The following is a 223,173-nucleotide window of genomic DNA, read 5'->3' on the forward strand; positions in this document are numbered from 1 at the left end:
CTTCCTATTTGAATGGAACTAGAATTCCTAATGACACAACTATGTTTTATACTTTCCTTCTCTCAATATGTATCTTTGAATCACGTCTGAAAAGCAACAATATAATCCTTATAAATGTGGAATACCTTTCCTCCATTTAAAAGGAAGGCTGAATAGAAAACGATACTTTATTTCTACCTTTTGTCACCACTATTCCTTTGCAGTTTCAGTCTCCCGTATCTCTGCTGTAAGTTATACTGTCACTGACATCAGTTGTGGCAACAGCATATTCAGCAATAAAAAATGTGTAGAAATAATGTATTATTTTAAAAGGTCCTCAACACAAATTGAATTTGAATTGAATGCTTTCTAAATGAGATAATCCATTACAGGTCAGAATTATTTAAAAAAATTAATTAAAACTTGCTTTTTAAAAAAGCCCTATTACACTATACTTACACTGGACTTTGTTCAGGTACCTGTGTATTTTGGAAATCACAAAGAAGTTAATTTCTTGGGATTGTAATGATAGCAGCTAACAGAGGAGAACTTCATTGTGAAATTGCATAGCCCAGTATAAACTTCTGACTAACAGTGAAAAAATAATTACTGAGAAGCTATTCTGCATTTTATGTGCACTAAAATATTAACTTCAAATTTATTAAAAGCTGAAATACCAAAAACTGAAATAAAGATGCCAGAATCCTCACATTAACTTCAACCCAGACTAAACCCCATGTAGTTCCATCTGTATACCCACAGAACAGATTAAATTCTCCCAGACTTAACAGCTGTAATGATGCTCCTCCTGAACAGTGCAGGCGTCTGCCATAACCATTAAAAAAAAGGAAAACGATGAGCTTTGTTACAGTGCCACACATGCAGGGAAAGCACCCTGACCCTCTATGCGGAAGGCGGTCACAGCTGTCTGTACGCTCTGAAGCCTTTAGCAGATAAAGAGATTGTCCTTCGACGGGTGGGACAGACACGTCCTTCTGCAAATATCCAGTGAAAATGCGCGCTCTCCAGTGCCGCCCATCAAACTCTGCAGTCTGAGAGTCCATCACAATCCTCAGATTGTACCATAGACTTTTGGTACTTCAAGCATACAGCTTTGTAGGGTATGTTCTCTCCCCTCTCAGGACAGCTGAGTCTGGGAATAGTTAATTACCTTCGGCTTTGTCTGAAGTTGGAGCCCTGGGTCATTCTTTCCTAGAAAGCGATTAAAATTATTTAGTTCTCAGTTCTATTCATCTCCATATTGACAACAAATGTGCGGTGCCTGCCGAGGCGTGCTCGGCTCATGGAGCACTCCAGCCTGTGAAGCAATCGGCTCAGCCGGGAAGACAATTCGCAGAGCACGAGAAACAGCACCACTCGCTCATGTACAAAGTCATTTTGTTTTCTAATAGGGAATGGATCAATCGTAACACGCTCAGTGTCATGCCAGTTTTAGTTCAATTAAATATCTTTAGGGGAAAATACATGATCAAACACAGAATCAACACCATATCAACACCGTATCCAGGGACTGCTGATAGACATCATGTATTTATTCAGGCTACCGGGCCTCTTTTAACGTTTTATTAACTTTGCCTTGGTGACCATTTTTGTGTCTAGAATCCAAATTACTGGATTAGCACAAATCAGCTGGATTCTTCCCTCACTTTTCATATCTTGCCAGCTTTCTGCGTTTTTCTGAAGCAAGGTCTTTCTTTGTCAAACTGTAGACTAAGTAATATTTGTTGGCCTTTATGGCCTTGCATTCTGAGAAAAAACCCTGTCCTGCAACTGATTTTGGACACCTGCCCTGAGGGACTTTGAGTATCTCCTACCAAAAAAACCAAAATGGATACTTTCGGTGACACTGTTTTGCTCCGCTTCCCTGACTCACTTTAATATACAACTGAGGAGTCAATATTGCTCCCACATGACCTTTCAAGAATTCTCCTGGCATGTTAGCATGTTACATGTTTAGTTTATGGAGAAATAAGTTAAATAAAGCTCATTAAAGCACATTCGGTACTCTAGCACTATGCACACAGCTCTCACTGAACTCAACAGGAGAAAAAATTAAGTTCCTGAGAGGACTGCACTCCATAAAACGATTCATCAAAAAGTCCACCGTGAGTCAAGGGGGGCGTGTGTGAGATCTGAGCAACTCACAAACTGTCTGCTGAGCTTCCCTCTGGCAAGCTTAGACAAAACCAAACACCTTCTCCTTACAGTTGTGCAGGACGGAACATTACAAAGCTGCTGCCTGAAGGCTTTTTCAGGCTAATATGCATATTTCAAAAGAGGAAATTCAGCTGGGAACTTAAAATCAGAAGAAAAAGTGCAGAGACTTCGGGGAATTCCTGGACTTTATGGGAAAAAGTCCTTTCCAGTTCCTGGAAACACATTTCTCCTCTTACTGGAGTAAATCCAGACAGGGGAAAAAAATAAAATCTTGCAAAAACCAAACCACAAACCAGTCCTTTGCCAGCCTGCACAGTCGTGGTTACAACATACAGAACCTTTCAGTTCTACAGTAGTTAGTATTAGCAGGCTTGCTGCATCCCAGCAGCCTGAAGGCTCCTACCTCCGCTGCTTCAGGGTACCATAGGAGGTGGTTTAATCAGTCACTAGTCACTTTCAAGCGGAATCCCAATACGAAAGTTTCTTCAAGAAACTGATACACTGCATTAGCTGTATGGTGAGATGAGATGCTTCCAGAACACATCATTCCAGAACAGCTACTCGACTCAGCTGACTGCGAGGACTTGCAGAACACACTCATCTTCAAGCGAGACACGGCTTCTCATGACATCTTGTGGCAGCGTGACAAGCTGACAGGGGGTTTGTTTTCACAAAAAGCAATTTAAGATGTTGCAAAAGAGCCGTATTACAGAAAACCAAACACACACAACAAAAAAAGCACCAACTTATAATTAAGCTGAACAGACTAGCAACACTTTAAGTTAGAAAAATTTCCCACAAAAGATATTTTAAGACAGGAAGTATAAAACAATAAGACCATTAATAGAGTCAAAAAATTGAAACAAGTTCAGTTTGAAGCAATTCAAACTGCATGTGAGCTACAGATCTAAACCCAATATGTATTATTAATACTTAATATATTCTTACCTATTATAACTAAAAAAAATCAGAATCTCCTTTTCAAATCGTGGCTTGCAGGGAGAGGTTAGTATGGAAGGGAAAAGCTTCATTGTTCAGCAACTTAATTACAATCTGACTCAGTTAGGCTAATTTATACTGATATTTATGTTGCATGTAACCAGAGAAATACCAAAATAGCAAATTTTATTTTCCATTTGTTTTCAAATTGTATTCTGTGAAAAGATGTCTTTTAATTAGACTTGAAATAACACAAATTGTGGTTCAATACCATCCTAGTTGAAAAATATCAGTCCCAGAGGAATCAATAAATGGCTCACCTCGAAAAGAAAAGCAGAGGTAGCTCTAATCAGTAAAATTAAAGCCAACAAAATTACTTAACATATAGTCTTACTTTCAGAAACTTACTCATCCTCAAGGCACTCAAGAAAGATGTATTCCCAGGCATTAACTGAGTAATGCTTAATTCACGCTGTTTTTTGATGGAAGGTACATCAGTTTCTATGCAACTTAGCATCTGCAGTCCTGACTCAGCCCCTCATACAGCTGCTGGAACAGTGGTAGATTTTCCTGTCAGGGAGAAGCAACTGGCTTTGTCTAGACTTTGCTGAAGGATAACAGAATAACATACATGCAGGTTTTACGTAGTCAGAAACAACCACTGGAAAACACAGAGAAGGCTTCTGGGAAGAACATTCAACCAGAACTGCAGCTCTTATGAAACAGTCAAGAGAAGGTTTTCAAAAGCAAATGTCTACTGTAGCACCTTCAAATCAATAAAATCCTACACCAGTAATAACTGGTATTTTGCCTTCAAATGTGTGTGTAGGGAAATAATAAAATCTACATTTCATTTAGGTCACATACTCTTAGATTGCTGCTTCGGCCCAATTTAGCCACAGCACAAAGGTGCAAAGAACAACTAAGAGCTTCCATCCTTCAGAGGGATTAATGTGAAAAGCCGTTCCATGCAGTCCTGTTCCCATTGAGAAGCGCCCTCTGTAAATCCAGGCAAAGGTGCTCCTGGGAAGGAAATGAAAATTTTAAACAGTCTTCACTCAGCTGTTCCCGAGCTGTAAAATGGTACAGCAATACTGTCAGACAGCTGGAAGACTTAAGCAAAGATGCCTGCATCTGCTTTTGGAAGGTATTAAAATGAAGTAACTAACATCAGCCCCACATGGAGAGGATTCTTTCCACTAGATCCCTACTCTGTTCTTAAGATATGATTATTTTGTAAACATGGTTTAAAACATCTGATCTATATCCCACAGGTACTACTCATCTCTCCAAACCATGTGTGAGAAGTGTACTTGTGTCTTCCTTACACATTACTGTGTCATGAAATACATTAGCACAGACAGGAAAGGCAGTCTTGCCAGAGCTGGGATTGAGGAGACCGAGAGGCTCAACTCCTTACCCACCACAGGCTTGTCGCATACAGCATAAGCCCCCTTACACCTCCAATCAAAAATCTGTAACATTAAAAAAAGGGCACTTTCCCACAGAGATCCTCTGAAGCAACAGACACTGAAGTCTGCGAAGTGCCTGAAGGACTACTGTAACTCCACAGAAACAAATCAGACATTTAAGACCCTGCCTACTGCCTCGGCAAGCTGCATGCATTTATTTCATGTGTAATACAGAACTTGATTTCATAACCTGCTAGAGACTGAAAAACAGATTTTTGGCTCAAGATTTACTGGCACGGTTACACAAAATATAATTAAGGGGACGTTGTAAAGCATGGATTGGGCATCTAAGATTCAAGCCCTCCTTCAATATCACAGGTTAGCTTTTTAGCAAAATCTGAAGAGGTTTCTGGGGGCAGGGAAAGAAGTCACCACAGACACAGCATATTGTGTATAACAATATCCAGTACAAAAGACATCTAAGCAGCTGCTAAAGAGAAACAGTGACAGGCTACAAACCCACAAATCCTGATCTCTAGTTGCCTCCACTCTGAAAAATGGTCCACAGATGAAAATTAGATTTTTTTTCTTTTTTTACAACACAAACCAAAGCAAAATCTTGAGACAGTACAACATAGAGCGTGCTGCACAAAACAGCTTCAGCAACCGCCTTCGCCGTCAGAATACGAAAATCACGCAATTCTGTAGTCACTAGAGGGAGTCCTCTGGCGTTTTGCTTGTGCTGCTCCTCAGAAACTCGAGATTTCACGGCTCTGCTGAAGGGAAAGATTACTTGTGTCAGACCTAAACATACTAATTAGTAAGTTTTGCAAAAAGGCGTTTGGCTACCTGTTCACCTCTTTGTTTCCTTCTTCTTCCGTAGGGAGCCCTAACAGACATTCAAATCACCTTCAGGCAGAAGCTAAAACAATCTTGGAGAAGTATTACCTCACTGAAGTAAAGTTCTTTGAAAGCAGGTTGGGAAGCAGAGCGGAACTGTGGAACCCTGACACAAGAACTGATTTCTTCTGCTCTCAGAAAACAGCTGCTGAAGGTCAGCAAATCTTCTTCACATTAACTGTCTTCAACTGATAGGGATATACACGCTTCCTACCTTTGTGGTACAGACACTGGGTGAAGTTACGCGGTCTTAACGTGCAAATATTCTATTTTTATGGGTTCTCCAGACGTAGATCATTTGCTCAGAAATTAGAATGGAACATAGAAGACTGTGCTCAATCCTGATCCAGAATGTACTATAGAAAATAAAATTTAATTGTGAAGCACTAAGAAAGTAGGGCTTGCAGAAGACCTCACTGGGCCAAGTTTAGAGTAAATGTAGGTGATAATGAAAGATTTTTCTGATCTATTTTTCTCTCAGATTCTCTTTTCTAGAATTGATCATGACTATAGTTAAGGCTATACTGGGAACTTCAGATGCTTGAAGCTCACAGTCCTAAATTTGTGTGTACACACCTCTTCCGGGTTGTACAAGTCTCTGGAACAGACAATACGATGACCAATTTGCTTAACTTAAACTTCTATGGTGTCTCCTTGTGCAGTGCTGATGGCTGCGTCTGGGGGTGGAAGAAAGAAGTCTTAAATAGTTCAATCAGTTTAAGGTCTGAAAACGAACCTCAAAGGAACTTTATGCTTGAAGCCTTTTACCTCAGCATACAAATCCTAAATTAATTCTTAAAAAATGAGTAGATGACCCTGAAAAAGAAATTGGCCCTTTTCTTTACTATGGCTTCTCATCCAGCCTGGATAGAGCATGTTTTTGAGAGGCAAGGCCTGTTTTCAGTTTGCACCATTACTAAAACCTTGGGAGACAAACACAGCCAACCTTCCTCTGTCTACCTAGGGCAGAAGGAGATGAAGCAGTAATGGAGATAACACCCGTCAGTCACAAACTCAACACTGGTCTTAGCCAGACAAGGGCAGGGAGGCCTCCTCCCCCAAGCCTTAAGAAACATTTACACCATCTAGTTACCCCAAAAGAGCAGAGGACTTGGGTGCATTTCTACAGAACACCTCTGAGTACCTCCAACCCCTTGTGCAAAAGCTTAGATAGGAACAGGCAGGAGACCTATGAAAGCAGACAATTAATTAGTTCCCATTACTTCCCAAACATGATAGAAGTTTTGAAGCCCAGGACGCTTCTCTCTGCAGTCTTCACCAATTGTCTGGTACTTCACCTGTAGTTACATCAGGTCCTACACTTACCTGAAAGTACCAGATATACTTGGCTAGTAGCAGAAATCCCAGAGATTAAAAAGAAACGCCCACTCTAATTCTTCTTCATTTATATGCTGTAGTGTATGGTACAATCTGTGCTTTAGAAACTCAAACGGACAACAATCTATTAGATGCTCAGTCCCTGTGGACTGCTTTCCCTTGACTAGTATTGTCTTTGACTCTATAGATAGAATCCTTTGTACAAACCACGTTGATTTTAGCAGTCCTGCATCAATTTTTACCTTCGCAAGAAGCTTAATCCAACAAGATACGGAAGAAAAGAAGCTGGATTATCTCAAATACTTTAATCATTTTGTCTTTCAGAATCATCTGAGTAGAAAGAACCATTACTTCAACACCAACGGTGGTCGCACTGGCACCAACCCGAGCAGGAATTTTCCTGCTGCACAGGGTAGTAACCTGACTAATATAAAGATCATCTTGAAACTACCCTGCAGGGGTACACTGGCAACTGGGATTATTTTGTCAGTCATTGAAAATGAAGGCCTTTAATGCTCCAATCTACACTCTACTGATTTTATGCTGTAACACAGAGACCCAAATGCTATGAATACAAACCCTATCTGCAGCTATTGGTGCCAAAGAGAAGTGTGTAAATCAACCCACCATATCTAAGCTTCCGTTCATATTATCAGCTTCTGCATTACTTTATGGGTCCAATTCCATAAAAGTACTTTAATTATGATGAACAAGTATTTAGAAAAGCTAATATACAGCTTAAACTTCTAGGAAAATGTATATAATCATAATGAACTGGCACATCAAAAAATCACAGGAGATCTATACTTCCAAGATAATCACAACAAGCTGGCATGTAAGAAAGCTAAAGAAGCCCCCCAGTGAAGTTTTAAAGACTTAATTCAGTTACTTTTGTTAAACACTAGCTTCAGCAGAGCCGTGCCTGATTTCAATCAGGGAAGGCAAAAATCAAACCATGTTCAATCAATTTCCTCTATATGCACTTTTGAGATACTAAGACTTCACATGATATATCATGTGCTTTTAAATCCCATTTTGATTGAAATTTCTCTCAGAATAGAAAATCTCACTTAAAACAAAATCCTTCCATACACATTGCACATATGCAGCAAAAGGCAGTGATGGTTTTGAGGGAAAATCTTATTATCACCTTCACTTCATTTCAGAATGACTGTCTTGCATCACTTACAATAAAAACTAACTTTAAACCTCATTTGTATAAGGCAGTGTACCTTGAAAACTACTTGTTACACACCAAGGACTTTCTTGTCCACTCCAATATCAGTGCATAATTTAATTTGTTCTGTAATCCAAAAAATTTTCAGAACGAAGAGCATTAACCAAACATCTTTCAGCATTCAGTTAAGAACTGAACAAGACTGAAAATCTAGTCAAAGGGAAGGATTATTCACTCTCTCCATCTTAAAAGACTCTACAGTAAAGGATGCGGACAACAGTGAATATAGCTCCTTTCTCTCACCGATTCCGTTTAAAAAAACAAAACAAAAGAGACCATTTTAATGTTGCAGCTTTATTTGAAAGTGGCTTACGAGTAACATAATTCTTCATACAAAATTCTTACAATGAAATATAAACTTCAGAGGTTTCCTAGAGAAATTACAGGCTGTAGACTCATAATTAAATGTACTATGAAGAAAAAGGTAACTTTGTTCAAAGTCTTGTTTGCAGATCAGCACCAAGTGATCCTGAAAATCTAGTTTTACTGTATGTGCCAAAACCCCCACATCCAAACCCTCACTTCCTAATTAAGTCTCATTGCAGTTGTTCTACTTCACTGTATTTGCAATTTACAGTAATAGTTGTGACTAACTGTACACAAGAAACACAGTAAGATTTCCAACACTATCTTCAGTGAGTAAAGATCCAACTTTTATATACCTGGTATTTTAAAGATTTTAAGGATTCATTGACCACAAGGTATTTGGACAAAACTTTATGCACTGCCACTTCCAAAGAATTCACAAGTCCATATAAAAAAACCCCAATAAAATCCAAAGCACTGTCATGGTCCCTTTTAAATTTCAGCAGGTCAATTTCACATATATCTTGGGATCACTAACCACTTTTATTCCTACGTGTACAGTACATCAAAATCCCATCACATAAACCAGCAGTATTTATAGGATACAGGGGTGGTGGGGAATCTATAGAGTCCTACAATTCTTTTAGTATTCTTACCACATGCTCTGTAGAAAGTAAGGCTCCTCCCAAAAGTCATATTTTTTTTCCTTTGTCTGAAATAAAGTTTTTCAAACAGAAAATCTATTCTGAGAACAAACTTTCTCATTATACCCACAGTTCCTCAGACATCCCATTTTGGGGGGTAACTGTACAATTGGTTTCACGCCACTCTTGTAGATACAGGAAGGAATTTTTTCCTCAAATATTAAGGCTGTAGAGAGCTACCAGACAGGAGCAAAATACTGCTACTCCAACTGTGAAAATAACTGCTACTGCAATTCTTACACTTGCTGTTCTCTGTATTGCACAAAACAAAACAATTCTGAATCACGCAATGTTGTGCAATCACATTACACTTTGTAGAACACTGCAAGGGTCTGTTTTCTGCTCTCTGCTAGGCTTGTTTCCCACTTTATGACTCCTGGGCTTATCACTCCGACTTGTTTTATTTTGGCCATTCATGTAGGTGCGCGAGGAACAACATCAGTGTAGAAGGATGCTAATCCAGTAACTCCAGAAAACCTGCAACTTTCAGTCTTCCCTAGAAACTGGAAAATTTCCCCAGAAATTCCACTTCCTTTACAGCCTTTTGCCTTTTTCTTTCATCTCTGCAACACACCCCAATCCTCCTTTATTGCTGCTCTTCACCCTGTGAATCCAATGTAAACAAAACCCAGTGAAAGAATAATCAAGTTTTGCCAGTGAAAAAAAGCACCATACCATTAAACCTTTATTCCTTTTAGTAGAGTTACAGCAGCATTTAGAGACAAAAGCCTCAGGCATACTAGTCCTTAAAACCTTGCTCCCAGGTCCTCTGTACTAACGTACTCTGCAATGCTTTAAATCCTGGTATTAAATGGAAGAGATACTGAACACAGTATGTGGTCACAGGAACATGGATAGTAGTTTCTGTGAATTTCTAGCTACATGAATTTGTGTGCAACAGACCTTTGTGCCTAGTGACATTCACAATCTAGATCTGGTTCTCCTGTAAGGCTGATGAGTCACTATTCACTGGCATTGAACAGTTTTACCATAGCTATACCTTCCAGCATCACAGTCTTGCCGATACTCATCTTGGACCTTACAAAGGAGGAAAAAGAGGGAAGTCCAGTAAAGACAGAGAAAAATAATTTCTTAAAAACTATCACACCATCAGAACATAGTCAAACTGAGTTAACCCCATGTAAGTGGCCACAAGGAGTTGACTGACAAAACAGAAGGCAAAGTGCATCATGCAGAAACCCAGAATACAGCATAAACTAACTTCCTTCCTAATAACACCCAGGGGGACTCTTTAATCAAGACAGACGAAGTGAGGATGGCTAGCCTCACGCTTCAGCAGTAGAAGCATCTGCTACATGCTCAACTTTAGGCAAGCTAAGCACTGTCCTTTTACGTTCTTCACAGCCTCAAATTTTCTAGACTTATTTTTAATTTATTTTATATATATCATATATATAAATTATATATTATCTCGCAAAACAGCCAAGAACTTTCTGAAAGTACTTTCAGTGAAATCTATGAAAAAGTCATTTATTCTCAAGGGATAATGACATCATCACTGACAAGACAACTTAAAGACTAATGTATAGTGCTATCTTAAAAAATAATACCCAAGTTGCCATTTCTGAAGTTGTTCCGAGTGTCTTCCTTCAAAAAGCTGTAATCTGGCAAGTCACTAGTCCCTTGAAAACTAGACTGTACAACAACCTGCCTGGCCCCCTGATCTTCAATGTCTAGCCCCCTTAAATCCTGCATCCCAGTCGACCCTTATGATCCTATCATCAGCTCTGGTTCCACTGATACATTGCATTTTCAGTATTTCCTCCTGCATGACACCTTAGAAATAGGTTAATGAAAAAAAACCAGGCTTCTACTTTGAACACATGAAAGAAAGAACAACAGGCTACTAAACCAAGTATTTGCCTGAATTGGGCTCCTTTTACTTTTAAAAGCGACTGCATTTCTGAAGCTATATGGGCTGAGAAAACAGCTTGGGAAACAGAGCAATGTGCAGCAATTCAAGCATATTAAAAACGCATTTATATTGGATCAAGTTCTTTGGCCACAATCACCCCTAAAACCATAAAGCTGTGGCACTGAAGAACGAATGACAGCCCCACACATAGTCTGTTCACGTTGCAAGCTTTCACCATTTCAGTGAGTTCGCTGGAACCAGTAACAGAACGATCTTCAAGCAGACTTGCATGTAATGACGTCAACACATGACAGGGATGCAAGATGCCAACAGAAACTTTATAGCTATACTTTCACGAAAACAAACACCTCGCTACCCGGACACTGAGAATACGCTTTTACTGTAGAGACCAACTATCTTGAAAGCGACTGGCTTATATTAGCGTATATTAGAATCATAGAGTCATTTAGGCTGGAAAAAACCTTCAAGAACATCGAGTCCAACCGTTAGCCTGGCGCTACCCTCCCTCGTCCAGGCCTCCCACAGGCACTTTAGCAACCGAATAAATTTATCCTCGGATAATTTTTCCAGGACTCAGAGCCTCCGCTCCTGTTCACCCACGCCCTGCCCGGCCCTGCCCGTTCCTGCCCGCCGCGGCTCCTGCGGGGCCCGGCTCGCCCTACCCAGCTGCGGTGGCCCAGGGCAGCTATCTATCTACAGAAGGATACTCCCCGAAGCAGAAGCTGCAGACAGTTTTGTTCGCTTTTTCCAGCCCCACCATGGCCTTCCCCATGCCGCCAATCTTGCCGAAGAGCTCGTGGATCTGCTCCTCCGCGGTGCAGGTGAGGCTCCCTACGGGCGGCAACAGCTGATCCCGGTCGTAGCGCGTCCCCTGAGCCGCGACGACATCGTTACTCCACGGCAGGCCCGCACCTGGGCCTGGGCGGACCGCGCGGCCCCCGGCAGCAGCGGCGGTACCCCGCTCACTCAGAAGCGCCGGTCCCGGTACCGGCGGAGACCAGACGACCGCGCCTCAGCGAGCTCCCGCCCCTCGGCAGCTTCCCGCCCCGCGGCGCCCCCGCGCACGCGACCTGCGGCCGCCCGGCGAGCAGCCAATAGCGAGGCGGTAGCGGCTCTCGCGAGAGGCGGCGGGGGGCGGTAGGGGCTCTCGCGAGAGCTCGCAGAGGATGGTGCTGCGGCGGGTGCTGTTCGCGCTCCTCAGCAGCCCGCGGCTGGTGGAGAAGCTCTCCGAGTCGCGGCCCATCCGCGCCGCCGCCCGCCTCACCGCCGCCGCCATCACCCGCGGGCAGCTCAGCGCCCGTCAGGCGGCGCGGGGCCTGGGCCCCCGCCTGCTCCGTCTGCGCGACGCCTTCCTCGGGGAACTCAAGGACGGCGCCCGGGCGCAGGGCTGGCCGCGGCCGCCCGGGCGGGGGCCGGGCCGAGGCGGCCGCCCCGGAGCAGCGCCCTGACCGCCGCGCCGAGCCGGAGGCAGCTGCGGGGCCGCAGCCGTCGTGGGATCCCGCTGGCGGAGAGAAGGCACCCGCGACCCTGCGCCGGGCGCGGCAGGACGAGTGCGCCGGAGCCGGCGGGTGAACGGGCCCCAGGGCCTCGGCGACGGACCGGGCCCTGGCAGCCTCTGCCGAGCCGCGCCAGCCGCGGAGGATCTGGCGTTACCCCGGACGGCGCAAAGGGACGAAGGGTCGCCGGCGTGGGCTGCCCTTCCACGGCGTGTGCGGGTCGTTCCCCAGTCCAGGCATGAAAACGTGAAACGCTCTGCTTATCGGTATGACGGCTTTTCATTTCAAAGTCGGTTTACACTTTCCAACACTTTCCACAACACTCGGTAACAGGCAGAAGGCAGACTCACATTAAACATCATCCAGAAAACGGTCAAGATTGTCGCTTTAAGTGTTTGATAAGAAACTTGAAATAAAACCAGATTTCTCACTGGAGTTCCTTTAACATTTTCTGTCTATATAACAGTAATATTCTAGATGTGATACAGTTTTGATACAAAGAGAGCTCTAAAGGTTGATGATGATGGTGATGGATGGGATAATCGCCCATTTTACAGGTAGGCAAAAGAGATTCAGTAGCTATCCTGAAAGCACACCTGAAGTCTATGGTGGCAAGAAGGGTTTGGGGTGGGGGGGAAATGACAAATAGAGCCATCCTAAATATAAATACGGAGGGAGATGTCCACCGTATGTGATGCACTGGCTGGTTTACATAAATTGCTGTATCTAACAACATATACAAGACTATAGAAGTTAACCTTCCTTCATAGCACGTTTCACTATTTAGTCCATCTGACTAGATGCTTAGTTAACTGGGGAAGATGATTTCCATTCTTTGTGTCACCCCAGATGAAAAGAACCTTGCAAATTACCTGAGATGCAATTTCCAGCATTGCTGGTAAAGTTAAACCCCCTACCAACAAAGACTTCGGTGTGCACGGATGGAAAAAAGCCCATCTACTGTGTAAATGATGAAGGGCTAGCTGGTGAGACAAAAGCAGTGTATTTTCAGTCTGAGTATTCGTAGTCGAGGTTCTCTTCCTGGCTCTGTCACAGGTTACCTGTGCAGCAGTAGAGAAGTCGTCGTGCTGTGGGAATGGTGCTCCATCACGTCCCTGAAGAGTTTCAGTATCTACCTCACTGAGATTGCCAGAGATCGTAAGTTTTATGAAAAGAATTGTCAAAACTTAAACTGTTCAAGAAAGCTGAAAACAGTAAGCAGGACATGGAGTACAAGCAGTGGCATGTGGCTGTCATCCCAATGTAAGAGGAAAAAAAAGGAAATGAACTTGGAAGATATATTTGGTACCATGATGCTTTCATAACTATGTCCACTACTTCATGAGTCATCAGTAGAAACTTACATGCACCCCCTTCTCCCCCTACCTCCCCCCAGAACATGCACCTTTAATTTACAGACTGTCAATGAGGGATGAAGGGTGTGGGATGAACGTGTGGGGGAGACGACACAAAATGCTTTACAAGAGTGCAAGAGCTATGTTCCTTAAAAATCTAGATCATGTGTATAGTTTGGAAGATACAGGCAAATCCTTCACACAGGGATTTTGCCTAGCTTCCTTTTAGAGCCTGGCATCAACCTACATTATTCTTGTCTTTGTTAAAAACCTGGCTCATAATACCTTATGTAAAGCTGTGTGGCTGAAGAACTGCAAAAAGCATTCCTGCCTTTGTGAGCAGAAAAAATTCAAGTGTCAGATTAGTTTCATGGAGAGAGGTTTGACCTACAATGCATGTGCCCAATTAATCTCTTCATCCGTGTCAGGATGTTTTGGTTGCAGGAGTACATGCAGGCAAAACCAGAAATGGTTATTTCTGCAACACTGTTAAGCATTTATGTCATCTTTAGCTGAAGCTCAAGAGTTACTTGTAGCCTGCTTTAAAAATCAGACTGCTGTCCAGTAGAGAGCCAGATGTGATCTGTCGTTTTCACTAAGCTGATTAATGGGGAGCGGTTACTGAAAGGGAGGGGTGGCGCAGGGGATGCAGCCTCTCCCACAGATCCTCACACGCTCCCCTGCAGCAGTGCTGGTAGGGTGAATCTAACCCTGCAGTAAGCCAGCTCAGAAATCCAGCTGGTCAAACACGTACAAAGGATCAAATCCCTCCCATTACCTGTTTTCTGTCTGCGCAGCTCCTTGAACCAGCTCACCTGGGGGTGGCTGCTGTGCACCGCTGTCCGTGTTAGAGCCGTGACAGAGCAATGAAAGCTGTGAGATGTGCAGCAGGAGCGCATGAGGGAAGGACTGCCCCATTTGCAGTAGCTAAACAACAGACAGGTTTAATGCCATCAAAGCGCAGCATTCTGAAGCTGTTGTATATAATATGTATGTAGCACGTCTACAGGAATGGAACTGTGGCAAGTAACGCTAAAGAGGCAAATGTTGGATTGTAGGATTTAGCACAAGTACTTAAAGCTGAAGCGTGTTCTATGTTCTGTCTGATCAACACTGAGGATTTTTCAAGACAGAACCACCCAAGACAGTATTACAGTGCTGGTGCCTATATGGTGACTGCAATCTTGTCTAACGACTGAGAGGAGGCTCTGAATTTCTAAGAGCATAAAAATAAAACCTTATTGAGTCAAACCAGCTTTTGTCTAGTCCTGTAACCTCTCTCCAGCTGCTAAGTTAATGCCCATTATCAGTAAAAACCACACAATCCATAAATCCTCTGTCAGAGATTATAAGAACTTTCAAAAATAAATCTCACATGGAAAGAGCTAAGCTTGAATCACAGTTTTGGTGTGCTCCAATTTTATCCTTCCTCATTAGGAAAATTACACAAGGTCACATGAAACACCACAGGGGCTGAATAACTCAAATTATAAGGAGGTTCCGTTCAGAACTGCCTACACTTGTGAGCGTAAGAGCACGAAGAAAGGGAATAGAGACTCCGGGGGAGCTCCCAGTGCCACTACTTGTGCTGAAGGTGGGTCTGTGAAGAGGAAGGTCTCACAGCACCTTTGGGCAGCACACAAGTGAACTGAGAAATGAAAACCCTGTTCTCCCAAAATCTAAAGGCTCTGCTGCCTTCTGTCTAGCTGTAGGATGTATAGTCCCAACTGACTTCTCCAGTCCCCGCTGAATAGGAAGGGCATTTGTGGTGGGTCTTCCATTGATAAGTGTGGAAAAATCAAAGTCTCATTCTTGAACGAGACGCCACATTTCGTAATTGTGGCTCTGACTGTACCAGGGATTATAACAAAAACATGACAGTCATTGCAGGTAAAATGGTTTGCTCGCTGCTCTAGTGTCTGGCAGAGGGTTTCTTCTTCAGACCCAGCCATATCAATGACTTCTATATGCGTGTTTCTCTTCTTGATATTAAGCAGAGACCTAGGAGGCATGTAGGTGTGAGCAAAGAGTAGAGTATAGTGTCCTGGATGGTGTGAGGACTCTGGAGAATGAATGAGTCTCTCCAAGTGAAACAAACATGGTATCAGTCCTCCCTGGTGTAAGCACCCAAACAGCAAAGCCCCAAGAATATTGAAAATAATAATGACATGTTTCCACTTCATAGCTCTGTTCTGTGATGCACTGAACAGGACCAATGGCAAGATGAGGGGAATGAGAAAACGAGGTTCTTGGTGACTGAAGAGGGAGAGAAATGCCAAAGGAACAAAATAAAACAGCAGTAATGTTGGACTGCCCTCAGAATGCACCAATAGCCCAGATGACCCATGGTAATAAGATCTGACCCGTATTAATTGATGGATATATTTCTTTAACATTTTAAAACCAGCAACAATGGCCAGAATATGTAAGATCCCAAAGAGCATTATTCCGTTGACTGTAACGTGTGTAACCCGTGGGTGACTCCCGTGCAGTGCAAGATTACGGGGATTAAGATTGTAGCTGAGAAAATTGAAAGGAGTTACTATCATTTTCTCATTTAAATGACCTATTACATCAAATAGGCTGCTCTTTTTAATGCTGTAGAGGTTGTTTAAGCCCATGGAGGTAAAATAGAAGGTGTCGGCTGTTATGAAAACAATGGCAGTAAAACATGCGCATAGGACAAGCTTCAAGAAGTGGTTTATGACAGTTTTAATGCTCTTTTGAGAATCAACAATTAAACCTGCCCAGTAAAGCAGGGGCATTAGAGCAAATGCCAGAAAGGTTGGCCTATTGAAAAACCCAGCAGTTGTTATAACACCTATGAGAGGGCTGCTTGTTGGCTCTGCCAAGCTGCCATCAGCCTTCCTTGAGGAAACCAATACCATGAGAAGAGCAAAGAGAAGTCCTTCAAGCGCGTTGGTAAACGTTCTTGTATAAAATACCAGTGTGACATACGATCCAGCAAGAAGTACCAGAGCTTTCCATGGATCTGCTTCCCAGAGAGGAGCTAATTGATAAACACTGTAGTCAAGTATGAAAGAAAAGATGGTAAAGAGAAAGCGAGGTGATACAAGAAGGGTGTAGCTGGTGATGCAACTTGAACATATGTCCAGCTGCTGCAAAGACTTGATCACCCAGTAGGTAACTCCAGATGTCATTAATGGGAAAACAACTGTTCTGCAAGGAGAGCTGGAAAGGAACTCCCAAGGATAATAGACCTGTAGGTTTAAAATATCTCCTATAAGGGAAAACAAAAAGAAAAAAATACATACATACGTAATTTATTTTATTCAGTAATTCAGCGTTAAGGATACAGCATAGTGCCAAGAGGCATCACGATGCAGAGCAGTCCCTAAACTTTTGAGACCGGTGTCCACTTTTAAAATTTTTAGGAGCATACCGTTGATTTTTACAACGCTTCAAAGGAAAAAAATATAAAAAAAAAAAGGGGGGGGGGGGGCGGGGTGTGGGAAAAAGCAAAACCAGCCTGTGAGGGCGGCTGTGTCCCGGCGCCACTCGCTGCGCGCGGAGCAGGATCGCCCGCCGCTGGGTACCCGCCCGCACAGCCGCGGCACCGCGGGGAGGCGGCCCGGCACCGCTCGGCGCCCGCCGCGGGCAGCGCAGCCCTGCGCCCCGGGGTCCCCCCAGCCCCGCGGAGCCGCGCCCCGGGGTCCCCCCCCGCCATGCCGCAGGCGAACTGCACCGGCCGGGACCGGGACCAGGCCCCTCGCCCTCCCGCCGCTGCCCGCTCGGGGGTCGCGGCCGGGCCCCCGCCCGCCGCCTTACCTGCCATCACCTCGGGTGACTGGAAGAACTCGTCGGGGTGCAGGTAGCCGGCCTGCGGCAGCAGGCACCAGCCCGCCCGCAGCGCGGCCAGCAGCGCCCACAGCCGCCGGGCCCGCATGTCGCCACCGGCCCCGCCGCGCCCGCCCGCCCGCCACCCCCGCCCCGCCAGGGGGCGCGCCCGCCGGCCCGGGCCCAGCCGCCGCAGCGGGAGCACGGCGCGCATGCGCAAGGCCCGGCTGCACAGCGGCACCGAGCGCGCCCCACGCGCCCATTACCCGGTGAGCGGCGATCCCCCGGCGATCGGGGCACGCCGTCATCACCGCCGCGGCTGGCCGCTTGCCAGGGACAGGGTTTGCGGCACCGAGTCGCTGCGGGTGCTGCACAGGCGGCGCGCAAACCTGCACCGAAGCTCCAGGCCCCGCGCCGCCTCGCCCCGCCGGGTAACCGGGGGCAAGCGTCCATCTCCCACAACAGGGAGAAAGGTATTTTAGCTGTCAGGCCAAAGTCTGCACAAACTGTCATTTTACTTCCCCTGTTTATTTGTTATTTTCACTTATTGACGTTATTGCTACCAGGTTTCAGCACTTCTTTGTAACGCCGGCTGGTCCTTTCATCCCAGGATCATGACGCGGTAGCTGCGGTCAGGAGGACACTGCCTGCCAGCAGCACGGCAACATTTGCTGTTATTGCAGCTATGGATAAAAATAAAAACTGAATGCTACAAGCCAGTAGATACAGAAACGATTAATCAGAAGTGAGCTGCTGTGTTTCACTAGCAGCAAACGCAAGCTTGATGCATGGGTACTCGTATAACCCCATGTGGGAGGAGGGCAGCCACAAGTTTCTTGATGGAGATTGTATCAAATTAAAGACCACGGGGTAGATGACATCTCTCCAGCAGTGACAGTACTGGCTGTGGAAAGTCAACAAGCTCAGTGGATGTGCACATTTGCCTTTGTTCTTTTCTCTGCCAACAGGTAGTTCCCTCCAAGTGTCTCCAGCCTTCTTTATCATCCGGTCACTTTGGAGATTCCCCGTTTTCTTCTGCTGGAAGGTGGAGGACCTTGCCCATGGCAAAAGCGTATTCTTGGACTGCAGACTGTCTCCCTCTGTCCACAGCCCGTCCATCCTCTGTGCACTTACCTCTTCTGGCAGCAAAGCTCAGAAGAAACCAGTTCCCCTAGCTAGAGTTGGATGGGATAAGCAGGGATGTAGGAGTCTGAACGTAACCAGCCAGGAGGCCAAAGAGGATTCACTAGACAAGATTTTTGATACTGCCTTCCAAGACACAGAAATTCTGCAAGTCAGAAACCCAGTATCCATCTAACAGCACCTGGGAATCCTCCAGCCCAGGGTGCTTCAACATCAGCAGTGATGGCAGAGAAGCTCCAGTTTTGGACTTATCTTGCAAACTATGCTGACACTGTATTGCTGGCTTCTGCCCCGAATTCCACCCCATCCACATGGGCAGGGGCAGCTTCCAGACCCACTCCACTCCCCTGACAAGTAGGTGCTGTTAGCACTTGCCTTGCAAAAAGGCAGGAAGAGGTATTCAAATATGAGCACAGCATGTTATCCAAATAGCAGCTGATCTGAAGAAAAGGTGGTAGGGCAGAGGTGGCCTGGAAGTTGCCATTTGGACCGTGCTAGTCCAAGCCTTGTGTCTGACATAAAATAAGAAGGGGAATGACAGCAGTCACGAGTAGGTATTGGCTTATCTTATTACCTGCCCCAGAGCACTCTGGTGTTTGCATCCCTTCAAGGGACGCAATATATTCACTCCCCAGCCATTCTGCATATGTCCTCCTCTCTTTTACTGGCATGATCTCAACAGCAGAATCCTTAAAGATTAAGTCTTTTCCTTGAAAAGCTGAAGAATCAAACATTTTGAATCCATTCCCATTGCTGCTCTTTCCAAAGTAGACCTGAAAAAAATGCAAAATTTTCAGTATTTTGCAAGATTGTGCCACATTCCTCTTGTACAACATTAAAGACTATAGGAACTGCTTTGTACATCAAAAGTGCATACACAATTGCAGACTCTTTCTTATACATTTGCTTTTAGACACTGCTAGATACAGAATTCTGCAATTGGCAATTATAAAAATGGCATTTGTGGTTTTGGTTTCTTCAGTTATCAACTGGAAAGAGCTGTGTTTTTAAAACATTCTTCTGACTAACTACTGTTGTGTAATATAGGGTTTGGCTACACAGGAGTTCCAGGAATGACTGAAGCCTAGCACGGAGAAACTCAGTATGGCTTTTAAACCAGTTAACTTCAGTTCCGACAGGAACCTAGCTGTGGCAGCCAGGCATGGTCTGCCTAGATCGTTTACCATGTACATGGCTGCAGCATAAATAGACCCAGGAATGTTCTGTTGCATTCCTAAAAAAAGGAAAAGCATTAGCATGTACTCTGCTTCTGGTAGACTTCTAAGTCTTGCAGTTTGGAAAAACACCTTAAGCTCTAGGAAAACTACTACTGAAACCAGTGGCTGGGCAAAACGTTGAAATCCCTTGTGCATCAGGGTGGTTTTACTAGGAGAATTACATGGGTTGTATTGTACCTTCTCCATCCCACTCCAACAACAGGGCTCTGCACACCGCACATGCTGCCAGCCCATGATGCAGGGCTCATAATATGGCAGGAAGGTCCTGTTGTCTTTATCCTTGGTCTGTGTTAGACCGTATGTAACCCCACCCCAGAAGATTTTTAATACCTGGGCTTTGTCCAGTAGTCCATATAGAGCAAAAACACTGGTATCTGGGTGAACCATAATGGCCTGAGCTGGCACCTGAGCCAGGTGACACTCAGCAAACTGGGTGACTTCAGCACGGGCACCATTTGGACACAGTAACTGGAAATCACTGGACTTCAAGTTTTGGGCCCAACTATCAGTGTTTTTACCTGAAAAAAAACCAAAACTGTTTGTTGTCACTTACTGAATGCTTTAGAACAAAAAAGTTTCAACCCCCACCCCCCCGAATTATAATAAAGAGATACATAAAACCAAGTACCATCTGTGTTCTCAAACACTGTTGAATGCTTCACAAAGGCCACATCCCCGGAGTCCTGTGCCAGGCACCTTTAGGAAATGAGAGATAAAGATGCTTTGAACTGAATTTTTATGTGAACCACATTTTTTTCTTACAACAGAGAGGTTTATAATTAATTTTTTCTTACATACATTCCTGCAAACAAACGCGCTGGACCCTAAGTAAGTAAAAACAGAGTAATTAAGCATCTTGAAAGGAGAGAAAGCCAACATTTTTGCAAAGTATTAAAAAATATTCTGAATTTTTAAAGAGAGGAATATAGTAAAAATTTTGATTAAAAACAGTGTGAGAAACAACAGAAAAGGCCAATATTAGATGAGCAAAGAAACAGAAGATATATTAGGTGATATTCAGCGCAGTATTCCCCATCTGTCAAGTCACTTTCACTCCATTTTACAACATGCACAAAGTATATGTCATTAAGACTTTTTTGAATAAAATAATTTGGGTGCCTAACCCAAGAGTTCATCAGATTCTGCACACACGCATGTGTGCACACTCCGTATATACCCTTTTTTTTTTTTTCTCTTTCCTTTCCAAGTCAGAATGACCTTGGTGCTTAAACAGTGCTTTTACAGCCCTGTACACTGCAGATACCCAGCTAATCTAACGGCAGTTTCTAAGGGCACTGTTCCAGAACTACATTCCGTTTCCTCTAACTTTCTGAAGCAGCAGCAGCCCAACATGCTAAGGGCGCCTAAAATCTCCTCTTCTATAAGTGGTATCCCATTATAGAGAGTTTCAGGGTAAAGCTGCAGAACACCACACCGTTACCAGCATTTGCTACTTCCCATGTTAGATTGCATCGTGTGCTGGACAACACCCCAACAGGCATCACAGACTGTTAGGAGATGATTGCTGGGCCTGAAATACGAAGTCAGCAAATGGAAGACATGCACGGCACTTGCTTCAGACACCAATACACGAGTAAAATCAACCTCAAATCAGTGAGCTGGGTGAGCCAGCAAAAAGATCCAACTTTCCACGTATTTCGGCTAGTGTGTGCTGACAGAGGATCTGCGGGTAATAAGAGTTTAGTGGTGGTACCTTGTTGTTTATTCTACAAGTGCTTTCAAGAACCATTTTCTAGAACAAGGTCGTTAAATCCACCAAGCGAAAAGATGTAAAGCTGTAACTGAGCATGGTTTATGTAGTGCACAATGTGAGGGGGAAATTACTACTGCTAACAGTTACCAAAAATATATGTATTTCAGTTGTACCTGGTTTAACATGAGCAGTTACAATCAGAGGTCTTATGATGTGCCTGACACTTGTCGGGCAGAGAACGAAGAACTCGGTAGGTGCTGTTCAGTGCATTCCCCATCAGAAAAGGCTGATCCCAACGGATTCTTCAGTACTCTGCAGAGTCCAATTTGCCCCAGGCAGTGGGATATACATAAACTGAATGACCTGTCATGCTTCTAGTCAGATTAGTCTGAAGATATCTAGAAGGAATCTGGAAATCTGAGGCTGAATTTTAAGCCCATGCCAGTCACCTTCTATAACTCATTCTGCTTTCAGAGAGGATCACCTGAGCATCACAGCCACACCTATCCCTCCCTTCTAAAGGATTGTGACTCTGCATTTTTGACCCAAATCCTAACCTTTTAAATACGTAAAACTTTCCACTCAATGAATTAAAACATATCTATTATATTAAAATGAAGTTTGGGCTGTATGGGCATTATAAAATGCACAACCTTAGAATGTGAGCAAGGCTCAGAGCCTGTAACAGCGCTTACTACTAATTTATTTGGTGCCTGGTAGCTAGCCCTGTTAATCTGTCAAGTACAGCAGAGGATCTGGAGTTTGCCTGCAAGGCACGCACCACAACAGAGTAGCTGGACACAACTAAATAGATTTGCAAAAATCAGTTATTGAAGTCCAGCACTTCGGTATTTACCAGGCAGCTGCTGTTGAAGTTTTTTCCCTGAAGGAAAAAACCTGCTTGCTGCCAGCTGTTACATGCACCACTACCTCCAGAGATGGCCAGGAAAAGGAAGTGTTTCTTCCATCTAAGAGTTTCACAGTCTTTGAGTATGGCCCTGTATGTAGATGTCCACTCTTCCTTTTTTTCCTTCTTCTTTTATACTGTTTTCCCCCTGTACCTTTAACGCATCTTGTTTTGAAGAGGATCTGATATCTGAACGTTGGCCGTAGGTATTTGTGCTGTTCAGAAACTTACCTTCAAATACAGCCACCGATGAGTAAGGGTAGTGAAGATCCACTCCTGGCTCCCCATCACTTGCCTGCCATGGACTTACAGCAGCCACATTCTGGCTACTATTTGCCTGCTTCCCTGCTAAAGCCTGACCATTCAGAGGGGCAGACTGTCTGTCACATTAGATTAAAGCAAGACTGGAGACTGATGACAATCCAACTTGGTCCTCACTAGGTGGGCGCCTATTGCTCTGTGAACAGACGTACAGATTTGGCTGTTGGTCACCTGGATGGCTGCAGGCCAGGACGCTGGCAAAAGGCTTTGCCATGACCTGATGTAATGCCTTAAGACATACCTGTATTGCTGAAGGCATCTGGGGACACGTCCCACTTAATTTATAGCACATGCTATCTAACTGTAGCAATAAACAGTTTTTGCTGACTGGGATGGAAAATTGTTCCTCCTTGCATTCTGACAAGCTGACAGACTAAATAACAATAATATGTATTAATTACCTGAAGGCTCCACTGTAGCTGTAATAACGTTCTTGGCTACTTGCACTGCATTTATTGTTTCCACTATCATCTCCAATACATAGTTGACAGAGTTTTGATGGGTAGTGGTCCTGCTTAGCTGAAGGCACACAGCTGGCAGAGAAAAACTCACTCACAGCTGGGGAAAGACAGACAAACCAGTATACAGAGTGAAAAGCTTGAGCGCTGTACAAGAAAGGTAGTTACGCTGTCATGAAGTTATAACCAATGCAGGTTCCAGTAGAACACTAGAAGCATGAGTTACAGCTGCCTTACTGGAATTCACAAACTACAACTTTTCAAACATTTTCAAAGCACTAATTAGCTGATTATTACTCTGTAATAAACCAAATAGCTTTCTGGCAGATAGGAAATAGACAAACCAAATTCAAATCTGGAGTCCTATGGTCATGGATCCTTTGCTCGTTGTGCTACGCTGCTCCATTATGAAATACAGTTTGAAAATAAATGCGATAGAATTCAGGACAGGGATACATCATTTACTCTGGCAGTCTGAGACACTGCAGGAGGCCAAGACTGCCATTGAGATGGATCTCGACAGGCTGGAGAAACAGGCTGACAGGAACCTCAAAGTTCAACAACGGCAAATGCAGGATCCTGCTTTTAGGATGGAGTAAGACCATGAAAGGCTGGGGGCTGGCAGGCTGAAAACCAGATCTGTAAAAAAAGGACCTGGGCATCCTGATGGACATCAAGTTGACCAAGAGTCAACAGTGTGCTTTTGTGCCAATGAAGGCCAATGGCGTACTGGGTCACGTTAGTGAAGCAGTCAGGGGAAGTGATGATTCTCCTCTGACATCTGTGCCAAGTTTTGAGCTCCCAGCAGTAGAAAGACATTGACATTCTAGAGCAAGTGCAGTGGAAGGAAAGTAGGATGCTCAGAGGGCTGGAGCATGACTCTGCACTTAGCGGGCTGAGAGCTGGGTTTGGTCAGCCTGGAGATAAGACAATTAACAATGTATCACTGTCTTCATTTACATAGCAGTTTCTTCCAGAAGACAGAATCAGATGCTTCTCAGAGACGGCAGAGCAAAAGGGTGAGAAGCAACAGACGGAAGCTACAAGAAGGAAAATTCTGATTAGACAGAGGAAAAAAATTCCTTTATACCAAGGATGGTCAAACACTGGGACAGGAGTCCCGAGAGACTGTGTATGATCTCCATCCTAAGAGTTACTCAGAACCTGCCTGGACATGGCCCTGGACAATCTGATTTACCTGGACCTGCTTTGAGCAAATGATTGGACTTGGTGACCTCCGAAGGTTGCTTCCAACCTAAATTAGCTAATGATTTTATGATAAAGGAAAAGAATACTTTTGTGTTAGATGTAACATCCTCAGTATGACCCCTCCATTGTTGTACTCTGGTGGCAAACTTAAAATTTCAAATCATTACATTAAAAACAAAACACCCCTTCACAAACAGATAAGCTTAATATAGAGCTATGAAATACCAAAATTACTTTCCTAATGAAAGTTCATCATTAGACTGTTACCGTATTTTTGATATGCAGTACTGTTGTCTCACCTTGAGGAATATCACTACAGGCTCTGGTCTTAATAATGCCCCTCTTAATTAGAATACCAATGGGGATATTCCATCCAGCATTTCTCCCCAGTCCTGTGTGGCAGGACTTCTTTCCTTTCAGGTCATTGATGGTGAATGCATTGGACAGATTTCGCTTCACTAATGCCACAGCATAGTATGCATTGCTGTTGTCATCAGCTTGCAGGAAAAAAAACAAAACAAAACAAAACAACCCACGTTACAGCTTCCCTTAAGCATTCCCACTACTTAATGATCACCTACAGATCTGTTACACTTATCTGGTGCCAACTTCAGTTGCACCAACAATCGGCTAGTCAGGAAATACGAACGTACACACAGTTACTCTTCACTTCTACTACTTCACAATGTTGCATTCACTTACAGCCTGTATATCGGTACCACTATGCACCTGAACTGAATAATCTAGAGACAAACATGAAAGTGTTCTTGTTAACACCAGCTCTTATAAATACATCCCTCTGAAAAACAACATTTGGATCATTAGTTACTTAGCAAAACTTCTTTAAGAAGTTATTTTTATGTGAAAACCTCAAACTTGTATTAAAATTTCCATTAGTTTTGCAGCATATTGAAATTCTGCCTTAGCACAGTGGACAATTCTTCTTTTCACCCGTGACTCCGAAGCAGCCACAATGACAGGAATAATTTGTTTCTAACTAGAATCTACTGTGTAATTTCTGTATTTTTACTTCTGTTAAAAATACTTTGATTTTGTGAATACTTATTTTTTCCATAATAATATTTTTTTTCCAGAATTGAAAAGACAAATAAAGAGGTACAAGACTCAGAACTACCAGAGACTCAACCTGGTCCTGCAGCAGAACAGATAGAAGTTGCCACAAACTCACCGTAGGAGCCTGTCCCATACTTATTCCCTCCTGTATCCATGATGTGAGGATAATAATTCACATTTCCTTTGGAAACAGCTTTCCCAGCAGGGCTAGGGAACAGACGCTGTGCTTTTAGAGCTTTTCTCAAATAACATGGAAAAATAAGGTCCATATTTATGTTTCCTGACCTTACCAGAGTAACCTTCTCCAGCAGCTGGTACAAGGCCATATGTCTTCCCAGCTGTATAAATATCAGCTCCACCCAGAACTACAGCATCACTTTCCTTTTTCTGAAAAATAAAAATTAGGATTTTTAGGGGAAAAAACCAACAGATACCTTCACTGCTACAATGATGACACCTCTAGCATCACGCCTGTTGCACATCAAATGGCAAGCCTGACAGCACAAGAACAATGTACTGCTAAAGACAACCCCCAAAACCTGCATAAAGCATCATCAGTGAAATGGGGACAGAAGATTTCGCATATACAGGCTTGAGCTAGATGGGCAACAATGCCCTCATCACAACTGAAGGTCATCAGGGCTCAGGCCCATCCATACCATATGAGCTATAGACCACCTCCTTGAAATCCAGTATTCCTACCGGTCACGTAAGTGTCCGTATCTCTGATCCCGCAGAGAGCAGCTTGTGCTAATTTGCTTAATTACACAAGGATTGTAGCAGCCTACCTGGATCAGCTCCATGCACTGCTCCTTTGTCTTGGCTGAAACACACTGAATTGCTGGTTTCAAATTCTTTTCCCTAAAGGCAGTGGCCATTTCACCACATTTCCAAATCTCCTCAGTGGATACAACACACCAGTTCAGGCTTTCTGGCAATGCTGCAGAAAATTGGAAAGCAAATACTACAGCTCACTTTTGTTGTAACAGACAGTGAGGGACACACGTTGCCCACTGTCACATATGTGCCACACGTTATTAGAAATGTTTGCGTCTGTGTTTCTATCCATCTCTCCATCTCAGATTTATACCCGATTAGGAACCACAGAGCTCTCCAGATTAGTGGTATGTCCACACTCCAAACTATCCACAGCAAAGGAGATCCTCCCATGATTGCTGACCATTAAGCGCAGGCATAAGGTGTTAGTTGAGTGCAGCAAAAAACCACCCTGAACACGTTTCCTCATCCCTGGCAGGCACTGAGAAACGCCCAGATGAGACAAGTCCAGGAGGTGAGGGGCTCTGCAACAGCACAGAGCGTGTCTGGGAGCCCAGTTGCAAAGATTATTAATTCTTAAGGTAGGAATTCTTACAAACTGTGTTTCTGACTTGGCCAGAATGCACATCAAGTTAATTTTTACAGTCTTCTGATAGCACAAAAGATCATAACACTTCAATAAGGAGCAACTGAGGGTTTCTTCAGCTTCTGGAGGAAATTCTCTGCTAGGAACACATTCATCCATTCTTTATAGACTCCCTGAGGATTTACACAGTAAGACATTACTATTTCCTCTTGTTAGCAGGTAAGAAATGGAGCACCAGGTAGCAGTAGCAGCTTAGCAGATTAATGTTTCTCACATACCAGAAAGAGTAGGAAATGCCTGCATCTTTGTCCTGGTTTCAGCTGGGACAGAGTTAATTTTCTTCCTAGTAGCTGGTACAGTGCTGTGGGTTTGGGTTTAGTGTGGGATCAGAGTTGATAACTGATGGTTTAGCTGTTGCTAAGTAGGGCTTACTCGAAGTCAAGGACTTTCCAGTTTCCCATGCTCTGCCAACAAGGAAGGTGCACAAGAAGCCGGGAGGGAGCAGAGCCAGGACAGCTGACCTGAACTAGCCAGAGGGATATTCCATACCATAGAACGTTATGCTCAGTATATAAACTGGGGAGAGCTGGCCAGGAGGGGCTGATTGCTGCTGAGATACTGGCTGGGCATCAGTCAGCAGGTGAGCAATTGTACTGTGCATCATTTGTCTGTCTTGGGTTTTATTTCTCTCTCTGTTGTCTCCCTTTTCACTGCTATTATGATGATATTTTATTTTATTTCAATTATTAAACTGTTCTTATCTCAGCCCAGGGGTTTTACCTTTTTCCCGGGGATGGCAGGGTGGGGTGGGTGTGTGGGCAAGCAGCTGCATGGTACTTAGTTGTCGGCTGGGGTTAAACCACAATGATCTCTTAACACAAAGAGCCAATTTGCACAGGAAAGTATTCTGCAATGTGATACTGTTTCTAGGTCAAAAAGTGATTTCTAAGTCAAAAAGTGACCTTTCTCCATGCTCAAAGATTAGACTGGCACCTTGCCATAACCCTCCAAGAGTCAGAACAAAACAAAACGGAATAAAGGTGGCCTCTGTTACCAGCTGTCTTGGTTCTTGGTTATGAATAGGAATCTAAAGGCAACTTACTGTTGGGGTTGCAGCTCAGAGCTTGCATGGCATGAAGATACTCATCACCTAGCCATGCCCGGTAATTCTGAGCTGTGATTGCAACGAGCTCTGTGGTGGAGTCTCTGAACAGAAGGTTCTGGGCACGGTAGGCTGCAGAGTCAAACATCTGAAACTTGGTGCCTACCTCATTAAATCTTTGCTGTAATGTTAAACAAAGGAAAAAAATCACCTGTCACACCTCCTGCTGCCTGGGATGTGTGACATCCCATACCCCTTCAAACCCCACAGAGCTGAAGATGCCCAGATAACCTGTCTTCACAATTCAGCTAGATGGTGGGAGAGCCCCCTCTAAAATGCAACACTGAAAAAATGGTGCCCTACTTGTCCCTGGTTCAGGAGGTGGAAGACAACCGTTCCGTCTGTATCAGGCCGCACAACCACGGCACGAGCGGGAATTCGGGCCAGGTGGCAGGTTCTCCACTGCATCACGTCAGCTGTGTTGCCGTTGCGGCACAGAAGCTCAAAGTCCTGGGAGCGAAGCCACTGAGCCCATGAAGAAAGACTTCTTCCTGAAATCAGACAGAACATGCTTATGGAACAGAGATCAGGTGGGGCTGGGGCTTCTGGGTCCATGTCTGCTCTAAGCATCACATGCAGAGCAGAACACACATCTCCTGAGCATCTCTGAACTGTTGTTCTTGACTGCCCAATATATCCCATGCATCTACATGGTCCTTTAGTCTGGTATCTCTGATAAGACAAACGGCTTAACACTTGTGACACTGCACTGAACTGTACAGGGGTCTGCAGCAGTATCAAGAGCACCCCTAAGTCTAGGATGACATGCAACATTTTTGGGGTTTTTTTCCCTGTAAATGATGGTCAGACAGGCCCATGATATTAATGTTAGGCTCAAGGTAGATTTCACAAAGTGCCAGATAGGGCAGGTCACATCTTGTTGACTTGCTGCTAGTCTCTACTGAAATCCCTGGGTAGGCAGCAGCAATGTAACAGCCCAGGTCTGTATAAAATGAATAGTTTAGCGCTGTTCAAGCTCCTTAAAATTCCACTCCTAACCTTTTCTGAAACTATCGAGCATTAAAAAAAAAAAAAAAAAAAATCACCACACGGACTGCTCTATCTCCTGGTACATACATCTGTGGGTACATCTGTTTTCACTATTGGAACATTTTTTGCCGATTCCTCGATTCACACTAAATCACTTAACATCACACTGTCATTACAGACACCGTACTTCAGACCTTGCAGCTCTGACTACTCAACAAACTTCTGGATTACTCACCGTCTGTGTTTTCAGGCACTGTGCTGTGCTTCACGAAAGCGACTTGTCCTGCTCCTTCAGCCAGACACCTAATAAACGTGAATCCAACCACAAAGATGCATTACAAAGCACAGCTCCCTGCACTGGGCACTGCTGGCTGACAGCCAGGGGGCTTCATGCTACATCCCCTCAGCCAGGGACGCTGACCTATTTCCTTGTGCTGAGAGTTTTGCTCAAGGCAGAGACGAGTGGCTGTTGGAGCATGAATTAAAACTATCACTGTCATTTGGTGAACATCGACAACATGTTCAATGCTGCCTGGACAAACACCACGACCTTTTTCCAGGAGAGTTCTCAGTCTAAGGCAGTCACATAATCCTTTGGGGAATACAGAGAGAGGAGGCATCTGTCTCACACAAGCGAATTCTGCCCTTGCTTGGTTAGTGCTGTTACTCAGGGACTGGGCGCTGCCACGCAGCACACAGGCAGGAGGAAGGAAAATAAGGAAAAGATTGGCATGCAAAAACAGAGGGCAGAGGAACTCACTAATTCAGTGCAATGGAGGTGGGATGACTGAAATTACTGAGCAGGGTGGCAATTCAGCTCTCAGACTCCAAGGGTCATCAGGTTTTACTGGGAAAGATACAGCCTGCTAAAACAAATACCCAGACTCGTGTCAACAGCTGCCGCACAAAGCAAACAGCAATGGGATTTCCCTACCCAGAGTAAGTGCTAAATACCCATTTGGTTTTAATACTTAGGTATTAATGCCTGAAATACTGGGTTTAGAAGCACGGTCGTCCTAAAACAACAGCAAATTTTCCAACAGCATCAGCTGAAAGCTCTCTGGCTTCAGTTTCCTGTCGGTTCAGTTTCCTGTCGGTTCAGTTTCCAGGCCTGGGCATGATGCTATGGATAAAGCACAGCAATAAATAAAAACCAACAAAGATGATTTTTACCTGAAAGCCCCACTGTAGCCATAGTATCGTTCTTGGGAATTTTGTTCACATTTGTTCTGCCCAGCCAAATCCCCTTTGCAGAGCTGACAGAGGGATTTGGGATACTTCATGCCATTTGCTCCAGGAATACAGCTTGCATTGAAATAGTCGCTTACAGCTAAATGTGAAATTAGAATGAGAAATTTTTAGCAACTAACAAACAAGATTCTACAATCTCTTACAGCTAAATGTGAAATTAGAATGAGAAATTTTTAGCAACTAATAAACAAGATTCTACAATCTCATTTTAACACATCTACACAGTACATCCCTAAAACCATTTAGAAGGGATAAGTCATTTTGTTCTTAAAAGATGGGTTTCAAGTTTTTAAAAACCCCAACTCTGCAGGCTTCATCAGACCTAAGTTAGGTCCATTCCATCTTACAAAGAGCATCAAAGCCAAGGAACAAGACAGCAGCCAGGACCACACATTTCTGCCACACACAAGGTCCCAAGACCGTATGGAAAGGCGTTGCGGCAGAACAGATCTCTCACCTTTTGGAAGGTCACATCCCATCGCTGCCAGTCGTCCACTGTCAATTAGAGAACCCACTGGCACATCCCAGCCTGCAGTTCTGTTGATGCCTGTGTGACATGAACTGACTCCCTTCAAGCTGTTGATGGTGATGTTGGAATTCTTCCTCACCACTGCCACGGCATAATAGGAAGTTCCAATCTCTGCAGCGTAGGAAGAGAGAGAAGCAGCAAGGTAGCCTCGCAGCAGCATTGCAGGGAGATACACTGATCTGCAGCCTCTTGTGGCTCCCTACCCACAGAGAAGTCACGCTGTTCGCATCATCAGTGAGAACCTGCTGACTGTGAATGTTCTCCATTACCTTTTCAGTGGGAGAAGCCTTATTCAAAGGCCACAGGCAACCTACTCCAACTTTGAAGGTAATTGTGCTTTGAAAGGGAGGTGGGATCAAAAGACATCCCAGGAGTTCTTCCCAAGAAAAAAAATTTCTTCTAACATTTCAAATATATTTGGATTGAATTTAAACTGATATAATAGTAAAAAAAATATTCTCCAGTTGTCTACTAATTTGATGTTACTTTGGACACAGTACAGCAAGTTGATGTCACTGGAGCATCACAGATGATTTCATTCTCTTTGGTTTACCATTTGATATAACTCAGTCAAGAGTTTAGAGTCTGAAGTGTGACCATAAGGTCATTCAATCTGACTTACTTTAGATCAGAAATGACTAAATTTCACTCACTTTTCTCTGATTTAAGCTCATAACCTGACTAATGGAGACAGGCAGTCTCTGGCTCATGAGGCCCACTTGGTTTTGAGAAGCTGAAGTACAGGTCCCTCACCAGGGTCATGATGTGGTTAACGGTGGTGGAGTGGGCTGCTACAGATGGTCCAAGTCCCTGTGGACTGAGCCCAGCAGGTACCTCTGAGGACACCTTGGCCAGATCACACTAAGACCCAGTTGCAAACCAAATCCAGCTCCCTCTCACAACAGCGTGGTGGGACACCCCTGCCTGCAGACTGCTTCCAGAGCTGTTCCTTCTTTGGGTCTCTGAAAGTTAGGGGGGACATCTTCCAGCTCTGACCTACACAAACGTGATACTGAGCCCTTTGGATGACAAGTCACCACTGGATTTATTGCCTCTGTCTTGAAAGAAACTCAAAGCTTAGGGACACCCAGGGTAAGGAGCGGAATCTATCACCTCCTTTCTTCCAGCAGGTAATCATAAGCACTATTAAAAGGACAACTAATTATTCTAATTGATGGGATTGAGAGATAAACCTAACAACTATATATGCTTTGCAATTTGTTAATATATCTGCAAAGTATGGAATAGAGAAGGCAATAAGCAACGAGAGAGTAAAAAACAAAACAAAAAACCACCAAAAAACACCAAACAAAAAAACAACTCAACACACACATGACAGGAACAGCTATTTTGACCCAAGTTTTTCAGGACAGACTCTGCCCTAGACTTGCATCTCCTGTTCCCCCCACATTCTGTTACAGGCAGGAACATCCAAGAGGGAACCTGACCATTACTTACTGTTAAGAGTTTTCAAGAGGACCACCCCAAAATAAAATGGACACGGTAAAAATGCACAAGAGAAAGCTTGTATTAAGTAATCTAAAAGTTATTTAGTCAGAATATACCTTGATCATATACTTCCCCAACCACAGGTTTCAGACCATGCTCCTTTCCAGCCTGGTAAATCAAACGGCCATCCAGTGTCACCGCATCTGCCAAACCATCCTGTGCAGGCAGAAGGGCAGAATACACACTGAAGCTTAATTATCACTATTTCTCAACAGCCAGAGGCAGAGTACCCATGAATTTAGGAGAAGAGGCCCCTTAATCTGCATTTGTGAGTCATCTTTTCTTAAAAAAGTTTTTAAGGCCACCCAAATTTCTGAAGAACAATTACCAAGAGGAATTCTAGAACTTCAAAACCACCTTCCTTCAGAAACAATGCAGAAACCAGCCCTGGACCATGATGGCCTCACTAGTCTTCGTGGTCCATGGATCCTGCAGCTCTGTGATGAGTCTTAAAGTGCATCAATTTGGAATTTCAAATTGCTATAGCTAGTGCCCCAAATCTTGAAGATTTAAATAAAATCTATTTTTGAGGTCACAGACAGATGGTTTGACGTTATGTCTTCTGGGGCTGCAGAATCTGAATGCCAAAGCGTACTCAAAAGCAACCTTGAGGCATACTGGCTTGTACCTCAGCAGACAAACAGCCAAACGTTTGGGGCAAGGGGGAGCAGGTGGCAGTGCATCTCAACGAAGGAGGAAAGCACCTAAAAAGACTGTCCAAAGCAGGGGAATACAAATATGGGGCATCCACTTCTGGGAAGGTGTCCAACACCACCAGATCTTTTCAGCTGACTAACAGCAAGCTGGCTGGAATCCTGTTGCTCTGGATAGCACAGGACAGGGCTTCCCACAGCAGCAGGGACTAGAGAACCGCTACGCAGCACCTCGGATCAGCTGAACCGGGCTCTCACTGTGTACTGAGCCTAGCGCAAGCCAGGAAAGGGCATCTCGCTCAGAGACAAGACACTGCTGAGAAAATAATCAGCAGCTTGACATTTTATATTTCTAAGCTGATTCCAAGATTCTTATCAGTTTCTTAACCGCTGGTTTGGCACTGGAGGGGGTGATTCAGTTTACCGATCCCTTGGCAGTTTGCTGAGCATGGCTGGGGCAGGGCTAGGACTATGCTGCCTGGTATACCACAGTAATTTCCCACAGGCTGAGCCACGTGAAAAATCTGAACATTTTTTAAGGGACCATGTGCGAGCACAGGTAATTGATGTTGACACCTAAATCAGATTTGAAGTTGCCACATCATTCGAAGCACTTTACTTAGTTGGCTCAATGGAAAAAAAAGTCGATATCCATTAATTAGCTGAAAAAATAAATGCCTTGAGAGTTGCTTCTCATGAATAATAACAGAACAAGACACAAAAATGCCTACCGTTGTACTTCAATTGAAGTAGTTTACAGGCTGCAGACCCCTCCTTTAAATGCATACAACAGTGTGGGTATTGGGTTTTTTTTGTTGCAAGCATTTCCAGTACATTTAGCAGAAGCATGGCATTATTCCACACATGATTTTTTTGTAAGTGTATCTGTGATGGCAATACCATGTTAATTATTTTCAGAGGGACTTAATTCCTGTGTGTCACCACGTTTGAGAATTACCTAAAGAAGTGTTTACAGACCGGCTGATAGCTCAGGCCACATTAAATATTGTCAGGTTCCCCAGCTTAATATTTAGACATTTCTCAATTTTTAAACACCTTCAAAGAAGAAGTTATTTTGCTTTATCCATGTGCTAACACGTTCGCAGGACTAAGTCCAAGTTACGTGGCGTTATCTCTGCCCCCTCGGCCACTGCGTCCCGCTCCCTTTTTGGCCTCAGAGAGCAGAGTTCGGTGCGGATGCAGAGTCAGGCGTTCCACACAGTCCCAGGCAGAGGAGGCCAGCCTAACACCGAGTAGATTATTAGCACAAGAAAAAGAGAGGTCTCAAGGACCGAGCCTCATCCGGAGCCTTGCAACGAAGACTCATTTGTATCAGAAAGCTACTTACGCTATCCACCTGCAGGTTCCCGAGTGCAGCTGACCAAGTTCGACAGGAATCCAAGGTTCCAGATAAGTGCCTGCTGCCCGCAGGGGCGTACACACGCAGTTCTGCGCGCACTGCATTTCAGAAGCGGACACTCATCAGCCCTTTTAATAACCTGCTCTGCAGGCTCCTCTGTGGAACGCAGCAGTCAGCCAAGCAGTTGTAGGAAAAGCTGGCATTAGAAAGTATTTTCTGTCTCATCCTGAGGCAAGATCCACCTTTGTTTCAATACCTGCTCCTAACATTCCTCAGTACAGTCTTGATTCCCTTGCTCAAGAACAGTACTTATCAAGGGGCAATGAGGTGGGTTTAGTAGTCGGACAACCCTTCTGCTTCCGTTGACAAAAAAAATTACAAGATACCAACTTCTGAAATTTGTTCCTTTTTTCTGGCCACACAAGCCCCTGCCTCGTCTCCCTGCAAACTGCTCTGCCGGGCCCTGTGTCCTGGCTCTGAACCTCTTGTCCTTGACAAGCTGCATCTCCCACACAAAACCCTGATTTTTGAGCATGTCTACATAGGGTACGCACAGAATATTTTTCTTAACACAGCAGAAGTCTTCCCTTTCACTCACACTCTGCCAGTGAAGACGACCATGACCACCTACCTCCGCATTCCCTCCAGTATCGACTTGTTGCCTCCTAAGGAGGGAATTATTTTCCACACAGCATTTTGCAAAGCCACATGTTTACAGCCTGTAAAACCCTCCCCAGAGCCGTGCTTCTTTTGGAAGCTCAGCACGCTCAGGACAGCTGAACTGCTACGGCTGGGTTTGCGTGCCCTTTGCTCACTACTTGCTGCTTTGTGTCTCTCTTGTACTCTGGTATTGGGAGATTTAATTTGGCTTTACACTGATCTCATCTGTATATACAGTAATTTCCATGGTGGGACCCTGAAACGGGAGTTTGATCCAGAGTTTATTGAAATACAATCTACTTATAGGCTCAGCAGCACAGCTTTAACTACTGTCTGCATCTTATAGCTCCATCCCTTCTTAAATATCTGCTAAATAAATCTGACAGTTCCCAACTCAAAGATTAGCATTTGGGAGGAAATATTTAAGACCTTTGCTGTGTTCCTAATAACTGGCCATATGTGACTAGCTGAACGGACAAGACAGGGCCATTCTGACATTCAGGTTCACATGTATAATTTTATATCTTTAAAAAAAATAAAATACATATGCTTTTGTTTTTCAGAGACACGCATGCAGGGAAGCACATGGTCAGCTGCCCGGATCATCAGATACTGATGGCAGAGCTGTGCACATCACCACTGGATTATTATTTGGCACATGGGGCAATTAAATCGACAACACTGCTCACTCACCTTGATCATCTGGGTGCAGTTGGCAGCTGACCCCCCTGCTGTGCACTCCAGACGGGGAAGGATGCCAGCCCCACCAAAGGCCTTACTCATGTCATTACACTTGGAAAGTTCTTGCTCAGAGACGGTGCACCACCGGATACGTTCCAGGCTGAGTGCTGCAAACACCAAGAGAAATTCTAAAACATATCAGTGCCTTTGTAACAGAGCTTACCATTTAAAGGTTCCCAAAGAGCCAATCTTTCATTCCATTCCTCCTCCCAAACCAGAAAGAAATCAGGGCTCTTTCAACACTGAATCCTTAGAGACTGCTCCTACTTTCGTTTAGATTAACATGAATACTGAAGTCGTCTGGACTGGAAACCGGACAGGCTCAGCTCAGATACCGAAATGCGATGGCATTTGTTTCTGACATAAGGAACACGGGTACCGTGGAATAGGTCAGGCATACAGACTGTTCTTAAAACCTTGCAGAATACATCATTCTTTTCTCAAGTCCAAAGCATTTAAAATTATTATTTAAAATGACACGCTACAAAACCAAAGGCACTGTCCAAAGACAACTCTGTCTCAAGCATTGCCAGTTAGTACCTGGAGTCCTGCCCCAGCCCTTTCTGGTCTGAAGAAAAAAAAAAGCAATCTTAGGTGCTCAAAAGCCTTGCCACTAGGCTTGGTACAAAAAATAGGAAAATAAACTCGTCCCTTCAAAACACTCTTTCGTAAGAGGCTGTTTTTCCACAGTGACTAAAAGGGGAGGGCAACTCCATGAATGAAAAGACTCAGGTTTAGTAGTGGAGATCCCATCAATCAGTGGAGGAGGGTGTCTTTCCACGGGCCCAAACACCACCCTTCCAAAGTGCCAAAGCTACACACACTTTGTTGCTTCTGTAAGGACATGTCATCATGTGGAAATGGTGCAGCTGTACATAAAATACATATGCAAGTATGGTTTATGCTCATAAACAAGCACAGATCATTTTTGTAAGCACACTCCATTGCTTTTCTACAACGTCAATTTTTAAGTTGGAGTCTGCCGTTAAATCATTTCTCATGGTGATCTAAAAACTCTAACTGGCCCTCTCCTTCCCCACCACTGTCACGCAGTTGATACCATATCCAACTTCACAAGCTAAAATCCCTCCACTAGTGCTCAGCAGTAGCCACACACAATTTTTGACTCAGCGGCTATAGACTAAACAAGGTTGTTGATGCCATAAAGCTTGTTTTGCAGCCGATACTGAAGCAGAGGGTTTGGCTTGCGGTTCCAGGGCAGCTCAGAGCCAACGCCACTGCTGTGAACAAACACAAAGTCAGACTTGGAAAGCTCAGAGGAAGTTTTCATGGGAGCAAGTGCTAGTAGAGGGAGAAACAACCGCCCATCTCTGAGATGCAGGAATTCTGAGAACCAAGATGGTTAGAAGAAAGGCACAACAGGGTCGTAAGACGGCACCTCACAGAAACTTAACGTCTACCTTATCTACCTGGGCGAGTTCTTCACCATTACTTTCTTGGGGCAGGAAGAAGCAGCTAGGTTTTCATTGATAAAGGCTTTTATTTCTCCTAAACACAAGCATATAGAAATTAAGACTCAGCATTTCAGTATGTATGTGCCATTCTTCAGCCTCAGCATTTTTGTGTTACGATATAAACACACAGGAGATAATGCATGAATTGTATGAAGAAATCATTAGCCATATACACCTGAAACACGAAACAAAGCTCATCTGGCTCCATACAGCCAAAAGAGTGAAACAGCATGAATCTGTTGCTTTTATCCTCACTCATCTAAGAGGTAATTAATTTGCCCCCTTCCAAACTGCTGATCACTTGGTTGTTCCAGGAAAGCCAGATCCTGGGCAACCGCCTTCCTTGCAAGTTAACCCATTTGAAGCGGGCTTGAGCACAAACCAGATCTGCAGTGAGCCTCTCTTTCCGTTGCCAACTAAGTCTATCTTAAAACAGCAGGTCAGTTTCCAAATCCATGCTTATTCAGAATGTTGGCCCTCCTGTGTATCTGTAGACATACATAAAGCACGAAGTGGCAGGAGCTGGCAACTTGCATTTATTTGACATAACACTCAAGGTCCTAAAGACACACGTAACTATCACTGGCAAACTTCCAATTAACTCCTTTGCTGAAAGTAACACTATTACATTGTGTAACATCAAATGGCCATTAATACAGCTATTAATACACTATCAAGAGCTTTCAACAGAAACAACAGTTAAAAAAAAAACCAAAAAACAAACTAAGATCCATTCCCTTTTGATGAACTGCAGAGTGCTTCAGAAACAGCATCTATATCTCCACCGAAATTAAAAGCATTTGTCATTAGAATTCAGGAATTACAGAAAGCCAACATGTCACACAGAGCATGGTAAAAAGAATAAGGCAATTACTTCTATTTTTACAAAGTAAGTATCGTAGAACTGTTCACACTTGTGAGAAATAGACACCATCGAACCAAAAGAAACTGATTCGGGTGCTGAGGAAATACGTTTGACACCAATGAGTCAAGACGTACATGGTGTTCAATACAGGTTTTTCTACTCCTTTTGTAATTCTTTCCTATTCTTCTATTTCTTTTCCTGGCCATATGAGATTGGTTCTGAAATGGTTCTAGTTGCCCTCTGCTCTCACATCATAGAAGTCAACCACAAGTACACCATGCCACAGCAGAAGTTTTTGGAAGGCACTTACCAGCATGAAAGAAAAGAAGATAGAAGACATTTCTAGAGCTCTTCATGATGAAAATGTTGGGATTTGTGCTTTTTCCAGCCTTCAGAATCCCCAGAGATCAAGGTTTCTGCAAGTGTGTTCTCCCCAGCCTGCTCTTCGGTGAAAACTGGCAGCATTCAATTGCAGGTGCACTTTGTTCAACAATTTATCTTACCTACCTTGGCACACATCAGCTCATAATGACTACAGGGGGAAAAAAGCCTACCTCTTCACACCGCCTCTACACTTGCAAAAAAAATGAGACCAGGACATTGCAAAATATCTGAGGCACCAATGAGGTTGCTGCTGCTTTGGCACCACCCATATACTCAGATAAACAGCTGCACCCCGGCTCACAGGGGTAAGGCAGAGCTGTGTAAAGAAACCCTCACTTTGAGTTCTGTGTATTCCCTACGTGTTAAGGCTAAGGAAGCAAAAGTAGCTTCAGGCTAAGCACTTTATCTGACAGAGCTGACGGTCACTTCTTTTTGCCACATCCTCAGCATCATCGTGAATTTCATAAAGCCCTAACACGAAACCCAGGCTTTTACACAGTGAAGCCTGTACGCTCTACCAGTGGTACAGTGTGTGCCAAGCGCACATCTCCTGAAATTTAATAGCAAACGCTATGAAATAGCTGAAGTAGGTTCAATTTTTTAAGAGTTTTAGAGAAGGTCCAGGAAGGCTTCTCTCTCCCAGAAAGAGTAAAAACTCTGTTAAACGCTGCTGTGACTTTTAGAGTAGCTTTCACAGAGCAACACTCATTTGTGCTGCCCTTCTCTTTGTTTCTCATTAGTCAATGAACTGCAGCTGCCTGTAGCACTTTGTTTAAACAAAAGCCATTTAACACTGCTTTGCTCTGGGTCAGCACCCAGCTACCAGAAAAAGAACAGCTGTGTACCACCACAGAACCCCATGCACGTCTTTACCATCCTCTACGGAGAGCATGCACAGACAGCACAGCTGTATGCATTCTTCAGTCTTTATACACCCGGCAGTGGTGCACGGATGCTTTCATAAGTTACTTAGCTACTTGACTGCAATTTGGCAAGGCTGCTGGCTGTAACACCTACTAGCACCCGTAAGACAATGGCTGAGTCAGGTAATCGCTATTTCAAGTTTAGAACTTAAAAAAAAAAAAAAAAAAAAAAAGACTCCTCCAGACCTTCCTCTTAAAACCTTATGGCTGAACTGTGATTCTTGGCTGCCTAGACCATCTGGAATTCAGTCATTCCTTTGTTGTCTGAAGTGATGAAGAATGACCTGACACCACTGAAGTCCTTCCAAATTTCTGGAAGGATCCATTATTCTGATCCTTTCTGTGCCCTTCCCACCGGCCAGATTAACCTCTCAAGCCCTCTGATGCTTGCAGCAATGCTTATGTACCTATATAGGTGATAAGGCTGATGCACAGTCCTAGCACCAGTTCTGAAGACTGCAAGGCAAAATAATAAGAGATTAATTTGGCACCACACCACTCCTGAGGTTCTTCTGATCCTCTACGGGAAAGGTTCAGAAGGTAGGGGAGCAGCCTTGTACGGGAAGCCTGTTCTGAACACAACCCCCTCTAAACCACCACACCAGCACAGTTCATGATAATTTAGCTAATTTTCCTATTTTATTCCTAACCCTACGAATAACTATATTTTAAGGAGATACTGAATTTCTTAACCTAATTTTCAGCACAATTTAGCAAAAATGCCTGCAAAGAAAATATATTAATGTAACTTAAAATAATAGAGAGAAGCAAATACTTCATCAAACATGCTTGTGTGTAGCATCTACAAAAAGTTGGGTTAGCAGGCTGGGAAAAAAACCCATGGTGCCTTCACTGAGCCAGGAAAAATAGGGTAGTAATGCATCAGTACGGCACTATCTAGATTTTCTAATTATTCTAGTTGTTAAATTGGAAGCCTTAAGAGAAGTACAGGTATTGTAAAATACATCTTTAAAATAGAGAAAGTAAAGTTTAACCAAGAATCAAAGACACAGCAGGGACTGATACTGGAAAAATGAGATTTAGAGAAACACTAATTAACACAAAATCTTAAAAATTACCAGATAAAACAAGTCAACTAGGAGCATCAGGGCTGTCAGAATCAACTTCTCTGCCAGGGCTCAAGGGCAACATCTGAAACAAGCAAAACAAAAAGTGCAAAGAAAATATGCCAGAGTCCTTTGGGTTTTCTTGATACAAGACTTGTTTTCACTCTAGCATGACAACCATGCAAGGTAAGTCCTGCAGACTTCAGTGTAGGATTTGGTGACACCTGGCTAGTACACAACAAATGCCTGGCAGAAAAGTTCTGTGAAAGTTATTCAGTCACTCCAATATATGAAAGAGTGATTCCTCACATATCTTTTCAGCTGAACCACATCTCTTTCCGATGAGTTAAAAAAAAAAAAAAAAAAAAAGGCAAAAAAAGTACATACAATATAGAGTTCTCAGGTGTTATTGCTATTTGCAGATTCAATAGCTGAGATTTAGATTTATATTTTTTTAGTTATTCTGTCTTAAGATGTCTTACTATACACTTCAGATAATCAGTCACTTTCAAAGAGGCAAACTGTAGTACACTTTTAGCTCCTTCAAAAATTCATGACATTACTTGTCAAAAGTTGCATCAATCTTCTACACCTTGCACTTCCACAGACAGGAGTCTCAGAAAGACAGCACATCTACTTCATAAATCTAGAAAACCAAAAATTATTTTAGGCCATACACGAGCAGCTTACACTTACTGTAAGTCTTATAAGCATTCCACACAACACCAGTAACATTGGTGTCCCAAGTTCAAACCTGCTTTTAACTTCACTAGCCCCAGTCTGGTCACCGGTGTTCCTCTAACACGTTGTTTTCATCTACAGTCTGAGTCAATTATTTTGAAATGCTACAACACCTGTATTTCTTTGGATTAAAAACACACTTGACAAATATATTGTACAACAAAGTTTATTAGCTGTTCTCCTCTTTCTAACAAATGGAATGGATAGTGTTGATAATTCTTTACAAACCAAATTTGGTTGTGTGACTGCACCGTGACTGTCGTTAAGTACATCCCTCTTATAAACAATCAGTTGCAAACAAGCAATGGCAGGTACCAAATAATATGGCAATTAGAGAATTTCATTACTGAAGGGAGTTCCATGTTTTGGTACAACGTATTTCTAACATTCAGCACAGAAGTTTGTGCGTTGCAAATGGAAAATCTTGTGCCTACGCAATCCAAGATGAACATGTACAGAAAAATAAAATGTATCATTGACCCGAATTCTCCCTTTGGTTAAGACATGCATATTACAAGGAGCGGGGGAGGGGGGGGAGACAAACCCCTGAAATCCCATAGAAAAGAGGAGAACTTGCATGTTTGGTTTTGGTTTTTTGTAACTAATATTCCCTGGACTTTATGCCCAGCCACCATAGCCCAATCGATTTCTTATGTTTAAGGAAGGTAAATTCTAATTTGTATTTTTATTCAAAACAAAAAGCTAGGAGTAGGTGATAAAAGAAAAATATATATATTTTATATATATATTTATACGTGTGCGCAACTATGTAAAGAAAATAATTCCCATAGTTACAGAGTTTAGTTAAAGAAAGTTTAATATATATATATTTATTATAACAAAATAGGCAGTTATTGTGGGTAAAATATCTATTAAAATCTGACCCCTAAGAACACACACATTTTAGGCTACGAATCTTTCTCTCATTGCCCTAATGACCATCTCTGCAGCTGTTTTCTGTATTACTGCCAACGGAAATTTGGCATTCCTCTGAAAAATACAAGGTTTCCTAGCACCTAAACATATTTTAGGCTCAAAAAGTGTGAGGACCATTATCTATAAACAATTTCTGTAAGACACTATAAATAGTGTTTCACCAGGAAGATTAAAAACATTACGCATCTTTGTCCCTAGCAATTTTATTGGCAAAAAATGAAAAAATAGATTATAAGAATATCCATATGAAATTATGAAAATGAATATCCCTTGAGCAATAGTAATGGGACTTAATGAAAATGTTAACTCAAAATTTGAGAGTTTCTTTCTAACTGCCTGGAAAGAAAAAAAAAAATACTGTGAGAATAGAATTTAACTCAGAAAATAAAACCTGAAATTGATTGCCCTGACCAAACCATGCTATTAAAGTTAAGCGTGCAAAGTTACTTATGATTTACAACTTCCTTGAATACAATTTTTCTTTCAATTGTTATGAAATTTTAAAAGAATGTCTATAAAGCTTTTTTGAAAAATCTTTGAAAGTTACTTTCCCTTAAACATTAAGGAATTTTACCAAGCAATTCCCTCCCACCCCCACCCCAAACTAATAGCTGGTCAGGCCATTCCACTGTCATGTTTGAAAAATGGCAAACCAACAACACACAATAATACAAATTATTTAAACTAAGAGAGACACCAAATGTAAAGCTTATGGGAACTGCAGAATGTGATGGTTAGGGTATGAACCACGCTGGAAAGAACTAGAGGCAGGCTCCACTGGAAGGGCTTAAGAGTCGTCAGATGTAGTAGGTGATGTCAGTTAGAAAATGAAAAATAAAAACTTGTTTTCATAATTTTTCCTTTGCCGGAACCCAGATGTAAGGCCCAGACTGTTCCTCTATGATCTGTTTCACTTGGTTGTAGATTTCTTCCAGTGTGTCTCCTTGGACAATAGCTGCAAAACATAATGTGGCAATCAGCAACCATCCTTCCTAGCTCTGCACAGAAACCAAGATGTTCCAAGCCAAGCTGTTCTTTTCTCTCAGAACGGCAAGAGGATTTTAGATTACTGAAGGAATGGACACCCGCTGAGATTTCTGGTTTTGTGCTGGAGCGAAGCACATCACTGATGGCACTGTAGGACACACAAAGCACCATCTGACTCGCTCAAGAGGCTTGCTTGAGGTTAGCAAGTGGTTTTCGCTTTACTACAACTATACACGTACAAATGAGGTGGTGTCCTGGTTCCAGCTGGGACAGAGTTTATTTTCTTCCTAGTAGCTGGTACAGTGCTGTGGGTTTGGGTTTAGTGTGGGATTAGAGTTGATAACTGATGGTTTAGCTGTTGCTAAGTAGGGCTTACTTGAAGTCAAGGACTTTCCAGTTTCCCATGCTCTGCCAACAAGGAAGGTGCACAGGAAGCCGGGAGGGAGCAGAGCCAGGACAGCTGACCTGAACTAGCCAGGGGGATATTCCATGCCCTTATAGCCATACCACTATATCCGCTGGGGGGGAGGGAGGAGGGGGTGGCCAGGAGGGGTTAATCACTGCTCAGGGACTGGCTGGGCATCGGTCAGCAGGTGAGCAATTGTACTGTGCATCACTTGGGGGTTTTTATCCTTTTGAGATTTATTCCTTTCTCCTTCTCATCACAATTGTTGTTATTTTATTTTATTTCAATTAGCAAATTATTCTTATCTCAACCCAGGAGTTTTACCTTTTTCCCAGTTCTCCTCCTCATCCTGCTGGAGGATGGCAGGGAGGGGAGTCAGTGGCTGCGTGGTACTTAGTTGCTGACTGGAGTTAAACCACGGCAGTTGAGTCTTCTGCTTTTCCTGACCACGTTTTAGAGTTAACCTGAGTCATTTCACATACCCTATTCTTTTTCATCCCAAGGTTCATATGTGTTTCCAAAACAACAAAGCAAGACAGAGTACAGGGCTGTGTCCTCACACAGTCGGTCTGAGTTGGGCTTGGTGTAATGCAGACTGGTGAGCTCCTCAGCTGGATCCCGAGGCTGGCTGGCTCTGGGATTTCTACCTGCTAGCACCACCTCTGCTTTTGGCCAGCAAGAGGAGGAACTCATGGAGCCTGTGGCCCAGCCAAGAGATACAAGTTTTATAGACAACCAGCTTCCTTATATAGTTAAAGAGTGCAATTTATATTCAGATGGTGTAAGTTAGTTATATTTTCTCCAAGGCTAGAAAACATTTAGAAATGAGCCAACATGGATGTGTTCTGATGTATCAGAGTAAAGCACTGTCTGGTGAAAATAAGAATGAAGCTTGAGCTGTTCTTATGATACTTCAGACTGAAAAAGCAATCACTGTGAGATAACAACCTCTTTTTAATTAGGATCACCACCTCAGTGTTGACAATCCAAGAGACAAAGTTTAATATGGAAGATAATCTTGGAGGCAGGCCAGACTCACTCTTTTGTGCATTAACATATTACTGCTGCTTCTGAGCTTTGCTTTCATACAAACTACTTCCTTTTTATTCCTACTTATCATTCCCACCCCTTAAAAACTTGCTCCCATCTGCAGCCCATTGTCATAGTGCCCGGGGGAGGCGGCTGTTCTATTATTATACGTCAAGTATAATGTTCACAGCACAACAGTAGATTATTTAGAAGTGCATTTAGAAATTTCTTTGCAATGCAAATAGCCACAAGCTTCAGCATCTTACTTCTCTCCAGCTATGTTTAACCACCCTCTTCCAAAGCTCAGTACCCTCAAAACAGACGATGGACGTGCTCATGTGCTTTGGTGCAAAGTTTAAGTCTGTTTAAACTTAACTTGATGATGAAGTTGATTTCAGTTGCCCCACATGATACAGTATTTTTTCACAGATTAGGGAATACCCGCACATTCTGTTTTACCACCTGAGTCATTTGAGTAGCAGCCTCCAAATTGTAAGTAGTAACGGGATTTGTAATGTCTTCAAGTATCTCAAACAGATTCAAAAAAGGATTTCTGGCCTGAACTGGATTATCAAGGACAGATTGCTATCTTCCTTCATCAACAAGCCTTATACAACTGAGAGAAGACAGGGCCCTGAGACTAGAGAACTTTAGAAGGCCCACAGTGTTTTGAAACATCTTGAATTATGTCCCTTAGTTTCCCTGAAAAAGTGTTCTATGTAATGCCCTGAGACAGCCTGGGACAATACCAGCTACTAACTAAATATTTAATTAATATCTATTAAAATAAACTCACTCATTTCCTAAACAACAAACCTGACACATTTACAAGTCATTTTCTAAGGGAATCTATAATAAGAAGAATCTGCAATATATGTTGGGAGTCCCATAACTTTCTGGGCGCAGACAGAGAGCTACGGGAAGAGTTAGATGCAATATTGGGATAAACTGACAGCAGGGAGGCAGCAGAGGGGGAGGCGAGCAGACAAAAAGGGATGGACTCAAGCTGTTCGCTGTGTGGGTAGCACAGCGTAGACAGCAAGGCAGCAGCAGGAAGACTGGGGCAGGGGGTCTACTGATTCCTCTGTCTTCCTCCCATGTGAAGCCACCCCCCCCAGGTCTCTGCCCAGGCGGAGCAGCACACTGCTGCATTCACAGCTCTGCCCACGTAAGATGTGGAAGGAGGAACTTGGGCAAAATCATGCCACAGAAAGGAGGTGAATGGGGCAGCAAACACTGTAACACTGCAAAAGAGAGCATAACTGGAAGGAAACGAGCGAGTGTCTATCTAGTACAGGAACAGGGAAGACTCATTTAAGTCCTGAAGATCCTGAACTCCTGAACCGATTAATCTCCCCCTGCTGCAAGCCACAATGCAAACAATTAGCACAGCGAGTGCTTGCAGCCCACTCCTTGCTGTTACAGTTTGGTCCATGGCATAAACAAATTCGATTTGCTAAGTACCATAACGTTGTAGTGCCCGATTTCTGGAGACTTAATTAATTACCATCATTCTTGATCATCTTTCTGATTTTAAAAAAAAAGAAAAAAAAGACATAATAATTTTCTACAGGGAGCTTTGCTCAGCAATTTCAGCTCTGCAAATAAAAAGCTTTACGCATAAAATACCAACACAGCAAACATCTGCAATACTATACCTAGGAAAACGGTAGAAAGTCTCAGTTTTTAAAACCTAAAGTAAGTTTCCAGTAAATTGCTGTATACATTGAATTAAATGATCAAGCTGAAAACAGTGTAGAGGCACTAAACTGAGCCTATGCCTCAAAACAATCACAGATCAGCCAGAAAACAAAGTTCAACCTTATCTCAGCAGTGAGGCAATTACTGTTTTACAGCAAGCAATAACATTTCAACACTGGCAAGGGAACAGTCCCAAGCAAAACACACCTGTGAAGTGTTCAGTAAATTCTTGCTCCAGTTTCATGGCTCTCTCAAATGTCTTCCTGGCTTGCTCTTCTGTTAAGCGTTTATTCATTTCCCTGAAATTGAAAACATTATACATTTGAAAACTACTATCAACTACTTAGAGTCTTTTGAAATAAGGTTTTAAACTGTTGTCTGAATATTAGTCCTAATAAGAGGCAGTCTCCTAAATGATTCACCTAAGCAAAAACTATAGTGGGAATGAGCTGTTCTGACACTGTTGCATGGAATTTAGCACAATGACATTCATTCTTAAGCACTTTAATTTGGATTAGAAGCCCTGACTAGAAGTCCCTAGAAGTTAAACTCGGGAAATTAAATACTATTTAAAAAGCAAATATTATAATTGTCTTCACATAACCTAGAGGTGGCTTTTGAAATACAATGACAGTCTCAAACAGTTTAGCCTGAAGTATTTTACTTTTACTCACATGATATTTTCCACTGTTTTGGGTTTAATAAAAATGGAGATTGGGTACAGCTGGGCAATCTGCAACCTTTTGATGGCATTACCAGAAACATCAAGAATGCAATGTTTACCCTAAGAAGTGAGAGAGAAGGGAAAATGGTAATAAGCAAAGTTTAAGTCACAGGTATGCATAGTGTAATAATTTAAGACAGAAAACATGTCTCTACTGCAGAGCCAACAAAATTAGAGCATTTGCATCCGTCATATCATCATTTCACACTTTGACAGACGGTCCCACAATGTTCCTCTGTTGGGATCATAAGTCATTTGAGATGTTCCTGACCATTCTTCCTTCCTTTCTCCACCAGAGGCTGCAACCCAAGCAGCAATGCAGAATCATCTAGTGGAACAGCTGTATTTCACCCACACCACCAAAACGGTTTATTTTTTTATTGGAATGGCTGTACTTCACCCATACCACCAAAATGATTTTTTATTTTTTTTTTTTAAATAATTTGAGGATCCTTTAGGAAGGTGGCCAAGACACAGATGCAGTTTAGAGAGGAGACAGATGACAACTGGCACAGCGGAGGGAGTAACCACCCCCAATGGCAGGTAAGAACTCCACCATCAGAATCATCAGATGGAACTGAATACAGCACTCTCCTCCCCCCAGGTACCACAAGTTTGAGATGGTGTATGCTATTTATTTGGGCTGATTTTTGTTTACATCTCTTGAGAAACAAATCTAACTTAACCATTCCTTGGGTAGCTGGAAGACAAGGTGGTAGGGCTGCTTCTCTCCCCACCTCTATTGTCCCACTACAAGCAATTTTCCAGCTCTTTGGGATATCTCATCTCAAAGGCTCTTCCTGTACCTCAGCTCCTCTCATCTCTGATACACTCATTTCCACCTCACACAATTTTATTTCTTGCCTTTCTCAGTAGTATAGGAGTAATTTGGCATACCACCATTTTAGAAAGGGACGGTGGGGAAAGGAACAGAAAGCCACTGTCAGGTGACTAAAATATGAAAAGCTTTTTCTTTAGCAGAAGACCAATGTGAATGGCAGAATTCTGTGAGCCAGGGTACCAACTCGTAAGGACCATAAAACCAAAGGTCACTCATATCACACAATGCACTTGCTGAACTCCTGGGAGATCACTCCTGCAGAGCACACTGAAAAGCAAAGTGACTGCAGTCTGAAATGACTGACACTTTTCTGCTTCCTGGCAGAAGATATTACAAGGATCACTTACGTTTGATCTCCTGCACAACAAAACCACAGAATTTTATTTCAGGAATTCTTAAGGAGGACAGAAGTATTCTTCCCACATGAACAATACAAATCTGCTTGCTTTCAGCTGGTGGCAGCTGTTTCCCAGATCCAGGCCATGGATCTGGATGCTGACTGGTGTTCAGCAGAGTACTATACTACATGTGTTGACCTGTCCACATCTTTTAAATGATTTCTCTTTAAATGTGGCACATGCTCTGGGAACTGAGAATAAAGAGCATTACCTGGTCCATTTTCCTTTCTGGGATAAGACACTTAGTAATTTCTCTGTTTAGTCCAATAACTTGTGCCAGTTACCAAGGGTTTTGGGCAAAGGGTGGAGGACTAGAATCCCAGCACAGTAGCTGTGCTGGACCTTATGGAATATAACTGTGACAGTTTATTCCAAATCAATAATGAACATGTATTAAGAGTGGCCTCAGACACAGAGACTTGCAAGCTAGTGATTCCAAAGAAGAGAGGATAGGAAAATTCCTTTCAAGTGAACACTTGGAAGACAAGGAAGAGAAATGCAAGTACTTCATGACACAATTATCACGTTTTCATCCAGGGAAGCTATTTTCCATATTTTTTTACTTGCACTGCATCCGATGGAGAAACACAATGACATCAAAAAGCATCTTTAGCTGTGTCCATTATAGGTAAGAAAATGACAGAGAGAGGAATCAGCTGAAAGCATGGGCCTACGAACACAATTTGAAGCTACTGGAAAAATACTATTTCTGGTACTTTTGGGATAATGGCAGTCACTTCTGTTATGCCTTCCCCCAAATTCATCATAGAAAACTTTGAAATTGTCTGTTGTATCTCAGTAGTAAGACCCAGTGCAAAGACTCTTCTCTTAGGTGAGATGGAGAGAAATACAAGGAGGGAGTAGTTCCAGATCAACGAGTTTGCAACCTTGTCATGATTTTGAAGTCAGGTTCTGAAGGACAGGCCATTGTTTCCTAGAAAAATAATGTTAGCTGGAGCTGAGAAATTGCTGCATCTACCTGAAGCCCCACGGTGCCTATACAAGAGATTTCATAGCATGGAGACAGCTGATAGTACTTTGTTCTTCATGTCAGTTTATAAAAGGTTCACAGTAGTTTTGGACCTTACTAATCCCACTAGACGGACAAAAGAACACATCCAATTTCAGGTCTAGGATGGAACTGAAGAATTGTATCTGTGCTACCAGGTGAAGCAATTGCTGACAGGTCTGTAATGTTTAAGCTGTTTAATAAATAGTTTCATCACTTAACCAAATATGATAGTTTCACAACTTATTCAGCCTCCCATACAAAGTACTGCTCATTTAACAATTTTGTAGTTAACTTTATTTACCTTTCTCGCTATATACCACAGGGCCAAGTTCTATTCCACAGGATGAGAAAGACAGCAGAAGAAAACTTCATCACACAGACCATAAAATCTCACAATCTCACCATGTTTGCCCTGTTTTTGACTCCAGTAAATGAAATTGCCAGAAACAGCAATACTCAGCCATTTGGCCACAACGGTCTACACTGTTTTCCAGAGGAGCAGCTACACTCCTGTGTCACATGAGTTAACCACACTTACCCTCTGCATGTCCAGACTGAAAGTGCTCAAGCTTGTGAGTTCCCACCTAGAAAATAGCTGTTTCTTCTCTCATACAGATCAGATAACACTGCCTACCGTAAACGCACCGTATGTGTAAGCAGTAGAACACTCATCAACCTAACATGGAACATTTACCAAGAATTGTTACCAATAAAATTTCTTTACAGCATGCATCTTACTCTATATGCTTCCGTCTTCCCATTCTTTTTCAAAGAGCTCAAGTAAACTTCAGTTTAAATTTAGAAATATTTAGGTTTTGTGAAAATAGTTAACTAAAATCTATTCAGGACAAAAACAGTTAAGGTCAGTCTTCAAAATGTAGTGGTAGTTATGAAAAAAGTCTTTCTAAAATTCAGTTTCTTGTATTTACTCTTTTCCCTTTGTCAGCTAAATCCCTAAAGGGCACAAAGAATAACATTTTTCCAAGTTTTCTTCTGCACAGGTCTATATCAAATGGATCACATATTAATCGACTCCACCACTACTATTCTTAGTTAATGATCTGTGTATGTGAGCTAGGCTAATTAGCCTGTAATTCCAATTATTTCTTCTCTATCCTCTTTTTATAGAGGGCACAAACTATGGTTGCTCTTTTCCCATAATTTAATCACAATACTTTCATTATTCCAAAGATTCATTATTTCCCTAAATGCATTGGTGAACACCACACTTTGTTTCTGGTTTTATACAAATTCCTTTTAAAGTCAGACGGTTCCTGATGGCTTCTTGCCATCCCTCTCTTTTCCCCTGTCAGCACAGTCAGATAATCACCTCAGTAAATGAAAGTAACTGGCACTGATTTACCTTTTCTGCTACTTCTCGCACTGATTGGACACTTGTTCCATAAAGATGATTATTGTACTGGCCAGCTTCAATGAATTTGTGATCCTGAATATCCTTCTCCATTTGCTCTCGAGAAGTGACAAAATGGTAATCACGTCCATCCACCTCATAATCTCGTTTTGGTCTAGTAGTATCTTTAAATATAAACCAGTAATTTTTAAAGCAAAACAAAAAACAGTGACTTTTTTCCCTATAATATCCAAAAACAGTATCCCATTTATACTGAAAAATTTTCTCAAAGAGATGACTGACAATTAAGACGGGTCTATAAAGTTTAGACAACATGTTAATTTTTTAACTCACCACAGAGGATGTCTATTAAGAAAATTAACAGAAAAAAAGTAATTTAGAATTGTCTTAGTATTTGCTGAGACTTACGTGGAACACAAGAGCCAAATTTGTCTGGAAATTCCGAGATCAGATCATCATTTATTCTGTCCTTCATGGGTCCCAAAACAATCACAGGTCGAGTGTAACTAACTATTAAACAGAAAGCAATAACGCCAGTTACATTTCAGTATGACTGCAAACTCTCAAAGCTCAGTAAAATAAGCTTTATCACATGGTAATAACTTTAATACCTAAGGACAAGAAAAATGTGTTGAAGAATGTAAATTAATTAATACCATGGTCATATGAAGATGTTAGATCTTCACTCTCAAATCACTATCCTGGGTGACTGAAGATGAGTCTTAAATTATGAAGTCTTGGGGGAAAAAACAGTATCTTTTCACAAAATAACATCCTTCATTCTAATAAAAAAGCAAAAGGGGGAAGTCTGAAAATCTTTTTAATTCAAAGAGGTGCCTAAGCAGTAGCAGAGTGCATGAAATTCTAGATTTGTGTTGGCAGAAGCTTCTTTTCCTCCAAGACCACAATTAAATACTCATGTATGAAAATACTTGACTATATATAGCTTCTGTAACATTAAAACTTATTATACACTTATAACATGAAGTGTAGCATCTTTTAAAAGCAGCTTAACATTTTTATAAAGTTACAAAGGGCTTTTGGTTGGAAATGAAGTTTAAGCAGGAAGTATCCGATTATACTGCAGGAATAATGAGAGACAATAATGCCTAAGTATCTTGGCATTAGCATATCATTTCAACTGTATAAATTTTAGTTTTAGATTCAACCTATCTTTACTGCACCAGTAAGTCCAAATTAAATAAAGTCTAACGTATAAAATATATTTTAATTTGACTCTCAGAACTATTTCCTTTCCAGGGTATTAATATATTCATAAAAAGAATGTCCTGGATCCAGTAACTGTTAACCTGTTAATTTAACAACAAACATCTTTGCTTAAAGATTAACGGTGGCCCACCCATGTCTCAAGTCCCACTGTGTCTCACATCTGAGCACCTTGCAATCTGTTTTGGTCATTACAGCTCTTTATTCCTCTGGGCTTCTTAAAAACAGTTTAAAAATTGCTGTGGCGATGAATTAAGAGGACAAATACAGATAACATATGCAGGGAATGTATTACTGCTCCTAAGCAAAGGAATGAGGTGCCGGTTCTTTTATGGCCTTCCCCATATGCTATGTTAAGATGCTAAAGGGAATTACAGTCATGTATTTAAACACCAAAGGACATAGCTCTCAAAGCTTTAGTTTTACAGTATGATAGTTACTAAACCACTGACTTGTGCAAAGTCTCATTCACATCTTTTCAACCTCTGTGTTAATTCACTCAATATTACTATCGTTCTCACTAAACCATTAAGCTATCAGACTCTGGGAAGCTAATGCCAGCTAAAAAGATGTTTCTCATTTTGCAAGACCCTCTGGCGTGCCTACATACACAGACCCAGCAACTGCTCATTTGAGGATAACAAACCTCCAGCTCCCTATAGCTGAAGCACAGCTTACCTAGCACGTCAAGGAGGACCTACTAATTCCCCGTGTTTAGCAGGGTCTTAACTCATGCATTTCTCATCCATTAATTTATTTGGAGCCTACCAAAATTACAAAATGCATGACATAAATCATGTAGTTTGTGTCAGTCTTGTATCACAACTTCTATGACTTTTGGAAGCTTACTGAGGAAATGGAGCCCATATGCCATGATCAACAAGTCAGAGTGGCAAGTCTCTACAGGCACAGGTGTTCCACAATGCGATTAAAAGCAACTGGCCTGCACCACTCAGCGCATCAAACCAAAAATGAAATCTGGACACTCAAAATACAGGTAAAAAACACGATTTATATTTACTCCAACTGCCACTTCTTTGATAGGTAACAGATATCAAGTGTTCCCAAAGGACAATCCCTTTAACAGACTGATATGAGCTATATATCAGATGATGCACATCAACCATTAGCACTTGTGGTGGTGGATGGAAACACTACACATTCTGTATCTGTTATACACAGTGGAGCCAGATCAGGACCAAGGCGAAAAGGGAAGTACAGCATCCCACTGGGAATCAGTGAAAAGCATTTTATTTTAAATGCAACTGTGAGAAAATATTTTCTCCTATCAATTTCCATTTAATTAAAAATATTTTTTCCGGGGGTGGGTGGAGATAAAAATCACCTGGTAATTGCTAACCAAATTAGGCATATAAAAAGCCCATACAGAAATAAGACTGCCATGTTTTAGAGAAATTTCAATTAAAACTTACTGAAATAGACAAATGATCTATTGACACACTTTTTGCTGTGGCAGAAAAAAGGAAACACAACAGTGAGAATGCTAAAGCAATAAGAAACAGAAGAAAACCATAATTTCTGAGGGTCACACTGATCAAACTGGTAAACATACCACAATTTCCTTAAGCAAAGTAAACAACAGAGAGAGTTATTTTAAGTAGCACACCTTTGGATTTTGCACTAAATAATTTAGCAATTGCATTTAATAATTTATGCCTTTATGTTTTATTCATTTGAATAACGGTAACAAGTTCAAACAGTGAAGAAGTTTATCATGGGGCTCAATACACAAGGGCACACAAAGCATTCTGATAATTCAAAAGATATTTATTTTATACTGAGATCTACAAACCTTCTTGTTGATTGACTGGTTCGTATGACAAGACGTATTCCTCTTGGCCACCTGAAATGTAAATGCAAAGACAGATCTATGTATTTTTTTCTAAACTAACATTTAAACTGAGTCACTCAATGAACTACAATGATACAGACATTCCTCAGTAATATGCATTACAATGACACTGATGGACATTTTTCAAGAGTGATGAATTATAAAAATCATAAAGATAGGCCAAACACAAAATTTTAAAGCATAAGACACATACAGTATAAATAATTTCCTGATTTATGTTAGCACATCAAACTGACATCAAGCACAAGAAAAATTTTAAAGCATTACTGAAATGCTCTGATACACGTTTCCCTGAACAAAATGCACACATGCTATCATTCACTGCTAGAGGCAATGCCACCTTCAACGTGAACATCCTCTGTACTTTCAAGCCAGTATTTACAATAACACATTTCTATATTTATGCAGGGCTGACAACCATGTATGTCAGGGTGTATGTATCTTCCATTAATTTTATCATGAAGTGGCATTTATATAAACATCTTCAACCAATCTAATTCTAAAATATATATATATATATGATTGTATATACTAAATAACTATTATTTTATTAATGAATTCTTAAAGAATAAGTTGAAAACAAAGAATGCTTTCTATTGTTCTCAGCTCCAGAAAGCACATCAGCAGTGAATGAAACTAAAATAACTAAATTTTGACCTTTGACAGCTGCAGGCTTTTTAAAAGTTAGTGAAGCATCTGAAATATACCTCAGTTGCCATCTCTCTAAAAAGATCATTTCTAGTGTAATAAAATATTGCCACGTAAGATGTGTTGCAATGAAATCGCTAAAAATTACCTGCATGACAGCACAGAATTTATAATTCTGAAGAGACAAGCTCAAATTATAAGACATTACGTGAACTTTGAATAAAATACAGTTCTTCAATAATTCACTTGTATAATTTTGGGACATTCTTTGGAGTTCATAAGCCATACTTATGACAAGCAGAGGAACATACTGATGCTATACCACAGTTATATGCAAACAGATGGGTGATGAAGGCTTTTGTAAATTCATATATTGCTTCCATGTATCTATTCTTTACTTCATAGCAAATGCCATTGATCTTTTAAATCTAGAATTTACAGTGTCATTACAAGAAGTATTTCTCTTATTTGCAAAAAATTTGCATTCAACCTGCACTACAGCAATACATGAATGAACATTTTAATTTTGTAAGTTATTGCAAGTGAGGAATACCTTAAGATAGAAACAAAAACATGCAACCTGTATATTTTAGTATCTCAAAAATTACTCATGCAAATGGATTTTAGAAGGACAGTATATACTTTCAGAACCCCTTTTAGGCTAGGGAGAGGTATAGGGAATCACCAACTATCAACTTAGCTATGAAAGACCCAGCTCACAAATAATTGATACTTCTTTGGAGAAGTCTCATTGCTATAAGGTAAAAAAATAGTTAAGCAAATTACTGAAGAGATAATAACAACTAAAAATCATCCCCCTGACTGAGGGCAAAAAGTATATATTGTCACTGCTTTGCTTTACTTCGAAAAAATGAATATTAATAGAATGAACCTTTTGAACAACCGTACTCATCTGTAATCAAGATAACTTTCATATTAGACAGCAGTAAGAAGAAATTAAAAAAATTTAATTAAAAGTGCTTGGAATTACACATTCAGATAAGCAAATCCATGACAGTCATAAAATCTGGACTTCTCAAGTAACAACAGAGTAAAAAACTAACTAGTAGTACCAATAATGAACTTTAAACATAAATAAAGCAAGCTCCAAGAAAAAAAAAAGGCAGGGGGAGGTATGTGGTGTGGAGTGGAAAGCAGCAGATTTATGGAGAAACAGTCATGGTTAGATATTTTTAATAGTGTGTCATTAAAAATGGTTAAAACTTGTAAGTTTGTCAAAGGCAACTTCCATACATGCTCAATTTTGTGTTATTCAGGGACCATGAATGCCTCCCCCAGCTGGTTTCTTTCTAATTACAGTCTATGACACTGTTAGCATTTTATATACAAGTATCTTGAGTGTAATCATCTGGAAAAAAAATGTGGATCATCACCTTTGATAAGATCTACAGCTTCCAAACAAATATACCTGTTGATGAACCACTTTCCTTATTACCCTAACATAAATCATATCTGTTTCTGAAGCGCCCATTGTACAGTTAGCAGGCAACCAGGAGCTGATCAGGCAGCCACTCGGCGTCACACTGCGTGACTTTTACTATTCCTTCTTTTTATATTCATCTGCAAAACCTCAGCTTTTTCATCTGGCTGCTCTGCTCTATCCTGGGTTCCAGATCTGGACCGTGCACCTTACTGAGGAGTGGTTCACTGGAGATGACCAGTGGGGTTGAAGTTCTGGCTCTGGTTTAAGACATTTTAAAGCATTGTTGTGTAGCATCATGCAGCATGTTCCCCACTGTGAACACAGTACTACTGTAGCTTGGGTAATACTAAACAGTATTGTAGCTTGGGCTAGTAAAAAAGCTAATGCAGGCTAGTATGTAAAAGATACTATGTCCTCAGAGACAGAGAGAGAACATGTAGGCATGCCTAGCATGGCAATTTATCGTAACTGACTCCAGCACTGAATGTGTGTCGTATGCTTTGAAGACAATTCATACTAAGCACCCACACTTGACAAAATAGGTCAATGAAAGCTGAAAGCAAGGGTAAATACATGTTTGCTTATCTTTACTTTCATTCAAAGTATATACATATTAAATCTGAGTATTAGTTGTGGAAAATTGCAAATAGTCATTGCACTGTAACAGATTACACAGTTTATTTACACTTCAAGTATTAAGCTCAACTACACATAATTATATTTGGCAGCATTAGCTTTACATTTAGATTTTTAATAGGCCTAGTTACCTCGCAGAAATAAAAAATAAAAGAGCAATATATTCAAAATAAGCTGAATTACGAAAAATCACATATCACAATAGGAATATCCATAAAGAAGGTTTGCAATGATTCTCTCTAGTCAGTTTTTTAAAAACCAACAACAACATAGCACAATTTGCAGTACTCCAAACACATAAATATGGATTTCACCTGAAGGTGACTGGGAAGTTCTATTTAACATGTAAATACCCAGAAAACACAGACAAACAAAACCAAAGAGCTACTAAATAAAAGTTCTAAATAAACAAAGAACTTAAAAACACTTACGGTAACTACTTTCACTATCGCTGGCATTAGAGGTTACATGCTCTGAAATTGCAACACAATGGGAAAAAAAATAAGGAACATACACAAATGGCATGAGTCCAAAAGAAAGCAAATTGACACAAAATAATCCAGATGAAAGACAATACCGATATCAAAATGCTGAAATCAATACATACTGCATATAAAAGTTTTAAGGTACTTCTCATAGCTCTCAGGATCAAGCTTAATTTCATACGAAAGGAATTGATGTTAATAAAAAGAAAAACATTAAATAGCATATCAAAGTAAGTTTATGAAAAGTACACCAATTCATAGTTCACATGTAACCCTGCAATTTTTATGTTTTCACTTCAAAATTAATTTTGTTGTGCAAAAACTATGGAATTAGGCATTTCAACTTTTACGCAGGCCATTTATTGATTACATTAAGAGTCTTGTAGCAGAAAATAATGGACTATATTACAGGAAATATAGTGTAGGACATTCAATAATAGACACTTTCCTATGGTACATTAAATAGTTTACTTGAAGTGTGATGCAGAATTAAGATTCCTCCCCGCCACCCCCCCTCCCACCCCCCCAGTAATGCTTTAATTTTCAAAAGGTCCTGACTTATTCTGGACTATCAATATTATTTTCATGCCTTTTGCAGAGTAATCAAAATACTTCAGTAGCTACAAGGTGTTTATATTAATTTTTTAAGCTATGTAATTGTGTTAAATATTTATGATAAAAATTTAAGCAACTGAAGAACTTTAGGTATCAATCTATTCCGTTACCTCAAAGTTTTACAAATCTAGTGAACAAATAGAAATTTCGATATTGCTGAACTTTATTAAAGAATCAATTTTCATGCCACCCAATGAGTGTGCCTATTTGTGTGAATGTTAGTGTTTTACATTACACTAAGTCTGCATGAAGAAGCCTGTGTTTGACCTATACAAATTAAACAAAACTAATTTGAAATTATGTACCGAACAGTGTCCATACAATAATACATATTGTTGCCATGAGGATCCTTTTTAATACAGTAAATCCACTGTGGTTCCTCCTTTTATAAGACTGAAGAAAAGGAAGAAAAGGGATTGCAAAGGTAAGAATACAGTTACGAAGCAAGCATGCTTCTAGTGATTAATAAACATTTTAAAAAGTTAAATCATCCCTTGTAAACTAATAAACCTTTTAAAATGTTTTTGGATAAAGTGATTTAACATCTTTAATCCACAAACTTCTGGCTAGACTGAACTCCCTCATTTCGTTTCTGTACAGGAAAAACAGACACATACTTCCTAATGTTTGTGAGTACCAGCAATTTGGATCTATTTCCATTTCCTTTTCTTGTCTTGGAAAAAGAACGCCCGCATTGGCATGGATGTGGGAGAACATGAAAGCGAGACATGTCAATTGAGAATACAAGTGTTGTGACAGTCTGATAATGGGCACGACTGGTGGGATGTAAAGCCTAAAATGCCAGCAAGAACAGCAGTCTTGCAGAGCCCAAGTAACACGTTTTGCATTAAGCATGGTAAGGCAGTTTCAAAAAGCCTGACTGTGCTGAAAAACAGGCGAGAAACCACTGGTTTTATAACAGAATCACCTAGTAACATTTCTGGACCATATTACATAGTTTAAATGAGGTATGATCATAAGGCCGTAAAGGCTGCTTGTGATCTTCTGCTCTAAACCATAAGGCCATCAGGGTTGCTAAGGTCTTCTGCCCTAAACAAAGGATTTCCTTGAAACTAGCCATTTCAGCAATGGAAAATCAATGTTACAGCTACTAGAATTTTTATTTTGTGACTGAGGCCAAGTATTATGAGCAAGTACAGTGCTACTTACACCTAATTTCAGGAACACTATGCACAGCGGTTATGGCCTGGGAAGAAATGTTATTCTTCACGACCTTTAGTCACATATCTTTAGTGACTAATTTTGCTATTCTATGGACACACAATGTATGTGTTGAGTATCTGTGATGAAAGCAGGGTTTGACTCTTTGGGGGGGGGGGGGGGCTCATTTTAGTACAGTGGTGATGTCTGTGTACACAAATATCTGATAAGCGTACTTGGCAACTCTTGAATCTTACTGTACTCAGGTAGATAACATTTCTGCAAGAAATACAACAAATGCTTCTGTATCTGCTCTATTAGCTACCCCTCTACCTGATCTAAAAGCATCATAAGGGTTCAATGAAGTCAGACAAACTCTCATGACAATTTTAAGCAAAGTTTGTTGTTTGTTTTAAGTAGCTGTAAACGTCAGTCACCTAGAGAGAGGATTGAAAACTGTAACTAGTTAAAGTATTGTGACAATAGTTGTACTATTACTACAGAAAGCCGTAGGTTATTTTTAAATAAACAAAAAAACAAAGACAAGATAAAAGTGACGTAAAAAAAAAATCACTAAATTTAAAAACACAGTACTATTAAGGACAAACAAGTAAGCGCTGGTAAGCATCTGAATAACAAAAAAAAACCAAAACAACCTAATGAGATAGTCACATGAACTGAAAGTAACATGTTCCTGAAAGCAAAAATGCTCAGAACATTACAAACTAGGAAAAGCTTATGAACATTTTAGAGTCAACCTCCTTATGCCAGTAGAGCGCCAGTCTCAAAGAGATCTGTTTAAAAAAAAAAATAGTAATTTTTCAGATGGAGGTTAAAGTAACTTGGGAGTATTTTGATCACTTACTCAGGCCTTTTGATCCCATGTCGTCAGGGACCTCCTGCAGAGTAGTCCCCAGAGGGCAAGCAATAAAAAGACAATCACAAAGAAAATAATTGTCAGTAATAGATAAAATTGGCGCTACGACAGGAGACAGTTCCCAGAACATCACAGGGGAAGGCAAGTCTATAGGATTTGACCTGAGCAACACATAAATAATCAGTGATGCAAATGGCAGAGGATGCAGTTTGTAGCAGAACTAGTCCGAATTAGCAAACTTATGCAACTGGTTTTTGAGAAGACACTTTGTTTTAGTGCTGGCAATGATGACGAAAATCAAAGTAACTTCTCTTCATTAGGAAGACCAAATTGGAATGAATGACTTGGAAGAAACCAGTCTAAAGGGACTGATTCGAGAAGCTGGTAAGCTCCATTACGCTTTCCTCGCTGTTGTGCCCTCTGCCTCAAGTCAGGAATGAGGAAGCATCACCGACAGCGCTGGAAGGCTGCTATCTCCTCCAGCTATGTACATGCTGTTACTCAACAGTATTACCCAGTTTACTCCCAACTGGGGAACTCTTGGGTTAAATTTTACTTTTAACAGCAAACACAGGGTTGTATTGATTTTGTAGGCTGGTTTGCTGTCGGCACCTCAAGCTGGTTATCCTGTTGCAGCTCATGAAACTGTCTCCATGGTAACACCCTACTGCAATCTAGCAGGCCCTTCTACGTGTGCTTCGCTCTCCATCGAATGCCACATACTTACGGTCAATATCACTGGTTTCCTGCTCACTCTGGTCCTTGTTCTTGTAGAAGGGAAATTTTCGGGAAAAGAGGTTCTTTTTACGCTTGTCATTGAATGACTGCTGAAGAAGAGAAGGAGGGGCAAAACAAAGGATGTCTAATGTCTGTGTGAACAAAGGCCCAGACCAGCAGCTTTGTGGAAGCTGACTCCTATAACCACATTATGCAGTGCGTATTTCCGTTTAACACTATCTTCTCAGCTCATCAAAAATAGAGATGAGGATCGTGGCTTTGCTCACAATCTCCATATTTCACACACTTACTACTGAGAGAACTGGCAGGCTGGGTCACCCTATATGACCTGACCTGTATTTCACAAATTTAGGTTTGCTGGGAGTGTGAAAAGATGTGAAAAACTAGGCTGCTGTAAGATGGCCAAACCACAACAAACTTGAAGTCAATTAAATCACTGATATTATCTAATATAGGGGTTACAGTATTTAAAAAAAAAAAACCAAACAACAAAAACAGAAACAAAACCACTGAGGTTTTACACATGCTTTTGCAAACAACTGACATCATAACAGCACACCAGAAGTATTTGCCACTGTAACCCCTCTGCAAAGGCAAAACCATAAATACTTTGGGGACAACTGCCAAACATCCTATACAGTAAAGAAAAATGGAAGTTAAGAGCTGGCATTGTATCAAATGCTCTTACAATAAAACTAAGTAACAGTGAAATATGAAAAAAAGAAGAAATGTGTCTAGCTAAAATATTTTTAAAAAAATAATTAAAACCTCCAAACTTGTATTTGCTTCAGTCTTTCACAATTGTGATTCATTGCAAGTTTCCTGAAAAAAATGACCTTGCTCTGTGCAAATCTGCATCCCAATACCAAGACTAACTTTCAAGAGATAAGAAACTCATTTGTTTACTGTGGCAATTATTTTTTCAAGGGTGCATTTATGGAGAATTACCACATGAAAAACCCTGAATGTCCAAGGATCACATTCAGCATCTTTTTACATTAACTGCTCATGTTGAACAATTTCTGCATCTTAGTTGCTATGCAAATTTCTAGTTACCTACACAGACATATACATATCTACCCATTTGAATTAAAAGTATTATTGTGCTCCTTTTCTAAGTTATGGAAAGCGTCAACCTATTTTCATTCATATATCGGTACATCTATGGGTATAATTAACACACAATGTAGTAATATCTGCCAAGTCTTCTGCTGAAGATATGATGTGACTACAGCACCTTTAAATTACTGTTCAAAGTCAATAAACTCAATGTACAAATAAATCAGTAACATTTTTATTGCAATTATGCCCAGAACTAGAATGAATACAGCTAGCTTGAAGCCAGCTGAAATTTCTTTTCATCTTTGGGCATAAGTGAGTCACCTGCCAAGTTCTGCCAAGACATGATATTTGCCTTGTTTTTATCATTTGGTTTGCAGAAACTCTATTATGGGAAGGATGGCAAAAGTAAGAAAATGCCCAGCTTGGTTTTGAGAGTGTCGAGACCCTGTGCTGCACCGGGTACTGTTTATTTCTAAAGCCAAGCAGAGCCCATGTGCAGTAGGAAGCAGTAAGACTTCTGAAGAACTATTTTTTAAAAGCTTCTTTAAAAAACAAAGATACTTTCAATTCAGACATTGAAGACTCAACATCTATTTCTAAAATTTGGAGCACATTAATTTTCAAGTGATTGTCTGTCTGCAGCCACTGTGAGCTCATCTTCCTCCTTTAAATGCAAGAGTTGCAAAAAGATGTATTAACTTTCCTACCAGCATTAGGTATGGACTGAAATATAGCAACGACTAGGGGTCAGATAGGACAGAGCTTTTTCAAACAGTGGGCCACCTTCTTTGGTACAATTACAAAACTAGCATTTGGCCTTAGTAAAGAGAATGCCTATAGAGCCACACAAAAGCTGCATCCTGCTACAGCATTAACAATCCTTCTGGCCATCTGTTTTAATACAGGCTTGCTTGGCAATGTCAGATACTGAAACATGGAGTGATACTTTCATTACCATTGTTTTAAAAAAACATTTACTCTAAAATTGCCAGGTGTTAAAGCAGCATACAGTGCCACAGGAGCACAATCAGTGACACTGAGCTCTGGAAACAGCAATACTGTGTTAAGTAGGAAATCCATAAAACCTTTAACTGGCTGGCATCTGTGTTCAACTGAAACTGCCGTTCCACTGTAAGAACTGGTAAATTACCAACCTGACATATGGGCAAAAGAACTGGTTGCAAGCCAGTCATATGCTTGCAGGAACCGTCGCTGGCATGGGCAAGGTTTTAGGTTATGGTCCTCCTGACTTTCTTTATCTGAAGTCAACAAGTCATTGCTATTAATTTCTCATAACCAGACAAGATCATGTAATCTACAGAACAAGGTCAACAAAGAAATACGGCCAGAGGAGATCTTTTCCGAGTATACTGAAAAATACCGTAACACGAATTTCAAGAAGTGGAAGTGTCACGTCTATATTATTGTTCCATTAGGACAAGTCCCTCAGTTTGGGCAAAATAACAGGGGAAATAAACATAACAAAGCTAAAATGGTGCAGTTTGACTGAGGTCGTGAGACTTAGCAATTTGTATAGTTAAAAGAAAAGGAGTGACTGATTTACTGTACTTTATAAAACATAGTCAGGTTTCTTCACTTAAGTTTCGAAAATATTTCATAACAATAATTATTTTAACTTTCTGTACAGTAAATTACAGTGAACTAGTATTTTTATATACTGCATGTATAATGGTCAGAGTCAGTTCCATTGCCAAAAAAAAAAGAGAAAATAAAAGTAATATTATACTGATTTTGCATAAAAGATTAGCCAAAAGATTATTTTTAAGATACCATGATTATAAAAAGCTAAAGAGAGTTGCTTATTAGTTGAAAATGCATAGTAATTGTATTAAATTTTTCGTAAGCCCACTGCAAATCAAACAGGCATCATAAGCAAGAATATATTAAAACAGAAGCAGCACAGAAAGTGAGATAAATGCATATATGAAATGAACAAACAAGGGAAAATAATAACCGTTTCTGCTCCAGATTTTTTAGCTTTCCTTAAAATGAAAGGAACATGGATTTTAATGTTTGCCATCACTAGGATTATTCTTTAACCATTTCATGTAGAAATTTTGAAGAATTGTACAAAGTTTGTATTTCATCCTGGCCATATCATATACAGACACAGGAAGGCACACAGTCCATGAGGACACGTATGGTACAGGGAGCTTACTGGGAAAAGTATCACCATGGCAAATACAGGAAGAATACTTTAAGGAGAAACTTCTAATGTTAAAACATTTACAGCTGAAGCAAAAGATTGTGAACAGTATAAGCATGTTTGCAAAATGAAATGTTACTAAAGAAAAAGAACTGCAGTTTTATATCAATGGCAAGCGTAGTTGCTTTTCCACTCAGTATTCCATGCATATCTTTGGTGCTATGCTAGTACACAGTGACTGTGTACTAACTCTGCTATTGTCAAAATGTTACTTCAAATACATCGTTAATTAAGTTAAATATTTGCAGTTTATTGGTAGACAAACTACAAACGCACAGTTATCTTCCAAAGAACATGGTAACATTTGAAAAATTAATATATTTACAATAATCTTAAGTATTTAAGCCATTTTGTTTATGTGACTTCAAAAAAGTGAACTCAAATTATAAAAATCATCAGATTAAAAATCACTACATCAGTTGACAACATTTTATTTCAATGCTAAAATATGAAAGCACCAAACAAACAAAAAAACCTACAAATAATCCAGTGAATCCTCAAGGCAGTACCAAAATTGTTCATCAGAAAATAATTAGAGATGCCGATTTCCTTTTAAAGAAACACTTCTAGAAAAGACATGACACTTTTGTATTAATAAACTAAACTGAAACTTTTGTCATGTAGCAGAAGGATTTGCCACTCTTTGAAGCATAAAGTCCTACACTATCAGGATAAAGTATTGAAGCTTTGATATTTTATATGCGATTTCTGAAGTTATGAAAACATTGTAAATGAGATAAATTACTAAAAGGAATTTTGGGGATTTACCATAATGACTGACTAATGTTAAAGTATTAATGTTATTAAAAAAATAATTACTGTTTAAGAAATAGCTTCCTCAGGAGCTTAAAGCGTGTTTCAGATTTTCAAATATGCCAATATATTATTACTTTAGAAGGCTCTTACATCTAAAATGCATATATCTAAGTCTTGAAATTACTAGTTATATGCTATTGGTAGAAATCATAAGGTTCTGAAATTGTTTCTCAAATTTCAAAATGACCAAAACATTGCAAAAAAGCCTCACCCTCAAAATATAAAAAGATTTGGCTGCTGTACCATTATGAAATTGCTATAATTTCAGCTACAAACATTCCTATTGCTACTTAGGTAGTTACACTGCTTTCTCACCACAGATTCAGGTCATGTGTACTGGGACAGGGATTGCATATCATGCAGTGAACTACACTAAGGGACTAAAATTAAAACCAGGATTTCTTTTAGATTGAGTTTTCATCTGCATGGGCTATTTTATAATATTTGAGCACAACCACATCAGCTGCAGTCAGAAAATAACAGCTGTGAGATGGAGACTGATTTGGTCAGCAATGGCACCAGCCTCAAGTTCTTGTTCGCCTGTGCCTTCACATGAAATTCTTTAGTTGTAAGAAAGAACTCACTTTAAGCTGCCTGCATAACTGTGTACATTGTAAAACCTCATCACAGGGAGCCTGTTGAGCTTTACTTCCTTGTTTCATAGATGCATTAAAAAAACCTTGAAGAAAGAAACATTTTCCTTTTTCTGAAAACTGGTAGTAAGCCCCTTCCCCAGAAAAGGGAGTCCAGGAATACAATCCATATTAAAGGACTAAACTGCTTTATAAATCCCTTGCAGAGTTATTAGAAATGGCACTATTCAATACTTGATTAGTACCTACAACTACTATTATTTTACAGTATTACTGATAACATGTATTTCTAAGTTAATTCTTTAAACAATTTGCCATGTTTTGGCAAATAAAGTTTGCTTTAGTGCTCAGAATGATTTTATTTCTATTTGACAGAATTTAATCTTTTCACTAAAATCTGAAATGCAGTCTGCATATATAAACCACTGAAAAACGTTACCATTCATGATGCCAGGTATAATTAGCACTTCATTAACTCACCCCTTTATCTCCTCTTGTTTTGGAATTGAATTTCACTGTCTTTAAACGGGCTCGTTCTTTTTTCTCAACTCTACCACAAAAACATAGACAAAAATGGTAAATCAGCAAAATTCCAGAACTTCAAGTTACTACTTGTTACAACATAAGCATATAGGTGTACCTTTTGTAGCACAGATTTTTACTGCTGGTGACACCTCCAGAAAATGGAAGCCTGTTAATGGCAAACTATATTGGAAAAGTAGGGTATTATTTCTCATGTGATGAGCTGTGAGGGTACCGAGTATTTGGTGATCCACAGGGCACAAAGAGAAAACACAACAGAGTAAGCAAACAGCCTTGATTAGTCAACAGCGATATTAAAATGCAGAGCACCTAATCTCTTACTTGGATCTCTAGTGTGCCAACCACCACCTCGTCTCCATTTACTCTGGCCACCAAAAAAAGATTTGCCAGTTTTCCACATTCTGGGTAGAAAGAATTCATAATAGGGTCATAATTCAAATAAAATTCAATTTGCACCTTTTCATATATATGGTGTAATGTTATTAAACTCATAATTTGCTTACAGTGAGAACAGAGGAATAGACTTGGACCACCTTTATCAACTTCATCACACGACTCCTAAGGCTAAACAGGATTTTAACAAACTTCTCATTGAGTTTGTCAAAAGCCCACTACCGGTAACTTTTTTTTAAAAAAGCCAAACAAGTGACTGATGTGGTACAGAATTAACAACAAAGAGCAAAGCATATGCAATGTATGTTTTAATCATATCAGACATTTAATAGCAAACATCTCAAAGTCAATAAAATATGACATACCTGCGTTTGCTTGGGATAACTCCAATTTCATCACTTTCTCCATCTGGCGTTACCTGCCGTGCTTGCCACCATTCATCATCAGAAGCATTAATGACATGGAGAATATCGCCAAACTTGAAGTTCAACCCTTGACTTGGAAGGCCGCTATCTTTAGTCTTGTCATAATCAAAAAGAGCTCTACATTGAAAAGAAAAAATTACACATTAAAAACGCAAGCAAACAACAGGGGGGTATAACAGCACAAAATATGAAGCAAGCTGCCCATGTTGGTCATAAATGATTGTAAATGATTGCATCGTTCTGACAGTTGCTTTAAAGAAGAACGCTGAACACACTCATATATACACAGAGAGAACATGTAGTATAGTATCAACACACACACACGCTTATAAGTTTTAACGAATTAGAAGAAACTTGTCATCCAGAGCAAAACTCTAGTGCTTTATAGAAGACCCACAGAAGATACCTCCTGCTTTTCAGTAAGTACTCTGCAAGTAACATGGCAACCTAGAACAAAAAAGGCAAGCGACTACTTGAAGCATACAGCACTGTCGAAAGTTCCGTAATGTACGTTGTTCTATATCAAGTTATAAATTGGTGTTATTTTACTAACTAAAACTCACTGTCTGTCTTTAAAATAAAAGTCAATATCGTGCTTACAGGGTTGCAGGGAAAAAAACACTCTGAAATATGATCTGAACACAACTTTGCTACTGTAGTACCTGAAGGCAAAAAACTTTACGAGCATTCTTTTGGAAAATTCCCAACCATTTCAAGTGAATCTCATCCTTTTTTCTAAGGTAAGCCTGTTTTCAAATAATAGACACCAGCAATACCTGAGCACCAACTGCACGGCTACAGTTTTATTAACATTCCCTTTGCCAGCAAGGTTGGTTCATGCAAGTTCACTATTATCCATACCCACATTCACGTCTGCTTTGTACTGACTTTTTTCCCCACCCCTGCTTATGAAGGCATAATTGTCTGGAAAGGCACATGGTGCACCACACTGCAGAACTGATCTGGGTTAAAATTAATTTCTTTTCTCCCTGTTGGATCATTTTATATCTGGTTCAGTTCCCCGAGGCACTGGAGAGACCTGCAGTATGTCTCTCCCAGCACAACTGGGGGTTTAGTGAGGATGTGGAAATGAATAGTGACAGAAGCCCCTTAGCAAACTGTAAGAGATACTCCTAAGATTATGCCTTATAAAGGCTCTTATTTTACAATTGAAAAAGGTGTATGAACCTCACCTGTGTAAAGCGAGACTGCCTGCACGACACAGGCCAAAAAAACCTCAACTTCATTTCATCTGCAAGCTCATATGTTTGTCAGTGATGCACTTCCTAAATGATACCCTGTCTCGAATTAAGATACTTGATAGCAAGTCCATCACAAAGTAGCACCAATAGATTATAACGTGATGATTTTAAACAGTGTCCTTTTTCTCCTCCAAATCCAGTTCTTCATCCCAAACACAAATCTTATATACTTTTTTCTGCTAGATTTTTAATGCTTCGGAATTTTTTTAACCCATGTAAGTATGTACAAGTCATAACTCTTTGCTCCAAAATGTATTTTAGTTTTGTGAATTTTGCTTCTCTAAAGCACCGATTGTATTTCTTTGGGTTTGAACTGTATTTGTTCATAACGAATAACAAATTGCTTATAGGGGAAAAATTAATTTTTTTCTGTCAGATCCATTAATCTTTAGCAAAATCAGAGTTGTTTGAGACACCATGCCTTTCTTGGACCACGAAAAGTATCAAAAACTTTTCATAAAAGGGCTAAAAATTTCACTAAATATTTTCTAAAATGTCTAGAACAAGACAAATTTTAAAACAGCTTAAATATTTACTCTCATGATATACAAAGCTCTACATTTAAATATACAATACTTTTCAATTGTTAAATCTATAATAAAATTTAGGCTTTCAACTTTTAAAGAGCTTGAAGGTTGAAATACCACTTTCCTTCAGCAGTAAAACCTTAACTGTAAGATCTTTCATTTGAATTCCACAACACCCTTGAGATACTCTGATTCTTTTCAAAAAATTGGAATCCTTTTTTTTTTTTTCTTTTCTTTGAAATAGCCTAAATACTGCAGGAAAGTAAATTACACACTTCACAGTTATTCCTCCAGATTTATTCTGCATGTGTTTGCTCACGAAGTACTCTGGACAAATACCATTCCGTATCTCAAAATAAACTGCATATAATTGATTATAAACTTTTAATGCAGATTCAAGTTGTATACATTTTCACTGAATTAATTAAATGCATAACAGAATTTATTTCTTGTGAATTCTTGTTAGCATTCAAGCAATGATTTCTACCAGCACTACTTTTAACTTCTAAGATTTAGTTTCTATTCAAACTTCTATGAGCAATGAGCTGGCCCTAAACAGCATTAACATGTTGACTGCACGAGAAAAAGGAACAGATAAGTAAAATTGAAGCACAAAAGGATAAAAATATGTTTTATCAACATGTGTTCTTAAACTAGATAAATGGTTACACAGAGTAGGTTTTGCACAATTAAAAGAAGTTTCAAATACTTTTCTTCTGGTGAGGTCACTTCAAGAAGAATAATTTTATTGACCAAGACAGTTTTGTAATAAAATGAATCAAGATGTCACATAGCAGTAACAAAATTATGCAGCTAAAATGTATAGGAACACCAGGAACTAGTAACAATCAAATGAATGAGCCAAAAGGGGAACAGAATTAACAAAAATCTCTTCCGATTCCAAGTGATTAACATGGTTTCTCCTGTATGCCTGGCAAGTCATCAAACAAGAAATCATTTCACAGCCAAGATGACATATCTACAGACTGGTACATAAAAAATATCTCTGTTATTAACTTCCTGTATGGAGACTTTTGTAAGAGATTAACATTTCCATGTATACATTTATTTAGTGTAAAGTTATAAACACAAAAACAAGTCTAGTATTCCTGATTTAATTACTGCTTTAAAGCAGTCCCATGATATTTTTTACTCTTAAGTTATATTTACATGAGAGTTCCTAAAAATTATTTCATAGAGAAAGCACCAAATCTTCCCTTTTATTTCACCTTGTATTACTGAGCAACTAAACAGCACTAAAAAAGGTAACTTTGCTCCTTAGTTTACAAGTCCACAGAAACTGAAGTTGCATGTTTCATGATAGTTTATGCTTCAAAGCCAAAAATTTAATGGTTGTGTTAACAGTGCCAAATTTTCAGAACATCTTTTTACCTGGCCATGCTCATTACTTTCAATATCAACAGGCTATTGATCAAGTTTTACTAAAGCATTTCTTCTTTTAGGGTTTTCTTGCTGAACAAAGCTACTAGGAATTCCTGCATCAAAAGCATCTCCAGCTCTTTATTTCATGAAACATGAAGTAATCTTACCACTTCAGAATGAATGAAGGTCAGCTTTTAAAGGAGGCTCTCTCTTTCTCTCTGCGTTTTTGCAAAAACTATTTGAAACTACATTTTTAAACTATCGGAATAACACAGGGATGCCAGATTAAAAACTCCTCCCACAGGCAAGTACTGTTTTCAGGTCTGGTGCTAATGCTAGGTCTTACTTTCCAATGGATTTAGTTAAAATTTCCTAAGGATTTCAAAACAGAAGTTTCTTCTAAGCGATGTAACTATTTTCTGTTCCAATTCCAGCAGAAAAAAAATCACTGTTTGAATTTGAAATGTATCATGCTGTTCAGAAAAATACAGATGTAAAAGTAATTTTCATTTTTGAATTCTACACACATTGCACAGGCTGAGATTTGGCATACAAGATAAGATAATACATGGAACAAATTTAAACCCTGTCAACCTATTATCATAAAAACTTGATACCATGGAAGGTATCTCACCCTTTCAGATGTGAAATCTGCAGATGAAGGAAGAGAGTGTATAGATACAGTTCAGATGCAAAACCAGAAACACTGTATGAAAAAAAAAAAAAAAAATCACCTTTCTCCTCTTAGAATAAAGATCGAAAGAAATATAAAGCAAAAGTAAGAGAAGGCTATTAAATCAGTAAATCTTAATTAGTCGGGGGGAGAGATAGAGAATTAGATATGCAAATGAATAGTTAGCTGCTGCTGAATTGCTATATTCATATAGCCCTCCAAGGACTGTCGGTTATATTGTTATTCATCATATACTGATATACATACAATTAAGAAAAATCTGCCGTTTTACTTCAAATTCTGTTTTCAGGCAAACACAACTGTCTTTTCTTAGTATTACATACACCCCCAAAATGCTGTTCACAGGCAGATTATTAATAAAGACATCAAGTTTCAGTTATGGGGAAACAATGACATATCAGATTTTATCTGCTATTTTGTTACCACGATTTTGAGAAATCACCAGAGATCATTATATTTAGAGTATTTTTATTTGATAGGCTTCCCACAATTGTGGTTGAATACCCATAAACATTTTACTGTTGGATTTACCGTCCAATTCAGCATTGTATCATATAACTGGAATCCTTTAAGGCGTATCCAAAACCAAGGATTACAGAAAAGATAGCTTCAGTTATTAAAATTTGCTTTGAATTGGTACAAGTATAGAATGCTCACGCCAGAGTAACTAATAATAAGGCATAAGCTGGATAACTAACATGTTCTGTCAGTATCTAGCAATATGTAAAAAGATTCATAAAACTTACTTCAGAGAGGTCAAAATTACATCAAAAACCAGACAGAACAGATGTGAACCCATCCTGTGTATACCAAGTTGCCTACCAGGCTTTGGCATCTTTTGGTGTGATGACAAGAGCAGATCTCAAAAGCCCTAGCAGAACCCTCTGTTAAGAGATGTGGGTGGAAAAGTACTTTGCCTGAGCAATTTTTGCATTTTAGCTTTTTTTTTCCTGACCTATAACAAAACTGAATATCAAGTCTCAAAAACCTTTCTTGGAAAGGGAACCACCAGTCTCCACAAGGCTTCTCCCAACAGCCTGGAGAAGGCTGCACTTTCTGCAGCAACTGGCAAAGTGAAAAGCTCAACAACTCCCATCGGGGGAATAAAAGCTACATAAACACAAAATGTTTGTCAGTGGCTTAAAATATCAGACCAATGTGTGAACATGAGCGTGAGTGTTTGAGAAGCTAATCAGGCTACAGCTAACCAAGCAAACAAAAGCATTTAGAATTGTTTAAGCTTAGTTATATTGATGAGAGCTAAAGCAAAAAATCTTGGGATTATGGAAAGGCAGAAGATCTCACCACAATATCCCTACCTGTGTAAACTCTTTAGACATGAATAGCTGTGATATTAAGCACCTATCCTTAGAGATTTACATTTTGACCCCCAAAAATATTTAAGGCAGGCAAAGTACAAAAAAGGAACAAGGTCAGCTCTGCAAAAATAGAATCCAGATAAATCTACTAAAATAACAGGTCAAAACATAAGGGCTACATGTTACGGTCAATCTAAACAGAAGCTCTGTGTAAGTAAATTGCTACGTTTGTTTCAGAAATAGCTTGCAAAGGACTGAGACTTTTCTAAGCACAGATGCAATTACTCAGGTAAGCATGTAAGATGTGCACACTACCTTGTGCAAGACTTGCTTCCTTTCCCATAGCTCAACAGATAAAGCAACATGAACAAAACAGTCTCTGCTTGGATTTGAAAAGTCAGTAGTACCTGAGCCTAGCATTTTAACAGGTAAGCCAGTGAGGTCCTACAACAGTTTAGAACAAGTTTAACCCCAGCACCAGCACTACTGGAGTCTGACCTGCTGTACTAAAATGACTGCAGACCCTTACTCAATCCAAAGATGAGCTGGTTTGAGGAACTCAAAAATAAATTCATTTTTTAAAATGCAGTCCTTTTACCCACATTGCATACTTGAAATATTGTGCTTCATCAGTATACGATATCTGATGTAGGAGTTAGCAGGCACATTAATGAGCTGCACCTTGCCACAACTTCCCAGTGAAACCACCTATTTTCTTAAATTCTTCATGCTCTTTTTTATTTCCCACTTCCACTTAGCCTCCTTTATATTTAATTCTATATGAATAAATGAATGAACAATATTCAGTCCATTTTCTTTGATGTATTTTCTCTCTTAGTTAGCATGAAAAATATTCTATGACAAAATGCTATTGGATATAGAAGTAAGAGTTCTTAATACAAGCTGAGAATACAACTAAAGTAAGCTGGAAGAAGATGGAAATCCATCAAAGCTTAAGTTAAGGGAGACTATAAATTTGAACTGAAGAACCGAACACAAGAGAATATGAAGACTACTGTCATAAAAACACAAACTGAATTATTATCACATACACTGAGAAAAAGAATACATACATTTTTGCTGAAGGATTATCATCTCTGAGAGGCAGGACAAAAAGCAAAAGCACCATGCTTCACAGTTCATACAAGGTTCTCAGGGCTTCTTTTCAGCTATATTACACTAATCAATCTAAATTAAGCTTTATTTTTAATACATTTTGCATATAAACATCAATTTGATAAGTTCCATAATGATTAATTGTGCAAGAATACACACACAGAAATATGAAGTCTACAGAAAAGCAGAAAAACATACTAGCAATCCTGGGAAAAAGATTATTACCTGACATATAGGGATCTCTTCTGGCTGGTTCGCAAAGATCCTGATCCTGAACTAATGCTACTGTTCATCATCTGTTCCCGTAAATCATGTATTTTAGCTTCAAAACGACTGTATTCTGTAAAAAAAGAGAACCTCTGCAATTAGTTTCCCCTGAACTTCAGCAATTAACTGAAATAAAATTTGAAATAGTTGTGATTAGACAAAGCAAATAAATAAGCAAACTATACTTTGAAAATTCATGGTTTTAATCTATAGTTCACAGTAACTATTTTTTCTAATTAAGACAAACATTTCTACTAATAATTATCATTATTATAGTTATAAAAAGACGGACACAGATAAATTCTAACCCATGACAAAAAGAAAACTTCAGAACATACATATGAAATATGTAAGTTTATAATCAAGAACTATAAATTTTACATTTTAAACATTAAGAAATGGGAATGAAAAGTATCTGTACTTTAAAGTTACTGGACTTGAATTAGGGTAAAGAATTTAGCACTACAAGGTGGGAAATATGCAAAACATCTTCTGAATAAGATAATGTCCCCATGGGAGCTCAGGAAAGGAAAAGAAAAACAAAAATCCAGAATTCTGGCATGAATCTTAATCCACTTATAAATGGCATTAGAGATACAAATGCCCTCTATAGATATGTACAATGTTAGTCCTGGAAAAACAGACTGTTCTTAAGCAGCACTGTGTACTAATAAAACTAAGCTAAATGCATTTGATTTTAGCTACAAAGGCAGGCAGTAAAATATTAATAGCTTCTTCAGGACAAACAGTTACTGAAATAAGATACTTACATGCTGCCAGCATAAAATATGACCTCAAAACAAGTAAGTTTTTCCTTCAGTTGAACAGTTTGGACTTCAGGATCAACAGATCCACTTGTAAAACCTTCCTAGTTCAAGGAAATGTTCTGCGGCCACCACCTTCGCCAGGACACCACGTGATGCCAGATTATAACAAGTCAACACTAGGAGAGCCAGGGTGTGTGCAGCAAGCAGCTGCTGAACTGGGTAATGTGTTGCTCTTCCTAACTGCACCCTTATCCCTGCAGGCATCAAATGTACGCAGGAAATGCAAGATTGATAGAGAGGGCTCTAAAATGCAAAAAGCTTGAGGAAAACTAAGGCTCCTTCAACAGTCACCTAAGTACTATGAATGATTTATCATATTACATTCTCTAGCACTTTCTCCCCATGAGACAGCAAGCATCAAAGCTTACAGACTAACTGGAGAAGAAGAAAAAATATTAAGTTACAGAAGTATATTCTGTGAGCCAGTTTCTGGTATATCAAATCTGATACTACTAATCTGATGCTCTAGCAATAGCAACTATAATTAACCCTATCCAGATTATTACAACATGACCAGTCTCTTAAATAACCCTGACTTTTGTCCTTTAAAACCAAATGCTAGTAGTTTGTAGTTTTTAAAAAACAGCATTGAGTGCCTTCTTACAAATAAAGATTAAATAATTTACCAGCACTAAATCAGACTGATGAGCTGATTTGACAACAGAAACATTATTTCCACCCCTACCGATGCTATCACTAACAGCAAAAGAATTTAAGATGACAGGAAGGTAACTTAAGAGGAATGTGAGAAAATTACACTTTTTAGAAAGTACTATACCTTATGGGAAGGGTCCAGATGCAGAAAAAGAAGTCTGCTGCTGCTGTGCCACTGCTGCACTGCATGGCCTTTGGTAATTCACCTCATTTTATTCATTTATACCTGAAAAATTATCTTTAAGCCTCTCACCTGTCTCTTGGGTGTTTGGAAGATTAAAGCTCTAAACTCCAAACATACTACACAAATGGTAGCTGAGATTTCTGACATAAGAGTATTGGGGTTTTTAATGCTCCCTGTGTGAAAGCAAAGTAAGCATGGAAAAGACCAGGTAACTGAAACATTTTCTTGTGCTACAGCCTGCTCAATACTGAAAATATCTGCAGCTCTTTGCAAGAGCTACTGGAAAAAACTACAAATTTCTGTTAAGAAAGCCTCATGTGTTATCTGTTCGAAGAACCAGATTTCCTTCTACGTATCATGTAGTATGTAAGAGAGTTAACAGGGGAGGCTATTCCTTACTATTGCTTAACTCTACTTTATCTTGTGTATTATCTTCAGGTTGCTGGTCTTGCAGTGTCCTGGAGTAATTTAGTTTTTCTCATTGAAACTCCTATAAAGTAAGTGCTGACTGAGTGACAAGGACATCTGCAGGAGTAAGAGAGAGAGTAATTCCTACACAGAAGCTCCTGCTATACCAATAAAGCAAAAAAGGAAACTAATGGGCTAGGACTGAGAAGGCTCTATGCTCAAAAAGAAGGGTGCCAAGAAATGTCATATTTAGGGAAAGCTTAAACACTCTGTGCAGATGGAATCTGGTGAGCTCCTGATGTAGAGCAAGCTAAAAATTTGAGTTATATTCCTCTTACAGAAGGTTTTGGGAGGAACAGGATGCATAGAAATGTCAAAATCATCGGGCTTAGAGCTGAAAAGTAGACAGGATTTTGGTTTCTAAAAAAGAAAGCTTAGTATTAAGAGTTCAGTGGTACTGAAACTAAGGCTGGAGACGGAAAGCAAGACAACAGCAGGACTCTAGACAGCATCAGAAAAGCAGTACCAGTTTGGTACCCAAAGGATCAGCACGCATCCCCTTACTGACTAAGTAGGCTTGGTTCAACTTTGGCATCATAAAGCAAAATATGAGCTCTGCTAACTTGTCTAGGAGAGGTCGTATATTTCTATCTGTGTGATTAAGAAGAGCTGGACATCAACTGTCTTTAACGCTTTCAATCTCTTATTAAACTGAACACCACCAAATGTCACCTGATAGTTCAGGAAACGTAGAAAAGTAGCTGCAGGATAGCAGTCCAAAAACTGCCCACAGCTGCTCCACCTTACATGCTCTATGAAAGGGGAACATCAATAGCCAACAGCTGGTAGCAAGACCAGCGACTCAAATTTGAGGTGCATGCGTATCACATGTGATCCATACAAAATGCAATTTCATTTTATTACAGAAACAAGAAAACTACCTACACACCCCTATGTTTTTAATCAATCCCTGCAATAATACCTTACTACTTTTTAAATGCAATTAAAAAAGCAGCAAACTACAGAGAAGTAGCATCATATTTACACTAACAAAAGACTTCATATAATGAATGTACCAGAGAGAGATGATTTTGTACAAAACCTCTTAGCTAAAATAGCATGAAAGCAGAAGTACTAGATAAATCCAAAAGCAGGAACTTGCGTCTCACTGGTTAGAAAGCACGTAGTTAGGGATGAGACCTATGCAAGCACAGAGGGATACCTTCCCTTCAAGTACTCTCCTATGCTCCAGTATTTTCAATGCTTAAAGAATACCATTGTATGTTTAAACTACAGATTTCATGCAGCTTATCACTAGATTCTCCAAAATGTTAGCGAACAATTTCCCTTACAATTCCATTCTTTCTTATGGGTTATGCATAATATTACACATATAGCGTATGACAAAATTGATCACATTTTTCCACTAAATCATAATGAACAGCACAATAAACTTCCACGTAAATGTGACAAAGCCATACAATGCAACACTGCCGCCACTTCAACATTCCAGAAATTTGGAGCTGAAACAGGCACAGTGAACAAGATAAAATAGGAAACGCTGCTTTCTTGGTTAAGAGGAAATTAAGAGCTCTGCTGAGAAGGAATATGATTGATCTCTGATCTTACATGATCGGGGCAAGCAGACAGAAAGGACATATGCTATTGAATGAAAAAGCAAAACTGACTAACTCAAACAGAGTAGTTTGTTCGTAGGAACTCCACCTACAGATATGCTTAGTTTCTACAGCCATCACAACACACATTCTGAAACAGCATTTTATTAAGAACTATGGTGGCACAAGAAACACCCTCCAATGAAATTTAAAAAAAAAAAAAAAAAAAAAAAAAAAAAGACCACACAAAAAAACCAACCACACACAATCCAAACCTCCAATCCTTTCAGGTAAGAATTTCACCAGGATCCGAAACCTGATGTTTATGCAACAGCAGTGAATGACACTTAGGATATCTTCTAATGTTCTGAATTTTAGGAAAGCTGCTGATGCTATACATCAAATAAAGGGTAATAGGCTGTGGGACTAACATGAAATGCAATAAAATAAGAACATAAGAATAACAGTATCTCTTCTTGGCTAGAATTTTCTCAAAGTTTGCAATAAGTTTAGGGGCAAGGAGGAGCAGTGCCTGCTATCGTAACATAGAGCTTGAGGAAGTGCAAGCATCTGCTGCTTCAATCCATGGCATTTATCCAACAGTATCCCACCTTCACCAAAGAAAAAGGAACCTAAAGCCTACTCAGGTTTACATAATCAGTTGTTAAGAACATTGGATAGATACATCTGGGCTCAATTTTAAAGTTTAAAATTATACTGGATAAGCAGATGGTGCAAAACTAGACTAAATCTGCTCTATTTCATGTCTGCATGTATTGCACAGCAACAAACAAAAAACGGGGGGGAGCAGGGAGATTAGGAAATCCTGGAAGATTCTTCTGCTCCCAAGCTCCTAAAGTGATATTACCTAGAAAACTGTAATAATGGAATCATAGAAAGGTTCAGGTTGGAAAGGACCTTAAAGATCATCTGGTTCCAACCTCCCTGCCATGGGCAGGGACACCTGTCACTACACCAGGCTGATCAAAGCCCCATCCAGCCTGGCCTTGAACACTGCCAGGGATGGGGCACCCACAACTTCCATTGGCAACTTGTTCCAGTGCCTCACCACCCTCACAGTAAAGAATTTCATCCTAAAATCGAATCTAAATCTATCCTCTTTCAGCTTAAAGCCATTACCATTTGTCCTATCACTACACGCCCTTGTAAAAAGTCCTTCTCCAGCTTTCCTGTAGGCTCCCTTTAGGTACTAGAAGGCTGCTATGATGTTTCCTGGAGCCTTCTCCAGGCTGAATCACCTCAACTCTCTCATCCTGTTTTCATAGAAGAGGTGCTCCAGTAATGTTTCCCATATCAACATTTACTTTAACAGAAATCAAAACTTTAGAGAAAGGGTCTGACCAGTGAAATTCTCCTGGACTGCATATCTGGTGCAGAACAAGAGGATAGTGAGACACACAGATATATAGTGAAGAGTCTACACAGGCAGAGGAAGAGAAAAAGAGGCCACAAGGAAAATTAATCTGGTCTGGAACACAGGTTCCAGATGTAAATGGGGCAAAAGAATGGAAGACAAGGGATGGAAAATTCATCAAACAGCACAAAAGGAAAAGCAACTCGAAGAAGCATGGATGTGTGTTCAGGGAACAGATGGCAGCACAGCACTGAAAGGCAGAGATTCTTACATATACTGAACACACAAAGAGCTGAAAAAGTTCACTGTAATTAAAAAAAGTATGCCCCTTGCTTGCCTCTTCCCATCTGTCTAGAAAAAGCCCTCCTTTTGCAGGGTCCTTTGGATCTGTCACAGCTGGACTCTTGTGCTGACAATTTTATATAAATACTGTTTCGTAACCTTTTCTCCACTCTCAGAATACTCATTTTTCCTCTTCATGATGCCTCCAAACAGAGAAACGAAGCCTGGTAGGATGACCACCATCACATTGATCTTGTATTGACCTTCCATTTGTTTTCAATTCTAAGCTTGTGAGGCAGGACTGCTACAGCATGTAGATAACTGTAGCCGTATGTATGAGTTCTAGTCAGGTACTACTACCATCCCTTGATTATCTAAATTGGTATTTTATAAATTCATAGGTACTATTCATGTTCTGCACATCTTTTCTTGTTACAGACTGCAACATAAATTTCAGTTGGTGGAGTATAGTAGCATGTTAACACAACCACTCAAAAAACACTAGCAAAGAGATTACCTATAAAATGGATGGACCACAACAAAAACATAAATCATTTTTTAAGAGCTATTACTTTGCTTCAATGCTTGTCATTTTATATCCAGATGACCTGAGAGAGACTTGATGCATTCCACATGCTATTGGTGGCGTTCATGCACTCTAATGTGTAATGAGCTTGTACCTCATTAATCACTTGAAAGACTAGGCCATGGAATTTCAAAACAGATTAGGAAAATTGCATTTGTATTTAGTTAAGAACATCTCCCTCAGAGCCTGCAAAACTTAGAAAGAGACTAGGTCCAGTCAATGCTGAAGTGAATTCACCAAAAATGTGGAAGGTTTACCATGCACACACAACTTGTAAAAGGCTGAACTGCTCTTAAAGAAAGACAAACAATTTTATTTATTAAAGAGCAGGAGTAAGGTTTTAAAGGATTAAAACATGTGTAAGCCGCCTTATAGTATCTATCAGGACTATATATAGCAGAACCCTCCTTCTAATCTTAATGGGTCTGATTTTCAAGGTACTTTAATTGGCTAATCTGGTTTACTTGCAAATTAGTAGAACCAGGTACAAAACAAGCAGGAATAAAAGTCTGGAAGACTAGAGACCACATACCCCAAAACAGGATAAACTTCCCTTTTTTGAATTATTTTGTCAAATATTTTTATTTTATGAAATTGGGATGTACTGATCTTTTAAACAATGTTTGGTTAAAACAATCAATGTTCTCAGCTAGAAAACAAGGGAAGCTCATCCTTTTGATACAAAATAAATACTGAAAACTAAGTTTTGCAAAGGATTATTTGCTTTGTGTTACCCCAGCTGGACTTTAACAAATAGAAGATTTAAAATACATTTGAAGACAAATGCTCAGAAAATAATCTTAGCTTATATACATGAGAGTGCTACCATTTCCCAGAGCTTAGTTATTCTATTTTGAATTCCACTAGAAAACAGCGTATACACGAAGCGTCACAAACAGAAAAATTGGCCAAATACTGGGCATGGAAAACTTGAGCTCTAAAAAACCTCTCCCCTTCTCTTTTTTTTCTCTGACTCATTAAATGTTTTAAAGACAAGAGAGATTAAAAAATACAAGTTGTCATACTTGGATCTTATTTTCAGTAGACGAATACATTCCTTCAAAACAAAAAAAAACACCCACAAAAATCCACCTAAACATCTGGCTAACAAATTATGAGAAGTTTTGATTGAACTATAAATCTTGAACACATTTTGCAAGACAGATTCCTTATTTCCTTTAATAAAGCTAAAAGAAAAATGTGTGTTAGCTATCTACAAGAACATTATTAGTCCGAAGCAGGGGTTTTTACAAAAAAATACCTTGAAATCTTCTCTTGAGGTTTTGGCTCCACCTTCTCCTAATCTTACACTGATCCACCCAATCACCTAAGAACACAAAGCTAATCTGATCACTTAACCATCTTACTACTCCTTCAGAAAAGAACTGGGTATATAGAGATGGACTTGATCAGCAGAATTACAAAGAGAAGACCAATGTAAATTCTAGATTCTAAATAACAGGCAGCTGGTAACTCATAAAAAAAAGGAATCCTGTATTAGTTAAAATTATAATTGTATTTTTTTGTGTATTAGGTGGATCCTTGGGAAACAAAGCGCTTCTACCCTTTTCTGTCACAACAGGCTTATCTGAATTTTGCCCCTGTTTTGGGGGAAGGCTCAGGTGACCAGTGAATGACTGCTGATGCCAATACACTTTGCCTGCTTCCATGAGCAGGCTTCACAAATAATGCATATGAAACTGTGGTTAACGTTATACACATGCTTAATTGCACAGTTCTGATCTAGTAGATAACTAGGAAAAAAACTTCTATTACACAAAATTATTTTCTATCCAATTTCAACCCAATATATTTTCATATTTTAAATGTATTTCCTCGGCTATTTTTCTTATTTTTAAATGCATTACTTACATGCATTTAAGCTCTAATACAGTTATAGTAGCCTACTGGCACCTCATACCTTTTCAGCATGGCAAAATCTTATCTTCCAGAAATTGTGGATTTTGAGGTAACATTATTATTGTCAGCCTCAAAACACATAAGAAAATTATAAATTTAAAATTTTAATTTGACTGGACATAACAATGGAAATGTCAGTGTGAAATGAGGGGAGAGCCCACCAAGGGCTGTACACCTCTGGACAGTCCTACACTTCCCACCTGCTGTTCCTTTCATCACTACATTCCCTTCAAGCACTGAGAGTCTCATGTTCCTCTATCCCTGCTACATAACATGATCATAATTCTGACCATCTCTGAATCCCCGCTCCCAGGAGATACACATATATCAAGACTGCCTAGAGCTTCAACTCATTCTTCCACGCCAGTATCTCAATTTTTCCTTGCCACCTTACATCTGTAAAAAACCTCAAGAAGGGAAATGGCAGTGTAGTACTGAGGTGTCTGCAGAATCAGGGAGCAACAGGAAAATTAAATGGCTCAGAAACCTCTACAAATGAAAACAGCTTATCAGAACGCTTTTGTGTACTACAGCAACATTACTTTCTTTGAAACTGCTGCAGGTCATGGTACTTCATTTCCAGCGGAACTCACAGTAAAGCAAAAGCCCTTTCTATTAATCAGTGATGTCTTGCAAGGAGATAGAAATCTGTAGTACAAGTGGGGGAATAGGAGAAGCTTCCAAATGAAGAGGAAAATGAGAACAATATACCGACTTCCCCACCACACTTCTACAGGGTAATTCCCATTTCCAAAACTTCTGCTCTTCTCCCACCATGGACGCCTCCGCTGCAGCATCCAGCCCCAGCAGGTTCAAAGCCACTGATCTCTGCAACTAGGGAGATCGTGTACACACGTGTGCGTGTATGTACCACAAAAGTATGTAGAAGTACAACCCAATAGGTGACTCAATAGATTACAAAAGTAGCCCCTAGATAAGTTGCAAGATAAAGCATGGAATCTATGAGGAGTAAGTCAATTGGCTACAGTAGTGACACTACAGAAGTGGTGCCTGATGTACCAGTCACTTTTATAAACAGGAGAATACCTCTGCAGACCCTATCTGGCTTTTAGCTATCCCAAAGAGCGCTGGTAAGTTGCTGAAAGTTGATTCAGTATAATAAGAAAATTTTTTAAGTAATCTCTCAAATTTACTGAACACTGCTGGAAAATAAATGAATGCCCAGAAGGATATTTTTAAGAATGACACTATATCTGTTTTCACCTGATTCTATAACGAAGGAATATTTTGGAAATTTAAGCGGGGAGGGAAGTCAGCAATTACGTAATTTGAGCCTGGCTATAATATAAGCAGTATCATTCAAACACATTAGCCTACCCCAAGTCCACTAACTAGTGTTTGATAAACCATAGATTTGAAGGGACAGATATTGAAGAGACAGATATGGAAAATCCAACCCTTTCCATGATAGGATATTTCCAAAGATTAATGTTTCCACAGCCTGCTCAGACTTTTCTATGAGAGAACTTCTTGCAAAAATCCTCTTTTCCCAAATCTGAGAAGACAGACAAATGAGGAATTTCTGATACAGCTAATGTGGTAGGATTTAAAATATAAATTAGCACTGCCCACCAAATCTATGAACATACAAACTGTCATATACAATTACAGAGAGTGAAGTGAGCTGGTCCCAAGTGTCTTCCAAATACTCCTATCATACTGAATCTATTTACGCGGTTATAATGAACCCTGATGGATGTCTAAAATCTCTTTGATCTGTCCTAGCTGTCAACATCTTTACAAAATCCTGCTGGATTTATAAATATAAATAAAATACACATGCAATACGAGCAGTTACAACTGATGCTCTTCACCTTCACAAAGACATGAGACATACCAATGATGAACAATGATTTTATGAACTCTTAATTTTAATAATTGTTAGCCTTTTATTTGAATGGCATAAACAAAAAGTGGAGATAAATACATATATATGTATCTATATAAAAAATTCCCAAATTAAATGAAATGAGGGGAAAAGAAGACTATCTGCAGCTACAATTTAGGAAATATGAAGAGAACCAAAGAACATACGCACTTTTATCAAGCACACTCAATCACATGGATGATATTTTCTATTTGGAAAGTCAAATCTCAGACTGCCTTCCTATGATAATAAACAAACAGTGACCTTTAAGGGAATATTTTTTTTACTAATCTCTAACATGTAAACAGTGAGTTTCTGATACAACTTACCTCCCACACCAGATCTGAAAGAAGCTGGAGTTCCATTCAACCCCTTTTTACAAGGAGTAAGAAAAATGCAAGCAGAGATGTCAAACAAAGTCAAGACATTAGTAACTAAAGCTCTCTGAGGTAGGTTGGCCACGTGTCAATTCATCCTTTGCCTCCAAACTACAACGGATCTCAATCTCCTAGTTACACTTTCCCTTCATGGCATACTTCAAAAGGGTAGAGTAAGCCCTAACAAGCTTTCAGCATCTTCACTCCAAATAGATATTTTAAGTGCTATTTCATAAAGTCAGGAAGGCCAAACATCTTAAAAGTGTTCTTTCATTAACTTGTCAGATGTCTGCCTGTAATGTAGGATAATTCAAGTAACATCTCCCACATGCATCCTCTCAAATGGACCCTATAATTCTTTGAGAACTGCATTCTCAGCACAGCTCAACTACAGTCTAGTGCTGAATGCTTCAGTAATCACAAAGGAATGAGTACAGCTCTAGGTTTGAAGTCTACAGGCGACAGTCACTGAGAAATTTCTAAAAGGCAGCATATGTTGCTCTGGGCAAATCTCTGCAATGACACAAAAACCCATCAGTCAGCCAAGCACCTCAATACATGTTTCAAGTAAGTAAGTTATCTACTTGGACAAGTGGTAATGAAGAAAGCTGTTACTTCCAATGCAAAAAGAGCAGGAAACATCCAAAAAGCTTTCTCTTAATCTAAAAGAAAAAGAATTCTGGCTTTCAGAACGTGAAGGGATTCCTTTCTTTTTAAAGCCTGAATCCCAGAAAGAGAAGACTGAAAACCTGCTGCTTTTGTGTGAAGTTTGGATACATTTTTTGGCAAGGATGGGGGGGGGGGGGGGGGGGGGAGGAATAAAAAAAAAGGAAAAAAAATACTTCTTTGTCCTGGATATAATCTACCAGAGAAACATTTGTTCTGCTACTAGGAGCCACATCCCAATGTATCTTCCTGGCAGAAGAAACAGTGACCAAGAATACCCTCTTGAACAAAAACAAGTGGCCAGATGCCACAAAGGACAACTCATGGGCAAATAAAAGCACAAGTTTTGTTTCTCACTAAGGTGAGGGATCCCTATGCAAGGATCAAAAAGCTGTAACAATTTGACCCAAAGCAGAGAATAGGTCAAATATGTATCAACAGAAATATTTGACAACTCTGACACAAAGCCAAAGCAAATATTCCAGAAACAATGCTGACCTTACTCTTCTTTCTAAAAGGAAGTCTCAGAGTGAGCACTGCTAGAAAACAAATCCCAGAACAGAGCAATCTACACATTCAATGTGAGCAGGATGCACACCCCCTCACCACAATACAGACATTGACAGCATGGGCTGGCTGCAGGGATTTGACCATGAACCAGACACAAACAAATCAGTTTTATTTATTACTGACAAGAGTTCCTGGGTCAGTGGAGATAGAGGATGTTGATGCAGGGGTACAGGGAAGCGAATGTGAAAGCTAATGTTTCAAAGACTTGGGGAAGACAGGATAAAAGAAACATGATAGAAGAGCAGAAATAAAGACTGAAAAGTGTGCTACCATCAGTCACCTAACAATTTGAGATGAAGGAAGCAGTCCTGCTCGATGTCCAGTCCTGAAAAAACACCTACACTTACCCCTTGCCAGTACTGTTAAAGGAAAGATTTAAGCAGACAAGTCACTGCAAGGAAGATTTAGTGATGGGCCATCCAATTTACTAAAATTGGACAAAGCCATTGATCACCACAGTTCACCATAAAACATCAAAAATGCCTTATTATATAGATAAACAATAATACATGGGTTTACAGATTCAAGGTAAGCATATAATTTCAGACTACTGAATTTTTTAAACAAAGGCATTTCAAACATGCTGTAGAAATACAAGAGGACAAATATGTGTGTTGTGATGATATACTATTACTTGGTTTCTGCAGAACACACAAGGATGGTTAATCAGCATCAGCTGCAGTCTAATCTGGACCAAAAGAAATTGCTGGATAAACAGAAATACCAGCTCAGTATGAAACAGAGGAATGAAAACCTGATAGTCTCTTTAGTTCATCTGAATCATCATAACAGAGAACGGATTAGTCTTTTATCCTCCTACCACTAAGAAAAAGAAAACAATCATATTAAAGAGTCAAGACAACTGTGAAATACAAAAGTAATAATGTGGTATTTCTACTAAGTTCTGGATTTACCAGCTTAATTTTCGTGTTATGGCAGAGTTAATATTTACTGAAGAAATCAAAATTCTGAACATGATCACAGCGAAAAACATACCAAGCCATGGCACCAATGCTTACACATATTCCTATCTGGTCACTTGAAATTATGCTAAAAGGTTATGTGTCAACATCTATTGCTTTATTTGTTTCTCCTCTCCTCAAAAGAGGGGTTAGGTGTGGGGTGGGGGGACATTGGATATTGTATTTCTCCGAGTTTCAAATTGTACAAGTGAACTTCAACATGTGAGGCAACCCTTACCTTCTGGACGGTACTGAGCTACAATAGTTACTGCTTGGCCTGCATTCTTGAGGGCTGCTGCTGCCTGTTCATGGGTTGCTGCTTTTAGATCTACTCCATTTACCTACGAGAAATACAACAAAGCTCTTTATCAAAATAAATGTTTGTGTTTATCACCACAGAACATAAAAAAAAAAAAAAAATAAAAATAAGTGGACACAAACTAGTTTCCATGACGTAATATTGGAAATGGGAAAAACGCACAAGCTAGTTAATACAAAGGTTACTGATCCTTACTGAATTTCAAGACAATAAATCCTCTTTCACATACACCCCTCTTAAGAAATACTGTAATCATCACAGTGCATCACTTCATGAACTTGTATTTGCCAGGTCAATTTTATCCTTGTTTGAGACTACCTTCTTTCTTTTTAAGGAGACACAGAGAATGTTACTTTGTGTGATGGTTCACCTCACCTTTCTACAACAAGGCTTCAGGGATCTCCTTAGCCAAAGCATGCTTGCAGACCATTATGTTTAACATCTAGGGACAGACTACACCCTCTGTGGGTCTGGCCTTGTTTTCAATGCAGCACGTTTTAAAACAGTGTTAGAAAAAAATGGAAGCAGAGAATTTATGTGTCACATTTTAGACCAAAAGCATTTTTCACAGTTCAAACTAAAGATGCACTTCAGTATCAGGATTTTAGTAACAGCAGAGCCAAAATTTAAACAGGAAAAAAAATCCTCTTCAATAACTATCAAATTACATTGTAATTGTCCAAAGACATTATTTTCCATAAATTAAGGCATTTCACAAAGAAATGCACAAAATCCTTATGACCTTAGTACTAACACAGAAAAAGCCCTTAGAGAGGTATGAGATGGATCTACTTAAGACTGATGTGAAGTTTAGCAGTTACTCCAGGAAGTAACCAATTTCAGACACTACTGCCAAGTGTCTCCTCGTCATCTCATTTCTGACACCTGCATTCTTTCAATTTAGACATACACACGCCCCAGCTACCAGACTAAGATAAGTTAATGTCTTCACTGAATATTGTCACTGAGTATCTCCGAGAAAGTGCCATTTTAATCAGGTTACAGATGAGAAACTGAGGCAAACTAAAGTTCCCCAAGATACTTTGGAAGAATATTGGCATCTGTTCCATTGTCTCAAATTTAGCTCAGTTAAAATGATACTCATTGCATTTAAATCATTAACTGGCATTAATATCCAGGGAGGGGAAAACTTTTGCTGCTGTTTAAATAGAAGAAGGAATCCTACAGAAATAATACGATCTCCTTTCCTAAGCTCTCCACTCAGGTCAGCGGGCCCTCCTGCAAGGATGAAAGAGATGAAAATTCCTTCTCCATCTTCTCCTCCAACAATGTTGAAACCAAGCCCTGTAGATCCTCGATGCAGGACGACCTTTCTAGGCTCTCTGAATGAAAGAGAGGAATACAAAATCTTGGTCATTAGATGTAAGTAAAATAAACAACTAGAAAAGCTAAATTTTCCGAGAGAAGTACTGTTGAAAATTTAGGTATTAGAAGTTAGACATTCTTCAAAGCAACAATGATATGTGTTCCAACACACACTCCCCACTCCAACCCTCCCCCTACAAAGCTTAGACTTCCAAATAATAGCTTCTATTATTTGTATGCTTTCAATTCTGCTTCTAGATGCAACACAAAATCGCCCTCCCTGTTGTTAGGTGAACTGACCACTCCATAGCCATATATATACTCTAAATTCCTATTATGCTACAATCCCATTCAGCACTAAATGTCATTATTTAACACTTCCTATATTGTTCAAGAGTCTCAATATAGCTCACAGTCTTATTCTAATAGTAATAGCAAGCAACAAAATACTATTTTCCCTTTCTGAAACTTAAAGAACAAATACTAATGGAAGCACCAGTAATGAAAAAATTACGTCCTCACGGCTTTAACTTCACTCCAATTGCTCAAGCAATAAATAGAGCAAAGAATAATTCAAGCAGTATGCATAACATTTTTAAAAAATAATAATCAGAATTTATGACACTCCCAAATACATTTGCAATTTATTTGCAGCAACTGCAACTTAAAAAGTTAAATCTGAACCAAGTTGTTACATTCTTTTTATAGGATCCCCTCCTGACTTGAATGAAGAGAGGAAAGAAGAAACATTGATCCAGTTAAAATAAGGCAAATCAACTTCTAACGCAGAAACACTCCTTCCAAAACTCTACTAACCGGCTAATTGACCCAATATGAGAAAATCATAAATTATTTCAGAAACAGACATTTCTAATAAAGCAGAGCAACTGTGCACTGCATTTGAAAAATCACTAGAGAGCACTAAAGAACAATTAATGGACATTCTTAAGTATTTGGAGACATTAATTATTAATTTACAGAACAAACCAAGAAGCTGTATTTTTTCCAAAACAAAAAGTATCATCTGGTCCATTCTTTAGAAATCACACATTATTTGCACCAATTCTTAAATCAACTTAGTGTCAAATTCTTAAATGTCACTCCTTATCAACTAATATATTCATTTTTTTCAGAGTACTGTTTTATTACAAATACATTACATTGTGAACACCTACATATATTGCTCTGGATCACACTAATATATTAACAAAAATGCTGCAGTTAGAGAACATAAATATGCAGTCTCTTACAATACTACTCAAAATTTCTAAACCTCTTTTTGAGATGGAGTGGAAGATGGAAGGTAATATAAAGAGTATCATATCAAGACTTCTCTGAATAGCCTTCGCATTTCAGAAGAAACCTAAAAACTTCCTTTTACAGTAATTTTAAAGGAAAGCTGTAAAACCAGAAGTTCAGCAATGCTATCAGCAGGACAGAATCGCTTTGGCTTGTATGTCTAACTAACCATAAGTTAAAAATAACAAGAAAAACATATCCTACCTTGCAATTCACTAAAATTCATTCTCCATTTTACACCACTTAAATTTCAATCCTGGATAGACCCTCCCTCAGAAACTGAGTGACATTATCTGTATCAGCTGACGGTGTGACACAATTCAGCAACAACATACTGAAAATGCAGTATAACACCCTTATACTTGCAGAACAGAAGGTAACAAAACTAGAAGTTTCCCTTTATCAGCAATGATGAACAAAGGATTAATGCAATCTACTGAATCTGTGAAGGAATGAAAGCTCTGTTAATGGGAAAGGATAAAAATCTTTCTAGCCTTTCTGGATTCACAAATCCATCAAAACAAACCCTTGTCTGGGTGGGGGTTGGGGGAGAAAAAACATCGTTGGCTTTAAAATAAGACATAATTTTTTTGTCTGCTCATACTACATGCTATAAAAAGCTCAGTCAACTCATGGAGCTCTTAGCAGGGCATTCTGATTGTAATGCTACTCCTGGACTGATATATCACGTGCACGAGTGCATGTGTGTGTATACACACACTACACACACACACAAATAGATCTAGTTTTCTCCTTACAACAATGCTTACAAGTGTTAAGAAAGTAACGTTTATTTCTTGAAATAAACCACAGTATTCAACAGTATTTTGCCCACAAATGCCTCCTACTGCTTCCCTGGTTAACTACTTTGACATGCAGCTTTTTTTATTCATTACCTGGTAATCTCATCATCTCCAAGCATTCCCTTGGGAATTGGTGAATATCGCCCTGGTGATGCTGGGGGCAGGGACTGTCCCAAATAGGCAGATGGAGTGATATGGTTATCCACTGGCTGAGAATAAGCTTCATAGAGGGAGGGGAAAAAAAAAAATAAGCATTAAGGCAATAAGGAAAAAGAGCTGGATGAAATGAAATATTGCAATTAGAGACCTCTTCTAAAACCAAAATGTAACAGTTCAAATGATACATTATAAATAACATAGTTCTAAAATACTGTGTCACAACTACACATTCCCCAGTTTACTCACACTAAGTAAACAATATTTTTAGTTTGTGTCTCACATAAACCTTTTTTTAAAACAGACACTGTGGATAGCTGAAGCCCATAAGGGCACTCTGGAGATTCATCTGTTTTTAAAGTTGTCTTTAACTTGACTTAAGTCAATTAAGAATTTCAGTTTCTTAAAATCGCTATGTTGAAGCACCAGTGAAAAATAAAACATTTTAATGTTACACTTCCAAACTGCCAAGCTGCCTACCTCTTTCTATTCAATGCTTTGATGCAGAGCATCCTAGCATCTCCAGAATACTCCAGGCCATTCTGACTAACAGGTCTGAACAAAATGGAATGTTAACATTTCTTAGACACTGAACAAACCCATCTTTAATAGCACAGGTGCTGGTAGTGAGGCTACTCTGGGCTCAGCCGACAGCACACATTAGGAAACAAAGGTAGAATTAGTCTACCTCCCATTCTTCAAGGTAAGAGGCATCAATTTACTGAAAGGAGTAAACAAGCCAGTGCCAAAAAAATCTCAACTGTACTGTAATTGCCAGTTGCCTTATTCACAGGTTCATTCATTAAAACTAGAAAGAAGTATTAAAAAAGGATTTATCCTGTGCATGAAGTGCGCATGTTTTACCTAAGCCACAACACACATGCTAGAAAAATCTAGCATCTTAGTGATTTCTATTGATGGAAAATATTCTACAATTCCAGTACAGCTGTTCCAATAAATAATTAAGAGGGTGCATTAGATTTCCAAGTTAAGCACATCAATTTTAAGTGTTTATTCACCAGATGTAGTCATACCCACTGTCTCCTATTACAAAGCATATTCTAAAACCGAAAATCTTTTTGCTGCTATAGGTGCTTCAACATTTGAGGCTTAAACATGGAGGACGGGGACACTTCACAGATTCAAAATTATTTAGATTTGCCAGTCTCTCTTTGCTCTTACTTGCTTACTGCATGATGTGGTACCTGAACTTTGTGAAGTTATGCTAAACCCAAAGCTTTTTAACTGAATAGCCATGACACAGATTGTAGAAGAGACCTGTATATTCTCCTTTTTTCTTTTTCTTTTTAAACCACTGGCAGAACATTTGCATCATATACAAATTTCAAGAGTATTTTTATGTGAAAGACTTACTAAATAGCCAGCTTTCAAACCACCCAGTCTGTGCTGGATTGCTTCTGTATTATTCTGGATTCCTAGTAAGCCTGTGTGCAGTAAATTCCATACATATATCACATCAACATTGCCTTACCCTGATCAATGGTCTAATAAAAGACATACCAAGCCAGACAGGGAACAACCTAAACATCTGGTATCATACCTGATTAGCCGGATTGCTTATTATTCTTTAAAGCTTTGTCACAGTATTAGAATTTTTCAGTTTTCTAAAGTGTTTTCAGCAAGCATTAAAATCTACTGCTAACCGTTTACGTAGTTCAAAAGCAGTAAGCTGATAAAGTAATTAAGTGTGTTAGTCTGACACACCAGCCCTCAGCGAGTTGCATGCTCTGGTCTGGGACTCTGCAGAACTTTTGGAAATTGCAACTCTGGATTCACAAGCAGTTTCAGCAAAATTCAGAATCTGGGTGCAAGAGGCAGCCTGTCCCCTTCTACATCACAGGCAAAAAGAAGCTTCCTCAAGTTAGCTGCATGAGGTCTACAGCAAAGAGAACACTGCTTTTGCTAAAACCAAATGATCAACAAAAGCATTCATATCTGAGAATTCCCTAATTAGGAGCTGTTCAAGACACATGACTCCTAAAACCATTTTTCAGAACAGCTGTAAAATCATGTACATTGCACCTGCATCCCTGCAGGGATTTGAAGACTACAGATCCCACTATTTAATTCTCTCTGTCTTCCCTGGCACTGGTAACAAGATTTGGACAGTTTACGTCAATTTCAAAAGTTGGTTTTTAGCCACACTGGAGTTTTGGCAACAGATTTTCACAATGATCACCAAACCATACAGCAATATTTACTTTTTAATGGAAAAAATGTATCTTTTAATGTAACTGTACATTTCCATGTCCTTGTACGTACTTTTTGTTTAAAGCAAGTGATACTTTAAAAAATGACTACTGTACATATAGTTAATTTGGTTTTCCTCAAAAAATTTTACAGCTAAAGCACAAAAAAATGGAACGCAGCTTTACGAGTTCTTTTCCAAGTAGTGGAAAATGGATTTTGATTGAAAAAAGCTAACAACTGTAGCACAGTATAGCAGCTCTGTACATTCTGTTCATGCACTAAATATTCTCATTTCACAAAATGAATTTCCAATTGGTTTTAACAAGTCAGTGGCAGCTATAATGATGCATATTTTACAGGAAGCAATTATATTTTTCATAACAAATTCTACATTTATTGACTTGCATTACTTTTAATTTGATTGTTTTTAAGGTTCCTAAATCTTTTAACCACATCATGTTCAGAAACACACATACCATCCAATAGTGTCACATACTCTTATTTTTTAGATTTTGTATCCTTTCACCGTATAACTAAAACCCAAGCTATCAAGCAATATAACAGTTTATTATTTCAGACATGTAGAGAGCTCCACGTCAGCACTGACTACATTAATAAAGTTCTGCATATGCTATTTGCTCAGAGAGGTCAGGTCCTTTCTCAAGACTGGTGGTATTCTCGGCGCTACAGAAGCAAACCTAAAAGGCATATGGAGCTCCCACAAAGCCACGTGCCTGTGTCTTTCCTAAAACTGCCTTACCTGGAGATTATACCTGACAAGTATTCATGAGGAACACGATAGAAGTTTAGACCTGATTTAGGATTAATTTGCCTTTTATTTCTAGGTCCAAGTAAGTATTATTACTGATGTAACTGATAGGATGAATGGGAAATTACATGCCTAAAATGAACTCGTTTTGACAGGAAAAGTCGAAGACTGTCAAGGAGAAATTCCATCTCCAAATCCACCCCTCTCCCCCCTTGACATAACACAGTTCTACAAAAAAAGGAAATGGAAGAATTCCTATTATTTCCCTGTTATCTGCAAACTGAAGACACCAATCACAAGTACAGACTGTAAAATAGGAAATAAAATTAAAACTTTATTATCATTTACTGTTATTCTGTATTCTTCTCTTCTTATACTTATGCCATTGAAGGAACAATAAGGCATTTATGTCTCCAGTGAGGAAACTGATTGTTTCCTACTTTGCAGTATTTTAGTTCTCAGGGTGAAAATACTGTACCAATGCATGCACATACACACAATGGAAAAATACTTTAGAACTGACTAGGAGTCAAAAATACATCATTAATAACGTCTTGAAAGGAAGGCTGTATAAGCAGCACGTCCTCTGTCTCTCAAAAACTGTGTAGTCACTTTGCCGATTCTGATATTCTACAATACGCACTGTAAAAGGTAACACCGGTGTTTTTAAATAGCAAGTTCTAGATCTTAGAGATATTTCAACTGAATAAAAAGCATTTATACCAAGAAGTTACTGGACATTTGTTCCAGGAACCATTTAATGACCAACATTTACATATAGATTACTGGGCCATTTTAAACTCCCCTCTGACATATGACCTACTACAGAAGACTAATACCTATGATTAACAAATGCACAAATCTGTTTAGCTGCCAATGGTGCTAGCCAGCTGGGTGGCTTCAGTCCACAGGACCATCCCACCTACAGTGCTGCTGTTCCTCTGCATACCATGAACACAGGGATTTTTTTGTTGAATTTCCATGTTTCCTATACTGTAAGTTCCATGTCTCAGAGTCTGGATGCCACATAAGAGAACAGTACGCAAAAGGGAACGCGTTCAGAAAGATCAATCTTTCATAATTGCATTCTTCCTGAGTCAGAAAATAGAGATCAGCGTAGAGTAACTGTTTAAATTAGCAATCTGCACCTCAAGGGTTAAAAGGGAAAAAAACCCACAGAAGCAACAGAACAGGCATAGCAATCAACGATTCTGGACTGTCAAGGGCTGCGGTCAAACTCTGATCGCCCATACACATACCAGTCTCCAGAGCTACTGCACGCAACCCTGAGCTATTTTTTCCACATTCATTCCCTGCTAAATGCTCTGGTCTCAGACAGCCCCAACTCTTCTTTAACAAGATTTTCAACATCAACTTCCCCCACAGGCAGCCAGAAACTGTTCACTCACTCTGATAAATATCAAATGACCAAGGTCAATTGTCAGCACTAAGTGCACATCGTTGGCAGGATGTGTACTCTCCTCAATAAATACTGCCATAAATCAGAATCTCAGAAACCTCTTGATCAAATGTTCCTTGATTCAGACACTAACCCCAAAGAAATATCAAATGATTCAATTATCTACATGGATGCTAACTTATTGTGTCCCATCTTTTGCACCATCAGACCACCTGACAAGACGTATTACTGTGTGGCTAGTACTCTTATTACAGGAGTACTAAAAAAAACAGATTTTGCAGAAAACCTAGATACTGAAATCTGTGAACCAGGTTTTTTAAACAGTTCTTCAGTATCCTTAAGCTCTAAATTTTAAATCCCCATCACCAGGGAAAGTAAGGCAGCCCTACAACTAAACTAGACCAGTTCCAGACAGAAAGTCTTGAAGACAACCAAATTCTGAATTTGGTGTTTTGTGGACTTTTGAATGAACCACCATGCTCACAAAAGTTAGCATAGTGAGCAATCCACTTCATGTTCTGCAGACAGCACAGATAGCAAGCCAGTTAATACTGTGCGCTGTGCTTTTGGATGTTTCCGATAAACTCGGTGCTCATTTCACAGGACGCATCATCCACGCAGTGCATTTGTCTGTTACTCTTCACAGCCACCAGGACAATGAGGCACATGTTCTCGTACTCATCAGCAAGATCAGAAACATCAAGTCACTAGGACTAGGCCCCATCAGTCACAGAAACATACTAAAAGCCCCATTGTTGCTGTTTTTTCAGTACACAAACTGCAGTATATAGTTTTCCTAATTAATCAACTTTCTCGTATCACATTTTCACACTGCATAATTTTAAAAGTTTGAAACTGTTAAAATACTAAAAATGGAGCATGTTGAAGCCTTAAAGAAAAAAAAAAAAAACATTAAATCACAAAGATAAGCTGAACTTACAGTTTGTGATGTCAGGAGGGGCATAACTATCATTCATGAACATGCTGGTGGGTTTTGCAACTTTCAGATAGACAAAGTCTGATGTGTTTTTTAAGGCAGTCACTGCTTCTTCATGAGTAACTTCTTCTAAGCAAACACTGTTCACCTAAAGAGAAAAAAATTAAAATTTTCATAGGACACTCACTGAAAGCTTTTGGAGCACTCTGGCATTAAACTTATTAGGATTCGTGCACCACAGACATAACAAGCTATATGAAAGTTATATGAGATGCTTTGTAGTGCTGTGCATGCACAATCACAGCACTGAGACAGTGTGTTACTGCAAGCATCCAAGAGAAGAAAGTTTCTTCTAGCAAGAATAAATCCTACGTGATCTTGTCATGACATAATTAAGTTCTAGGCATTATAATGGGACAACATATTCTTGCAAGAGGTCAAAAGTAGGGATCAAAATTGGAGAAAATCCCAAAGTAACTGATTTACATGTCAAGTAACAAGAACTAGTTTACAGGTAATTTTTTTAACTATTGCTATTAAAGTGAAACACTAGCACTTCAGTTTAAAAAATAATTTTAAAATCCTTTAACAGTTAGTATCTCATATAAAGCCTTAGTACATTGCGTTGCTGACCCTCTCTTCCATATTCTGAAGAAGGAAGTAACTTCTGCAGATAAATCCAGCCAAAATGGGAAATAAGGCCTGTACGGCACTGAACCTGAGGGACCAAAGACACTTTCCTCTGTTTGATTACTTAACTTTATAAACTGTGCAAAAACAATTGGGTCTATCAATTGTATTTTGTGGAGAAAAAGCTCTACTGCTTAAATATATTCTTTTTATCTGTATTTTCTAAAAGTTTCCTTAAAGTTTTCTAAAAGCCCTTAAAAAGCTTTAAAAGCCCCTTTTTTTTGTGGTGTTTTTTAAAAAAAAAAAAAAAAACAATAACAAAAACAAAACAAAAACAAAACAAAACACAGATATAAATTTCCGCCACTCCTGATGACCGAAAAGTCATTTTGCAGTGCACTGGTAATTGCAGTGCCGCCTGAAGACACAGGCAGAAAGTTACATTCTGCAGAATATGGGAGCTTATCTCTACATTAGTGACTATAGCTTCGACTAAAGTGAAATTCAACTAATCAGAATATATTATAGATGACATTTTACTCACTTCTTTCCTAAACTAATTAACTGAGGGAATGACTACAGATTCAATAAACCAGGACGTTGTATTTACTGTATGAAATAGCACAGTGCCTATGCTCCTTGCGTCTCTGAAGTGTCTGGTATTAATCAAGAGCTACTTTATCCATTAAAAAAATTTGCCTGATGAAATTAAATTAAGTCATACTGAACAAATTAAACTGTTGCACAAGTTTGATATTTCTAACAAAAATTCCTTAAAATCTTGCATATGTTATAAGCAAGTTCGCATGCAATTTTTTTGTACATGTGACAAATTTTAACACTGGAAAGCAGTTTGCCATTAAAAGAAAGCTTGCCAGTGCCTTTGCGTTGTGAGAAAGTCCTATAATCCAAACACTTCCTATCACGCTGATTTTAAAACTTAAAAACATCAACTATTAACAGCACTATCATCAAGCAGCTGGATATTTGGGTTTTTGAACTCGCATGGCATATGAAGGTGTGTATTTATTGTGCAGCTAATAGTAAACAATACGTTATCTCTCTTTTTTCCTCCTAGTTCTCATGTAAGGATTTGCTCATGTCTTGAGCTGATTTCACAGAACTATCCATTGTAACACCAAGATATCATTCCTAATACTTAAAAAAAGCAGGATTTTTTTTTTTTTAGATAAAGGGATAAGCCCAGGATTCTTTAAGTTCTCCCAACTCTGTATTTGTAACTAACTTACCCGAAAACGCTTTTTACAGATGGGATTCTCTGCACTAAATGTTTAGGATGTTTAGGCAGTTTCTTACTGTTCGAAGAGCAATCAAAGCACATATTCTGTTCTCCTGTACTCCTGAGTACAGATGTACTCAGAGCTCTTACAGAAGCAGATGCTGCCTGGCAGAGGTATGAGGGCAGAGCAATTAGACCTTACAAGGTGCTGAGTTCACAATTCAAATTCATTCAGAATTTCCTGGCTCTGGTTCTTGTTTTTCTAGCTGGACAACTAGATTTACAGACGGAATTTAAGGAAGTTGAAATTTGTTTTTACTTCGTGAACAGAAAATTCAACTTTCAAAAGCATTACAAACACTGAAATCCAGCATAAGCAGCAGTTTCACTACAGGCTGGCCAGCCACCAGTCCGTGGAGTTCCTTTCCATTCTTTTCTGAGAAGAGAAACAATCCCATTGTATGCTGGTTTACAGTCCCATCACTCAGCTCCCAGAAAAATAATAGCAGGCATGAGAAATAAACATTCTGATTAATACAGGTTTTGCATGAAACATTGGGCTGAGGAACAGATTTCAGATTTTCTGATGAGATGGTGGTGAACATTGCAGATTTCATTTTTATCACTGATTTTCTGGCAATACCAATTTTTTTTACTCATTTCTATGAAATCACATTCCACTGGCATGCAGCTCAGCCACAAAGTGAACCATGCCCTTACTGGGCCTAAAAGTGAATGACTATTAGAAAAATGCAGCTCTTACTTACAGCTAAGAGTTTGTCCCCAATCTGAAGTTTGCCATCTTTATGTGCTGCCCCACCTTCAATGATTTTGGTTACATAGATGCTGTTGTCTCCAGGTATATGCTGATTTCCTACACCACCAGCAATACTGAAACCAAGACCTGCTTGAAGATAAAGTCATTACTCAACAAACCTTCTAGCATTCATAACATTTGAATTATTATATAAATAATAATGCTATTTGTATCACGCATACTCATACACATATGTAAAAATATTAGGCTCTGGCTGAAGCAATACTGGATGCCTTTCCAAGTGAACTCATAGTTTTCCAGAAAGTTCTGGAAAAGACCTAACATTTACAGAAGTTCTGAAAATTAAAAGCTAAATTATTTAGTTCGTGCCCTGTGAAAGATGTACACAGCAGAGCTATATCATCACCACTGATACTTAAAGAACCACTGTCCAACATTTACCCTTACAGAACCAAATAATACTTCCTCTAAATGGTTTTTAATCTCTCAAAGATCCTTTCTCGGTAATTCAATTCAATATTTTACTCTTGTATATAACGTACTTATTTAGTAGATACTATCAGAAACACATTTTTTTTATCATTTGAAAGACAAATATGCATTCTACAAGAACAGTTTCAAGACACACGGATGAAAATGCAGAAGCATTTGAGAGGCCATTATCTTATTTTTCATTATTCTGCATTTCCCACAACTTCACATGCAAGGTACTATTTTATTTTGAAAAATAAATGCAGAAGTCTATCATCAACTCTTTCTTTGTGAAAAAGAAGCTTTATACTTCCTACGTACCTTTAGGACCTTTTACAAGTTTGATTTCCACTATTTTTTCTGTGACTGGTTTTCTTCTTTTGACATACAATCGCACAATTGATCCCGCTTCTTTCAATGCTTCTACTGCTTTGCTGTGTGTCACATCACGAACATCCACTTCATTTACTCGTAGAATACAATCATTAACCCTAGAGACAGCAACATTCATGTTCAGCTGTTGTGTTACAGCAGAGCGCACACATTAGGAGTCTAATTTTATCTACAATATGCTAACATACATGTTAACACATTAAGATACAAAGATTTTGCTCCAAAATTATACTGATTCAAGACAATGTTCTAAAATTCATTATTAGTGCTTAAAAGTAAAACAAGGACCACTAGAAAACATTTAATGGAAATATTTTGTTCACAGCCTAAGAGGACACCATCTTATATATGTTTCATTCAAGCAGCATTTTGAACAGAGCTTTGTACAAACTACCTTTCATTTAGAGCTACAAGAACTAAAAAAAAAGGAATCAGAGACTAGGAGGCACACAATGAAAACACACTGGTTTTAAGCCATGATATGAATAAGCCAACCTCCGTTCCTGCTTTTCACAAGCCATTTCAGTGCTGGCATTCCACTCCATTTAACAAGTTGCTGTAGTAACACTAAGCTCTCATTACACTAAGTACAATGCCTGACCCACCTGTCACCATGTCCTGCCAGATGTAGCTCTGGCAATGGCCAACAAGCTAAAATAAAGCCATGAAATAAGCTTATTAGGACTAAAAACCATAACGCATCAGGCATTTGCACCAAAAATGATAGGGCAACTTCTTGACAGCACAATAGAAAAAAAGCTGGTCCTACAATCAGATGTGGGGTTTTTCCACACAGTGATACAGGAGACTTAAAAGACTGTTCTGGATTAGAAAAGTAACTCATTAGTGCAATTTGTTATTAACTCCTAACAGTACTCTTCAAAGGAAGTTGAAAATATCACTTGCTACCACCTAGTAATACGCCAACATTTCCTCACTAGGAATAAATAGTAGTATCAGTCAACAATTAAATAAGAAAATGGGGTATACTGGAGAAGGAGTACTCTATTAGTTTAAACAAAAAGTACTGCTTTTGAAGCTGTGTAGTATCTTTGAAAATTTAAGACACCGAATTATACCAAGCATAAAAGAGGGTTGTTACTAAGCTCAACTGTCTTACAGATCAGAAAATCTGCACATGGATAATGAAGAGCTACCTATCCTGTTATAGAATATACAGCATAATCAATTTATAACACTGAATAGAAAAGATAAAGTTCACTTAATTTCACTTAACTATATATTTTATTGGTTGGGGAAAAAATAAAAATGGTCCACTCAAATATTTTTCATTATTTAGAAATACTTCTGCAAGAAAAATTTACTTAACACGTAATGTAGCATGATAAAACTACTAAAAGTAACAGAAAGTGTGCTATCCACTGTTTGAAAACATAATAATAAACATTTAGCAACCCAACACAGAAAGTCATCATACCGTAATCTTCCATCTTGTGCAGCTGCACCCCCGGCTATAATTTTTGTAATGAAAATACTTGAATCATCCCCAATATGTGGGTTGTCTGTACCACCTGCAATGCTAAAGCCAAGTCCTGAATTTCCCTAAAGGTAGAGGGGAAAAAAAATTTACACATTTCTTTTGGGGGGAAAAGATATTCTAGTATATAGAACCAAATCTATATAATTTTCACTGATAAAAAATATTAAAAGACAATTTAAGCAGTATACTACACATAACCATATGTAAGATGTAATTATACTTTTTTTCATAGAACATAAAATCATTGTGTAACTGTGAGATACAGTTCCAACCCCACAGCACTCTGATTGAAGCGAGCTGGATAAACTAGATAAAAGCTTCCCTCTCTCGTGAGCTAGATCTTTGAGATATTCGTACAAATATTTGTTCCTCATTAAATTATTAGTGCTAAATTATTTTTTCCAGAGAAGTCCCCAAGTCATTTGTGTCACGTATGTAATACCATCTTAACAGATGCAGAGATTCAGAGTGAGATTTTCTCTTTAAGGTTGCTTGACCTTACTGTCACCTGCAAGACCACTTCACCCTCGCAGTAACTGCCAGAACTGCACAAGTATCCAACACAACCATAACAGTGTAGCTCAAGCGCCAAGAGGGATCTCAACATTGTACACCTAACAAAGCAAGGTATATGACAAGGCATCACTTGCAATCTCAACTGGAAACCTGAACATCAACATAAAACTTAATGGTATAAACAAAAGCCTCTCATAAACGGCAATATAGGAAATGAAACCATAATTTGTGCTGTTACTCTCTATGAGCCTAGATAATTAAATGCATGCAGCATGTCTCAGGGAGATCCTTCCCCCATTTTACTCTTAATGGTCAAAGATAATAATAAAAGCTCCTATTCCTGCTTCAGGAACTGGTTGTGTATTTTTCTTTCTTTAGGTTAAATAATCTACCTAAAGAAAATAAAATAAATAAATAAAAAAAAAAAAAACAACCACCAAAAAACCAGTAAGAATTGGTTTGGATTTTTGGATTGCCATCTAGCAGTATGAAGATATTATTTCTTTTTTAAGTTTCACAAGCCCCATCTAAAACAGAGTACAGAAATACATTTATCATGTTACCCTTTCAAGCGTAATTTCTTCATACTCGTAATCTGCATCTGTGCCATTGACCTATAAAGAAAAAAAAGTGAGACTTACTGAGAATTTTACACTTTACATGACTGTTTGCTCAGCTGGCGGTTTACTCCCACCAAATCTCAGCTGATTCATAGCGACCACTGAGCTCAGAGGGGACGTGTGATTTCTCACACTGCTCTGTGCATGAATCAGACACTCCTTTTGTATGAGGTTAAAAGTTAAACTCATTTAGTTTCAGAGAGCAGACTATGCTACACAGAAACTGTAGAACAGAGGCCCTCTGCTTCTGATTGCCAGAAAAAAATAGTTGCTTTTAGGATCCTCAGATGTTCCTCAGGCCATACAGCAAGTTGAAACTGAGAAAAAAAGGAAGGAGTCATGAGGTAGACAGGAAATTGTACAGAAAAACAGAGCAGTATTTTCAAACTGTGGTTCCTCACAGAGCAGAGAAAAATCAAAGATTGATGCTTTATACCATTTCTCACTAGAATGTTTATATTACTATTTATGCGACACATACAAGATCAACATATTAAAACAGGATCAAAACCAGAAGAGTTTAGAAGAATATTTTATAAAGGTAGATAAAAACGCCAAATACTGGAAGTAAGTTAGAAATTACACCCACATTCTTTGCTGTCTATAGAACTAATAGAGAATCAAGTAACAGAAATAGCAAATAGCTACATTAAATTAAAACAAATACCTAAAAGTACCATTAACTGGGTTTTTTTTTTTAGTTACTAAGGTATCTTGGAACTCAAATTCTTTCCTTCACAGGTACCTACAGCAGCACATACAACATGCAGCTACAGGCAATTTTCTATTTCAAGCCTTTTTGGATGAAATATTTAACAAGATAAGAAATCACATTTATAGTATTATTTTACACATCATCTTGTCTATTCCTAAGATATTCTATATCTGGTAATCTTCTGTACTCTTAACATACTATTGAAAATTTTATAAAGATAAAAACTATATTTATATAAGGAAGTATTTTAACATCTGCACAATTTTCTAGCAGATAATTTTAAAAGGGACGTTAAATTCACCCTAAACAAAATTAAGATCACATATACTTAATTCCTTATATGTTTATTTGAAAAATTTATAAGGTCCAAAAATTGAAGATGCCACAACTTTCACAGGCTGTCTAATCTCAAGCTCATTTATCCCTCAGTAGTTTTTTCCCTCAATCTGTAATTATATCTCCATACAATACAATAGAGGCCATGTCCACTCCAGACATAACAGATTATCTTCTTTGTGCAGTACCTCAAAAATTATTATGTCCTTAGTAGTTTGTTCAATGGAAAAGATACAAAAGATACCATGGTTTTACCACGTGATATTTCTCCATTAAAAAAGGAAAAGGTCTTGACCTTCTGAATACATGAAACTGTATCCATTGCTGCACCAACTGTGATCAAGAAGTTCTTATGTTAGCTTAGTGCTTGTGCTATTATCCACAAGAATGACAATATGTGCTAACTGCACCAGTCATCCAGCACTACAGTACCTGGGAAACGGTTCTTGATGACCAATCAATATGTGGCTTTTTTTTCTTCTTTTAAAGAAATCATAAGGACAAGCAAAAATTTCCCTATCCATTACCATTAAGCAAAACAAAGCCATTCCTAAAGTCTCTTCTTGTTTATTTCCATGTACAAAGCTCTGTAATACAGTTTTAAACTACCATCTACACAAAGAGGAGCAAATAAGAACCTCTATTTTTATCTGCTACTTTAGCTCAGTTCTATAGTCCCTTTTTTTTCTTCCTTTTTTTTAATTTACCTTTGATTTTATCTAACAAACTGAGCATTAACAGAGAGAGGAGCAAGAAAACATCAAATGATAAAAATCACTGTCCTATTCTACTTTTTGCAAGTTTTGAAGTGATCTCAGATCCGCTAAGCTAACCTCTATTTGCAGGGACTTCCCCTGGATGAAGGAAGTTCAATACTGTAATTAACCACAGCAATCTTCCTTGAATCTGAAAACCTATTAGAAGTTCAGCAGAATCTGGTTAGAGATTTTTGGCTGTACTGAAGTTAGTTTGGTATGGTTAAGCTTTCCACATGCCACCATCTTCAGTTTTGTCTGTATTTCCTTGGGCTCTTGCAAAGAAAAAAAATATGCTTCTTTGTGGTGGTTTGGGTTTTTTTTCCCCCCATCCCAGTTTGAGTTCTAAGAGGGGGCACTTCCTCAGCAGCTTTATGATTTAGGTAATAAGAGCTATGTTCTTCACCACTTGTTCCTTGATAACTTTCTAGATTAGTATTTTGCCTTTTTTTTTCCAATAGAAAAAGCTTTAATTGTTAAGGTTTTTGTAGATTATTGATGCAGTTACCTAACAAGTACAATTTTACATTTTTTTTACATACTTATTGCTTAACAATACCATTAGCTACTTGGGAACCTAGAAAGACATTCCCTTACTCAAATTCCTATGCTTACAGACTAGATTAGATTACAGATAATTACGGGAAAACTGGTAATTTAGATAGCTTTTGAGTGTCAGTTTTTTCTGTTAATGCTACTTTCTCTTCTTATTTCTACTATCTACTGTTCTCCATGTGACCTTATCAGACAGAGCCTTCTGAAATGTGAATACATATTTACTAATCACTTTTCTTCTTGGTTTAGTTTGTGTGTGCAGGGAGACACCTCACCTTCAGCAAGATTTTCTACACTGTATCTGCATCACATCAATAAGAGGGCCACAAACTTCAGGCTACTGCTGTGATCTTTTAGTCAGAGGCATCATTATTACACTTGGGACTCATTTATGAGCCAATTATGTCACAGTACAGATCTTTTGTCTTCTGCTCGAAGTGTTAATTCACACTTTTGTTTGTCTTATTACAGCGGCTGTCTAGCAGTTTTGCTAAGTTATGAATGCTTTTGACAAGGACAGGATTTACTCCTCACTTGCCAATATCGGTACTTAAACAAAGTAAAACCAACTAGTACAGGCATTAAGACTGTTCAGGAAAATTACTACTTTTTGTAGTTACTAAAGTAATTACAGGAGGAAGGTAGGGGAAAATTCAGACCTGGAACTATGCCAAACTTACATACGTCCCAAAGCCTCTGAAGTCTATCAGTCAGTGGTATTCATATCACAAAACACACACTGCCAAATACAAATTTTAGCCTCCCTATAACTACACTTATTACCTTAATGTTTCAAACAGAACCAACCCATTTTTATGAACATTCAGGCACTAAAATCTTAAGTATAGCCACTGCATGAAGAAGTGTTTTTATGAGATGTGCAACGGAAACAGCACATTAAATATTAAAGCATCTGCCTGCACAGTTGAAGAAACAGATTGTCCTCTGAACACTGAACCACTGAAACCTCAGTGGTGTTTTGCACTGTCACACACTGGTCCTTAACACAGAACCTTGCACCTGCAATCTACAACTTCTTTTCATGAAACAGCTATTTAAGGACAAGGACATCAAATAACCATCAGGACAGCTGACAAAATCAAGCACCTTCAAAGAGGTAAAATAGGTTTTACTAAATAACAACAGACCTACACAACTACATACATAAAACGTTATCTACAGTTATAATTTAAAGCAAGTATAGGCTTACGTATGTTGGAGTCTCCAAAGAATCTGTATTCACCAGCACTGGAGGGGGATTTGCCTTTAATAAAAGAATAATTCAAAAAATTATACAGCATCATAGAAAGCAATACTAGCGATAATTGTACAAGACTTAATTTGCTGTGTTTCTCAAAGTTCTGTTAAAAGGTAGCCTCCACCTGAGAATCTCAGAAATTCACCTTCAGAACACTTGTTTCTACCCTGAACAAATTGCTTTCACACCACAAAACCACACTCTTCCAAAACTCTGAGCTCATATTTTATATGCAAGTTTTGTCATTTATTATGTTGCATTTCAAAGGAAAACCGGGTCATGCTATCATTTGACATGATGTCAGTCACTCTAGTACTTGTGGTATGACATTCAGAAGGTGCTTTATCTTAAAACCATGTTTGATTCTTTCTCCCTGCTAGGAAGATACACACACATACACAGCCCTTCAACATACAATACAGAAACTTAAGAGAAGTTATGGATGAAAGGATCTACAAAACTGACTTGTGAAAGAAAAACCACAGCAGACATTCATCTACTGCACAGCAGCTTGTGCTTCTATCAGAAAATTGTCATGGATTCACAAGCCACAAGCAGAGATTACTGCTACAGAACTATCGAAACAGTATAGCGTTCTTGCTGGTCAGGAACTTGTAGAATAAGCTAAAGCTCTTACTCTCTGATGTTACTGAGGTTGCAAATGCCACCAGTCTATATAGATTTATCTGAAACTATTTCAAATAAACAGATTTCCTATTTTTGCATCAATTATCTGCATTTAAAATAGGCAGCATCTACGCTGCTCTAAGGGTGTAAGTGCAGTGCAGATATATTCCAGACTCCTCAATACTGTTGTGGTATTAAGTTCAACAGAACCTACAAACTCAGTGGAACAAAACAAAGTTCATCTCTTTACTGTTTTAATGAAGCTGAGGGGGGGTATGTATAAAAAAATCCATTATCTTAAAAATTAAGATATTCTTTATCCTTTTTAAAAAAAAAATCTCTTATATGTGTGTATGTGTGCAGAAAGAAATACAGGGACAGTTGTAACAGGCTGCAATAGAAGCTAGTATTAAACTCATTCAAAGATGAGCTGAAGATCAAAAAAAAAAAAAAGACAAATTAATCTATTCATATTCTGCATTTTAGTTTCATTATCATGACAACAATGTACTTTTGAGGAATTGATGATTTTTAAAAGCTCCCAAAAGCTGGGAAGTAAGCGATGACTCAGAACGTCCTTAACAAAAGACCGAGATGAATAACCTACCATCACTAGACAGGAATCATCAACCTGCTATCAGTTCGCTTTGTCAGAAATTAGGCCTGTATCATCTACTAAGTGCTAAAATCAGATGGTATCTACACAAGTTAACAGAGCAGACTATTAAAAAAAAAGGAAACAAGAAGGATGACACTGATGACTGTCAAAATGCCATCAAACACCCTTCTCACCCAGCAATTCTCTCAGCAGAAGCACAGGCACACTTTATGCAGTACAGATACCAAGTACTAGGTTACTAGTGTCATAACAAAAATCTGTTAATGAGACAGATATCAGACAGAAACAATGCTACCCCTCACAACCATTTTCTGCCATTACGTTACATTCCAATTTCTGCTTCTTATTCAAGTGCAAGTTCCATTAAAATAAAACCAAAATTAAAATCCTGTACTAAAAATACCAATCAATGAAATTATGTATCACCATCCCTGTTAAAGTTCTACAATTAACATGGTAGTCAGAAAAACAAAACAATATATTGTATTAAGAACCTCACTGAATATGAGGCATTAGGAGTATAATCTCCGCTGGATCTATAAGAGACCAGCATACATTTATTATTCTATTTGTGTATCAAATATGAGAAGATTTTTATTTTATAAACAGAAAATAAAACAAGGATTAACTTTGAAAGTTCAGTCACATTGCTTAAATTTCATTTAATTTTTCTAATTTGTTTTTCTTTAATATTAAGTTTCTGTAATATCCAAGTATATTCAACAGAAGTGCCTATGAAAGCTGGTTTCCCATGAATCTTTTTCTTGAGGCTGACAAGTGTTCTTTTAACATCTTAAAAAAAGACGAGAACTAGCTAAAAGCAAATTGCTATTAGTAGGTGAGGTTTCTATGTGAAGAGTATGTTTGAGACACAAACCAGCCAACCTATGCAAAAGATCTTCCATAAATTAAGTGGTTGTTCCTAACAGTCCTTCTGCATTTATCTGGATTACTGCATCAAGAAGCAGTAATTTACCGTCATTTCCCAGCAGGAAGGAGAAAAGCTTTGTGCAAGGTATGCCTGGACACAGCAATGACACAGGGCAACATCTCACTCAAAACGTCCAGTGTTTTTGGAAGCAAGACCTGGTATTTCAGTCCGTTTTACAAGAGTTCTCCAAATTACCTAACACTTTCAAGCTTCGGTGCCAGGGCTTGTTCAAATATTTAAAAGCTATTTCACAAATTTGTGTACAAGCAGACTACGGACTTGCCTAAGGGATAAAGAGATTAACAAAACAGAGAGATCTATCTGCTGTACAAAAATGCATCTGCCAAATCCAAAGTAGATTATAACTTTCTATGGTATTTTCTAATTGCTTAGAATCGCAAATTATGCAGAATTATATAGCTAACTCCTGCAGACATTTATATGCTTTCAGAGGACAGAGGCACAGACCGTTCAATTCTTACTCTTCTGCTTGTAATCCAGCATCATCAATGAACAGTAACGCTGTCACAGCAATGGCAGTCAAAGAAAATATAAACACATATTGCAGTAATTATTTTATTTTAAATTAAGTTTAGCCTGCTGGCAATTCCCTGAAAGTAAATGCTACTGGAGACTCAGTTATCTTTATCCATCAAGGATGACAACAAAAGTCTACTGGCTGCACTAGTCTGCCTGCCTGCCTTCCTGATGTGGGCAGAACCTCTCTATATAAGAAATAAGTGTTTCTGAAACTAATCAAAACTCTCGTCTGTCTGTTGGGAAAAGCACGGGTGACAGATGCATGTAAATGCACATCCACTAGAAACTGCACTATAAAACCGCCAACTGTAAAAACTTGTGATAATTATTGGATTTTGTAAAATTTAACAATGTAGCAAAATAAAAAAGATTACCACCTGTTGCCAGTTTAGCTGCCTAGCTTGAAAGCAGACCTTAAGAAAAGTAAATATTGACATGTATACAGCAAAAATACTACGGCAATATTCTGGATAGCTTAATTCCCTTTTAAAGTTAATAAATATCTGTCACCAAACAATTCCAATAAGTAACCTATCTTTTCAGAAGGCATGCACTCATCATTCAAGATTTTTGCATTGAAAGTTACAAAAAAAATAAAAGCAGAATGCTATTCTGTATGCAAAAACATAACTGCTACCTATCCCAAATTATTCCATAACTTGCAATGTGTGACTGCAGCGTGGCAAGCTATACGCAAGATATTCATGTTAACTCGTATTTACTGCTTTCACTCATCTTGACAGTGTTGGGGTATTTTTGTGTGTTGACATTACGTGACCTAAAGGATGACGGTCCAGAAGGGAAGCACATCTTACAACTCAAATATATTGGGAATAGAAGGAATAGGAATAGAAGGATGAAGGATAAAAAAAAAAAAAACCACCACAAACAACCACACACAAAAAAACCCAAAACACTTTTGTATTCTAAATGCCCCCAAGGACACTAATACCAACTGGAGAACATTAGAAATGTCATGCAAGTGCAATCACTGACACGATTGTATATGAAATGAGACAATTTTCTATAAATAAATCAAGCAATAACACTTTAATAAGGGTGAAATGGCTCTAAAATCATTACATGAACACAAAATATCCTATTGCTTCTTTCCATTCTTATGGGGTTTTTTCTTCAGTTATTTCACAACTTATTTCACTTCCATATGAAAATAAAGATATTTTAAATGGACTAAAAGCTGCTATAAAAACACCCAAAAATTAGAATGAAACTTTAGTGCATTACTAATGCAGCTATGTGACAGTTCATCTCAAACCTGTGTGTGAGAGTACCAAAAGGTGAATTTAAACAAAGCAATGAAACAAATCGAACAAATAAAAGTTGAATAAATTTAACACGCACACACACAAAAAAAAAAGAATAAAAACCTGTGGTATGGTAGATGGGATGACAGTGGTCTCAGCAGGGACTGGTGGGACAGGGATCACAGGGACAATGGGAGAAGAGGAAGGAACAGCTTCTGTGGGCTAAAAATTACCAACAAAATGTCAAAAATAACAGCAACTAGAAAAGCATTTTAAAACAAACAAGATTCAAATTTAACAGCTTAAAAAACCCTGAAATAGCATATAGATTTGGAGACTTAATTACAACTGAAAACAAACAGCCACCTTTAATCATGCTGTACATGGCAGTGCATCCTCAGCAACATGCTAATGTCAAGGAACCCAGAGTAACAAGGCATACCGGGATTGCTTATTCATACCAAGTTACTCACCTTGCAGTACAGAATAACGAGCCTTTGGGGTCCAACAGAATGTCAATGGACAGAGTCAGGCTCTTTGTGGGGTGGTTTTACAACAGAAGCCCTTCACCAATATACAACGGTGTGGAAAAGCAGGGAAACAGTGGCTAAAGTTGATACCATTGAACAAAGCCAATATACCTCTTTGATAAAGGGGAAAACCAACAATACAGTAAGGTTTCTAAAGTGGGCAAAATCAAAGAAAATATCTTAGTCATATGGGTGGAAGATCTTAAAACTAATGCAATCTACTTCTAAGATCTTCATAGAGGTTTACCATACACCTTCAGACTAGTAGAATTTTGGTCTTAGAAATTTTCATTAAAATAATAACCAGGAAAGCTACTGACAAGCTGCAACGGAACAAGATTAGAAAGAGCATTTTGAGTAAAACACTGACTCAAGTCATTTGGAGATATCAATGTACTGATTGTCAATGAGCTGTCAGCAACAAACTACTAGCAACTATCATCAAAATTACAAGCTGAACAGCAGATCAAAGCTCTTGCAACTTAGTTGTTCCAAGACAATCTTGTGATCTTTAAATATAATGAAGCATAATGACAACAGAAAATACTAAATCCTGAAAATGAACCAAAACCCCAGAACATAACAGTATTAAACATTATTTTGAAAGTTTGAGATATTTTAAAACACAAAGCAATATGCACCAGTAGCATACGCCAAATTAAAGAGTAAAAGCAAATATTAAAGAAACCTGAAACAGCCCAAGAGCAGCAACCATTATTAAATGCACATACAGTATTTCTACAGGTTTTTACAGCTCAAAGTCAAGGTACCCAAAATGAACAGCTGGTGAAAAATGTTGCAGTTGTTGAACAACGTAAGAATAAGTGAATTTGTTATCTTGAGAGATTATTATTAATGTCATTTAAACATTCTTACATCTACGGACAACAGCACTATCTTTCAAGTGTTAAATGAGAGTGACTGAGACTCTAAATTAGTCTAGAAAAATTATAATAAGTATTTTGCAAAGGATGCAGGAAATGGTCAATGCAACAAACCTCCAGTTACTGGAAGAATGATGCAACCTTTAAAGGCCAATCAAATTAAATAGCTTGAGCAATCACTCAGCCCTACAAATGCAAAAAATAAGCCACATCTTCAAGTCTGCCTTGTTCCAAAGTAAGCAGCTTCCCATGTACGTACACAGCAAAAATCCTGTTAACCAAAATTTCAGATATACACATATACACACATGAAGGCTGAAAAGCTAAGCAGTAGCATATCAGAAAAAAAATCCAACTTTACAGTTGCAACTCCTGCAACAACAGAAGGTTGAAAACAAACTGAAGTTATGCTTAGATACTGACCATACCCTTCACTGCCCTTTGACTTAGCAAAATATCTGACCAAGTTTCAGCTGATTTCCTTATGGCCCAAACAATCTGCACCAAACAGCTGCTTGATTTTCCCGCTGCTTTTCTTTTCTCAGTTCAATAATGAACTCCCACATCTTTCTGGGCTTCTCAATCCCAAATGCTTCAAGAAACCCTCCTAACCAGTTCCAATTTTTATCATTATTTTAAAACTGACATTGTTCAGTGTGTAACTGTAATTCTTTCAGGTTCCAGTCTCATAAGCTATTAGTACCATCACTGTATTTTCCCTCTGTGCTGTTCATTTAGTATCCACTAACTCTTAAAAGCCACTCCCTGCTCCTCCAATCGTTCCTGTTGAATCTCCTCCGCTACCATGTGGGTGAGGAAAAAGATGACAACACTTGCAATCCCTTTCAAAGAATGTGCAAATCCAAATGGAATACAAGACTGTCTTCACTTGACTATTTCATGGAATACAGTGCAGTGATGCAGGCACTATGGCTACCACCAAGAAAGACAATGCAAGAAATTAAAAGATCTTTCATCATCAGTGAAAGATAACCTGGAACTTCCTTATAATGCTAGAACGCTAATTTTATTTTAGTATGGCATACAATCAGTCTGAAAATTATTATATGATACAGTATCTGTGACAGCACCTAAATAAGCTCCCAGGAATTTTCAAGAAACATTTGTAACTTTTATGAAATCTCAAAAAATACACTAAAGTATTCAGAAAAACAAAAGCTTATGCTCAAAGTAACTTTAAATAATGACGTCTGACTAAAGCATTTAATGACCTTGGTTTGAGTGGACACGAACTAAACCAAACACAAAAAAAAAGTAGTGGACCAAATAAAAACTTTGTTTTGAATATATATGAACTATAGCACAGGATTATGACAGACTATTGTATATAGGAATGCATGATTGAACAATAACTCACTTTAACAGAGGCTGTCTGCCTAAATAAACGTGCTAACACCTACAACAAGAAGCCATTCTGTTATAATACTATGATATAACTCAAGTAGTTGGTTTTTTTAAAGCCTAAGGTTGGACTTAAGTATTTACATACAAAAAAATAATCATTAAAAAAAGCTAAGATGATGATACCTTTAAGGGATCAATTACAATGAGTGCCTCCAAACCTAACACCAAGTCCAGATGTTGCGAAAAGGAAGAACACACCCATTTTCTCACATTTAACCAACACACAGTGACTCCTTCTGTGAGCAAATACCAACTAACCTGAAATCAAATCCTGGCACCATACACATCCTGAAGCAGATCAACTAAAACAGCCAATTCCATAATGCTACTCTTTATGAAGACTAAAGGATACATTTTGGAGAACAAGTAATCAAAGCAGACTTTCCTCATTTTTAAGAAATTACTGTAAAAAACCCACACTGTATACAGTGTAACAATCTTAATGGGAAAACATTGAGCACAAGTATTTCTTTGCCAGCCCAATTTAAATTATTGCTACTTTGACTACTAACAACAAAATACAAAATAAAGTTACAAAGTTGCTAGAAACAGCAGGGGTAAAACTACAGAAAGAAAAAAAAAGCGTGACATATTTCTACAGTTTGCATCAAAAATGCTCATCTATAAGTACTTAGTGCAATACATACCTTTTCTAAAGAACAATTAGAACATGAGCCATCAGACACCCAACCACTAGCAGCTTTTACTTTTGCTGTGCTTTTGGTAGGACTCTTCTTTACACTATCACGTAGGTTTATAAATTTTCCTCTGTGTTTGGAAGACACTGGCAGCGTGGATGAACTAAAAGATGTATGAATGCTCAGTGCCTGCTGCTGATGCCAGAAAGGCTGCTTTGGCTGCATATGAAGATTTTGACGTATTTCCATTCTTGGGCTCCTCGTTAAATCAGTGAGCTTGAGCATTCCCATTTCACCATCATCTGTAGCACCACAGTAATTGTAGTTGTGATAGTGAGTAGCCATGAAACTAGCAACACGAATAGTCCTTTTTGCAAAAAAAATGTAGAGAAAATAAAACAAAATATTGCTTCCTCAGAAAGTTAAAAATATGATTGTTTTCTAGAGTATGGTCATCAGAAGAAACACTAAATGCTCTTTTAGCTAGTACTGCATGTTGTGTACTCTCTCACTCTATTTAAAGAGCACCATTGAACCACCACACAAGAGTCAATTTGCTGGGCATAAATAATCAATGCAATGCACAAATTATTGAATAGATGGCAAAAGTCATCTGACTATTTATTAAGAAGAAGCTATGAAAGGTTACAGTTATCTTCTTTCTCCCGTAAGTTCCTACTATCCTTAAACTTTGTTGTCTTTTACCACCTCAGAACTTCTCCAAGATTTACTTCTAGAAAATTTTAAAATTCCTCCAACTGTTCCGAACACTTTATGGGGGCTGAAAACTAATGAATTTAAAGAAGCTTATGATGGAAAATATATGAATTGTGAACGGGCAGACACATTGTACAAGATTTCAACACGAAACTTCCATCAAAGAAAACAGATTCGTTCAAATCATAACAAGAATTACTTTGTGTTAATAATTTTATGAGCTGCATTTCCATGAAATATAGCAGCACTGTAAGACCACAATTTTAAGGTGTATATTGTTTAAATTAAGACTTTTTTTTAAAAAGTGATTAAACAAATATGGAATTCTTTATTTTATTCACTCAGATTTGAATGCCAAGGATGCATGATCTATCTACTACAATTTACCCCAATTTTCATAACAAAAAAAGCTCCAAAACAACTCCTACCACCACCCCCAAGGAAAAAGTACACAATGAGGAGCTAACTTGATTTAGTTGTGCTGTTGAATATTTAACTTTACTAGCCAATTTTAAAGTAATCATTCTAAAAGTAGGTAAGGATCGGAAGTTAATTTCCCAGAGTCTACATGAAATTTGACAGCTAAACAGAGACACCTATATTCCTAGCCTTACAGAAGGAAGGTGCAGGATTATGTCAGTGGTCACGCAGTCTTGTCGACAGCAGACACACAACCAGCATTTGCAGCTCTGGGCCAGCCACAGCACGCACCATCTGCCTCTTGCCTCATGGGTCTGTTCTCAGAATATGCTGTGAATCTGAATATCTGGTGCTGGGTATGATAAGAATGAAGGACATGAGCACATAGGAAACAAAGCTTGATTAGCTTAGCTGTGCTGTATTTTGATAAATAGCGAGATTTCATCAGTTCATAGCATTAAAACATGATTATTCTCCCTCTCACTGTACACCTTCCTACCGTAAATCTGAGTATCTGAGTCAGCATGAGTTTTACACACAGACTAAAAAACTAGGAATACAGACCTAAGTCCACACATTTCCAGTTATTTTTATAGCATTGATATTAAGAGATAAATAGGAACTGACAGATCCTCCTCTAATCACCAAGAGCTGCCATGTCTCATCTTCTACTCAGAATGGACATAATCAAGAACCACATAACATATCATTAATGCAATATTCAGAAATGGAGAGACAGAAAGGTTTCTGGCCAGTGACAGGGAGCTGTAAATACATTGGTCATAGAAACATTCACAGACTTGCACACACGTATGGTAGGTATGTCTTTTGCCTTCAAAGCATCAGGGAGCTGGAGGACTGTGCCCCACTAACAGAGATGGGCAGATGCACCCAGGTTGCTCTGTTCTGGACAACCTAAGAAGCTCTCAATTTTGTTATTGAAGGGCAGAGGCAGAGAAGAAGATATGCATGTTGTGAATGTGCCTATGGGTAAACAGTTCAAAACCAGTACATCACAACTAACTTTTTCCCCTTCGAGAATTTTCCACAGATGCATCAATACTGAGTAACCCTGGGGCACATTCCCCAGCCTGCAGGGATTATCTGGACTGAAGTTTCTTGTGTGGAAGCCTCTGTATGTGTATCCTCTTTGGCAATAGTGTGCCAAATGGCTGCTTTTGTAGACCATAAATAAAGATTATTTTCCTCAAAGATGTTATCAAGATTGCTTGAGGTTTAGCAGGCTGCATTCATACCACCCATTTTACTTGCATATCAGTACTCTCTATTTTCTAACCCAGCATGACATTGTCTAATTACGAAAATGTAGAAAGGAAGAAGCAAGAGGTTTGGGGTATAAGGCTTTTCTCTTGCATACATAATAAATCCCAAAATAGGTGATGTTCCAGATTCAAAAGGAACATCTTATTCCTGGAGGCATCAACTTTATTGAAAACACATAGACCAAGCTGCCTCTCAAAAAAAAAAAAAAAAAACCCAAACAAACAAAAAACAGCTTTGAAGCATGCTAGGTGAGAAAGTGAGGGCAAGGGGAGGAGAAGCTGGACATGATATTCTTGGAAACCCAGTTGTCTGGCTTCCTATATTCTCCCCCAAATAAGAAAGGGGAAGACAATGCAAAAGATGAGACAAAGGAATTCACATTGCTCCAGTGTGCTTTCAGACATGCTGACTTCAGTGGCAAAAGAACAAAGATTATGTGGCAGGTAACAGTAACAGCACAAGGTTTTTTACTCGAAGTCTTCATGCCTTTGGTCCCTGAGATGGTATCAATAAGTTATCAATAATTAAAAGAAAAAAAACCAACTTGAAAGCACTTGTAGTTCCAAGAGCAACAGTCCAAACACCAAAACACAGCCAAGGAACAAGAGGTACAGGCAGAATGCCCAACGCGTCCAGGGCTGCACAGTGTGCCACGGCTTTCTCCAGTAAAAACAAGCTTTGGCCGCATTGAAATCTAGTGTTATGCAAGTATGGAAAGTGAATGTAGCATGTTGGTAAAAACACATGGGAAGAGGAGGAAAGGAATATATAATCAAAGTGCAGTAAGGCTTATCTAAAACAGTCATGGTATAAACAAAATTGAAACAGGAAAAAAAAGGAAAAAATAGAGAAGGCAAGAAGAATGCTATTAAAAGAGATTAATCAGATATTTGATAGTCACAAAGATCATTTTGCTCAATTATATTCACACATGTGAGGTAAGGCAGAGCATGCCTTGCAGTCACGCTGGCAGAAGAAAAAAAAAAAAGCTCTGGTGAAGCAGTGGGACATATGCATAATTCAAAGCAAGAAAAAGCAATTATGTAACTAAAGCTGCACAGGTTTGGCAGATCATCTTTTGACTGCAGAAAGGCTGAACCTGCAAGTGTTCTCTGCAGACTGTATTAATTACTATCATGAACTACTCTAATATCAAGTGCTAAGTGATTTTTCATAACCAGACGGGGTTCAGGATTGGGTTGTGTTTTTGTATTACATATCAAATCTGAACAATTAGTTGCTAACACAAAGCTGAATCATCAATATTTCATTCTTTTAAATTACCACATCAAATGTACAGTGCACACTTTGCAGCAATCTGTTGAAGTGCCAGTAATCTTTCACAAGTAGTATTTCTTCAAGAATTGTTTTCTTTGCACATTCTCTAATGCCTACTCAATAGCTGGGTAACAACAATACCTGTGGAAAGGGCAAATAGTACTAATATTTGACCAGCAATGTCTACTGCAAAGGTCTTTCTCAAAGCTTCAATAACCAACTTTCATTACTTCAAAAAGCAATTCAGCTGGGAGAATCCTCCCAAAATAATTCTGTACTTAACCCTTTCCTTCGCCTTCAAGCAGATACCACAAAATCAGCAACTTCTGCTAATATGACTTGACTGATGAAAACAAGCCCATATTCATTACCTCTTCTTGAAAGTAGGAAATATCTTCCAAAGTGAATAAAATTTTAACAGTAATAAGAAACAATTTTGATTCAATACCTAGTGACAAAGCTGAATGTAAAAGACACATTTTCTTTCGAGAGATAACTAACTTAAGGTCTGACAGTGTAGTTTTTCTATATTTTCACTGAACATCCTGGAATGCCACAGGATGTCTCACTAGTGAAGTCTTTTTTTTTTTTTTAAGAATTTTGCATCCATCTTCCTCAAAATCACAAGTCAATAATCATCTAACCATACCTTTGGGGATTTATAGGCTGTTTGGTGAGTCCAGTTGTGGTAAGAATAAAAGCACAACAGCCAGCCATCCTAATTCATAATCCGTGTTAGCCGTATGCTGCCCAGAGCATCTAAATCTGAGCATACAGCTGGCATAGACACCGACACACATCTCTGCCATATTCCTCCTTAAGTCCATCCTGTGGCCTGGGCTGGTCCTTAGTACCACAACGTCTGTGACTTGAGTTGTTAAGCAAGAAATTTAAGACATGCGCATTTTTCCTGAGTGTATTTCTCCAGGACTTTAAACAAAATATAGCATCAAAGGCAGCTGGAAAAAAAACATACCGCAAGTACACCACCAGAACAAAGTTTTACAGAAATCAAATAAAAATTTACCAAGTTTTGCAAGGGGGGGGGGGGGGGGGAAGTACAGAACTATCTGAACAAAAGCAGTCAGTATTGACTTGAAATCCCAAACAACATTCATACATCAAAACAGCGCATAACACAATCGGACATGCTAATATGCTGCACATTTCTGAATTTTGAGAACTGCAAAGATAGAAGACCCAGCTCTACCCAGGCATGAGTACTGCCACTGGTGATGAGCTAATCCAGAGGTTAAAATATGCCGAATACAGAGGATGGGAAGCAAAACCACCAAAAAAGAGAATATCAAGAATACAAGTACGACTCAAGATTTTCCCTCTCTGTAAGTTTTGCTTTTTCATGTGAGAAGGTTCTCTCTTATCAGCACACCATTACTTTGCTTTAAAGATGTGCTTCACACCCAATGAACTCAAACTCACATGTCTACTCGCTCAACATGTCAGTAGAGTAACTCTCCAGTTTTGATATGGACATAATATCTGACTATTTCATAGACAGTGGCTAAAAACCAAATTATTTAAAATACATGAACTTTTTCAGCTTTCTAAGCACTCATGCTTACAAATGTTACCACAATGTTTCTATCACATATACTGGGGGGGGGGGGGAGGAGAGGGCGCAGATTGTCCTATCCAAGTCAGCATACTCTATATTGTTTTCCAACAGTAAACTGATTTACCGCAAACAAAACCTTAAAAGAGACTGGCTAGGGTAAACGAGAAGCGTAATTATGATGACCTCAATAAATGGGTGGTTACAATTAAGCCTGCCTACCATTCTGCACTGATCTGAGCAGGAAGAACTTTTGGCTTCAGAACTTTTGGATTTCTAACCCTCCTACCCCTTTAAGGGCTCTCTCCCTGTTCATTGCAATGATGGATCAAAAAAAATTCCCATGGTCTCCCAAAGATGAAGGAATAAAAATACCTAGATCTCCACTCAGATGCTATCCAGGTCTCTCCAAGGAGAGTTTGAACAGAAAGCACAGAAACAAAGTAGCTGAGTCTGAAGCTTGTCAGGGTATGTCTACATGAAGATGGGTAGCTTAGTACCTAACAGTTTTACTAAGAAATTTTGAGGACTGGCGAACTATCTTGGAGCTGTAACATCAGTACATGTAAAAACTGTAAGAAAAATAGGAAAGTTTTTCTGGATCCCAGGAAGGAAAATGTTTCTCACCCAGCCCTTGCAGATTGAAGGGACTAGTGTGAAAGCCTGTGACTTTACTTTAGATCTCACTTTTTTCAGAGCAACCCATGTCTCCTGCTCTTGAAAGTCTCATCTATGCAAGTACTCTATTTTCGTGAAGACACACAGCTAGCATGCTAGCTATGTCCAAACTGTAGGGGTTATCTGGTTGTTTGTTGGTGGTTTTGTTTTGTTTTTAACTCAGTCAACAAATTGATCCTCTAACCTAGTTTCTTCCTCAAACCCCACAGCATTTTAGAATGAACTCAAATGAACTTAAAACTCTGAACTTAAATAAATAGCTTTGAAGGGGAAAAACAGTGACAGCCAGAATATCAGTAAAATCACAGACTGTGATGATGACCTGAACTGATTTTAAGACAAATATGCAATTAATTCACTGTCAACTCTTCATTGTAATCTTCATCTACAAAAACAACTCAGCGAGGAACAATTTACACCATGATTACCCAAGCAGAAGTAAAGTAGCAAAGGCAGTGACAGAAACACTCTTACTTGCTGAGGCCTAGTAAACTATTTTTTAGTGAGACAATTTTAAAAAAAAGGAATGCTATAACTCTAAGTAATAATATAGGACAGACTGCCCAGCCATTTGTGAGATAAAGTTCTACTCTGTAGCAAAAGTAAAGTTTTGTATATGAGATAAATGGACACTCATAAAGCAGAAACGAGGAACTTGGAACTACAGAACTGTCACCAGTACTCTCACACAGTACCTAGTAGCTGTTTGGTTAGTAAAACACTCAGGTGCTAAGAATCTCATTCAAATATGAACAATAGTCTCAACAGAACAACATTTCCAGCACCCAACCTGTCCTCTCTGTTAGGATCTAAAAACAGACCCGTACAGACTTAACATCACAGAAAGTTTCACGCAAAGGAGACCATCACTGTCCACTTATGTCTAGTATTCAGAAAGATTTACTTAGCTCTAATTAATTTCTCCTGCCAAATCTCTCAGGGGCTGCTTAAATGATTGAATCTCAGTCATATTCCAAATCCATAATATAGAAAACGTACACAAAGTTAATCCTGGTTTTAATAAAGGTAATTGGTGACTTTTGTTTTTTTAATACTAAACTAATGTCTAGCACTGAGCCCTATGCAGCAGGTTAGTCATCTGTATTCACCCAGCAACCTGGCACTCTAAGCTCAAAACAGACAAGGCTCCTCATTTAGGTTCATAAGTGCTATTGAGAATGAATTTAAAGCATTTAATTTGCAACTTAAAGCAAGGCCTAGAAAGCTCCGTTTAAATAACATCAGCCTTAAGAACAGTAGCTTTCATTATAATGCTAAACAGTCCACAAAGAAACTGATGTCAGTTTGCAACATCAGAAAGACAGCAGCCAAAGAGAAAATGTGTTCTAAGACTTTATTATAGAAAAATAATGTCAGCTGTAGGGTGTCAATATTTAGGTTTTGACACTCACAGTAGAAAGTGAATGCTGTAATAGAAAACCGAGACATGACAGACACTGTTCACTGCTGAGAACACCACTAAATCAAAACACAATAATAAAGCTTGGATAGTGTTTTCCTGCTTTAATAGATATGACACTTCATGTAAGCTCTCAAATACATAAATTTTCCATCATTTGTAAACTATTCAGGGAATAATTAAACCCTCTGAGACAGCACACTTACTTTGTTCTTTTTAATTCATGCAAATAGCAAAGATGTCCTACATCTATCTATCTTTGATACTACAAAATGATCTCTCTCAATACTAGAAATGCATCAGTTAACTCTCAAAGCTACAGCACTACTCTCTACCTCCAAAATTTTTTGGTTGAGGTTTTCGAGTCAATCTATAAAAAAAGTTTCATAAAATATGGGAGTGAGGCAGGTGTATCATCTTATCTAAAGTATAATCTGTTTTTTCTTCAGGCTAAGAAACATTCAGGTTCACCTACTTATAGCACCCTCAAAGTACTTAAGGTACAGTCTTAAAACAACGAGTAACAAAGTGATCTGAACAAAGTTAGTGAATTGAAGCTAGAGCTTCCAATTCTAAGACAAGTAGTTATTATTGGCAATTGTATTATTCTGTGAACAATCTGTTATTATCTGTCAAAAAATCTCTTTATAAAAATGAACAAGTTTGCCCTGAAGCATTTGAGTATGAGCAGAAAGTCATTTTCCTCACACATTAATGAACAGCAAGCAAACAAAAAAAACAACAAAAAAAGACAAGAAAAAACATTTATAACAACCCATTAATTAAAATCCATTAGCTTTTCCAGGACATGTTACAAGATTTTGGAAAATTCATGACTTTCTTTACACATACAGTGGCTTTATACTAAAGCCACTCCATACTTCATTGACAAAAGGCTTCATACACATAAGTGGCATTGGCATTTTATCTTTACACATGCTGAATTCTTCCCAAACATATAATATTACTTTCACTACTGTTTTGATAGCTTTATATTGCTATCCAGATGCTTTGCCTTCTCATTGCTCAGAGCTAAGGCTAAAATCTTTACCATGCAATTACTAGCTAGGTACCTCATCTGATTTTATTCATTCTTATACCATGGAAACACTGGAAGTTCCTCAGACTTGCTTCCATGACAACATGGAGTTATAACACAATCTCAAAATAAGTACCATTATACAACACATCCAGGCTCTAGAATGAGTCATAGGAGCCCTGCAACATTTCAGCAAAGTAGGCATCTCTTCCGTAGTGTCAAATGTTCATTGTCTTCAGCAAATTAAAATACTACGGAAGTTTTAACAGATTTAATGCCTAGCATTACTTGAGCAAACTTTCACTCCACAAGTAAATAAAGAATTATTTTTTTCTTACAATGCTGTTTGACAAAAATTCCTAAAGATTCTGGCACTTTTCAGTATAGCTTAGGAAAGAATAGAGCCTTATGCAACCTCGCAATGGGAAGACAAACATTTATATATACTTTTTAAGTTTACAGTGTTGACTAAAACCAGTGTGTTTTCAAAAACAAGGTTTACAGATAAACTGACTTTTTGTCCATAATCATCCATAGGCATTTTACCTGGATTTCAGCTTAATTGCACCAGAGAAACACAAGTTAGATTTGATCAGTTTATGATCAATGCTGGACAAACACAGCTACGGTGCACCCGCACCCAGCGCAGAAGGTGCTTAACCTCTCAAGCGGAGCAGGAAAACCAAGTCCTGTGGCGCTCCATACAAAGCAGCCTGTCTCATGAACCAGAACTAGGGCAAGTCAGCTAAAACTGGAACCGAAATGGAGCTAAGCCCTCATGTACCCAAACTGAGTGCAGAAGTCATTTCAAAAGTTCCCTGCAGTTTCCGTGAGGACTCCCCTGTTCAGGACAAAGACAGAGGGGCCAGAGGATGAGGTTCAGCCCTAAGATCGGGTGGTAAAACCCATCTGGGAAGAAGACTCTGCAGTGACAACCACATGGCTCTGCAGAAGTCAGCTCTAACATGCAAGATCTGCCATTCCGTATCAGTGGCAGTAAAGACCTGGGATGTCAGAAAGCCAACATTTTGTGTTGGTAACATGCTGTCCAAAACGTCCAGCAGCCGTATTTTGTGCGGCACATCCTCACCTCACTTACTTTGGATAAAAGAAACATTACCTATACTGACCCGAAAGAAGTGGGTAGCGATAAATATTACAGGAAGTAGCTTAAGTTTTTCAGAATACTTTATAAAATATATGAAACAATGTAACCTTTTCTTAAATTATGACTTCAATCCCATTAATTTTTTTTGGTCTAACTGTGACAGGATACTAGTTTACACAATCATTTTTGCCAGTTTCCATTTAGTTTAGATAATTAAAACGCCTAATCTACAATAAAATGTTTGAAGTCTTTAGGATACAAATATTTAAATTCTTCACTACAAAAATAAAATCATAGGAAGAGCTAAGACAAGGGTTCTGACTTCTGAATTTACAATTCAGGAAAAACAAAACAGGATTAATCAGACCCTCAAGACTACAAGCTACTTCAAGAATCTTGCAGTTTTATTTTACATAATCACTATCTAACGCCAGCTATACTAAAAAACACAATTCTAATAATGATTCAAGCCCTTAAACATTGAGAAGACATCAATAAAATATTTGGATATTAAACAGTTCAAAGGAAAAAAGAAGTGAGGTCACAGCCTGCATTTATTTATGGCCCTACCACAATTATTCAAAAGCCGCTTCCTTCTTTCTTACATTCTCAGAACAACAAGAGGCCTAAATGCACTTTCAGCCAACACTTTTATAACAGTGGTCAGGCTATGGGTGAAGTTCTGGGTTTCAGGCTGACTTTGATGTATGAGGTTCAAGTTTCCACTTCCCAGGCCAGTGTCCCACCACCTTCTCACACAGACTGCCCCACAGCCCTGGCCCAGCCCCTGTCTACCTTCAGGCAGAAATGAACTAAAACAAAATAGGGCCAACACCATCACAAAAGACTACTCTGACTCTTCAGTTCAAGTAAAGGCTATTTCCTTAAAAAACTACCTGAATTCTGTTTCCAGCACTGTTTTGCATTAAAAAAAAAAAAAAAAGATCTTCGAACAGAATGCAAGAACAGCTCCCATAACCCTGACCCTCCTCAACTCACTCACTAGGCTGCAAACAAGCAGAAGCTGTTCTTTCACTGTTGAATCCTTGCCACCACAAGAAGGCTGGCCAAGTCCATGAAAACTCATGGACTCACGGTTATTAAACACGTAAGTCACCCCCAGCTCTTGGAGTCCCTACACAGGAACAGGCAGAAAGCTCTGAAAACCCTCAGAGGAAACATCATTCCTCTTTCTCCTGGGTTTATACTCTCCCCTAACCCTCTGCTCTGACTGCTGCTGGAAGCAGGGGACCAGCTTGACGGACATCCTAATATTTTTCTTTTGCAGTTTTTCTTTTCCAGCAAGCAAAAACATCAGTAGGAAATGGTATTTTACAGTACATTCTACTTCATCTGATTACGGTTGCTGAACTTGAACGACTAACATCGATAAAACTTGAGAAGCACAACTTCGGTAAAAGTGAGCAGATAAAGAAACAGGGGTGAAAAAAAAAATTAACACTGAAAACTATGAAAGAAGAAAGTGGACTAATGGATATGTAAAAACAAAATATTAAGTGGTAATGCTATAAATAGATAACTACTTCATTGTTTTAAATTTTAAGAACCAGAAAACAAAATGTGTCCTTTATGCTGGTTACTGAAGGTCAAACCCAAATTAGCAGCTATCAAATACATTTTCCAACTCCTGCACTGCAAGAAATTAGCTACAAGTAATGACGTATGGTATAAAAACACCAGACAAAAACCAACATGCCAGCACTCCTGCCACCTCCCAATTACATATCTACTGTACTTAGAAGGCGGCATAGGAAGACACAATGAAATGTTTCCAATTTAGACATGTTTAAGGACAAAGTAGAATTCACCTGTTACTTGTTTCCTTAATCACATTCCCTGAAACCAAGCTGACCAAGTAGTCCTCTCAGATACATTTCAAGACTAATTCCTGCCACTCTGATCATCTCATGACTGATGCATCACTCAGGGGATGAATCTATCAAATAGCATTCTTAGGAGACTTGCAGATTTCTAGGTCAAATGATCTTGACGGCTGAGTGACACACAAAGGCCAGAAACTGAGATGCAGTTCCCCGCATTTAACTCACCTTATTGCCAAGCTTTAGAACATCCTCTAAAAATTTATCCAGGTTTTTTTTCCTAGTGTAATTTGTTCAGAAACATCAAATGACACAATGCACTAGAGACACAAATAAGTTATTCTGATAGTTCATGTCCCTCTCCATTAAAAAAATGCACTCCACACAAACAGTAAAAACTGCCATACTAGATGAGAGGAAAGGCACCACTGGTCAAGAGTCTTACTAATAGCAAAAACTGACAGTCGGCCAGTAGGAGTTAGACATACGCCCAGTAATTCTTCCAGAAAACCATCTCTGAATCTGACACTCAAGGTCTTCCTGAACCACTGTCTGTAACAGCCACCTGCCCTTTGCAAATCCATGTAACTCCTTTTAGACATCATTCTCTTTTTGAACCTTCTCTTCTTCAGAGCATTGTGACAGTGACTTTCACAATTTTAGCAGAAGTTTTACAGGACAGCTGTGACACATTTAAAATTAGAGAACTACTGAATCATTTCTATTTAAGAACCTGTCTAATTTCATTTTTTCTAAGTCTTTATCATATTCTCCCTCAGGGTTTTTATTGTGTTATTTTTAAATTAACTGTCCCTATAGATAACTAGATTCTTTTTAACACTTCACTACTCTTTTCCTTGTTACTTATGCTATATCCTTTCTAAGACAAGGCAAACAGAACCCCACAGAAAATTCAAAATACAGATACACAAGAAATATACTCAGTGTCATGTTCTGTGTTCCTCTCTACTACTTCTTTAGTAATACCTGACATTTCATTTACCCTTTTTTCACTATTGCAGAGCACTAAGGTGACATTTTCGGAGAACGATCAGTGACAATTCCGAAGTCTCTTTCTGGAATAGAAATACTTCATTTGTAACCTATCACTATATGTACACACATGGAATTAACCTTCTAAGCCTGTTGCTTACTCACTACTGTACAATGAATGTCGCCAGCTCTTTTCCTGCCCATTCACTTTAATCTGCTATTCTCTGTAGCCAGTCTAGCTAACCTGAAAATAGAAATAATTTTAAAAAATTAAAATCAGTCCTATGACTCCACCTCATAGCTTCTCCTTCCCACCCCAATCATTCACAAACACAACCTTATGGGAATCCAGTCCAAGTTGAATGGACCTGTTTTAATCAATTCAAAGATCTACAAAACATCCTTCCCCTGTATCTCAAGGCACCATTCATTTTAACAGCCCTTGATCCAAGAAACATTATTTTCAAATACTTTTGTAATTATAATGACCTGATGACCACGTGTTCCCACACAGAATTTTATCTACATGTTCCCTCTTTTCAAAGAAGCCTGGCAAATCTGCTAGTCCTTATTTTCCCCTTACAAAGACAAGCTGACTTATCCTTCAAAATATCTGCTTATCCATCTCTTAATTCTTTTTTAATAATAAAGAATTTCTCAAAGTTTATACAATAAGTCAGTCAAGCCTGCTCAGCTGTAGTCTCAGAGTACAGCTTAGTGCTTTTTAGAAAGGGCATAATATTTCTCTTCACACAAACACACACCCTTCCCATTTTTATTCCAGGAATACCCAGAGAGTTCAAACAAAATAAAGTCACACACATCACTGCCAGTTCAGCCATATTAAACACAGGTTCCTTAAGAAATTCTAAATAAATGTCATCTCCTTTTGATCACCTGTGCCTCAACACATTAATTTAAATTCTCTTCTATTGGCACCTGACTCATATTTAATACAGTAAACTCAGTCATAGGAACTACTCCAACCTCAAAAGTGGGCCAGCCCTAGCTGGTTTTTCGCTTGGAGATAGGCCGGTATCTACTTTAGCGTTCCACACTTATCTGGGAATATAGTCTTAGGTCTGTATTATCACCATCTTGATCAGCAGTCAATTTACATACTACTTTGATTTAGCATCTAACTACTGAAGTGCTGCTCTGTAATGAGGCTTAACGTGCTCAAATTCTAAAAAGCTGTACACAGAATTTTCCCCCACACTGTTAATCTTTTTTAAAAAGTAACAAAAATTAGAGTAAAAATAAAAAAATTAAAAGCAGTAGTAAAGAGATGTAATAAAAGGGTTTTCAAAAAAATATAAACTGTTTTGCAGCAGTTTACAGCTTCCAAATAGCAATTTAAAGTCATTATATCATATATTGAATCACAGATTCTGTGATGTATTTTGACATTTTCAAGTACAAATTGTATTTGTCATTCTGCTTCTTACATAGGAAATACTAATTTATTACCCTGGTTTGGCAATCACATCATGTCCCACTATGCTTTTAAAATGCTTATTATATTAATATCACTCTTTAGAATTAAGTTTTCTATCTACATTTGTTTAGCTTCAGTTGTGTGACTTGGAAAACAGATGCGTTTTTCTACTAAATAAACAGGCTTTCTGGTTTCCAAAATCTACCCCTATATATTTATAGTCTGTGACTAAATCATCTCCTGACTTCCCTCTGGATGAACTAAACAGAGCTTCTTAAATTTCTCATTTTAAAGCAGGTCTTCCTGAACACAGCCTACAGGTATAATCCTGTTTCTGAACACTCCCAGTTTATCAGGATCTCTTTTCAGGCCAGGATTTCAGACCAGAGACTGTACATATTACAGACAGAATCCAGAATTCCTTCTCTCTCCTTCTCCAAAGGGAAAGCTGACTCCCTTCCCACCTGCTACATCACACTATGTAGTCATATACAGTTAGTTATCTATGAAAAACAACTAAAATTTACTTACTAAATCAAATTTGCTTTGAAGTACAACTGTACACTACAAGCACAAGAAATCTTTGCTCTCTACTCTGTTACGAAAACCAAACACTATTACCTGGGAGGCACATAATAGGGGCTGCTCGACTAACTTCTACAGGCATTGGTCTCGCCAAAAGGATTTTAAATAAGCAAATATACACACTGTGAGGCAGCGCTGATAAAGAGAATAAAAGGAAGAGAGGCTAGAAGACTGCTCCATAACATTCCCATGGTATGGCAGTTTCCAGCAAATACCACATAAAACAGTGGGAAAAAATTGAAGATTCCATGGTCAAAGAAAAATCCTGCACTATACCTGCCTCCCGTAAAATACCTGAAGTCATATTAGAAGAACAACACAATTACATAGACACTAGTCTCCAATAACAATAATACTAACTTCCACACAGTTTAAAAAACAATAGTAACTTAAAAATTCTTACGCCAATTATAAAAACATTTAAAAAAATGAATAAGCATTTCTATTTTAGCACTGTCCTGGTAAAATTTGAACTATTGTCTCCTGGACCTTTCATCATTTCTATGAAAAATATGGAGAAGGTGATCTGGTTTTATTTCAATCATTGCTTAGATGTATCTTTACACAAAACAAACTGTTGCAAGGAACTAGAATATGCATTGGAAACAGTTTAATGGAACAAAAGACTGAAAATTCATAAATACCAAGATCAGCTTAGAAGAGAGACAAAATTAGTCATAAATGTCTGTTATCTGTCTGGAGAACACATCAGCTCAACTATATCCTAATGTGCAGCTAAAAACAAAAAAATTATGAAGAGCAGTAAATGCACAACAGAAACAAGCTGTAGAGCAAGCCTGATATATTAGAGAAGTGGGTTACAGGCAGCGAGATGAAATTCAATACTGACAACTGAAGTCACATGGCATAGCAATAAACAGCACAGAGACACCCTGAGGAATACCAAACTGGAAAACATGTCCAGTAGTGCTTTGGTTGGTAGCAAAGATTTTTCTGAATTATCAAAGACAGACACAGAAAGGAATCCTTGCTTTACATTGCAGTCCTTCAGAGTGCTTTTTTGATACTGACTGAGCCTTGTATGTGTATGTGTGCACAAAAACCTGGTACGTGGAAGGAAGCCTTAAGTCTTTCAAAAAAGCAAGTGACAGAACTGTACAAGCTTTGGGATTCCTTTTGGGATTTGGACACAAGTTTTTCAGGGGATAAAACAACCACATGGTCATGACACGAGATGACCTTGGGGGGGGGGGGGGGGGGGGGGAAGGACCTATCACAGTCCACCAAAACAAGTACCTCTTCCTACCCCACCTCCCCAAACAAAAATGTGTTACTATGCCTGTCAGTGTGGAACAGGTGGCTTCTACACAGCAGAAGATAAGAACCAGCCATCTTGGTCAAGTGGAGGTTAGAACATAACTTTAACAACTTAACATCTACTCTAGCAGCAGCTTCCAGTAGGTAACATTTGTAAAACATGAATGAGGTACAGGGAATGTATGCAGCTGAGGAGAGTCAGGAAGCACCACTGGGCTTGCTGTTCAAGCAGTTCCTGCAATAAACTCAAGCTGGTAGCTAGAGGTGACTGCTTGAAGTGGCCAGTGATGATGCCAAGTAAACAAAGCTGTAGTTTAAAAGATACTACAACTTTCCAAGTATATCAAAAAGTAAACAACTTTTTAATTTTTGGTCACGACTGACTACTTTCACAGAGAATACTGACCTAATTAATTTTGAATGGTATAGAAATGACTGTTGCTAATGCTACTTTGGGCAAAACCAGAAAAGTCTGCTCCTCAAAAGGTATATTCAGGATTCAGGGAAGACTCAGCAGGCAGTGGTAGTATTAACAAGTCAGTCTCAGTACTGAATTTGGCCTCTGTATTACAGTTTTCTGAGCTTTCCTGACAGATGACCCAAGGTTACTAGTCTTTAATGTGAAGCAGGAATGCTCCTGTCTGTTTTGTAACGAAGAAAATGGAGGGGCTGAGTGTGCTGGCTTAACATGAACATGACACCTGACAAGGCGCATATACCCTTCTCAAAGTTCACTATGTATTTGATACTATTGTTGTTGTTGTTTATGTCCCTGAGACCAGCATTGCAACTATGGTGCCCTTTTAGACTTATACCTGCTAGAATTTCATTACTGCACTTAGTTAGCAAAGCATCTGTTGCAGGAATAGTCCCAACTGATCAGAAGGATTACTCCTGTCGTCTAACTGGAGAAACCTTTAAGCATTCCTGAAATCGTATTACAGAACTATGCAATCATCACTTGAATTAAATTCAGGAAGGCACATTAGAAATAGCATTAAAGGAAATATCCTTCCTCAAGGGAAGAAAGCATCCACTGGGACCCATCTGTTACACAGCCATTACATGATAAGCAAAGTGTGAATGATGCGGTTACACTAATAAACAGGGATGAGGTACTTCATTTTAATTGCACAAGATGCATCAGATGAAGAGGCGGATGTTTTCCTGACATTTTCATCTTTTATGGATCTGCCAAAGTAATACAAAACATGAACTGTACTGGAAATGCTTCACAATATGCTTGTGCTTGAAGTTCAGCAAACACTACCATGTCAAACATTAGCTTGAACTCACTCCCAGGGAGAATAGTGAAAGATACATTTTTCACTCAGACTGTCATGCCCCTGAGATGGCATAAGTGTGCATAGCCCAAACAGGCAGGCCTGGTCAAAAAGAGTTCATGCCTCGCAAAGACATCTTTTATAAACGAATCTACAGATACACACATCTGGCATTTTACAACAGCTCCGAAATGCATGCTTGCTCCCATGCACTAAAATACTCGGAAGGCTGGCTCAGTGGCAACATGTAAGCAACAACAATACACTGCACTATGTAGGTCTCAAAATGTACCAATAGAATAAAGAGAATGGGTCTCAAGAGATGGTAGAATAATATATATGAAATAGGAATCACTAGTGATATTATGTGACAGTAAAAAAAAAAAATCACTATGAAACTCAGATGAGGATAGGGAAGGAACAGAGAAATACAAATTACTTATCACGGTAAAGAAAAAAAACAAATAAGAAGGAAACAAAGAGGAGGAAACAAAGCAGAGGAGCTCAAGAGCCTACCTGTTAAAAATTTTAGTAATTAATTGTTATTCAAAAACACAAATTGAAGTACCTCCTCTGCTTTGGAGTACAGGGGAAAGCACTGGCCCCCACAGAGGTTCTATTTCTTCTCAAGAGAGACTGCATAGCTAGTATGCGCATAAAGATTTCAATTTATCTGGTTTAACAAGACAACAATTTCTCTCCTTCAATTACTGTAAATCCCAGAAAGGCTGTGGACATGAAGTTTACCAAGACTCTAAGCTGGGTATAACTAAAAGTCTCTTAAGTTGCACAACACGATATCATGTCAGCTGTCAAACACAGATGCAGATCATTCTAAAAGACAAAGTCATGTTGTCTAAAAACATCTAAGACGTTTTTGTTGCATTAGCTTCTTCAAACTAAAAGAAACATCCTGCACACACTTAATCATAATTGAGAGTGCTCTTGATGCTGCAGACCAAAATAGAGGAACAGGAAGAAGATGGTGTTCACTTTAGATTCAGCAACTCTGTCAATACAATTATTAAGTAAATGACTAACTGAAATACACAGTAGCTTTGGCAGCAAAACAGAAATGCCATACCACAGGAGCTGTCCTAGAGCTGTTTAGTAAGCTGACAGCTGGTGAAAGACAGACTGGCCTGTATTTGACTTTCAAAACCGTTTGTCTATCAATATGAGCCTCAACTGAGAAGGCAATTATCACAATATAAAATAAATTAGCAAAATTATATAACAGACCTAAAGAGTCCTACCTCTTTCACAGGCTTCCATGCACATGGCTTTATACAGCAAGACCCTGTTAGTCCACCTGAGTTACCAGTTGAAGACAAAGGATTAAGAGGGTATCCAGTGCCTGCATGCCTGAAGGTTCAGAGCCTTGGGCAGTGTAGACAGAAAGCCCCTGCAGTAGCAGTAGTACCCCAAAAGCAAAACATTCTGTGTCCCCTTCTCCTTTGCTTACCAGATTTCTGACTCCCTCTGGAAAAAAAGTAATTTTCTGGAGATACAATGGAACAAATACATGAAGAAATTCTGTTGTGAGCTCTGAGTGAGACAGAACTGCTGTGAAAGAATAGGGGAGAGAAAGTGGAACCTAAAACTCTCTGGCAGCAAGCAGTGCCTCCAGGTAGCTGGAGCACCAGTTCAGTTCTTATCATCACTGCCACGCTGCAAGTGATTAACTGAAGTAACACCATCACATGCCAACATTACGGTCCCACGATTGGGTTTGGGAAGGAAGCAGCACAACCTCATTACACTACAGGCCTATTGATTGACTTCGTGAGAGGAGAGATAATTGGCTACAGCAGGGGACCAGCACGATGCTAACACAATCTACCTGACATTACATGATTCATGATATATATTCTTAAGATTTATTGATCCGATTATGTTTTTAAAACTGCATATCTCTTTTTAAAATGTCAAGCAAACTTCACAGTCTTGGGAAGGTTCCATCTCCACTGTACACAGTTAGAAAGTGTTTACAGAATGAACCAAAGGTTCCAGAGACAGTCCCTTAATGCTGGAGTTTAAACTGTCAAGAATTTCCTATTTCTCAGTCTACTGATCAGAACACATTTTAATGCATTCCTTTTACCAAAAAAAATTCATCCCATTTTTACCTCTGCCATAATGCCCTCTTATGGAAAATGCAACCAGTGGGATAATTAAAATTTGCAAAATAAATTCCTAACATTAAAACTGCGTAATACTACATACCTAAAAATAAAAGAGAAAAAAGGAAACTTAGTACAATAAAATCCATGTCTGCATTTCAGAAGGTCCTTTCTTATAGTTAAGATCATCTAAAGCAAATCAAAGCTGCTTTCTTATGTGTTCATATTAGCAGCAGCAATTTCCAGGCAAATTAAATTTTTAACTCGGGGAAATGTCTGCATTAAAAATCTAACAATGACAACAGTTCTTCCATGTATTCTATTAAACTTCCCTACAGTTACTCCTGTAACTCCTTTCTTCTCTACTGTATCTCCTCTTTAAATCCAAAAAATGTATTGAATAAAACAAATTCCGTGAGTAAAAAACTTCACGTTATGCAGTGACTGGCATAATGAAGTCCTAGTTTCACTTGTAAACTTGAGGCGATGCTAGAACAGTCACACATGCACACTGCAGTTTAATACTGTTCATGAAACTTACCACCCCCTGCAACAGATTCTGATATGCCCAAGATATTTAAAGAGTTAAAATGCTATCAAATCATCTGAACTTTTAGCTGCAGGATTTTCCTGCTGCAAGTTCCAGATTTGGAACCTCCACCACCACCGCCCTTTTTTTCTTTCCAACTTCTGCTTGTTTAATTAAACCTCCACATACTGTATCAGAACTATTTTATCTTTTCCTCATCTCACGTATTTTTAGGATGTGCCTTGTTGTTCTGATCTGTATGTCAAAAAATATATTTAAATATACTAAAATTATAAGAAGGATGGTAAATATCACTGTAAGAAAGCCACTTTTGCAATTTCTGAACCGTAAGTAGTAAAATAAAAAAGGAGTTAGGGTAGAGACCTAGGGTTTTTTTAATAATATTCTTTTAAATGCACCTTACAACACCTCTATGTTGTCTGATTACATATAGCATTTGACAAATGCTAATGAACTTGAAAGCAATATTCTAGGAGCAGTGACAAACAGTAAAACTATTATCAAGATCTTAAAAAGAGATACAAAGACAAGAAATGACTGGGCTCAAACAACTCACAGGATTTGACAGGCTCTAAAATTTAAAGTGTTTAAAATTAATACATGGAATTAGGAAGGGTTTTCTGACTCCCTCCCTCTTTTTTCTCCCCCTTTCCTAGAACATGTCCTAAAAACCAGAAGTATAAATTGGCACAGCATATTCAAAGAGCTAAACAATTTTTCAGTATCAAATGCCGGAAGCATATTATACTGTGTTACATGCTAAGAATAGCCTAAACGCATTGCTGTTAGAACCTGTCTAATGCCATACGAGTTCCAGAGAAATGAGTTTCTGAATTTGTAGCAGAACATGGGCCAAATACTTTGTATTTGGTTACACTGCTACAATGTTTTGCTGCTGCTGCTGCTACAATGCACTCTGAAGCATGACAGCTGTACCCACTGTTGGGAAGAAGTGCTTCTCACTACAGAAAGGCTTTGGGGCAAAGAACTGCCCTGAACACAGTCACCTTTGTTGATGCAATATGTATATCTCTTGTTAGGACAGCACTTCAAATTACCCAGTATTTTTCATTTGCATAACCATGTATTTATTAAGGTCATGGCTTAGTTACTCACCCTTGTGACAGCAATTTGCTGTATGTTTATTTTTATCCTTATCTTCCATTTTATGCCACAGATGTGGGGTTTTTTGAGGAAACTAATAAATTTGCTGATAAAAATTGAAAGACCAGCTTCTAATCAAATTCCCTAATTCTTCCAGTTACTTCTCAGTTACTGAGGAACAACTGACCGCTCATAGCAAAACGAATGCAGAAGGAAGAAACAAAAATGGCCTCAAGTGCCTGAGTATGTTAAATCACCATCCCTAGACTCAAAGGAGACCAGTGTGGTTAGCAGACCAAGAAGGCACTGCTACCTCCACAGCAGTTCACCACTGCAAATGGACAAATATTAACCCAGTGGGAAGTACTATTGCTTTATGGACAGACTGCAACACCTGACCACTAAACTCCCTGTTACTAAAGTAATGCAAAGTCTACAAATCACTACAACCACCTCAAGTTCCATGCAAAGCACTCTGGAGACCTTGGCTTGGGCAGGACACAAACAGGATCAGAATGACCACTGTAGTGTTTCTTCATATCTGTTCACATCATCCGTTTCCACCACTGCCTTTTTCCTACAAGAAGTGGGTGATTTGAATCTTCTAATAACATTAAAAAGTGGCAATACTAGTAAATTAGGCACCTTTAACATTTGAAAATGAATTGGTAGCCTTCAGGGTGCTGTGACTTTTTACAGTAGCTTTTCACTCCAGACTAGTCCTCCATGCCACTATGTGTTTACGCACACATGCATTCTTCTGGGATTAAACCTAGCCATAACTACAGCAAGAAACAGTGCTACAGTATCCATCACCAACTACTTTGCTTCTTTAAGGTACAAGACCCGCCTACTAAAAAAATACCCTACCCCAGAATCTGAAGCCCCTTCTTCAGCAAAAGTCTCTTACCACCTTGCTAGGGAGAAGGCCTGTTGCAAGCCCCAGAGAAAGACAGGGGCATGCAGCCCAACCTCCAGCAGTCATTTTTCTTCCACTGATAATAGAGGGAACTAAACAAGCACCCTCAGTCCATGCCATCCTACCCCATCCAAGAAAGCCAAGCAAATAAAGGGACAGTTAAATTTTTGTATCTGTTAAGATTTTGTGTATGTTATAAATCATTATGTCAGAACAATCAGACTATATAAAGCCCGACATCACAAGCAGAATTTCAACAGACAAGATTAGAGAAGTACATCCCATTATTTATTTGGGCTCTGTAAATGTTTCATTCAGAAATATATTCAAGTGATGGGGATGTATCTCAAATGAACAAATAAAAGTTGTCAAGAATTTTCAGAATACTGAAATGTAGAATAAAACCCGAAAAGAACTGAAAAACAAAATTGCACCACAATGAGCAATCTCCAAATGTCTTCTTCCCTCCCTGAGGCTAGAACAGCTGCAATGGGTGGATAAGGTATGAGGGTAGTACAACACCTTTTCAGAGAAAGAGGCTTCAACAAGCTCTAATGTTTTCAGCGCATTACTTCTGAATATGCTCATTAAGTTTTTTTACAACCACTTCAAAATATTTTATGTTTTTTTCCCTCCCGGCCATCAACATGTATAAGCAGTTCCTTTTAACAGAAGAACTGTCAGACTTATGAAAAAAAAAAAAAAACTGGCAGGCTTTCACAGAGAGAAGCTATCTTTTTCATAGCAGAAAAACAGAACAAACACTGGGATATTCACAGAATCACAGCTTTGGTTTGAAGGGATCTTCAGGATCTTTATCCAGTCCAGCCCACACTCAAAGCAGAGGCTATCTGGTATTCTATTTACCAGCAACGTTCGCAAGTTTCAAGCATTCCACCATTTCTTGTTCAAGCATTAAACAAACAAGAGTAACCATACTATTTATTCAAAACTTTAACAATGTATCTTTTGACTGAAAAAAACCCCCAAACAACAGTACTTAAAAGCTATTATGCCTACCTAATGCATCACTTAGAGCTGTATAATGACCCCTTTACAAAATCGACAGGATCCCTCTTCAACATCCAGGTACGTTTTCAACAGGGAAGTGAAACCCCCCCCTAAGATCTCCTATTTGTTGTTTATTCCAAATTCAGCAGCAAAAAAACAGGTAACAATAAGCAGATTTCAGAGGAAGTGCCATTTTATCACCTTTGAAACAATTACCAACAGATACAAATTATGTTAATAATAGTGTCTCAGGGTAACAGATCGTTCCTTTTCTTACAAGTTTTTGTAGTACTTCAGGTTAAATGACATTGCGACTAAAACTGAATTTACATTGACAGCAAGCAAAACAAACCTAATCTTACATTTTTAAGTAATGCTGACATCTCAGCACTGTTCCATCAATCAAAGATCGATCTTTATCATATTATCCAAAGATATAACATTTGCTAACTAAAATAAGTTTTAACTTCTCTCAATATCAGCCTTAAGAACTCACCCCAAATCCACACACTTAAAATCTGGCTCACCTCCTTTTACCTGACTTTCAATGATGATTAACAAAACCATCACCTAGATTGACAGTGAGGTTGATAACTGTCATTCTTACGTCAAGAAAAATGTCAATGTCTTTCTCACAGACTGCATTATTAAATATGTATTCTTTATGTAAGAAGGCATTGTTTATAGATTATTAGCAGCCAAAAAACCCAGGATACTGATACAGATTAGAATACGTTGCTCTACATTTAATTAAAAATTTAAATTATTTCATCCTTTAAATAAAATTCCTTAACCAGGAAATATATTGTCTTTATTTGACTTGTCATCTTACTGCAGCTATGGAACTGGTATTTCTTAACTATGTTATTCCCCTCCAGAGCTAGGAAATAGAATGCAAGCTACATTTTTCAGTATTTCACAATTCCATTAGAATATCTCATATTTAAATGTGGCTCATCACTTGCAAAATAACTGAAATAAAAATCAGACCTCATTTAGTGTTTTCATTTTCATGCTTTAAGGCTAAATTTTACAGAGCTCTGTAAAATATGAAAATGAAAGCAGACAGAAAACACCATTCATAAATCAGAGATTATATGAAAGCATGCATATATAAATAATTGCTATTTCTGACTAGCAAGTAACCAGAAAACATGCAGACACAACAATTTCAACAAGTGACATATTACCTGGGTGGAGCTGGCAGCAACAGAAATGCAGTCAATGAAACCATGTCTCCGAGTGAAAAATGCAACTATCTGCTGCCATCGGGAAGGCTCATTCCGTAACTCATCTGTTGAGCCTTTCTTTGCCCACTGCTTGTGCTTTGGGCCTACAGAACTGTGGCTTGAGCTAGTGTTGCCTCGATTGGCGCGAGAATAGAGGAGTGTGTTATTTCCGAAAATGTAATTCATCTCTGCAGCTCTGCAGGTGGTTGCCAGGCAGTCTTACTTCCCCTACCAGCTGCTGAGTGGTGAATGAGCAGGGGAAAAAAAAAAAAAAAAATGCAGATAGAATTACAGCAGCATCATTTACAAACCAGGAAAACAAAATTCTTGATAGCTGATGCTATTTTTCTTCCAAGCTTTTCCATCCCCTACATCCCTTCTTTACCTGTGATTACAATGATGAGCATGATCTTGAGCAATTTTTTTTAAAAAAAAAAAAAAAAGCAGCCAAATGTTTTTCTTATTTTTCCTTTTTCAGAACCCACAGGATCAAGAGCCTGTTTTCTCTTCCTAGCTGACAACAGACATCTAAAAGAAACTGGGTAGCAGGTACAGTACAATGTTACAAATTCACAGCTATGAGGATGGTGGTGGATGGTAACAGCAGCTACTGGGTGGAGAAAGCATGGATCAAAAATAACCAAGTTTCAATCACTGCCTGTAGTAAGATCCAATAGCATCTTTTCACTTCCTTGCTCGCATAAATTATAAACCTGAACCGAACAAAACAGGGAGCATGCAGCATAACTGCACTTCTTCACTGGTCCTGTCTTTCTGAAAGCGCTCCACAGAGCAAAAACACCTTAACACCATGTTGAGAAAAAAACATTCAAGAACAAACTGTTTGCTGGTTTCTTCTTCTTTTCTACTCCTTAGTGCATAAAATGGCTACAGAGGGAACAAATCATAGTGCCACAAAACAGTCATTTTGTGTTGCTTATCAATGGATGCCTAGTGGGGTTGTTTTGCTGTGGGTTTTTTTAAATCAGCAAGAAGATTAGAGATACTAAAATTAAACACTGGAAGTCAACACTTATTCTTAATCTATGATTAATGTATCATTATCATAACACCCATTTCCAAAATTCTGTGACTACTATAAGCATAATACGAATATATATACACACACATTTGTGACCCAACATTACTTCTCAAAAGTACAAGAACTGGCAAAAAATGAAAAATATTTATTATGCACTAATGAATTTTCAGTAACATTTGTGATTTGCATTGGAAATCAAAGTAAAATATTACTGCTACATGTACGCATTTTCTCTGCTTACTTCACAGTAAAAAAGAATTCATACAGTATTTATCTGAAAGATTATACAGCATTCAAGCTACCTTAAAGAACTCATCATTCAAATTTTGATAGCCAACTATTCTTAAAAATATCCCCCAGCTCACAAAGAGTTTACTTACGAAATCAGTTAAGTGCCAAGGCTTTCAGTACATGCTTGCCTCCAGAAATCCAGGACAAAGTTATTAAATCTGTTTGTGGTATATTTCTATACCAAATGCTCTAACAGTCATAATCGTAACAGGGCAAACATCTTCAAAAAGAAGACGACTCTCCATATAAGGAACTTTTCTGCCTTTGTTCATCACAACACTGCCACAACTTACAGCAACATGATTCTACAAATCCACTGACTCATAACGTGCATTTTAGTGGGGATTACCAAATTCCCCCGTATACTTTCTTTTGGTGGAATATACTCTTCTGCTAAACAAATCCTTACCGACAGCTATCCTATCCCGTGTAACAATTTTTTCCTGACAGCTTACATTACAAGCAGAAATAATAAGTACATTAATTGAAAGCTGTGGTAATAAGATCAATGCACCATTTACTTTAGTCACTAGTACAGCTCAGTAACATATCACATACAAATATTCCAAGTACATCTCTCAGACTTTATTAATATTCAGAAAATACAATGGCTTATTAGTGTAATTCATATGAAACATGGTCTGACTTGTGCAGTGTCCTCAAAGCTATGTTCATAAGACAGATAACTGAGGTAAAGAAATGCCTGGGACATAGCAGATGCAATGAATCCTGTAAACGGACAAGCTTTTTACAGTGTGAATTCTTTTCACAGGAAGATTGCAGCCCTGCCTGAGCCCTTTTTCCAGACTCAAAGAAAACACCTAATCTGCAAAATTTCTATGTATTTATTACTGGAGAAATTTATTTTTCCCCGGCTATGACTGAAGATGTTTGGAACAAACTACAAATTACAGGCTTTGAATTCTGAGTCTTTTTTTATAAAGAGTCAAAGTGAAAATATTTTTTTACGTTTTTCTACATATGGCCTTGAATTTTGATGCTACTGTGCATTTTTAAAAGATTTGAAGAGTACAAGAACATTAGCATAACTTGCAAAAAAGCTTCCTTAAGAATTCTTTTTATATATGTGTATGTGTATATCTGTCTCCACAGGCTCCAAACCAAGAGTCACATGGGAGGATACTGTTTAGAATTCTGAAAAGAAACACCACAATCCACAGACAAACAAGGAACCAAGTACCTATATGTTTTGCTGTTGTATCAGTCTGTCTGAAGATGAGACAGGTTTGCTGTGTTTTGAGGCAGTTTCTTTCAAGGATGATTCCCACCCAGCTAACAATCAACTGTGGCATCACTGACAAAGAGACTTTAGAGATCAGCATTTCAAGAAAGGCTCATATGGACGGACACACACACACACACACAAAAAAAAAAATAATCCTGCAAGTGAAGCTACGATGATTTAATTTCACTGGAGACAGAAATCCAGCAAAGTACTTCAGGAAGAGGTTATGCAATAATGCTGGTGATACAAGACAGCAATCTGTGTCACCTACACTCCATATGGATCTTAATGATATTGAGCAAGATCTGCCGATGCCTAAGAAGATAGAGATGCAGTTATTTGTGGAAGGAGCCTGTACTGTGGTGATGAGACAAATCCTGATTTTTACAAGTTACAAAGCAACCTGAAGATAAAGGCATGGCATAACTCTACAGATGGTACAACATCAGGATAATGCGAAGGAGTCCAGACTAGAACTGCTGCTTATACAGTTGAAAAAACAAAGGATGGGAGTAAAAACCAGCACTTGTTTTGGTCAAAGAACATTTCAAGAGAGGGTCAAACACTTACAAGTAGAAAGCACAGAAAGTGCTATTTGTACAGAAAAAGAAGTATCCAGAGAAAGGAGACAACCTCAGAATCATCAACACAGAGGTGGTAGCTGAAATTGCATCTGTGAATGACTGCCTCTAGAGTCAGAAAGCAGAACAGGGTGGCTCACCAGAAAATCTCAGAAAGTCCTAAAGGGAGCTGAGAGCTTCTGTCATCCCTTTTTTATATTCTGTATATTGAACTGAGTATAAAATTTAAAAAAATTACCATCACAAAAAAACCCACCCAAAACCAGACACCAAAACCAGACACCAGAGCAAAACAAAAACAGCCCCTACTTACTGTAAGGCAAGAATTGAAAATTTGCAGATTAAAAGGGAAAAAAAAAAAAAAAAAGCAACACACACAAAATAGCACAATTAAGATTTGTAAGTGAGTGCACATACCTTTCTACAGCTTAACAGAAGACACATCTGCATTTTTAGCATATGCAGAGTAACATCACTTGTTCTATTGCCAATTAAGAAGATAACAGTAAAGACAGTGGTTACTGCGTTTAATAATTAACATCGAATACTTGGAATAAAGTTCCTCTGACTTTGTACCTGAGCCAATTCTTACTAGCTTGCTGGAACAGTTAGAACATGATATAATGCCATATTTAATCTCAAAGATAAAGTTTTCCTAGACATACCTTTATAAGCAGCATGCACACCTTTAAACTGAAAATGCACAGCAACAAAAATTGTATATGCACAGAGCAGTGCTATCTCAATCACCCTTTTAAACAATAACAACAAAACCTCTGAAGCATTTGGAAAGTATCTTGTTTTGGTCTTGTTACCATCCTGCTGAACAGAACATTGGCTAAAATAAGCACAGACCCTAAAGGAATAAACTGATATACTTGAGAGAGAAAATTCAAGAACCAGCTAAAACAACATCAGGACTTAGTTTTTTCAGTATCAGTAAGGTTTTTACAAAAAAAACCAAACACGCACACACACAAAAGAAATGTGCAGAAACTCAGTTTGAACACTCAAATATAGACTATACAACTTTAACCGTCCAGGTAGGGGAACAGAAAATACCACTGAAAATGTATATACAAATTCACGTTCACTTTTTACACTTTTCAGAATTCTATGTTAAATAAATTTCTACAGGCATACAACAAATGTAAGTCTCATTAACAAGTACATGCAATACTCTAAGCACAGGAGTACAGCAGTCAAACTGGATACTGTGGAAAAAGGAACTGTTAACCCTTTCTGCTAAGTTAGAAAGCCTATCTTAGCTTTTAGTTGAGACAAGATTGAAAGGATAGCCCTTGATCAAGTGTGATTTACACAGTCAATAAAAGTAGGTATTTTACTGCTGAAACTACCTTAAAAGTAAACACCTCAACACAATTTTCTGTAATGATACTTTTTAGTTTAAATATTGAGCATAAAATATAATTGCATTATTATTCATACTACACCTCAGACAACCTACCAATCTGTGCAGATTAAACTGCCTGGTCTTCCATACCCTGTTCATGAATCTCCTGCCCATCTTTTTGGCATGCCAGACTGATAAAAACATCCTGTGTTTAATGCAAGTGTCTTTAGGCTTTCTTCACTCATCAAAATGAGCCCAAACGCACTGAGAGCTCACAAGAAATCACAGGAGAAAGAGTATAAACAGTTATTAAGACGACTTGATGTTGATTACTGTATCTTAGGTTCTTCTAATGTTTGGATTAATCCATGGTCCATCTGTTACAGTTTTTCTTTCTTGTCTCTGTTGACAAGAATTTGTTGAGGAAATCCACACTGAGGATATTCTAGGTATGTTCCTAACTCCAGAAGTACTGTCTTCCTGCTGAAGCTGTCATAAAGCTTTAGAAAGGTCTCCATTTAGAAAAGGTAACAGAGTGCAACTTTCTCAAATTCATAACCAATCTTGCAAATTATATGTCAACCTATCTTTAATTTCTAAATGCAAAGAGCATCTTCACCTTGAGGGTAATCTAACCTACCTGCTCAGACAGGAGCAACTCTCAAGAAATAACAGAAGCAAGAAAACATACTAGGACAAATAAGAGTTACAATTACTTTGACTGTTGGCTAGCCTTGAACACACATAGTTGAAGTCATAAAGGCCAACAGTTCCTCCTGAGAGCAGAAAAACTCTCCCAATGAACACAGAAGTCTATTTTAACAGAAGCTCACCAAGCTTTAAAAGATATCTTTTAAAAGATATCAAGCACTCATGGGAACAGAGGGCACTACAGGGAAGGCACACCCGGAGATAAAAAGAAGGGAACCTACTAAGCTTATCAGCACAAGATTTGGGTTCACAGGGAAAGAACATTGTCCTGCATTAAAGGAAGCACGTGTGTATATTTACATAGCAGTTATTTCCCATACAGATTAACGAGAATGAGTTAAATAAAGGCGTCTGCTTCCAGTTCAAGAAAAAGGGCAGAAGAGACAAGCAATGTATGCTGTAATACCCTTACTGGTGTAGCCAGAAACAAAAAGACTGTCAGCAGCTGAAAGATTGTTCTAAAGTCAGAGGCTGGCTGTAGATATCTGTGTTTAGGGACTATAAGACAACTATTACCTGCTAATCTGTATTTCCAAATATAAACTTGTATTTTTGAGATAACCATTCCCTAGTCATTTTTACAGTTTTAGTGACTCAACCTTACTGACTAACTTTATTGAAATCTCCTGACTCAGCTCTTCCCCAAACCGAGTCGTCAAACAGGTCCATCTTTCATTGTACAGTAGCTGCCCTCTGCCTCTGACCACTGATACCTAGACTGATATCTGATGACACCAAGTTGGAGGAGTGGAGGGGTGGGGGTGGATGTTGATCTGCTGCAGGGCAGGCTGGATCCATGGGCTGAGGCCAACTGTATGAGGTCCAACACAGCTCAGTGCCAGGTCCTGCGCTGGGGTCACACCAGCCCCACACAGCGCTACAGGCTGGGGCAAAGCGGCTGGGAAGTGCCTGGTGGGAAAGGGCCCGGGGTGCTGGGTGACAGCTGGCTGGGCATGAGCCAGCAGTGTGCCCAGGTGGCCAAGAAGGCCAACAGCATCCTGGCTTGTATCCGAAACAGTGTGGCCAGCGGGACCAGGGCAGTGACTGTCCCCCTGCACTGGGCACTGGTGAGGCCGCACCTCGAATCCTGGGTTCAGTTCTGGGCCCCTCGCTGCAGGAGGGACGTAGAGGGGCTGGAGCGTGTCCAGAGACGGGCAGCGGGGATGGGGAAGGGGCTGGATCATAACTCTTTATGAGGAGCAGCTGACGGAACTGGGGTTGTTTAGTGGGGAAGAGGAGGAGACTCAGAGGGGACCATATTGCCCTCTGCAACTCTCTGACAGGAGGCTGTAGGCAGGTGGGGGTTGGTCTCTTCTCCCAGATAACAAATGACAGGGCAAGATGAAACAGCTTCAAGTTATGCCAGGGGAGGTTTAGATTGGACATAAGGCAAAACTTCTTCACTGAAAGGGTGGTCAAGCATCGCAGCAGGCTGCCCAGGGCAGTGGTGGAATCACCATCCCTGGAGGCCTTTAAAAATCATGCATATGCAGTGCTTGGGGACATGGTGTAGTGATGGACTTGTCAGCCCTCGGTTGGTTAACAGTCAGAGTCTATGATCTCAAAGGTCTTTTCCAACCTAAATGATTCTATGATTTTTTAAAACTATCTTTCGTATAGAGAAGTAGGGATTTTTACTGCATTATCTGAAGCTCAAGTATTCTAGCAAAACATAACAGCACTCAGCTGGAATGACAGGTCTTTGTGTGAGATCAAACAGGCAGCCAGCAATGAAAAAGGGCAATCAATCACTGCTGCCTGATCTGCTCAGTATTGTCTTTTCCCAGCATCACTTGTACAAAGACGGTAATTTCTATTAACCCATGGTAACGGTACAGTAGCCAAACTGTGTTGCATGAAATATGTGCAAGAGACTATAATGATGTAACCAGAAGTTAAAAGATTAACGTACTTCCCTGCCCACCCCACCCCCATTACTCATTATTCCTGGATGGCTCTGCTACTTCACTGATGATTGCACAAAGCTATTCTAAAGATACTCAGCCAGTAGAACACCTTTAGTTTCTTATGGCTGTGCTATTCAGTTAGTAATTAAAATTTTACTTATAGCATGCATAACCAATTTTAGATACCTTACTAGACCAATAAAGTATAATGTTCCAGCAAAAACATTTATGTTCAGCTGTCAATGTCTGCTATGTGTGTAAGAAAGAAACCAAGTTGCAAGCATTTTTCCTCACACCCTTTGAAGACTGGTATTATGGTGAAAGTCTCCAGAGAAAACAGCAAAAGAGATTTGGTTAAAGAAAAAAGAACTGAAGAGACTTTTCTGAATCAGTAATTATAGCTTCCTGCTGCTGCAGGCAGTCACATCACAGCACCATTTTTAAACTTATCAAATACTTGAACAACTGTCTAAGAACAGCGATGTGCAAATTTTGAATGGGAATTGTGGATACAGTGGAACTGTGGTGAATACTGTAATACTAAGAATTTCTTACAGAGCTGGATAAAGAGTAACAATTATCACACTAGTCATGGTGTATCTTTCTGGCACAAGATCTATTTAGTAGTTTACAAATTAGTGTATGTTTTCTTGGAACTTCTGTATTACCAGTGAAATAAAAGCCCCAAATACCCACATACACTACACAAACATAATACAGAAATATATACAACTGTAGTCAGGATCTACACCTAAATACTGAATTGCCATGTTACATCATAAATATGGAGCTATAAATAAGATGTTTGTCATTTAAAATAATCTGTGTATGAAAGGGAAGTATTGTGATTTAGGATAGATTATTTTTTGTCTTACAATATCATGACCCATTATTTTAAAGTCTTTTAATAATCTATTACTCAAAGCTTTTTTCCTTGGTAAAAAACTCCAACTTCCACTCCAACGTTTAAAAACTTGTTTGGTATCATATCTATAACAGGTTTCACTTGGTTGGAGCTATTTAATAAAAACAAATGTTAAATCAAAAAATGTCAATCTGAAGGTATGATAGGGAAAGTAAATTCAGTTTTGTAATTGAAATAAATCCTTCTGTAGCATCACCATCTAGTGGACAACCTTGGTAGCAACGTATTTCTTCAATTGCATCAAAGGCAATTCAACTTGATCTCACCTTATTTCATAACTCGAGGAACCTTGCATTGTAATCACAAGTTTCTATGGGAAACCTGGAAGCCTCACACTGAAGAAATTCTGGTACTATCTGCTTACCTCCTTGAAAATATTCTTTCAAATGTTTGGGACAGAATATTTGTCAAGGGTTTGAAGTCTGACCATTTTCACTATCTCGTCATGATTCTCTACCATGAAACATTGGGGGGGGGAAGCTGTTTTACAGAATTTTAGAGTTCCACTTCACACAATATTAAATAGAGAACAGCGGACACGAAACGTCCTGGGTCAAGTTTGCATCCTTGACACTCAAGACATACAAAGTATATGTTTCTTCTTAAACTGAAGGACTTCACCCTAACAAAAAAAAAACCTGTCATCCCTGTCTCACATTTAAACTTATCAGTACAGCTAGTATCAGTTATTTCATGCTAATTGCAAACACGCAATAGCTTAACTCAACCTGAATCTGAGGTAGCCCACCTCTCTGTCAAAAAGGTAAAAGCACCTTGAGTTACTACAGTACTTAATGTGGAATATTTGCTAAGTAGGAGTCACATGCTCATCCTCTAAAAATTTAGGATACACATTTGTTTTTTCAGTCATGGAAAGCTGCTCTTTGAACACCATTCGTCTGTTCAAGCAAATTGCAAAAGCTGCTTCAAGTCCTAGAAAATTTGAAAGCTTTTCTTGAGGAAAAAAAAATGTAAACTAGTTAAAATTAGGCATCTCACTTCTTCACTATCTTCTACTCATGTTCTATATTATTGCTCTAGACTGCAGAGGGCTTGCTATAGAAGATATTCCTCAAAATCTGATTCTACTCCCCTCACATGATGATAAAACCACTGCCTACATTTGTTCTTCAAACTAATAACTCTGTCTTTGCAATTTTAAGTGTATTTAATATTTATATTTTTTTAAATCTTATATTAATATTTTATTAGTGTAATAAACACAACAACATCTATTACATTTAGTTTCCTTAAGCAAATGTACTACTGAACAGCTAATCAAGATATTGTATATTAGCCAAGCCCTGGTCTTGCTACACAGTGCGTCACAAATAAATTACACAAAGTGCTCTTAACTCAGAGCTGTTGTTGCCAAATTGATCTTCAGCATGAGCTATGCCAAAACAATGAACGTCTTGCAGATCATCAGGCCAAAAGAAGAGAGGACCTGCTATGCTAACAATACATTTAGCAACCTTTCTTTTCCTGACATACTCAAGACCAAATTTTAACAGCATTTATTCCAGTAACTTTAGCAAACTACCTCCTGACTGAAAAGAAATTTTGTGATCTCAGAGGCATTTTACACTAAAAGGTCCCATAAAGACACTCAGGACCTATGAAACTATGGATGCACCCCTCACTCCAAATACCTCAAGGCCTCAGACTGTGATTGTAAATAATTTATGCAAAGAAGTTAATTTCTTCAGGAGAGAAGCAAGCCAGCACCCAACTTCACATCAGAACTCACAAGTTCCACAAAATGCTGGTAAACAACTGACCACCTGTCAGATGAACAAAGCTCAGAAGTTTCAAATGTTCTACCATACAATGGTTTGAAATTAATAGTCACCTGAAAATAACCAAATATATGGTAATGAGTTGCACGATGATACTCCTTACACACATTCTTTCCCATCAAGTGGCCATTTCCCAGCACTTACAAGTTGAGAAAGACAATAGTAAACCTCCTCAGAGACCTAAGATATACAGTATTTTGAAAAGGCCTCACCATATTTTGTAATTATACCTACACGCTGCTTATCTCTATTTCCACAACAGTTTAAATGAAACATGGTTTCTTTCTTCCAGAACAGTGCAGCAGAATTGTATATTCAACACATCAAGAAAACTAAAATATTTTCAGCTTAGATCATACCTGAGCAGAAGAAGGCAGTGTATAATCATTCATATCTATTCCTGTAAAACTCAGAAGAGTTTTACATCAGTATCTTTACAGAAAGTTACAGTAGTTAGACAAAACTCAATTAAAACAGGCAATTAAGGTTCCCATAAAACCCTCCAAACACAAGCCTCAGTTCTTTGTGGAGACTGCCTGGTAGGATCTCTGTAAGGTAGAGATCACTCACGCTCCTGTAGAAAGTAAGAAATTAAGTCATCTTCCATGGAACGTTAATGTTGCCAATACCAAATGCTCACTTCTATATTCCTGTAGTCGGCTATTTGCAAAAATAATCTGAAACAAAGTCAAACACAGGAACTATTCTGAGTAGTTGGGTTTCCCTTAGATCCAGGCAGCCAGGAGGAAACCAAGGTAATGACAGCCCTTCGAACAGTCTCAAGTACAATGAAGTAACGCCTAGTCGGTTCCAAGAAACAAATCTTCAGTCTCATGCAGCCATTCCAGAATTTTATTTTTTATTTCTATGAGTTTCTGGATTCTGAAACACATTCTACTTGATCACTTGTTACAGATAGTTTTACACTTTGCCTCTTGGCCTTTTTTCTGAAATGCAAGACTAACTGCGCTATGAATTAGGAAAAGCTTGTGAACAAACAAGAGTTGACCTTACATCCCCAGAGGCAGAGGATTTTTTTTTTATTTCTAATGGTGACACACAAAATGTATTGTATTATTTTCTGAATATCAAGAAGTTCATACAATTAGACATGTGAAGATTTGTTACTGTGTGTCTACCTTCATAAGCAACAGAAGACTGAGGTTCCAGTCATTCTCAAAATGAAAGGTTTGTCATATTACTACTCTTAGAAGGCTCTCCAGAGTTTAATATAGCCTGCTTCGAAAAGGTTATTCATTAAGGCTCAAAAGAATTCAGCTTGTCCAGCTCCTGAAGACTATGGAAACAGGAGCTAGAGTTCATTATGGAGTTTAGGTAGAAATAAATAACTGTGCTCAACGCCAACATACACATTTTAAAAAAAAAATCTTTAAAATCTGGAACACAAACACATTCACTACAGTTGCTTACTCTATAGAATCCTTACAAATCAATTATAAGGAGCTGATATGTTCAACATTTTTCTTCATTAAAAAACCCTGAGAATATAACTAGTTTCAAAACAACTTTTTTCTTAAAATATAGTGTGACTTGTTACAATACACTGCCAATCACAAAGTAAGATCATTCTAAAGCCCAAATACTCACCAGTATAAAATAACTTCTCCACTTTTTCCTCAAAATAAGTAATAAAGATTCCGAGGTGTTACAGAAAATAGCATTTAGTCTGGCACACTAAAATCTTATGCTATTCAGAAAATTATTAAGCTATATCTCCCTACTAACCCAGTAAATAAAACCTGCCTGCTACAAACCCCTCCACAACCTCACACTCAGTTTTTCCTCTAAAGTTTTAAATCTGTCTTGAAGTTACTGGACCTGTCTTGAGAATAATGGTGCTTTATCCGGAGAAACTCCAGAGACACACATTACATTTGGCTTATTATGTTTCCACATAGGTCCCCAATTAAAATACTCACTAGAAACACACTCAGAATCGATTCTAAAGGATCCTGATAGAAAACCCAAAACATAACTGAAGCAGTAACTATAGTGCCCCTCAAAACTACACCTGGGACCTTAAATTACCTACATTTGTTATCTAGGAACTTTACCACCACACATATTTAGTCAGACCATGTGGAACTAAGTCAATGCCTTAACGTCTACAAAATGAATTTTAGAAATGAGCAGTTAGATGAAATAACAGAAGTGGGTTTATCTCATGCATTTTTTTCCCCCACAAAATTATATCCCTGAGGAGTACATCAGCACAGTTCATTCTTACTATAACTTTAAAAATGCTTACCTTTACTGGTGAAATATGAGAATGGGAAACAAATCCATGGACATTCTCAATCTGTGACAGATTCTTCTCCGATACATGAACCAGCTCTGGACCCGTGACCTCACTGGTAATGTGTGGAGAGCTGTGCTCCTGTGGAGGTGTATCTTCATCCTGGTAGCGGTATTTCTGAAAGAAACCATTATAGAGAAAGATCAGTCCACCAAAAAAATATGAAAAGTTTATCCAGAAAACCTAGGTCAAACAGAAATAGTTATTGTTCTGACCCTGCTGACTTCAAGGCAATAAAATCTAGATATAAAAGTTTTAATTAGTATTTCCAGTTTAAGACTGATCCTGTCCAAAAGTGTTCCAGCCTTTTCAGTCTCACCTAGAACTACTACAAATTTAACTAATTTTCTTTTGCTTATTTGCATACAGTAACATATCCCCAAACCCTCTTCCAAAGAACTTTTCCCTTTACTAGTTTTTTTTTTTTTTTTCTTACCAACATTTTTAACACTACATTATTCACTACTAGCAGAAACTCTCAGTACCAACTGGATTTATTACCTTGTTCTGCCTTTGAAAACTATAGTCTTCAAAATCTTTTTTCCCCATCTGCCAAAGACATGTGTTTTTCTCAGCTACAATTTCAGCTTTTATACTGGGGTATCAATATAGCAATTCACCACCAACTTCATTATGAAACAACAAAATGTGGTTTTGCTACTAGACAGATGAAGCTTCCCCAACAAGTCTTCAAAAAAAACACAAGACACTATGCAGTCTCGGTCTTATTAATTTGCATTCAATTTAAAAAAACAGAACCTATTACTTCGCCACCAGGGATACATTCTAGTCACTGTGCAGTATCCACCCTACTAAAAGCTATTAATGATGTCAGGAGCATATATAGTATTCATATGTTATGTGGACTGCAGAGTTAACTGCTTATCCCACACCTCCCAGCTGCAGAGCTAACCGGGGCTCACATGACAAACACTTCAATATAAGCCTCAGCCCCAGTTTCACCTTGGCAGTCCCAGCCAGTTCTGAGGCACTCCAGGTAGCCCATGCATTTTTATTGACAGTTAAAACTACAGCTGAAGTCCATAACTTTTTTCCAGCAGGGTTTACTGTGTCAGTAAGAAACATCCCCACATGTTATAACCACATTTGCTTTCACACACTACTGCTATACTCTGGAGTACAAATAGAGTTGTTACTATTTTACAAGGAAAGCATGTCACATCATTAAAAGCACAGAAAAACCTTCTAAACAGGGAATCATTTTAAACTTGGAAAAAGACACTCCTATTATTTAAATATTTAGGATAGAAAAACCTACGGAAGCGTCTTCTAACAAAATTCTAAGACCTACGTACTACAGTTTAAGTCAGAGATAGCCATCTTCTGAAGTCATTTATACCTTGCAATCCAGTAGGTCACTGGAAGTAACCCATTTGTCTATAAGGCAGCACCTGATAAACAGCACATAATAACTAACCCTTTTAACAGTTACAAAAAGTGTGATTTCAGACTACCACAAAGATCCATGATCTTCACAGAAAAGTCCTGCAATATTACGAAGTTATAAAGTCTGCAGGATAAACTACAAAAAGTACTGGAAATGATCCATCAGTTACCAGTTCCTGTAATGGTCAACCCATTCGTTTCCTGCCCACCCAACTCTGTGCCTGTCTTACAGACAGACTTAATTTTTTGCTTATCCTCCAGAACAGTCTCTAGGCACGTCAAATAAGACAGGTAAACCCCTAACAACAGGAATATCTAACGCTTCCCTGTCTCCCAAACCTGGGGGAAGGTACCACAATCCCCTTCCATTCTTTGGTTCTGGCACGCAAATGAAGAGAAAATTGCCCCCTTTCTTCTCCTTTGCAGGGTTAGATGTGTACTGGATTACTGACCCCGATTCAGGCAGGAGCTCAATCAACATCAGAGTGCAAAAGGAGGCAGAAAATCAGAACAGGATCTTTCTCTTTTGGAAGCAAGCTATACATCCATCTATTCTGTCTTCTGTAGACTTATTGTTTGGCAATACTGCACTTTTGCCAATAAAAAAAAGTGTTCAATGGGGCAGCTGACTCATGTTGAAAGAGGAAGGATTTGTTTGCTCTTCTCTTCCCTGTTCTGCATCATTCTGCCAACACTAGAGTTCTCTGGGAGACAAGCTAAGTTCCCTTACTTAGAAGGAACAACTTGCAGCTTCACATTTCCATGGCCCGTTGTACCCAGTCACAGCCTGCCCTACAGTACACCATCCCCACCCCTGCCTCCAAACCCCAAAACAGCAGCAACAAGCACACATACAGGCAGACACTAAAGGTGCAGTATTTTTTAGCCAGCAACCGATGAGATTCAGAGATCTTTGCAGTTATAACTCTGATTTTTGTACTTTAAAATAAAATAAATAAAAAAAAAAATTATTCACCCTACTCTATTCAGCCCTTCATTGTTGAGACCATATGAGATCAACTTTGACTATTTGAGAGAAAATGCTTTTGAAGTATCATAAAGTAGAAGCAATGCAAGTGTATTGTCTCTACCAATGATTAACAGAGAAGCACAAGGCAGAAGAAATAATTCCAAAGAGGAAAGCAAAGAGCATTAAGACTTCCATTATTACAACAGCCAACCTCCAAACACTTCCATACCTCCTCCTCAACTGGATGGCAAGGGAGAGCTGGTGAATGCCCATAGTTGTGAAAAATGGCAATGGTTTCTCAAAAGCCCTTATTTTTCAAAACTTAAACAGAGAAGTTTCATGAGATGACCAAGCCAACTTAATAGCTCATTACTAGCAGAAGATAAAAGTTCTTTTTCCTTCCTTCCCCTGCAGCAGTGAAATGCTAGATGGCTCAGCCTCAGACTCCTGCCATTCATCTATCTTTTGAAACTGACTTGTTTTTAACTTATCAGAACAAAACTCTGAATGGAGTTGACATTAACTCTCTAGAGAAGCCATCAGAAACAGTAAAGAATTATCATTTAAACAACAGTGTTGACCAAAAATACAAGCGAATATTATCAGAGCATAAATAAGTTCACATTACAAATCGGAGAAAACAAATACTAAAGCTTCAAGAAGCACAGAAAATGTCTTGCAACATCAGACAAGGTAGGAATTCTGCTAGCTTAAAGGAGCCTGCTCCGCTGGTGAAGGTATTTGGCTAGACTTGTGATCCAAAATGTCCCTGCCCAGTCTCAAGCTTTAATTTGACTATGAAATACACAAAAATGGGACCTGAAAGAGGATGAAGTTCCCAGATAATCTCAGACAAGAAAGACCCTGTAGAAAGCTAGAAGTGGATTCCAGTTTTATTAAAAAAAAAAAAAGTCATGGATCAACCAAAATTAACTTCATTTACAGAACAGTCAATACCTTTAGGCAAAGCATAGAATTACTTTGATTTTTTCCTGAAACCAGACACACTTACTAGAAACAGGTATTTGGACATGCCTAAGCATAAACAGGCTCTAGATTTCACTAAGAAACGTATGTTTATATTCTACAATGTATCAGTACTCGTAGTAACATAGTGCATCTGAAGTTCTAGTAGATCAGTATGTCATTATGTAGATTAAAAATGAAAGAATTGTTGTGGTAAAGGATCCTCTCCCATACAAGGCACTGACAAGGGCTATAAGCTTTTCAATCAAAATCTTGAATGTGAACTGCTAATTGGATTTTGATGCAATATTCAAGATTGACTTTATTATCTGCAAAATATTTCCAAACTTAAAACTACCAAACCCACCCCCCAGAATTAATGTTTAAAATACACTAACTGAAATACTTACAGAATAATGTTTCAAAGAGCTAACAGAAGACAAGGACACAAAGTGCTTGAAAATGTATCTACAATACTTCCTATTTGGCAAGGTACTACGCTATCTTTGCCCTTTGCAGAAATTACTTTTGAGCAAAGTACTTCAAGTAAAGCAAAATACTGTATCTTGTAACAGCTAATTCTCCATATAAGTGGAAACATTTTGTATTACTTTACTATGGAGCATCACCTCTGAAATAATATGCACCTTGACTGAGGTTGTGCATTCGAGGGATCCGGCACGGTCAAACAGCCACTATTCCAAACTGCCTGTTCCTCTCCTCTCCCAGGAGCTGCCATCCCTTGAACAAGAACTCAGTCAACTGTTTCATGTCAAGTTAATTCTGCTGCTACATATGAAGTGCAATCCCATGCAACTCAACCTCCATCGGAGTCCAAAGATACCATTTACAATACAGCCTAGCTCACTCAAAGGGCAGCTACTGGCCAAAGGAGCAGGACCCATTCACTCTCTCTTGGCCAAGCTGTACAACTATATGTCCCTTTCCCTTGCTGCTAGTACACATCTGACTTCAGATGGCAAGCAAGCTCAGCAAGCTAATCCAGCAGAACGTTTGCTCCCTCTTCCAGCAAGATTAAGTTTTCTTTAATTCCCTAAAGCAGCTCACAAGATGAGACATGCAGCAGCGCTGGCATACCAGGGAACAAAGCAGGTGTGAGTTGCACCAACATCCTTCCTAGTCACTAGCAGAAAACCATTTCTCTGCTTACAAGCAGGAGAATCCAATCTTGCTCCCAAATCCAGGCTCTAAGGAGACCCTAGTTTAGAAGGGCCAGCCAAGCAATGGGCAAGACAGATCAAAGGGAAGCAAAAAAGGCAGGTGTGGCAAAGCCACTCTGAACCTGCAGACCAACTGCCTCGGCCACATCTCTCAGAAGTTTCCCAGCACTCAATTAACTATTAGACAAACAATTTAACTATTTTTTAAGAAGGTTTATGGACTGCTGTATAATTTATAATCATAAAGTCCAAAGCAACCAAGTGCTAGACATTCAACATATACTTCTGACAGAGATATTGCCTCACAGAATTCAGTTGCAGGTATATAGGTGTGCCAAAATGACAATATTTCTCTTCTGATGCAACATAGTTAACAAGATTTCTTCAGGCTAGATTACACCTGCAAAGAATTTTGAACTGCCACTAAACACTTCAGACTAAATTATTTACTGGTGTAAAATACTGAAAAATCCATTTACTTAAATAAACCAGTGCTAGTTTACATGACACAAGAAGACGGTCCAAATTCACCACAGTGAATTTATTCGTGTCAGTTGTTTAGTCCCACAGCCCCCCTTACTTCAATTCCCAGGCGTAACAGAGTTGAACAAAAATAAGGATGAACAAAGTATCTGCAGCAACGTACAGGACAAACAAGGATTTTCTGGACATTTTATAGCACTTTTTCACAATATAGATCACCTGTTCACAGAAAAAGCAGAGAAAATCTTTAGAAAGTTCATTCTAAAAAAAGGTTCACTTTAGTCTGCCTAATCTCTTACCTAAATTTTTAAAAGATGATATTTCAGAGTCATACATAATCTACCTCCTAGAGACAATTAAGTTGTGGTTTTATATTTTTTTAAAAGATTCTTATGAGAAACCTTACTGAAACAGAAGTGAACAGGAATTATTTAAAGAATACTTAAATATTCCCATGCCCTAAAACGGTGACCCATACCCACAGCACTATGCAACTCTGTTATTCCAGAGATTCAAGCCATATAGAATGTCATGTTCACGGACAAAAAAATCAATTATGCAAGAATGCCCTTAACTACCAGAGAATTTAATAACAAAACACAAGAAAGCGGTAACTACAGTTCTCTTCCAAATGGCATGTGTATCAAAATCCAATTCATATTAGACATACACATTAACCCACTGTCTTAAGTGAAAACAAATGTGAAAGCACAGTGATGTATCTTCTCTACACAAAAGGAAAATAGAACTCTGTGCTAGAACAGCTTTAATATAGAAAAAGTGAAAGAGTGCTTAAAAAAACAAAACATTGAAAAGGTTCAGAAGTTTACCTTCTTATACTCACTTCCTTTCTCCTCCAGATTTTAACCCTCCCTACCCACACAGCAATACACTCCCAGGTTAGTGCACACTTCAAACAACAAAAACTACAAACGAAACACAGAAAAGCATGCAGCCTGACTGATACAGTCTGTCCTGGATAAGTTTTAATTTTTACTGTACAAGGCCAACCCATGCTTTGAAAGACATTAAGAATAAGTGAGGATTTTAGTAAGTCTAATCTTTCTAATTCAATAAATGTATAGAAGCTTACTGGGCCCGACCCTCTCTGATGCTGTATGAACAGCAGCATGATAAAACAAAGTGGCTTTAGACCATTTGCATCTGACCCTCAAAGTTTAAATACTTGTCCTTGTTCAGTCACTGCTCCAGTTTAAGAGTTAAACTAAATCTGAAAGGACCCTTCAAAAGACCACTCCAGCAACTGAAGATGTTGAGAAACACTATTTGACATTCAACACCTCCACTCCTGCATAAAAGGACTAGGATGCAGTATGTCAAAAGCAGATGGACAGAATAATCTAAATAACCACAGCCTTCCTTCCAAAAAAAAACAAACAACCTTCACATCTCTGACTTCCAGGTACCACTCAGCAGAAAACAAGCTCTAACGACTCTTAACAACACAAGCAACAATACAACCAAATTTTGTATAATCTTGCTAAAATGAATGTAATTCAAAATGAACAGTAAGTATATTAAGATGCTAACACATTACGTACAAGTCTTCCCTATAGTCCAGTTAAAGTGCTAAACCAAAAGCTAAAGTTTAGGAAAAATCATTGTGCTCTCTTCATACAGAAAGAGAGAAAGACACAAGACAAAAGGTATGCTCCCCTATTACAGAACTGAAGTTAACTTGCAAATTTTTTGTCTGTAAAACCCAGGAAGACTATGAAAGCCAAATAAAGCCTCTTTGCAGGTGAACAGCAGTACACACTGAAAAGCTGAAAGCCTGTGGCGGACCCAAGAAACTTCAGTAATTTAAGAAAAGATATGTGGTTCTGTATTTTCAAAACTTCTGCACTTATCATGGGATAGGACATTCAGTAGTATTTTCAGTTTAGGCCTCAAGATACAATAAGCTAGATGATTTGAAATATTAGAACAGGTTTTATGATCTTGGGATTTTTAAGCACAAGTTCAGTACTTTGAGAATGAAGCAGTTACTCAAAACCACCAAGTTTGCTTTTAATAGCTAGAGCTAAGACAAAAACGTAAGGCATTTCAATTTCACCCCCCTTGACCAGTTTCAGTTTGACATTGTATCTTGAATAAAACTGTTTATAACATATTTATTTAGGTCACAGTGTTCCATTATATGTCAAAATGCACATCTAGTGTTAAATGGAAGTACTTATGTAATACTTTAGGTTATGGATATCCAGAAACAATACAAACAATGTAAGATACACATAAACATTTAACAAAAACACCAAAAATACTCAATAGTGAAGAAGTTCAACTCTTCCAGTATGCCAAGGAAAAGAGACCAAAGAAGGAACAGTCAGACTGTGAATGTTCTTTTCATATGTGGTCAGAAAACAGTAAAGGAAACAGTAACGAAAACATTGTATTTCACAGAATTACTTGTGTGAGAGGGATCATTTCTTTATGTAAAGGACTGAACAGGTAATCCTGTACTACTGTTTCACACTGTCATTTAAATACTGACTTTTTCAGTATTCAAAGGCTATCTTCTCAGAGTATTTTATTTTTAATGTGATACAACCCTGCAATCTTTCTTGAAAGACTGACACCTGCCTAGTGCAAAATCTCTCTGCACTACCAGAGGGTCACAACTATTTAACCATAAATCCTTCTGTTTGTTTGGGATGCTGATAGTATAGAGTGAGTACTCTGTATTAACAGCAATACACATTTTCATTTCAAGATAACTAAAGCCTGTGCATAGATAGTCTAAGGTACTTTAAAATACAACACTACCAAATTAATTGCGCTTACTAAACTGTCAGTCTGCAAGACACACTTCCTACTCGCATACAGCCAAAACGACATGAATAAAACCAGTAATAAAGAATTCTGCCAACTGTGCGCTGTACGAGGTGCGGAACCACCCTCCTCCTGCACCTCCAGCTGCCCCCCAGCCCCCCCAGGCAGGCTTCCCCCGGGGCCAGGCTGGCTGAACTAGGGCAAGGTAAGGAGTCCTTAATGCATTCAGACAGACAAAAAGAGCCGCTGACGTGCCAGTCCAGTAGAAAATGCCGCCATCGCTCAGATCCGACACAAAATGCCTAAAGTGGATTCTGGATATTTGCTAGATATTTTTAGTTTGGTCTTAAAGTGAACAGCATCTCTGTTCTCCTGGCAAAATTAAAATCAAAATAGTCATTTTCCTTCTACGGCTTTCTTCCCAAGCTCATTATTTAAACATGAGAATGTCATAAAAAAGGGATGTGCAGTTTCACAAAAAGGAGGAAAGAAATCTGAATTTTATAGCAAATAGTTTCCAAATTGCATCAATAAATATATCCATATTTTCAATTGAAAAATGCTTTGGACACAGGAAAGGTAAGTAGATTCAAAGCAAGGCAAATTCTTCTCTCCTGGAAATAAAGCATTCAACTAAGTTTCATAACAAATCACTCACACTATCAAAAGATCCATGAAAATTTAGACTCCTCCCTCCCAACCTGGTTGACATTTATTCAACGTCAGCATTTTGTGAGATACATTTATCTAAAAATGCATCGCACATATGTACATATGTGTATATGCACAACTGTTCCCAGTTTATAAAATATAATTTTTTTTTGTCAAAAATAAACATTGATACTTGGAAACACCAAATATGCAAAATAAGTTTTGGAGAGAAAGATTTCTGAATCTCTGTCTCAAAAGTAACTCCACATACATATCCCTTTAATTTTAAAGGGGCCTCCCAGTACTTGGTGTGCTATTCATATCCTTCAGATTTCATGTTAATTTTACTGAAAAAGGCATTTTTGACACTACACAACATATTCTGTTTACTATTGTCAGGATTACCAAATTATACATGTTTTATTACTCTGAAACCTAAACAGTTGATGTAGTCCTAAAATGACTAAATGCCCGAGGGTACTGTTAAACCCAAACCTGCCACTAACAATTGCTTCCATCAATATGATGTCAGGAGGCATTTCCAGCCCTGCATCTCAGTGCAAGTCTCCTGTGTATTTAATTCTCTACAGCTGAAGAAAATGAAAGTCAAGTGCAATAAACTGATTACATGATGATTAATGCTGATTAATGAAGAATGACGACATTTTACATGCGGTGTTCAGTAAATTCCAAATGTTGTTCAAAGGGATCTTTAAGCAGCAGGCATGATAATTCATTACTTCTGTCACAATCACCAAGAGCTCCGATAACAGAGTAAGGCATGGAACAAAATACACACTATTTAATCAGAAATTCAAGGTACAGTTGCATTAGACATAATGGCAATCATTCATTAAATGCAGCTTACATTTCTAGGAAAGTCCTTCTATAGACCCACCTTACATCCAAACATTAAAGATATTGTGTTGTTGGTACATGCTACTTTACAGTGGCATAGCATCGGAGAAAAACAATCCAAGTTTTTTATGCTAGGAGACATTTTTTCAGACCCTGTGCACTTCAATCGATCCGTGACTGAGATTCCAGAAAAATGCCTCTGTAAGCGCTGCTTGCTGCCTGTCTTTGACATTTAATCTAGGTCCATAGTGTTCAAAAATAAGCCTTTATATAAATAGGTTGAATCCTTCAGGAAAAATTTGCTTCACGTTAGAAACCAGATCTTAAAAAAAGAGCAAAGAAAAAATCCTGTGTCCATTTTTAAAATTTTCGAGTCAGCTTTACATTTAATTACGTTAGCATCAGCTTGAAGTGACAACTGTCTCACAGCCCAAAGTAATACCCAGATCCTCTCAGCCAGAGCCCAGGGTTAGATCCACCAAGGCAGCTCCACCTGCTGCAGTGCAAGGGCTGCTATCTCCTCCATGAAAACAGAAGCAACTCCAGCAGAGCCACTCTGCTCAGTGTGCTGGCTGCTTAGGGGAGGGGCGAGATGTTGCAGCAAGGGACTCGTTACACGGCCCGATGGAGATAAACCCAACGCTTCCTGCAAGGTGCTTTCGCACTGCACCAATGAGCATGTGAAAACTCGTTTTAAAATCAGCTGTGCGTAATTATAAAACCAGGGAAGTTGTAAGCTTAACAGCAGGGAATTTGCTGATCTGCAGTTTGCACTAGCTTTTCCAAGGAAGTGTCAGCAGACCACAAAATGAATGGCTATGGGATATTTAATCCTCGTTTTCAAATCTTAAACGTTCAAGGTTATTTGACACACTTTAAAAAAAAAGAAAAAGAAAAAGAAAAACACCACAAGTTTTCTAACTGCTGAGTAAAATTCATAAAGGTCTACCAAAACCAATACTGGAACAGCTACAGAAATACATAAGTAATCTCCACCTTCGACATACAATGAAATCAGAAGCTGCTTCCCACCCCCAGTTATCTCTAGGAAATCATGAATAATCCAGGCTACGCATCAATTTGGTTGAGGAACTCTCAGCAGAGCATTTCAAGCAACTGTACATGTGACCACTTAAAACAAATTGAAGACAAAAAAGCTTTTTTCCTCAGAACTGAAGGAAACTGAACTCACCGTCTCCTTAAGATTTGTGTTCTTTATTGTGTGCTAACAAGTCTAAGGCACAGAACTACTTTTAAAATGGTTTGTTTGGGTTTTGGTTTGTGTTTCAATCAAGCCTCGTAAAGATTCAAACTTTATTTCCTTTTTTAAAAGTACAATGGTCCCTGCAGGATTTCAATGTATTTCTATATGTCAACAAATTGCATTACAAAATTTGATCGAAAACACGCTCTCTGTGATTTCTCTGCTCTTGTACCATAAACTAACAAACCTTTGCAAAAAGCTTCAATGAAATAATGTTAGACATCACTTCTGGTTTTAATTGTACTTAACAGTATTGTAAAAAAGCATTTAATACTTCCAAGAGAAGACTTTTTAGGTACACCCTCTTTATGAATGTGACTGTTCACCTAAGTTTACACCCATAGCAGCCTTCTGTCCTCTCCCTTTTACTTCATCTGGTTCACCTGATAAGCTCCCCTTGAGGCATAAAGTTTAATGTAGTGTAAAACTGGCATCCACACGTACAGCTCAAACTAGTAACTTCATGAACTACACCGAGACAGTAAATTTATGTAAATGTGCAGATTGATGAAACCAAAACTAAAGCAAGATGTCTGGAGAAAAGTGTGTAACAACCCACAGTAAATCTCAAAATACACTTCATTTGCATGAGGACCTCTTTCTTGGTAAAACAGGCAGAATAAGGACTGCAGATGACCGGATTTCCACACTAATAAGTATAGCTTTATTTCCACCACATGCCATGACCTACATTTTTTCACCAAATAGCCTTAGATGTCACTGCCCACAGTAGGTCAACTTCTGCATGCAATTGCAGCAATCACTAACACCCTGCTTAATCATCATGGAAAAAGTAACAAAGGCTATAAAGACCCAACAACAAAAAAAGAATACACCTTCTTTAAGTCATGTTAAGTTTTTCTGTCAAAAACATTCAAATCCAATGGTAGCCCTAAGTAGAACTGAATGAATGATGGATGAACCTAGAACCCCTTTATTTTCCTTCAGCTGGCTGGGGATCACAGTACATAGCCTCTCGTCCAAAGAAATCAGGCAAAGCACAACTGAACACATACTGAAACACCACACATGAAAAAAGAAAAAAATGTGTAAGGGGACAGAACACAGTCAAGAGTGCTGTGTCTTACCAAACACAAAAATGTTCCTATCCCACAAAACAACCTTTTCTATGCAGCACAAATCAACAGATCTTACTTCCACACCTCTAATCGCACTGTAATAATATAATTTCTCACTAAAATTATACACAAGTCAAATGCATGGCAATTTCATGACAACAAATAAACTCAGAGCTAAAAGCAATTCTTGAATGCTGCAGAAATAGCTTTTTGTGATGCAGAAAATATAAGAACTAATGTGCCATGGGCATAGAAGAATCAATAAGAGAAAGATATAGACTACACATCTACAAAAGATTCCATCAGTAAAGAAGAGAAAGCTTAAGTAACTTCAGGCAATTACATCTACACTGTTGATGAAGACTACAGAAAACATCCAAATCTTTCAGCCATATATTTGCAGCTGGAAACAAATAAATTGGTTACACTGCAAAACTGTCTTCATCTTTATACAAAGATGGAACTTTTTGTTATTTTTTTGTACACAGCTTGCTGCCCACAAGCTTAAAAATACAACTCTTAAGCTTGTAGAATTAAAATATATCCTCATATATTTTGCTGAGTAAATCCAGAGATTTAACTGTAATGAAGATTTCGCTTGTTCTACTTGTACTATTATTGGTACTCAAGGCCTTCTTAAAGCTTTCCGAAATACAAATTTGTAATATGTTATCAAGAAACATACAGAACAACAGAATATTTGGAAACCTACTTTTGAGCTCTGAAGAGGCATATCCCCCATTTATTTAACTATTGCTGTTTCACATTGAAGGTTGCCTTTCAAAACACAAAAACCAATTTATTAACAGGACTATGTCATTGATAAGAAGAATATGGCCTTAACTATCAATCAATACTCCCTCCCAATTTTATCAGTCTGTATGTTGTGTCAACACACACAAGCTTGAGCTCCTACAGTCAGAGCCCACTGTTTCCATGCTGGTTTACACGAAGCAACAATTTTTGAACTGGGATTGCAAGATACACACAGTGCCAGGGCTTCATCTACTGCCACCACATAGATAGCCAAAAACACATCAGCATTCACTAAATGGGGGGGGGGGGGGGGGGGGGGGGGGGGGGGGACGGGACACGACACGACGACGACACACACCTAAATTTACTTCTTGCACAGGATTGCTTCCTCCTGATGCTATACAAATGTTAAAATGACAGTTTTAGATAGAATAATCTAAAGAAACCAATTCAAAAGTTTTAAAAATTTGTGTTTACTCAGAAGTGTTACCAGTAAAAGCTGACCGGTTCCATCCTTATGAAAACACTACGTGAAGTGATTTGCCTTTATTTCAAGCTTTGTTTGAACATTTACTTGGCAATAACCCATCTTCATGCATGGCTCCCATGTGCTCAATAAAAATATCAACATCATTACGATCTTTAATTAGTGAGCAAGACTGATTTTGTTACCATAAAATAAGACAGCCCTTACTTCCAAGTCTCCTCGAGCAGTATGAATATCGGACAGAGAAGCAAGAGCTATGCAGCATCAAAAAACCACACTACAGCACTTTCAGAAACTGAATGCTGCTTCTGTTCAGCACTTGCCAGCTATTCTTGACTGAACACACATCGTACCCGTTTCATCAATCCATGTGTTCACCTACATCATCAATACAAGACAGGTTAGGAAACAGCAATCTCATCAGTAGTAAGACCTGGAGCTTTTAAAGAAATGACTATGTGAAGGTCTAACTTGACAAATGTGTCAGCTGTTCAGACTGCCAAACCCAAGGGGAAAAGACTACAGTAACTTTTCTATTTCTTCAGACAGAACATGTCCCTTAAGTAGTATCGCTGCAGATACCAGTCAAGCTATGGGACACTAGTGTAGATCCCTCTTCCCCAGAAGCCTGAACTGGTACACTTCCAGGATACTTAATACAATCCAAAAGAAAAAAGAAAAGATGCTTTTCAGCATCAGAATTATTTAAATTGAATAAATATATTTTAATCTCTGCTCTGCATAATCTTAGTCTGCATGGTCTTGAAAGAATATACATAATTCCAAAATCAGTCTCTGTAAAGAAGCTTGAATGCTGGTTTAGGATTACCTCTTACTAACAGAGAGCTCTTATGTAATGGCTGTAATGATTCCTTGCTCCAGCACTAGTAATTTTATAACCATTTTCTATAATGTAACTGAAATTTGAACACTAGTTTCAATACAATTAGCGTCTGGTGCAAGCTGCATCCATCAGCACACCCATGAAGCTCTCCTTGGCTTTGCGGTTCTTGCTCCCTGAAGTATCAAGATGACCATCCAAGCCAATTTTGAGAAAGCAGCCAAAAGAAAAAAAAAAAAAAAGAAGGGGAAAAAAAAAAAAAAAAAAAAAAAAAAAAAAAAGAGTACTTCTTGTTCCTGCATGTTCCTAAATTGCCAGAAAAATTGTTTGCACAGTACTTTGAGGCAAACAGGTTTATTTACTGAAAACACTATGAGTTGAAAATTCCCCTTCTAAAGGGTATCTTTAACAGTTATACATACCTTAGAAGCACCTTTTTGTCAGCTTAGCAGGTAAACCTGTTTGTTTGCAGGAGTTAAACCAGTAGTCACTGTTGCACCTCCAGTTCAGAATGCTGATATGCATATGCCCCTTATTAAGAAGCTTAATACTTTCATATACAAAGTTTACAGTGCCCACTCAACCTGACCTATATGTGCTGAAAATAATCATCATCAAACTCTCAAAAATTGAGAGAATCCTTTCTATTGTTTTGACATCAACGACAGAAAAATATTTTCTGGGATAATTAGCATGTTGTAAATATGGCTGTCTGTCTTTTCAAAATCTTGAGTAATATCACAGTCTCGTTAACTTCAGAAAGAAGGTGAAATGTTACTTTGGAAAGAGAAATTTTGATTAATAGTTCCATTTTTTAAGACTTGCCCTGCAATGGCATTTAAGCCTAGAATAGGTCCTAGGAATAGAAACTTTTCAGTGGGTGTTTGTGATTTTTCTCCCAGTTTATTCCAAGTCTTAAACTGTTAAGCATAAGACAGATCTGGGACATCACTCCGATGAAGCCCATCATAAACTTTGGTAAGTCAAGCTGAAAAACAGACATGAAAACTTTCTTTCCCAAGTGAGTGACCATCACTCTGGGCATTTTGAGAAACTTGCTTTTGGAGTTCTCTTCAGTCCAAAACAGAGAAGGAAAATATAACAGAGGGGTCTGTGTTATGATGTCCTCTAAATGCAAAAAATAGTCAGGCTTCAAAATACAAGATACAAAATAATGACAGACTGAAGAGCATTCAGAAGCAAAACTTCACAGACGTTCCTGACAATTACCACTGGATAGAGGCCCAATGTATTCCGAGTGTGATTTCAAAGATATTTAATCATATCATTCATCTGTCACCCCCTGCCTCTTAGTAATTCTAACACTCTAGGTTCATTTCAGCCAAACTGACTGGAGGGATAGAGATGTCTGAGAATATCACTTTCAGAAGTAGCAGGCAAGGGAATAAACATCAAAAAATCTCCAATAAAGGAAGGGAGAGCAGGAAGGGTGTACAGCTGCCTAAGCAGCAACAGGCAGAACTTATATAACAAGAAAAATAGGAAGAATATTGGGGGGTGTACAGTAAAACTCTCTCTCTATATATATATATATAGTAGCTTATATTAAAGCAGTAGCACACCTTGACAAAAAGTTACAGGAAGTCATGCTTTGTAAGGCAGGTACAAGGCCATTTCATGTTTTGGAATTAAAAAGGCCCAGAGTGGAACCTCCTCCCCTTCTCCTGATGTTTTGAAAATATTTTAGCACTACTAGAGTATGCCTTTACATATTTAGTTTCCACACAATAAGTTGCTGAGAATTAAGGGGGTTACCGAATTGGCTAGTATGACTACTATGAAATCTGGAATCCAACACTACCTTTTCCCTAGCTGGAAACCACCAAAAATTGGGAGAAATTCTTCAAAACAGACTAGGAAAGGACTGAAAATAAATGGTTCCTTTTGCAAGACTTCAAGTTTGACCCAATAAAGAGGATGTAAATGCAGCAGATCGAGGAGGTCAGGTAGGCTTCAGTCTGTTAAATACACTGCAGAAAATTAATTTCATTATATTGACAACATCTCGGGGGGGGGGGGGAAGGTGACTGTATTCTGAATAGACTATACTGTGATTAGAATACAACTCAACTAGGAAATCCTTAAGACCCAAGAAGTACTACGTTTCTTCAAACATATTTAACATGTCTAGAAACAGTCTGGTGGGTTGGAGTCTGGATGGCAAGTAAGCACCCACCCAGTCACTCACTCACTCCCCCCCACCCCACCCCAAGGGATGAGGGAGAGAATCAGAAAGGCAAAAGCAAGGGGAGAAACCTCACAGGTAGAGATAAACAAGTGAAGGGAAAAAAAAGCAACCACACATACAAGTGAGGCAAGGCACATCACTAACCATCTCCTACCAGCAGACTCACAGCCAACCTGAGCAACAGCTACTTTGGAAAGACTTCCCTCCAGTTTTATTGCCAAGCATGATGTTAAAAAATATAGAGTACCTCTTCAGTCACTTTGGGTCAGACACTCCAGTTGCGTCCCCTCACAACCTTTTGCCCACCTCCCCCCCAGCCTACTTGCTAGGGCAGCAGAGTGAGAAACAGAGGCAGCCTTGACACTGTGAGCACTATTCAGCAACAGCTAAATTAACACTGCTGTGTTAATCAACAGTTTGTCACAATCTGAAACACAGTACCATATGGGCTGCTGTGAAGAAAATTAACTCCATCCCACCCAAATCCAGTACCAGTCTGACCTGAAAAGCCCTTTATAATTAACAACTGAGAGATCTTTGCATTCAAAAAACACCGCTGAAAACACTCTTAAAATAAAAGTATGTGATTATTCTGAAGTTGCCTTTGATGTGTTGCTCCCATCTGTCCACAGAGGAGAAAAAAGTATACATATTTAGCCCTCGATAGTTCCACCCAACCCTCAATGAGATTTCTAGTGAACAACAGCCATCAAATTCCAAAGATAAAACTGATAAACTATAAAAACCCAGTAAGTAACAGACCTTCTGAAAGATGCAAAAGCTTTACACCATTGTCTCATCGCCTCCCACAACCTCAACGAAGCTTCCACCCAACTTGTATTTGAAGTGGATAGACTATAAACTCAAGTGATAGATTATTAGCCAAGAGAGGTTATACTTTCAAGGCAACAGTCAGTGGGAAAGATTGAATCCAGCAGCACGGGATTATCTGGGAGTGCTCTCCCCAGTGTAAAGACCAGGCTGGAGCAAGGATCTTGTTCATCACCCTTGATCATTCCCTGTAGGACCCAGGCTGACTAGGCTTAGCATATCCTCCAAAACATCATTTTCGTGAAGCATTTACCAGGGTGAGACAGAAGTCCAGTTTGATCCATTCTATCTTTTTGAAAGAACTCCTTTTGCAGCAGCAGTTTTCAGTAGTGGAATACCTTTAAACGATCAATGAAACACAGCCAAGAAAAGTAGCTCTGCTTCTGAGTAATTCTCAAAGTATTAATCAAGCACCTGTGCCTCCACTGGAAAAATAAGGGCACAGGTAAAAAACAAGTGAAAATGAGGGAGAGGAAATACACTAATACATGCCTTTTATCTGTTGAAGCTTCATACTACACCAGTTTCACTTCAATAGCCATTCATGCTGCCTTAACACAACACCAAGAAAAGACTGCCATTTGACATGTTTCTGCTCTACTGCTTTGATGTAGCACCAACACAGTAGAGGCCAAGAGATAGCCAGTGGAAATGAAGCACAATACTGATAACTGTGGTTTTTTCCTCCTCTGCAGGCAGTCAGAAGGTTGTTCCCAATGACAAACACACATCACTCCTCCAGTCCTGCTGCTTTAAAGACAGTGAAAACAGATCATGTCTCAACTATAAAATACTTTACAGAGAGCAGGACAGAATCAAGGCAGCAATACTGTTTTGTGCATGTTCAAGTATCTGCCATACATTTCCGAGTACACAGAGGATTGTCGCTAGGTTCTGTAAGAAATAACTGTTTTCAAAAAGACTTCTTCATACAACGAAGTTGGTACTATGCTTAAAGGAGAAATTCCCATAGTACATTTCTTCTTGTCATTCTAATAGATTTGAACATTTCAAAAACAGAGATGACTCCTTCCTCTAAAAAGAAAAAGATCCATAATGTTACTATTCGACTCTAATGGATAAAAGAATTTGCTGGCCTACAGTTTCCATTCATTGCAGCTCCATCACTTTCTCCACCTTAAAATGCAAATCTGCTTACAGGAAAGGACTAAGATTGCCATCTCAATCCAGACAGGAAGGATACTGGCGATTTACGCTTTATTAAGTGAGAACATATAAGGAAAACTGTTATTGCCTGCAGACCACTGACCCTCCTGCCATTTTCTGGGAAAAATGGTAAAGGGGAGAACTACAAGGCGGCACAGAAAAAACAGGTAGAGACCAAGGCTTTGAAAGGCTTCTAACAGGTCCTCTTGAAGCTTTCTCATCCACAAATTAAGGACTCTCAGGCAGGACAGACAGACTGTTACATAGGTTGCAAATTTGCTGAACCCCCAGGCTCAAACTGCTGATAGCATGTTACCTGGCTAGCAGCTGCAACAAGCAGAGCACCCCGAGGACAGATGCTGGGGCCCATATTGCTCAACGTTTTCACTAGTTGCTAGCATGACTACACACAGCACACCCCAACAAAACCCACAGGTGATGATCTGCTAGCTCAAGTGGTTAATACAAGAAACTGCAAGACCTTAACCCCGACCTCTGACCTGGAGGACTGGGTCAGAGGGCAGTTCATGAAGCTCAACAAAGATGTGCCAAGTTCTGCAGCAAGGACAGAACAAACCCATGCATCGGTACTGGGAACAACAGCTGTACCAAGAAGCATCTAACAGTTATGGGGGACAGCAGGCTGAGTAACAGACAGTGCAAGCTATAAGCATTTTAGGGCAGAGCCAATACCGCTAAAAGTATCAATTCTCTCCTGTTTTTAAAAAGTATTTTTCCAAATATTTCTGCCATTATTAGCAGATTCATTCTCTCGTGCGGTGGTCATTAATATGGTAGCCAGTGCAGTAACACACTCAGAGCTTGCAAATAAGGAGGAAATAGCCAATTAACAAGCTGAAAAAAAAAAAAAGAGTTGGGGGGTGACATTATGCCTTTCGAAAACTGAAAAGGCAAGTTTCAACTTAATCACCACTACAAAACAGCTTAAGCGAGAAGTATGAGGACTGTTACTTGCGCTGAACGTGAGCTCCACAAAGGAACCTCAAATAACATTTTCTTATAACAGGTTGACTTAATGCAGGCTAACACTTATTCTCACAGTAAAAATTGCTGTCAAATTAAAGACCAACTTTGCCATGAATTCAAACAGGGATGTTTTACATACTTTACTATTACCAAGTGCCATTAACCTGACCACAAGCTTACTCCAGTCTACCTTGGTTATACTTCACTCACTAATGCTTTCAAATCCTGCTTCCGGCCCCCTCCAAAATCTCACCGTTTAAGAGAAGGCACAGAAGAGGGAGAACACCCCTTCCTATAGCAAAAACATAACAGTAGGTACTTTTGCCATTAGGCCTGAACCTGCTGAAAGTAATCTTCAAAAGCAGGTAACATTTGTACAAAATACAACTATTAAAAGCATATGAATATTAAATCATCGTTTTTAAGCTTCACTAAAACATATGCAACGTAGCTTAAATCAAACTTACCTTTGGTTTCGATTTGTATCCAGTTTAAATCATCGTTTTTAAGCTTCACTAAAACATATGCAACGTAGCTTAAATCAAACTTACCTTTGGTTTCGATTTGTATCCAGTTTATGAAGCAAACTTTCAATATACTGATCCTAGACTCAATCCTACTTAACAACCCTAGAGCCTCTGCATATTAAAACTTATTTCTAAATCACAGTACTTCAGCAGAAATCTAGGACAACACACGCACCAGTCCTTAAGAAACACCAGCAGCTGTTGGCAAACGAAACAACTCTTCACAACTGAGTATGTCTTCTTAGCATATTTTAGCAAAATGCAATACTTTGCTACAGAAAGTAGTACCTCACTTCAGCTTTGAAATTAATTCAGAGTTGGGCCCAAATACCTGAATGAACGTGACAGCATGTTATAGCAAGTGCAGGTCATTCTCCCCTTCCCTCTGTTGCCTTTAAAACACCTAGAAAATAGTACCTTAACTAAAAAGATAGGGGAGTTTTTAAATCACCAAGTGGAGGAAAGCTATTAGCACAGAAGAACAGAGTTCCAATTTTCAAAAAAGAAACTTGGAGAAAACCAGAAAGTATTACTTCTCTGTATAATTTTGAGGTGTTCACAAATCTTGCCTATTGAAAACATTTCTGATCATCCCATCTGAGAAAAGTAGCAACACAAATTGAAGTAAAGAGAATAACAGCAAAGATACTGTTATCTGAGGGAAGATACTCAGTGGCTTCCATTTGAGAAGATTAAACTGACAAAGCACCTTCTAAAGCAAGCAGCTGAGCACAGGAACATAAGTGACCTTTAAAAAGATAAATGGCATAGAAAATAGTTAATAATTTCTGTTTATATGCCTTTAAGACAACACAGGCATTAGCAGACAATTAAATTATCCAGCAGATGTTTTAAAGCAAACAAAAACTACTGTAGAACTCATTGCCAAAGATAAGAAATGTTCAAAAAGGAACTACAAAAATAGTGTACCAAATGTAGACCAAGGTCTAATAAAAATGTGCAAGTCTAATCACTGTCTCAGGAAATCTTTAAGATGCTGCCTGCTGAAGTGGGTATCAGTCCTTTACATATGATGTTTTTCTTAAGTCACAATCAAAAACAGCGTCCTGGGCTATGTGAAGTTTTTGGTCTCATCCTATATGTTTTCCCATACTTTGTACTCAGTTTCTATGAACCAACTGTTCAGAAGAAAAGAAAAATTTTGCATTATTGTTATTTTGTCAGAAGAATTCCTTTTTAGTCATTAACCAGAGATTGTCTATATGTGACTTCAGGTAGTACATAAGAGCACTTATCTCGCTCTCTCTCCACAGCATCACAATCTGATCCATCAATAACACAGTCTGGTCACAACAAAGCAGACTTCGGTTCCTTTCACTTACGCCACTGCCACACCGAAAAGAGGCTGTGTGAGGTAGTCAAGGAGCTCAATCTGGAATAAGGATAGTATCTTTAAGAGGTTTAAAAAAATCATAATCTTTCAAGAGCAACTTTGAACCTGGAAAATTCGTGTCCAGTAGAGTCCTGTAACTTTATTTTCAAACTATTTCCTCCAACTCTAGTAGTCAAAGCAGTCTTATGAATGCTTGGCACTTGACCAAAAGCATGAAAGCCAAGATGTAAGGACTTCTGTCAACTAAACCTGTGCTAAGAAAGCAGTAACTCAGAAAAAAAAAAAAAAAAATCAAGTAGTTTGTTGGAAGCATATTTTAAACCTGTACAAGCCATCTGTTGTGAAATCAGCCCAGACTTCATTTCTGAAAATTCTGATACACATTGTCTGAAACCAAGTCAAGGTACAACTGAACTAAACCAACAGGAAGCAGTGAAGAGGAGGAAAAGTATTGTTGCACATGAGAGACGGGATTTATCAGTGGTTTCTGGAGATCAATCCAGCATGAAGAAAGCAGAAAGTGTTAACTAAGGTGTAATTATTGCTGTATACATGATGGGCAACAGCACACTCAGTCACTTCACAACACCAAATCAGTTGGGGGAGTCAAAGCTCAAGACGAGACCCTTGCCAGTTGAACTCTTGGTTCATGGTATTTGACATTTGACAGCACTTCATTTTTAGAGAGTATCTGTACTCAAAAGGATTCAATTTGCATCACCTACTAGTGGCAGAACATCAGACTCTAATCAACTCAAGGCTTCCACTGGGTATCTTGAGCATTGGTTAAAGAGATGCTAATACAATGACAAACAGAAACAACAAAAAGGGAAAAGGGAAAGAAAACTACAAAAGGTTTAACACACTTGTGCATTGTAGAGTCTACATAAGCCATACAACACAAAAAGCAGGTCAGACAGTTTTCACATTTCTAGTATCTTCATTTGACGTTGTAAGAGAAGTCATCATATAGAGTTGTGGACACTTACATAGTACTTGGGTCACTGAGGACACACAAATTTAAACTAAGAAAGGAAAAGGATACAAACACTACTTGCCAAAGTTTGCAAATGCCTTTTAAAACATTTCATAGAAAAAACACAGAACACCAGAACAAAAATGGTTTAGTGTTGCCAGTTCTTATATTACAGGAAATCATAACCTAGGCTAATGAGGGCTGGGATAATCCAATTTTAACAAAAATTACTACATGTATTTATTTTTTATACTGGATACGGATGGATATTAACTGCGTAAAGGAATTCCCAAAATGATACAGGTCTAAGAAAAACACAATAGTATCAACCAAGATTTCACACTTTCATTATCAGCAAACCAACAACTTATTTCTAGCTCTGTAACATCTAAGCTAATACTGCAAATTCTGTCATCTTCTCTGCCTTTCAAAAGGACATCCTCACATATTTCGAACTTCGGAGGGCTGAGAAAGCTTTGCCAAGTTCTCGAGAAAGTACAGAAACCCGCACGGTTCACCCGAGAGAAACGGCTCGGCAACAGCAGAGGGCAGCAGCGCCCCGCGTCCCCCGCAGCCAGAGGCACCCAGACCGCACTAACGTGCGAGAGCCTGGAGTAAGTGGCATGCCTTTTCCCAAAGTCTTCATTTTACAAACATACACTTCACAGCCGACAAATCAAAAATCCACTCTGATATCCAAGCATCAGAACTGAACTCGAGACAAAGCCAGAGAAAATACAAGTTGATTCTGCCAGAAAGTTTTTGATTTCTTTCATTATAGTCACAATCTGCTACCAAAGTTGTTCCAACAAGCTGTTTATAAAATTCTGGTGCATTGATGAAATGATGCACAAAAAAAATCAGTTTGAGTTTGTTCTCTGAATCAATACATGAAGAAGCTTTTTAATTAATGGGATAAAAAAATAAAGTTTTTTAGATTGTGAGTACTTAGGAACTTGAAACAGTCTTATTTTGAAATTAACTTACCTATTTAACATTATCAGATATGTAGTTTTACAATCCTTTTACCAGGAGAGTTACATTAGAATAAGCTACAAACAGTGCTTACACAATTTTAGATTACTAACAATCCGCATTTTTTGGATCTGACCCAATCTGATGCTTTTCCATCAAAATCAGGCAAAGGGAAACAGATTTTTCTGCTAGGTCTCTCAAGCAACCTAAACCCCTAATAAACAACAATAAAATCTTTAAAATCATCCAGCTACATCATAACGATCTTGTGTTACCTACATTACTGCTACAAAAGGCTTTTGTTGAACCACTTACTTTAACAACAAGGCATCTTTTGATTTCCAGCTGTGATTTATTTTGATTTAACTCTTATGTTCCCTTTTAAACATTGTATCATTTGAGAAGTCATTGCCACCTTTCGATTTTGGAAACATATTCCCTACATCATCAAGACAAGCTCTTCCACTTTCTAACAAGAGTTATTACAAAGATAAAAAAAAAAAAAACACACAAGTGGAAGAATGCAGGAAGCGTGACTGTTCAGTTCCAGATCCACCACTACAGGTATGGCTAACCCACCACCCCCAGCAGTTGCGAGAGCCCAAGTCAGGAGAGCCCTTGGGGTCTGCTTAAGAGAAAAGCTCTGGATCTTGAGCTATGCCACTTGCACATCATCTACCACATATACAACACGCAAACAAAAGCACTCCTCAGTGGTGGTATCTTCACTAGGTAACAAAGGCACACCAAATGCAGGCAGCTAAATGCAACTATCACACTGTTTTTCCAATAGGAGAGGAAGAATAGACCACAACGGAGTTGACAATTCACTGCAATGGAGTGCTCCATCTCTATGGCATATTTGAGAGAAACCTGAATGGGGGGCATACTCTGCTCCTCCAAGACAAGGAAGAAGCAAAAATGTCTTCAATATACGTGGGCACAAATAAACCCACTGTTAGCATACACACAAAGAGCGAAAGAAGGAAGCAATTACTGTTCTCAATGTTTTCATAGAATGGAGGGGAAGGAATCATTCTTCCAGTCAATATGGGTTTGTCCCTAAAACACCCTAAGGACTGTTCATTCTCTGTTGGGCATTTACATGAGTTCAGAAAATGCTGATGATCCCTGCCCACATTGACCTTTAAGACAGCTGCCCTCAGTTACACTTTTAGTATGTATTAGAATTTCATTAAAGTGTGTCCTTCCCACCTCCAAACCCAAGATGCAGCAGCATACGGTCTTCAAAGAACCATCTCCTCCCCCCCACAAAAAAAAAAAAAAAAAAAAAAAAAAACTCACCAAACAGCAAAACCTAGCAAGACTGAGTATCACAAACAAGTGATAGTCTTCACCTGAGTGTGTCTTCAACGTTTAACTTTTTTTTGTCTGGTAAATACCAGTCCTAGGAATAAGACTCAAGTGATTCTATTAACACTTACGAAAGTATGAGTAATACCCACTGACAATAAATCAGGCTATGATTAAGCCTTGAATAAAGTGTAAAAACACACCTCATGTTAACAAAGCCTTGGTGCAACTTACTGCATTCACAGAAGACAAGTGATCAAGCGCAGTGCAAGCTAGTAAAACAAAACTGCCTAGTGGCATACCAGATGATCAGCCATGAGCTCAGTCATCCTGAAATCTCACTTCAAGTAAGAGACGAAGCCTTTTGGGGCTGGCTTTTTTTTGTCATCAAGAAGTCTAAATACCTCTGCCTACTGAAGGAATCGTGTTGGAGACCATATGTCCAACTGGGAACAACCCTACATCTATTCACCCACTGTTTTCTCCCACTGTTTTCATTACAACAGGAAACTATGGCAAAGCTGTTCACTCTGAGGGTCCAGTTTCAGGAGCAGCAGTGAGAGCAAACATTTTGATTCTGCTGCAGAGAGAATCACTGCTCTCCTCCCCTTCTCCTTCTTGAGTTGTTAAGTCTTATCATTTTACCTGCCTTTTCACGGGCAGCTAAGTCAATTTAACTGTCCAATGCTTTCCAACTCTCCGTCCCAGCATCTCCATTTTAATAACTGTAGTGCTCATTACACTTTTCCACAAGCTGGTTTCACTCTCCAGCCTGCAGAAAAGTACACAAAGTTTTACTAGGATCCTAGCAGGTGAGCAGTAAAGAAAAGGAGGTAGAAGCATTCTCAGTAGCAGCAACCTGACAGATCAGTTCACCATCACCCATGAAGCCACAGATTGAATTCTTCTCCTATAGCAAATAAGGACAGCAAAGGAAAATCAAACAGAAATGAATGTTTCACTGCCCTGCTCCCATTAATCCTACAATTACTCAGGTTGTGATCATCAGTTCTTCTGAAATAAACCCACACAATTCCAGGCAGGCAAATGGAGTTGTGAAAATGCTTTGAAGGCATCTTATTTATAGGAATGATTTCAGAGAGTTATTTTCCTTTTTTACCACTCTATTCAGCATCTCCAACCTAAACATATTCCATACCATGTTCTCAAAGTGAGTCCACAAGTTGTATAACTCAACTGCTAAAAATACTGATATTTTACAGGCATTTTTAACTGCTCAATTCCTAACCAAACATGCCCAGAACTCATACAATAACTAAATACAATTCATTTGTCACTTACTAGTATTAATTAGCAGCTTTTACTTTTACAATGGGGGGGAAAGTACAAACTTAAACGCAAACACTCAAGAACTTCACCCAAAATTCATCAGCCTCATATCAACACCTCGGGTATGTGGTATCCAGTTTCTTCAAACCAACTCAAATACAAGCTTTACTGATGTCTCTGCCAGTAAAACTATGTAATCCTAATAACATTTGATTTATTAAGGAAATGACCCTGCATACTTGCAGTCGTTTAGATGTATTTCCTTGCTCTTTCTAAATAAAAGATGATGTCCAGAGATGCTCTGTATATGAAGCACGTGCTACAAATTTATACTTTTGTGTGTGTGTGTGTGTATTTTATGTGCATTTTGGTGAGACTAACTCACGTAAAAAGAAAGCCAAAGATTACAAGAGCAATTGCTCTGGCCCAGGAAGTCCTTGAGTCCCCAAACCATTGGTGGTTGGGAGAATATCAAATTACATGTTAAGATAAAGAGAAGTCTGAATTTAAGAGAATCCCCTTAAAAAGAAGTTAAATGCAGAAAGCTTATTATATCCTTGTAATCAATACATTACACATCTTACACATATGTAAGAACATAAACCTTTAGTAATGATTTGCCTTAAGACAGTCTATTTTCTCATGCTTTCTTAGTACAGCTTTCCAGATTTTTGCATATCAGGTCCCTTTATCATTTCCACCACTTGTCACCTTCTGCCACCTTCAACTTCATCACTCTTGGTGTACTCACTCATCACCTTCAAACCTATTCATCTTCAAAACTCAAGACAAGCTACCTTCAGTTCCATCCATGGAATTCAAAATACAGTACTTCTTAAGTTCTTTACCTACAGCCTCTGGATTTAACCAACCTCATGCTATCTTGTGTTGCACTGGGCTTCTTCATTTGTCATGCAGAGGTTAGAAGCATGACCCCCTGCTAAAGTCCATCCTGTGTATTGAGACATTTTGTCCATTTTAAAGGCTTGTTCATGACCAAATACAGCCCAGCAGAAATGCTGTCCCAACTGCATGACCAAAAGATCAGTATTGTCCGCTTGTATTCCTCATTGATTTTCCTCAAATACCCTTTAAACCCACCTGTGGCATACATTACTCATACACCCCTACTCCAAATGAAAGCTAGTCAATCCTTTAGCCTGCAGACAACCATCTTTGATTTTGAAACTTACCAACAATCTAGTTAGTAGTCAGCTGTTTCTTTGGCATTGCATTATACTTCAAGATTACATGCAAAAGCTATTCCATACCATCTGCTGACACTGCCAACATTAGTGATGCACCATTTTTTTTCACTTCCAAAATTTTTATGATGACTGATTCTGCATGCATTTCTTCAACACTATAACCAGATGGCGTACCAAAGCGAAGCAGTGTATTATTAGCACTAGTCAATTGGCTCACCAGATAACTACAATTTACATGTAATCCACTCAAATATGTTTGGAAAGCAATTTGCTTTTTAGTACAGATATGGAATGTTGGCAAAATGAAGTTCTTTGCTAAAACCCATCATGACACATCATTCACATGTGCCAACTTGGAAGGGCTGTTGTGGACTATTTAGCACTCAAGGTATTTCTTAAGCTTTTAGCGTAATAATTTCCCATATAACTGTGTTCCCATCTCTTCTACAATTTTAAACCCACAAAATTCTATACTTTGTTCCTCCACTTAAATAAACTATCCTCCTTTGGGTACACCAAGTAATTCCTGCATCAAGTTTATACATAAAAGCTTAGATATTGTTTCCATTTTCACACAATTGCCTCTACCACATTTTATTTCCTACCAATCAAATTTTTCAGGTTTTATGCAAACAGTACTTCTGTTTTAATGGAAGGTTAAAACTTGTATTGTAACCTCTCCTTATGCTTTTTTCAAACACTTGTTGGATCATACCTGGAACATAGAAACCAAGTACAGAGTGGAAAGCCAACACAATGACTTCAAGTGGCTGAAGCACAACGCAGAAAAGTTCAGGGAACTGGGCTTGTTCAACCTGGAGAAAAGCAGGCTCTGCAGGACCTAGTAGCAGCCTTCTAATATCTAAGAGAAGACTAGCAAAAAACCAAAGCTTGGCCCTTCTGCACAGCAAGAGAGAAACCTTAAACTGAGACAGGGCAAGTGGGTTCACAAAGCCCTAAGTAACCTGGTCTGAAGTTGGTGGAGACCCTTCCATAAGCAGCTAGTTGGACTAGATCACTTCCAGTGCAAGAGATTCTGTCATTCCCTTTTGCACTTGCAACTGGTAGGTGAGGAGGCACAATTAACTGAACTTGAGGGAAATTCCAAAATCTGGTAACAACAATGGACTCTCTGAAGTACAGTACACTGCACAACCAAGTGAGGAAATCTGAGTAATCACACAAGTTCAGTGTCATCTTTCCAACTTCAGCCACACTGGCAGTAGCTGTGCTCCTGTGTTCAGGCACCATGCAGCCTCCAACCTTGCACACCCACATCACTGCGCTCACCCGGAACAGAGGTGACCCAGGATTTATAAGAACTCATGACTTAAGACTAACAACTTTGGAAAAAGCCTTGATCTTTCTCCCTCGGTAATAAGCTAATGCATTATACGTGCTTCCCCACTCCCAAAATACCATGTTTTGGCTACTGTCAGAAACAAGGTACTGGACTAGACCGATATGCTCTGGTATAGTCCAAGCAGCATGTATCTTAGTATTTTGAAATAAAAATAGTACAAAACAGTCATTCTTTTGCACTAGTCTTATAAAATAATTATTTGAAGAAATTTTACATCACTTCCAATTCAACTGTTTTACTGAAAGTATACTACTGAACAAGCAAGCTAAGAATGACTGTTCAAAAGTTGCTTTTCTGGAAAAGTTAATGTATTTTTCATATCCTCTATTTTTCAGTGCCATGAATTCATTTAAAAATGTTACTTAAATAAAAATCATTACCGTAAGCTCAGCCCACGTGCCTGCTCTTAATAGTATCCATGGTTGCAGTGATGCAAATTTGCCTACCTACATCAAACCAAATGTGCCCACATAAGGAGAAAAAAAATACCATATTAATCAGTATCTTTGCACTAGATTAGGGCAAAGTAAACGAGCTAGACCTTAGAAGACAGTACAGAAAGTAGTTTAAGGACTTGTTTGCCCCATCATGACTAGATCTTAATTCCGAGTTAAGTAAAACAATTATCAAAGATCCAGTTATGAAGGATTTCTCAAATTCATTAGAAAACTCATCTTACTGACCAAATTCTTCTCTTCCCTAGCCAGATATAAAAAGTAACAATGACTTGTTTCAAATACTCCTCCACTCAAGGTGGAGAAAGGAGAAGCGTTCAACACTATTACTGATCCTATCGCACATTTCTTTAATGCTGATTTCAAAATTGTCTTTCTTACATGCATTCATTTTCCTTTACATCTGAGAAATAGGTTTATGCACAAAACCAAGGAATGTATTTTTATTAAAGTACAACTTTCAAACCATCCCATGCACACATGTTCATAAGGAAGCAAACAGTTCTTTTACAGGTGCCACTTTTAATAAGCAGCTTTAGTTGAAGGTACAAGGTACTACAGCAGCATTTAGTTAAATGAGGCCAAAACTTAACGTGAAACAGGCAGGAAAGATTAAGTACTGAAAACGGCAGGTTCAGCCTAAGCCCATCCAAGACTATGCTGTGCAGAAAGGATTATCTCCTCCTCTCCCATGCAGCACTTCTGTGAGCAGTCTCACTTGCTTAGCACTAATAGAGCTAGGCTAATCATACTAAAACACAATACTTTTTTTTTCCCCCCCAGATTATGTTTTCTGTTGACTTAACTTTCTGTCCCACACTTAGATAAGTAGATTTGGGAAGGTAAACAAATGCATAAAATAAAACTGAACTTGAAAAGTTCAATTATAAAAATGATAGCACTGCCCCTCCTTTTTTTAAAATGCGTACAAGATTAATGTACATATCAATATAACCAAAGTGGAGGAGTTAATATCCAATCTTAATATCACTGTACAAAAGTGAATACTGTAAAAGAAATAAAACAAATACTACAAATGAATGTTATGAGTCAAACATGATTTAAAAAGGTATATTTCACTTAAAAAAAGAACCACAAACCAAAAAAATCAACCCACAGTTCAGACAGCAGAAAGGCTCCTTTACTGGTGAGAGACAAGAGACACCCTTCCAATTCAGCCTATGCTTCCTTGTGTCAAATACACTGATAAGCATCTTAACCCTTTTCTTTTATAAAAGCTGCCACTAAACCCATATAAGCTTCTCAAATATGTTCAGTTCTATTATACTTCTTGAGAACAACATTTGTATGAGCAAGTTTTATGGTTTCAAATTATCCAGAAGAATGCCAGAAAACAAAGTAGCGACAAAAAATGAAACCTGCTACTATCTGAACATCCAGGGAAAAGGTAACGATAAAGAACAACAGTTTACCCATTTGCAGGAAAATAAAAAGCTTCCAAAATACCCAGCTCACGAAGTCAGTCTTTCACAAGCACAGTACTAATGCAGTTTGGTTATGCATCAGATTTTATCTTTAGCAGTTACAAATGGGCTGTATTAAAAAAATCATACATAAAGCTTTATACTAGTACAGAAGTAATAACACTAAACTATCTGGGCGTCTTCATATCAAAGCAGCAAGATGTCAAAGTAACAAAGCATCTTGAAACACATTCACCCCTACACAGGACTCCCCAGATTCATCTTCTTGTCTTTGATAATTATTTTAAATATGTCCTGATAAAACTTACATAAACATCATTTGTAATTCCTCATTCTGGAATAAAAAAGCAAACTACTATTTTAGCCCATTTAAAGAGAGTGAATTTTTATAGAAGAGAGTTTTACTGCAGAATGACAAAAAAAATTCATCTTTCTACCTATACTTCAGTTTTTCGATATGTGCATAATTAGCTCTTCGAAGAATTAACATCTATGATTGATCTTAGCAACAGCTACATGATTTATTTTGGCAATCTGTGTACTTTAAGTTCAAAAAATTCAACACTAGAAAATCATCAAAATGTTTTTGTTACAGGTAGATGAAAAGTAGAAGACAGATTCAACAAGAACTTCCAAGATTGTAAGCATTAATCAAAAGCTTTATCATCTTACCTTTGTTGTTACAATGCATAAGCAGTCCATCGTTTCACCATAGCAGGTATCTTTCCAAACATGTAAAAGGTTTTTTTTCAATCACAGCTAAATACCATCTCAACAGAATGAGAAAGAGCACACTTATTTAATAGTCAAAACAGTAGAATGTGTGCCAGGTTTCCCTTTGGATTCATTCAGAGGTAGAAAGACCGTGGAGAAAATGAGGCAGGCTAAAATACAAATGCTTTAAGTTTCATGAAAAATTCTTAGCCTATTTTGATTATCTATGTCTGAAAAACTTAAATTTATCCTTGAAAATATCCTACAAAAGATGTCAAATGCTGTTCCATGCCAGTTAAGTACCTCCTCGTATTCTATTTCATATACTCCTCTTTCAGGATTACCTAACGCATGAGCATCACAGGGAATCATTTGATGAAATGCAATACAAAATTATTTTACAGATAAAAAAATCTCAATTCAGCTTTCCTTAGCTGGTTACAATTTCTAAAATGAAGTGTTTGTTCTAAAATATTTTTGGTTGCCAGCAAGTATTTCTCCTCTAACGTCATTTCAGCATTTGCAGACTGCAAAATAACTGATTTCTCAGGCAGTAATGAATGGAATATTCCATGTAGAACAGGGAGAGAATAAAGCAGCAAGGAAAGAGTAATGCATATTGCAAGAGAAACGCTATTTTGAGCCTCAAATTAACCTAGAATTTCATTTCCTTTTGTAAGGCTGTGATGCAGTGACAAGGCAAAGTTTATATGCACAGGCATTGTCTTCTAAGCCTAATTTAGCACAGCTGGGAAAAGTCAAACACTTGGGCACAAAACCCACCTTCTACATACTATGAAATACTAAACTGACAGTTTTATACCTTGGTAAGAACCTTATTACATTAATTTCCCACAAGAGACACTAAAAGCAACTAGTTCACTCTGTTTCTGCTATCTTGTCCTATTAGGTCTCCCACTAACACCTTTGCTGCAGACACAATGAAGTATATTGAAAAAATTCAGTAAATAATTTCAAACTATTAAAACTTATCTGCATCCTTTTGCTTTTAGCCTAAGATGTACAACTAGCCAATCTTATATTTTACATAAGCAAAGAACTCTAGAATATACTAAGTATGTATCTAGAGCATTCTCAGCATTCCCTTTAAGATTTTGCGACTTACTCCACCCGATTTCCTGACTCTGCCACATGTACATTAGAGGGGTGGCAGGGGCAGGGGGAGGCTAGAAAAGGCAAAGTTAAGAAATAGGGAAACTATTCTTCCTAAAATTACACATTTTATTTTGTGGGCAAGTGGTACCTTTACAGGACAAACAGTGAAAAGAGGACATGACAAAATCCTTGTCCGATTTAAAAACAAAAACACAGAAAATACACATCACTACACCCCAGAAACCCCCAACCACTAAAGAAGAAAACCTTGATTGCACGCTAGTAAAAAACCCTCCAGTCACGTTGAATGGAATGTCAAGGTAAATCTTACACCATTCAGTCACCAAGACCAGGGTTTTTACCTTGTGCATTCGAGTCAAGCCAGAGCTTTATATTGACTATAAAGTCAAATTTCTCTCAGCCACCTTGGTTCAAGATTAAGCTTCTGCAGACTAATCCTGGCTATAACCAGCTTACATTCAGGGTCAATCACTTTCTTCTCTTCCCTCAATTTTTTATCCTCTTGCCTTCTTCGGGACTCTTTCAGAGCTAAGGATCATCATGATGTCATTTTTCCTCCACTATCATTCTTTAACAAGACCTGAGGCCCATTAATCTTGTCATAGAAAGCACGTAACGTCTTTCACGTTGTTGACGCAGACTATGAGATGTGGAAAAGAGACATATCCAGAGATGGGAAAAGGCATTTCTTTGCTGAGGATTTGTAGATCAGAGTGCTCACCGTGAACAGGCACACTAAAAACTTCAGAGCAAGGGGCACAAAAAGAAAGTCATCTCATAACAAGCGTGTTTGAGAAGTAGTAACTCACCCACTGTATATATCAGAATAGCATGTACAACCAAGCTACATTAGAGCCCTGTACCAATCACTGCACCACTACAACAGATTAAAAGGCCCTTCTGGTAACTATCTGCACAGTTCTCAAGACCCATCTTCAGCTAAGCACAAACAACAGAATGTCCACACTGGTGGGGAAAGAAAAAAAAAAAAAAAAAAACAACACACAGGGAAAAAAAAAAAACCCCACCAGACACCAATCCCACGTACCATACCGGTAGAGCAAAAAACTTTGTAACAGTAATACACGTTTTTGTAAATATAGTACACAGATGGATAAGCACTCAAATTGACAGCACTGTACATTAAAAAAAAGTATTTCCTAAGCCCAAATGCAGTTTTTGCAGACTTTTCGTTAGAAATACTGCACATAGAAATAAATATTCAAAAAAGATTGACTAAGACTCAAGCATGCATGAGGGTTAGCCTTGTCATAAGAAACAGTCATAGAGCTTCTTGAAGACAAATTTTAACAATCCTTGAACGAGCAAGCATGTGTTACATTTTGGAGCTCAGAAGAAACAGTTTTTTCAAAATAAGAATGAGGCTGGAACTAAAACTACTCAAATTAAAAAATTCAATAAAGTAATTTAAAACCTTCTTTCCTTTAAGTTGTATTGTGAGGAACAAGATATTAAAGGACACAACAAAACTTGAATCAGAATCATGAAATGCATGAAAACCCTAATTTTTAATTCACAGAAGAGTAAGGCATTTCCACATAGTACTGTTAGCCAATAAAATCACTATTATTCTACTGAATTAGTGAGAATCATTGTGATATGTTCATGTCATTCATACTTACTGAAAATAAACCTTTCTGTCCCGTCAGCTCCAAGTGATCTCAGTAACAGCAACAACTACTCCATACAATCTGGCCAGAGGAAAAAAGTGCATTTCCATTCACCACTATGCGGCATTAATATTCAAAAACAAAGGATGATTCTCATGTGAGAAACAATGGGAAGAGACGGTTTTCTTCTTGCCTTGAATTATCTATTAATTCTTTCATGTTACTTTTGGCAGTCACTTTTTGTGCCTTTGCAGGCCTATTCTTCCAGCATGAGAGATTCCATCTACAAAGTCACCAGATAACTAAAGAAAAATTCATGGACAGATATGCCATGGAAATTAAAACAATGCTTTGGAAAATACTGATTTTGCAGATTAGTAATTTCTTCATCTATCCACAAATTTAAAAATGCATATGGCTATTTAAATGCTAATTTGCACTCAGATTCTATGAGAAAACCTGTGTAACACACAGCTGTCACAGGTGTAACCAGAGAAGCAGGCTCAGCTCAGTTTTGCAAGGGTTTGTCAATTGCCCAGCCTCAGAACATTTGAGGCGACGTTTCAAAGACTCAGTAAAGATCAAGCACTGTCATCACTGCAAGCATTTTCTCAGCTCTTTTAGTAAAGAAAGCATTAAAGTTCTAAAGACGCCATAACCTAATTTATGCAGCTACCTTTGAATCTGGCTGCAAGATGCAATTATTACAATTTTTAAAAACGCACCACAATTAGAGATCACATTCACGTCATTTTTTCCAAGTTCTCTATTTACGTCTGAATTGAGAAAGTTAAGTTTTTAGAAACAGCAGATCTGTCCTGCTTGTGTATGCATCCTGAACCGAGCACAGCGGTTTTGTTTGTTTGCTTTTGCATTCAGTTTGACCAGAAGCCTGCCTCTGGAACACCTTTGAAGCTTTGGTTCAAGACTTCCCTTCTTTTATTTGTATGAACAGCCTGGATGTCAAGAATTAAAGGCAAAATACATAGCAAGCCAAGTATCATTTCCCCGTTGTAAAGTTAACGCAGAGAAAGCAATGAAGCTCCGGAGTGACCCCAGACTATACACTATTAGATGCTCAAATAAAACAGGCACACCATTTCTACAGAAAAGGAGCTGATGTAAACAATGGGCTATACATAAAAGCGTAAAGGACCAGTATGATAACAGTGCAACAACAGGGAGACACAGCATATCATCAAGCTTACCAGTACTGAACCTTTATAAATATTAAGGCAAAGAAGGTATTTGAAGACAGCGCAAGAGGTCTGGAATTTTCCCAGGAACAGCTTATTATTACAACAAGTACGACTGCATTTGTAAAGGCCAGGTGAGGATATCACAGTTAAAATTGAGAAACAGAAAAACAGAACTAAAGTATCCTGCTGCTTTAATAATGCACTCTACATACGCAGAGATCTCTTTCCGAGATTTCCTCCAAGATGCTCATTAACTGTTTGATGCTCCATTCCATTTTGAATACAAACTGCTACCGATTAAACACAAACTTTTTCATTCCACTAAAAAACATACATCCAAAGTTCTTTCATCTAGACTGTGTCAGCTCATCATATTAAGAAGTCACACAAAACTATCAAAATCTTACAAAGGTTAAAAAGACATTACCGCTTGCTTTGTAAACAAAACAAATTCCCTTGTTGTAGGTGAACATTAGGTTAGCTTAACTCTAACCCTTTTCAAAATATTCACATGGACTATTATTTGCCTTTTTGCAGATAGTGAGCAAACCAAACATGAGCCTGCAGAATGCCTTGACAGCAAAGGAGGTTAACAGGAGCTGCATTAGCAGAATCACAGTCAGTAGTATCAAGCAAAACTATTATTACCCTTTTCTTGGCACTTCTAATAAGGCATTTGGAATACCACATTCAGTTTTGGGGCTCCCAACATGACAAGGATGTTGATAACCTAGAGCAAGTTCTACAGAGGTCCATTAAGATGGTGAGGGGGCTGGAAGATTTGCCCCTTAAAGGGCACAGGGCTTGTTTTGCTTTGAGAAAAAAAGTTTAGTGGAACCTAAAAGCAGCTTTCTGGTACCTACAATGAGGTCACCCATAAGACAGATCCAAGACATAAGAAACTGAAATAAATTAAAACACGGATTTCAATCAGAAAAAGAAAAAATTTTCACCATGAGGATAGTCAAGCACTGGAACAGATCAGCCAGAGAAGTTTTGCAGTTGTCACCCTTGGAGGTTTTCAAGGCTTAGCCGGTTGGAACTCTTTCACTGACCTCACAGGTAAGCCTGAATTATTTTATGATTTCAAGATGCTTAGAGTTTAATTTCCACCCTGCCTTGGCATCAAGTTTAGCTGACATCTATAATTACAGCTATTATTCTTACTTCCTCTTTTGCTTTCTTTTTAATAAAATAAATTGGCAAAAGGCCTTAGAGGACAGCAAACCAGTCTGTCTACATACAAGACACTAAGCACATGGGCATGTGCAGATAAGTGGGGAAACCACAGATCAGACCAAAGTATTCCAGCTACCATTACTCGCTAAGTACAGAGATCTGATCTGTTAGCCCAACTGTAACAGTAAGATGCTCCAGATTGAATTCCACCTCCAAAGACAAAACATCTATTATGAGACAGTGTTTGGGGGGGGGGGGTGGGGGGGGGGGGGGTGGGGGGGGTAGTGTGGTGTGTTTCAACATCTAAAATGAAATTATTGTGGCTACTTCCAGTTCAAGCTAAACAGCAAACACTGCTTAACTTCTCAGATTTAAAATTATTACAATATTAAAACACACCCTACAGAATAAAGGGGGGGGGGGGGGGGGGGGGGGGGGGAAGAAGAATGTCACAACTATTTCCTTAGCAATACACTACTTAATTAGGCCAAATGAGATTTCTACCAGTGATTCAAGTTTCAGCACCCATTTCTCAAACACAAGCTATCCTACCTACAGATGGCACTACAGATCACAGCTAATTGCTTAAAAAGACTGCTCCCTCCTGTACACATACTTCTTACACGATTACTAACTTTAAAAGATCTTGCTTTAGATTTGTTAGCTACTTGGCCACTGCAAACCTAAAACTCAGTATTTGATGCACATAAGAAAAAGGTATGCACCTTTTGCCCTTTTCAGATTTTATCTGTATTCTTTTCTTTTGCTAGTTCCTAGTACTGAAAGGATTAACATTCCTTTCCTGCTTATCACTCTCTTGAATCTTTTTTTTTTCCCCCTGCCTCATCACCTTTTTATACTGGAGATTAAAACAAATAAAACTTTCAAATAAGGTTCCAGGAAATATAAAGTATGGGGGGGAAAGCAGATTGCTGTGAACAGAAAAACTGCAATCTATAGCTCTAACTTTCTCCAATACAACACCCGTAGGGATTACAAACTGTAGTCTTCTGATCAAGAAGTAGAAAGGCAAAAGCAGAACTAGGCTATGTCCCATTAAAAGTCCTCAGGCAACCTAAGCTTGTATACCACTATTCTATGTATATACACAAGCACACATTGCTAAAAAGTCATTCCCAAAGTCAGCTGTGTAGAAAGTTCTTGTAATACAATCCTTAAATCACTTTAGGGGAGCATTATATTCCCACTCTCAAGCAACTCTCACATGTACCATCAAAGTGTCAGCTGGAAGAATACTCATTTGGCCCAGAGAAACTACAGCAAAATATTAACATAAAAGAAACAGGGCAGAAAGGTATTACTTCCAAGACTAACAATTTGCAAGCAAGAAAAAAACCCTGTGCTATTCTTATCACCTACAGTCCTATCAGCCTGGCAAGCAACAGAATAAAGCTAAAACAATCTCAAAGTACAACCAAGTTGGCATATCAGATGCACCTGGTTAATGAACTAATATTGAACTAGGCAGCAGCCTCGCACGTCTAAGAAGAGGCATTTTCTATTAAAAAAAAAAACTAGTGAACAAAACCCATTACACACTAAATTCAAGTTTACTCCAATCTCTAGTAAATTTCAACAAGCAACATAAATCATCACACACATGCTATATCAAAGCTGTTACGCCCTTGCGCTGAACAAAACCAAATATAAAAAAAATAACCTCTAAACTACCTAAAAAAGAAGCATATTATTGAAACCAAAACGCATTAAGTTTTACAGGATAAAAACATTCATTTTCATGTACTACACAAAGCAAGTACATGGAATATAAACTGGCAATATGTAAGTATTTCTCCTCCTATTTTTTATTAAATTTCAAAACATTGAGGGAAAAGTATTGCCTTGCAGGTATATGAAAAAAAAAAAGTCACTTTAGAAGAAAGAATTAAGGTTGATAAAATGTACAAGATTCTATGTTTACATACCAATTTTCATATATATCTGAAAGCTAAACTAAGTCATTCAGGTATACTAGAAAAAGCAAATGAAAACTACCACTCTTCAAAATTGTCCACCTTTACAACCATAATGCAGAAGCAGTTTTCTAATGAAATAGCTTTTAACATTTACTGTAGGTGACTGTGAGGCAAGTTTGGTTTCAGTTTCACATAAACTAGGATCAACGCAAATACATGCAACTGCGCTTTTAAATACTGGCAGTAGATTTAAAATCTGACCTTCATATACTGAATGTCAAACAACTGACTGACTTTCACATGATACTCAAGACAAAATCTGAAGACAGCTGGCTTCTTCATAAATGTTCAAATCTGGACCACTTAGAAAAATAACAAAGTAATCCACACTGTATCAGGTTCTATCAGGTAACACTGCATACCATAACCACCAGACTACTGGAGAGGTAGCTGCGTTATCTAGCAAGTAGTTCAGCTGAGAACATACACTTTTGTCTATGGTGAGACTTCTCAAATCAGGCCATTCTTCCTTTCAATATGTCATGGCAAAGTCACTAACAATGTGCCTGTTGTCATTGGTACATTGGGTTGGCCAAGCCCTTGTATTACTGGCAGTCTATAGCACAAGACTAAAAACTAAAGACACAACTTCATAATTAAATTACGCCCTTATATGCATCTTTACGTAAAATGTAGAAAGATCCAGGGACAACATGACCCTTTATCTGGTAAGTTAGTGTTTCTTATTGTGGACATTTGGCCACAAAATAAGCAAACTTTTACAGGATAAACTTTCCAGGTTCTGGAGGGGGCCAGGAGGAGAATAATCACTAAGCTTGGATTTAACAGTATGCACCGTTCTGCACTTCAGATTTCAGCAGGTTTCCCCTATAGGGGAAGCACAAAACATTTGCTGCAGCTGGATCATGGTAACACAAACCTGCTAACAGTAGACACTTGCTTTGCAACCCCAACTGCTAGAATTAGGAACATGTTTAACAAAATGGTTTGGTAGAAACATAAATCCTCAAGCCCACTACACTGTACCAAGGTGTATTAGAGGGGGAAAAAAACACCAACGTTTAAGACAGTTATGCTGCTTTTAAAGACTTTCAATAAGGGAGACTGCCCATGTACAACTATTCTGGTGCTTAGTAAAACACATTTTTGCTAACCCTATTACTATAACAAAGGTCTAATATATGTTGTATAGGCACAAAATATTATCTTTTTTTTTTACGTTTGCCTGCAAGTACAGGAAATCTGTTCCCCAGTCAAGTGTACAATTCTTTTAATTAAGCAGCACCAAATCTTTCCATCGGTCTTCATTTCTTTGACAAGGCAGATGTAAAGCTTGAAATCTCTTCTAGGCACTTAAATTTTTATACATCTTTTTTGCACCATACTACCTTTAAATTTGACAGTATCTCCAGCAATGCCTTATGCAGACTAAGTAGAACAGAACAGTTTTACGGCACACCCCTATATCAATAAGGTGTTTCTTTTTGTGTATTAGTGTAAGTTGGTTGACTCACCTTGAGATCTAAAAATGACCCAGATCTTTCCTGGGAAACCTCTTCTTAATCATTCAGCTTCTATTGGCGCTATTTTAGTACAAAGTGCAGGATGCACTTTGGTCCTGCTGAACTACAGCCTGCCCATTAAGTAATTTAACTGCTCAAGGCTTGGTTCCAGTCTTAGATTCTTAAGCAGCAACACACCACCATTCTCCTCCCATGGTTTAATTTCTAATTTAATCAGGGTATTTTCACTAACTCCTCAAACTAGGATGCATTTTTTAGAAACTTCAACTGAATCGTTATCTCAAAAAGCAGCCTGTTAAACCACGCCAAAAGTTTTACTGAAGTCAGAATTTATCACATTCACTGCTTCTTCCTACCACAACTATTACCACCTTAGAAACAAACTGCTTGACAAAACTGTTATCAACAACTAAGCTGGCTATTATTTGGCTCCTTCATCACTTTCAATGAGCTACAAAAATACTGCAGAATCATTCCCTGTACCTGTTAAACCTGGATCTTCCTTTCCTGCCCTACTTCTTTACGCACCCTTTTTAAAAGACAGTGTTTGCCCATCTGCAGTTTTCTGGACCTTCATCTGTCCTCCCTGACTAAGGGCATCTGTAATGACTCAAATTGCCTCATTAAGTTCTTTGCCCATGCAAACATGAAATGTATTAGCACCAGCTTATTTCAAAACACCTCAACAGGCAAAATAAATTTTGCCTATCCATGCCTACAGGTCATTTTGCTCCTGCCTCTGAGAGACTCCCATTTCCACCATACCTTCAGAAAGGTAAGTTCTACAGCTCTAAGCCTAAGATTTAGATGATGGCATACAAGTAAATAGCACAATGGTGTTTTCCATACTATTTTTTATATATCCTAGTGTTACTCTGTTTTCTCCAAAGAGGACAATTCTTTTGAGAAAATTTTCATTAAGATGACTATGGTGACAGTGGCCTTCTTTATGTAATTTCAGGCAACTAAGATTCAAAAGAGATTTGCAATTTATGTTTTCTAGTGTACAATCAAGATTCACAAAAGTCAAAGGAAAATAATCTATTTCTACACTGCACGTTCAACCAGACTTTTAAGCCCTCAGTGTTCAATTACCTGAAAAAAAAACCCTGAAAAATATGGTATACCTAGGCTGCTCATTTTTTTCACATAAAGAGATTTTAATGACTGTTCGTAGCAATATAGAACTCTTGTCCCTGGCTAGGCTGATCTTTTATCTACTAGCCATTTTCTATTTTCTGAGAGAACACAATGCAACTCTTTGATTTCCTCTATAATTTCCTTTACGGCATTTCTGACATATTTCATACTAGCTTCAATATGACAAATCTCAGAAGAGCTACAATAAGCACAAGATTTATTTTTTTTTAATTGCACAAACTCACTAGCACATCACACGCTTACATTCTGCAGCTAGGTGGACTTTCTTACACAGTCCAAACAAAACAGCCTGTGATAGAGTTCACTCAGTAAGGCATTCTAATCACTTTATCTTGGCTGCGTAGTACAGGCTTTCAAGCTTCCCTACAGGCTGTAGCACTAGTCCTTTGGCTGATGTCCACGAGCACTCTTCCCGAGTTCTATTGCCGTTGCATGAAAACGGGTCCCCACAGCACACTTCTTTCACATTACTGAGAAACTCAAACCTTTTCAAATGCTGTCAGTATTGAGGGCACACTTGAAACAAAGTTCACCTCTTCAAGGGCAAATAATAGGTTTGATGCAAAAAAAGTTCAAGCAACGTTGTACCTAACTTAGGCAAGGAGATCTTAATTTAACAAAAATATACATCAACGTGCATTACTCTGTTCAGTTTTCTCACCACTCACTCATGACAACTGGATTCATGTAGTTTTCCAAAAAAAAAGTCCTTCAAGAACATGGCTGTATAAGTAGCAGAGAGTTTCTCATGAACAGACCAAAGAGTTTACGATCAGAAAGACGTAGCTTCAGATTTCCCAAATTATTAATGAAGTAGTGACTGAAGAGTCATCAGTATGGATGAGTACAAGCATACTAAGCCTGTCAGCAAGGTTTCAAATTCAGAGCATAAATCCAATTTAATGGTCACTTAACGGTACATTTGACAAACAAGTTTATAAATTTTTGACTAAGCAAAATGGACATATCTGTTATTAAACATTTCAATAATTAAATCCCCTATGACTATTGATCTTAATAATGTTAAGTTTTCTATGTAAATAAATATTTTATAAAATTAAGGAAGGGTAGAAAACAATGTTGAGCTAATAGTCTCAACAAGAAAAACAAAACAGACATTTCTGTCATACCTCTACACTTGGGCTAAGGCTGCTTGGCAGTGTTTCTGATGTCACTGTTGTGCTTGGAAGGCTGGAGAAGTCCCAGGTGTTCACAGGCTGTATTGGTTCAGATGGCTGAGAGTGATCAATGCATTTTGGATTGTCCAATAAGGTCACTTCATAAAATTCTTGAATATCTAAAGATGTGAAAAAAAATTAAAAGTTAGGCTTTATAGTTACTATACTATAACATTCTGATTTTAACAACATCTTCCTCCTGCAAAACAAATAAGATACTTACTATATCTACCTATTACAAATGAAGCTGTATAACCATATGAGAAGAACCTCTCCCCACAGGATACACAGCCCTCTCGCTGCACCCAGTATCTCAGAGCCTGTGTGTCCCCACCCACTTTGGGCTTCTGCCACTAACCCCCGTAGCATGATCTGCAGCAGGAACAGCAGAAGCATATGGAATAACTGCAGTGGAATAGTCGAAGGGATGGGTACCTATACTTCAAGCTATGGTATACATAATTTCAGCTAACGTAGCCTTTGGTTATCTGAAATCTACTGTTCAAGGTCTTTTTTGTGGTATATATTTTAATTAAATCAGGACAGAAACAGAAGTACACTGATGAAATCAGCAAGAGACAGAAGTTTTAAGGAGTTAAGAAAAAGGCGATTGATCAGGATGGGTCATACCCTGCTTTTTCAGTCTAAATAACAGAAATAGGATGAAACTTACCAGTATGAATTGCAAGTCATACTTATGAACTAATAAACAGTGTTTTCTGTAAGTCTGAGGACTCAGCTGGAAACTTCTGGGTAACAAGAATCTAGCTGCATTGGTTTTTTTTATTGACATCCTATCCTCTACATGAAGGACTAATAAAAATAACCCAACCTAAAAAAGCATCTCTGATAGTATAAGCACATCAAACTTGCTACCACAATTGTAATCACATCCATAAACATTCACACTAAAAAAAAATAAATAAAAACTGGGAAAAGGCATAGGCTAGGGGAAGGGCAGACAAGAAGTTGCCTTGTAAAGCTTTTACTCTCTTCTAAGTAAAAATCTGCTAAACAGGAGTTGTAAACTCCATTTTTAGTTACACCAGCTTCACAGAAGACAAACATAAGACACAGTGAGCCCGAGAAGTAAGACCCTGCCATGAATAAGGAGGACTAATCTGCAGAAACCTCTAGCTTTTCAGTAGCTGCTCAGAGTCAGTAATAGAGCACAGTAACTAATTCCTTTATAGAGCTGCACCACAAAAGACCATGCAAATAAGAAAAGTCTTACTGTTGCTGGTGTTCCAGTCTTAAGGTAATTTTTTTATATATAGACATTGCACTCCTGCTTTCTACCAGTTCAGAAAACTACAATTCTTAAATTCCATTTGTGTCTTTTCTCTGAGCAAGAGTCAAATTCCTATCAACTGCTTACATTAATTTTTAAAGTTATACTTGCTCTTAGCGCTCCTGATTGGAAGAAATAGCAGTGAGGGCTGCAGAAGATGTTAAGTGACCTAGATACACAGGAGCAAAGCAACCTAAGAGATACAAATTGCCTTTAAATCTATCTTTCACATTAGCTCCCTCAGTTGCAAATTTGTCTTTAGCTGCATTAACATTAATACATCAATCAAGCACACCAAGTAAAGATTCCGCTTCCCCCCACTCCTGATAGAGTACTTTGTATATTAAAATAGGCAGTGGTTTAAGTTGATTCTACAGCTGCAATCCACAGCAACCAAGCCAGGAAGATCACTGTATTATTTATGGGAAGGGGTTGTTTGTGCAACTGTTTTGCAACAGAAATCTAGGGCACCAATTCTCAATTCTGCTACTATTCTTCTAAGTCCCTGCCAGCGGAGGTAGCCATTTATTCATACTGCAGAATCACTTCTTTCAAGAAGCGTATTATTTCCCATACATCTTTCTCCACTTCTCTATGAAGGACACCACAACAGACTTACTATTGAGATGTCAGAAATATATACACCACATAATATGGGAATTTGTTTCTGTTTATCCTGAACTTGTTCCGAATCCACAAAAAACATCTCTAGGAACTAGGAACTTGGTACCTATATTGTAACATCTACTTTTAGAAAAAAAAAAAGAAACCAACCAAAACCAACCAAACAAAAAAAACCACATTCATTTACATTTTTACTATACAGAACACAAACATTAATATTTCTGAGTACAGACAGGCACTTTATGCACCCTGAATGCATTAGGTCCACAAAAAGTGAGTGCTGTACATCTGCATTTTTTAAAGCCAGAAACCAAGGCCATAGTAAATTTAACCTAAAAAAATTCTTCTTCTGGTCTACTGCTAAGTATCAGCTCAGAAAAATATTTCATTATATGAACCCAAATATCTACCGAAGTCTTATTAATCTGTGGATGCATTATTAGCATATGAAAAGTTCTAATATTTTCCCAATTCTTACAAATAGCAGGCAGTAAAAAACTAATTTTTTAGTTATACTTGTTGTAGATTCCCTCTTCATGCTAGATGTGCTTTTTTCATGTCTCAGCCCCTTCCTCCCATATTAATTCCAAGACAGATAATATCCCAAACCAAGTTACAGAAAAATAATTCAAATCAGCTGTCACACAACAGTAAAAGAAAACACAGACGGGAAACATTTCTAACTAGAAGAAAAACATTAAAAAAACAGCTGACTGATTACTTAAACAGGAGCAAAGTTTCAGGGAAGCCGAAGTGACAAAAAAATGAATGGTAGGCAACAAGAAAAATCATCCTGTCTGCTTACAAGTAAAACCACATTAAATAGCCAAATCAGGAATATGTTTGATGGCAACAAGAAAAGTCTATACAAAGCAAGTGACAGACCAAGAGTTTTGAAAAAGAGGACTCTACAAAATTATTCTTCTTAATTTAGTAGTAGTGTGAAAAGCTAAGCCATGGTGACAAATACAGTGGTTTTTTCAGTATTCATTACAGCAGAAGTCAGCCAACTACATGCAGTTTGCTCACATATTATTCTTCTCCCCCCTTCTCATATTCTCCATTCATCTTAGTTTTGTTCTTTGAACAGACTCATTCACCAATGAAGTGATATACTAGAAGCTAAAACTGCTCACTCTTAAAGCAAACAAGAGTTGTCTACCAAATATAAACTGAAATCCAAATGAGTTTCACAAGGGAGTTCCAGGCTCAAGAAAAACCACAACACAGTAATTAGATCAGCAGAAGCAAGCGAATTCTTACATCTCCTAAATTAAGTATATTTGATGGCACTTCAAGAGCCTACATCACTTCTGGCTACAGAATCTGCCTTTGAGGACAAGGATTCCTACTAGCAACATGACACCATTCCTCCAGATAGATTTCTTCCCTGCTCCTTAGAAATCAGACATAAGACCTCTGCTTGCCATTTCTACTGGTATGTGGAGTGTCTGATACAGTTTGCTACATATTCAACAGAAAGGACGCTTGTAATCAGGACAACTTAAGATCAGTGCATGTTCTAGAAAGATTCAGTGTCAAGCCAAGCTCTGCACATACACCTTTCCTACTGAAAGGAATATGCAATTTTAGTAGTCAGCTAGTAAAATAAAGCTGAGCAGAACTATTCTCTACATTCACTTACGCATGAACCTTTTGATAACTGTAACTCTGTAAGTCAGAGATGGGATATCTGTAATTGCATTTTCTTAGGGGAACAGTGTAACACCATAAACAAGGAGTTGACATTGCTCGTAACAGGCCACAGGCCTCATATTAAGCTAACAACCAGGCCTCTAGGCTTGTCTTGGCCTGTCTGGAGCTTTGTTTTAGTTTGTACAACTCTAACAGCAATTATCTAAAGACCGTGTGACTTACCAAATTTGTATAGCTTTTACTTAGCTTTGGACAATTGTGTGATGTAACACCTATTTTTACAAATATTTACCTATAACATACACACAGCTTATACCTAAGTAATATTTAAATATGTAAGTGTTATATATATTCCATACACATTATAAATAATATGTGTAAAAGCAATTGTCCAAAGCTAAGTAAAAACTATACATAAGTACATGCACACACGCTTATTTGTATATACAAATAAGAGACTATGTGCATATGTATTTCTGTAGCTAATAGATATCAATAATAAACAGTTATTCTATAGGGAATTAATCACCTATGACCTCAAAATAAAAAGCTGCATAGAGGAGCACAAGCACTGAATGGCAGCAGAGGCCTAGAAAATAAAGGCACAGAGTGATATCAGAGTTCTCAAGCCTATAAACAATTCACCAACTGCTAATTACTGGTCAAAGGAAGCCAACTTTCAGAACTGGGCAAAAACAGTTTGGGGAATTAACAGTACTAAGAACAAGCATCCAGCACCTGTAAAACACACCGAATATACAAGAAATTCAAATGTAACACAGAACTGCAAATAAAGAAAGAACGAAGTACAGAATATGTTAGCAAACAAAAATAACCTCAGGAAAACACAGTTTTCTTCCTCAGTGAGGAGGAAGAAACCATCAACACCGTACAACTCCACAGGAACAATTCCCTGTACCACTCAATCCCCCATTCCCTGCTCCTCCCTGCCCATATTTTAATATGTTTTGACTTTCTAACAAGTATTAAGCAACTCGCTGTAATTTTTTTTACATGTTGTTGTTCTTTGGTTTTGATATTGGAGCTTTAATGTTGTGGTATAGAAGGTTAATCACTAAAATTTCATTGGCTTTTACTACTTATCAACCTGAAAGGAGGTTGTAGTGAGGTGGGTGTTGGTCTCTTCTTTCAAGTAAGTAGCAACAGGACAAGAGGAACCATCTTCAAGTTGCGCCAAGGGAGGTGTAGATTGGCTATTAGGAAAAATTTCTTCACCAAAAGGGTTATTAAGCATTGGAAAAGGCTGCCCAGCGAAGTGGCTGAGTCACCATCCCTGGAGATATTTAAAAGTCATATAGATGTGGTGCTTAGGAACATGGTCAGTGGTGGACTTGGCAGTGCTAGGTTAACAGCTGGACTCAATCTTAAAAGTGCTTTCCAACCTAAATGATTCTATGCTCCCATGACTTTTTTTTTCTTTTAATTAAAAGAAGTCCTTTGATGATCACAGTAACATACTCTTCTTTGGCTTTGCATTTTTCACACTTTAAGCATCTTGACCATTTGTGGGTTATAGGTAGTTTTTCTAAAATAAATGCCAGGAAATTCCAGACAAGCTTAACAATTCATGGACTAAAACACACACATTTACTACAACAGACCACACTGGACACTGTGCATGTGAAAGAGCGAACTGTTGCCCTTACACCGTACACTATAGAAAGTTGTAAACTGCTACCACAATACACATGAAATTAACAACCACATGTGTATATGCTGTATTGATTGTATCCTCATTTGAAGAGTTTCAGTTTTAATGTATTTAACAGCTTTGTGCATGAGCAGGAGTTAATTTAGGAACGCCATGTTTGGTTTGTTTGCTCATTTTTTATAAACTCTGAATTCCTATTTTGCGCTCTAGGATGCAAAGGGGGTCACCTCCCTCAACCTGCTGACAACACGTTGTCTAACACAGCCCAGGACACTATTAATGCCTTTGCCGCAAGGGCACACTGCTTGTTCATGTTCAACTTGGGTGTCCACCAGGACCCTCAGGTCCTTTCCTGCACACCTGCTTTCCAGCTGGGTGGCACACAGCATCTCTCAGTACGTGGGGTTGTTCCTCCCCAGGTGCTGGACTCTGCAGTTCTCGTTGAACTCTATAAAGTTCCTGTCAGGCCATTTCTCCAGACTGTCAAGGTCCCTCTGCATGACAGCATAACCAGGATTTACGTGCTCCAGCTGTACAGCTAATTCTGCACTGACATTGATCAGGTATTCCCTTCTAACAGATGTTCAACGGCAGAATAAAACAATTTCATCCAATGTCAGAGTCAGCAAACCACTAGATATATTTGCATCAACATACAGGTGTAACTGCACAGAGATTTCAATACCAGCTTTGTTCAGGAGAACCTTTCAGTGCAACCCCATGCTCTCTCAGGCTTACAAGCAACCAAGGAGCTTATGAATTCTTTCAGAAAATGACTTATTTCAGCTTGGTATTTCACTTGAAGATCCATCTGGTCTGCCTCTTCTCAGGCGTTTGCTCATCCAAATACAGCACATGCAAATGCCTGTTTTTTCAAATATGGGTAACTTCATAAACAAACAGGTCTGTTAGGAATTTGACTACTTGTACATTGTCCAGGAATATGTGTAATGCCATTAAAACTTAACTTCTCTAATTCAGGGGAGGGGGGGGAGCAGAATCTGCCCTTCTTCGGGCTTCCTGCCAAAGCACCTGAAGCACTGAAAATTTAAGTCTTAAAACTACTAGGAAGGAAAACTAAGGTCAACATGTTATTTCAGTGCAGGGCAGTTTCAGATATATATGGCATACGCCAAATTCTTAGCAGCCCTGCATAATGAATGTATAGACAGAACATGAGTAGATCACTAGCACTGTCAGAACTAGCAAAAGAGTCTGCCAATGCTACAGACTTGCACTCTTCGGGTGTAAAGCAAATCCTACTAATTCTAAGTTTCAATCCTGCAAGCTTGCTTCACCTGCTATATCAAGCTAAGAATATCCATTTAACACAAGTAAACCAAGACTTGAAAAGTGTAAGGTTAGTGATCAACAAGAAAATACAAACACAAAGAAAAGCTTCATAGTAATTTACCAAGCCCATGACAAGAGTCAACTAAGCATTTGCTTTGTGTGTTTATTGGTTGTTTCATGTCACAGCATGTGCATCCAGTCAAAAATAAATGTTTGCAGTCATACTATGAAAAGTGAAACGCAGCTTCATTCAGAACCCATGTAAGCCCCTTTCAGTGTTGGTTGGTTTAGGTTTTTAAAGGGGGGGGGGAGGGGGGGGCACACAATCAAAATTTCTTAAAAATGAAAGGTACAAGCTGCAGTGCAACTTTCTCACCACACATCTTCTCTTCTACAAGGTCCTTTTCTATAAGCTGCAGCATCCAACAGCTCATCCTCAGCCCTTCCACTTATTTCAGTAACTGTGTCCTACCCTTTAAACCTCCCTTCTGCACACACTTCTTTGCTTAACTCAAGTTCCAAAAATGCTAGTTTCCACTTCTAACACAAATGTTCCTTGATTTGTGCTCAGCTGAAACTGCCCTCATCTAACCTTGGATCTCGCTGTTTGCTTTTCTTCCAATAGCTGCTTTTTACAGTCAGACATGTTTAACTCCTTGTCAGCGTGTCCACTTATGCTTTCCAAAGTGTTCATTCATGTTTTCCCCTTTGCTTACTAATCACTCCTTGACAATATCTTTATTTTGCCTCTTCCCAATTCTCTTTCAGAAACCCACAGAGTCATCTTCTCCTCTATGTTCAGAGCTAAGGTAGGAAAAACTTTACAAAAAATTAAAGTTGTCATCACACAGCCAAAAACTGACATAACAATCTTCTGCTGTCCAAACTCTTGGATTTAATACCACCTCATGCACTCTTAAGTCATCAACCTAAGCCTTAAAAAAAAAAAAAAACAAACAAAACCCACCACCACCACACACAAAACAAACCCAAACTAAAAACTCCCAGCTATCCACCCCCTCCAAATATCTCAACCCCAGTTCCAAATCAACAGCCAGTATAACAACGTACTACTATTTTTTTTTTTCTTAAAAGGATGTATTTACTACTGTCTTTAGTGGTAACAAAAAGCTGCTGGGGGCAAAGGAAGTGTTACTGTTAAGTCTTATTTGTAGGATGTCCCCTAAACAGTGTTAGTACAGGACTGATGAGGTTTGTCTTCAGACAAATGCATTAAAACCAAAACAACAAAAAAATCCACACCCAAACATCCAATAACTATTTTTGGGATGAGTTCACTTAGCACTCAAAGTTGAGCTTTCATACAGGTGCATAGCTCTTAGAGGAGACAGTACAAGCACTGGTTTCTTTTACCAAAGGTAAACTCATATTCTCCAGGGTAATTATCTGCACGAGTGGCAACACAAGGATGGGTGGCACAACATACCAGCATCTCCACCAGCGATAACACTTTCACATTTCCTGCAGCCAAATTTTAATGCAAGTTTCTCAAAACAGGACTTAAAATTTGCAAGGCTTCTACAATGTGTCCACAAGTTTTCCTTACTGCATCTCTGTCTTAGACCGACCTTTTAATTTCAAGCCCAAGTCAGTCATCTTTTTTGAGGACATGGCTGGGAAGACACTCGCACATCAAAAGATTCCTACAAAGGCTTTACCAAAGAGCTCTAAAGCCTCCCCTAATTTGGAGAGGGAACATGAAGCTAAGGAGGTTATTCTAGTGCGAGCCCTACACCTTCTGTGGTCTCTTACACTACTGCAGATTTGGCCTAGTTATAATTCAGGAAGCCATCTGTGCAAGGAGACTTCTAATCAGCTGCTAGAGTTCCATTTCTTTGAAGATTTGTTCCACCTGCACCAAAACAAGCACCATTCTTCAAAATGCAGGCAACCAGATGCACAGCAGGCACATGGCATTCCAGCTGCAGAGCTGGACAAAGCATTCCACCCTTGCTGCTGGGATCACCATTGAAGATTAAGACCAAATATCCTCTCTTGTGCTTTCCCCCTTCCTCCACACTACCCAAGCACTAAAACAAAGGTTGAGGGAGATTAGGAGCAAAGTCAGGTGCACAGCAGCATAAGAGAATATAGGCATCAGAACTAAGGAACACAAGTGTAAGAACACAGGAAATAAAGTGAAGCAAGGACAGGACAAAAGACAAACTTTTCCAGAACCTGAAAACTACACCAATTATTCCAAACTTCAACATTCTTGTCAGCTCCTGGATGAATTCACTGACAAAGTTTTCTTGCCAATAGCCCCTTTTAATGATAACCCTTTGAAGAGAATACTGTAACTGATAAATTCTGTAGTGCAGCTACTCAACACTGCATACAGTCAGTATATAGACCACAAGGATAATCTTTTGCCACAATACTATCTATCTGCATACCAGTAGCTACTCAACTTACATGAGTCTTACTTGCTATTTTAGGCTACCAAAAGCAGCACCTAATCCCAAAAATTCAATACATTGCACTGTCAGGCAGACATGCAATGCAGCATAGAAAACAGTTCAAAAAGCAAGCACACAACCCCAAAACTTTCTACACTACCAAACTCCACTACATACATACAAAACCGCAAGTCATTCTTTAAAAAGGAGAGGCAATAAGACCATTTCACTCATTATTATGTTCCTTGAAAAGGAAGATGTGAAGTTCTTCCAAAAGCTGGGACATTCTGAAGCAACCACAGACTACACAGCAGAAGCATACTAACAATGACTGGGTTCACACTGCAACCACCTGGACACCAACTAAAATGTTTTACCTTCCCCCCACCCTGGAAAAACAAAAGTACATGAAAATAATCAAGTACTTAAACACCTTTGTAAACACAACCCTAGGTCAAATCTCTCTGAAACTGACTAACCTTTGCATGTTTCAGAAGACCATATAGTAAACATAAACATAGTGAAAAACAAACACACACCTGAAAGTTGCAAGAATTATATTCACAGATGTTTCAGTCTCAAATATGTGCAAAGAGGTTGTATTACAGAATTTCCAATCCGGGGGGGCGAGGGGGGTGGTGTGGAAAAGTCGCCAAAATGTAGCAACAGTAAGGCTTCAATGTGAAAATACCCTGTCAAGCATCTGCAACAATTTCAGCGGTATCCAATACAACAGAAGAACCAATTCTCTCTAAACTCTCCTCTAATAACAAAAAAATAACCAAACCCCAAAATAATATTCACTGTCTAACCAGATCCTCAACTTACTGTCAAGAATTTCTGGATTCTTAAAGTAAACATTATTCTATGAGTCTGAAAGAACTTGTAGTGGGGCTTCAGTAACATTTGGAAAATGGGAAGCAGTTCACAAAGTAGCCTTCCTTAAGTTAACTGAAGAGCAGTCCTGACAAACATCCGCAACTAAAAATTCTCTAGGCTTGAGCTGATTTGAAAAGTTAACTGTCACATGCCATCTGCACTATTAACTAACTAAACCACTGAAATAAAAGCTGATATTGATGCTTCCCCAAAAGCAAGTACTTTTAGTTTTAGTTATGAAGAGCAGCTTCTGCTTTAACTGCTTGATTTTAATTTATCAGGCAAGCACAGAAAATATGTCAATGCTAGCTAATTGAGAGGGAGCTAAGAGAGCAAGAATGTCTACAGAGATGCCACACACAGCTCAGAGAACTGGAGCCACATGCCATCTAGCAGCAATGTGGTCAGTCCACTCTGAAAGGTAACAACTTGTAGGAATGCTGACCCAATCCAGTCTACTGCAGTCTAAAATCTAGGGTTGTTTTCCCAGTTCAGTTCAGAAAGCCAGTGTGGACAGAGCTGAGAAAGCTGCAGCATATGTTTTATGTTCCCAGAAGTTATAGCCCTGGTCAGACTGCTGATATACACCTGAACAGAGTTTACCTTAATGCAACCATGGATTTTATCAAAATTTCAGAGACAGGACTTCTTTTTCTGGTGTGTAACAGCATTTTTAATATATTCTGTCCAATTCATAAAGCTCACGAATCCAAACTACAGTTAAAAAACCCTTAATGATTACCAGGATGGAGCCTGTTATCTGGTTCAGTAAGGATTACTGAAACAACAACATTATTTTTCTTCAAAATTTCCTACACTGAATATTTAGTGTATAAGGACTAGCCAGTGCACAACCAAACTCTCAAGGTGGATCTTCATGCAAAAGGACTCCAAGTGAAAGAAATGAGACTGCTTACACACATGAATTCAACACTTTCAACCTTCCCTAACCAAATTTGTCATTTTATACCAAAAAGCTTTTATATACACAGTTATAAAATAATATATATTTAAAATAAAAGAAAACCACTTGAGACTGACAAGGCAAGAAAGAAGACAAGAAAGGCAGTACAGCCAATTCCATTGCCAGAGTAAGTAGGGAGTCTTTTAGAATTCCCTTTTTCTGACACCTGCACAAAAGGAGTTAGTTATTGTCAGGAAAAGGAATATTTTTTGAAGTAGTAAGCTACAACTAGTAATATTTTTAATTTCAGAAGACTATTTTAATATGGTCGACTACAGCATGCAACACATTAAAAGCAGACTTTAATTAAAACAAACAGATTCTGTATATAAACATGTCTGTTTCACATGTTTTTCCCCTCCATTGTTAGACTTCTGCTTGCGAGTGTTACTCCTCTGACATTTTCAGTAAGATAAATACATCATCTATCTGCACCTTTATCTAACCTGTACCTTCACGGTGGTAAAAGTGTGCTTAAATTACAAGTAGGACTTATCTGCAGAATTATTACTATGCTATTTGAAAATAAGTATCATATTCTTTACCACAGTGAAATTAAGCCTATTTTATGCTTCCATATGTGGATATGTTACGTTGGTCTCTTAATAAACTGACTCACTAATTATCAGAATATCAATAACAAGCCATTTTACCTACAGCCAAGACATCATAAGCCAGAAAAGATACCACACAATTCTGAGACTCTACAATAGGAAATTTACTTAAAACTGACACTATTCTCAAGCTGTTTTTAATTACAGGCTCTTGGTATTCATTTAATTCAAGTACCAGACATCATTACACTTGGCTGGTTGAAGGAACTGCAATGGGAAAATACCACATTACAGAAGACGTAGAAAATAAAAAATGGGATTTTTCCACAGACTCTTTTAAGGAGGTCACATTTGGTTACCAATTCTGTTACTAATGTGTTGTTCTTAGAGTTATTTCACTTAAAATGTAACACTGACTGTTGCAATGTCAATTTCCTAACACTGGTTGTTCACACTGACTAGTTACTGCTCTAATTGAAATAATTTAAAGCAATAATTATATAAGAACCAGGTCATGTTTGTAGATTACTGGACTAAAATTTTATTGATAGAAGTAAGAGGAGAGGACAACATAAAATAGGCTCAAATGAGAAAATACCATTTATTCTTCAGCATCCAAATGGAAATTCAGGAAAAAAAAATTACTTTTAATTCCTTCATGTGTATCTAAATACATGAAGTACTGATAAATTCTGTAGTTTTGGGGAACAATTAATTGTCCCCATTATAAACCCAAAGAAATATTTCTGTGCGTAATGTCTATTTATTGCTTGAAAGAACAGAATTTGATTGCCAAGTTAAAAATTATACTAAAACAAGATACATGAAGTTGACAGCAGATTCTGACTGCAGCCTTCACAAAAATTCTCACCTACCATGGACAGGCAGGTCTTGGATATAGTGCAGTAACTTGGCAGAAAAAGAAAATAAATGAATTTTTTTCTTTTTTAGTATTTTTTTTTATAATAAAAACAGAAACTAAAAGCAGCACGCTTTCTGGAAGAAGTGTCTATAGGAGAAATAACTTGGTAGCTGAGCTTGAAACTTTCTGTCAGAACAGCATTGGCTATTTAAGTTGGCAACAGATCACAACTTCTCTAAAAGACACACTTAGTCAGCCATCAAGCAATGTGAAACGCAGTATTCCAGGTAAGCCTAACCTGAAGCACAACTGAATGCTTCATCCAGCCTGCTCCCAGGTCCTCATGGAAAGAGGACAGGCAGGAGCAGCCTCCAGGTCATCCCAGTAACTTCAGCCATCCTCCAGATCACACCTACTCCAGTGAGTCCCCCTACTCTTTACCCCCACCATACAGTAATCACACCATAAAAAGATGTTTCCAGGAAAACAATAGCCAGGAGCAGCCTGCCAGGAACAAGAACAGCCCCCCCAAGCAGAAAGAAACAGGTTAACGACTTAAGTTGCTAGCATAAATTGCTTGGAAAGTACTAGCCTTCTCTGTTTCCACCTTTCACACACTTTGGGAACATACGCATACACTCTGTAATAATCATACAGCGAACCGGTAAATGCAAAGTTAATGCAGCCCAAGAAGCAAGGCACCTATTGTGCACGCATTGGTGAACTGAACTCAACAAAAACTAGGGTCATATGGCTGCAATGGACAGCTTCTTGCAAGACCAAAAAACAGGCCACGGTGCCCAACCAGACAACAATGCGTTCCTGCTTTCTGCTCTTACAGAATGAAGCCAGCAGACATGAGGTTGCCTGCTGTTTCAAGTTTACTACTACTAGGTGTAGTTATTAAAGCAATGAAGATCCATATGTGGATAAGAGAAGAAACTGTCTTGCATGTTAGAATATCAAAGGCTATCTTACTCAATGAAGGGGAGAAAACAAGAGTACTTCAAGACAGTTTTAAAAAGAAACCACACATATACACGCATCCAGAACCAGAAAAATAGTCAACATCAAATTTTTCCAGATGAAAATGAAGTGCAACTGCAGTGCTTCTAATGTAAAACTTCCATATTCTGATCCACAAATGAATGAATCCCATTCGCACGTCCCAAAAAGATCATGGCTGGCTTTTCACTATGGAATTGACTACCATCAAGTGAGTATTGAAGAGAAATGCACAGTTCCTGTAAGAAAAATATTTCTGTAACTGACCTATTCTCATCGCTAACTTTCATGAACTCGCATGATAAAGAAACCACCACCACAATATTACTATCTTCTGAAAACCTACATAAGAAGATGAAAAAAATGCTCCACATGGAGCGATGCATGTTTATGCTTTGCCTGTCCCTGTGTTTCCACCACAACACAGATTCAAAGAAACTGTGGTACTATAAAGTAAGAGGTACACTAACCATACAGTAAGATCACAAATTTAGCTACAGTGCTTTTTATTAATACAGTTCAGGCATAGGTTACCTTGCTATCAAGACAAGGATGCAGAACTTCACAAGTTTTACTCTTGAAGGTAAACTAACAAAACTCTTTCATTCATTAGCTGTCATATAGTGACAATCAAAGAGAAGCCACATCTCACTACCTCCCTGCAGACATTTCCAAATAAAGTCAGCATTCTGCAAGTTGTATTTATGCTGGGGTTTTTTTTCCCAAACAGAAGCGCAGGAAATTCAAAATCATATATGAGTAGTTCAACAATACTTATGGGAACATTTTAAGTGAAGCATTACAAATACTCTAAGCTAAGAATCAGTAGTGCTTTCACTACACTTTAATATGCAACAACGGAGAAATCACTGTAGTATTCCCTGAAGCATTAAAGGCTTCTTCTCATTAACTTTGCACTTCAGATATACGCTTTATGATGTTTTTAGCAATTCTTCAGCAGGAACATTCACCTGAATCCTACCTTACACTAACACCATTTCAATTCATTCATTAACCTGTTACAACTCACGAAAAGAAATAAAACCCTGCTCCTTAGAAACTGTTCAGGTGAATAAAAATATGTGGAAAACCAGTCTAAAGTAATCTACAATAACATGCCACAAAAGGAAAAATTGTACGGCAGTTTTAAGCGGTTTGGGCCAGTCAGAAGCGTCAAGTAAAGTAAGCATATGATACAAATGAACTGCTGATCTGTAACAGCACGTGTGTTACTATGCAAAACAGAAACACAATGGCAAAAAGCACATGGCTTCTAACGCAAGGACAAAATACCTCTTCTTAACACTGCAAGTGACAGCATAAGCAAGAACTGACAGGCTTGAGCGCAAACTGAAAGAAGCCAGCCTTTACCTATCAAAGCCTGGAAAAGGTTACTTTGGAAGATGCTGATGACCCGCTCTATGGAGTTTCGCAGCTGCCGGTCCTCCGCCTGGCTCAGCTTGGAGCGGTATTCCTCCAGGAGGCGCAGGGCTCGCTGGGTATCTGCAAGCGGAGACCAGAGACACCGATGACCCCGGCGCAGCAGGTAGGAGCAGGGGGGATGCACACGCCGGGGACGCCACAAGCCCCCGCGGTCAGGACCGCCCCAGCCCAGCCCGGCAGCTCCTTCGTTCGCAGCCGGGGGAGCGCGGGCGGGACCGTGCCCCTCGCACCGCCCGGCAGCCGCCCCTCCGCGCCCGTCCCGCCGCCGCGGCGGCCGTCAGGCAACGGCAGCCGGCAGCCGCCGGGCCCCGGGCGTGCGGCGCTCACCTTGCTTCCTGACGGGCATGGCGCTCCGCAGCCGCGCCGCTCCCCCGGCGGCGGGGACTCCGCCTCACAAACTTTGAGCCCGACTCAGGGCGGCGCGGCGGGGGCGGCGGGGCGGATCACGGTGCCACCCGGGCGCGGGGCGGGGGAGGGGGGGGGGCGGCAGCGGCGGCGGCCGCCCCGCCTGACCGACCCACCGACCGACCCGCCCGCGCACCCGCCGGCCAGCCGGCGAGCAAAGCGGCTCCGCTCGGGGCTCCGCCGCTGGCAACGGCCGCGTCGCCTCCGCGAGAGACGGGCCGGGCCGGGCGGTGCGGCGGGACGGGGCCGGGGCCGGGGCCGGGGCGGGCAGAGCTGAGGCGCTCGCGCCGCCCGCCGCCTCCCGCTCGCACTGCTCGGGAATTCCAAACTTTCTAGCCAAAATGGCGGCCTGGAGGCTGTGGGGAGCGCGCCCCCCCCCCACGTGACCGGGCCCGGCGGCCGTCCAATCAGGGCTCGGCTCGGGGCCGGTACCTAGTCGGCGGGGCCGGGGGGGAGGAGGCAAGGTGAGCGCTCGCCGCCCGCCTTAAAGGGGCCGGCGCGCGGCGACCTGGCCCCGCCCAGGCCCGCGCGGCTCGGCCCGGCCCGGCCCTCAGGACGCCCGCGAGCTGCCGCCGCCGCGGGACGGCCCCGGGAGCGGAGCGAGCCCTGCAGAGGGCCGAGGCCGGGGGGTCCCGCCCCGCCCAGCCCCTCGGCGGCCGCCGGCGCAGCGCGCGCCCCCTCCCGCCGACCGAGACGGGAACCGGGCTGGGACGGTCCCAGTGGCGACACCCGCCCTCGAGCGTCCCCCGGCGTGAGGCGCCCCCCGGCGCGGCGGGGCCGCTCTCCCGGGCGCACGGCTGGCGGGGGCGGGCGGGACAGCTACAGGTGTACCGCGGGGCTGCCGGGCCGTGGCGGTGATCTCGCCTCAGGTGCCGCTTACCCGGTATTCGCGCCGCTGGCGGGAGCCAGTGGGCAACACCGGACTGAGTGACCGCGTTAGCCCCGGCACAGCGAGCCCCGGCCGGATCGGCTCCCGCTGCGCTGCCGGCTGCAGCCGGGGCTGCCCCTGGCTCCGGGAAGCCGGCAGCCCCAGTACGTGAGGCACGGTCACGGGGCGGGCGGGGGATACCTGGCAGCCCGCCCCGGCCGGCGCGGCAGCACCGCGCCCCGGCATCCACCTGTGGCTGGGGTTTGCTTCCCTCCAGTCATCCTGGCAAAGGACGTGTGAGAAGGAGAGGAAGGGCTTACTTGAAGGAGGATAAAGAAATAGCTTTGCCGCGGTTAACAGAGGACATAAGGTTAACGTGAGGACATCCCGGGCAAAAGCATGGAAAGCCTTGCTGATCTGGAAGTTCAAGAAACGGGCCATATAGGCTGGCAGCCCGGACGGATTGGAGCCAACAGCTGCTTCGCGTGAGGGAGAGGAGACAAAGCATAGAAACAGATGACTGGGGTAGAAACATGCATGAGGTAAAAGGTCTTTGCAGTATATTCCAGGTGCCCATTAAAGGGAAAACATACAGGAAAACCGGTGAACTTAGAGGCAACTCAAACGCTTGTACTGAGGGGGAATAACACTTATTTCTCAATCAGATGGACAATCAACCAGAACCTCAGATCTGAAACACTTCAAACCCTGTACGTATGTGCATATGAGAGGCAGAGAGACACTAGGAAGTTCAAAGCAAATCCTGCTGGTGTGATTTTTCTTCAATCCAAGTTTGCATCTCCATTTACACTTGTTTGTTTTAGAAACAGCTGAAAATGTACAAGAGCTTGCCCCAGGTACCATAAAAAATTCTCCTGGGCAACTCCTGCAAATCCTCAGTCTAAAAATCAGGACTAGATTTGGCTGTGGCAAAAGTCCTAATCTTAAAGAAAGCTTAGACTGCATCAAATCTAACCCAGACCTAGAAAAGGCCTCTCCCCTCTCTCTCTGTTCCCCCCTCCCCAATACTCCCATGTTTTGTACTTCAGTTTGCACCAAGAGTTTCCCTTCCTCCCACAGCTACGTACTGTGAAACAGTTCACATCTCATTGAAGAAAACAGAATATACATTTAGTGCTGATGCACATTTCCCATTTTCCTCTTTTCTAGTTGTATTTTCATACTTTCAGAGTTTTGGCACTAACTGGTACCAGTTCATGTATTTTGAAATGAAAGCATGCTAAGAAGGAACGTTGGCAGAAGCCGCCGTCATCTGGCCTCATCAGTTTTCACTGTTTACAACAGCAATAAATGTACTCTAAAGGGGCCATAGTTCTCTTGATGTCAGAGGAATATATATACAGAAGGAGAGGAAGAAACAGCCTAAATTTAGCTAGCAGAAAGGAGACATCTGCAGCAGTTAGGTTGGTTTTGCTGACTGACAAAAATGTATTATTACAAAGCAAGAAAAGGAAATTTGCAATTAAAGGAACCACCATAAAGAAACTACTTCTTCATAAACAAGATTTGATGTTTCCGAGGCTTTTTTATTTTAAATAAGAGATAATCCCATTACATACGGTCATTGTACTGGGGACAGAGAAATAAACCCATATATAATACCCTGAGACAGCATTTCTGACTTGTTACTAATGCTCCAGGAAAAAAAAAGAAAACATCAAAGAGGGGGTCAGGATGACGGATCAGCAAGCCAGGAAGCAATTAGGTGAGCCTTATTGTACCTCAGAGAGCTATGTTGGTTCCTGGCACTTCTGTTTCAGTTCTGGGAGTATATTTGTTGATTGAAAGTGGTTGAATCTGAAAGCACCATATTAAACTTCAGTATATGAAGTTGTTTTGAAATTCCAGTGCATATAGAAAATAACCCGTGAATGGAAAATGGCATTTTTACTAGCACATTGCAGTAAGAGTCAGTGTTGCAAAACTGTCCTGTATTACACATGGTGTTTTTCAGGCTCCAGTTTTCAGGAAATTGTGTAGTTCCCTTGGAGGAGGGGAAAACTGGGTATGAACCAGAGCATCGTTTATGCCACAGCTAAAGCAATATAATTTAAATCAAACCATTATAGGCAGCATACAGAAAGGCTTGTACTTAAATTGTGACTGGTGTGGTCAGCATACAAGTCAGCATTATGCTGCGCTCAACACATCCTGGCTGTGCTCCAGAATGACCCTTGGCGTAGGAACTCCTACACAATTACACGAAGCAGCAGCCTGTCTCTGTTGTAGCCTTCTTGGCCCCCGAAGCAGCTGAGGATCTGACAGATGACCTCCTCTCCCCTCCCCACCCTCAGATCTCACTGTTAAAAACCCTACTTTTGCAACTGCTTGCCAGCAGCCTGCGTGGGATGCTCTGCGTGGGACCATACCTCTGGCAGGGGCAGGCAGCTTGCTACAATACATGTATTGCTCTGCCTGTTGAAGAACACGGGGCTCAGGGGGTATGTGCAATGTGGGAGCAGGCAGCTTTTGGTGGCAAGGAGGCCAGCACAACACAAGCGTGTTGCCCAGATGTGGAGGAACTTCCATAGCAGCCACCTGATCCTAGATCTTGCCATTTGTGCGTATGGAGAAGAGCAGGCCCTGTGTGAGAAGTTAATAAACCTAGTTTTCAAACCCATAGCAAAACAGACAATGCTTTCCCATTTTCAGAAACTATGCCAGAGCTGGCTGGCACCTGCCTGCACTGAAAATGATTACAGTAGTGACCCCTGCCAGGGGTTTGTATCCGATCGTATAACAGCTCCTGCCTCCTCAAGCCAGGCCAGGTGCCAGATGCCACTTTAAAAACAGCTCTTTCTACTCTAGAAACATCACCTGCACAGCTGGCACCTCACTGCATGGGGAACAGGAATGCTATCAGGCTTCTTATGTCTTGCAGCAGTCACACTTTGGCCACAGGCAGGGCAGCATGACATGGAGGGGTCTGACTTCATGCCAGCTACCTGGTAGACAGACCCCTTAAGACCCACTGGAACAAGTTGACAACCACATGGACTCCTCAAAGTATCAATAAAAGTAGAGGTGTTGCAGGTAGCACCCCACACAGTAACTGGAGAGTTACGATGAACTCAGAACAGGAACCTTCAATAAACATTCACTAGATCCACACATGACACAGCAACAACCATGTGAAAGCCAAGACAAAAAGGACAGCAGATATCACCACATTGCAAGAGTTTACAGTCTTTAGTATGGCCAAGAAAACACAATTATAACGAGCTCAGATAAACTCCATTACAGCAGAAGGTGGGTTAGACAAACTCATAAATACTGGTAAATGTATTCATATTCTTTTCAAGTTGGACACTGGTGTGTAAGGTGGCATATTGCTAGAATCAATATTAACTTCAGCAGAAGGAATTACTGCCTGTTGAAGAACAAGTAAAACTCCAGAGCTTTTTATATCGGGGTTACCAATAAACAAGAAAACTGATTCTATCTGATGTTTGTCATCTGTTTTAATGCCCAGAGTCACTGTATAATATAGCAGTCACCACAGAGTATACAGAGCAGGTGATTTCCCTTTTTCATAGACAACTGGGGTTTGTTACTTGTACGAGGTCCTCTGACAGCTGCAGAAAAACCTTCACTTCCCCTGCAAACTCAGTGCAATGCTTCACAGCTAACTGGGGAAGCAATGAAACTAATGAAGCCTAATTTCCCCTGGATAATAAGGAATGAAGCCTGAGTGAAGTTAGCTTGTTCATTATGCCTCCACTCATCTGGATTCTCTGATGTCTGATAACTGGCTCACATGCCACAGCCTTACCTTTCAGGAGCGTGCCTTTTCTCTATCATCTGTAATTTTGTGGGTTATAAGAGATGCAAACCATTTATAAAAGCATTCTGCTTGAATGAAAACATGGCATGGTAGCGTATGTCTTTTTTCTGGAAAAGCTACTACATATAGTTAATTTTCAGGAGACTACTGAAGAGTAGAGCTACTCTTTTCGTTATATTGTGCAGTTTCTGTGTCACGCAACCCAATGAGTCACGTGCCTGTCATATATACTGTTAACAAAGTACCAGATCACTCTTTTTCTATCATCTTCATTCTTGTGGGTGAAATAAGTTGTTGCCTATCACACACAGAAGGAGCCAATCTTATTCCAGTCTTTAAAATCAAAGTTTTATTAAAAGTCACAGTTTAGCTTTTTTAATTAAGCCTCCTCAACAGAATTCTTACGGGATCATCTTACACACCTCTCTTTGATTTTAATCTTTCTTATACAGAGAAGACAGTTTTCCCAGTAATACAAGCTTCATATTTTTAATTTGTGAATTCTGTATACAGTGTTTGTCCTCATAACTGAAACTTGTCTTATGTTAAGGACATCTTTATTCTTAGGGTTAGGGAGTTCAGCTGACTAGTATGACTAGTAGACGGACGTGTTCCTGTTTACGGGGAGAGTAAGAGAAAACTGGCCTTTTTTTCTAAACTAAAAAAAAACCTATGTTTTTTTTCCCCTATCATTGTGCAGTTTGTGTGCCCTGAAGTTGTTTGAGCTCTTGTTCAATTGGGGATTGTATGCCATGTGTATAAAATCATCTCATCTTTCTTTTGCTCTTGTAATAAGGTACATCTATTCATTTTGGGACAGTTCACAATCCTACAAAAGAATGAGTTTTGTTACTCTAGCAACCTCAGGAACTACAGCATTATAGGAAATGCTATGAGACTTCTATTTCATTATTAGAAAGTTCTATATAAATACATTTACCTAATGTAGAGGATAGTGTAATTGGAATTTCTATAAACAATCAAAGTGCAGCGTCTGGCTGCTAATGCTCCGATGCCTTCTGGAAGGATGCAAAACATCAAAAACAAAAGCACACAAACCAATTTTAATGATAACTATTAACAATTACTGGCAATATGACGTGCATCAACCTAGATCGTCTTCCTCCACACTTTCTATAATCAGGACTGTGTTATATAATATCAGCTTAACAGCTTCTTAGTTGACTTCCTGATGTAAAGATAAACATCATTATATAACCTGCCTATTTTAACTTTCACAGTCAAATTAAGCAGAGAGGTTGGTATATTGTACGGAATTAGTTTGTCTGTATGAAAACGTGACCCAAGGAGTAAACCCTCAAAGAGCAGGTTAGATGCTCTTCAGCAGTGTTTTCCTGTAAGGAGCGCAGTGGTTGCTCTGGGGTTTTGCCTGATCAAATGCTAACAGGTGTGCTTAGAAAGTTAATTTGGGAATTTTTCTATGATCAAGTGTTACCCAATTAAAACAAAAATCATTCAAAATAAATTTAACTCCTCACATCACATGAACATATAAGAAATTCCCCCAAAAATAGCAAGGTTATCCAATCCAGACAAAACACAAGGAAGTACTATTAAAGATCACTGTGGGACATTCAGACATCGGCTATGCAAAGTAGCACCTTCTCCCAGAAAGCACAGAAGCCACTTTTACTCTAGTGCTTGTCACGGTTTAACCCCAGCTGGTAACTAAGTACCACGCAGCTGCTTGCTCACTCCCTGCCCCCACAGAGGGATGGGGACAAGAATCAAGAAGGAATGTAAAACTGAAGGATTGAGATAACAACAATTTAATAATTGAAATAAAACAATAATAATTATAACAACTATAACAATTGTAATGCAAAGGAGGGAGAAGGGGTGAGGAACTAAATCCAAAGGGAAGGGAAAAAAGAAAACAAGTAATGTACAATACAGTTGCTCACCACCCACTGACTGATGCCCAGTCAGTCCCTGGCCAACTTCCCCCCCCCCCGGTTTATATACCAAGCATGATGTTCTATGTTATGGAATATCCCTTTGCTAGTTCAGGCCAGCTGTCTTGGTTGTATTCTTTCCCAATTCTTATGCCCCTTCAGCCTTCCCGCTGGCAGGGCCCAAGAGACTGAAAAATCCTTGACTTGGTATAAATATACACAGCAACAACTGAAAACATCTGTTACCAATATTATTCTCACACCAAATCAAAACACATCACTGCACCAGCTACTAAAAAGAAAATTAACTCTACCCCAGCTGAAACCAGGACGTGCTTATTCCTTATTTCTGTGGGACAGTCTACAGCATGCCTCGAAGTGGAGCTTCTAGCTGTGGCTCCATTTACTCTGTGCTGATTTTCAGGCACCTGCTTTCTGGAGGAGCTACCTCGGCCAGAGTCCTTGTGCTGTCCTAGCGCCAGCTCAGACATCTGTACAAGCCCAGCCACCCCTGGAGTACAGAAAGTGGTGTGCCTGAACCACGCGATCCAAGTAGCACACAGCAAAATGACATCACAGCATATCACGTCAAGATACCTTTGTTTTCCCAGCCCAAACAATGTAGTATTTGTAGCAGAGAGCATGGAATTGTGCCCAGCTTTATGCCTCTTACACAGGGTGAGATCTACGTACCTCTGATTGCATCACATTGTCCATCACATGCACCTGAAGAAACACACAGTCTTTGTATTTTGGGATTACAGACACACATAGCTGGATTAGGTGAGTGGAAAAAAGGGAAAGGGAGTTTGGCAGTGATTTTTATAGGCATCAAAATCGTACTTGTCAGAAAGTACCTTCTTTTAAAAGCTAAGAATCACTCTCCAAATAAACACTTTTCTTGCAAGGTATTAAGGCATTCTAATTCACACCAACCTCTGAGTATTTCTGAACACTGCAGGAACACCTCGAACATGTAGAGCTCTTATAGTAACACCTCTCTCTCCTGGGATGACAGACAGTTTGTTTAAAATTCCCTCTTCCTATGCTAACACCTACCTCTTGAACTCACCAGATAATTGGAAAAATACATATCTAAGAGCTATTAGTGAGAGCACAGACAGCAGACTGCTGGTTTGCCCTTCACAAACAGCTCCTTCTATAGGGTTCTGCCTGCTACTAGCTACGGGCTATGCTGTGAGTACCCAAGTGCCAAGCTTCCCTTCTCCTGCCACTCGGGATTGTAGTTTTCTGCAAGATCAGCTGAGAGCAGTTCCTGGAGCCAGCGTGCTCAGCTGGCCCTCAGGGCTGCCCCTGCGGTGAGCAGGTAGCTGAATTATCAGGTACACCTTCCCTTGAGTGAGTTGTCTTCCTCCTTGTTTGTGTAGAGCTTTGGGAGGATATATGAACAACTTACATTCTAGGGGGGAGAGGCTGCCAGTGGCTGAAGCTGAGGGGTGAGTCCTCTGGTGTCCCACGGAACAACTACAGAGCTGTTGGAGCAACTCTGGGTGAGCCGTGAGGAAACCTGGAAAAGTGTATCCAGCTATGCAGGGATCTACTGATGAAGAGGACGTAGGGCAGCAGCAGACGTTGCCCACAGTTAATGCACCCTGCCCTTCGCTCCCGCTGAAGTGAGCACTCAGTGGTGCTGAGGTCCTGTTAACAGCAAGCATCCTGCTGTGCCCAAACAGCTTTTCTTTTATATTTCAATGTGTCTTTAGGCCAGAAAGTCCTTGTAAACCTGCTCTTTTCAAGAAAGGACTTTGAAGACAGTCCATGTTTGGGCTTTGTAAAAAGCACCCTTTAAATCCCAGTTGTATTGTGTCTTCTCTTACTGAATACAAGAGGTCCTCAGAGTCCAAAGGAACCTGTTAAAAGATTTGCATGCAGATTCCGGTTTGTCCTTTCAGTAAATCTTCTGTGATAGCTCAATTCAAGCTTTGTAGCCTGCATATCACTTATCTTGCCCCAATTCCCTGATCAAATGCTATTGCACGTTGAGGTCAGTGGAAATTTTAACGCTTTCTGATGGCAAGTTCCCAAGGAGCTTGTATGAGATTCTAAGAATCAGAACTACTTCTGAACACACTGATCTAAGCCTTTCGCTGCTGTTGGCAAAGGCTTGCACGGACAGCCAGCTTCTCCAGCTGGGTCCAAGGATTGCTATATGCTCCAGAAAGCTCCAGGGAAGCTGACTGCAATAGGCAAACATACATGCTCAGAGACACCATAAGACTATTTACTACTGTTATTCCAGTGCTTCTGTTCCTTCCATTTGCTTTTTGTTCTCAAAATACAAAATTTCCGGAAATAATCTTTCAGATTTTCATTATGGGGTGGGGAGGTGGGGGATCTTCCACTAACCACAGCTGTGGTTTTTGCAAGGTAAAAAGTGATATCGCCAGAGGCCGTGCCACATTCCTTCTCAGATCTACGCTATTGCAACAGCAGAGCACATTGAGTAACTGGTTTGTCTGATACGAAGATTGACTCGTAAAGACAAGAAAAATTCGAAGACAGGTGTATGCTTGCAGTTCTTGTCCCATTTCCCTGACAATTTAGGAATGTGGCAGAAGAAAGCATTAACTTGGTGAGGTGCAGGCCCCTCTTCTGGAACAGTTTATATTTATGTGTTTGCTTAATGCTGAAAGCAGCTTTTTTTATTTTTGGTTGCAGAGACCATATGGTTTAGGACTTAAAGGTAGAATTCTTTTTTCTGTCATCAGTAAATGTTTTACACTCTGTGGAGACAGACTTATAGAAGCAGCATGGGGTGACATGAAGAACTACAGCAGAAGAAATTCTGTGAAGTTGGATAGTGTAGAGATCAAAGTCACACCAGGCAGGAGGGAGAGGCAAAACTGCAGGTATTCAACACAGGATGACTGTGAGCCCTTACTGAGATGTGACCATGAAAAGGGAAGATGATTGATGCAGGCTGCAGGAGAGAGATTTTCAGCAGGTAGGGACATCCTAATAGTCCTGTACGAAAGACTAGTGAGACCTCACCTAGAGCAATACATAACCATGACCATCTGTGTTCAATGAAGGTAAATTTGCACTAGAAAGCAGCAGAGGAGGGCTTCTAGGGTGATGACTGGAGCAGGGAGACTCAGAGGACACCCTCAGGTCAGCAGGGCTATTGAGGAAAAAGAACAAGGTTCCCCCAGAAAGCTTCCTGGGACAAGAGCAGTGAGGTTCGGAGCTGCTTCCTAACTGGAAGAGCGCAAACAAGTCACTGAGCTGGTTTCAAGGTGAGGCTTGATGAAGTCACACATCATGGCAGACTGAACTCCGTAAAATGTTGCTCTCTAAGTGGATGTGGTGTCCTTCAATTCCATATCCCAGAGGCTTGGTGCCTTTCACCTTGGACACTCACAGACTGCACCATGTATTTAAATAGAAAAACAAATTTCACAGGAAAATTTGGACTGCATCTGCATCGAAATGGCTTTATATTGAGGGGAAACAGTGTACAGAGATGTAAATTTTAGTTTTGCTTTACTCCAGTAAATTCTCTCTCATGTACAGTTCCTTTTGTGCTTTCATTCTTGACATTTCTGGGGCCCTGTGGTAGGTGGTCTGGACAGTGTTGGTACGTACAGCAGCTTCAAGATAACAAGCTGATGAAAGCCAGGAGTCCTGAGGATTATTCTGATAGCTGAGGACATCTCTAGCACAGCAAAACACTAGATATTCTCCCTCTGCTGTAAGGTGAATGGGAGGGAACAAACTAAAACCTCTGCTAGTTTTGGGTTTGGGGTTTTTTTTACTGCTCTATATTTAATCATATCAAGTAAGGGACAAAAGTCAGCTAGTGAAGGAGACCGGTATTTCTTTCATCAAAGCTGCACTGAATTTACGTTTCTGCTCTAGGATTGCTATGAACTTCCAGAGCTGTGCACTAAGGGTAGACTCAAGAGAAGAGCTCAGTCCATCATCGTTGGTCTGGATTCAAGGACTCCTACTTGCTTTCCTAATCAGAAACAGCTCAGTATTCTCACAGATCTCCTGGCATCATGCACGTGTAGAGCATGTCTCACATTTCAGAAACTCACTAAGGATTTACTCTATTATTAATTAAAACCTCATTAGATTATGATCCTATCACGTGCTGGAGGAATCATCCAGCTTCACTGCGAATAGTTAATTTAGACTCTCTGAAGGCATTCTGTTATTTAAAACAAAACCAGCAGTCCAAAGAAAGAACACTGCATCATGATTTATGGCATTACATTACAATTCAGATGGGATTAACTAACTCCATTTCTATTCTCTTTAACAATATGATGAAACATGCTGGCTGTGTTAATTAGTGTTTGTTAAGGCTGTTTATGCAGGATACATCTTTGGGGTAGTTCCAGTGAATTTCTGATGCATCTTTGCCTCTGCAGATTTCATTTTTCTTTGCTTTGGCTTAATATAACTGAAAAGGGTAATTTTGTGGGTAGTCCTTGCAGTGAGCCACATGCTCATATTTATATCAGAAGTAGCTCATACCTTCAAGGAATTAGCAACTGAAGTGTGCTAATTTCTATCTGTGGCTGGAATTAACCGCTAGATACCCATTGTGTCTGGGTTTTACAGAGGCCCACAGAACTGCAAGAATCAAAGAGACGTTGCATGAGAATAAAGCAGCCCCCTCAGATCTCATTTGCTCGGTTCCTTATGTGGACTTCATTTGAGTTTCTGCAGTTAGTCAGGATGCGTTCAGGTCTGCTGTTACCCTGCTTCATGCTGTCCCAGCATACGTGGCACTGAGCTGCCTACACCCAGCCACAGCATCTTGCTGCCTGCAGTCACACCTGTGAGGGGACCAAAGGTGGCTGGGCTGACTTTCAGCCCTTATTGACTCCTGGTGCTTCAGAAATGTCACTACCCATGCAGTATGTGCTAGTAAGTAAACTATGTGGTCTAGCTCCAGTGAGTTTAAATTAACATTTCCACATAATACAAACACTTGCTGCTTTTTATATTTTTGTGGCAAGTTATTTCTGTCAACTCTTCAGATGGAAAGTACTTTTGAAAATGTGGAAAACATACAAAACTCATCCAAATACCCTGCAGATTTTAATAGCCCACACATGGACCAGCTCCATTTCATTGCTGGTGCCCAACAGTGGAAAGCAGACTGGGGGCCCAGGCAGCCAGAGCCCAATCCCTCACAATAGCATCACTGTTAAAGCCAGGGAACTCACTCCACAGTCACCACAGTCAGAATGAATCATCGGCCCTGTACCATGACAGTTTTAGCAATGATACATATTGAAAGCAGAACACAGGTTTTCATTTTACAGACCCTTAAAATCTTTTTGATGTCCATGCAGACCTGGGGAGTGACTTCTAGACTCATTAAACAATAGGCTGAATTTCTTTGTTCATTTTTACAATGTCCTTAAAAGCAGCCCATCCTGCAGACATCCACAGAGCATTTGAGGAAAATGACTTGGCTAGAAGGAAAGATCAGGTGGCGTGTGGGAAGTGCAAAACAAGAGCCCCTGCTAGTTTGTGTTGATGAAGTAGCACAAGCTCGCGTGGATCTGGGGTGCTCAGCCTTATCATGCATGTACCAGCCTCGCAGCTCCTGCTCCTGGTGGCCTCTTCATCCCAGAAAGATGCAGGGGGGACACCACCTTTCCTTAGGGGTTATTGGAAAGGTCAGCAGGGGCCCAAGTTCTCCTGAAGAGCTGAAGACACTTAAGCTCTCTCTCAGCCTGAACCAGAGACAGCTTCAGAAATGCCCCTCAGGAATGGGAACAACCCGTCTTTTTTGGAGAGCTACTCGCTGCTCCTGGGGCCGACAGGGCAGCGAGGCCCCTCAGGGACTGCCAGGAGGCTTCCTGGGACCCAGGCACTCCACCACAGCATTTGTTTTGCTGTAAGAAATCATAGACTCTGCCAAAAGCCATCCGTAAACTTTCTTCTTCTTGCTAAAGAGCTACATTACATGGGCTCAGACCTGTTACACTGATCCCTCCAGCAGCACTAGTGGAACAAATCTTCCTAAAAGCAACCACTCAGCTAATTTCTGTTGTTTGTGCAAAACCACACATTCAGATAGGATATTTCAGATCTACTTGCACTTCAATTTCTTATTCCTCTTCCTAGCTAGCATGTTATCACCAGGATTTCGAGAAGCTGTCTGTTCAGTGGTGATGTACCATTTGCAGGCAGAACAGATCCCCTGGCAGTGCTGCAGGAGGGGTTCAGCACGCCTGCACCAGCTACATCAAAGCAGCTCTCCATGAAGCTGTCTTTTGAAGCTCTTCTGTCATCTCATGCGCCCATGATCCTTTAACTCTGCATTCTACTCTCCTATCCTCTTTATATGTACTATACCTTGCAGCTCCCTGAAATAATATTAAAATTGGGGTTTAAATAAAAATAAAAATGCTTTTAAAGTTTTTTAAAAGGCTTTATTGCCATTCCTGAACTCTGTAATCTCCCAGGACGGATGCTGTGCAGGCAGCCAGAGGAAAGCTTTCTTCGAGGTCTCTTACAAAGCACCTGAACATTTCCATGGAAGGATGCAAATGAGACACTCTAAGGTGTCTCAGATAAGATTACTGATCAGAAATACCAAAACTGCCTACTGTCGTTACCCCTGCCCTCTGGGAAATGGGCTGAAACAAACTTACTCCAGAGCAGCCATCAGGCTTTAAGTCCTTTCAGTCACTACCAGTTATCAATATTGCTTGACTAAATACTATACAGCAAGTTATCCATGTTTACTAGCACGCTCTATCAAAATATCTGTGGGTTTTTTTCTTTTTTAAAATTCCACAGGGCATGTTTTTTGAAACAGTACCAATCTGAATGGAGGGTAGGAGGGGTCTAAATTAGCAATGCTTTTGTGTGCCCATTTGCAGCTTTCCAGGTCAGACACACTTCACAACAGTACAGTAACACCAGGAAAGTCCCTGCCTCCACTGAGCAACGTTTTTGGGCAGACGAGTAAAGCGACATATTCTCTCACAGTGGGGGAGGCAGCTAGATTGTCTGCCCTAATGAACATTTCTGGCAAGTTTACCACACTAAATTACAGCAAGAAGTTCTCTGCAATCTCACATGCTTCTTCCAGATATCCATAATGCTCACACGTAGTCTCTGACACTTTTTCTGGCTCTGTAAGACCAAAGAATTATCATTAGACTGGGGAATGCTTATGAGGGGGTCATAGATGTTTTTAATGTAAACAGCCAACTCTCATGCTCCACAGCAGAACTGTGTATCTACACATTCCTTCCCCTTAGGTTAGTTGTGAGACACCTAACGCTACTAGCATTTGGGGTACAGCTGCAAAAATAGCTGTTTCTGGCAGGCTGGTTACATCATTCATAGCTGCCGCAGCAGCAAACCTCGGAGCTGCTGTTCTTAATCTGGGCTATAATGGATGTTCAGTGCTGGCCCTGTGTAGAGGAAGATGGATGGAAGAGCTATCTCTTCTCTACTTTCATCAGCAAAAAGCAACAGGCAAAGTTTACACGTTGCCTGCGCTGCACCGAGAAAGCAGAGTTCCCATGTAATAAGACTGGTAAAGGGCAGATAGACTTGTCTGAGGCTGGAGTCCATGCAACCAAGGAGCTGACAGCACAAAACCAGACATCTGTCCTTCTACCCTGAGCCTTGCTGGCCTGGGTCAGTCCCCAGGACACGCTGGAGCGATGCTCCATCCATACCAGGCCTTAGCACAACAAAGGCGCTGGGATGCCCACATCCCACTGAAGGCAGTGCAACAGCTACCTTTGGACACAGAAACCCACCAAGGGTCAACAGCGAAGAGGTACAGCTCTACCAGAGCAACAAGAAAGGGCTAAAGCAACTGGCCACATTCGTGGTTCTGTGCGTTGGACTTCTGCCCCTAAAGCCTTTCTTTCAAAAGGCTCTGGCTTTACTCATCTGGTCCCATAGCCTGAGACAGCTGCACTCAGTGCTCTGCAATCACCTAGATCCAACTTTCCTCAAAATAAGTGCCATTGCATTACCACCCATGAAACTAAAAGCAGAATAGGAAAAACCATACATATGCAAATGCTTATGCATAACTGTCTAAGTTCTTAAGAGACTGCATGGAAAATAGATGTGGAAATTTCACAGATTTTCAGAATGACTCAGGGGGCATCCAAACAGTAAATGTGACTCATGGACTGCGTAGGCACGTACAGGTATGTGGGTAGGCTTCTGGAAGCCATATGGTTTCCTGCAGGAGCTGAATATCAGCATAAGCGGTGGTGGGGTGAAGAAATGTGACGTTTTATCACATAAGTTACTTAAGCACTGCCTGTCCAAGAACTGCTAATGGAGCAGAGCCTGGCAAGGGCTGGCTTCAATCAGGACTGCAGAATAGCACGGCTCCTCTGAAGGATGGGATCTATTTACAGGAAACTCTTTCAAGCACAGTGAAATTTAAGAAGGTGAGAGGCTATCATACCCCAAAATAATTTGATTTTGTTGAAACTGGTCTTTGAAGAACTCTCTATAGGAGGCCACAGTCTGGCAGAAAAGGGGCATCATGTGGGACCCCTGGCAATATTTGGGGTTTGTGAAAGCAGCTGGAAGCAATTTCACCTGAACTCTAATAATGTTTTAAAACAAACACCCAAGCTTGGATCTGGAGCAAGGCACCTACCCCACAGAGCCAAAGGAGTCGTACCTGCTTAGCCCCATCTAAATGTGCCATGAAATACTGCACTGTTAAATATTCAGGTGAACTTCTCCAGCCAGAGAACAGGCATGCTGCAGCTGTCAGTTCCTGGCACTGGACAGTGCACAGACCCGCTGTCCACTGAGGATGAGGAAAGTCCGAAAAGCTGCTACATCACCAGGGAATTCAATACCACCAACACCACCCTCCCTCAAGAGCCATGAAAATTTACAATGTTGTTTTCCCTCAGAGGGAAGAAACAAGGAGATAAACCAGAGACATTGATTTGGTGACTTTACTTGAGTAGCATGAGCCAGGACAGACACTTATCAAACGGGAACTACACACACTAAATATATACTGCCCCTTCTTATTTGACAGCAGCAGCCTATCGTTTATTTACTGCAAGACAAAAGTAAATTGAAGGATAAGAGTGGATACTTTCCCCCCATCATTCTTCCTGCAGCAAGTTCTTCCCCAACTCCAAAGCCCACAAAAACCGAAAAGGAGGGGATAAAGCAGCAGTTACAGGACTCAAATGGAGATATTTTTTTTTTTTTTAAGTCAGTATCCATGCAACATAGCATCTGGTGGACATGGTGCATTTGCTCCTGCAGCTCCAGTCTCACATCTGACATGAGCAGGAGACAGGTGAGTAAATCAGAGTGGATTCATGTTTGTTTTATCAGCCAAAGGTACCTAAGGACTTGCATCCTGCTTTGAGTTTGGATCTCATGGGTGCTGGCTGTCTGGAGATGGGATTGAGCTGCTCTTACCCATGCTCACAGCAAACCTGATCTGCTGCAAAGCTGGGGTAACATGTCCTCTGCACAGTGCAGGTGTGGAACTCCAGTACTTTGAATCCCTCTCCAAAAATAATTCCATCAAAAATGGGGAATGCTGTCTTGCCTGAAAACATCAAAATCCAAGAGAAAACCTGTGTAGTGGGATGCAAATCTCCTTTGGAGATCTGTACTTAAAGAGAGAATTACACTGGGGCATTTGACCTAGGGCATGTCCTGCAGTCTGTGGCTGTCACAGTGATGGAAACCCTGCTCTCACCACAGCAGAGACATCCACGGATGGCACCGAGTTACCGTGCTTTTGGGGTAAGGGAGAACTCTGCTGATAAATACTTGCAGATAAGGTAACGCCCTTCTGTCAGTGCTGCTTATACATTATAGCAGATTCAATGAAGGAAAAGAGACAGAGACAACCATCTTGATCTAACAATACACGAGAAAAACTGGAATGACAGAAGTAAAACACTAGTCTCTGAGCTGTCAGAACATCTGAGCTGATATGGGAACAGGCAGGAAGACAGCAGAGGGAGAGCAGGTTACAAAAACTGTGATCAACCATGAAAGTTTACTTCCAAAGCCATTTGAAAAGTACAGACAGTGAATAGCAAGTGCCATGCTCCAAAGCTGATTAGGGTGCTCACATCCACTATCTCCTGTTGGCCTCTGCAGGAGCAATATTATCTGCTTTCAAACATATTGCTGGCACAATTTCAGGTGGAGTTTTTGCGTACGGCACTGGTCCAACTTGTAGTTAGTGGATGCAGAGAGTCCCTTTCAGCTCCCTGGACAGCTACGACACCTCATACCTTGAAATTTCAGGACAGTTAAGGTAAAAATTGAAATATTTTCTCACTTCCATGAAGTCTGCCAGATCCACTTCAACCGGACCTGACTCCCAGTGGTGGGCAGGAAGGGATGAGGGCAGTACTCGTCTGGAGAAGTACTTCCGATGTGGGAAAGGTATCCCCACTTCCATGTGTGCGAGCACCCCTTGCTATGGGTACCAAAAGGAAGGCCCTGCCCCAAGAAGAACTACCTCTTTGCCTGCCCCTTCTCAGGCATATCATAGGTGTCCTCAGTCATCCACCAGCTGAGCCAGTTCACACCCAGGATACCTCAGACACACCAGCAAAAATGAAGCAGGCAATTACCAGCAATATGTGAAGTGAGTATGAACTCCTGCGCAGCTCCTACACCCCGTTTGCTTGTGGTTGATGCACTTTGTGCTTCCTTCTTGGCTTAACAAGATCAAGCCTTTACAAATAAATCAAGCACTACTAAATAGACAAACCCTGTAAGTCCTACATAGCTTTTAGATGCCAATATTTCCCCAAAATCAGTGATTTAATTTTAATTTGACATAATAAAGATGTCTCTAAGGGCTCAAACATAACTGAACATGAAATAAACAGTCTAATTGTATCTCCCCAATATTGCAATTATCTGCACAAGCAGCTGGCTGGTCAGCGGAGTCCTTCCCTTCACTGGAGGGGCAGAGCACCGACCCTGTTCCAGGGATGGCACATTCCCTAAGCAACAAGCCTGACAAGCTCCTTTGGACAGAGGTCTCTAACCCCTTGGGCAATGTGAAGCTATTGGAGAGGGTTTTATTACAGCAGCACAGCACAGAAAGGGCAAAAAAGACCTCAAACCTTTTTAAAAGCAAACTCAACACAAGTTTAGTAGGTCCCTGGATGGAGGCTCAGGTCCAGGGTGTATTTTTAGGTGCTCTTTCTACCATGAGGAAAAGATAAATGCCAGGATAGGTTAGGAAGGCAGTGGGCATGCTGGGATCCTTCCCATGGGATCTGCGAGGACTTCAGGTTTGCCTGCACCTCACTGCTACTGGGAACAGCTCCTGTAGCCTCTCATCCCCTGATCGGTGAGGGGAGGTCAGCCTGGCGCTGGGGTGGGGGGAGCCAGGTCCGCACCCAAAGGTGGCAGGGCACGGAGCAGGTTTCTGTGGGGCTCCGCTAACTCCAGGCTGTTCTCTTCTGCACTCCCAAGTGGTGGCTTCTACTTGGGGCAACAAAGCCCTGCAGAAACCTCAAGCCCTGCTTCTGTAAAAAAGAAAAAAAAAAAGTAATAAAAAAAAAAATCTATGTGTGTGTGTGCCTCTGCAAGGCATCGGCAGCTATGGCTTAGTGCACTGTGAAAAGGATCAGAAAAGCCTGTGATATGGGCTGAAGGTTTCTCTTGCAACCTCTGTGGCAAGTTAATTGTCGATTACAAACCCATCGCAATCTTGCTAATTTGCAACACAGAACAACAGCCATTTAGGAGCAGCCCCGCACCCTGCTCCTCAAGCACAAAATGTTTGTGTTATTTAACGGCATGGCACAAGGCTGCTTAGGACGCAAATCACACATAGATCTGGTAAGGGCCAGAAGAGATCAAGAAGCAGATAATAGCTATCTGATTGATAACACGAGGTGTTAGACTCCATCAGCACTTTTGCAGGAGCAGCTTGCTCTCATGAAGGATCAGGTCTCTGCTGCACTGGGCAGTGCAGGCAGAAGATTCCATGTACAACGCCTTGGTTTTGTGCTCTCTTTCTGCTCTGGTTGGTACCTGCTGAGGAGCCCACGGGACCAGCTGAACCTCTGAGCTCTCTCACTTCTTTACTGTGGGAGCAGTCCTGTCTCTCTCCACTGACAGGGCAAGGAGAAGGAAAGAGGTAACCTGAGAGGCAAAGTGGCTTGACCAAGGT

The 223,173-nt window shown here is 39.3% G+C and overlaps 3 protein-coding genes and 1 long non-coding RNA gene across 25 annotated transcripts; all 4 read right to left on the reverse strand.

The window, feature by feature from the left end:
- Positions 1–8,257: 8,257 nt before the first annotated feature.
- On the reverse strand, positions 8,258–11,928 carry LOC129785394 (uncharacterized). Its single transcript, XR_008749433.1, has 2 exons — positions 11,598–11,928; positions 8,258–8,645 (listed from the first exon to the last, which is right to left on the reverse strand). It is a non-coding gene; the product is annotated as an uncharacterized LOC129785394 (long non-coding RNA).
- Positions 11,929–12,668: 740 nt separating this feature from the next.
- PIGZ (phosphatidylinositol glycan anchor biosynthesis class Z) lies at positions 12,669–17,891 on the reverse strand. 2 transcript variants are annotated; one of them, XM_055817421.1, is made up of 2 exons: positions 17,531–17,891; positions 12,669–16,962 (listed from the first exon to the last, which is right to left on the reverse strand). In XM_055817421.1, the coding sequence occupies exon 2, from the start codon at positions 16,900–16,902 to the stop codon at positions 15,421–15,423; it is 1,482 nt and encodes a 493-aa protein (XP_055673396.1). In that variant the 5' UTR covers positions 16,903–16,962; positions 17,531–17,891; the 3' UTR covers positions 12,669–15,420. The 2 variants fall into 2 exon arrangements, with proteins under 2 accessions (XP_055673396.1, XP_055673395.1); XM_055817420.1 differs by having other exon boundaries at positions 12,669–16,982.
- A 155-nt stretch (positions 17,892–18,046) lies between these two features.
- MELTF (melanotransferrin) lies at positions 18,047–38,733 on the reverse strand. Of its 3 annotated transcripts, none has more exons than XM_027787176.2 (16): positions 38,472–38,733; positions 35,774–35,928; positions 32,464–32,563; positions 30,827–31,009; positions 30,292–30,448; positions 29,354–29,421; positions 28,432–28,619; positions 28,069–28,249; positions 26,392–26,543; positions 25,894–25,990; positions 24,829–25,026; positions 23,264–23,420; positions 20,549–20,616; positions 20,251–20,438; positions 19,257–19,455; positions 18,047–18,222 (listed from the first exon to the last, which is right to left on the reverse strand). In XM_027787176.2, exons 1-16 carry the CDS (start codon positions 38,515–38,517, stop codon positions 18,152–18,154), a joined length of 2,208 nt encoding a protein of 735 aa, XP_027642977.2. In that variant the 5' UTR covers positions 38,518–38,733; the 3' UTR covers positions 18,047–18,151. The 3 variants fall into 3 exon arrangements, with proteins under 3 accessions (XP_027642977.2, XP_027642978.2, XP_005237782.2); XM_027787177.2 differs by having other exon boundaries at positions 18,047–18,714; XM_005237725.4 differs by having other exon boundaries at positions 18,047–19,455.
- A 2,693-nt stretch (positions 38,734–41,426) lies between these two features.
- Positions 41,427–204,798, reverse strand: DLG1 (discs large MAGUK scaffold protein 1). 19 transcript variants are annotated; one of them, XM_055817412.1, is made up of 25 exons: positions 204,347–204,797; positions 203,948–204,079; positions 189,309–189,475; positions 147,792–147,956; positions 108,442–108,540; positions 104,289–104,342; positions 100,661–100,711; positions 99,519–99,643; positions 98,009–98,178; positions 97,206–97,345; positions 94,572–94,716; positions 89,169–89,295; positions 86,834–86,990; positions 85,567–85,669; positions 72,972–73,086; positions 66,386–66,562; positions 65,565–65,634; positions 59,637–59,670; positions 56,942–56,983; positions 53,723–53,773; positions 51,091–51,192; positions 50,674–50,846; positions 47,010–47,119; positions 46,543–46,634; positions 41,427–43,167 (listed from the first exon to the last, which is right to left on the reverse strand). In XM_055817412.1, exons 1-25 carry the CDS (start codon positions 204,363–204,365, stop codon positions 43,061–43,063), a joined length of 2,727 nt encoding a protein of 908 aa, XP_055673387.1. In that variant the 5' UTR covers positions 204,366–204,797; the 3' UTR covers positions 41,427–43,060. The 19 variants fall into 19 exon arrangements, with proteins under 19 accessions (XP_055673387.1, XP_055673385.1, XP_055673382.1 ...); XM_055817410.1 differs by lacking the exon at positions 59,637–59,670 and adding an exon at positions 60,376–60,472; XM_055817407.1 differs by lacking the exon at positions 59,637–59,670 and adding an exon at positions 60,376–60,475.
- Positions 204,799–223,173: the final 18,375 nt, after the last annotated feature.

The sequence above is a fragment of the Falco peregrinus genome, chromosome 12, assembly GCF_023634155.1.
Source record: "Falco peregrinus isolate bFalPer1 chromosome 12, bFalPer1.pri, whole genome shotgun sequence".
In the NCBI taxonomy this organism is placed as follows: domain Eukaryota; kingdom Metazoa; phylum Chordata; class Aves; order Falconiformes; family Falconidae; genus Falco; species Falco peregrinus.

What these genes read in the sequence shown, in the direction of transcription:
- PIGZ (XM_055817420.1), bottom strand. Translation starts at nt 17,753, where the DNA reads ATGCGCGCCGTGCTCCCGCTGCGGCGGCTGGGCCCGGGCCGGCGGGCG. An exon ending in GTCACCCGAGGTGATGGCAG is followed by an intron (nt 16,983 to 17,530) that starts GTAAGGCGGCGG and finishes TTTCCCTTATAG; the next exon opens with GAGATATTTTAAACCTACAG.
- MELTF (XM_005237725.4), bottom strand. Translation starts at nt 38,517, where the DNA reads ATGAAGAGCTCTAGAAATGTCTTCTATCTTCTTTTCTTTCATGCTG. An exon ending in TGCTGGAGAAGGTTACTCTG is followed by an intron (nt 25,027 to 25,893) that starts GTAAGGTCAGGA and finishes TTTTCCTGCAAG; the next exon opens with CTGATGACAACAGCAATGCA. An exon ending in CTGTAGTGATATTCCTCAAG is followed by an intron (nt 23,421 to 24,828) that starts GTGAGACAACAG and finishes GTCTTTCCCCAG; the next exon opens with CTGTGAGTGAGTTTTTCTCT.
- DLG1 (XM_055817407.1), bottom strand. An exon ending in GGAGATGATGAGATTACCAG is followed by an intron (nt 86,991 to 89,168) that starts GTAATGAATAAA and finishes TCTTTCATTCAG; the next exon opens with AGAGCCTAGAAAGGTCGTCC. An exon ending in GTTATCCCAAGCAAACGCAG is followed by an intron (nt 65,635 to 66,385) that starts GTATGTCATATT and finishes TTTTTGTGGTAG; the next exon opens with AGTTGAGAAAAAAGAACGAG.